This window comes from Anabrus simplex, chromosome 12, assembly GCF_040414725.1.
Source record: "Anabrus simplex isolate iqAnaSimp1 chromosome 12, ASM4041472v1, whole genome shotgun sequence".
Taxonomy (NCBI): Eukaryota; Metazoa; Arthropoda; class Insecta; order Orthoptera; family Tettigoniidae; genus Anabrus; species Anabrus simplex.
In genome coordinates this window covers 54,980,940-55,189,968 of record NC_090276.1, presented here as the reverse complement: position 1 = coordinate 55,189,968, position 209,029 = coordinate 54,980,940, and the positions used below count along the sequence as shown (strand labels likewise).

The following is a 209,029-nucleotide window of genomic DNA, read 5'->3' as shown; positions in this document are numbered from 1 at the left end:
AGAATTACAATAGTGCAACCTAGTGCGAAATCAAAGAACTATTTTGTTGAAGAAATTTTTATTTCAAATGTTTGTTCCTTGCTAAATTTCTTTCTGTTATTGTTTAAGTTGGCTGTATACCCCTCTTTTTCCCCTTAGTTTGGATCTAGCCAATCCCGAATTTCTTTAATTAATTTTCCACCAATAATGTGTTTCTTCTTCCTCTATGTAGGGGTTTCTTTTCCCTAGCCAATAAAATTTTTGTGGGAGGGTGTTTTCTTTCCCCTAACGCCTAGAATCTTCCGTGAGAGGATATAAACTGCTGATTTTGGGGTCTCCGGGCCACTTCTGTTCCATCTTTCAGTGTATTAAGTACATAGCAGGAGGCGGGGAGCGCCTCTTTCCTCGGCGGCGGTCAACAATAAGGTAATGGCCGATTAATAAATTCTTTCTTTTCTTGCTCAGCAGTTTAACTTTCGGGGCGGGTTCTAAGCGTTCAACCATGTAACCTTTTCCTAAAATGTAAAAACAACTGGTATCTATTCTATTTTAAAACGACATATCGGGATAGAGAGTGCTTAACCCTCTCGAGCTCCCACTCACATCGTCTTAAGGTGAACTTATTTTCTCAACCAATTCTTCCGTAATGTAATGTAAATTGCTATTAAGTCACCTCTGTAGTATGGGATTAGCCCTTGTAATAACGGCCTAGTGCCAAAGTAGGTTTTAAAAAATCAAAGTGTATCAGGAGTGCGGTTAGCCTCCTCTCAAATTGTTATTTTAGAGGTCATGTAATCAACCTCCTTTTCATGTAATAGACCTCAGTAGGTTGAGTATTTTACCCCTGTGAATACGTCCTTAGAGGACAGCTTGAAGGTAGAGTTTGGTGTGGCCTTTGAGAGGCTTAAATTTTAAGAGCGGATCGCTCTTTTGAAAATGGAGTGTCATATGCCTCGTGGAGGCTTTTCTGTGTAATTCGGAGCCAGGGGCTCCTAGGGATGAATGGGGTTTTCTGCCCCTCTGTTAAAACTTGTGTTTGTGGTAAAACTGAGCTGATCGCTGAAGTCAGGGCGTGAAGCCCCAAAACCTGTAAATATTGTAACTCCCCTTGTTTTGCTACATTGTACCTGCCATGTCTGTTATTGCTTTGTTTTTGAAAAGGAAATATAACCTTGTTAAATTTTAAATTAATTTTACATGCACTATAATTTCGTAGCTTGAAACCCATTCACACCCGCACCTTCTTTTACGCATAACTACCGCTAAAACACGGTAACAATCTCCAATTTGAACTTTTACCCCATCAACGCAGTAATTAAAACTGAGAGGACTTTTCCTATTTGTGAAACTCACAACCTGACTTTTAACACCGTTTATCATCATACCATTGCCTACTGTCCATCTCACAACATTATATTATTATTAAAACAAAAAGATGAATAGCCAGAGCAGGAAGAGGGTGGCTAATTCATGGACTATGAAGTAGCTTGTGGTGACATGAGCATTGCCAACTGCCAAATACAAGATAGGACCGACTGAGTTTGTAAGAAAACCATTATAAATAATTCCATTATCATGGCTGACGAGGCAATATTTGAGTCACTTTTTACAGAATTTTAAAATATTTCAAATTATAATTTATTTCATTTCAAAATTCTGGTATAAAGTGTTAATAATATCACTCTTCTTCATCAAGTTGAAATATACATGGTGATTCTCCTGCTGGAGGCCCAGGGGCATAGGTGGTGGTGATGATTATTGTTTTAAGAGGAAGTACAACTAGACAACCATCCTCTCCAGGGGCGTAGGCATGGGGGGAGGGTTACTTGCGGTTAGAACTTCTCCCGTCCATGGAATTTTTACAAAAATAAAATAAAGAGAAACTGACAATAAACAATAAAATAAATAATCATTCTTGGACATTATTGTAGAACCAACAGATCTGTAATTCACTCATATCATTTCCCTTGTAAACTTGTAACAACAAGTCATGCATGCACCTTCATTGTGTTCTGCCATTATTTTGTAACTATAAAAAAAAAAAGAGCATCGGCCTATCATGGCTATGCTCCTGTAGAGGCCCCAACTCCTTGCTTGAATGGACATGTAAACACCCAGATGGTCATTTCTGCGATAATTAAGGACAAATTATTGTGATTTGCAATATCAGCTGATATTGCTGACAGTTACAAAATTATACCAGTAATTTTTAAATATATCTTTTCATAGTTTCCGTCCCCATTGGAGCACTTTAATCAGTCATATAGTTTAACCCTTTGAGCCATTATTAAAAGTTGGCCAAGTTTTACCCTGCAGCAGTAATAAATTTTAGAAAAATATCACAATTCTACATGCTGTCACAAACATTGCTATAGCTTCTAGATGACTTCTTTGATTTTGTCTAAAATAAGAGGATACGTAGTTCATGTCATACGGATGTTGTATCTACATACAAAAATGTGGCACGCATCAACAGGTGTCCATGACCACTCGGGTGAGCATTCACTTATATTACTATCATCATGTACATCAGACGTAATTTTCTGCTGTGCATAATCATCATCACTAACACTTTCAGTACCACTTGGATTATTCTCATAAATACTTTCACCTAATATGTATTCGAGAGCTGCATTAAATAAATACAGACCATGCGAGGATGTCACCATGTCGTTTACAACAATCGACACTGATGAAACAAATTCTTTTTATGCCAACATAATGCCACATTACGATAGAAGATGCTCCCCTGCATAGAATGATACCCTGTGTTGCGAGCCATTCTAAAAGTTTACGTTCACAGTCAACAGATGGCTCACAGATGTACATCTAAAACATTGTTAGCCTAGTCCGTACACGTACACGTCGAACCGGCTTGAGCGGTTAAAGTCTAGTAGTATTAAACAGTCAGCTATTCAGCTTCTTCTTCCGCAACCAAAACTTCGTCATCCTGTCGGACCTGGCTGCCCTTTGGTTGTCAGTAATGGTGTACTTCCTTCGTTCAAATGTTATGAGTTTAAATCGTAGGTGTTTCTTCCTTAGAATCCTCTTCTCTTCTCTGCCTTCAATTTGGAGCATCGATGAATTTAATCCTTCTAAATCATTCGTGATCTCTGCGAACTAAATGTTCTTTGTTTTATTTTTACAGAAGTAACTAAATAACTGCCTCACTAGTCAGGTTTCTGGCAGTCTGAATATATGGCAAAAAAAAAGGCAATTCTCCTTTTCCACACTGTATCTATTATTGATTCGCTTTCATGATATACCACTTCATTAGGTAATAATCTCCATTGGCTATCAACTTGTTGTTTCTTATTGATGATCATCCTGATGATTCTTTTATCTACTTTCTACCGGTAATAATATATAAGAATTTAAAGCCTGCAATTTTACTGATAAACTCTACATATTACTGTTGCCTAGTCTGGCTCTAAGGTTAGATGGCTAGCATGCTGCAAAGACCTGCACCAGGCCTTTATGGAGGCCATACACCATTATTATACTGTTCCCTAGAAAAACTTCTAACAGTGAAGTTGGAGACAAAGGTTCAATCTTCCTTCTCGAGTTGATAAGCTATTAGTACATAAGAAAATAAAGCTTTAATTTTCTTGGAGTTGCACTGTTCCTTAGGAATGTTTGGGGCCTCTAGTCAGAGATTTATCATATATAGTGGAAATTAGACATCATCATTATTAAAATGCCAAGGTTACATAAATATTAATGTTTGAACATGAAATGTCAATGTGAATAATGTTTTGATGCTGCGCTGAGGACTTGAGAAACTTCTTGTAGAGGCTAGTAGAATCATCATTCTCTCTCCAGTCTCTTCTGAGAATCAATGAGGTATAACATGGGCACTCTGGATGAGCACTCGAACAAGTGAGATAGTCCAGGTAAATAAATGATAGTTATTCTCGGGTATCACTCTTCTCATCTGAAGAGAATATAGCCTCCGCTTCACTGCGATGTCTTTCTTCCTCAAGGCACTATCATCTGTTCACGACAGCACTGCTCTTGGGCATTCTTAGTTCAGTGACAGCAGAAGCTTCCAGTTCAAGATAGTCTTCATCACGCCATTTGACGAGCCTGTACCAGCAGATTGTAGTGGTATCGAAGGATCATTGCACGCTCAGTCGGCAAGAGTTATATCTACAGACCACTGCAGCATTCCCATCTCTGGTTGTGCTTTCTGCCTTGCCCGGCATTCAGAGTCATACATGAGGGCAGGTCTGATGGCCATATTGTAAATTTTATCATTAAGCTTTATGGGTTTATTGTGCAAGATCTGTTTAGTTAGTCTGTTATCATCCTTTCTATAGATATTTCCAAAAAAACAGCAATATCTCCTTTTTCTTATTGTTTCTGATATGAAGGTAATCCCAAAAATAAGGTCTCCTACTTTTTTTATAAATACATAGACCTGGTTATTTCTACAATGGTTTACATCATTTTACAGCTTGAACATTTAGCTATTTTTCTACATAATCACCATTTTCGTCGATGCATTTTTGTAGACACTGAGACAGTTTTTGTATGCCCATGTCATCATACCAGCTCGCCGCCATGCTGTTCAGAAAGTTGTGAGCAGCGCTTTGGTAAACCTCAGGAACCAAAGTGCAGAGATCATCCAGGGTGATCTGCCGATCTTCACGCATGATTTGCTCAACCTTCACGACTGTTTCAATGGAAATTGACGGTCTCCCGCTCCTTTGTTTGTTTGTTGTGAATTTCAGTCCGACCGGCTGCAAACTCTCTACACCACTTACAAACATTTTTGACATCCATGCACGACTCACCACACATATCAGTCAGTTGGCGATGGATTTCAATCGGTTCTGTACCTTTTGCATTAAAAAACCGAATAACTGCGTGCACTTCGCACTTGGTGGTAACATCCAATGGGAGTCCCATTCTCAATGGCTGCCAAGCCAAGGCTGAGTGCCTCAGCTCAGTGTGCGCATGTTTATATGCGAGTGCGGGAAACACTCTTCACAATATTGTGTCCAGCGGCCACACGAACAGAGTTCTGTATTTATAAAAAAATAGGAGACCTTATTTTTGGGATTACCCTCGTATATTTTCGGTGTTCCTTATCTATATATTAAAAGAGGTTACTAAAAACAGCTTTGGCAAATCTGTCCATCTGTTCTGTTTTGTTTTATTCTCTCCGGAATTACCTGACAGTGAATCATGAGACTTGATAGGTCTCTAAGTTCAGCCAACTTTGAGTAATCATAAAATCAAATCATTCTGTAAATAGCACGTTTCTAAGCGATTAACACTTTCATTAATATTCTCATATATGTGATTTTCATCGTTAGTAATGTTATTGCATGCAGCCATGTTTGATTTCTACCTGTCAAGCCAGAGAGTATACACTTCCTCTGTGCTATATACTCTTTGATTCTTTGACCTTCCTCAGCTTCTTAATGTACTCAACAGATGGCAGAAAGTTCCTAATAAATTACATGCTGCTAATAGGAAACATCGAACTACGCACAGATAGGAAGATATCAAGTTGACTTGCCTTCTGTACGACCATTATCAGTAATAAAACACAGGGACAACCTCAATCAATCAATCAGCCAATACTGATCTGCATTTAGGGCAGTCGCCCAGGTGGCAGATTCCCTATCTGTTGTTTTTCTAGCCTTTTCCTAAATGATTTCAAAGAAATTGGAAATTTATTGAACTTCTCCCTTGATAAGTTATTCCAATCCCTAACTCCCCTTCCTATAAATGAATATTTGCCGCAGTTTGTCCTCTTGAATTTCAACTTTATCTTTATACTGTGATCTTTCTTACTTTTATAAAAGCCACACAAAATATTCGTCTACTAATGTCATTCCACGCCATCTCTCCGCTGATAGCTCGGAACATACCACTTAGTCGAGCAGCTCTTCTTCTTTCTCTCAATTCTTCCCAACCCAAACTTTGCAACATTTTTGTAACGCTACTCTTTTGTTGGAAATCACCCAGAACAAATCGAGCTGCTTTCCTTTGGATGTTTTCCAGTTCTTGAATCAGGTAATCCTGGTGAGGGTCCCATACACTGGAACCATACTCTAGTTGGGGTCTTGCCAGAGACTTATATGCCCTCTCCTTTACATCCTTACTACAACCTCTAAACACCCTCATAACCATGTGCAGAGATCTGTACCCTTTATTTACAATCCCATTTATGTGATTACCCCAATGAAGATCTTTCCGTATATTAACCCCTAGATACTTACAATGATCCCCAAAAGGAACTTTCATCCCATCAACGCAGTAATTAAAACTGAGAGGACTTTTCCTATTTGTGAAACTCACAACCTGACTTTTAACCCAATTTATCAACATACCATTGCCTGCTGTCCATCTCACAACATTTTCGAGGTCACGCTGCAGTTGCTCACAATCTTGTAACTTATTTATCACTCTATAGAGAATAACATCATCCGCAAAAAGCCTTACCTCCGATTCCACTCCTTTACTCATATCATTTATATATATATATATAAGAAAACATAAAGGTCCGATAATACTGCCTTGAGGAATTCCCCTCTTAATTATTACAGGGTCAGATAAAGCTTCACCTACTCTAATTCTCTGAGATATATTTTCTAAAAATATAGTAACCCGTTCAGGCACTCTTTTGTCTAGTCCAATTGCACTCATTTTTTCCAGTAGTCTCCCATGATCCACCCTATCAAATGCTTTAGACAGGTCAATCGCGATACAGTCCATTTGACCTCCAGAATCCAAGATATCTGCTATATCTTGCTGGAATCCTACAAGTTGAGCTTCACTAGAATAACCTTTCCTAAAACCGAACTGCCTTCTATCGAACCAATTATTAATTTCACAAACATGTCTAATATAATCAGAAGAATGCCTTCCCAAAGCTTACATACAATGCATGTCAAACTTACTGGCCTGTAATTTTCAGCTTTATGTCTATCACCCTTCCCTTTATACACAAGGCTTACTATAGCAACTCTCCATTCATCTGGTTTAGCTCCTCCAACCAAACAATAATCAAACAAGTACTTCAGATATGGTACTATATCCCAACCCATTGTCTTTAGTATATCCCAGGAAATCTTATCAATTCCAGCTGCTTTTCTAGTTTTCAACTTTTGTATCTTATTGTAAATGTTATTGTTATCATATGTAAATTTTAATACTTCTTTGGCCTTAGTCTCCTCCTCTATCTGGACATTATCCTTGTAACCAACAATCTTTACATACTACTGACTGAATACTTCTGCCTTTTGAAGATCCTCACATACACACTCCCCTCGTTCATTAATTATTCCTGGAATGTCCTTCTTGGAACCTGTTTCTGCCTTAAAATACCTATACATACCCTTCCATTTTTCACTAAAATTTGTATGACTGCCAGTTATGCTTGCCATCATGTTATCCTTACTGCCTTCTTTGCTAGATTCAATTTTCTAGTAAGTTCCTTCAATTTCTCCTTACGTCCATAGCCATATCTAAGTCTATTTCTCTCCAGTCTGCACCTCCTTCTTAGTCTCTTTATTTCTCTATTATAATAAGGTGGGTCTTTACCATTCCTTACCACCCTTAAAGGTACAAACCTGTTTTTGCATTCCTCAACAATTTCTGACCTCTTGATAAAGTGGGTAACCTACTTACCTGAACCAGTATTCAGTCACGACCAGCTGTATGTTGCACTATCTCGGGCAAGATCGTTTGAAAATGTTAAGATGCAGATACACCCGAAAGGCCGAAGCACAGTGAATACTGTATGGAAAGAAGTGTTATAAACTACATAACGAATGAATGAGTTATTATGTACCGGTATTACATGATCATAAAACTATTGAAAAGGGCAGGCAAAACAATGTGACTACAACAGGCATATCAAAACAAGTTATCTGACCTGTTCATAACAAATAACATAACCTACGATATAAGAAATGCTGTGGAGCACCGCGGATCCACTCATTACTTTTTATTTTTCATTGTTCTTTTGTTTTCATTGGTCCTAAGATTTTTCTCATGATTCCTCTTTCTAGTACTACCAGTTCCATAGTTCGAAACTAGACATTCACTTAACGTAAAATATTCTGGTTTCATCACAGTACCGTAGTACCTTATTTTCAGATTTTTAGATAAGCAATTCTTGTTGTAAAAATTCTTAGTGATGCCTTACGCTCTTTACATCTTGTGTAACCTTTCTTCTACAGCATATTTTACTAAATCATTTTCTTGAATTATTTCTCCCAGCATTTGAATTTCTTAATTTCTCTCTTTGACCAATATATCTTGTCAAAAATTATGGAGCGGTTTTTTATGTTTGTAATAAATTTGGTTCTTTTATAGAGGTTCTCAAACCTGTTGGCTATTACTTGCAGGTGGTTGATTTGTGTATCATATAGACATTAAGTGGCTCTCATCAATAGGTGAGACTAAACATGATAGCTTGGAACTTGCAAACTGTTCTTTTCCCATTATTTTAATTTTAGATTTAACATTTCAAATAACTTATCATTTACTTTACAGAAAAAACAGTTGATTCTTAAAGTTCTCATCTCTAAGCTTAGACCTGTTTGGGGGAAAGTATATTTTCACATTCACTGAAAAGATGCATGTGAAGGAATATCTGTGTTTAATTTCAAGAACATCGTTGGGTGAAGTATGATGTCTTTGGAAGTATTGGAGAGATAAGGAAGTACCTCATTCAGAACTGATGAAGCTAATGGTTCTGTTGTAGTAGAACTGAAAAAGTTATTCATTCTTTCCCGCTACTGCTTCCGTGCGATGTATATTAATTACTAGAATGTAACGATTACAATTTTATTTCAAGAAGTAAATTACAAGTAAAATTTACTGAGACTGTAATCCAATTACTTGCCAACTGTCCAGCTCCATGGCTAAATGGTTAGCGTGCTGGCCTTTGGCCACAGGGTTCCCAGGTTTGATTCCCGGCAGGATCAGGAATTTTTACTGTCATTGGTTAATTCCGCTGGCCCCGGCGTTTCATCGTCATCTTCATTTCATCCTCATCATTGTCGCCTACGGGCGTTAACTCAAAAGACCTGCACCTGGCAAGCTGAAAATGTGCCCGACACTCACAGCACTAAACGACATATGCCATTTCGTTTCATTACTTCCCAACTCTGGTTACAATCAATATACATATGTGCTGTTTGACTGCTCTCCATGTGAATTCACCTTTTGACTCATACAAGAGAAGAAACAAGCTCAAACTAATCTGTACCTGCAACAAATGCTTGTAGTATTGATGTTGAGTTTCCTCCCCCTCTTTTGTTTTAATTGTAAAAATAGCAGTACTCATAATGAAGAAGAATGTAATTATGTAAATAAATAAATGTCACTGAGTTTGATGATGTTGTTGTTCATGAGTGAGTTTGATTTACAGTCTCACTTTTCTCTGCATATCTCTTGGGAAACATCCCTTCTCATCTAATCCTGAGTGTCCTTCATTTCTCCCATATCAGGTGTAAGGTTCAAGGAGGCCCACAAGGCCTAAATATATAGCATATTAGAATAACAGTAAAATACTATGGTCGTGTGACTAGAAGTCATGTGAATGTGAGGTAAGAGGTACAAGGGGTACTCATGGCTGTCATGCATGCGCCAATCTCAAGTCTCAAGGCCTGACAATAAACATCTGTTCCGTCCGTTGTGACTCTTGTGAACTGAAGTGCTGTCATGAAGTTTCAAAGTGGTCGTGCAATTGTGCCTTAGTTACACATTCACTGTATGTACTATATAATGAACAGTTTGAGAATGAATAGATTTGATTCAGAGAGCTCAATGTTTGTAAAAGATCGGACAATAAATGCTCTTCTTTCTTATACTATAGTAATACTCTGAAAAAATTTAGCTAATATTGTATATATGCTGAAATCTCATGGTAGAATGTTCAAAAAAGTTTTTGGTACATGAAGGTCAATACTCTAATTTTAATCAGCTGTGTAAATAGTCTAGACAGAAGATTTTACACAAAAAAAATTGGCTACTGTAACTCTATACACAATCGTAGCATTTAACATCACCAGGTGATAGAAATACACAGAGCTGTACATAGATCATTTTACCTTTTGTTCTGAACTTTATTATAATGGATATATGAGAGTTTTATACAGTCAAATGTTCTATGTTGTAACGCAATTATGAAGTGCTAGACTTTTAGAAGGTTTATTTGTGTATATTTATATATGTAATTTGCTCAATGTCCTTGTTTGCTTAACCTTAGGCTGATGATGGCATAAAAAATGCCAAAACCGGTACCTAAAAATTAATAATAAAATGTGACATTTTAATTTATATCACATTTGAATTGTTTTGAACAGGTGTAAAATCCTATACCTTTATCTCTGAATGTAAATCTTTTTTCAATACAGACCAGTTATGAAGTTTTTGACGTTAAATACCCTAACTACAAGCTGCTGCAACTTCTCATCAGAGACGGATAGTAAGAATGAAACATTTAAATTATTGTACGATATGTGTGCATGTGGAGTCTCCGTGGCTCAGACGGCAGCGCGTCAGCCTCTCACCGCTGGATACCGTGGTTCAAATCCCGGTCACTGCATGTGAGACTTGTGCTGGACAAAGCGGAGGCGGGACATGTTTTTCTCTGGGTACTCCGGTTTTCCCTGTCATCTTTCATTCCAGCAACACTCTCCACTCTCATTTCATAGCATCGATCAGTCATTAATAAATCACTTTGGGAGTGGCGACCCCATCGTACTAATAGCCTATTTGATTCATTCATTACATCCCTGACCCGGCCAATGACTGGAAAACAGGTTGTAGGTTTTCATTTTTTCATGTGTGCATGTAAACAGACTGCAGGTAACTTGCTGCATTTGGTATGACCTCATATGAGAAAAAAGAACACTACTACAATGTGCAGTGCCGGTTACTTTCATGAATCTAGAATCTATTGTTGGCAACATTTTCTTGGCATGTCAGCAACTAATCTAGTTAGCGTGCATCGGAATGCTAATGTTAAACGTTAGTCATTAGTTATGTAATGTTTGCTGATTACCTGTACCTTATTATACAGTAATAATGAGCTATCATCATACACCTACTATGGGATGAGAAGGTCCCACAAAGAACAAAAATGACCCTGTACAAGTCATATTTCATTCCCATCCTTACATATTCTCTGGAAACCTGCACACTAACATCAAAGGATTGTAGTAGGATTCAAGCCTATGAAATTACATTTCTTAGAACTGCCCTCCAAAAGACCCGACTTGATCATGTGAAAAATGATGAGATCCAATCTAACCTAGGTCTAAATGAATCGATGGAGGAAAGACTTAGGTCATCTAGACTTAAATGGTTTGGGCATGTTAAACGAATGAATAGCACTAGGTTACCATGTGCTTATTTGGAAAACAGAATAACAGGTAGAAGACCAGCTGGAAGACCAAGAAGAAGATGGATGGACCAACTGAGGGAAGATGTGGAGAGAAGAGGATGGAATTGGGAATCTGTCTTGGACAACAAAATGTTTTTGAATAGGCAACTTTAGAAGATGCTCGTTTTCAAACACCCTACCCGGCTCGCTGGAAGGGCAAACCAATGATGATGGTGATGATGATGATGAATGAGCTATCATCATAAATCTGGTATGCAGAAATGAAAGGAGGTGACAAGAGATGCATTATCTAGGAAAGGACAGAGAACATTTGATAGTTTTAGTTTTGTGTTGAAGAAGACAAGAATGAGGAGACAGGTAGTGGAAAGTGAATACTTGGATCAAAAAACTGAAGTTTGCTATGTAAACAAAGTAAATATTAGTGAATACTTGGAGCAAAAAAATGAAGTTTGCTATGTACACAAAGTAAGTATTAGTACAAATAATACAGAAGACCTAGATGTACTGTCTGCTGACTCTACTCCCATTGATGAAGTTAAAGTGCAGTTAGAATCAACTGAATGTTCTGAGTTAAGAATGAATGCAATATAATTGAATCCTCCATGCTCTACCTTCAGCTATAACATTATGTGCAGTACCTTTTAAAACTTCTGATTTTGATATAGAGACACTAGAAACATTGCAGCTTTCTACTGCACTGTTGAAGGAGATAGATCTTTGCAGGTCTATACCATTCGTAAGACAGTTCCAGTTTCCAGGTGACATGGACAGTAATTTATTTTTCTCGCTCTGTTTTGAGTTGCACCTTGAAAAATGGTGGTTGTGAGCCAAGGGATCAATTCAATCACCTCCGATCTGCATTTAGGGCTGCCGCCCTGGTGGCGGACTCCCTTATCAGTTGTTTACATGCATGGACATTTATCAAACATCTCCCTTGGTAAATTATTCCAATCCCTAATTCCTCTTCCTATAAACAAATATTGCCCCAATTTGTCCTCTTAAATTCCTACTTTATCTTCATATTATGATTTTTCCTACTTTTATAAACTCTCATTGATCTAAGAAGAAAACAAAATCCCAGTAGATTGTAGAAAAGGAATCTTCAACCCAGTATTTAAAAAGGGCAACGAATAGAAACTGTAAGGGCATAACATTGTTCTCACACACCCTGAAGCTGTTGGAAAAGATCATTGAAATGAGACTTAGGAAGATAGTGGAACCTTTGCTTGAGTAAGAACAACACAGATTCAAGGAAGATCAAAGTACTATGGATCTCATTTTTTTCCGTAAGAGTGCTAACAGAAAAGTGCCGGGAAAGTGGAAAAAATCTAGTGATTACATTTTTGGACTGCAGTGTCCCCCAGAACGAGAAGATCTGGATAAAGGAGAACAATAAAACTTTGATTTCCACCTATTCAATACATTAGAAGCAATTATAAAATTAGGATCTCATCCTTAATTTATTGCTTAATTGTTAAAACATAGGCCATGCTTCGTTCATATTTTGAACATCTTCTGCTATAAATATTCTTACAAGGTTAAACAGTAACATTATTCTAGAACTTACACTTATGGTTTGCCATTAACAAACTTATCCATAATAAACTTTAAAAAAACCTCTTAAATATAAAGCATTTATATATTGTGTCATCTTATTAAAACAATATGACTATTTGTTGAGTTTGAAACTTTAAAACCTTATTCTAATATTTAAAATACAATGCCATTAGTTAGTTTCTGTATAAATACATTTACAATCTGTTAAAATTGGTGAATGTCTTAAAATTATTTGTTGAAATACACATTAAAACATTTTGTTACAATTGGCGTGAACTTTTCTACACATTGTACTAAATTAAAATGAAATCTTAATACACTCTCAAAACAGCTATGTTTTAACAATCAAGGAATAAATTAAGGACGGTCTAGGAAGCCAAGAATAACGGCCGAGAGGGTTCGTCGTGCTGACCACACGACACCTCGTAATCTCCAGGCCTTCGGGCTGAGCAGCGGTCCATTGGTAGGCCAAGGCCCTTCAAGGACTGTAGTGCCACGGGGTTTGGTTTAATAAATTAAGGATGAGATCCTAATTTTGTAATTGCTTCTAATAGACTGAATATGTGGAAATCGTTTTATTGTTCTCCTTTAACAGACTTTCAGTACGGAAAAATGAGGATAGTCTCTTGCAAAGATCTGGATAAGGAGATGGAAAGAATCAGCTGTGGTCTATGATTAGAAACTGTTCTGGCATTTACTTGGAAGTGAAAATGGGAAACCACAGAAACCTATTCTCAGGACAGTCGATGATGAAATTAGAACCCACTCATCTCCTGAATGCTTGGCTGCATAGCCATAACGTGTAAACAAACTCAGCCACTCTGTAACACTACTCTTTTGTCAGAAATCACCCAGAAAAAATAGTGCTTTCTTTTGAATCTCTTATAGCTCTAGGGAATCAAGTAATCTTGATGAGGGTACTGGGATCATACTCTAATTGACATCTCACCAGTGACATATGCCCTATCCTTCACATCCTTACTACAACACCTAAATAACCTTATAACCATATGGAAAGATCTGTTGCCGGAGTAAGTTGAACATGCGGTTAGGGGCGTACATGTGAGTTTGCATTCATAAGATAGTGGGTTTCAACCCCACTGTTGGCAGCCCTGAAGATGGTTTTCCGTGGTTTCCCATTTTCACACTAGGCAAGTGCTGGGGCTGTACCTTAATTAAAGCCACTTCCTTTCCAATCATAGCCCTTTGCTATCACATCATTGCCTTTAGACCTATCCGTGTTGTGTGACATAAAGCAGATTGTTGAAAAAGAATAATCTGTCACCTTCATTTACAACCTCATTGATGTGGTTATCCCAAAGAAAAGTATTTACAGTGATTCCATGAGTAAGTAAGAGGACTTTTCACCTGGGTAAAACTTATGTACAACCGGACTTCTCTTCCCATCTACTATCATATCATTGTCCACTGTCCATCTCATAACATTGTCAAGGTCTTCTCATTACATATAATATAAGTCATATTTAGCCCGTATTGTCAACTTTAAACAGTTTTATGATATTATCATTAAAAAGTTCCACCTTTGCGATACTCACAAAGTTTAATCTTGAAACAAAGTTACAGGTACATGTTTCGACCCTCTTGGGGACATCTTCAGCCTTGCAAAGAACGAAAGTTAAATGAAATGAAATGGAGTATGGCTTTTAGTGCCGGGAGTGTCCAAGGACATGTTCAGCTCACCAGATGCTTGTCTTTTGATTTGACTCCCATAGACGACCTGCACTTCATGAGGATAGTTCATGGAAATTGTAAAAAGTCGTGAAAACACAGTGGTTTGACACTATAAAAGTGAAAAGTCAAAATTGTTGTAAAAGTTTTGGATAATGCATAAAATGCATAAATTATTGCACTTAGCTGTTGAAGGAAGAATTCAAGAAGAAGAAGAAGAAGAAGAAGAAGAATTTGGGCATTGAAGATTCTTGAGGTTTGTATATATCAGTCCTTATGAAGTTCTGATAGTTGCGCTGCGATGTGTTGGACGTATTGCAAGTAAGGTCTCATTGGAGACCAGAGTTTCAGATTATGTTTAAAAATACATACATCAATGCATATAGTTGTCATTGAAGGATAACGAAGATTCTTGAGAATTACTTATCACACGATACGGAATTCTAAAAGCTGCAAAATCATCAACGGTAGTAGTAGTCTTTTTACAATTTCTATGAACTATCAAATAAGTTGTGCAGCTCACGATTTGGCTGATGATGACCTTAAAAATAGGTTGAAACTAGTTTCAATAAATGTTTCTTCTGTAATGTAACCCACATTACTTGATTTTGTATTGAAAAGGTAGAAATATTTTACTCTTAATTTTTAATTTAATTGTAATCACTAGACCTGGGATTTTAGGCTCTAAAAAAATTAGTTTTAGGCGCCTAAAATAGGCTTTTAAAATAAGTAAATAGGCTTTTAAAAGAGAAAATAGGCACTTAAAATATGTTTTTAAAATGTGTGGATAGGCAGGAAATAGAGTTTAAAATATTACAATATACACTTAAACTGTAACGTGATACTTTTTTACTTTAACAAACGTCCGACTCGTTGGCTGAATGGTCAGCGTACTGGCCTTCGGTTCTGAGGGTCCCGGGTTCGATTCCCGGCCGGGTCGGGGATTTTAACCTTCATTGGCTAATTCCAATGGCCCGGGGGCTGGGTGTTTGTGCTGTCTCCAACATCCCTGCAACTCACACACCACACAAAACACTATCCTCCACCACAATAACACGCAGTTACCTGCACATGGCAGATGCCGCCCACCCTCATTGGAGGGTCTGCCTTACAAGGGCTGCACTCGGCTAGAAATAGCCACACGAAATTATTATTACTTTAACAAACGTGGTATTCCTATTCTTAACCGAAATAACTGCAAAATTAAGACAGAATAAAAATGTCATTTATAAAAAACAATATAAAAAAGTCATGTGTCAAAAAAGTTATGGATTATATGATCTATCGTTATCAGTACTGATCTAAAACCTTAATACTATGATAACTGTACACAATTACAGCACTGTAGGCATCCAATAACGGTGTAAACGTGAATGGAGTAGGTGTTTATTATTTGTGAGGAACATTCCTACAGTACTTTCATTCGTAATTTGCTTTACAGTACATAACAATAATCTTCTCCAAATTTTCCACAGTCAGGCTGTGTCTTTTGTCTGTTAAAATCATTTTGAAAGCAGAAAAAGAGCGTTCCACACTAACAGATGTTAGAGGGGCATAGGAATATTTACCTACATTTTTCAATTTCACTAGGTAAGTTTACCTTTTCCCCATCCATTACCTGATGTACCCTTTTCAGCACTGAATAATCTGAGTTCTTCTGCAGTACACTAGACCATTTGTCTCTTATTTTGTCCCCTACCTTGCCCCAAACACATTGTATGTTATTCTCAGCTTCCTCAATTACAGAAAATTGCTGTTTGAGACTGTTTCCTTTTTCCTCCATTTTTGTAATGGTGACTGGAAGAAATGAAAAATTTGCCTGAATATACGCAATGTCTCTCATACAGTGGAACAATCATTTAACAGCTCTTTGACAGACGACACACATGCAGAGTTGTCCGTTAAAGGCAAATTGTCTATCACAGTCATGATTTCCTCAAGATGTTCTGCATAATACAGGGCAGCTTCCCTCCAGGAACCCCAATGGGTGATGATTGGCTGTGGTGGAAGGGGAATAGAGGGGAGTTTTTCTCGAAAGATGGCTATTCTTGATGTAGCCTTACAGAACACTTTCTTCATTGTTGAAATGAGAGTATTTACTGCAGGAAACTCGGCCCTAACTGTTTCTGCGAGTCTATGCAAGGCATGGGCCATGCAAGTAACATGAATTAAAGAAGGATAGAAAGTTTTGAGGAGAGGTGCAGTGGCAATCATGTTGGAAGCAGCATCGGAGACAAGGAGAAGGACTTTAGAATCATCAACACTCCCAGGATACAACAATTGCAACCCCTTGTTGATGAAGTATGCAATGCTTTAACTATTGACTTTCTCAAGCTGTTTAGAGCAAAGAAGGTGAGCGGTAGATGCCTGATTGGGTTCCAGTTTTCCTACTATAAGGTTAGCAATGTACCTGCCCACAGAGTCGGTGGTTTCGTCCACACACAACCATATGTAAGACTCCCCAATATCCTCCCTGATTGACAAAATTACCCCATTGTAACAAATATCTAAGTCGTTTTTCTTTAATATAGATGCTGATGGGATGTGCTGCTTGGTGTATTTCTGTAAAAAATCTCTGAAAACTGGATTATGCACAGCATTCCAGTGGATATTTGCTGCAACTAGGGCTCTACGCATATCAGCATAGAAACCATTATGGGTTATAGGAGATATAGTTTGTGTTAGCAGAGTCTGTCTAATGTTACTTTTCATGGCTGCTTTCGTTTTGTGACTGGCAGTATCTGCATGCTGCTGAAGGTGGCATTTTTTCTCATGTGAAATCTAAAACACAATAAAGTGATGTCTATTAGAGACTAAGGTGAGGAATAGAAAAGGTGAGCTATTGAATAAAATTTGTAATTTTGAACTATTTAAATTAAGCCATTATTACTCTAAAGTTAATTAAGAACAAGAACACTACAGTCCCCGAAGGGCCTTGGCTTTCAATAACGGTTGCTGCCCAGCTCATGGCCTGCAGATATTGGGTGGCGTGTGGTCAGCACGATACATCCCTCAGCCGTATTGCCTTGCCTCCGCAACCCCTGCCCACTGTAGCTTCTCAATTGTCCTCACGATGCTGGGTCAACACCGTTCCAGACCTCGTAGATTTCTAAATTACTGCCAGTACTAGAAATCGAACCCAGGTCATCTGGACTAGGTCTCTACAATTAATTAGAGGAACCAATATCAAAACCTTAGTTTTAGATTAATATGAAATTTAAGATATATGCACATACCTGTTTATTGCAGTACTGGCAGAAAATAATCTTGCCATCAAAAGTCATCCCTGGAAATTGTACAAACCATTGTTGTATAAGCGCACTCTTAGATGATTTCGTTTTAGGCATAATGAACTATATTCACTTAAACAGATGTTCTTTCACTGGCAACTTGACACAGTATGTCCCTTCTTACTACCTGCTCCTTGTTCTTCCTAGATAATCCTCCCCCTCACCCCGTCACTCGACACACTACGTCCTTTACTACCTGCTCGTTGTTCTTCTGAGCTAATCCTCCACCTCCACCCTTCACTCAGCATTCCTTTGGTGACAGTTGTCTGGGAAGAGCACATTTCTGTGAAAAACCCACCCTCTGCTGTTCTTCTCGTTCGAGGGATGTCCATTGTGTGATTGTAAAAATTACAGAAGTTGAAATTTATTTTAAATGTAGAAAATAGGCATTTTAGGCACTAAAATAGTAAAATAGGCTCTAAAGGTCCAAATAGGCATTTTAGGGCACTATAAAACTCTATTAATGTAAAGGATTTATCATGAAACGTCAACATATTTTTAAAAAATCATGTTATTTCGTAAGGAACGAAGTAGGCATTTGCCTTAAAATCCCAGGTCTAGTAATCACAGATCAATACAGACTGTACCGGCTGATACACCTCTACGCCACACATTTGAATTTTCCACCTTAAAGTACTCCTCTACAGGAGAAACTCTGAACTTTAACAACTGTATCAACTCATAAGTTTTCTCAGAAGATATCACTACCGTAAATTTTGTGATTACGAAGTTGTCAGTACTGTGTGGAGTTCAACTTGTTTTGTTTTCTATTGATCAAGCAGTGTGGACATTCTCTGATAGATGTCTCTACAAAAAACTATGATCATGCACCCTGGTGTGAAGTTAAGGAATTTTTTGAAGAAATTTTGTATTCATAAGTTTTCTCTTTACTAAATTTGCTTTTTTCATTTGTGGATTGGCAATATTAATCTTTTCTTTCCGCCAGTTTTGAATCGAGCCAATCCAGAATTTCTGTAATTAATTTTTGACCAATCATGTATTTCTCCTTCGACTTTCAGTGTATTTTCAAGACGGACCAATAAAGAAAGAGGGTGTGGCTTGATTATTCATAAAAGGTCTCGAATCTTCCACGAGGGTATAAAAACTGCTGATTTTCTTGTCTCTCGGCCACATCATCAACATTTAACTTAGTGTATGGACATGTAGCAGGAGGTGGGAAGTGCCCCGTTCATCAGGCAGCAGCTCTTCAATAAGGTAATGGCCGTTTAACATCTTTATTTCTTGCTAGCTCAGCAGTTTAACCCGCGGGGAAGGTCCGAAACTTTTTACAATGTAACCTATCTTTTCAAAATGTAAAATCTGCCGGCTTATGTAAAACTTAAATCTGTAACTGTAATTCGGGGATAGAGAGTGCTTTACCCTCTCGAGCTCCCCTTCATTTTGTCTTGAGGTGACTACGTTTTGGTAACCTTTTCTTCCTTCATGTATTAAATTTTCTTATACGAGTCACCTCCATAGCTTGGGAATAGCCCCTGTTTCATCAGCCTAGTGCCTTTTAGGTTTTAAAATGTGTATTTAAGAGTGCAAGTTCTCGCCTCCATTCCTTTCGCGTTTTGGGGCCATTAACTTAACCTATTGCTTTTCTGCTAAGGTCCAGTAGGTTGGGTACAAGATACCCCTGTTTCAGTGTAAGTTGTGCCTTGATGGCAATCATGTGTAAAAGTCTGGTATTGCCTTTAATAGGCTTGAAGAATTGAGAGCGGGTCAGCTCATTCTAGTATTTGGATATGTGCCTCTAGGAGGCCTGACATTGCTAGGTGGGAGCAAGTGCTCCATGTTATTAGGGATTTTCTGCCCTTTGTTAAAATATGTGGTTGTGAGCTGAGAGCTTAGAAATTGTAAAAAATGGGGCTTGAAGCCCAAATCGTTAATTTGTCTCTAAATCTTGGCTTTCCTGGTCTTGTACCTGATTTGTTAACTTCTTGTTATTTGTTGAATGTTCAAATTCTATGTGAAAATTGTTAAGTTTTGCTACTTTTGAAAATATAACCTTTAATTCAATTTTAATCAATATCTCAGCTTTGTAGTTAGACCCATTCCAGCCTGCACCTTCTTTCACCTCTGCATTCCACGGGTATCCCCGTAACACAGACCATTCAAAATTAAATTCATTTCTCTTAATATTATCAAGGGTTGCAAGTGATAAATATCATGATTGATCCATATTGAAGATACTATATGTAGGATGCTAAATAGTTTATTATGTCACCTATTCAATGCATTGAAATTTGAAACATTTAGGAATTTATCTTTATTTCCATATGAGACATGTTTCTCCCTTCTTTGAAGGCATCATCAGTCACAGTACTACCTAAAGGCCTTGAGGCCTACAAAAGCCCAGAAAACACTGACATGACTTGTAACGCTGGCGGCTTCAGAGACAATGTTGAAACTCTCATGACCAGTGAAAGCTGTTTCACTTGCTAATATTATAGTTTTATAAAACCGCAGTGATGGATGATCTTGTCATGTTGAGCCAAAGTGTTTCTGCAGATTTTTTATGTCTTTTGTTTTAGAGACAGGAAGAGTAATACCTTTGATCACTGTGTGAGGTGTCATTTGAGCCAGCGGTTTTCCTCTTTTACATAGACTTCGGTATTTCCCAATATAATTATTGTAAAATACCTCACCTTTTACACAAACAGAATTTTGTGCGAGAAAATTTGATAATCTGTAGTAAAATAAAATGAAATATTATTCTTATCACTCTCGCTTTCGTTGTTGTGATTTCCACTGTGATGTATCTCTTGTTCTCCTTCTTGCACTTTATATGGGGGTTTCATCTATTGATGTTTCCATTATGTAGAACAAGGTATGAAAATAAATTTTTCAGTTCACCACTCGAAAAATATACACGTTGTACTACACAATAATGACAAAATATAAGCACACAAGAAATAGGATTGCTTTCGTGTAAATACCGGTAAGAAGCCTGAGAATACGTAAATCAGTGTTGCAAACGACGAAAATTTGCTTTCTAGAAATTGAGCTACCCATTCAATCACACTTTCGTTTAGTCCAATAGCTCTGATTTTCATCAGTAGTCTCCTGTGATCAACCCAATCAAAAGATCAATAACGATGCAATCGATTTGACCTCCTAAATCTAAACTATCTTGCTGGAAGTCTCACTTCCCCTCAATATCATAGTAAGTCTCATTTTAGAGTTCTGCCAACCAACCCGGCACTGTGGGCTGCATTGAATGAGCTCTCTCCACCCGCATACGCAAACGTCGCTGCTCAGCTGTCGACGTAGTGCAAAAAAACGAAACTATGGGCCAGAGACAATACCTGCTCTATATACATGCAAACTAACAGTTTTTGAACAGACCTTGTATATGGCGCGAGTAGAGCATAAACGATAATAGAGCCATACCTGAGTTACAAAAAATTAATCTATTTCTGGCATGGCTGAGAAGAGATATCTTACAGACAGCCAACTAAAGATTGAAGGGAAAAGTGTGATACTTTCAACCATCAATTTGTCCAGGAGAACAGAGTGTAGCCATCCAGAGAGAAGGGAATTTGGGTTATAACCTCCGGGGTGGTCACAGTTTTAGCCCTTTTGTCTCACACAGTAATACATATATTTTCCTTATTTTAAAATAAATGTAAAACAAAATGTATTTATTAAATGTGAACTGGCATAAACATCATCCTCATACCAAAATTCAATATAAATCCCCCCATTTTTTGTAAAAAATTAGGAGTACTTTCAAAGGTAAAATAATAATGGTGTGTGGCCTCTAAAGAGGCCTGGTGCAGGTCTTTTGAGTTGACGCCGTACAGGCAACCTGCGCTTCTGTGAGAATGGGACCTTAACGTATCCACAAAGATGCACACGAAATGCTGTCAGTTGGTAGTTGGTACAGTCACTTTTATTTACATATATTCACAAATTAACACACACATAACTTAAATCTCAGTATCACAACAAAACACTTCACTTCGAGAATATCAACAAAGCCGCCATTATTAAAAACAACTGAATAACACAGCACATAGAGGTTACAACCTTGAAACACAAATAAAACAGTTGACTGCTTAAAGCATGTTGCACATGTGGTCCCAAGCAGAACCTTGCTACACCAAAACTTGTCAACCAATAACTTCCAAACAATAACTAACTTCACTGTCAAGATCATCTCTTTATATATATCCTTGCCAGGTTTCCAGAAAGATACATTACCAAAAAAAAAAAAAAAAAAAAAAAAAAAAAAAAAAAAAAAAAAAAAAAAAAAAAAAAAAAACCTTCATGAAAATTCTAGAGTGTCCAATATATAGATTGCAATGGATAGAATATTCTCAATCGTTCTAGTACCTTTTTACCATTCTGGAAGTTACAGCGTGTTTCACAATTATAGATAACAATTTATATATACAGGTAAGAATAAATTATTAATTTACAGGTATTTACATTAACTGATATAAATGTCTATATACATACAGTGTCTCTTTCATGACATAACCTCAAAAACAGCGCGATCATGTTGTCCATACATATAACTTAACTACGTAAATAATCCTAAATGAATGTAACACTTCACAGCTATACATACAATAATAATAATAATAATAATAATAATCATCATCATCATAAAATAATAATAATAATAATAATAATAATAATAATAATAATAATAATAATAATAATAATATTCGAGCTCATTGCAGCTTTCATGACTGATACTTGTTTAGAGCTTGTGCTTCTAGAAATTTGCATTTCCATCTGCTACGACTTGGTTCGCTGCACCAAGAAGTTTTCCAGGCCGCCCCTAACATGGGGACATGGGGAACAGACGCCACGGGAATGGCAGAAGACACTGAAACAGCCAAGGTACAAACTGAAACACTTCAAGAGACTGCTGTAAAGACGGGACTTCAGATATCCTTCGAAAAGACGGAATTAATGATTCAGGACAAAAAGGATCCGACACAAAATATTGTCACCAAATATGGAACAATTAAAAGAGTACAGAAGTTTAAATATCTAGGGGAATGGATAACCCCAACAGGACTACCAGGAATAGCATTACAGGAAAGGGCAAGAAAGATGGAAGCAGCATACCAGTTATGTCAAAATGTCTACAATAAAAAATCAGATTCATTCACTGCAAAAATCAGACATTACAACACTGTCATCAGACCAGAAAGTCTATACGCGATCCAATGTATTCCACTGAACAGGAAGGGCTTACTAGAAAACATTGAAAAGACAGAAAGGAAGATCTTGAGGAAGATACTAGGGCCCAGGAAAGTGGGTCAAGAATTTAGACTGCGACCAAATGAGGAACTATACAAAAGGACCGAAAAAATCACAACATCCTTCAAGAAGAGAAGACTCTGCTTCTACGGACACATTAAAAGAATGCCACCAGAGAGAACAGCCAAGCGAATTCTGGAATACATGGAGAACAGGAAGACACAAACTAGCTGGCTTAAAGGGGTCAAGGAGGATATGGAGGAAAATAATATATCACAGCAGGTAGTATACAACAGACAGGAATACAGAAAAATCATCAACAAAATTAAGGGATTCCAAGATCAAAGTAGCAAAAAACGGACCGGCAACAATGGTCACGAGAACGTAAAGAAGCCCACTCCGAAAGGATGAAGAAGTACTGGGCCGATCGAAAGAGGAAGAACCGTAAATGAATGATGCTTAACGTGGTCCATAGTAGACCCATTCGAAAACAAGAAGAAGAATATTCGAGCTCGATATCTACATTAGTTACCCATGGGTGAGAGACTATTGTTTTCAAGTTATACCCCTTATCGCACTTGCGTCAACCCTACCTATGATGAATAATTCTAATGCTGAAGATGGCACACACACACCCAGCCCCCGAGTCATCGGAATTAACCAATGAAGGTTAAAATTCCAACCTGGCTGGGAATCGAACCCGGGACCCTTGAGACCAAAGGCCACCATGCTAACCATTAGCCATGGAATCGGGCACTTTCAAAGGTGTAGACAACAAGGTTTACACATTTTTTAATTTTTTTTGATCCAACAATGGGTCTGTAATTCAAGACTATGTCATTACCAAAGTTACATTTTACCACTACATCACCAAATTGTAATAATGTCTGTAATACATATCAACACACATTTATTTTTAAATAAAGAATGTAAGTAGTACTGAATTCATACAACTTATGTTTCTAAAAGTAATTAATATTTGAGAGTAACATGAAGTTTATCCTACTCTACGTCACGAGACCTGGAAAGCAACAAAGTAACTGACCTACAAACTATAACTGACGCCTGAGGAACATCCTGGGAATTTGATAGCCAAATGTCATCTCCAATGTTATGCTCTGGGGAAGGTCCAATCAGAAGTCTATAGAACTCAAAATAAGGATAAGGAAATGGCAATGAGTGGGTGGGACACACGTCTTACTGACTGGATTCCTGTATTCTAAAAAGGATGATGTGGTCGCGGACAGTAAAAACAGAAGACCTTCTGTGGAAAATGAGCTGGGGTAAAATCAAAGGCCTGGCTTTGTTGCAGCCCCATGAGGTAAAGGAAGTCAATTGAAGTAAGTAATGGAAAGAAACAAATAAGTGACAAGTCATGTATAGAAAGATAGGAATGATAGGTCAGGTCTTTGCGCAGAATATAACAGGTTATGAAGATGTGGAGATTTAATGTTTGTTCTTGTCTCCTTTTGCTATTGCTCCCTCTTCCCACACTGGGAGTAACATGAAGGCCATCCTACTTTATGGGTGCGAGACCTGGGAAGCAACGAAGTACTTGACCTTCAAGCTACTTATGACCAGTCATTATGTTTGTCATATAATATGTGCCTAATAGGGATGAGGATTCTTCTCCTTTGAGTCTCATATCCCTTCTTGAGTCAAAGCGAATAATGTTGTGCTCTCTGTACGCCGAATGTTGTGGTAAGATGGAGGGTCACTTTCAAATTGTTGCCAAAACCCTTGCTGACGTGTAGCTACCGGATTACACTTTGCAAACTGCAGAACACAGAAAGTTTAATGGATGGCAGGCACCTCTAAATGGGCCACTGTCACACACTGTGGGGTTGCGAGTGTGAACTGTGTGATACATGTGATTCTGGCCCTCTTACGACCGGATGCTCTTGTTGATGCCAACCATATCTGGAGGGATGTAATCACTATTTTTTGGTTCTATGGTGGTTGGCAGTGTGGAAAGTTGTCTGAATATGAAGGGGATTCTTGGGGACAAACAAAATAATATTCAGTCCCCAAGACAGAATAAATAATTAATTACATGTCATTAAAATCCCCAACCCAACCGGGAATCGAACTCGGAACCCTCTGAACCAAAGGCCTCAACACTGACCATTCAGCCAAGGAGTCAGACAAACAGAACTGTCACTGAAATCTATAATAAGAGAAACAGCATCAGAAATGCCAAAATGCGTCACTATACTACAGTTATCCCGCCAATAGTACTGTATAGTGCAGAGACACTAGTACTAGACCAGAAACCCTAGACTTTAGAAAACGCTGATTCACACAGAAGATATTAGGACCTAAGAACAATAGAGAAATATAGTAATATAGGTATATATATTTTAACTTGCTTTACGTCGCTCTGACACAGATAGTCTTATGGCAGCGATGGAACAGGAAAGGCCTAGGAGTGGGAAGGAAGCGGCTGTGGCCTTAATTAAGGTATAGCCCCAACATTTGCCTGGTGTAAAAATGGGAAACCACGGAAAGCCATCTTCAGGGTTGCCAACAGTGGGGTTTGAACCCACTATCTCCTGGATGCAATAGCAATATATTTCACCCCTCACAGATGTTATAAGAAAACAGTGCCTGAAGTTCTATGGATATGTAAAGCACATGGATTCAACCCGACTGACCAACAAGTTATTGATGTATTATGTTAAACTCCATCCAAACCATGGGTACACCAGATGGCCTACATTAACAGAATCAGAGACCTAAAACAATCTGGCAATACATAGGACACCATACACGATAGGACCATATATAGAAACTTCTTCACAATTGCATAATTCATGTTGTAAGAATCTTGCTGTTCTATTGTACTGGGTTTGCCTGGAATGGACCTTCAGTTTGCCTCGCCTGCTGTGAATCTGCAGTGTTTATCCATGGAACGACTGAGTGAGCTTCCTGCTTATCTAGTCACCTCGTACGCAAGGTCTCTCATCAGGTGACTTTGACATCGCAGCTATCGTTCTATATACTTACTTCTGGAACCATCAGTGTGTAGTGACTGGTGAACATAATTATATCGCCCTGCCCCATATCACTAAAATGATTCTCTCATCAAATGAGTGTACTGTACACTCGCTATAGGTTCCGAATCAAACGGCCCAGAGCCGCTGAATGTCTATGTGCTTAAATTGCAGTTATGAGAGGTTTTGAATCTACTAACTCAAGGTGTTGATTTGCTTGCGAGGTCACATATTCGCCTCACTTCTTGGTATTAGTGTGTTTTCTTGTCTTCCGAAGATTAGCTAATAATGTTGATGTAACTAATAAATAATAATAAATAATGCTATTTGCTTTACGTCCCACTAACTACCTTTCGGTTTCCAAAAAAGCTGAGGTGCTGGAATTTAGTCCTGCACGAGTTCTTTTACGTGCCAGTAAATCTACCGACACGAGGCTGACATATCTGAGCACCTTCAAATACCACCAGAATGAGCTAGGATCGAAGCTGCCATGCTGGGTCAGAAGGCCAGCTCCTCAACAGTCTGAGCCACTTGATGTAATTAATAATTCTACTCTGATACTTTGCGCCATTCCTTGGAAATTGCCTCCCTCCCCCTTTTATAGTGGTTTCTTATGGTACTGCACCACAGGTTTCTCATCATGCTAGTCATTTCTTTAGTTGTACATTGGGCCGATGACCTAAACAAGAGGCATTGTTATAGATTGTGATTACCATTACAAGAATTTTGAATTCTTGTTTGTTGATTAACTTCTTGGCTCTTCCAAATTGAATATATTTGTTATCAAATTGCTGTTTGTTGCTGTTCTAACCTGGCTGGTTTTTGGCCTCGCTCTCCTGCAGCACTCTGCCTTTTTTTCTCTTGCGCTTGTCTTTCTCTGTACTGCTTGGTTCGCTAAAGTACACTTTCACTAACTAGGCATTGCTGAGACAGTGTGCATTCTTTCTTGTCTATGCTTTTTTTTGCTGTTGGATCTGCTGGCTGTCTGTGTACATCCTGAGATAACGCTGCCCTACACTTGGAAACGGTAATATTAAAGTCAACATAAATCTGATAATACTCCTAGTTTCTGTGACGGCAACACCCACTCATTAGAATGCCCGAGTATTGTGATCTCATGTTTACTTTCCTATTTAACACATTTCAACAACAGTCGCAGTGTCTTATGGTCTTTTCCTTTCCCGACTGTCACTCGAAAAGGTGTGAAAGTTACGTCTTTGATCCGGTCTATCCATCTTCTGGGAGCTCTTCCATGTGTTATGATCCCATTTACTTTTCCTTGGAAAACTAGTTTTTCAAAGCTATTTTCTCTCTTCATAATACATCCAAAGAACTGCAGGGTTCTCTGTCTAACAAGAGTTGAAAGTCAATTCAGAATACCAAGCTCTTCGATTTTGCAGGAGTTAGATCATTTTTCTGTCCAAGGTATTCATAACATCCTCTGCCAACACCATATTTCAAATGCATTGATGCGCTTTTTGTCCTTGGCCTTCAGTGTCCATGATTCACAGCCAGAGAAGAAGACTGAAAATACTAAGACACAAATCAGACGTTTCTTTGGGTTCTTACCGATTGCTCGGTCGTGTCACATTGTTTGGAGCTTATCTGTAACAAATTTTCCAAGATAAATTCTTCTTCTTATCACTTTCTTGCTACTGCCAGTGTTGTTCAGTAATGAGCAAAGGTAACAAATTCATTCACATCTAGATGAAAGCTGCTTTCCTCTTTCCATGACTGTGGTTCTGCTGTGATTCACTTCCAATCCAAGCAAAAGACTTTTGTTTCTATCTGCTGCAACTATTTCATCTTCACTGCTTGCCAGTAAATAGCATCATCAGCAAAACACAGACTGTGCAACATCCCTTCTCCACCTGACAGCCGTGCAGAGCCCTTTGCAAGATGTGTTCCCCGTATATGTCGAACGGGACAGAATACAAAGTTGTCTCACTCCTTTCGACACTCTGATAATACACAGCCCAGCTTGACTTGGGAAGTGTTGTTTTCACAGAATCTTTTTATCAGAGCAGTAGGATGAGGAGGAGGCCCATGCAATACTTCCAAAAGCTTGCACAAATAAACATAGTTGAATACTTTTTTGTAATCTAGGAAGCAAATCAACATTGGTATGTTGAATTCATACATCTTTGCAATGAGTTGTTCTGGAGGAATTTCTGTCTGAAGAAATGGCCTTAGCCACTGGTGTATAATATGTAACTGAACCTTGTTGGCATGCGAGACCAAAGCGATAGCTCAATAGTTACTGCAGTCCAGTATAGATCCCTTTTTGTGTTAAGAGTATTAACATGGAAGTAACCCAGTCTCGAGGCCATAATCCCGTATTCCCCAGTTTACAGCAGACTGAGAATGGAGTAAGGCAATACTCTTTTCACCCATACTTTTAATCATCTCACTATATATATAACCACTGCCAACAGCTTTGTAATCCTTCAATGTTAAACTACCTATTCTACATCGCTTCCCAGGATTGGAGGCTCATGACCAATATTAGAGCTTATCTGGTTGATAGTATTATCTTGGCCATCAACAGAATACAGCTGTATGCAGTACTTCTCAGTTTTTCAGCAACTTGTTCTTTTTCACTCGGAACAACTTCACCACCACTTTTTAAAACTCAAGTCCTCGGTTTAAATTTGCGATAATTCATTTAAATTTGATAAAGAAGTCATGGGTTTAATTCTGGATCTGGCAAATTTCAATCTGATCACATATTTGATGGATGTGATCAATCTTGCCTGCATTTCTTTTGTACCTATTTCATGATTTAGTGAACTGCATTTGAAGAAGTAATTGTAGGTTTGAATGGTCAGCATTGAGGTATTTGGTTCAGAGGGTCCCAGGTTTGATTCCCGGCCAGGTCGGGGATTTTAATCGCGTGCGATTAATTCTTCTGGTTTGGGGACTGGGTGTTTGTGTTTGTCCCAACACTTTCACCTTCATATTCAGACAACGCACTACATTACCAACCACCACAGAAACATGCAATAGTGATTACATCCCTCCATATAGGGTTGGTCAGGAAGGGCATCCGGCCGCAAAACAGGGCCAAATCCACATGTGCGACACAGTTCGCACCCGCAACCCCACAGATGTTTGAAAAGCGGTAGAATGTAGGTTTTGGTTCCTTTCATTCATCAATTAACTTCAGAGATTCCTTTGTTAACAAAGATTTTCTGTTTGTAGCAGGTTTAGTGAAAACTTTGTTCATCGTGTTAATCATTGGGGGAAATGTTTTGCAATTTTTGCTGGATTTTTAAAACCAAAGATATTAATGGCATCTGTATAAATATGGTGCTCCCGTTTCTTCATTAGCCATAGTTCAGGGCGTAACAGAACAAAGAGGAGTACATGGTCAGATCACAATCAGCTCCAGGATAGGTCTTCCAGTTCAGTACTGAGGATTTCCATTGCCTTTCAACTAATATTATAGTTATCTGGATACAAATGCGATCACCATGTGTTATTCTCATGTACATTCGTCTAGGACGATGTTGGAACAGACTATTAGCTACAACCAAACCATTGCCAATTCAGAATTGTAATAAACTGTCATCTCATACAATTTCTTGTACGTAGCCCGTTGACGACCAATGTATTGTCCAAGATGATCATCGTTAGTAGTGTTACCAATTTTGGCATTGAAACCCCCTTGGACAATTACGATTTCCCTTCCCAGTATGTCTCTTATGACATCATCTAGTTGGCTATAAAATTCTTCAATTTTTTTCATCAGATGCTTCAGAGGTATGCATGCTGACTTGCACTATCATACCTGCCAACTTTTAGAAACCAAAAATAGGAAGATTTTGTAATTCTTGGATTTCATCACATATATTCCACCACGGTCAAGGTGAAGAAAGGTCAGAGTAAAAGGCATACATATCTAGAGTTACAATGCAAATTGACCATTAAATTTAAAATCTTAAACTACCAAAACATAAAAATGGTTACAAGAAAATGTACCTGATCATTCTCATTTATGACACTTCAGCGAATAATATTTATGTCACACCGACACACGCAACAAAATGCATAATACCGTATTTTCTAGCGTAATTAACACACTTTTTTGACTAAAAACACAGACGAAAACTTCAGATGTGTAAATTATTCAAGGAATTCAGATATTTACAATTCATTTACATTTAGAAGATACATCAAATATAATATAAACACAATTGGTTCAACTCGTTGGCGGTTATCGTCATTTGGCGTAAAATTCCGACGTGAGATCTTTTCTGAAAAGTCAAATAGGGTACATCAGGTAAGTTAAACACGTGGGATTGAAGTACCGACACTGCAAAATATTCTTCCCATTACGAGCTGACAATACGACCTGAACTGAAATAAACATGAACTAATAAAAGTACAATTCATGTAATGTCACAATGACATACCGGCAAAAAAGAAAAACTGTCCAACACGAGAAGGGCCGGGCATCGAAAGAGGGACCCTGCTACATTACACCATACCGTTCGTATCCAATCTTGTACGAGTGACGTGTCCATCCACCCTTCTTCTTGAATACGAACGTGGATCACTCGCAGAAATTTTGCTTTAGACATTGTTTTTCGTTTTAGAACAATGTAAGGTGCAAGCTTTCCGACATCAGCTGTTACAGCAAGCATTGCAGTACATCGTTGTTTTTTGCTTCCGGTAACGCATACGATAACACTGTATGTTCCTTACTTATCGATTGGCGTCTGACCTGTGGTTCCTATAAGGGAGATCAAATATTCATTCACTTTACGCTTCTCAATCACAAAGCGATGAAAATTGTTTAAATAATTTGTCATTTTTTGGCATGATGATCTTCGTCGAAGAGGAAATCCATTTCTCTTCATAAAATTAATCAAATCCGAGACACCGATTCCATGTCCAACGTTTATTTCACATTCTTTAAAATACTGCATTTCGTGAGAAATGGCTTATCCAACATTGCGTAACGAAATCATATATTTAAGTGCAGTGGGATTACCTGCCGGCTAATAACAACACGTTGCCCTGTATTTGGAATGCCCGCTTTCGCAATAGGAAGCCTGCTACTTGAGTAGTTGACATCTTTATTTCGAAACGCAACCGGAGCTGCGTGATGGATGTTCGAAGTTGTGGGTCCGTCAAATATGTGAACATTTGTTTCTCCACTTTGGACCCAAAAATATTGGGATGCGTAAATTATGCAAGGGCGTTAATTACGCGAGAGAATACGGTAGTTTCTTTATCAGACGGTAAAATGAACGTAAATTTATAGGTATCTCTGAACACTTGGAGATAACGTTTGTTATATTGTTTGGCCATAACGAGAAAAGAACTTGAAACTGTCACCGACACAACCACCTTAAAAACATTCAACTCATTAAAATTATGCACTTAAATAAGCGAAACTACCACATATAAAACAATTCAATACGTCCCATACATACGACTTTGGCAGCGGGGGAAAGCATAGAAATGCAATAAAATAAAAGTGGCCTACAACTCCGACGAAACTACGCATAGAAACGATGTTAACAGCGCGCGAACAACAATAACGAACTCACTTTCATCCCGATTAATTGAGTCGCAAGCGCGCGCCAGCCTGTCTTGCTTACAGGACGATTGACACCCCAAATCCCCAGCTGTATAAGCCGCACGTGCTGATATGGTGAGCGGAAAACACGAAACACTCACGAAATAAAGCATCAAATAAATACGCTTGAAAATGAGGTTTCGTAAATTACACAAGCAGATAATTTATCCTCGGGGAAGAGTATTGGCCGTACTAGATGTTATACTGGTCAAAAATAGGAAGTAAAAATAAATCGGAAGATGAGTTAAAAACCGGAAAGTTTCCGGGTAAATCGGAAGGGTTGGCAGGTATGCACTATATTTATTTAGCAAGGCATTGATTGAATTGAGTTTGACTGAATGAATCTGGTCACTAATCATGTTATATCCAATTATTATTACTTTTGGGACAATGACTGCAACTCCAATACAGCTCTTATTTCTGTTTCCAGAAAAGATTACATTACCTTCCTCAGAGACAAAAATGACCTGCCTTTTTCCAGTCGGTTTCACAGATACCACGAATTTCCATTCTACGAAGCATCATTCCTTGTTCAACAATTAGTGGTTTACCAGTTTCTGATAGACCTCTTGCATTCCACATTCCAAAACGTCTCACAGCATGAAGGGACACTGTATCGACCACCATAGCTTTTAATATAAACATGAGATTCTCTTGGGAAAATAATGACGTGGGTTCCTCCGTCCTTTCTCGACATACAGAAACAATATCCAGAAATGGGCGACTGCTAGAGTAAACACTCAAGAATGGAAGAGAAGGGAAATCTGGTCCTAAGCAGGCTGCGTACTTAACACAATACCGTAATATATAATGCATTTTAAAAGAGTGGGAAGAAAATAAACATCAGGAATGAAAAGGAAGAGAGAAAGTAAGAACTGAGAAGGAAATTATTTTGTTTATCAGTGGTTTAAAGGCGCACGTTCCAAGAAGCTGATGGTTGTCACTATGCAGTAATAATATAGGATTTTTTCACGTATTACAATGTAAAATACTTATAGCAGCTTACTTTTCCAACAGCTATTTTCTCAAAGAAGCAACTCGTGACCGCTTAGGCTGATTCTCCACGAGCAGGTAAAACGCCGCTGTTCGCCCGCTACAAACCCGCTTGTGGAACAGAACTATGGGGTATTAGTAGAGCTGTCTACACGGGCGGTTTGCACGCCGCGGGTGGACGCGTCCATGAGCGGGCAGGCGGGTCTAACGCCAGCAGAGGCGTCATTCCCGCTAGTGGTAGAACAGCGAATCATACTCCACGAGGCGGCAGTGAGCAGTTCACCCGCCTCTATCGCACGATAGGAACTGCCTGAAGTGTAGTATATTCTTTGCTAGCTGATGTACCCGTGCTTCGCTACAGAATTCAACATTGTATACAGAATTCTAGGTTAGGTAGTGTACACGTTGTGAGGAAGTTTGTATTAAATTCCATAAGCTCTTAACGTTACCCTACAAACGCGACGGGGAATTCACCAAACGTCTTTTCTCATATGAAGTCTGGATTAGGGAATATTCATTGTAACGGTAGGCCCGCTTGCCTACCATCAGTAACAATCAAGTTGGGGAGCGTTATAATGGCAGACGCTCAATTTCCACCTGCCTTTTTACATCCTCAGAAAGACTGCCTGAGTCATTTTCCCACCTGAAATGAACATACGTCACTGCAATGATGTCAATGTGAATGACACGATTAAAAGCAAAGTTTTCATATGAAATACTCGCTCAAATGAAAAACCACACATTTTCTCACTTTTAACAAACAGTACTGCGCTTCCGATCTAACAATCCAAATTTTCAGAGTTGGAATGACCAAGGCGCAGACAGCCATGATCTGTCAACACTCGTCTTTTTTTCGGCGGGGGAGGGGGAGGGTCGAATACTATGCCCTTTTACTATTCTGTTTCCTAGGAATACACGATGAATCGGAAAATCTCAATTCAATACACTGGCGGGGGAAGAAACTATCTGACTTAGAGGCAAATTCCTCCTCAAAGCCCGAGGAAAAAGCACCTCTTCACTGCTAATTTGGAATAAAATGAATGTAGATTTAATAAAAGTGAAGCGGAAGAAGCTTTTCTTAAGAAATGGCTCTTTTCAGGGTTGAATTTTGAATTATTTAGTGAATTGTGGTGCTATAATTTGGAGTAGGCCTAAATTGTAATTCTAGACCAGGTCATGCTACTACTACTACTACACTGCTCATCCAAAACAGCCCGTCAGAGTAGGGATCGAATAGCTGGAATACTATGATGAACCAGTGTGTTAAGTACCAGAAGTATCAGGAAATGTATGAACCAGAGGAATGGAATGCTAAAGAAGAAAGTTTTCTAACTCCCCAGCTATTTCCCGCCAATATTCAGTCAGGCTGTTATACTCGGCACGCAGCAGTAATCCCATCTATCGGAGTTGAGTGGCAGCATAAGAGACAAAGAACATCACAACAAGCAATGGTCAGTATGATGTTATTTTTGATTAATGTTATGGCTTTCGATATTGTAGGCCTTCACATTTAGTTTTCTTCCGACTCTGAAATACCACTCTTATCATAGTCGGTACGGTAAAACTGAATAAAACATAAAGGTAAGGGTGTATTTTCCCCGAAGGCAGGTCCGAACCTCTGCAGAGGTGTGCCTAAGTCGGAGTTTACGTGTGGTAAGGTGGCCAGTTCCTTTCCACTACTCCATTCCCTTACCCCTCACCAACAGCGCGTAGCAACCCATTCAAATCTTGACCACACCCAATGTTGCTTAACTTCCGAGATCTCACGGATTCCGGTGTTTCAACACGGCAACGGCCGTTAGTAATAAAACATAAATGATCGGAAATTGTATTCTCTCTAACTTTTGTTAAGCAGTACTTTTCGATACGACCAATAACTTATTGTAGGTATTTAAAAAATAAAATTTAAGTGCCTTCCTCTAAACTGCAATTTCATCCAGGGTGAATAAAATTGTTTATAATTTAGACTGTAGTTTCTTATTCCCCGACTCTATGTACCGATTTTCATTATATTCTGTTAACCCATTTTCTCCTGCTTCGGCGTTGATATGGACTTAGCAACAAAAATACAAAATACAAATGCATGAATGTCTCTGTTATCATAGCCGGTACGGTAAACATGCATGAGACATAAATGTTCGGAAATTTAATTCTATATAACTTTAGTTATGTAATATTTATCGATAAGACCACAAATAATATAAATATTTGAGAATTAAATTTCAGGCCTTCCCCTAAACTACCATTTCACTCGTTTAGTAATATGCACCTTAGTAAGTTCAAACAGCTCATCGAATGAAGCAACTGACATTCTATAATACTGGAAAAATATTTCCGGATAGCTCCTTTGTTCGCAAAACTTTACATGAAATTGCCCAGTGGTGAGACGATTTGATAACGCAGGGTAAGTCCACCAACGTCTTTTCTTACCAGGTTTCTTTTTCAATATTGCTAATAACTGTAGTTGAACAGCTCCGACAACAAGACCTATTTGTACGACAACCATCATTGTAGTTTGGCAGGTTTATCGCTGGTGGAGAATGGCTGCGCGTGTCACCGGCGTTTTTGGCGCTGTTTACAGGCGTCAATTCAACCGCTCGTGTAGAATAGACAAAAAGTTTGAGCGTTCAGGCGGGCGAAGAGCGGCGTTTCACCTGCTCGTGGAGAATCATCCTTAGGGCAAGTTTCACTGTAGTCCTAATTTTAATTTTAAATTTGTGTTAATGTGTGAGTAAATACAATTATTTTATTCAAAAAAGTGGGGAGTGAACACACACAGTCAAGTCAGTGAGGAAGATTACAAGGGAGGGAAATAATTGTAAAAAAATGTAGACAGTAAAGGAACAAATGTATTTATACTGTTATATTTATAATATGTATACAGCAGAAGTGCAGCACTACAGGGTTGTGGTACATGAATGAAATTCACAGAATTTTTTTATTATTTTTGTCTCTCTCATTAAAAGACAAATTGCCTATTTCACTAGCACAGCTTGAATAATTCGTAAAGAAGCTCAGATTAATTTACACACTTCTTGGCAAATTTGAAAATGGTACATGGTGAGAGAGATAGAAAGAGAGAGAGAATATGGAAGAAAGATGTAATGGTCTACCTAGTGATCAAAATCTGAAAACACAACATACAAGACGGGCATTATTAAGTCAAATCATTCATCAACAGCGATAAAAGAACATCGGGAGACACAAACAAATTCACAAATATATGTACATCTCCCAGATCAATGGCTATTTCTTAGTTGCCAAATTCACTGTCCAGATGCCACTGACCGGGAGATGGTTTCCTCTGTTTTGCAATTTGTTTGCTAAACACTTTTATGGCACTTGGAGCAGGTGATACTTAAAAAAAAAAAAAACTAAACAAATTCTTGTACTTCTAAGCACTTGGATACTGGATGGATTTTCAGTAAACTACCACAAAACCCGAGCAATAAATAATCGATAGAATTCTTTTAATTTACTCTTTTGTTAATTATTGTTTCTTCCACTTCGTTTTGTAGCGCTGCCACTGGTATAACAGAAAATATGTCTGTCATTCACTATTCACACTGTCCTGTCTATTGGTAAATTCATTAGGAAAAGAAATCAACTGTTCCATAGTCTTTCTTTAAGAACCTTCTCACTCAGTCTATAAAAAAATTCTCAAAACATATCCAAACCATTACCATACATAAAAACTCGTATCAATTTTATTTTACTTTTTTTTTACTTTACTCAGTTGAAAACTTAACGTTATATTGACGATGATAGTTATTTTTTATAATAATACCTTTCGTAAACACACCAAAAAAAAAATTACGACAACATGGCAAGAGGTATTACACGGAGATTTTTCAAAAAAGCACAGAACACATATGTCTATCATTTATAATATATACAAGGTCATAGGGTACATCAAATAAAGCAGGAAAGTCATGACTGGCAGATCTTAAATAAAAATACAAAAATTTGGGGGGTTAGTTCCACCTTTTACCTAGACAGACCTAACGTCTGAGTAAGGATATGCTGTAAATCTAAAAATCACATATTCTACAACTGGGTCAACACACTGAACACTCCCTTCCTTTATAACAATTCCATGCTGTACAATTTGCATTAGCAAAAATTCACAATAATTCATTATATGCATTACATTATATAATAATCTGAATACAGGAGTTACAAAAAGGAATAATGGAAAAAGTACAGCAAACAGTATAAGAATTTGAGTATATACTAAAGGAATATGAATAGCTGCAAGACGCTCCGCTCGAGTAGGGACGTGCCCTCCATTATAGATTCACATTTATACAAACAAGCTATGTGCCAGGTCTTTACCAGGACATACTTTCCCAGTAAGCACGGCTCTAGCTCATATTACGTTACGATTTTTTTCCTAGGTGTTATATAATAATTAACATACATATATATATATAATATTTACAATAATTCACAATACCGTTCATACATCACAACCAAGCTTCACTCTCACTCGTATGTAAACGAAAAGACAGTCATACATTTCATTTGTATACATATACATATATACTCATCCGTGGAGATTTTTTCCCGAAAACATTAAAAAATTGTTTTTTTACTTCCTACTTGTACGTACGGAAAACAAATTTTTTAAAAATTTTAAAAAATACACACAAAAGCCAACGAAGAAAAACGAAGAGATTCTTACATAAATATGATGCTTAATTGTGTCAGACCACTGGGTGGGTGTGACTATCATAGGCCTTGATTTCACGTTACACTCACACACGAATACTGTTCAATTCACCATGAGGGTATGCGACTCCATGGGAGCAGCCGAGTCGTAGAGTGTGTCCGTGTCTTGCGTTGGCTCTCCCTGTAATTGACACTGGTTAGTGAGGGTCCCAGCACCACAATCGCAGAAAAACCTGCAAGGAAAACACACATTACAGTCTACATATTGGACAGTCACTTCCATAATAGAGCAATAATGAGTAGAAACAAGTTTTATTCTTATTTATTCAGCAAGTTCAGGGAACGAATCACTTGGTTGCCTCAACATGTATGTACTGAACATATCGGAATCTTTATTCTGGGAACCGTGTATTATATAGGCACCAGAATCATACCGGGCTTTGCCAACGTACTCTTCCCGCAAAATCTACTGTACTGACATTAAACCTGAAAATTCTATTTTTTTCTTTTTGACATATTGGGTTCTGCCTTAGTACCCAGGTGCAGCAAATTAATGTAGTTGAGGCAATCACCAGACTGCTCTCATAAACAATTTACTGTATGCCGTATTTTCTCGCATAATTAACGCCCTTGCATAATTTACACATCTCAATATTTTTGGATCCAAAGTGGAGAAAAAGAAATGTTCACGTATTTGACACACCCATTTCTTCAAACATCCATCACGCAGCTCCAGATGTGTTTCGAAATAAAGATGTCAACTACTCAAGTAACAGCCTTCCTATTGTGAAAGCGGGCATTCCAAATACAGGCCAACGTGCTGCTATTAGCCGGTAGGAAATCCCACTGCACTAGTTCATTGAGAGAATCAGCCCAGAAGTGACTAGTGACACACTATTCCTGTCTGATACAAACATATTTTACGAGTGTTTCGGGTATGGGACATTCTGTGATCTCAAAATTGTTTGTTAGTCCACAGTGAGCAAGTATTCAAGTAATACTGCATCATACAAACTCGCTGTGATCAGTTACATTACATGTAATAAATCTCATTGTAGACCGTATTGGATATCAGATTATAAACATTAAAATAGGAACAATAATATACACCACCTTTCCAATACCTATCAGTCTTTATATTTAGGATACAAACATTACAACTGGTGTTGGGACATGTTTCGCTTAACTGTCGTAAGCATCTTAAGCTAAAATAAACAGCCTAAAGTTTGGTCAGGGCCCCGAACCTAGTGACCTTAAAGTATATGGTTCCATAAGATCCAACGTTTACATTAGAGACAATCAATAGCCTTAAAACTAGTGTGAAAACTTCTAACAATGTTTGACATAGCTAAGAGTAAAAACACTACAATCGTATTGACAGAGGTTAAAACATAGAACACAAAATAGAGCTGACAGTGAAGTAAATAAAATCATACAAGATATCATATTGCTATCAGTCAAGCAAAAATGTTTATACATAAAAATGATTATTTTATGTTCGTTGGAATGAAGAAGGTAATTAGAATAGTCACTATTTAAATTTCATTCCATTGCATAGACAAGAGAGTCAGGTGAAAAAAATCACATAGTAGTTATCTAATGGAGTATTAAAACATCACAGGATTGATCACACCCGAAACTGCATATATGTAGAGGCAAATATCCAGTTCCTTTACACATAGGTTAAAGCCGAAAACAGGTGTCCTCAAATTTCTACTGGGAGTTCAAAGACGTCATAGATGGAGAAAATAAGACGCAATGAGCGTGAATTGAGGTCTGAAAAAATGAAAGAGAAAAGTATTGGAAAGGCGGTGATCAGTTACGTCGAAACATACGGGAATAGGGCTGCGGGCCGCAAGTATTCACTGTCTGAATGAAAGGTGCGCTACCGCAGTAACAGAGAAGTGCACTTCAAGTGACCAACAAGTCTCGCAAAGCGTTTCGCAGACCAAAGCGGCAAGTTTAGGAGGATCTGCTTAACCCCTCAGCGCCGACCTCTATACGTGGTATAGACCCTCTTTTCTTCCGTAACCGCCGACCTCTATACGTGGTATAGACCTATACATGGTTTCACATTTACGGCTATAGCGCGAAGACTTTTGGAGTTATGGATACGCAAATTGTTGTGTTTCCAAGAAGAAATTTTGGAGTTTATCAGTGTTGTAAAATAAGAATTGAAGATCGTTAAAATGTAGTTGTTTTTGTAAGGATACATATTTGTCAAGTAAGTCTGAGCCCTAATCTCTGTTTTTCTTTTAAGTCTGTTTGCTTCATTCTTTCCCGCAGAATAAAATAAAGAAATGATGATCTGAGTAGTTTGTCTTTTCGTGTGATGTTCTTTGCTCTATTTGTACAGTGACAGTGCGGTTTATTTGTTATATTTACCTTTATTTCTCGGTTTGTAATATTTTCGTAACTCTCCACGAGCGCTCTGTGTAGGCATCAGTTAGTGCTGCTTTCTGTCATACGATATTAGAACCAACTGTGCATGGTGTAGATCACATTTGAAAGACGATGTCTCAACCTTTTATCTGAAATATGTATCGAGTTGGTTTATTTCGTCATAAATGTTATTCCCCTCATTCAGTTTCGTACTGCTGCCTTCGGTCTCGCTGCAGCTTCATCAGTCCATGTGACGCGCCGCGCTCAATGGCTAGCTCCAGCCGTGGTTTGACTGACAGTAACGTGCTTGATATATTGTATAATTCAGATGAAAGTTTAGTCGGAAGTAGTAGTGACAGTATTAGCAGCAGTGACAATGAAATAGATGATTTGGCTGTGGCGGATGCAGTGGTAAATGATGAGAGCGACGATGAGGAGGAACCAGTACTTGGAAATTTCGTGTGGGGGACTATGGATAATTACACAGGTCAGAGGGAAGTTTTCAACAGTGAATTCGGACCAAGAGGTGGTGCACAAAATATCAGGGGAATCGTTGAATGTTTTGAAACGTTCTCTGATATTAGCGTAGTAGAGTTAATTGTGAAAGAAACTAACAGGTATGCAGAGCAATATCAAAATGCTCGTGGAAATCTTTTTTCGTTCCGGTCACCCGTTCGAACCTGGACACCTGTCACAGTAAATGAAATTTATACTGTGTTAGCTTTATTTCTGCTGATGGGCATTGTACAAAAGCCAACATCTCGGTCTTATTTTTCGAAGAGCAGGGTCATATCAACACCTGGGTTTTCAGATGTCATAAGTAGGGACAGGTTTGAAATGATATGTAGGTTTTTGCATTTTATAGACAATAACAGATTGTCTACATACCAAGGGCCTCCCAAACTGTTCAAAATATATCCTATTCTGTGTCATTTGAATAACAAATTTCAGTCCCTGTACTTAAACACAGCAAAATATTGCTATTGATGAAAGTCTGACTCTGTGGAAAGGGCGCCTCTCGTTTCGGCAATACTTGCCGCTAAAGGCCTCAAAATTTGGCATAAAAACATTCGAACTGTGTGAGTCAAGTACTGGTTATTTGTGGTGTTTTCTTGTATACACAGGGAAAGGAACTCTCATTGAATCAACTCTTATCACACCCGAAACTCCGAAAACTGCAGCAATTGTCTTGAAATTGTTAGAACCTTTGTTAGGCCGCGGACACACCTTATGGATGGACAATTACTACAATAGTCCAGAATTAGCGAGGGCTCTAAAACATCATCATTCAACAGACTGTGTTGGGACACTGAAACTGAACAGAAAAAACGTTCCCAAGGAAGTAAAAGAAAAAAAACTTAAGAAGGGGGAAATAATAGCTAGGCATTCTGGACCCGTCACTGTGCTAAAATGGTGTGACAAAAAAATTGTTACGTTCGTGTCCACATACCACAATGAAGAAACAAGACGTGTTACTAAGAGGGGGAAAGAAACAGTAAAGCCTTTATGCGCGATAGATTACAACTATGGCATGGGGGGCGTTGATCTCAAGGACCAGTTACTACATATGTTTTTAGTCGAAAGAAAGAGAACAACTAAATGGTATATAAAGCTGTTCAAAAGACTATTGAATGCAACCGTCCTAAATTCTCTAATAATATTCAGACAAGCCACAGGGACAAGCATTGAGTAGTTATCTTATCGGATTCAGCTGGTAGAAGATTTGTTTACAAAATACGCTCGCACGGGCGGGGAGCAAAACATTCAAGGCCGGCGCGCATCAGATAATACAGTTCCAAGGTTGCAAGAAAGACATTTTATCAGGAAATTAGCACCAAAAAGTGAGAAATCCAAACCTCAGAGACGTTGTGTCGTGTGTTCAAAACACGGCAAAAAGGAAGACGTCGGTGTACTGTTGCCAGGAGTGTGACGTGGGTCTCTGTCTCGAAGAGTGCTTCGAACTCTATCACACGAAACTAAATTACTAAGGTAATGTGAAAAAATGATGTCATTATCTGCATGTACATAGTTCTATCATATGGAATTCCAAATTTCGTGAATATCGTGCTACTCTTATACTTGTAGTAACGCTTTAAGTGAATCAATGTATTTCAGACGCGCGTAGTTGAAATCTCATCCGGCCGCGGGGAAGGAAGCTCTTTAAATGGCTGCGACGCTAAGGGGTTAAATATATGATTTTGGTATGCAACATTTGATAAGCCGTTTCTCACGAAATGCTGTATTTTAAAGAATGAGAAATAGCCGCTGCACATGGAACCGGTGTCTCGGATTTGAAGGTTAGCCGAGACTTTATTAATTTTATGAAAAGAAATGGACTTTCTCTTCGACAAAGAACAACATGAAGTCAAATAAATATAAAAATTTATTTAGTCCACCTATTCAATACATAAAGAGAGATTTTAATTAAGAAATTAAATCTTGAATAAAATTATAGGGACATGTTTCGCCCTTTAATTAAGGGCATCTTCAGCTTTAATCTCGATCTGAAAGGTAATTAATCAGGTACCTGATTGTATTAAAATTACATATGAAAGTGAGGATGATGATGGAAATGTGCTTCAAATGGTGAGCAAATGGTTAACAATAGTTATGATATTCTTAAAATGAAGCCTTAATAAAGTCTTAAAAAACAAATAGTCGTAAATTTATACACTTTCTTGAATGTCCTTGTTTAAAAATTGGTAACAAATTGTGTACTGGTAATTTTATAAGAACGTAAATTGTTACGTTCAACCTTGTAAAGTGGCGTCCTGTGGAGGTTGAGGGCGTTAGAATAATGATAAAAGAAAAAAATGTAGTGGATAATTCCAAATGGAGTATTAAAACATATTAAAGCTAGTAAAGAGACGTTACCGCTGCTCACTTCAAGTGAAGTTTATAATAAAATTGTTACATTGGAACAAGTAAAGCGGGGCCTTGTGATGGTTGAGGGTGTTAGATAAAATTATCGGGTTTTGAACAGTTCAAGCATGTTTACTGTCACACTTTCCCTCGCTCCCGCACCGTAGTTCGAGAAGAAGGCTAATTTATCTCCTCACAAAGAATTAACTATAGGCTGGCTCTAACTTTTATTTGAAATCCACTTGATACTGATGATATTGTTTCTCTTTATATTGTTCCAAGAATTGAACTCTTGTCTCGCTACCCACCACGGCCAATAACTTACCAACTTGACACACTGCTTCAACCCTCTCCTCCATTAATCTCACATCATCTGTAACACCAGTAACTTAAATATCAGTCATTTCAACGCTATGAAAAATCAGTACAATCGGGCGCACCCTGGGCAACGTTGCAAATTAGCAGCGGCGGATTCTTCCACTACCGGTCAACACAGAAGTAGTAATCCTCCTAAAGGGTCTTTTTTAAGACCACTTGTTATAGTCTCGATAAACATTGAGGGTTTTTCGTGTGCCAAAGAGACCTTATTGGCTGACTTGTGTAAGGAATGTAAATGTGACATTCTTCTAGTGCAAGAGACTCACCGGGGCTACAACAGCCATCGACCCAAAATCGCAGGCATGGAGCTTGTTCTAGAAAGGCCCCATGATAAATACGGTAGTGCCATTTTCACAGACCAAACCTAAATATCACATCAACCTCACTAACTGAAAGGGATGACATCGAGATTCTTTCTGTATGTACGCCACACTTTAGTGTTACTTCTGTATACAAGCCTCCTAATGTTGACTTCACGTTTGAAGAAACTACTAACTTTAAGTACCAGGGCGTAAATTTCATCCTTGGTGATTACAACTGCCGAAGCACATCTTGGGGATACCCAGATTCAGATACCAATGGAGATAAACTGGAAACCTGGGCAGAGAATCATGATCTTCATCTAATTCATGATCCAAAGCTACCAGCATCCTTCAATAGCGGTCGGTGGAAGAGAGGCTACAACCCTGATAATATTTTCGTGTTATCAAAGGTTGCTGGGAGTTGTGTGAAGATGATGGGTAAGCCCATCCCATCTACCCAACATAGACCTGTAATCTGCAAAGTGCCAGAGGAGGTACCTTTCAAGCAAAGGTTTAATTTTCAGAAGGCCAATTGGGAGAGATTCACAAACGAGCTTGATATAGAAGTTGCCAAGATCCCACCGAAACCTGAGATGTACGAGGCATTTGTCAAATGCGTCCAGACAGCCTCTAGAAGGACCATTCCAAGAGGTTGTAGAACAAATTACATACCAGGAATGACTGATGACAGCAAACAGCTGATGAACCATTACAAAGATCTTTTTGAGGCTGGCCCATTTGCTGATGAAACTATCCAGGTTGGTGAGGAATTGCTGCAAACTATCTCAGCAAATCGCAAAGTTAAGTGGACATCACTGGTAGAGAATCTGGACATGAAGTTGAATAGTAGGCGAGCCTGGAATCTCCTGAAAAACCTCAGCGGTGACCCAACAAAACCTAGAAACTTCACCACAATTACAGCAGACCAGACTGCAACCCAGTTACTCATGAACGGGAAGATTAAAGGTCGGAGTACACGGGAGCAACTGGAACGAACCCCAGGAAGTGAGAACCATAATCTCCAAGAACCCTTCACCTTGAATGAACTAGAGTCTGTCATCTCCACCTTGAAATTAAATAAGGCTGCTGGCATTGATGATATCAGAGTAGAACAGATCAAGAAATTCGGCAGGACTACTCTGCAATGGCTGCTTACAATGATTAATGAGTGTGTATATAAGCTTTATATTCCCAAGCTCTGGAGGAAAGCTCGAGTGGTTGCACTACTTAAGCCTGGTAAGGAGGCAAACGATCCTAAAAACTTTCGCCCAGTATCATTGTTATGTCATTGTTTCAAGATCTTCGAGCGCCTTATCCTTAATCGAATTAGTGGCATCCTCGAAGGAAAGTTCATTCCTCAACAAGCTGGTTTTCGACCTGGAAAGTCATGCTGCAGTCAAATCCTGAACCTTACTCAACACATCGAGGATGGTTTTGAACAGTGTAAGGTAACTGGAGTTGCCTCTGTTGACTTAACAGCTGCCTATGACACCACCAACGACAGGAAGTTAATGAGGAAAATTTACCAGCTCACTAATGATTATCAACTAACATCTCTTATTGGCATTCTCCTGCAGAATAGAAGATTCCAAGTCTCTCTCCATGGTAAGAAGAGCAGATGGCGAATACAAAAGAACGGTTTACCTCAAGGCAGTGTGCTAGCCACTGTGCTCTTTAACATTTACACTAATGATCAGCCCATAATGGAACATACCAGGCTTTTCATCTATGCCGACGATACTGCAGTGGCTGCCCAAGGAAAGACATTTGAAGAGGTGGAGGAAAAGTTGACTTCTGCACTAGATACTCTTGGCTCTTACTATGAAGGCAATCATCTAAAGCCAAATCCCAACAAGACTCAGGTGTGCGCATTTCACTTAAGGAATAGAGAAGCTCGGTGGGAACTGGACATTATATGGCAAGGCAAACGACTAGAACATTGTCCAACACCTGTGTATCTAGGTGTTACTCTTGACCGAACACTGTCCTTCAAGAAACATTGCCACAACACCAGGCTGAAAGTTAGTTCACGGAACAATCTTTTGAGAAAGCTCACAGCCACCACATGGGGAGCAAGCCCTCACGTCCTGAGAACCTCTGCTCTTGCTTTGTGTGTGTCCGCTGCAGAGTACGCTTCACCTGTGTGGAGTGCATCCACTCACACCAAGGAGGTTGACATTGCAATCAACGAGACTGTACGTATCTTGTCGGGATGTCTGAAGCCAACCCCAGTTGACAAACTCTACCCGATTGTTGGAATAGCTCCCCCCACTATCAGAAGGGCTGTTGCTGCTGATGCAGAGAGGACAAAGCAGACTAATGATTCTCGCCACCCACTGCATGATCACCAGGCTGTAGTCTGTCGACTGAAGTCGAGAAAGAGCTTCATCACCAGGACTCAACCACTGGTAGGAACACCTGAGTCTAACCGCATCACCAGGTGGAAGAGCGTGCTGCCGCCTGATACTCCTGCAAAGGAAGAGCTAGCTCCAGGAAATGACCTGCCCTACCCTATTTGGAGATCACTTAATCGTCTTAGGGTGGGCGTACCTCTTTGCAAGACCAACATGCAAAAATGGGCCATACTTCCAGCTGATGGAGACGCATCCTGCGAGTGTGGTGTAACACAAGATCCGAACCACCTGCTCATCTGTCCCCTACTAGAACATCCCTGCACTACACAGGACCTGATCGAGGCGAACAACAAGGCCATCGGAGTCGCAACATTTTGGAAATGCTGACCGGACACGGAATGATGATGATTAAAAATAAATGAAATTACACACAACGTTTTCTCTCCAACTCATCTTTACGTTAATCAATTTCAACATTAATAAAGAGGTAAGCATTTTTACACACTTTGATTTCTCTTTGAACTCTCCTTTCATTCAAATTCATTCTTTAACACGTAATTCTCCTATTGTTACAGACTTCAAACCTAATTTCCCTTTCGACTATATACAAGAGACTACAACCGCTCCTTGCAGCTAATATTTAACACAGCTGCTTACCATCAAGCACTCTTCTTCACTTGTGCTTTTAGAAGACTACAGTTTTACCTCTTCGCATGAGAATAACTACAGTCTAAACCATTTTTATATTATTATAAATCCCACTTGTTCTAAGCAGCAGAAACGTCTCTTTAATAATTTTTAAAAATTGTGTTTAAACTCTACTCGGAGTTATTAACTACATTCTTCATCATTATCCTGACGCTTGAACTGTTCAAAACCCGATAATTTTATCTAACACCCTCAACCATCACAAGGCCCCGCTTTACTTGTTCCAACGTAACAATTTTATTATAAACTTCACTTGAAGTGAGCAACGGTAACGTCTCTTTACTAGCTTTAATATGTTTTAATACTCCATTTGGAATTATCAACCACATTTTTTTCTTTTATCATTATTCTAACGCCCTCAACCTCCACAGAGCACCACTTTACAAGGTTTAACGTAACAATTTACGTTCTCATAAAATTACCAGTATACAATTTGTTACCACTTTTTAAACAAGGGCATTCAAGAAAGTGTATAAATTTATGACTATTTGTTTTTTAAGACTTTATTAAGGCCTCATTTTAAGAATATCATAACTATTGTTAACCATTTGCTCACCATTTGAAGCACATTTCCAACATCATCCTCACCTTCATATGTAATTTTAATACAATCAGGTACCTGATTAATTACCTTTCAGATTGAGATTAAGGCTGAAGATGCCCTTAATTAAAGGGCGAAACATGTCCCAATAATTTTTTTCAAGATTTAATTTCTTAATTAAAATCTCTATTTATGTATTGAATAGGTGGAATAAATAAATTTTAATATTTGACTTCATTGTACATTTTAATATGGACCAAAACATGAGAATTATAACATGTAAAGAACAAAATTGTGCCAAAAAATGACGAATGATTTCAACCATTCTCATCGCTTTGTGATTGAGAAGTGTAAAGTGAAGGAATATTTGATCTCCCAATAGGAACCGCAGGTCAGACGTTAATCAGTTTCCATACGCCCCAAAGTTGAATAATCAATAAGAAAGGAACACCGAGTGTTATTGTACGTGCTAACGGAAGCAAAAAACATCGATGTACTGCAAGCTTGCTGTAACAGCTGATGGCAGGAAGCTTGCACCTTACGTTGTTCTACGACAAAAAATATGTCTAAAGCAAAATTTCCACGAATGATCCACGTTCGTATTCAAGTGAAAGGGTGGATGTACACGTCACTCGTACAAGATTGGATATGAATGGTTTGGGGAAATCTAGCAGGGCCCCTCCTTCGATGCCTGGCCCTTCTTGTGTCGGACAGTTTTCTTTCTTAGCCAGTTTCTCATTGTTATGATATTATATGAATTGTACTTTAATTAGTTCATGTGTAATTCACTTCAGGTCGTATTGTCAGCTCACAACGGGAAGAATATTTTCCAGTGCCGGTACTTCAAACCCAAGTGTCTAACTTACCTTGTTGACTTTTCAGAAAAAATCTCATGCCGGAATTTTACACCACATGATGATAGCAAATGAGTTGAATCAATTGTGGTATCTTTTAAATGTAAATAAATTGTAAATAGTTTTTAAATATCTAAATTCCTTGAATAATTTACGCATCTGAAGTTTTTGCCTGTATTTTTCGGTAAAAAAGTGCGTTAATAACGCGAGAAAATATGGTAACTAAAACCAGTAACTGACTTGTAACAGAACAGTGTAGCGCAACAAGAAAATTTTGAGGAGCGCCCAGGACATTATGGCCCAATCCACCAGCTGTTAGTTTTCTTGTGTGGTGTGTTGCAAGTCAGAATAGCATACAAGAAATAATCCGAATATAGTGCCTTATTTCTTTCTACTTTTGGACCAATCAAATTAAGCAAGCAGATCAATTCAGAATTCAAAAATATTTGAATAAGACTTTTTTGCCGATCACGAATTTCTTGGTCTTCATATACGACTGCATTAGCAGAAAAAGAGAATTCATGACATCTCAATGCAGACTGGCCAAGCAATAATAATTTCTGCTGATGCAACATTGTGCTGTTATGTTTCAAGTCAGTCCCCGCTCCAGATATTATCGGCCTGCTTCACCTTCCAAGTAGCCCCTTTTGACGCAGGACACTGACTTCAGTGAAGCTGCCAGTCAGTATCTCTGAGCGTGTTCAAATCATTTTGAATTTCCTCTGCTGTCAAAAATGTTCATCCGTTTCAGCTGCATTTTCACTTCTGGGAATAAGAAGACATTGAATAAAGAGGATGTGGTACCATTGTTCATGGTAAAAATAACCATTGAGTCATGGTTGTTTTGCTGCTGATCAGGTCACATCCTCCTGCTGATGTTTCAGAACTCTGATGAAGAAAGTAACAACAACTGTATGACCGTTTTCAAGTAAAGTTTTGACAAACTTTTGTGATCATTTTTGGCATCATCATCATCAATAATGTCCTACCCTCCTTAAAGCAGGAAAACCATTCGATAGCATGGGATAATCCCATAACCTCCTCCTCAAAAAGTCTTCAGCATTTTGTAACATTCTGAAGATGTTTCACCAAGCCTGAAGGAGAACTTGATGCAAACACACTGTTCACATAACTTCTCCATTTCACTATTAACAGAGAGCACGTAGTTACAAACGCAGGTGTAGTGTCACCCCCAAGGTACATAGCAAGCTGGTTTTCAGCATATTGATCCAGCATTGCATGGTGGTACTGCTTTTAGTGGGTAACAATAATAACAATGCTCCATACAAATGCAGGAAGTATAGTCCACGAATTAAATTATAAGGGGCAGTCAAATGAAAACCAAACACCTGCCATAACACACGTCCGCACAAAAGGTGGCAACACATTGATACTGCCATAGTTGTGATAGGAGAACTGCACAGTGACAACTCACAGGTACACATAGTTGTTGGGTTATGTCTTTGTTGGTGTGCAGACTGGTCTAGTATTTCATCCAGCTGTAGAAATGGAGGCATGCAATGAAGAGTAGAGAAGTGTGGTTTGTTTTCTGGTGGCTGAGGGTACCGGAGTATGTGAAACCCATCGTTGCATGTCTGCTGTGTATGGCGAACACTGCATGTCCATGACCAGTGTGCATAAGTGGCATAGGAGATTCCGAGAAGGGCACACATCTCTGCAAGATGATGTGCGTCCAAGACAGGCCCAAATGGAAATTCTAAGTTCCTATGAAGGGAATTAGATTCTTAATAGAGCAAACGCCGGATAAGCCATACATCTAATTTTTGACAAGACAGGCCCGTCGAGCTAATACTCCTGATGTTGAGCTACGGAATATTGAATTAGTATTCCTACCACCAAATTGTACCAGTGTGCAATAACAACTTGATCAGGGCATATTTAAACACCTTAAATACCTTTTTCGTAGCATATTGGTCAACTCATTGATGAGTAGGCCTGAGGTAAAACTAGTACTGAAATGGAATGTACTGGAAGCTATCTGAGGTATCGCAGTGTCGTGGGAAACCATATCTCCTGCAGCAATTTCTGCATGTATCAGACACGCTAGCTTCCGACGAAGTGCCAGATAGCTGGAATCATCTCTCTTCTCAGCTGGAAGTAAACTGTCAATTTGACGATTATGTAAAAGGTGATGAAGGTGTGCCCGTGTGCAAGGACCTGATTGAGAGTGAAATTCTTGAACTTGTTAAGCCTACTAACTCACATGATGAATCCGACGAGAGTGAGGACGGGGACATCACAGACGTACCAACATAGTCTGCAGTCATGAGTCTTTTAGATGTTTTAAAAACATCCTAACCCTTCCAGCCATAGGTCGCACTTTTGTGCGAGTTCAGTTTTATTTTTCTAACTGCTAAACTAAGTCACTTCTGTGCTTCGAACTGGACTACAACGATTGTGCGGGTTCCGCGCTACATCATTCAACTGTTTTTCGTTTGTCTACCTGTCTCTGGGAAGCAGCAGCGACTGGTAAACAATGGTGTTAAAAACTGACCATGTGCTCTCAAGGTAAGGGCTTTATATTTTAAAAAATACGACGTTGTTGGGCTATGTTTGGGAATGTGTCACTTGTAGACATTACAGTTATTGATTTTATGACCATTAGTTAGTTGTAAATACAATAATATTAATTTATACTTGCATCAAAGTTCAAGTAGCACAATTGTGGCAGTCAGGCTTTGCTTCAGGTCGGTGGGAATTCTAACCTCAAATTGAAATATTACTTTGTAAGCAGAATTTTCAAATTAATTCATATTTATAGAATAACTGTACAATATTTATGCCCAATTCCATATTATTTACGCTTACAGGTGTATCTGAAGACCGGATATTACATTGTTTGGACAACTCTGATATTAGTGATTTGTCAAGTGATGAAGATGACTGGGCACCCACGGGATCAACACTTGTTCATGAATATGTGCGTTCTGACAATACCATTGTAGTTGTGGAATGGAAAGACTCCCTAAGAGTTGTTGTTGCTTCTACTTGTGCCAGGATTGAACCCCTAGCCAAGGTAAGAAGGTGGTCCAAAAATGAAGACAAATATATTGAAGTCGACTGCCCTTTTTTGATTAAGTATTACAATGAGCACATGGGGAGAGAAGATATTTGCAATCAACGAGATAAATTCAAAATATTAAAATCAGAGAAGAGCTAAATATAGAACCGTTAGTACAGAACTTACAGAAAGCAGGACTGAGATAGTTCGAACATGTAAAACGAATGGGAAAGGAATGGGTAGCAAGTAGGAAATTGGAAAGAGAAGTTAAGGGAAAGAGACCAGTTGAAAGACCGAGAAGAACGTGAATGGATCAGATTTGGAAGGACATTAAAGAAGCTGGATTGGTTGTGGCAGAAGTAATGGAGCAGAAAAAGTGAAAGGACAGAAAGGAGTGGAGGAGGCTTGTTAACCACACCCGGGCGACTGGAGTGGGACACTGATGATGATGATGATGATGACGAATTAGAATGCTACCGAGCATGGTTCAGGACAAAGAAATGGACCTTGAAATGATTCTCCACTTTCTGGATACAAGCATTGTTAATACAGTAAAACCTCGATTATACGTTCCCGGAAGCTACGTTTTCCCGTATTATCCGTTCAAATTACGTGGTCCCGCGAGCATCCTAATTAAATCACTTTGTAAAAATCCTGCATTATCCGTTCCTCGAAGAAACGATTTCCCGTATTAACCGATCAGAAATTTCAGTCCCATCAACGCTAAATCCTCGATCACACGTTTTTCAAGAAACTGTATCTCACGAAAGGACGTCAACGCATACTTGCGGATCTTGGTGTTAACGTCCAGTCATTGCGGTAATTTGAGGAAGCGGAAAAGCGATCGGCGGTGAACTTGCATTAGGGACCATCTTAGCATCGCATTCGGGTGGTATTGTTTAGAGAATCGAAATCACAAAGCAGAGTGTGTCCACAACAATTGGAAGGAGACAGAGCGCATTTCGACAGCTCTAGGCCTACTTGAAGACGGAACGAGTTTCGTCAAATGTTCGTACTTGCAAAGCGTCTACATTATATCCAGGGTTAGATGTTTAATTTTTTTTTTTTTTTTTTCGAGTGTATCGCCGAATAGGTTTTCGGCATTTCCCTCACGGCACTGTATAGTCACTGAGCTTTCAGGCAGGAATCTAAACAGCTCCTTCTTAAGTAACGCAAATTTAGTATTTTAATATTATCGCATACGATTACGTTATCGAGACTAGAACAGATGTTCTTACATACATAAAGCCATGGGAGGTTTTGGGATTGCCTATTACTGTTTTGTTTCTAAATGTAAGACTAGGAATTTCACGTTATTGTGTTAAAATGTTAAAACCGCAGTCGTTTTATTTGCGCACGTTACATGTAAAAACCTTTGCATCATTTCGCAGTCGTACCGACTTGGACAGCGAGCGCATTTTCCAGCTGAGGTCAAGGTCACGAATAACCGTAAATTCAGAAGTTTTGATGATACTTTTTCTCTTTCCAATTTAATCGTGATTAGTGACGGACATAATTGAATATAATGCATTCGAAAACTTGAGAACAGATACTTACATTCGAAACAATATTCTCGAGTTCAACATAACCTTTAGAAGTCTATGTAGGCCGTGGGCCTAATTTGCGCGGTACAAGATTTCCACAAACTGACTACGAACAGTATACCGGTGACCAAATTACAGTGGAAGATTTAAAGAAAAAGGGATTTCGCCATCATGTTGGGCGCTTTTGTATCCAATGTGCTTTATTTTATTAGATTAGAGAATTAAAAAATACTTGTGGTCGATTGTTTGGCTTGATGTTTTGAGGTTTTTCGAACAGTTTCACTGATCAAAGTTGCTGAACTGAAAGAAGTTTTCAGAGGAAACCGGCGAAGTTTCCCCGGTAAAACTGAATTAAAGTATCAAGACTTTTAAGTCGCGTACCGGTAATTAATGTTTGAAGCCGGCCCCGCGGTCGAACTTGCCTGCCTCTCACCCGGAGGACCCAGGTTCGATTCCCGGCCAGGTCAGGCATTTTTATCTCGATATGAGGGCTGGTTCCAGGTTCACTCATTCTACGATTACCTTTAATTGAGGCGCTATTTAATGGTGAGATGGCGACCCCGGTCTAGAGAGCCAGGAATAACGGCCGAGAGGATTCGTCACACTGACCATGCGTCACCTCGTAATCTGCAGGCGTTCGGACCGAGCAGCGGTCGCTTGGTAGGCGGAAAGACCATTGGGGCTGTAGTTTGGTTTGGTTTAGGAGTGTCTGTAAGATTTTAAGTACTGTATACATATTTCCTTTTTGTGATGTTTAGCCAAATTGTTCATGGTTCATTCATTCCCGGATTTTCCGTTTTCCCGTGTTGTACGTTTTTTTTTCGGTGGTCCCTCCAAAAACGGAGAATCGAGGTTCCACTGTAGTTAGCTACAGTACCGGGAGGACTGCCGAGCAAACAAAGTTCCCAAAAGTAAGATTCTCGATCTTCTTATTTTTGAATGACAGTTGGTTGCAACTCCAGACAGAGAGAGAAGAAAAGAAGATGAGGATGATGAAGTTGAAGACAAACCTGCAAGAAGGAGACGATCTACACGCCATCTCCTAAGCCTGTCTACGAAAAGAGATGACGGGTACGACCACTGGCCCAATGTTGATAAAATAGCTTTACCACGCTCTTGTCAGTACGAAGCTTGTAAGCGTAGAACCAGAACTCGTTGCATTAAATGTGATTTATATTTGTGCATTTCAAATGATACACATAAGGTAAAAAGTTGAATGTTGAAAACCTTTTGTGGGTGAGTTTGTGTACAAGTGGGTGGGGGTGGGGGGTAATAGTCACCACTGCTGCAATGTAAGTTTTGATTTTTAATCATTTCTATACTTGTGAGTAATGTTATTGCTTGTATTTTGACTGTAATGTTTGTAAATATGATGTAACACCTAACTAGGTTAAGCAGGTTAAGTAGTATTAAATAAAGCCTAAACAGCACAAACGTGCTAGTCAGGTTTTGAAAAAAGTATCAGTTTTGAAATTTTTAAAATATTTTTCCGTGATTCTGCATGTCAAACAATGGGTGTAAACATGCATTGCACAGAAAAATTCAGAAAAAAAAATCTCTCAGGGCTGAAAGGGTTATGCAGTGAATGACACATCACTAGACTTTTTTTTTTGCTAGTGGCTTTATGTCGCACTGACAGATAGTCTTATGGCGACGATGAGATAGGAAAGGCCTAGGAGTTGGAAGGAAGTAGCCGTGGCCTTAGTTAAGATACAACCCCAGCATTTGCCTGGTGTGAAAATGGGAGACCATGGAAAAACATCTTCAGGGCTGCCGACAGTGGGATTCGAACCTACTATAACCTGGATGTAAGCTCTCAGGTGCGCGCCCCTAACTTCACGGCCAACTCGCCCGGTACTAGACGATTTGGTGACTATCCAGCGAGTCATAGGATATAAACTTCATGGTTTTGATCCGTATTGAATTGTGATCACAATAATAATTATTAAATTAATGTCGTATGGTCCACCTTTTTCAATACTATATTATGCAATATGCCTAATTTATTTTTCATATTTTACACTTAGATCATCCCAGATTTTAATGTTAATTGTGTGTTTGTACATTTGTTTAGTTATTAGATGTATTACAGTAAGGCTGAAGTTGGCCAGCCGAGGCCGAAACTAGTCCCTAGTTTAGTACTGTAATTCAGTAATACTGCATAATATAGTATTGAAAAAAGTGGACCAAACAACATTAATTTAGTAATTATTATTGGTATCCAGCGAGTGGAGAATTTTGTGATAAGGAACACCATTGCCGGCGCAAGACTGAAGCAAGAGATTCTAGACTCCTACCTGAAGCCTCTGTAAAATAACTAATGTATTCAAATTTAGTGTTGTGAATGAAAACTTTAAATGCAGATGTAATATAGCCTAGAATAGTTTTCATTTTGCACGGTGAAACATTTTTAATCGCTGAACTTTTTGCCAGTTTTGGTAACGGGTCCCTTGCTTGAATTATGTTGGAGTGTTATTTTGTATTATAAAAGTTGTGTGTTGAAACTCAATTCATGTCCTGTTCATCAAAGAAGTGACCACTGCAATTCGAGTATTAATGATGCACGCTGAGTCGCCAGGCATCCTGAGATTGCTAGGAGTGTAAACAAAAAGGGCTTCATGACCGTGGGATGTTGCGTGTGTATTAACCGAAGTGTGAAGCACACCTCTGCCTTTATTCGGGGGGGGGGGGCTCCATAGAGTACCACAATAAAATGAATAAAACGGAAGTGTACGAGAAGAGAGAGGAGGAATTTCTCAAGGAAGTGGAGAGCTTTTATATTATTACCGAACGATAACCTACAAGCAAACACCATTCGCAATGTTCGATTTATGGCAATCTTTGCATATTATTATTAGTAGTGAATTCTCCCAATATTGGAAGACCTTAAGCAAATAACACAATCAATATTATTATTGAATTCCTGATATGTTTTCATTCCATTGTATTGCTATAATTTTTTTTCAAATCATGTTCTTCTTGCTTCAGAATTTGGCCAACTGTGGACTGCGTGAAACTTAATGCTTTCTGGCCAGTCTTCTTCTTTTCTCTTCCCAGAACTTCTTCATTCGTTCATTCCTTATTTTTCTCTGCTCCTCAGATATTACAAATTTGGGCCTGTTCTTCCGCTGCTCTTCATGAAATTTGTGGTCATCTACTAGAGTTCTGAACTTCTTTCTGCTGAGGATCAATTCTGGTGTTATTTTAATTTCTTCTGCGTCCTTCTTAACCTCCTCCACCCATTTCGTTGTTCTCCTCAATCCAATTATATATTTAAATATCCTTTTAGTCAGGCGGTTGTCATTCATTCTGACGAGATGTCCATAAAATTTCAGTCTCCGTTTCCGCATTGTGTCCGTGTTTCCTCCCCCTGATGTCGATACTCCATGTACTTTGTCTTTTCGTAGACTTTGAGACCTGTTTTCTTCGCAATGTAATGAAGAAGCTCAAGCTCCAGCATCCTTTGGGCATCCTCTCTGTTTTGAGCTAAGAGAGCAAGATCATCAGCAAAAGCCAGACATTTAATTTCCAAGTTTTGTTCCTTGCACCCAAGATGAATTCCCTGTATGCCTTCTACTTTCAGAGAGTTTTCCCAGGTTCTTATGACTTTCTCCAATACAATGTTGAACAGGATGGAAGATAATCCATCTCCTTGTCTGACTCCTGTCTTTATTTGGAATGAATCAGAGATTTCTCCAGCAAATTTAATTTTTGAGATGGTGTCTGTCAGGGTTTGTTTTATTATTTCTCCCATTTTCCTGTCGATTCCAAACTCTTCTAGGACGTTAAATAATGTCTGTCTATCAATTGAGTCATATGCTTTTTGGAAATCGACGAAGATTACCACTGTGTTCTGGCCCCTCAATGCTCTAGTCCTTAGAATACCCTTGAGGTTGAATATCTGTTCTGTACATGACCTCCCTTTCCTGAAACCAGCTTGGTATTCTCCAATGAGGGAGTCCGTTTGTTCTTCGACCCTGTTCAGTAGCACTTTGGAGAATATTTTGTACGCGACTGAAAGTAAAGAGATACCTCTGTAGTTATTAATATCCATTCGGCTACCTTTCTTGTGGAGTGGGTGGATAACGCACATTTCCAATCGTTCGGAATCCTTTCAGTTTTCCAAATCTCTTTTATGAGGTGATGTATTCTTTCTGCAGCCACTTCTTCTCCGATCTTCTACATTTCTGCCACAATGCCATCTTCCCCTGGTGCTTTGTTGTTTTTAAGCTCTCTGATTATACATTTTATCTCATCTAGACTTGGTGGTTTGGAATTTGGATTCTTATTGGATAGTTCAGGACAGGAAATCGTTCATGCGGTTCTTCACAGTTGAGCAGCATTTGGAAGTAGTCAGCCAAGAGCTGGCAGTTGTCTTTTATCATTTGTTGCTATGCTACCATCTGTTCGTCTGAAGCACAGATCTGGTGGTGTGTATCCCTTTAGGTCTTCTTTAAAGGTTAACTCCCTGGTGTTGTTCCTTTTAAATTCCTCTTCTATCTTCTCTATCCTATTCCTGTCATATTTTCTCTTCTCTGTTCTTATGATGCTAGCTGTTCTCTTCCTTGCTTCATTGAAGTCTTCCAAGTTCTCGCTGTTGCTGTTCGAATGCCATCTCTTCCAGGCCTTAAGTCTAATTTGTAATGCATCGTCACATTCGTTCCTCCATCTTTGTTTCCGCTTCCTTGGAGGATTCCCCAAACCTTCAGCAGCTTTGTTCATGGAATCTCTGATTTCATCCCAGTTAGTCATCCTTAGTTTGGAGAGGTTCTGTTGGTATTCCAATTTATTCTGCTCCAGAGTCTCTATATTGATCCTGGGCTTCCTTTGCTGTCTCGGTTTAGATCTATTCGGCTGGAATCTTACTTTTATCTCAGAGAGATAGTGATCCGAATCAATGTTCAGGCTTTTCCTTACTTTGACATTTAGGATTTCTTTCAGGTTTCATGCTGTTATTGCAACAGGGTCAATCTGAAATTCACCCAACATTGTATTAGGAGAGACCCAGGTTTTCTTCTTTTTTGGGAGAGCTTTGAAATATGTGGACATGAGTTTCAGGTTGAATTGTCTACAGTAGTCAATCAGTCTTTCCCCATTTCTGTTCGTTCTTCTGTGTGCGCGACTTTTCTACATTTCTTTTCTTTACCTATCTGAGCGTTGAAGTCTCCGACCAAAACCTTTACATGATGTTGTGGAATTTTGGAAGTTGTATCTTCAAGAGTTTCCCAAAATTCATCCACCTTTTCTGGACGTTTCCTGTTATCTTCATTTATCATGTTCATAAATGCAACGTAACATAACCTGTGTAAATGATGTTAAGGCAGTAAATAAATTAGAAAAATTATGCTTAACTGTGCGTTTCTCTTCCTTTTCAGAATACATCACACTGCTAGTCCAAGAATCACAACTGCTGGTTGACTTTACTCCACATTAAAACAAAATTCTATCAAACCTTGCCAAATCTTTTCAAATCTTGTCAAACCTCCAGCAATGTTGAATAGTCTTTGACAAGATTTGAAATTTTTCTTGTGAAGTATTGAACTGAAAGAAAAAAGTGATGATGTGCAACAGGCATTTTTACTCCTTTGTTTCTGAAGGCTGGATTTAAATTGAATAGAATGATCATCCATATAGATTTCTCACTACGTCTACTACTCACACTAGCGAACTATCTCGCGCTGCCGATTATTACTCCCCGTTGACTGGTGAAAAGAAATATTCAAGTTTGAAAGAAGAGAGAACATGCCTTCATAATTCTTCTTTTTTTTTCATAACTGCGTAAATAACGTGACAGATAGCTTTCGTTAGCTCGGTCAAAATAAAGGCTGAAATAAACAACTGATTTTAGTGTAACTATGCGATTGGCCTTGCGTACCACTGACTACTTTTACCAGTTTTCGGAGACGCAGAGTTGCCGAAATTTAGTCCCGCAGGAGTTCTTTTAGTACCAGTAAATCTACAGACACGAAGCTGACATATTTCAAAACTTTCAAATGCCACCTGACTGAGCCAGGATCGAACCTACCAAGTTGGGGTCAGAAGGCCAGTGCTTCAACCGCCTGAGCACTCAGCCTGGCAGTTGATTTTTAGTACTAGGTACAGTAAATAAAAAATAAAAATGTGATTCATCTCAAGATACGACAGTATGCATCACTGATTTCAGAGGTTAGTTTATTACCCCGTCAGGTTAAATTTCAGAAAGGCTGTTCCCTCATAAATTGACAGTAAAAATATTATTTTGCTGGGATGTACAATATCTTTCCATGATAAATGTATGGTAAAGTATTTGGTTTTTTGCATACCTTTTCTGAAATTTAGGAAAATCGGGTATAACGAAAATCCGCCATAGCAAGTGGACTTTTCGCCATTGTAAATTCTCGCTATAACAGACTTCTACTCTATTGCGTGGAGATGGCAGCAGGAGCTACTCCACGGCGCCTTGAACGCATGTTTTGGGGCCGATCCTGTATATAACAGACAAGCAACCGCACAGAACGGAAAAGTTAGATGTCGATTATATATCAGCAACTGACTGAGGAAGCATGTTACGCTTGTCGATTATACCTCGACGTATGTGCGTAGAAGGTTAATCTTCCGTATATGTTTACAACTGCACTTTTGTTTACGATTCATATCATGACTCAGCCGATCAAGTTCAAACATAATTTCAAGAAAGAATCACAGATGTAAAAATTACAAGGCATAAAAAAATCCAAGCTCTTTAAAATACATTTCAGTGTATGGGAACTGTTGAGCATAAGAAACCAAACAGACAGCATGAGTTCTCACTGAAGAAAAATTATGACATTGGTCATGGTTTGGAAAATGTCTCCAAAATAGATAACTTTGGCATCATTAATGAGAAGTAGGAATTTCTTATGGCTCTGCAGGAAAGGCTAGAAAATTGTTGACGTTAACACTAAACAAAAATGGATGAACAATGACGGCAGGCAGTTTCAGCATCACCTTTGTAATGTTGGTATCTAACCAACTTCTTAAAATAGTTCAGGATACTATTATATGGTTGCACCACACGTGCCAAACTCTGCCAATGATCGCTCTCGTTGACAGAAAAATTACTGCACAGGTGATTCTTAGTTCAAAAGCCATCGCATATCAGCTGTAGCCCTAATTTCTGATTAATTATTTGTGTAGATTTTTGCACCTATTAAGAGCTGCACATCCAATTCATGGGCTTGTCACAAGCGCGTCTGCAGTAACAAACGAAATGGGCCACTGCCGCACACAGTCTGACTCAACTATTGTGGAGCTTGTTAGTAAATACTTGTCATGGGGAAAGTTAACAGTTACACAGCTTCATTCAAGCTAAAGGTGGTCAAATTTGTGGAAGAAAATAACAACAGAACAGCGGACCACAAGTTTTCTCTTCAAGAAAAACAAGCGTGGAATTGGAGAAAGCAGCCAAGTGGCATTTCATGGTTCAAATCAGGGTAAGTTCCTGGGTGTTGCGGAAGCGTTACTGGAATGGGTGAGAGAGATGCCGAACAGTGGTTGCAGTGTTTCTCACGAAATGTTACAATTAAAAGCATGGGAAATTACACGATCCCACGATATTCTGGGAAACTCACTCAAGGATGTCGGAGGTGGGTTACTCAGTTTATACAGTATAACAAACCTGTCATTGTGGCAGAAAATGTCTTTGTGCTAAAAATTGCCTACCAAGCTCGATAGCTGCAGTCGCTTAAGTGCGTCCAGTATCCAGTAATCGGGAGATAGTGGGTTCGAACCCCACTGTCGGCAGCCCTGAAGATGGTTTTCCATAGTTTCCCATTTTCACACCAGGCAAATGCCGGGGCTGTACCTTAATTAAGGCCACAGCCCCTTCCTTCCCATTCCTAGGCCTTTCCTATCCCGTCGTCGCCATAAAGACATACCTGTGTCGGTGCAACGTAAAGCAAATAGCAAAAACAAAAACAGCCTGAAGACTGCTCCTATAAAGTTACAGAGTTTCACAGCCATGTTATCAGGTTAAGGCAGCAGAACTTGTAACTCATTTTGCAGATCAGCAATACTGATCAAACCACTGCATATTTTGACATGCCAAGAAACACTAGTATTTCTGAGAAGGGAGCGGCAAGTGATCTAATTAAAACTACCGGCAACAGAAAGTTATGTTGTACAGTGATGTTGGCCATTACTGCCGAAAGCCATGAATTGGATTGGAATAAATTACCTGCAGCAGCCTTTGATAGATTCCCTTCCAGCATCAAATCGTTTAAGAAGAACATTAGTGCTAGTGTAAAGCGAAAAGTAAAAGCTGTAAACAACGGGCACTAAATTTGTGATTTTCTGCTGAATTTAGAATGTTAAACTAGTAGTATTTCTTGTAATAATTCCTTTCCATGGAAATGCTTGTTTGACTCTTGTTGTAGTTATTGTTATTGGGGAATTATGTTTTAACTTCATGTTATTATTACACTATAAGAGACCATTGCCACAGGAATATTTCCCAATTGCGATGTATTTGTTAATAATAATGAACTATCTCCGTACATTATATTTAAACACAAATATTACTGAAGAACATCACATTTCCGACTGGTATCCATGAGACAAAAGTGAAACTAGCCACTCTGCTTGCGATTCCGAGCAAATGTTCATAAGCAGTGTTTTTTTAATGACATGGTACTGTACAATGATAATGGATTTTCCCCCCAAGCTTTTTAAATGTAAACAATCTAGCACCCCTGCAAGTGAAAGGCCTACATTGTTGGTAAATTACGAACGGAATATAAATAGCCTCCTTGCAGAGATTTTTTTTAAAATTACAATTTTGCTTTACGTCACACTGACAGACAGGTCTTATGGCGACGATGGAACAGCACACGGCATCTTCAGGGCTGCTGACAGTGGGGTTCGAATCCACTATCGAATGCAAGCTGACAGCTACATGAACCAAACCGGGCGGCCAATTGCTCGGTGTACAGTTTCAATTTTTGTTTTCTTTTTAGTATGTTTGTAAACCAAGAGATGGCAAATGAAGAAGTATGTGATCATGACGCTCAGGCATTAACTTAAGGACTTAAGAGAGAAGACATATATATACATACCTGTCATGTCGAATAAATTCGACATCATGCCCGGCATGACAGGTTTTAATGCAATTGACACAGATGGCGTTACGGTCCGTTGTGTTGCATGTTTGGCATCGGTAGAAGTCATGCATCGGGAATGAGGTATAGCTGGATATCTTGTACAAACACTGTCCATTGGCCACGGCCTTCTCCACAGCATCCTGGTTGTTGAAGATCTTGTTGCCTGGAGAACAAACAGCAAAATTTGTTATATATTCGTTCCAGGATGATGATGATAATAATAATAATAATAATAATAATAATAATAATAATAATAATAATAATGAAGTACAACAACAACAACAACAACAACAACAACTGGAGTACAGAAAATGAGTGTCAATTTTAAATAGAATAATAATTTGATGAACAATACAGTTTAAATTTCATAAGTAGATATAGTACACTACCATAAAATTCTGAAGACACCATATACCATAAAACAAATCCCTAAATACCAGAAGAACCTGAACTGCAGTTTTCCTCTCAAAGTTTCCTAAATCAATATGTGACCCAAACAGTTATTGAACACTTTCAATGACATTTTAGAATTTCAGCCATGCTTACTGCATGGATATTTTCTAAAATTCAATATCTTTCACAGTAAAAACTTAGAAGTACTGTAAAATATTGTTCCCTTCAACATAACAGTATAGTTTTAAGATTTCCAGTCACTTTGCATGTCAGTGAGAAATATAGCATCATCATCATCATCATCAACTTTCTTCTTTCCTGCCCATACATGTACCCTCAAAACGGGCACTACCGAGCTCACTCGGGACTGGCTCGTTTGACTCAGAGTATGCCCGGCGTTCTTGCACCAGACCTAATGGCACATCACTTTTCCCTAAGGCAGCCCCAGCAGTTCGTTTTCATGTTGCCTTAGGACGCCCTCTTTCTCTTTTCGGCTCTTTGATGCCAAGAGCTTTCAGTACTATACGGAGTTCATATCATCTTCTGACGTGACCATACCAGTGGAGCTGTTTTTCCTTCATCCTGTCACTGATGGGCACAACGTTGAAAGATCCTTGCACATGCTCATCGCGTACTTACTCATGCAGATTGACTACTGTCGACCATCGCGACATCCACATCTCTGTGACATGCGTTCGCTGGTTGTGTTTTTTCTGCCTTGCCCAACTTATAGCATACATTTACAAAATTAAAAAACTGACCAATTAGTGGTGATGATTATTGAATGTCACCAGCACTGACATTCACTGCGTTATCAGAACACTCCCTAGGTTCATTCTATTCTCTTTAGTCCTCAGCAGAAGGTTGAGGTCATTCTAATCCTAATATTTTGATTGTGAAGAATCTAAGGAAACCTAGCTAGCTATAACATGTGATGCGTCAGCATTCAATAAGGATCTATACAAATCATGTTTCATAAGAAAAATTGAAAGCCAGATTAATGAATCTGAAGAGGAAACAGCCAAAAGTTGCTGACGCTAGTTCAGACATTCACGGTGTAATCCAAACTTCTCCCAGATCCCATCCAGGTACTTGTTAAGGAAGAGTTTAACATTTTTCCTACAATAATTTCATGCTGCAATACCACTACACATTCTGAGATGCACACTACTCCACCCCTCAGAATGCACTTAATTATAGAAATATACAGGGTCTCTCACATAAACCCAGACCAAACGCACGGTGTTTGTACTCTGGGCTATGGCAGCTGCAGTATGGGAGGTGCATGCATAGTTCTTGACCTTGCAAGCAGCCTGCACTTATTCGACCTGGCAGGCACGAGTTGCCAGTCGGAATCTCAGCTGTTAACTTAGCGAGACAGTTATCATTACAACACCATATTTTCGTAAATGGCCTGAATAATCATGAAAGTCTGTACATAATATGTACTGTGGGAGAAGCACACGGTTGGACAGCAAAAAACTATACTCACACATGAGAAACAGCCAATGGCTTTGCTATTAAGTTCATTTGAATGCCAATATTCCCAATAAAGAAGTTTCTATTCAGATAAACCATTTCAGGGCTGTACATAATGAATAAAAAAATGAAACAAATGATTTGTACCTCTGACGATGGGCTGAACACCACTGGCAAGACAAAGACCTCCAAACCTATTGTTGAAGATCTGATTGAACTCCAGAGTGGCAGTTGCATTATTAGTTATTTCCACACCAGCAGCAAGACCATCAAATATCCTATTCCGCCTCAGGATTGGATGGCTCTGAGTAGAGATAAGTACGCCCGCTTGTGCATTTCGGAAGATATCGTTCTCTTCCAAGATACCTGCAACACGATGGAACATTTCATTACGTTACAACACTAGGATAGCATTTCACACCCTCACTTCAACATTCTGTCCCCTCAGTTTTCAGAAGCCTCCTCCTTAAGATACTTCAGTTTTTAAAAGTGATTTTAAAAAATCCTTTGGGTCATAAAATAGAATTGTTCCGTCAAAATTAACACCTTCCTTTTCAATTAACAGGAGAGCATTAAAAAGTAGGTGTTTTGAAAACCACAGAAGTCTATGATACAATAAATATGTGACCCATCAAACAGAAAGGGACCCAAAGTCGCCAATGGATATTGTACAGCAGAGCTGAACAGAAGTGCCTGTGGTGTAAAATTTTCATTTCTATGTTTTGACTTCTTGTGCCAGCTATTGGTCTTCTTAACAAACCGAGTTAAGCAGTAGTTAGAGTCTTTGCCACTTGATGCCATGAAACTTTGTACAATAGGTAAGAAAATTAGTAAAAGCTGTAATTGAGTTTTTCTCAAAATACACTTTCCTTAATAGCAAGTCAATAATATCTTCTCAAGTATCGCATCTAGAAGCATGAACTCTTTTTTTAAAAATGCTCAGCGTCTTGCACTTTTTTTAAACCACAAAAATCTAAAAAAATAATTTTAAAAAAATCAGAATTTAGATATTTTTTTTCCGTAGAATGGGTCACATATTTAGCTTCCGTAATCAAAATAAGAAGAAGGAATAGAAATGTTTATCTTGTAATATCATTTTAAAATACTAAAAAATTATTTTTAAAACTAATGCAAAATACAAAATCCGTGATTCCAGCAATACAGTGTATGTAGCATACACAAATAGACAATTTAATGGCATTATAAGGGTCTTTTGCAAGACACTATGATATCAATACCTCACTTTATATCTAGAGAAGGAGAGAGAATTTAATTTACCATGTCATTTTGAAAAACAACCAAATGATCATAAATATGTTATTCAATAAAATGTGTGATAAGATGTTACCTAGCAACCGTGCAGGCTGTGCTGTGAAGTTTTGATGGATGGCCATAACATACAGAACCACAGCCCATACAGCTCTCAAGGTGCTGTTGCTAGGTAACATCGTGTCACACATTTTGTTATTACATTATTTTGTTTCAATTTTTTTTGGATGATTCCCAGCTCTAAGACATACAGTATTTATGTCAAAACAAGTTATCCACATCAAAAATGTGACACTTCAAACAAGTATGAACTACATACATTACCTAACCAGAAGTATCCAGACACTTACTTGAAAACTGTCCTGTTAAGTGTTCCTCAGATATACTATCCAAGACCTCTAATACAGCCTGAACTCTGCTGAGGAGAATGTCTATCATGCAGCAGGACAAACTGTTTTTATACCCTTCTGCCTTGAATGTGCTCAGTAGTATTACGAGGACCTAGTCCCTGCCATGAGAAAACTCCACACTGTCACCTCTCACTGCGGGCACTATACAGGCTGGCAAGTCTCCTTCACCTGGCATCTGCCACGCTCAAATTCTCCAACTGGACCACCACATGGTAAATCATCATGTAAATTACACCTCTCCACTTGTCCATGGACTGGCAGTGGCGCTCATTACACCACTGAACGCGGAGTTTAACATCCGCCGACAAAATATCCCATTTATGAGCCTTGAACTGCAGTCCTCAAATCTCCTGGTGCATAGCATCACACAATGTCATGCTTCCTCAAAGCTTGATGGGAGTCGTCCATCAACACCCATGACTTATTCAGTAGTAGTTTTGGTGTGGTTGTGCCTAACTAGAGTGCAACCTCGATTTTCCGTCATTTTAGGAGGGGAAAAAAAGAACCATGGGAAAACTGAAAATCCGGGAACGCATGAACTAGAGACAATTTCGCTTAACATCACAAAAATTAAATATGTATAATTATAATCTTACAAGCACACCTAAACCAAACCTAACCAGAGCCCCAATGGGCCTTCGTTCACCAAGCGGCCGCTGCTCAGCCCGAAGGCCTGCAGATTATGAGGTGACACATGGTCAGTGTGACGAATCATCTCGGGCAGTAATCTTGGCTCTCTAGACTGGGGTCGCCATCTCACCATTTGATACCTGCCCGATTAAAGGTAATTTCGTAGGTTGAATGGACCTGGAACCAACCCTCATATCCAGATAAAAATGCCTGACCTGGCCGGAAATCGAACCCGAGCCCTCCGGGTGAGACACAGCCAAATTACACCGCGGGGCCGGGTTCAAACATTTATTACCAGTACGAGAGTTAAAAATCTCAAAACTTTTCAGGGAAACATCGTCAGTTTCCTGTAAAAACTTCTTTCAGTTCAGCACTTTGGTCAGCCAAACTCTTCGAAAAATCTAATAACGCCAAGGAACAAATGACCACAAGTAGTTTTTAATTCTCTAACTTAATAAAATAAAGCACATTAGATACAAAAGGGCCCAACATGATGGCAAAATCCCCCTTTTATAAAAATCTTCCATTGTAATTTGGTCACTGGTATATTGTTAGTAGTCAGTTTCTGGAAATCTTGTACCGCGTAAATTAAGCCTACATCGACTTTTAAAGGTAATGTGAACTCGAGAATATGGTACTGAATGAAAGTATCGATTCTCAAAAGTTCTCAAATGCATTGTATTCAATTCTGCCTGTCATTAATCACAATCAAATTAGAAAGAGAAAAAATAGCATTAAAACTTCAAAAATGATGGTTATTCGCAACCTTGAGCTAAGCTGGAAAGCGCGCTTGCTGTACAAGTACTGCAAGTGGGTAATGATAGTAACTTTTTAAATGTAATGTGCACAAATAAAACGACTGCAGTTTTTATGACATTTTAACACAAAAACGTAAACTTCTCCATCTTATATTAGGATCAAAACAGTAATAGGCAATCCCAAAACCTCCCATGGCTTTCTGTACGTAAGGTACATCTGTTCTGGTTTCAATAACATAATTGTATACGATAATATTTAAATACTAAATTTGTTTTAAGAAGGAGCAGTTTCGATCCCGCCTGAAAGCCCAGTGACTGTACAGTGGCCTGAGGTAAGCGCAAAAAAAACCTGCTCGGCGATAAAATCGGGGTGGGGGTGAAGTAAAAAAAATAAACATCTAAACTTGGACAAAATGTAAACGTTTTACACGTATGAACATTTGATGAAACTCGTTCCGACTTCAAGTAGAGCTGTCGAAATGGGCTCTGTCACCTTCCAATTGTTGTAGCCACTCTCTGCTTAATGATTTCCGATGATTCTCTAAACAATACCACCTGATTGTGATTCTAAGATGGTCCCTTATGCAAGTTCACTGTTGATCGCTTTTCCAGTATAGTACTTGCGCTAATTATTGCAATGATGGGATGTCAACGCCCGGATCCGTAAGTATGCCGAGGCTGTCCTTTCGTGAGATACAGCTTCTTGAAAAAAGTTTGATTGAGGACTTAACACTGATGAGACTGAAATTCCTGGACAGTTGATCTGGGAAATAGTTTCTTCGAGGAATGGATAATACAGGATTTTTATGTGATTTAATTAGGATGCTCGCGGGACCACGTAATTTTAATGCATAATCCAGGAAAACGTAGTTTGCAGGAACGTATAATCAAGGTTCTATTGTATCTCCGTTTCACAATCACACCTCTGACAATCAACTGGGCAACTTCAGAAAGGCGGAAATAGCTCTAACTGATTGCTTACTGATTAGGCAACAAATAACCATTCCATGTTCAAAGTCACTATGCTCCCCTGCTCCACCCCTTCTGCAGGCATATCATAGTACTGAACAGCACTGAGCCCTCAGCTGTCTTTCATAGCAACAGCGGTAGTTGTAGCGATATCTAGGCTATAGTTTATGTGTACAGAGGGATGTCCGGACACTTTTGATGAGATAGTGTACACAACAGGGATTAACGATTCACAGCGGAAATTTTTTAAAACCTGCTCAATCTCATCCAAAGATTTACTTTTAATCACCAATCTTTATCTAGTATCAGAATGGTATCCTAACAAAACAGTACAAGGACTAAAAATGTTCATTGTCAAAGTGTATTTTAATATTATTAGTGAACTACACCCAACATCACTAGCCCACTTAAAAAATAAAAATAAAAATCACTGCGTGTTTATGACATACCTTTTCCACCATTAAAAATGCATATGCCACCATCGCGGCCATCAAATATCTTGTTGCGTTTCAAGGTCGGGTTGGAATCAGTCTTAATCCAGACTCCTGCCATAGCGTTATCAAAAATCTCATTCTGTTCCAACAAACCAAGCCCTCCATTATACACCAACACGCCTCCATTCTGGCCTCCCCAGATTTTGTTGCCCCGAATTATAGGATTGCTTCCAGTCCTGAAAAAATAAGAACATACTGTTTGAGCCAACAGAATAAACCAAACATTTAACCCACACAGACAACCACTATCCCATTCTATGGAATCAGGAGGAATTCTCAAATATCAAACATCCTCTCAAAAGGGAAATGTATATTTCAAAGTAATGTATTTTTTTGAATACTTCTTTCTTAAATTTACAAGTGATATTATTACAACAGATTTTTCCATTTATGTTTGACTGTAAGCATGCAAAAGAAAATTGACAATGACAAAAATGGCTGATTCAAGGATATCCTACAACCACCACTGAGCATGGCAGTGAATGTGTTATGACCTGGCCAAGAAGTATGATGTATAATTAAATTAATATATAAAAAGTACTGGCTGAGTTATATATTCACCTTTCTTGAAACTTAACTTAATTTTTAGAGCAATGTCGCTAAGTAGAGGTCCGTACCTGATTTGGACACCAGAATACAAGTGGTTGAAAATGTCATTATCCTCCAGCTTGCCGTGCCCATTATCGTAGAAGTAGACCCCCACTTGCTTGCCCGAGTGTATCCTGTTCCTCCGAAGCACGGGCGTGCTGCCAGTGGTGATCCAGACACCAGCCAGGGTGTTGGCATACACTTCATTCTCTTCTATAAGACCCTGCCCCTTCTCATGCACGTAGATTCCACCGTGCTGCCCGTGGTGGATCTTGTTGTGACGTACGATGGGATCACTATTTGTGCGAATCTGAATACCAGCTAACGCATTACCTACAACATGTCAACATCAAATATGATACACAACTGAAATGAAATGAACACCTAGAGCACACAGTTCAAAGTTTTTCCATTCCTTCAAGATTAAGTTACACACAAAAAAGCAATCCATTTCCTCAAGAAAGTATAAAATGTTACTATTTCATTTTCTAGAACACAAGAGAATACACAATTTTCTGATTGGCAGAACTTGACCTTTAATCATCATACTATGCCTGTTCATGATGTTTAGAAAACTCAAAAAGTAAGTTCCCTGTTATTCTGAAATAAACCTCATAATTACTGTATGTACACATGTATTGTTAATATTCCTTTGAAGAAATTTTGATCTTGAAATAATGGGTGCAGGCAATACAACGAATATCAAAATTAGGGTCGAAATAATTGACAGTGACATTAATACTCTGCCATACACTAATTGATAGGCATACTACCTGTTGCTAATGTGTTACTGAACTCTCACACCATTTCTCCATTATTATAGCTCATCTTCGGTGACCTTCGATGTTGAGCCCCTTTAAACAACAAGCATCATCATCATCAAAAATGTATCGGGTATAAAAGATTAGAAATTAATTTCCTACACCTTTTTTCTTGTGTGTACTTTTTAAAAAACTAATAGGGTTTGAAGATTTGGAGATTGTCCTTGCCCTTCTGTGTTTATGTTTGTCCTTGTCTCCTATTCTGTTGCTCCCCCCCTTCCCACACGGACCTGCCATTGTGTTTGTCCTATTATGTGTGTTCCTTTCTTATTCCTCTCTCTCCGACTCTATTTGACATTTTGTTTGTTCCTTTACTATACTTACAGGGTCACTCATATAAACCAAGACCGAGCACACTGTGTTTGTACTGCCTCAGCTAAACTTAAGTTGCGTGTGGCCACCCTGCTTTAAGCATGTATATAATCTTACCTTATAAAAGATGCTGGAAGTGTTGTCCTTCCTGGGTTATACAGGCATTGTATCAGGTAACCACATTCTGGCTGACGCGAGTGAGTTCTGCCACTGTAATGTTTCTGATTTCATTTGCAATGTTTTCTTTCAGTCCCTCCAATGTATGAGGATTTGTTTGATACACCATTTCTTTCAGTTTACCCCACAAGTAAAAGTCACACACTATTAGATCTGGCGAATGTGGGGGAAATAGACCAGCACTGATTACTCTGTCTGCAAACACTTCCGAGATTGTAAGAAGGGAATCTTCTGCTGTATGAGCAGGGGCTGGATCTTGTTGAAACCACCCATACAATTTATTTGTTCCGTTAACTGATGGAAGAACGGCGTCAAAATGTCATCTTGATACCTCTCTGCATTTACTGTTGTCTCGGAAAAAAAAAAAAAAAAAGCCCAATTCTTCGTCTTGCATTAATAGTGCCAAGCCCCATTAACTTATTTTGCCTCTTCAACTGTTTTTGTGAAAGACTCATTCTTTAATTTCTTATTTACCTATGCATTGTTTTTGCATTTTATTCGGCTGATGATGACCCAGATTGGGGTCGAGACCGGTACTGCTTCCGCTTATAATTAAATAGAAATGTAACACTACATTTCTTCACTACATTTCTTATTTATTTGTATTGAATAGGTTGAACTACATTATTTCTTATTTCAATTTAATTGTGTTAACAGAACACCCAAACACCAATATTTCTGTCATAACGAGGGACTTCATAGACACATTAGGATTTTCTGCACACGAATAGCGAGAGTTCACACGACCATTAAGATGAAACCAGGCCTCATCTGAAAAGAACACAATCTTTGGGTCAAATAAACGACCATTCAACGATGCAAGATACCATTCACAATATCTCACTCGTGTGGCTGGATCAGCAGGTATTAAAAAAACGGGCCTGTGTAAACTGTAAGGTTTGATGTGTAACAGCTTTGTACCTGTGTATGCAGAAGAAACCGAAACCCCTGCTTGTGGTACTAATTTTGTGAGTGATTTATTCGGTGACCATTTAAGAATCGCACCAATGTCATCTAGCTTTCCCTCTGTTAAAACTGTTCGTGTGTGTGCATGTTTTTTTATAGCCCGTAGTTTCAAATTTACATTTACGTGAATCTGTGCTCGTGAAGGTGGCACTTCACCAGGAAATTGCTAAACAAATGCATTGCGTACCAGTCTAGCTGACTCGTACTTAGAATACTTTTACATATGAAAATACGGTGTTGTAATGATAACTATCTCACAATGTTAACATCTGAGATTAGAGTGGTGACTGGTGCTTGCGAGGTTGAACACGTGCACGATGTTTGCAAGGTCAAAAACTACATGCACACTTCCAATACTGCAGCTTACTTATTGGAGAGTAAAAACGCCGCTTGGATGGTCATAGTTTATATGGGAGACCCCTGTATATAATACTGTATTCCCAGTGGTATTTGTATGCTTGTGAAAAAAAGTTATCATTATTTTTATTTTTACTATGAATATCTCTGTTATTACTCATCTTATGGTAAAAATGAATGGAACATACATCAGGAATTAAATTTTACACAATTTTGATTTAATAGTTTTATCGATACAGTCGACATTTCCTGTTCTGACCCCCTACACCCTAGGCTTACAACAGAACTGAGTGCATCAGAAGCACTTTACAGGTGCAAGAGATGGTGTGGGAAAAGTTTGACGCGAGTGGCTGACAGGCTTTTAAAAAGTAAAGAACAGGATGAAAGCTATGAAAAAGTGCCCTACACCCAGGATGCAAAGAAGAGAAAGGCCTAAGAACAGCTGGGTCAAACACGAGGCAACAATAATGATTTTTCAGCCCCGGTGATGTTGAAACACTAGCAGCTGCCAACACCAAAATACAAAAGCATTCCGCTAATCCTGGAGTACCTGCAGCAGCATCACAACCAGGATATCGATGGCAAAGTGAGGAACACCTCTGTACACTGATCAAATAGCCTAATGAACAACCTGGCTATCACTGGACTAGACAAACCACCCTAAAACACTTTTGATTTTCACAGTGATATCCAATTCACATTTAACCCTCTTAGCATCATGCAAATTCCTCAGGTACTACTCAAAAGTGGCACTCATATTTCGCCAGACTTGCAACACTCTAGAATAAAATGTTATAACTATCTCAATTTATGGCCATATTTAGTAAATTTTGTTTCCTGTTAAGTACGGGCCCTTGCTTAAATATCACTTCGTATTTTAAAATCTTTATAGTTAAAATAATGAATTACAAAACTGTCAATTAAACGACGGTGAAACCTATGGTAAGTAGTGTATTTCTCATCAAGACTTTTTTGCATAGCAAGTCGTAAATTAGAAGTCCCAATTCCCATCGAATTGAATCTATTAAAAAAAAAAAAAAAAAAAAAAAAAAAAAAACTCAATTTTTGTGTCACGGTTTTTCGCCATTGCTGCTTACAAGGGAACATAGACAATGGTTAAGTCTCCGATTGTGATGAAACTTGGAAAACACATTGAGGTACATGTAAAAAATATGTCAGCATCAATTTTGGGTGCCGGCATTCATTAGGGCGTTAATTTGTGACATGTCAAGTTCTGCGCGAACAGCAATGAATACCTGCTGGCCAATGCTAAGCCGGTGCACTGCCCAACTCCTGCCACACCTTTGCACCTCCTCCCCTCCCCCCTCCTACTGGTTCAGGCCACACTCTCTCCGCGCCTGCCCGTCTGCTTAGCTGTATAAAATTCAAATAAAATATGAATATATTAGTTTAGGTTATTTATTATCATAATGTGTGAAGAGGAACGTTATTTAAAGGAATTCAATAATTATAGTACGAAAAGAAGCAAAGTATAGCACCGGTCGCGTTCAACAGCTTAGTAGACGGGCAAGAGCGGGAAGAAGGAAAAAGTGTGGCGTGAACCAATAGGAGGGGGGAGGGGAGGAGGTGATGAGGTGTGGCAGGAGTCAGGCAGTGTAAAGGCTTAGCATTGGCCAGCAGGTATTCATCGCTGTTCGCGCGGAACCTGAAATGTAGCAAATTTTAGGCCCCTTAATTAATGCCCTAATAAATGTCGGCACCCAAAATTGATGCTGACATATTTTTTACATGTACCACAATGTGTTTCCCAAGTTTCATCATGATCGGAGACTTAACCATTGCCGATGTTCCCTTGTTAGTACCATCTCATTTTTTCCAGCACTGAAAACATTGGCAGCCCTTCTGCATGAAACATGATTTCGAACATGAGATAAAAGCAATCGGCCATCAGAGACAGGTCGGCGAACGATGCGCGACAACAGGAACAGGCCATGAATTCCTGAATGTCACATAGCATCTTTGGAGAGCAAGCTGTTAGCTTTAGGAAAGTCCAGTTTTGCTTCTAGTTACCACAGAATAACCAAGTGAGCCTGTTCAAGATGGCAGCTATGGTCATTCTGTTGCATATGGGCGAGTGTAACCTCCAACTAAGTCAAGATCGAAGAATATGACCAGAAAACAATGTTAAATAACCCACTGGTCTGAAACATACGGCTTCAACAAACAGTTCACCATTACATGCTTGTTCTAGAATGAACGTGACCTGGAATAATATTCAGTTACTTTTATTGGCCCCAAATACAAAAGATTTTGTGTTTATTCTCTCACATTTTTCAAACTTTTTAATATTTTCTTGTTACTTTTATAGACCCCAGTGGAAAAGATTTTCATTTTGTTCTTTCACATTTTTAATTCTCCCTTCATCTTAAGAAATGGTAGGTACAGCTTTCACCACACATACTCTATGCATAATGCACATCAAGAAAAACTGTCAAGTGGTTATCCCTGTTGGGCAATTAAATTAGATATTAAATAGTTTGCTTCCTCAATTAACACATTCTCTTCTCTTGTCCCTTGTACAACAGTCTTAATAATGATTTACTGTACTAAAAGTTCACATTTTAAGGTATATATGTAGTTCTAAAAATGTTCGACTCACCAACTGTTGACATTTCTTGAAGTGCACCATCTTGACAGTCTTTTTAGAAAATATAAGTTGTTGGGAATGAAAATATGTCAGAAAAATCAAAATATACGATTACAACAGACAAAATTTTCATTCAAATTAACTAACTACTCATTTAAACATTATATTTACACTTCACTATCAACATCTTTCAATCCAGGTCACTCGACGAATGGGTGTGATGGTTGTTACGGTAAATTACTAACACAGAGTTAACTTCACTAAATCCTGGCAATGTGATGGTGCTACGTATCGTACGTATATTAATTGCAAAATCACACTTCCCTAACTAACATCAACTGTGGCCGTTGGGGGTATTTTCATAATCACTCTAGCTGGCGAGAACCTCACCAGAAGAGGCTTGAACACAGTTATAATCTTCATTATTTGTTTATAATGTTTATCAAACAGCTGAGTGTGGATAACACAAGAGTAAACTATGGTAGTTCTAACACCATCACATTGGCTATGGATTTGAAAACAGCCTTCCTGTTCTAATGAGAAACATCCGCTGGATAGAGCTGTGAAATTCTACCATTAATTCCTTGAGAAAAAAGCATTTATAAGCTGTAACCTGTTTTCCTATTTTATTTGGCTTATCTGAGAAAATGAATTATTGTAATCGATATTAAAATGTTCAGGTAAATAACTAGACCTGTAATACTTTTCCACTGTGTTACCATAAAGAAAAGAAAACAGACAAAAACCATGACCTTGCAAAAAAAAAAAATTTATAACCCCCAATGCTTGGAGATTTGTTCGTATATATGAATTTAAATATAACAATTCACAACTATCAACAGTTTTTTCAAAACACTGAATGTACGTTGAAGTTTCAATTGAACAACTCAATTATTTTAATTTAAAATCAACAATTGAAATACTGTAAATCACAAATGGTGCACGTCTTCATATTGGTGCCTCCTGTCACCCATCCATGTGAATAACAGCAATGTGCTCTCTAGTAGATGAAAGTAAAAATCAAATTGTGTGCAGTAAATCATCTGACTTCCAAAGTTTCCAGCCATGTCATGTGTAAAGAATGAAACGAAGTCTGAAAAAAGCCTGGTTTTCTCGAGAAAAATTTGTATTTGTTCTCATGAACTGATAACACAGACTAGATGTTGATATATTTTAAAGATTACGACGCGATGAGTTGTTTCATAATTTTATCATTTATTGTACTGCAGTAGTTACAGTTTCCACTATTTAATAACGTGTTTGCAGGGACCTGATATTTTTAACCTTAAATAGGGGTTTATCCCAAATGGAGGTTTTAGTAAAAAGCACACCTTTTCCAGAGATCTTTGCCTGCATTAACATGAACTGCACTATCATACATTATTTACACAGTGACAGCAATAAAACAAGGAGATATCTACCCTACATACTATACTGTAATTATGGTTGTGCTCATTTTGACAGATTTTTGTCGGTGAATGCAAAACCGCTTCGGTTTAAGGTTGTTCTTATAACTTAATACACGATTTTCCATGAAAGTCGGGAAAGATACCAAACTCGCACAAAAATGCATTAAAATCGGTATGAAATAGCAATCAGTTTGTTTAAACAATTTCGTGGATGTTTTCCAAGCAGCAGCTCACTCGTTAGCACGTGTTGTCTAATCCAACAGTCTAAACACAGATATTCAGTTTCATTCTTAAAAATCGTAATAGCATCACTCCAGAGGCTTGTGGCGAACATTTCCATTTCCTTACTTCAAACAGAGTCACCTAACCTAGGTTTACCGTACACCTATTATGAAAAGGTTTACCGCACACCTATTATGAAAACCTATTTCAAGCTCCCTGTAGAAAAATAACATTTTCACTATAAATTTACATGGGAAGAGCCCTCCTGAAATTAAAAGGACGTGAAAGTACATAACCTTACCTCTGAAATTAGTTATGCACACCGCTGTACCTTGAGAAGAAGTATCACATTATTTTATTTCAGTACATAGTATTAAGCGATCATTTACTTCAGCCTTTATTTCTAAGGAGTTAACAACTGCTGTCACTGCACCTATTGGGAAAACATGTTATCCCAATGTCTGTTTACACCAGTCGGAATTGTGAGGAGACCTAAGGCTCGCTCAAAAATGACTCGCTCGCGTGTAGCAAGAAATCAATACAGAAGATGATCGATCGCATTCAATATAAACGCTGGAGTAGAGTGTATGAATACTGATAGCGGATAAAAACTAACATGCCCGAATTTGCCCGTAATAACGGATGAATCAGTAAAAGGGTTTTCATTGTAACCGAAGGATAATGCACAGATCAATATAGGAATTTTCGAAGGTTATAATCAAATTGTCATTAACCTCTCAGCGTGGGACGACTTCAGTACCTGATTACCCTGTGCTGCGGTAGGAGTATAGTATCAAGCATGCTATGAGTGTAGGCTCTTAGTTAATCGGGCGTAAATGACAAGCGGTTTAATGAATGTTACCAAAATGGCCAGTATTTTATTAGTGCATGAACACATAAACAGCATAATTTACTGGTATACTGGTATTATCTAAGGTCAATGAAGTCGAGGAATCTTCTGAGCTTTCAAATGGACCTGAAATATGGCTGAACCAAATATAAAAATAGCTAGTACCCCGGATGTTTTGAGAATTAAGATCTCAATACAGGTTTCTGCTCTATGCTCATTGTCATACACAATGCGAAAACTACATACATTTCCTCCACAGTAACCAGTACACATTCATTTACCCTCGATCGGAACTGAAATATTATACTGCGTGACCATACGGGATGTTGAGCATAAATATCTGCCTATACTACTATAATCTTTACCAACTCGACAGTAGAAACCAACTGAAAATATTTCACACAGGACATAAACAGTTCTTTGCAGCATTCAAGAGACCCATAATTTGCCGTAAACATTTCCCTTTGCACTCTAATTATCCATGTTTTCACACACAAACCCACCATCAATAACATTACGGCCGATATTTTCTTGTGTATCAAAAGCAACATCAATGTCACGATCATAACTTTCACTCTCAAATTCTATATCCTAGCCCTTGCTTAACGAAACTAAACTTTCTGTATCATAATTTGGTAAAACATCGTTAATTTTCGAACTCGCGATCACAAGAAAACATTTAGCTGCCATGATGTCAACTACAGAACTTGTTGGTTTTTCAGACGCGATATATCGTACGGAATCGATAAATACTCGATAAATATACACATCAAATGAAAGATCGATGCTTAGTCAATAGATATATCTTACTACATTTGTAACAGTTCAAGATATATTCGCTAGATAGAAGCACAAATCAGAAGCTGCTACGAGCGTGCAATGTACATCACTCCACGTTGAGTGGTTAAAATCAGGGGTCTCTTCTCCTACAACGGCCGCGGTCAGATGTGTATCTGGGTCCTACGTCTCACTTTTGCCCTAAGTACCCTCAATTCCTCTTCTGCCTTGAATCACCCTTAGCAAGCTTATAACGTCTTTTTCATAGGTTCTTAATGTCCCATAACCAAAATGAATAGAAATAAATATTTGAGAATTTTAACATTTCCTTAATGCTAAATGTGGGTTTTGCCCTATTGTGAATTATGTTAAACCGAATGGATGTCATTGCTCTTATGGATTAATTTTCGGGACTGGAAATTTCTTCTGTTAAATATCAGTTTACGCTAAATCAAGGTCACGCAAAATCGGGGTTATACTACTGTACTTAAAAAAGCCACATATAGAAAAATATTTTTACAAAATTTCCCTCCCTAAAATTAGGGTGTGGGGATAATTTGCATATATATGGTAGTCACCAATTACGAAGTAATTTGTATCAGTAACAAGAGTCACTGATGGTACAAACTCAAAACTACATGACCTTATCAAAATGAACTGCTTATTCACCTCAATAAATTTCATAAGATAAAAATACCCTTCACTGTATTTTGCAGGTATCGTTTAGGATTTGTCATTGTTTTAGTGAAAGTACAGGAATGGTTTAAACATTGCATGGGAAGAAAGGAGCGAGCTAAAAGGCAGGCAGGTAGAAGGGGCTTGGAAAAGTACTGCAAAGAGATAAGTACATAATAGCAGGAGATAAACAACTAATGTCATCTACAAACAAATCTTAAAAGGCCTACAACCATAAATTAAAAACTACTCCCATACAAAATTGAGGCGAGTCAGTAGCACAGTATATACTCACCATAAATATTATTGTGCTCTATAAGACCCCTGCCTTCTCCAAATATATATACACCCCCTTGATGTCCATTATAAATCTCATTGCGCCTGATTGTGGGATTGCTGTTGGAAGTTATCCACACTCCAGCAAAGTTGTTAGAATGGATCTTGTTGTCAATAAACTGACCAAGTCCATTTTCATGTACATAAATGCCTCCCGTCTGACCATGGTGGATTTCGCAGTGCACCACAGTAGGATTGGCTCCAGCCTTTACTTCGAAACCAGCGATACGATTGTTGTGGATGTCATTTGCTTCAAAATAGCCCTGAAAAACAGGCAAAAACAATCTTACGATTAAGAAATTTTAATAATACAAAGTAAGAAAACATTACATTATAGATGAATAAAACATTATCAAAATGTTCTACAGAAGAACAAAACATAACAAGGTTCAACTCTTTTAGGAGCAGCTCTGAACAGGGATCTTGAGCATGACTCAATGTGTGGAAGGGAAGCTAGCTGACTGAGGGCTTAATTCACTAACCCCATCAAGATCCATACCAAAGGAGGAAGAATGGGAGTATTAAAAAAAAAAAACACCTCCAAGTGCCACACAACTGCACAAGCTGAGCAATCCTGTGCAAGGCTACAACATACTAAATCCTTTGCAAAGATGAGAAACAAACTTCGTGCCTTCCACTCAACATTTTATTGCTCCAATCTTTGAGGTAGTCAATTCTGAGGACATTTTTGTACTAAGCCACACTGAATGATATTTTTCTGCTTTATAAAATAAACTCATAGAGGCTATCTCTAAAATCTACTTATTCATGATGAAAATGTGTGCAGGTTGCAGGCATTTAGATTTTAGTTTACAAATATAAATTTATGGTAACATTTTCCATTATGTGTGTGGCATCTTTTGAAGAATGCAATATTTTTGCATTTCAATTATGATGCATGAAATATAGCTTCCACTGATATCTCAGTCAATTTATAGCGAAGATAGTAGCAGGTATAGGCAGTTCAGCATCGCTGTCACCCATCAGATTCACATTCATGTTAAAAAGAATCAATCGTAATTAGAATTTCTGCACATTGTTGAGACACCTTGAATTTGAACAAGACTACTCTATCCTACAATTCTCATCATCACAAGAAATACAGTGTGTTTCAAAAATAATGAACGTATTACAAAGTATTATTTTGTCCAAACTATCAATCGCTGAGCCTCGGCTCGGCTATTGGAGAAACGAATACATAGTCTAGTTTATATTAATAACTGCTAGATGTCAGTTGTCTTCTGTTTTGCTTGGTAACCATCATATGTATAAAATGGCTACTCCGCAGCAGAAATCATTTTGTGTTCTCGAGTTTGCGAAGTGCAATTCGGTGATTAGAGGGCAAAGACGTTTCAGGTTGAGGTACCAAATTGATCTTCCTAATGGGCGGAACATTCGCAGATGGCATCGACAGTTTATCGATACAGGATGTGTACGTAAAGGAAAGAGTCCTGGCCGCCCTCGTGTTCCTGAAGAAAATGTTGCATGAATTGAAACTGCTTTCCAACGTAGTCCTTCAAAATCAACTCGTCGTGCTAGTCAGGAGTTACAACTGCCTACAACAACAATTTGGCGTTTTGAGACGTCGGTTGATTATGAAGCCATACACATTAAAGCTGTTACAAGCTCTGCATCCTGATGACAAACGCAAACATGTGGCATTTTGTATCGAGATTCTTGATGATATTGACAATGATTACACTTTCGCACAATGCATCGTGTTCAGTGATGATGCAACTTTCCATGTTAGTGGTCAGGTGAACAAACACAATGTTCAAATTTGGGGCCTACAGAACCCACCTGCAGTCATTGAACATGTACAAGATTCGCCCAAAGTCAATTTGTTTTGAGCGATATCCCGATCATCTGTTTACGGCCCATTCTTCTTTGATGGAAACACAGTAAACAGTCAGCAGTATCTCGCTATGTTACAAAACTGGTTGTTTCCAAGGCTGCGCGAAGACAACTTTCAACAAAATGGGGCACCCCCTCACTGTAGTTGCCAAGTGCGTGAATATCAGAATGAAACTCCACCGAACCGTTGGATTGGTCGTCAAGGAGCTGGCGACTTAGCATGTCTCAGCTGGGCTCCACGGTCACCGGATTTGACACCCTGTGACTTCTTCATGTGGGGTTTCGTTAAAGACAATGTTTATGTACCAACAGTCCCATAGAACCTGGAAGAGTTGAAGAACTGGATCCGTACTGCCATAACATCAGTGACGAAGGACATGCTTGTTCGAGTATGGGAGGAATTTGAGTATCGATGTGATATTGTTAGTGTCGCTGATTGAGAACAAACATCTGTAATCTGAACTTGAGAGGTTCGTAAATATGTGTGTAAAGTTTCATATTCGTATGTCTTAAAGTTTAATAAATATATGCATTTGAAATATGTACATTCTTTTTGAAACATCCTGTAAAAAACCCACATAATAAAAATTATATTAATTTCAGAAAGTGTGCTGTGCGGTCAGTACATGTAAATGTGCAGCTGTTGATTCAGTACATGTAAATGTGCAGCTGTTGATCTTTGATCTCCATTTTTATTGTAAATTCTTCCTCCACCCAGAGGCTCCCCAAAGACACAGAATACACAATACAGTGCAAATTGATTAAAAAGAAGAAATAGTTTGAAAAGAACTTGGAAAATTAAAAACAATTGTGAAGTTAGATCTACAAATTTAAGCAATACTAAAAAAACAATTAGTGAAGTTAAAAGCTACAGACTAGTTTATATACTGCAATCTATCCAATTGTAAATATTGCTAAGACAATTTTTCGTAAAAGTGAAATGTGTCCATTAATCTAGGAATTCTTTTTTGTTCCAAAATTTTAAGGAAATGATTAGGGTGCGTCTATTTTGCGGTGGCGTCTATTACACGAATAAATACACTAGTAGTGGGAATACAATTTTCAACTAAAATCACAAAATGGAAAGACGTCATCAATAATCTAAAAGAATGCACATTAACTGTGATTATGTTCTTGAACAGCTTATGCAAAATTTCCTGTTCTACATTTAGATTAAAACCACTCACAACAATAAAAAGGAGGTTTTGAGCAGGAAATAGGACTGGTAGCTCTGGATGGATCTTTCTCTACAGGAATTCATCTGGAATGAAAAAAGAGAGGAGGAAAGTATAACATTAAAGCCTTCAACAAAACTATTTTCCATCCCACCTTCTCCAGAAATGCACTTGTTGGTAAAGATAAAGTTAATTTTACCAAAAAGCATAACTTCATGCATGCACTATGTCACCATTGTAATAATAATAATAATTTCTTGGTCATCATTAACAAGAGAGTAAGGGAAAGACCATACAGTCTATATGACAAATTCCATTGAGACACTGTAATTAATAGCTCCAAGTACAAAGGAGTATGAAATTTATCTGATGATTATTATTTATTCAGTGTATGACATTAAAGAATTTCTAATTTTTGACAACTGTAAAGATGAAGAAAAAGGAGCTGCACATATGCATGAATATATCTCACTGAAATGCAAAATGCCTAGCATGTAAGATGAGAACTATTGTAGCATTCTTCACGAGCTTAAGTAGAGAAATGATGGAAAACACTTTATAGGTACTATGTAGTGTGATAGTATACTATCATGACAATGCACTAATATGTTAAGAATGTAACAAGAATAGCAATCAGTATGATAGATGAAAGGGAATTCCAAAAACAGCTAAACCAATGGGACAATTTCCCCAGAGGCTCACTACAAGTTCGGAAAGAGAACTTTTGTTTCAAAATACATACAAAGCACACTGCATGAATACCAAAAGGAAACTATCAGCAAGGAACAATATCAAATGTATATCAAACGTAAACTCTCCAATACTAGCTGAGGGGACCGGCCTTACCTGGTAAGAACACCTGCTTTAGACCTTTGTCACTCAACTGCAGAATAAGTGTACCCTGTCTGGGATAGCTTTAGCCATGCCTAGCACATGGATATGTTGGCACAAATGATATCTGTAGACTCAACACAGACTATCCGAGAGTGCCACTTAACTATAGACCAAAGGTGAAACATTCTTAAATTCAAACCTCCATTATTAGGGAAGTCTTGCTCGTGAACAGACGAGATTTTCTTCTGAAGGCGCAAAGCAAAGTTCTTTGTGAAACGTAAAGAATTTCACCTTGTTTTCCAACATGGCGAAAGCCCAAAAGCTTATTATCATGTCTATAAATGAAGGATTCTAACTGAGGAAAAAGAAATTTAAAAAATTGCTGAAATTAGCACAAACACTAAAATTCTTTTTACGAATTAATATTCAAGACGATGATGATGATGATGATGCTTGTTGTTTAAAGGGGCCTAACATCGAAGTCATCGGCCCCTAATGGTATGAAATGAAATAACAAAAAGTACAAATACATCCACTGATCAAAATAAAATAAAAAATGTCATGAAGAATGAATGGATGGACATGAACCCAACAAAAAACAAAAACAAACAAAAACAGTGGATCAGACTCAAAAAAAGATCGTAAATAATAGTATTACTGACCAAAGGACCACTTATAAAGCACAATAATGCTTGATGTCTAAAGGGGTGCAGAATCCATGTCTAAGGCCTCACAGAATGGTACATGTCACGAGTTAAGTAGAACCATGGTATTTGTCATGTTGGGGTACTAATCAATAGTAGCGAAGACTCACGATGTTCCACACAAGATGGTACTACTCACAAGTATTGTACTTCGTACAGGGAACGCAGACCTATGGTGTTTCTCACACAATGGCACCACTAACAGCCAACACAAACCGATGAGGCTCCTCACCTAGGTGTACTAATCACGGGCGCCGGTATTCCCGTGTGTTCCCCACATAGTGAGCACCAATCACAGGCAACGCAGACCGACGGTCTCTCTCATATAGCGGTACAACACACAGGCTACGCCCAGGCCCGCGGTGTTGCTCACATGGGTACGATGCACGGGTACTGGAAACCCCCCAGGCCAGCCTCTTTACTGCTACGAATCACAAACCTATCTCGAACCTAATTTAGTGGTACTACTTGCAAGTACAGGCAACCCATGGTGTTCCCCGCATGATGGTACGAATCAAAAGTAGTTTCATGGTTCCAATTCAATCATCCCTTGGTCGCCCCTTTTAGTCCCCTCTTACAACAGGCAGGGGATACCACGGGTGTGTTCTACATGTGCGTCCCCCACCCGCAAGGGGTAATATTCAAGAACTCACCGAAAAATCACTATCATGTTGCACAGCAAGTACATATTTCAAAAACCTCAGTCCATATGGCTACTAAACTTTCAGACTTGAATCTTTATACAGTGACTATCATCCCTGAATTACAAACCTTTGACGATGGTAAATGAGTCAATTTCTGTAACTGGATTTTATAAAGTATGGTCGATGGCATTGCTGATCTGCATTTAGTAATTTTTCTCTGATGAGGAATGGTTTCACTTAAGCAGTCATATTGTTTCACAAAACAATAGATACTGGAGCATGGAAAATCCCTGGTTAATTTCCTAAGTTCCATGGCATAATTTCTGAAGTCGGCGTATGGTGCGCTAAAACAGCTCAATGAATAATAGGACCTATAATTTTTAAAGATATGGTAAATTCAGAAAGGTAATGCAGAAGAAATAACTCACGCCTTTTTCTTTCTTTCAAATGTTCTCAGATGAGAAGGAAAATAGGTATCGCAGATCTAAAGCATATGAATGGACATTTCATGAAAAGATGTCAGCGATGTACGAATGCAGGACAACACTTTCAACATCACCTGCGACTCCTTATAGTGCAATGCTATTATTACTCAAAGGTAACAAATCCCTACACTAGTGTTGTGGCAGCCCATCCACCATGCTTGCATGCAATTGTCCAGCCAGGACCGAAAACAAACGCAGTGCACTATATTAATGCAACCAGTGACTGTGTCCTTTCCTTCATTCGTAAGTGACACAATAACAGTAACTGCCAGAAACAAACAAAATGCAATGCCCTTTGATACAGAATAAGAAAGTTTAGGTTAAGATTCTCACAAACGTACGTACGTGCGCGTGCGTGTAGAGAGAGAGAGAGAGAGAGTGAGAGAGAGAGAATAAGTGCTAGATGAGAAATTATCTCAGAACACTTAAAAATAAGAAGAGGCTATTAAAGAGGATAATAAAGTCATAACAAATGTCAAATGGGTAAGGAATAAAAGAGAGAAATGAAAACTTATTTAGGATAGGATGTGAGAAACCTAATAGGACGAACAAAATACCACAATAAATCATCATATAAGAATAAGTAATGGGAAGAAACAAAGAAGGGGCAAATCAAATCGTATACAGAACGAACATGAACACGTAACTGGATAAGGAGACAATGGCAAACGTGGAAACACAAAACGACAAGGACATCATATTTTCAAATAGAAAAGCTCTTCCCTCGTCAATCCCAGTTCTTCCAGCCCTGATGAACTTTTTTCTGCTTTCCAGCCTGGAGGGCACTACACTCACCGACAGATCTTCAGTCTTGATATGGGAAGTTTACGATGAGAAGAAAGCCAGAGGCCAAGAAGAACATAGAATGTACTTGAAGGCAGCAGTGTGTGAAGGTTGTCCTACTCCTCCTGTGTTTTCATGCTTGTACTGTCTCCTCCTCCTGTTGTTCCCTCTTCTCACATTTATCTGCCATTATGTTTATCCTATTATATTTTCCTGTCATTCTATATATTACTTGATCTCAAAGCAAGAGATTAGTCCAAGGTGAAGCAATGCTACAGACAGGAGGGTAGGGATCAAATTAATCCATTTGCGGCATATGACGAGCAGTGGTTGTGCGCGGTGTTTCGGCGCATGAATCAAATGATGAGCTCAGCTTGCAATGATGCAGTCCCTCGCTTATCTTCGTGTATTGGATTCCCTTTGCAATATAATTTCTATTAATACACACTGTAGGGAAGTAGAGGCAAGTACTGATGGTAAACAATGCTGTCTGTATTTCTGTGTGACACTGGAATTGTTGAATAGCAGTTTATGTATTCAGTATTCATTATGCAGTAGAACCGGTTTTGCAGTAATTTCGACAAGAGATTGAAAGCTCTTGTAGACACTGTTGGCGATTATGGCAATAACGACGTTTCGGAAAATGAATCCGAGTTTGAGGATAGTGATAGCAACAGTGAAAGTGAAGAGAATATTGAAGGAAGTGAGAGTGCCGCACAAGGTTTTTCCAAAACGTGCATGGCCGGTGACACGAAAGAACCGCAGTAATTGGAAATTGGAGGAAAAGGGTAATAATAATAATAATAATAATAATAATAATAACTGGGATTGATGAGGGAAGAGCTTTTCTATTTGAAAATATGATGTCCTTGTCGTTTTGTGTTTCCACGTTTGCCATTGTCTCCTTATCCAGTTACGTGTTCATGTTCGTTCTGTATACGATTTGATTTGCCCCTTCTTTGTTTCTTCCCATTACTTATTCTTATATGATGATTTATTGTGGTATTTTGTTCGTCCTATTAGGTTTCTCACATCCTATCCTAAATAAGTTTTCATTTCTCTCTTTTATTCCTTACCCATTTGACATTTGTTATTGAGATTTCATGGATACAGGCGGGGTTTTCAGAAATAATTACAAAAAATGTATAGTCTGCCCACAGTCCGAAATTGCAATGTTTTCAGAGTACACGGATCCGCTCTTTTTTGAAATAATTTCAAATGAATCGTTTGTACCAAAACCAGCATTCACTCAACGAATGAAGAATGGGTAAGTCATAACCTTCAATGGCATGAATGCAAAATTTGAGTGAATGATCTGCACTAGTTTTTGTTCCATGCATGTTTTTGTGACAGGTACACTCAAACTACAGGTAGGCAAATTAAATCTGATTCCACAGTCAACAATGTGGTCATTTATTGTGACTTGAATGGGTTAAGTACATCATTAAACACCAACTTATTTCCCTTCTGCCATGCTTGTCAGATGACTTCCAGGTCACCTCACACTAGTCTCTTCACCTTTTCCAGCTGATATGAGACGGTCTCCAAGAAAACATACCTTAAGTCAGAAGGCAAGATTTTACAGGATGAGCAAAATATGGCATGGGGAGAAATATCAATTTCAGTGCCATCTGTTAGCCTCATCCTTAAACTACGTGATTGTAGAATCAACAGTCAGTGCATGGGAAAGTCTCTAAAAAAGTCCCCAAAACAGGCCATGCTCACTGACAAAACCACACCTTACAGTGCAATGGGAATTTTACTCAAGGTTTGTTTTCTTTTATGAATGTTCTGCTAAAGCTTCCTTGTACCGGTACTACAAAATTAAATATCCCATTCAATTCATGTCAGAGTGGGCTAAAGATAAAGATGGCATAGAAATGGAGTGACACAAAGTTGTGTCAGATACTTGTAACTCTTCCCTTGGTGGCACCAATATTCTTAACAATATTTAGGTAGTTTATAAGAATTACTTTTCATTGCGTCTTGACTGATAGTGATGTGGGTGATAATGAATGTGATTCAAGAGACGTGAACGTAATACTATACACGCTTACATAAACTATTAACAAACAGCCCCTGGCGTCCGGCTCCATGGCTAAATGGTTAGCGTGCTGGCCTCTGGTCACAGGGGTCCCGGGTTCGATATCCGGCAGGGTCGGGAATTTTAACCATCATTGGTTAATTTCGCTGGCACGGGGGGTATGTGTTGTCTTCTTCATCATTTCATCCTCATCACGATGCTCAGCTCGCCTATGGCGTTAAATTGAAAGACCTGCACCTGGCGAGCCGAACATGTCCTCAGACACTCCCGGCACCATTTAGCATCCTACATACACTAAAAGCCATATGCCATTTCATTTTTACAGCCCCTGGTGCTATTGGCCCCAAAGGACCTTTGGCCTACCAAGCAATAACTACTCAGTCTAAAGGTCTGCAGATTATGAGATGACGTGTGGTAGGCATGACAAATCTTCTTGGACGTTATTCTTCGCCTTCTAAATCGAAGCCACCGCATCACCGTCAGATAACTCCTTTAACTGTAATCATGTAGGTTCAGTGAATACTAAAACAGCTACCAGGTCCAAGTTAAACTCCCTAAACTTGTTGGAATTGAACGCAAGGCCTCTGGATAAGAAGTAGGCATGCTACCCCTACACTACGTGACTGGCACATGAACTATATCTAACGATATTTCTATTGCTATAGTATATAAGATTTTGATTAATAATGAATTTAAATTTTAATTTGGTACCCAAATAAGAAGTAATTTGGTAACCAAATGTTAAATTTCCTAATAACTTATTAATTTCCATTACTGTGATTCTTCTTCTTCTTCTTCTTCGTCGTCGTCTTCGTCTTGTGTTCCGGCCTTCTAAGGACCACGTTACAATTTCAATTCTTCCTCCTTAGTTTTTTCCTTTTCTTCCAATATTCTTTCATTGTTTCACTGTGCTTCTTCTTCCTTTCTTCAGTCCACTTTGTGCCTATTTTCTTTATTTATTTATTTATTTACATTTTATGGCCTTCATTGGACCACTCTAGCCAATTAATACAAATAATTTTTCAGTTTCCTGTCAGCCCAGTACTGTCATTATTATTAGACTCAGATTTTCCTAAAACATTACAAAATATGATTTCCGTATATTAATACATGTTCCATTCGATCTATTTTTCTTTTTAACTTCAATTTTCCAAGAATATTGTTCCTATACCCAATGAAGAAATCAAACTACCTTAAATATTAACTACACTGCTGCATCAGAATATCAAGGTTTGAAATTGATTTTCTCAACATTCAGTAAATTTTGTCTAACAAAACTCAAGACAAATGTTCAATTCTCAAGCTAGAGACCTCTGGTTTTCAAGATAACGATCGTTATATTATGTACTATCAAAACTTAAGAGCAATGTTTTTTTTTAAATGACACTTTCTGACTTAAGGTATCACTTTCTGAAAATTGTCACATGTCTTTTACATTTCTATCTAAGTAAACTACTATTCCTCAAAATTTTAGGTTTGTCACACAATCCTTTAGAGTCCAAATGATGAGAGCCATGAGCAAATCCTAATAATAAAATTTCAGTGTCCAATGTCCAAGGGATATTACTCACCAAACCATTCTCAAACGTAAAGATTCCGACGTCACGACCGTGATGAATGTGATTCCTCCGCATTATGGGGTTGGCAAAATTCTTCACCCAGATTCCAGCGAGAGCATTACGACTGATCTCATTATCTTCGTAGGTACCTTGGGCATAGTCTGTTACATACAGGCCTACATTTTCACAGTCACTGATATCACAGTGCTTTATCACCGGGTTAGCTCCGACTCCACTAACACACACAGCTGCACCAACTGTGAGAAAAACAATTGTCAGATTATAATCAATGGATCAACTAACTACATAGTTATGTGCAACAATCAAGACAGTGAGTTGATGGAGAACCCATCAAGGATTTATAAACAGAACACTTTAGATAATTCCAGCGGGAGATTTCAGTAAGAGATTTTCAAACCAGTCCTTAAAACAAAGAATGTTCCTTGATTAGGCAATAACACAAGCTAGAAAATAAGATGTCCACCTCAACTAACTTGTGAATCGTTGAAGATTTTGTTTTCACTTTTAGTAATGTTACCAAGGGGCTCGTAATTGGGCTTGCAGTACTCTTCCAGGGTGTCAATATCTGCTGGGATGATGGCACTAACTTTGTTTTCTCAAATAGAACAAAACTATTTTATACACCTAGACTTAAACGTACAAATATTATGAATTCAGCATTGCGATTATTTTGAAAAATGGACAGGTACCTCTCAAGAAAATGTAACATATTCAAACGCCCTTCATTTGCCAGCAAGAGGCTATCCTATTTGAATCTTGCTACGTATGAAACACAAGCTAGCTGTTGACATAGAGAATTCCTTCACCTTCTCCTGATGGTGGTGTTTAAGCAAATAAGCAGCAATGAGTGCTTCTAGCCTGGTAACAAGACCATAGCCACATTACTGTATGGGTCATCAGTCCACAAACTGACTTGAAGCTGCTCTCCATGCCACCCTTTTCATTTCAACATCACTACTACTCTAATCTGTTTGTCATATTCATGCCTTGGTTTCTACCAGAGGTGCTTACGCTGGGCGTTTCGTCCAGCGGACGCAGCAGGCACGTGATGGGCGTATGCTATTCAGCCGCAGTGATGTGGTTACGTCACAGGCTGTGAAGGTTAGGTTAAGTTCTCCCAGTCCTCTCGATCACTGCGGTGATGCCCAAGTTTAAAATGGTGGCATAAAATAATGAAAGAAAGAGGGCAAAAATCCACATCATTTTCAATTTACGTTGTAAGAAATAAGTTATTTCTGTTCATTGCAGTTTATATATTTTGACCAGATACAATAAAGAGTTAGGCCTACAAACTTAAATATTTTTGTACTGTATGTAATGAATTACAATTTACACTATTGTATTTTAAGAGGTGCTTTACAAACATTTCTATATAATAGGGAGTTAAGACAGCTTGTGCTTGCTACCAATCATGCCTACCAGGAATAACATCTGTTAGGTCTTTATTGAAATTAAGCATTATCACATGCATTATATTTAGTTTAGGAACATGACTTACATTCAGTGATAATAAGTGAATACTCTACAAATGTACAAACTTTCATGTTGATATCTTCCATGTAATTTTAAAAGAAATGTGTGCATAGTGAGGTAAATGTGGCTGACAGTTTTGACACATCCATCAGCTGCGAGCTTGAAAGCGAAAGGGTTAGGTTCTAAATGCCTTAAGATGTGTCTGGTCCAATTGTATTGAATCGTTCTTATCTCAACAACATAATTCTCTATCTCTTCTTTTCCGATCCGATCTACCCACCTGACCTTCAGCATTCTTAAGTAACACCACATTTCAAAATGTCTCTTCTTCTTTTTCTTCCTGCGCCAGTTATTGTACATGTTTCATTTCCATACATTACCACGCTCATCAGGAAAGTTTTCAAAAACACATATCAATGTTTGAAATGAACAAGTTTATTTTCTTGAGAATGGGCTTCCTTGATTGGTTTAATTACATTTTATGTCCTCTTTACTTCTGCTATTGTTTGTTATTCTACTGACTAGTAACAATATTCACCTACATTTGGTAAAACTTCACTTCCTAATCTAGTGCTTCCTGCAACATAAATCTGTTCTACTACATTCCATCACTTTTGTTTTGGATTTATTTTCATCTTGTACTTTTTTCCATGACTTTATATGTACCATTCAGCAATTTCTCCTGATCTTCTACACAGTCTGATAAAATAACAGAGCTTAGCGTTTTGATAACCTCTCCTAGAAATATGGAACCTTTTTCAAATTCCTCTTAGATTCCATTTATCACTAGTTCCACATGAACACCAAAAAGAAGTGGGGATAAACCACAAACCATATCAAGTTATTTACAATGACTGAAAAAACCTAATAGCCAATTTTATTATCACAGTATTTCTCACCGTTATAAAGGAGAGAATAACACACTAGACATGTTACTTACCGACTGAAGTACTCCGAATTATGCAATGGTCTACTGTGGGACTACAGTTCTCTCCAACTTCTAGACAGTAGTGTTTGTGATGGGGAACTGTCGACGTAACGTCTGGGGAGAACTTGAGCGTGAGGTGACCAGCGTAAGCCTGCTTCGAGCCTTCGACAAACATCACTGTTGACTCCGATTCACGTTCCAAGATAACAGACTCTGCCACATTGCCTGGAGCCGCTCCCACGAGTGCCACGTCTGAGTCGATGACAAGGAACTCACCACGGTATGTACCAGCATGAAGGAACACCAACGCTCGACTTCCCTCCGTCTAGATGGTTACACACAAAATGTAAGATTAAGATAATAAAAACACATGAAAGAAATTAAGTGAACATTCGTAGCAATCAAAGATTTCAAACTAAATATCTTTGGAACTGAATATAACCCATATTTTCATCAATCTTATACACAATGGAAGAATACCCACCGATTTTCAAATCTCAATTCTTACAACTTGAGCGGACTCGGCATACTGAATAACAATGCCTGACTGGAGTACTCCAGATTATCAAATGCTTTAATGAGATGTTCGTTTATGAGAAGTTCTTAACCACTAGACAGAAAGATGTTCTGTCAAATAATCCCACCACACAGTCCCAACAAAATACTGCAGTTCTAAAGAAGTTATGACTTACAACAATTTCCTTAAATGTTGTAACATTTACTTTGCAAAAATGTACCTTAATAAGTAAAAGCTTCGTAAAAAGGATGTACTGAAGTGTCTCAGATTTTGTGATTTGGAGAATCAGAAATGTTAACCTGTGTCACCCTACACAAGCATGAAAGATACTCAGACAATTTTCTTCTTCCTGTTCTGTACAGTTTTTATTCCCTATGACCTACTATTCGGTGTGGTGTCACGGTAAATGAAGTGCAATATAGCAGTACTACTGTATGATTTGCTGGTGGCATAGATCTTATTGCAAAAGAGGAGCCAAGAAGGTGAGGCAAGTCTGTAATATAAACATTAATGAAGAAGAAAATAGAAGTTGCACTTGTAACAGTAACAAGAAGGCTGACATTTGGTTAGAAGGAGACCAAGTTCCAACAACCAAACTCATTTGCTTATCTATAAAATGGAAACTGCAACCAGGATAGGACAAAACAAGCATTTAACAAAGAGAAATGTCTACCGACATCTAAAACCATAATGGTTTATAATGAGATGTAGATGGTTTGTAATCTAAAACCATGGCGCTAACACATAAGAGATTTATAAAAACATACATATGGAGCATTGCTACATATGTCTTGGAAACAGGACGCCTCAGAAACACTGTGAAGGATAGATCAAGAGCATTTAAGATGTGGTGCTGATGTACAATACCTTGGGATAAAGAGGGAAGGGAATGAAGAAATGCTTTTTCTAACACCGGAAAGGTACAGCCTCATTGATGCCATTCAGAAAAGGAAAACTCAACTTATCAGCCACCTGATAAGACACCCTTAACTCGTGCACCACACTACAAGAAGAATGTGTTGAAGGTGACTGACATAGATACGTATTTCTTATTAGCATCAGACACGGACAACCTAATCAAGAAATCAAGCCAATACACTACTTCCATGTTACCCACCAACTTTTGGGTTGACGAGGAGATGATCATGATCCTTAATTACATCATAAACACTTGTAATACAGAGTTTGTTTCTACCTATTCTATCGCATTAATGGGCACTCGATACATGTGGAAGTGAGGGAGGAGGAAGCAGGAGGAGTGATAACCTAGAGGCGGTGTCAGCCAATGCGCCTGGGATTTTAGCAAAGAAAAATATCATTCCTGTGGTTTGGATTCTATGTAAAACTGGAGGCCCCATGGCTAGGATGAAAATATCAACAATCCCATAAAACTATAAGCTTGCTTTTTGACATGGGTGTGTTCACATCTAAATTTCACGCTAGGATAACCAGTTCAATAGGCACTCCCTTTCTCCTTCTAATAGGCAAATAATGTCATTCACAGTATTTTTGTCTTCCCAAGCTTCTGACAATTCAGAAATTTAGGAACAGCTAGGTCACTGGCCTGTGATGGCATGGTATGTGTTTAGAATTTACCCATTGACTACAGTGAACATGTAAATGTGTTTAAAATAATCTGCAGGATTGATCTACAATTCCTTATTCTTTGCAAAAGGACTTCACTGATATTATTCCAGGAGGACTTACTGAAATTCACAATTGCAATGTCTAGATATCTCAATAAATAAACCCTTAAACAGTATAATGGAAGAGGAATGGTGCAAATGAATGATGAACACCAACAGGAATTCATGCCAAAGGAAGCTTTAACATGGCCTACCATTAAACAAGTGCGTAATTGGGCAAAAAAATTGTGGTCTAAAGTGAGTTACTGTCAAATCTTTCAAGAAGTGGGACATAAACAACGTTCTTCATGGCAGTGAAGCCCATCATTTAAATGAAAGGGAGGAAGATGACAATGTGATTTTAAAGGTCAGTTCAGTTTTATAAAATAATAAGTTATTTTGTAGTCTGACGTCTGCCTATAAATGATTAATTCATTAGTTATTTTTCTGAAAAATTAAGGTGCATCTTATACTCCGTAAAATACGGTATAAATAAAAGTGATAAAACTAGGTAAGGCATTGATTTAAAAATACTTGTAAATATCACAAAAAAAGTTAAAAGATAAAATCAACATTAAAGAATAAACCAAGAACATAAAAAGACAGTTTTAGATAGCTGAAAGTACAACTTAGCTTAAATGAGTTATTAAATATAAATATTCATTTAATGTAATAGGAAGATAATTAAAAATACCTTGTAAAAACATTTTCTAGCCATCTGCTCAACAAGAGATGCCAATTACAAACACAGAACGTAATTGAGAAACAGTGCACTGGGCGAACAGGAAAAGACAGACAAAAATTACTTATTATTATTCGTACATGAAGAAACATGTTGAGTACTGTATTGCAGTTGTAAGTTTAAATGGAAGAGATAAAATTATTTTATGAAATTTAATAATGTCTTTTTTTTTGTTATAAGTACTTCTATTTAGCACTTTGATGTCAGATTTCAAAGTAAAAATTTAAAAAAGTAAAAATAAACCTGATTAAGTTTGGTTCCCTCCTCTGCGAACCATGTGACCTTGTCGCGGTGGGGAGGCTTGCGTGTCCCAATGATGCAGATAGCCGAGCCGCAGGTGCAACCATATCGGATGGGTATCTGTTGAGAGACCAGACTAACGAATGGTTCATCGAAAGGGGGGTAGCAGCCTTTCGGTAGTTGCAAGGGCGGCAGTCTAGATGATTGACTGATACGGCCTTGTAATAATACTCAACATGGCTTAGCTGTATTGATACTGCTACACGGCTGAAAGCAACGGGAAACTACAGCCGTAACCACCTCCCGAGGACATGCAGCTCTCTCTGTATGAATGATGTACTGATGATGGCTTCCTCCTGGGTAAAATATTCCGGAGGTAAACTAGTCCCCCATTCGGATCTCCGGGTGGGGACTACACGAGAGGGGGCGATCATCAGGAAGATGGATACTGACATTCTGCGAGTCGGAGCGTGGAATGTTAGAAGTTTGAATCGTTGTGGTAGGTTAGAGAATCTGAAAAGGGAGATGGATAGGCTAAAGTTAGATGTAGTTGGTATAAGTGAAGTACGTTGGCAGGAAGAACAGGATTTTTGGTCAGGCGACTACCGAATTATCAACACGAAATCAAACAGGGGTAATGCAGGAGTTGGTTTAATAATGAATAAGAAAATAGGGCAGCGGATAAGCTACTACGACCAGCATAGTGAAAGAATTATTGTCGCCAAGATAGACACCAAACCAATGCCCACCACAATAGTGCAGGTCTATATGCCTACTAGTTCAGCGGATGATGAAGAAATTGAAAGAATATATGAGGAGATAGAAGATTTAATACAATATGTCAAAGGTGACGAGAATCTAATTGTGATGGGAGACTGGAACGCAGTGGTAGGCCAAGGAAGAGAAGGTAGCACAGTAGGAGAATTTGGATTGGGACAAAGGAACGAAAGAGGAAGTCGGCTGGTTGAATTCTGCACTGATCATAATTTAGTCCTTGCCAATACTTGGTTCAAACACCACAAACGGCGGCTTTATACGTGGACGAGACCTGGAGACACTGGAAGGTATCAAATAGACTTCATTATGATTAGGCAGAGATTCAGAAACCAGGTGTTGGATTGCAAAACTTTCCCAGGAGCAGACGTGGACTCTGACCACAACTTGGTCATGAAATGCCATCTGAAGTTGAAGAAATTGAAGAAAGGAAAGAATGCAAAAAGATGGGATCTAGACAAGTTGAAAGAAAAGAGTGTGATGGATTGTTTCAAGGAACATGTTGCACAAGGACTAAATGAAAAGGCCGAAGGAAACACAGTAGAGGAAGAGTGGAGAGTCATGAAAAATGAAGTCAGTAGGGCTGCTGAAGAAATGTTAGGAAGGAAGAAAAGATCAACTAAGAATCAGTGGATAACTCAGGAGATACTAGACCTGATTGATGAACGACGAAAATACAAGAATGCTAGAAATGAAGAGGGCAGAAAAGAATACAGGCGATTAAAGAATCAAGTGGATAGAAAGTGCAAGGTAGCTAAGGAAGAATGGCTGAAGGAGAAGTGCAAGTATGTCGAAGGCTGTATGGTCCTGGGAAAGGTAGATGCTGCATACAGGAAAATCAAGGAAACCTTTGGAGAAAGGAAATCTAGGTGCATGAATATTAAGAGCTCAGATGGAAAGCCACTTCTAGGGAAAGAAGACAAAGCAGAAAGATGGCAGGAGCATATCCAACAGTTGTATCAAGGTAACGATGTAGATAATTTGGTTCTGGAACATGAAGAGGCTGTTGATGCTGATGAAATGGGAGACCCAGTTTTGAGGTCAGAGTTTGACAGAGCTGTGAGTGACCTAAATAGGAACAAGGCACCTGGAATTGATGATATTCCCTCTGAATTACTGACTGCCTTAGGAGAAACCAGCATGGTAAGGTTATTTCATTTAGTGTGCAAGATGTATGAGACAGGAGAAGTCCCATCCGATTTTCGGCAGAATGTTGTTATACCTATTCCCAAGAAAGCCGGTGCTGACAGGTGTGAAAACTACCGCACTATTAGTTTAGTATCTCATGCCTGCAAAATTTTAACACGTATTATTTACAGAAGAATGGAAAAACAAGTTGAAGCTGAGTTGGGGGAAGATCAATTTGGCTTCAGAAGAAATGTAGGAACACGTGAAGCAATCCTGACTTTACGTCTGATCTTAGAGGATCGAATCAAGAAGGACAAGCCCACGTACATGGCATTCGTAGATCTAGAAAAGGCATTCGATAATGTTGATTGGACCAGGCTATTTATGATTCTGAAGATGATAGGGATCAGATACCGAGAACGAAAAATTATCTATAACCTGTATAAAAATCAGTCTGCAGTGATAAAGAATCGAGGGCTTTGAAAAAGAAGCAGCAATCCAGAAAGGAGTGAGGCAAGGCTGCAGTTTGTCCCCTCTCCTTTTCAATGTTTACATAGAACAGGCAGTAAAGGAAATCAAAGAGAAATTTGGAAAGGGAATCACAGTCCAAGGAGAGGAAATCAAAACCTTGAGATTTGCCGATGATATTGTTATTTTATCTGAGACTGCAGAAGATCTCGAGAAGTTGCTGAATGGTATGGATGAAGTTTTAGGTAAGGAGTACAAGATGAAAATAAATAAGTCCAAAACAAAAGTAATGGAGTGCAGTCGAACGAAGGCAGGTGATGTAGGAAATATTAGATTAGGAAACGAAGTCTTAAAGGAAGTAGATGAATATTGTTACTTGGGTAGTAAAATAACCAACGATGGCAGAAGTAAGGAGGACATAAAATGCAGACTAGCACAAGCCAGGAAGAATTTTCTTAAGAAAAGAAATTTGCTCACTTCAAACATTGATATCGGAATTAGAAAGATGTTTTTGATGACTTTTGTGTGGAGCGTGGCATTGTATGGAAGTGAAACATGGACGATAACTAGCTCAGAAAGAAAGAGAATAGAAGCTTTTGAAATGTGGTGTTACAGAAGAATGCTGAAGGTGAGATGGATAGATCGAATCACGAATGAAGAGATACTGAATCAAATTGGTGAGAGGAGATCGATTTGGCTACATTTGACGAGAAGAAGAGATAGAATGATAGGACACATCTTAAGACACCCAGGACTTGTTCAGTTGGTTTTTGAAGGAAGTGTAGGTGGCAAGAACGGTAGGGGTAGACCAAGGTATGAATATGACAAACAGATTAGAGCAGATGTAGGATGCAATAGTTACGTAGAAATGGAAAGATTAGCACAGGATAGGGTGGCATGGACAGCTGCATCAAACCAGTCTATGGACTGATGACTCAACAACAACAAGTTTGGTTCTGTATCATTTTCCACCTCACTCAACTGATAGCATTAACCTTAGTTAAGACAACACAATTTATCAGATTCCTTCTATACTGTCACTATTAACAAGTTCAATTGTAGTACCTTACCAGTCTAATTTTTCTTTTTTTGGCATATGTTAAATAAATAATTAAATAAATAAATAAATAAATAAATAAATAAATAAATGAGCATTATTTCATTTCATTTCATATATAAGCCTGGTGAGAAATCTTCACCACATGCTTGCCCTCTCGCCCTGCATATCCATCCCTCTACCTACCTCCTCTCCAGCCTCCAAAGAGATGTCACAATTCTCTAGGATTGAAGGAACAGTGGCTGTGATATGCCATCCAGATTTATTAATTACAAGAAATACTCAAACAATTTGGATAAAATTCCTACACTTCAAAAAGCAGAGTACAATATAACATATATCAGGCATAATGTGCATTATGAGCTCTAAATATACAAAGACAAAAAGATGCAAAAATGAGAGTTATTACAGACCCCGTCTGAGTTAGAAGCCCGTTCCTCCGCATAGTCCAGAGCCTGTTGAACGTTGTTGAAGTAGACAATATTGCGTCCGCGGAATGTCATGTCCTGGTACCCCGGTCGCACATGAACACCACGGTATAGTTGATGGAAGCTCTCCTTCCAAGGATTTGCATGTTCACAGTCCTCTGGAGCGACAAATTCGAAGCGACATGGGGCGGGATTGAAGAGTGGGAGATCATACTCGTACACATGCTGGTATAGGCTTTTCCTGAAGGAAAGACAAGAACAAGCGAGACTGAGAAGCAGCACAATTTGTGTGTGTAACTCTGACCAGGAACATTCATCCAGTACAGCAGGCATATACTAACCAGTACTCAAATTTTAAACAATGAAATACAGATATTACACTACACTGGACCAGTCGAGCTTTCTTCCATCGAGTAGTCACCAAAAGTGACCACTGAACACAACTCTAACATTCAAGCTAGACATTTTTTTTCTTTCTTTGCAGTACTGGGCACAATTATTTTAGTTAGTGTTTTTTTCATATCGTCCCCACTATGGCAAACTAGTGAAAAGTGACAAACTAACCAATCTGTAGTTCTGAAGTTTTGGTCTACATCTCATTATTTATATTTGTCTACCCTCTGACAAGTAACATCTGCAGCTCTTTCTGTATGGCTAAGAGATAAAACCAATCATTAAATATCAAAATTGATTTGACATGAGTAATCACAACTTCTTTCACTCTCCTAATTTTTTGATAATTTGCAGATTCGTTAGTTTGCTAGAGAGAGAGAGAGAGAGAGAGAGAGAGAGAGGGGGGGGGGAGGGACACACACATGATATAGATTTGCACTATAAAAGATCTGTAGGACTGAGGAATATGACATTTATTAATACACATGTAGTTTTCCATATGAAGATCAAGATAGAAGAATCTTTGCAGACCAGTGTAGTGAATAATCCAAGCTTTACGCAGCGAACTGTACAATGGAATAGCTTCAAAACTCACCAAAGTTCCGTGTCATTGGCAATAGCCTGGAAGCGCTTGCAGACTTGGCTGACACGACATAAGTCCTGTTCTAGTAGGTAGCTGAAGATAGTGAGTAGAACTTCATCCGGGAGTTCATACTGCAGGTAGTGGGCTGCTGATGTGGCACAACAGGCTGCAAGAGAAGAAAAATGCCCACACTCTTTATTATGCATGTCTAAAGGGGTGTTAGTTCATCACTGGACACCAAGATTCCAACAAACAGTGCAAGCACTGCTACAAGACTGAGAGAAAAATATAACAGCCATGTGAAGTGTTAGAGCTGACCTCAAACAATTACTGACTTCTGTAACTTTTGTTTTTGTAACATTTCTGTGACATCTGGGGAGGAAAAAAGTTCACACATGGTCATATACAGTGCATTACAACATTTCACAAAACTTAAGGAAGTTTATTGCAAATATTCTGAAACAAGTGCATGTAAAATGAAAATTATAGTTGCTTGATAACATTATGTTTACAGAAGTGGAGATGCACATATTTTTAGTTAAAAAATTGCATTATTTAATATTTTTTCACAGAATACAGCTTCCTCTTTTGAGCTGGCAAAATTCTCCACTAGATCAAAAGTTGTTTGTAAATGTCTATGTATGTTACGCATCGGACGCCGTGATAGAAGCTAGATGGGTCCCAACCAGGAATTATGAAGCGCCATCACACGACTAGCTGTACACAGATTCTGCCATAATTTCTGTGAAAATCCATACTTCCATCAACCAAACAAAAAATGTGTGTGCAAATTATGGCAAAGAAAATGTGAAAGATATAATCTCGATAAGTGCAAAAATTGTACAAAGTCCTTGAATGAATACAGTAAAGAACGGAAGTGAACCTCAATAATTTTTAAACACCTCTTGTACTGGTATGGCTATTCAGCTGCAATAAGAGAGTATTCAGTATGTATGTTACTTCCTGCTCCCCATTCTGTCCATGTCTGTGGCTCATCCATAACTAGCATTTTTATACTTGATCATCGTAATTTATAAACTATTTCAAGATATTCGCATTACATTTTTCATGGTAGGTTACTTTATTTATATAAACTAAATTCTCTAGGTTATTTTCTTCAAAACAAGTTAAATTAGTTGTATAAAAATGAGGAAGACTGAAATCAAAGATAATGGTTAAGAAATAAAAAATTCTGAACAAATATCTTAAGAGATTCTAGAATCTAGAGTATGTAGATGAAAAAAGTCTTTAAATCAATTCAGTGAAAGAATCATGTAAATATTAATTGAATTTTAGCTCTTTATACGATAAACCCCATTTAGGTGCAAAAAATCCAAATATGATTTTAAAAATAACAGGTTTAATTGTATGTACAAAGTTGCACAAAAATAACCAGAGTTTTATTGCTTTTCAATGCTCTCTAGCTTGTGTTTGAAATAAAACAAGGCCTGACAATAAGTGACAGAACATGTTACCTGAACCGAGCATAGATCTTTAATTGCAACAGCACGCATTAGATTTTGCATTCTTCCTTCTACTCCAAGCCCCAAGAAGGTCATGGGTGAAGCAAACAGAGGAACGGTCATGCACCTCATCATTTATGATCAGCAAGGCATCATATACAATCACGTGGTGGTTGCTGCTGATTAATATTGATGCACTGAAGGGGGCATTCGCTAGGAAAATTACTGTCAAACAATCAACCCTTGCTCAAATGGAATGGTCCTTCCTCAAGACAATGAGCCAACTCATCACGCCATCAAGACTCGTCATCATACTGGGTATTGAGGTGATGTCACACCCACCTTATTCGCTGGACCTATCACTAAGTGATTTCCACCTATTTCCTACAGTGAGAAAGGAGCTTCAGGGTCATCATAATGATGAGGAGTTAAACAATACAGTCTTGGGTATACTCAACAGACTATCAAAGAATGGATTTTGGTAGTGTGTTGAACAGTGGAAAATACTGTATCCTGGGGGAGAATACATTGGAGGTCTGTAGGTGAATGTAAATAAAGGCAGTCAGTATTTACCAGTAATAAATTATTTTGTTAAGAAGGAAGCCTCACTTTCCAGTGCTGACTCAGTTAAATGTAACTTAAAAGCTTTTCACTCTGTCAAACACGTAAGTTAAATATAATTACACTAAAATGTAGCTGTAAAAAAATACACAATATTAAAATATTCTTTTAAACATATGTTATAGTGTTATATGTGTTATAATTAGCATTTTTGCCACACTGAAAAGTTTTAAAATTACAATAACTCAGTTGACACTGGAAAATATGGCTTCCTCAATATATATATATATATATATATATATATATATATAGTGCATAACAGTCTTGTTTGTACAAGAGGTTATTGCAACGAAATAACGGTTAAACTTTTGTATACAATTATTGTGATGTATTTTATTACCCATATCGTAAGAGATAAATTAATAAACAATTTAAATAATAAAGAAACAGATACGTAATCTTAAAATTTAACACAAATACAAGCAATGTACCATAACCGGGCGTTTCATCGTGCAACAATCTTGTTTGTACATTTGCAGAAGAAAATGAAAATTTCACTGAAACAACTTATTTCCTTGGATTTAATACCCCGATGAGTATCCTCTGGCTTTGAGAACTGCCTTGCACCTTCGCTGCATGGAATGCACCAGTTTTTCACATCTTTCTGGATCGGTTTTACCCCTTCTTCGTCAACTGTACTTCTTAACTGCTCAAATGATTGACGTTTCCTTGCATGAACCCTTATTTTTAGGTCAACCAACAAAATTTCTGTGAGTTTCAAGACAGGGGATTGGGCAGGAGTTCGCAGTTGCGTTGGTAAGTTCTATATCAGCCACTGTTTGCAAATATTAGCTGTGTGCTTGGGGTCATTGTCTAGCTGAAAGATGTAGCGAGACCCCAACCCCATTTTTACTGCACTCTGTTTGACATTGGTCTTTAAAATGTTTAAATAACCTCATCTGTCCATGATGCCATTGATGATTCCGATATTTTCCACTCCACAAGACGGCATGCACCCCCAAATCAAAATTGATCCAACTCCATGTTTTGCGGTGGCTAGGGTATTTGCAGGTTTATTGGCTGTATTTACTTGTCTTCATACATAAATGTTTCCATCCGAACCGTATAGAGATTTTTGGTCTCATCTGACCAAATAACGTTGTTCCAGAACGTACAATCCTTGTTTTCACACTCTCTGCAAAAATTCATTCTGGCTTTTCGATTGTCTTAGTAACAAACGACCTTTTCCGTGGCCGTCTACTGTGATAATCATATTTCCATAATACCCTACGAATTGTCTGACGACATTTTATTCTTCGTACTTCCTTCCAGCATTACTCGGATCTTAGGTGCACTTAATTGTGGATTCTGTTTTACTTGTTTCACAATATAATGTTCGTCTCTCTTATTCGGTATCTTTTCTTTTGCTTTTCTTGGGAAATTATTTGTGGTTCCTCTATATCTGAATTTGTCCAACACATAGTGTATTGTGAAATGCGGTTTATTTACTTTGCGTCCAATTTCAGGCAAAGAATACCCTTGCAATCCAAGAGATAAAATTACACTTTTTAGTTCGTCACGTAACTCTGTTATTTTACCTATTATGTAACTCACGGCCTGGTGTACAAACTGCGAAAGTATACACACTAGCACAGCACAGATACACACCAGCTAACTAGGAGTGTTCCCGAGCGAATACGAGGTAGTGAACGTGTACAAACAAGACTGTTGCAAGCAAGTAGGCCACTACACAACATATTTCACTCCTATTCTTTAAAAATGATGTACCGAGACTTTTGATCGTTAACATCAAGTTCTCAACACCTTGTGCAATAACTTATCCAAGTCTCGTGCATTGGTTATGTACTATTTAGAAATTATAAAGCCATTATATCTATTAAATGGGGTGTACAAACAAGACTGTTATTTCTCCAGGAGAAATTTGTAACAAATTTGATCTAGCTCCCACCAGAAGACATAGTGCACTGCAAACTTTATGTCTCGCCAGCAAGGCCATTACAGGTACTTAAGATGCTTTTTAAAAATCTAAACAGTGTTTCATGAATGGTAATGATAAACAAGCAAAATTTAGTTCTGACCCTCAGCTTAATTATCAAGCATTCCGGAAAAAAAAAGAATTTTATCGTCGTCCGTAGCTTGAAATCATTAGGCGGTAGTATTAGTAGTAGTAGTAGTAGTAGGGTGGAGTTTTCTTGCGTTCATCTGGTTTTTTGTTTGCTAATGGTTTACCGCTGCACACAGACGGGTTTTCAGCGACGATAGGAAAGGTCAAGGTCGAGTAAGGAAATGCCCGCGTCTTAATTAATGTGGGGTTCGAACCCACCTTCTCCCAAACGCAAGCTTACAGCTACGCGGTCCGTACCACGCAGTCGGGACTAGTAGTATGGTATCAGCTACGAGCATGCAGGCCACTTGAAAGTGGTGTTACTTGGCGGCCTGTGTGTCAATTTAGAAGTGTTGATTGCTCTGTCACTAACTATTGAATCGGAAATCTAAGAGACGGTTATTATAAAGTCGGTCGGTTCAAAGAAGTGTACGCTTACAACATTATAACTGGCCCATGTCAAGTACTAAAAATCTGTTTAAGCTAATACAATGCCCCCCCCCCCCGCCCATATAAAGAACTCGGTCCACTGGGTTCACCGTTATCTTAAAACGGCCATGCCACCGATCCTCTCTTTAAAATGAAATGATTCTAAGGCAATTACACTGTCTCAGACAAGAACTAAAGAAATAAACTCACGTTATCACGAAACCATCCGAAAGTATAGACCACTAAAATTTTAAAAATATATGTACATCAGGATAACTCAAACGATTCCGGATAATTATAGGAGAGTAGCAAGCTTTCTCTCTCGAAAGTGGAAGTGGGCGAACTAACTAGCTTGCAATTCTACTAAAGTAACTCAAAAAACCTCTTGTCATATGCCACGGTACCCAGAGATTTACTAATAATTCGAACCACATTTCTTTGTACCGACTAATAATCATCTAATGGTTTCGGCTGCCGTGTGCAGGCATTTTTATCTGATGCCATTTAGGCTGCTGCGTGTCAATTTTTTGCTACTGACTTTTAAGTTGCACCGACACAGATAGGTCTTATGGCGACGATTTGATAGGAAAGGTCTAGGAGTTGGAAGGAAGCGGCCGTGGCCTTAATTAAGGTACAGGTACAGCCCCAACATTTGCCTGGTGTGAAAATGGGAAATCACGGAAAACCATCTTCAGGGCTGCCGACAGTGGGATTCAAACCCACTATCTCCAGGATGCATGCTCACAGCCGCGTGCCCCTAACCGCACGGCCAACTCGCCCGGTGCGTGTCAAACTTAAACGTTCCGTCTTACGCTATCCGATGGTACAGAAACTGGAACTGCTGACCAATGGCTGAGTTTTAAAACAAGCTTACAATTTTACGCGAGTGTTGGTATTGTGCCACAACACCTCCGGTTCAACGTGGGCTCCGAACAACAGGGCCGATGACCACTCCCACCCTCTCATTTGTATGACTTGGAGGCTTCGAACCGCACGCGCCTTGGTGAGAAACCAGCTACCATGTCACTAAGCCATTACAACGCTCTGAACAAGAAATAGCCATGCATTTACACATAGACCTTTCACGGAACTCACGTAACAAATTTAAGAACGATGACCAACTTCAACAAAGCATCGATCGCTAATGTGTGTTTAGAAAAAAAAAAAAAATGAAATACTGACAGCCGACATGACCAAAATCGTATACTTTCGAGGCAGCGCCTACAAAGCGGGACAAATTTCGGTAACATTAATGAATGCTGAATAAGGGAAAACTTTATTTCAGAATATTCTTTACCCACAAAGTACGTCATCGAATCTATTCCTCATAATGCTGTTGAATATTAGCAAGTTTATTTGCCTCTATCCGAAAGAAATACAGAGGCTTTTCCCCCTAGTTTTATCATGTTTTTAAGTGAAATAGTTTAGAGAAATTGAAGTGTTATTACAGGAACAGGTTATACTGCAATAAATTATCACCGGAATCAGGACGTCTGGCTCTTAGTTCGTGAGAGAAACGGCGGGCGGCGCATGCGTGGAAGTCAAGAGTGAGTGGCAAGTATGAATCAGCTGTTCATTCTGAGAACAGAGCTACGCGCGATCGGAATAGATACGGTCTCATCGGGTGGAGGAGTGATACAACCATCTTACAACATTTTCGTCTTGGCTTAGAGTACCTCTTTGCATATTCATACCGGAACAGTTACCTATTGACCAATACAGAATAAAAAGGTCACGGAACTACACTAATACGAACATGAACTTATGAGTGATTTGGTTATTTCATTTTATGGCTTGGGACACTACAGTTATCAGCCATATCCAGCCATTACATGCGTACATTTCGACAAGCAATACTTGTCAACTTCAGTGTCTGCTTTAGTGAGCGAATTTGTATTGTTGTGACTGAACTGCGATTTGGGATGAAAGTGGTTGTAGCCTTTAGTTGGGTACATTCCCGGCATTTTTATGACCTTCAACAATAGTCGACGGTGAGATAAGACCCCAACTCACAGCAGAAGCCATACAAACTAAGGAGAAATACCAACAACCAGTTCCAATACGTCCCTATTACTCCAAAACCTCGTAACTTCAGCGACCACCGAAATAGAGACTTTGAGTGTACTGAATGAAAAATATCGATCCTCATATCTATGGAACCTGATGATGCATAAATATCCATTTTCAAGATAATAGCAAAAAATAAAACAACACACACCGTAAAGTGCGTCATGTCTGTTAGTACAAAACGTCGTAAATGTATGACTTGGATACAGATTTTGACGATTTAATGCGCTAACACAAAAACTTGTACTCATGACTTGAACATGGTTTCAGACATGAAGTCAATCATAAAACCTACCATTTCCAAATGGGCCGACAATAACTTTCTTTACAACTTGTTTTACGTCGCACCGACACAAGTAGGTCTTATAGCGACAATGGGATAGGAAAGGCCTAGGAGTGGGAAAGAATCAGCCGTGACTAAGGTACATTCCCAACATTTGCGTGGAGTAAAAATGGGAAACCATGGAAAACCATCTTCAGGGCTGCCAGCAGTGCGCCTCGGACCCGCTATCTCCCGGATGCAAGCTCACAGCTGCCCGACCAATTCGCCCGATGACAAATTAATGTCGATACCTTGTATAGGGCCTATCCATTTCGTACGTATTATCAAATTTGCAATTATTTACATCAGAATAGACTGATGCTGCGATGTGCATTATTAACTTAGCATTTATTTATTTATTCATTCATTAAACACCCAACAAGCAAAGCTCAATTTAAGGGACTGGATACATAGGACATATGGATAATATTTAAAAGGTCTTTTTCCAATCTTAGAAAAGTTACGTTCTATGAGTATACTTAACCTACCTAACAAGAAAAGTAATTTCTGGAGATACGAAGTTATAAAACAGCCTCTAGGATCGAAACAAGGCACCTCCATAATCCTCTGTTTGCAGCTAGCATTGAGGCTAAGTAGGTAGATTCTCTTTTTCTATTACCCTTCAACATTTCCATTGGATGATTCATATGCACCCCATTATTCAACAAATACATTTGTAACTAAAATTTTTAACTGATGAATAACCTATCAATGCCTCATCCTTTGCTCTGCACTCATACTTAATCTGTAAGGGTGCTATATTACTGGAATGTTTCTTCTAAAAATTTACAGCGGGATTTTTCATTTAAGGGAGACAGACCACGATTCGCCTGTAAATTTTGTACGACGGGAAGAGACAATTTATGTATTAGTATTATTTATTTACCACAATTCTGGCAGAAATATGGAAGGTATAGTGAAGAGGGGGGGAGGGGCTCCCTCTACCCCCTCAAACACACACACAGTGGCTAACGGAAAATTGTAGACTTAGTACAGACATTTCGTAGGAATTCAACTTCCCTCTAAATGCCTATTACTGGTAACTTAATTTGTTTCATTCATCAACCACCAGCATTGACGATTTATAGAGATCCACGTCATCGCTCTTTACGTATCCGCATACAACGTAAACAACAAAGCAACTGTAAAACGAACGTCACACTAAAAGTGGTATCCTACAACTGTGTACACCTCATTTGATTAATAGATGCCCTGTCACCTCAGTTGTTCTGTAAACAATGGTTCACATTTTTAGCCTCATAGATATCATGGAACGTGAACGAGGTCACAAGTTTATAGAGCTTAGGAAAATGGTAATTTCCACTACCAACAAGACAAATCTTCACGTGACATGGGCAACATAGTGAATAGCAATCACTCTACTGTCCAAAGTATTATTAATCGGTTTCGTCAGAACAGAATAGAAAAACGGGGGAAAATAAACTGCCAGAAAAATACTTATGTAGGAGTATGTGTGAGAATATGACAGAACTGCCTGTGTTAGTTTCCTGTTCGCAGTAGTGTGTATAACGAAGAGGCGACGCTCGGAAGGACGAGCAAGACTTTTACTACGTCAGCATTTCCCTGGAGGCCAAAGGTGGATGTGATGTCCCAAATTATTCCCGTAAATCATGTCCGTATTCTGCTTTAGAAAGAAAAAGAACTAATGGGCAATAACCATTCTCTATTCTTTTAGTTTCTAGTGACAGACATTCATGAAGGGGAAAAGAACACCTTTTCTCTTTTAAAAACTTTCCAAAAATTGCGATCGATGTAAGGCACTTCTTTTCCCAACCGCTATTTATCGAGATTATTTTACATTATTCCTTAAAACTTCTGTTTAAACGAATGGTGGTGATCATCGGGCACTCAGCTAAGGGAGCTGCGTGCGATATCTAGTGTACAAATTGTGTAACTATTCAGAGCATCCGATAAAAATGCTATTCCATTAAACTTTACGGGATATCTGCACATGAAATCACCTTATCAGCTGATAGCCCGCCGGCGACAGGGTACCAATGCTGCCAAGTAGTGTGTTTATATCAAGACGTTTGAATTGAAAGCGGAATAGATAGTTTGAAAATTTCATGTGAAAAAAAGAGGCAAGGTCATGAAGACTCTTGAAGAGTAGAAGTAATAGGGGTAATTTATTGAACATTGAACATTACAGGCTTTTATTGTTCACAATACCAATAAAACAGAAAGCCACTACAACCAACGACACTGAACAATTATAAACAGAATTAAAATAACGCAAACAAAATCTACTATTATAAGCGGCCTCTTACATGGGCGGAAAACCAGGCCACATGTTAGTGCCACCCCTACAACCCTATAATCGTACAATTTACTTAGTGGCCCCCCACACGGGCGGAACACTAGTCCACACGCAAGGCGCCACCCCTAAACAGAATTAATATCCATTACATTGAAGAGTATAAGGTAAAGGCTTCCACTATTCTTAACGTCGGCATTGAGTGCGACAGTGGTTAGCTCAATGCCCGGCCTCCTCTAACTCCAGGAACTTTTTTTTCTTCTTCTTGCTGTTTGCTTTACGTCGCACCCACACAGGTCTTATGGCCACGATGGGAGAGGAAAGGCCTAGGATTGGGAAGGAAGCGGCCGTGGCCTTAATTAAGGTTACAGCCCCAGCATTTGCCTGGTGTGAAAATGGAAAACCACGGAAAACGATCTTCAGGGCTGCCGACAATGGGATTCGAATACACTATCTTTCGGATGCAAGCTCTCAGCTACGCACCCCTAACAGCATGGCCAACTCGCCCGGTAACCTCCAGGAACTAACCTGGTACTGATTTTTGTTGTAGGGAACCTAACAGCCATTGTGTGTCTACCCAGAAGTGGGAATAACGTACTTTTAAAATTTTCCATTTCCTGATGGGTAATCGAACCCCTGTCCTTCCAAGGGAACCGCATCCACCTTTACTACTTCGCCTAGACATCCCCTACTTGATGTGGAATGTAATTGTTCAACAAAGAAAAAATGCCACAGTATTACAATTCATTAGGATGACAGTATTTAGCAGCGTCTGTTTGCCTTTCTTTGGGCCCGTAGATTTTTTTCATTCTTTCGCTGTGGGCTTTTGGTCCACGTTGTTTCGGTCTAATTGCCGAATTGTGAATCTAAAAAGTCTCAGTCCAAGATATCTTTTTGTGTGATTCATGCCAGTTTCAGGCGCCTTTTTTATTTCAATTCACTTCATACTGTCTGTTTTGGCTTTACTCCTGTTTCCAAACAATTCGACTATTTGTTTTGTTAATCTGTCACTGCTCATCTTCTTGACGTGCCCAAAAAATTATAACCTACATTTTCTAATGTCACTGAAAGAATATGTATTGTTTGATTTTCTATTTCTGGATTATTTGTATTGTTCGCCTCTTGAGTTTTTGGGCCTTGACATTTCTTTATATGTTTTACTATGTCTGGTTTCCTGTTTAAATTTTTTTTACAAGTTGCTTTAGGACGCACCGGCACAGAAAGATCTTATGGCGACGATGGGACAGGAAGGGGCTAGAAGTGGGAAGCGACTGTGACCTTAATTAAGGTACAGCCTCAGCATTTGCCTGGTGTGAAAATGGGAAACCACGGAAAACCATCTTCAGGGCTGTTTGAAATTAATATTTCTGATCCATATAGACATTCTGGTCTAATTAGTATTTTATTATGTATAGTAATGATACGCCGAAGTGTCGAAATCGTTCTCTGTAAAGGAATTATTTAACAAGCTAGTAAACCTACTGACATGAATGTGTTATATTAAAGCACCTAGTAAATGTCAAACGAATACGCTGAAATTCAAACCCGCAACAAACGAGCCATTAGCGATCTGAGCGCGACTGTATAAAATGGTGTTTTGTAGTGGTAGGCCTATATACGACATACTTCTAAAAATAAAATTGCTATGATCATGTTAATGAACATAAGAAGTCGCTAGATTAGGAGTTTTATTTATTTATTTATTTATTTATTTATTTACCTTTCTGATAGAAATATACAAGGTCTACTGATAAAGTGGCGAGCCCCACGTACATAAAATGCTTTTCAAGATCAAATGTGAGAACGGGACAATTTCAGATGACGCAGTTTATGTTTTTCTTATGGAGCAAACTCAAGCGCTTTCTCTTCTAATCTAAAAGAATAAAACACACACAGTTTCGTAGCTCATCAAAGAACCGTAACCTGAATGCTCATAGTTGTGGTCAATCTTTCACACAACATGTAAGTCAATTTACATGGCAATAACGGTGACTGGGAGGTCCAGTGTCCCCCATTTCAGGTTCACAAATCTTCCATACACATAACACTACCAGGTGATCAGGTCCTTTGCCTTCTAGTCGATCAACGACTACGCCCAATCCACATAATTTAAAGCGGGATAAGCTGCACATCCACTGTTTCATGGTCAAGCATATAAAAATATCTCAACCACCGTGAGAGAAAATTTGTGAGCAAGAACATGCTGGGGATGCCAATGCATATGCATCACTGACAAAAATGTTCTTTGATTTGGTACCTTGGCAACAAACAATTTCATGAGGCTATTGCTAGCCTGGCTTATAAGGCAGACCCTCCGACGAGGGTGGACGGTGTCTGCCTGAATAGGAATCTGCATGTAAATGTGGTGGAGGATAGGGTTGAGTATAACGGGCGAGTTGGCCGTGCGGCTGTGAGCTTGCATCCGGGATATAGTGGGTTCGAATCCCACTGTCGGCAGCCCTGAAGATTGTTTTCCGTGGCTTCCCATTTTCACACCAGGAAAATGCTGGGGCAGTACCTTAATTAAGGCCACGGTCGCTTCCTTCTGACCCTTAGGCCTTTCCTATCCCATCGACGCCATAAGACCTATCTGTGTCGGTGCGACGTAAAGCCACTACCAAAAAGGGGTTGTGTATAGTGTGCATGTTGCACGGAGGCTGGGGACACAGCACCAACACTCAGTACTCGAGTCCAGAGAAATTAACCCTGTAAGATTAAAATCCCTCATCCGGTCAGGAACCGAACCCGGGGATACTGAAGCTGACTATTCAGCCATGAATCCAAATAAGCAGCAAATATAGCTGTAGGAAGAGCCCCGCCGTAGGCGTAAAATCCTTCATTCCAGTGATTTTTATAATAATAGTAAGTTCTCAGCTACCGTGAGCTAGCATTTTGATTTCACGCCATCTGCCTGCTTGCTCGTCAATTTCGGCATTCCCTTTTACTCTAGGACTACTAGATGGCAGAGTAAATCGAATCTCTCTTGGGCGTCTGACTGAGTTTTAATGCATATTGTCGGATAAACACCAAATGTGTTACCAGAGATCTTTGACATGCCGCTACGGGAGTGCAGAATGGAATTTTTTCCGCCCTTCAAAAACCCAACTACTTCTGCCGGGTTTTAACCCGCTATCTTGGGATCCGGAGACCAACAAACCACCACTGGTCCAGAAAGGGAGCTATAATAATAGTAATAATAATAATAATAATAATAATAATAATAATAATAATAATAATAATAATAATAATAATTGTACCGGGTGGTACACCTCCACGCCGCTTATTCAAACTTTGCGCCACTTGAAACTCCTTTACTGGAGGAAGCCTGAACTTTAACTACAGTGTTAATTCTCTAGTTTCTCAGATGTCCCTACTTGTAAATTTTGAAGTGTTCTGAACGGTGTCGTTTTCGATGTATTTTTGTTTTGCCTGTAGTAAGAAGTGTGAACATTCTCTTCTAGATGGCACTACTGAAGGACTATAATTATGCACCCTAGTGCGAAGTGAAAGAACTGTGTTTTTTGGAGAAATTTTGTGTTCATAAGTTTGTTCCTTATTAAATTTCTTTCTACTTGTGTTTAAGTTGGCAACGTTAACCCTTTCTTTCTGCCAGTTTTGAAATTGGCCAATCATAAATTTCTGTAATAAATTTTCCACCAATCCTGGTTTTCTTCTTCACTTCTGACATGTAATCTTTTGGTCGTCCAATAAAAGGCTTGTGGGCGGGTGTTCTCATTCATGAAAGATCTCGAATGTTCCGCGAGGGTATATAAACTGCTGATTTTCGGGTCTCTGCGCCACTTCAGTAACACCTATCATTGTGTAAATTATGTAACAGGGGGCGGGAAGCGCCTCTTTCTTCGGGCAGCAGTTCATCCATAAGGTAATGAATGGCCTTTTAATAAGTTCTTTTCTTGCCAGCTCAGCAGTTTAACTCTCGGGGCAGGTTCGATACCTTTTATCATGTAACTTTCCTCTAAAATGTAATAGACTCTTGGTATAAATTCTATCTCCTTAAACTACAAATTGCGATAGAGAGTGCCTAACCCTCTCGAGCTCCCACTCATATTGCTTTGAGGTGAACTTATTTTCACTACCATTTCTTCCCTTCTAATGTAATGTAAATCGTTTTCTTATACAAGTCACCTCTTTAGTATGGGATTAGCCCTTGCATTAGCGGCCTAGTGCCAAGTAGGTTTTAATAAGGCGTATTTGGAGTGCGGTTTCGCCTCCTCTCAAGTTGGTATTTTGGAGGCCATGTAATTGTCCTGTTTCTTTACTTAATATGCCTCAGTAGGTTGGGTATTTTTACCCCTGTTTTCATGTGTTTGGAGGTCAGCTTGAAAGTTGAGTTTGGTGTGGCCTTTGATAGGCTGGAACTTTGAGAGCGGGTTGCTCTTTCAAAAAAAGGTTTCTGTGTGCCTCGAGGAGGCTTTACTGTGTAATTGGGAGTAAGTGCCCCAGGGCATGATAGGGGTTTTCTCCCCCTTTTGTTGAATCTTGTATATTCGAGTAAAGTTGGGCTAATTGCTCAAGAATTGTGTGTCTGGGTCTCAGAGCCCAAATCCTGTAACTACCGTAATTGTACATTCTTGATTGGTTGCTAGGCTACTGTGTACCTGTTATATTTGTTATTTATTGATCTTGAAAAGAAAATATAACCTTGTTAAATTTTAAATTAACTTTAATTTTGTAGATTGCGACTTATTCATCCCAGCACCTTCTTTCACCTCTAACTACCACGGATAACTCCGTAACAATAACAATAATAATAATAATAATAATAATAATAATAATAATAATATTGAACGCTGAAAGGCATAACGGTCTATAATGATAATGTATAAAATAATAATAATAGCCTGACTGAGTGGCTCAGACGGTTGAGGTGCAGGCCTTCTGACTTCAACATGGCAGTTTCGATCCTGGCTGTCCGATGGTATTTGAATGTGCTCAAATACGTCAGCCTCCTGTCAGCACATTTATTATCACGTAAAAGAACGCCTGCGGGACAACATTCCGGCATCTCGGCGTCTCCGAAAATAATAATAATGGAAATGGAGATAATGGATATAATAATGTTATTTGCTTTACGTCCCACTAACTACTTTTACGGTCTTCGGAAACGCCGAGGTGCCGGAATTTAGTCCAGCAGGAGTTCTTTTACGTGCCAGTAAATCTACCGACACAAGGCTGTCGTATTTGAGCACCTTCAAATACCACCGGACTGAGCCAGGATCGAACCTGCCCAGCTGGGGTTAGAAGGCCAGCGCCTTAACCGTCTGAGCCACTCAGCCCGGCGAGATAATGGAAAGAGCATATGGTATCAAAGAATTTTTGTAACAAAAAGTGTCTTATTTAATAATCTGAAAGCACTACACTACAGTGGTGAAACCGGAACGCCTATATGCGAGTGAATGCCTGGTACTAAACTACAGATCGGATAAACTTGAGGTACTAGAAAGGAGAATCATGAGGAAAATCTTAGGCCCTGTGAAAACAACAGAAGTATGGGAATTACGATCTAATGATGAAATATATAGGAAAAAAAGTATTTTCAAATACCTTTGGGACAAAAAGGCAACAACTAGCTGGATCATGAAGTAAAGAAATATTTAGAAAGAATACAAGAGAAGAAGAAACTATGGACAAAGAGATTTTCAGAAAAAGGGCAGTAAGTATGGAAGGATTCCACGGAAGATTGAACCAGAAACCTACTGCGAAGAGGTCCGAGGACAGAAAGAAACAGGATAGTGAAAGCATGAAAGAATATTGGAAGAAACGGAAGAGAAAACAACAAAGTATGAAGGACTGAAATTGACATGTGGTCCTTAGTAGGGCTCATCGGAAATTAATTTTAGAGGTTCTAAAGTGCTGCCGGCTTTTCTACCATTTCCACATTTCTACTGCACTGCGACCTAGCGACGAAAGCGAAATTTTACTGGACGTACCGAGCAAGTAGCCGCGTGGTTTAGGTCACGTAGCTATCAGCTTGCATTTGGGAGACAGTGGGTTCGAATCGGACACAATACCATTGAACCTCTGGCGCAGTGTAAGATGAAAGCGCGTAAAAGAATTACACTAACTTGTTATCATACAAATGTAAACACCGTTAGCATTTAGAACGGACATACAAAAAACATGATGCTACACCCTGATGGGCCATGAGGTACCAGGTGGTCAGCACTAAGGCATGCGGATTATTAGGTAACGTGTGGTCAGCGCGACGAATCCCTGGCTTCTTAGACGGAGCTGCTATCTCACCATCAGCTGCCTGTACCTCCTCAGTTGTTCTTACATACTGTAGGACCTAAAAACCAGCCCCCGTATTTAGGTAAAACTCCCTGATCTGACCAGGAATATAACCCGGGGCCTGCCGTTAAGAGGCTAGTGGACATACAGTGACCCACAATGAAAGTGATACACTTAGTACGAACCGACATTTGAATGAAAATTTAAATGAAAATTACCGGTAATCCTGCTTATTTATTCATTTAATTAATGAATTACACATCCAGCTCTTAGGGACTACAATGATACAAGCCATTTCTATACGTATGTAATGTAAAACACTTAAAGAACTGCAAACTGAACGCCACAGTGAAAGTGGTACACTGCCCAATACATGCCCCCCACTGGACTACCAGGCGTGCCCTGCCTGGCTCACACATTCTGAACCACGCGCACATTCGTTCCGTGCACTCAAGTAAGCCTCCGTAGATCAACATGGAATGTAAAAGAGGTCAGATGCCTGTGGCGCTGAGAAAGAGGAGCGTACTGGGAAAAACACAAATACCCAATGTATGAACCAGATGAATTAAATAGACGCAGTTAAAATCACCGACGCGGCCAGGAATCTCACCCGGGACTCTGAGTTGAAGGCCTTGACGCTGACAATTCAGCCAATAAGCAGGACTGAGGCCATATGTGACCGTATTATTATTATTATTATTATTATTATTATTATTATTATTAAGCAGTAGCTAGGAACATTCCATGAGGGACGACCTGAGAGCGAGGAAACTTCTATAAAAATTACCATTAATATCTCCGAACATTTTGATTATTGTTGTTTAAATGGGCCTAACATCTAGATCATCAGCCCCTGAGAATATTTTGATATTGCATACAGGGTCACTTTCTTAGTCCGCTTCCGTAGTGTAATCACAAGAACGATTATCCGCCGTCATCGGAGGCCTGGGTTCGATTCCCGGTACTGCCAGATATTTAAGAATGGCAGGAGAGCTGGTACGTGGTTAACATGGAACGTTCAGCTCACCTCCATTGCCTGAAAGAGGTGAAACACCTCAGGATGACACAATTTAAGAAAAAAAAATCTTAAACCTCGTCTTTCAGTGATGAACTGATGAATGTTTGCGACTTATCCTCTAACATGTTTGATTAGTTGCCTCCACTGAACCCGATCTTCTGCTTCATAGCTTAATAAATGACCCAGCATTCTTCCAGTTCTCCTTTTCACTTGCCCTATCCATCGCATTGGGCGTCTTCGTCGAGATGTTTGTCCAACTTTCCCATGAGCAGTGAAATTCACTAAGTTATCTTCATGCCGACGTGCTATATGACCAAAGAAATGCAATTTTCTCACACCGAGTTCACTGAGAATCGATTTTTTAGTTTTCTCCCTCCACAATAACCTTAACATCCTTGTATGAATCTTGAAAGCATTAGTTCTTTTCTAATATTTTGCTTTTAATTGTTCCAAGTTTCTGTATTATAAAAAACTGAGGAAACAAACGTGTTTCAATAACAGCCTTAGTTTGGCGAGTCTACTTATCACACGATCCTTTACAGATGACTGTCGGCTTTGATGCAATATTTCTTGTTATCGCCCTCTACATCGTATTTCGCTTGTCAAGCCATCATACTTTTCTACAACAGATCTCAAATGAATGTATCCACTCTCTCATATTCAAACAGTACGTGATTATCCTAGTCAGCATACAGGTTCGTAAAATAATCAAGTATGATACAACTGTTATTTCCATATACAAACCCATTTTATAGTTCAAACTGGTAATTATTATTAGCATTCTTAACAACTCGTTAAACACGTCCATGTTTTATGACCTACAAGCGAGTACTAACGTCAGTCAAAACAATAGTATATATTACGATGGAAAACTCCTGCACCAACACACAAGCAAATACAATGGGCTAATTAGTAATTAATTTTGATAAGATATCACGATGACAGCAAAAGGAACATTAAGCAAGTACAGTACAAGAATGAATTCAATGCTGCTCTAGGCGATAGTTTGGTGGTGGTGGTGGTGGTGGTGGTGGTGAATATTGTTTTAAAAGGAAGTACAACTGGGCAACCATCCTCTCCTCACGCCAATCAGAAGGGAAAAAGGATGAGGTCCCACTCTTCGAAAAATTAAGGCATCGGCAAAAGAATGGAACGGCCACAAATGGCGTGAACATGATAAAGACTCCCTAGGCCTCGTAAGCTTAATGTTGTCGGGATCGACCAATGATTTATTTATTTGCTATTTGCTTTACGTCGCACCGACACAGTTGGGTCTTATGGCGACGATGGGCTAGGAAACGCTTAGAAATGGGAAGGAAGCGGCAGTGGCCTTAAGGTACAGCCCCAGCATTTGCCTGGTGTGAAAATGGGAAACCACGGAAAACCATCTTCAGGGCTGCCGACAGTGGGGGTTCGAACCTACTATTTCCCGGATGCAAGCTAACAGCTGCGCGTCCCTAACCGCACGGCCGACTCGCCCGTCAATGATGGTTTGACCGGAAAAAGGAAAGCGGCGAGCCTGACACACGTGGAAGAAATACCAGGCTCAGGTAGAGGGACTGTGGCCCACCAACCCACACTCCCAAGTTGAAAGACCCTGGAGTCCCCTTTTAGTCGCCTCTTAGGCCTATGACAGACACAAGGTTGGGTGGGTATATTAATTTTTTTATTGCAATCTGCTTTACGTCGCACCGACACAGATAGGTCTTATGGCGACGTTGGTATAGGAAAGGCTTAGGAGTGGGAAGCAAGTGGCCGTGGCCTTAATTAAGGTACAGCCCCAGCATTTGCCTGGTATGAAAATGGGATAACACGGAAAACTATCTTCAGGGCTGCCGACAGCGGGGCTTGAACCCACTATCTCCCAGATGCAAGCTCACAGCTACGCACCCCTAACCCACGGCCAACTTGCCCAGTGGGTATATTCTACCATCGCCAGATGGTGGTTACCTAGTTGTACTTCAACTTAAAACAAAAATCACCATCACCACTACCCACAGAGGGATTGTTGATGATTTTATGTAAGTATGTCAGATGTCCACGAACCGGGACAGGCAGTAAATTATAATGCTGAGATTTGGGGAATGAGAATCTCTATGGACAATTTTGTCATGAGGACAGAGAACAGAAGCAGTAACAATACTGAGACTAAAATCTGGTACGGAGAACTTGCAAGTTTCGTATTTAGGGGGAAGTTAGCGCAAGTTGCAATCGCGATTGCAATTTAGTTACGGCTTAAATGGACTAGATTGGCATTCGTGCATGTTCTGTGATAATAATCTGCAGTATAAAACAAACTATGAATCGAAGTAATATCTCGAACTCAATTTTTTGAATCTTGGCGCTGTGAAGATAAGCTCCATACCTGAACCAGTTCAGCACAAAAAACGATGCGGGATTTCTAAGGAAAATAAAGAGGGCATAATCAGAAACCTCACTCTGCTAATGCCCGAGAACAGAAGATTATTCTGGGAAAACATTTCTGAATGTGAATAAAAATGAACTGACTAAAAATTGAACTTTTCTTGAACATTCTATTGAGTAATTAGTAGTGGCACTATATACTGTAGTTTGTACTGTGCAATTTCGTTACATTTTATATTTGCTGTTCATAGACAGCTCGAACTTCAAACTAGGTTGTTTCTTTATTATTATTGTTGTTGTTGCAATTTGCTTTACGTCGCACCGACACAGATAGGTCTTATGGCGACGATGGGATAGGAAAGGCCTAGGTCTGGGAAGGAAACGGCCGTGACTTCAACTAAGGTACAGCCCCAGCATTTTCCTGGTGTGAAAATAGGAAACCACAGAAAACCATCTTCAGAGCTGCCGACAATGGGGTTCGAACCCATTATCTGCCGGATGCAAGCTCACAGCTGCGCGCCCCTAACCACACGACCATCTCGCCCGGTTATGAAAATGTAATTCAAGTAACAATACAAACTCAAATAATCTGATTTTAAATGTATTGCGTTTTCTTAATTAGAGCACAAAGGAGAAAAAAAGCAGCATCTGGCAGAGTTCAATAATTCGAGAAAAAAATATTTCGACATCAGAAATAAATTTCCCTGCTTGTTTTGTAGTTAATGTGTTAATTGCAACGTCATCCATAACGTAGAAAGTAATAAGAAATTGAATAAACTTTGATCTCAATTTTCACAGTTCAAGTTCATTTAGTTACTGCCCCCCCCCCCCCCCTTTTTTTTTTCAATAACACGGCAAAGTAGGCCTAGGGTGAGCAAAGAGAATGCAAGCATGGCGAGCTCTGCGGCGGGATGATTACATGCCATTTTAATATTAGTCAACTGTTGAATACGGCGACAATTTCGATGGTTACTGAAGGTGACACTAAGATAGGATATATCCAACAACGACGGTATTAGGTTGCGAATCAAAGCGAGTCTCATTTTCACGCCCTTAGTGGCCCTTGCGTTTCTCTGGCTGATACCTCCATTTTCCGAAGTGTTGGACACCTATTTTCTCCCCTTTGATTAGTGTTAATAGAGAATGGTTGCCGAGTTGTTTTTTTCTTCTCGTGATATAATAATACTTTTAAGAGAGTGCAAATGAAGTACTGCCATTAGATGACTGTCATATCGGACCTATGAATTTTTTTGCAGATAAAAATCTGTTCGCATGCTGTGTTGAACCAAAGAGACTCATTTTGGCCCTAGCTGTTTCGTGTAGTCAAGGAAATCGATCATGTTGGATGTAGAAATTAAAATGTGCAATATCATTATACATTCTAAACTTCTATTTAAGCACGGCATCATGCTGAAGATCTATTCATTCTAAATCTGAAGGTGCAGTTACCTTTTGTTGATATAAGAAGCTGTCCGGAATCGAAACATTTAGCATGCCCCTTCGGGCAAAAATCAATTGTTCCTCCCATTGGGATTTTTGCGATGTACTTGAATCACTACGTCTCTTCTCTCCAACTTCGATATCCATGGTTTATCACGTTATTTTGTGCAACTGCAGCATTATCACGGAGGATATTCTACTTACGAGCCACAAGATTTCGCTGTTTACTAACAAAGACAGCTGGCCGATAGCCAGTACCGTGCACACTTGCCGGCCGGATGGAGTGCCTGAGTGCACACTGGTATGAAATGAAATGGCGTATGGCTTTTAGTGCCGGGAGTGTCCGAGGACATGTTGGGCTCGCCAGATGCAGGTCTTTTGATCTGACTCCCGTAGGCGACATGTGCGTCGCGATGAGGATGAAATGATGATGAAGACGACACAAACACCCAGCCCCCCTGCCAGCGAAATTAACCAATTAAGGTTAAAATTCCTGACCCTGCCTGGAATCGAACCCGGGACCCCTGTGGCCAAAGGCCAGCACGCTAACCAATTATCCATGGAGCCGGACTGCACACTGGTAGATAGGTACGCTGTGAACACGTCGTCTTCCACCCCACTCGCAAACAACTGTAACTGTATTTGCAAAGTTCGGTCATTTTTTAAACAGATCTCATAAGGGTAAAGAAAAACGTAACAGTACTAGAAATAAGTAAAGGGTCCATCCCCGCAGTCGCAAATATTAAGTCCCATATTAATCCTGACCAAATTCTAAAGGTGAAAAACCAGGGCACCTTTCTCGACGCGTTTTATATCAACACATTCGTCTGTAACCCTTCCCCTCTAAAGATGCATTAAAAATATTAGTTACATAACACAGCAATTAAAACACCTAAGTGTACTTTTCAGAACCATGGATTTGCTTCAGGATCTTTTTTCTTTTCATGAGATAGTTGCAAAATGAGTCCGACCTCCGACCGGGTCGGGATTTTTAATCGCGTACGATTAATTCTTCTGGCCCGGGGACTGGGTGTTTGTTTGTCCCAACACACTCCTCGTCACATTCAGACACGCCACACTAACAATCACCACAGAAACACACAATAGTGATTACATCCCTCCACAAAGGGTTGGCGTAAAACAGGACCAAATCCACATGTTCCCACCAGCGACTACAAGGGTGAGGGAAAAGCGGTAGAAGAAGAAGTAAAATTCGGAAAGACGTCTTTTCCCCCCGGACTAGTGCGTAATCACAGGATAGAAGATGCGTTCAACAAATGTCAAAATCTATTCAGTTATAGAACAACATAGACGTTCCTATGTGTTACCAACTTTGATCATGAAATTTAATAATATCGAAGGCTACGATTGAGTGACTGGTTAACACATGACTCTCCCATTGTACTGTGTCACCATCCGACAGCGAAAACTTGAAGCTTCGTAAGATTTACCTTTTTAGCTAAAGTGATCATTCTTAAAAACCGGGACATTTTGCGAAAACCAGGACTGTTCTGCTAAAAATCGAGACGTCTGGTCTCCCTGCTCATAATGTATCGTATTAAATACACGATGTGTTTACAGCCGTCACGTGGAAGTTCGCGGGGTGAATCTACACTAACGCTACGAGCAAATTTGATATGCACTCTGTAAAATTATGAAATACATGCTACCCAACGCCCAGGATTATTAGACTGGACCGGGCGAAGTTAAAAATAATCTTATTTGCTTTACGTCCCATTAACTACTTTTACGGTTTTCGGAGGCGGCGAGGTGCCGGAATTTAGTCCCCCAGGAGTTCTTTTACGTCCCAGTAAAATCCACCGACACGAGGCTGACGTATTTGAGCACTTTCAAATACCACCGGACTGAGCCAGAATCGAACCTGCAAGCTGAAGTTAAAACTAAGGAGACTATGTCTCCACTGACAATCTACATACCAGTTGGGGGCTCAAGTTCTCAGGATCTGGAAATATCTCACCCAAAGTCTGCGTAGCTCAGGCTTCTGCAGCGTGTCTTTCGCGTAGAAGGACGCGACTTTCGTACCTCATCTCCTCTTTTAATAGTTTTAGTACAACCACAGGCGATGTGGTTGCTGTCTTACCACCGTTCTTAATAATAATAATAATAATAATAATAATAATAATAATAATAATAATCGTATAGCCACAGCTACTCTGTGCAAGCATTTTATTATAGTTCTACTAGATGGCAGAGTGAATCGAATCTCCTTTGGGTGTTTATGCTGAGTCTTAATTTTGTCGGGTGAACACCAAATGTGTCACCAGATATCTTATACATGCAGACATCGTACGGCATAAAGTGTCGAATGGACTTTTTTCCGCCCTTAAAAATTCCGACTAACTCCGCCAGATTTGAACCTGCTATCCCGGGATCAGGAGGTGGATACTATACCACTGATCCACAGAACGAGACCGTTCTTATAACGTAAAAAGAAAAAAAGAAGTGGATAAATATTTGTACTCAACTCGTGGGCTAGTTTTAGAGCTTACAGAAACTAATAAGGAACAACATGAGTATTCGGAAGATAAACCTGTCTTCCTTCCACGGAATAAAGAAGAAACTAAGCATAACAAACGGGCTTGTGGAACTAATATTTTCCTAGTTCCTTGGATTCTCTTTCCAGACACTGAGAACTTGATCCCACAACTGGTATGCGGGCTATCTGTATAGACGTCGAGCCTCCATTGTTTTAATATAGCCCATACGTCCCCTATCACGTTCAGATCCAGTAACTTCGAAGGCCAATATAAAAAAACGTGATTTCGAGCCTCCTCCGAAACCACCATTTAGGCTTGGTGTGTCGAATGCTTATCCTGCTGAGAAACTGATCCATGGGGGTAACCTGCTGGAGCAAAAGGAAGCAACGCGTTTTCCACAATATCAACATATTTATGAGGGGTTTACCGGCCGTAGATGCGCTCCAACATGTTAGTGCCATCGAGACCAGCATGACACACTAAAGCGTCCCACCTTCGACGCCGATTCACACAGTGTGGGTCATACCTGTTTCCAGGCAACCCTCCTACCTGTCAAATGAGATGCATGCCTCGTCCGAGATGAAGCATGTCCACAGCATGCTCCTCTGCCATGGCCTCCTTCACAAGGATCCTCCAACAACCAAGATTATAACTACTCAAATAGCTGATCCCTCTGTGGATCAGAGGTAGAGTGTCGACCTCCAAATCCGAAGATCTTGGGTTAAAACTCAGTAGGGTAGTCGGATTTTTGAGGGCCAGAAAAGTAAGTCCATTCGACGCCCAATATCGACATGTAAAATATATATGGTGATACATTTGGCGACAGTCATGCATCGTCCGAGACAGAACTCTGCCAATCTGGTAGAGTAAAACGGAATATCGAATTGACGTGCAGAAAGCCAACTGGCGTCAACTCAAAATGTACCCGTTAGCTGAGGGCTTGCCATTATTATTATTATTATTATTATTATTATTATTATTATTATTATTATCACCATCGTAACTTGTATATAAATGTTCGTGAACAGAGGAACGGAAACATGGTTTTGTCAGTAATAGCAAAATCGATTAATTGTAAGTGAAACGTTACCTGACAAAATAATAATAATAATAATAATAATAATAATAATAATAATAATAATAATAATAATAATAATAATAATAATAATAATAATAATAACAACAAACAGTCGTAACCGTCCTCTAACCGCTAATTTCCGCGGTTCAAATCCCGGTCATTCCATGTGAGATTTGTGCTAGACAAAACGGACGGGGGACAATTTTTTCCACGGGTAAGTTCGGGATTTCCCTGCCATCTTTCTTTACAACAACACACTCCAATCATTTCGTCTCACATTAATCATTTCCCCACAGGAGTGCGACAATCGACATTTACGTGACCGGAACCGTGTAGCCAATTCGTTCAGTATATCTGTATACTTACAAGTAAACTTTACGAGTGTTTAAAAAGAGATCTGAATGCTATTCTCCTACATTATCGCTTGACCGGAAATATACCACTGGACCTTTAATGTCAACAAAGTGGTATATAATTAGCTAACCCTAATAGTTGTGAGTTGTAACCCATCAGCGACGGCCAGTACAGCTAGTTCTAAAAAATGTTTAAAACTGGACAACATGCCTCAATATTTAAAGTTCGACAGTGATATAATCAGTGATATAATTTATTTATATACATTCAGCAGTACTATTTGGATTTAGTTAAATAACTTGCGATTACATAATTCATTTCAACATTCTGACATTAATGTGTGCCTCGTTTCAGTCTCAATTCCCAAACCTATTGTGAGAGTCACGTCTGATAGAACAAGGCGCGAGGTCGCGGTCGCATGCCTGAGATTGAAGCGGAAGGGACCGTATGACTGGATTAGGAATTCATCACAATTCTGACTACCAACTTCTCAAAATGAAGCTTAAAAGTAGTTTTGTTTCATAATGGAAATCAATTTTCATCCGTTCCCTTACCTACATGTCGCTAAGCTTGAAAGAAATTATGATGCAATGAACTTCTTAATTATCTAAAAACACACTGTCTCGGCGTTGGAACGTACTAGTCAATTTGCAAAATGGCGCAGTCAAGCTTTAGCACTCTTGTTTCCTAATACGACGTGAAAATGGATCCGGACGGTATTTAACGATGTATGCGCCTTTACTAACATTAGAACATACAGAGAAATTAAGACAGGTACTCTGTCCACTGAAATGAAATGAAATGTATGGCTTTTAGTGCCGGGATATCCCATGACGGTTTCGGCTCGCCAGGTGCAGGTCTTTCTATTTGACTCCCGTAGGCGACATGCGCGTCGTGATGAGGATGAAATGATGAAGACAACACATACACCCAGCCCCCGTGCCATTGGAATTAACCAATTAAGGTTAAAATCCCCGACCCGCCGGGAATCGAACCCGGGACCCTCTGAACCGAAGGCCAGTACGCTGACCGTTCAGCCAACGAGTCGGATATACTGTGCACTACGCGATGGTCAGTCGCTTAACGGTATAGTTTCAAGACCATGAAAACCAGGTCATTACTGGTACATACTTTCTAGTGTTCAGTCTGCAAGCATCTGTCAATAAACTAAGCGTAACCAACAATCTATTATTTGCAACTAGCTCGGAAGCCACCGTAGCTCCACATCTCTTACCTCTAAATTGTTAAAAACTCCCATCGCTACCTTGGTCACCCCTAGCTTCTTCCACCCTCCAGAGTCGAGCCTATTCTTCTTCTAGGTAACCTCCTCTATTCATTTCACAAGATCCCACCTTCTATGCACAGCTACATCCATCGAATTAATTCCTAACTTAGCAGTTATTTCCTCGCTGCAAGTACCCACCTGCCATTGTTCCCACCTGTTTTTACCGATAATCTTTACGGGATGTTTGTTACTTTCAGCTTTCAACTCCGTTAAGTCGGTCCGATAACTGACTGATGTAAAGATAATTTCGTCCGACAACTTACGTTTTTCTTGAAGACTACTATTGATCGCAACTGCGAGCTCACTGCATCAGCTTTGCTACATCTAGAGACCATTTCACTCCCTAAACTAAGTATATGAAATGTTTCAGCTATTCTACTTTCGTATTCCCGACCTGGCAAACAACCTTCTTAGGTTTTTTTTTTTCTTTTTCTTCAACCGACATAAATTTAGTAATTGAAATGCCAATCTTCTAATCATACTCAGTGCATTTCTTTCCTAGTTTCAGTCTGCCATTAAGATCAAGCAGCCGGCAAAGGCTAACGTACTTACTACATTTTCCAACCAATAAATTCTTCGCAAATATTTAGTAATTTAAAGGTAATACAGTTACTTATACAAAATCATGGAGAAAGCACCAAGTATTTTTTTAAAACAAAATTTCTCGTGGATCAGGCGTGACCAAGGAAAAAGGTCTACAATGCAAGGGAACTGTGAGGCGAATGGAGGGGGATAGGTTACCGAGGAGAATAATGGACTCTCTTAATGAGGGTAAGGGAAGTAGAGGGAGACCAAGACGTTGGTTAGACTCAGTTTCACCGGGCGAGTTGGCCGTGCGCGTAGAGGCGCGCGGCTGTGAGCTTGCATCCGGGAGATAGTAGGTTCGAATCCCACTATCGGCAGCCCTGAAGATGGTTTTCCGTGGTTTCCCATTTTCACACCAGGCAAATGCTGGGGCTGTACCTGTACCTTAATTAAAGCCACGGCCGCTTCCTTCCAACTCCTAGGCCTTTCCCATCCCATCGTCGCCATAAGACCTATCTGTGTCGGTGCGACGTAAAGCCCCTAGCAAAAAAAAAAGACATTGTCTAAAGATTTAATGGGGTATAGAACTAAATGAGGCCACAAGACTAGTTGCAAATAGAAGATCGTGGCGACGTATAGTAAATTCACAGAGGCTTGCAGACTGAACGCTGAATGGCATAACGGTCTGTAATGAATAATGATGTATGTACGTAAAGAAACTATAAGAGGAAACGCGATTCATAAAGGGACGAGTGAAAACCAAGCAGCTCTAAAGTTTTATGTGACTTGATACCGTCATCGAAGTCATGGAACAAACGCAAACGAAGAAAACACTTTCACAGAACCCTACACTCTAATCAGAACCTGTGTATAATCAGTCCTTAAAATGAGCAGCAAACGGGAGGCAACTGGGGAGCAATCGAGCTCGGCCAGAGGGATGGGGGAAATGCGCAAGGAACTAATGCGCGACGGTAACATGGAGTTAAAAGCTCGTCCGAAGGCATCCTAGTTGTTCTTTACTCGAGCTGTGTTCCTGAAGTCAAAGCTATTACAATTAGCTGCTTTTGGTCAAATATGGTCCACATTGACCTCTCCCGTTTTGACTGACAAAACAAACTGTATCCTAAATTTTAATTTCTTACCCGGAGGCGCCGAGTTCGATTCCTGGCCAGGTCAGGAATGTTTACTAGGATCTGAAAACCGTTTCGTGGTCCACTCAGCCTACATGAGAACAAATGAGGAGCTACAGTACCTAACGGTCAGATAGCGGCCCCGGTCTAGAAAGCCAAGAAAAACGGCCGAAGGGATTCGTCGAACTGACCACGCGTCACTTCGTAATCTGCTGAGCGGTGGTCGCTTAGTAGACCAAGGCCCATTAAGGCTGTAGCGCTATGGGGTTTTAATAAGGAAATGTATACAAATCGGAACAATTGTTTTCCCATGCTGAGGTAACACCCAGCCAAAACATTTTGGTACTGGTCCCAGTCGCCACAGAATTATTTAAAAACGCTCAGAAAAGTTTCCGATCAAAATTAACAAAAGATTGTAATGTTCCAGTAAGAGATGAAGGTTTAAAAAATACACCACAGTTAAAAATGTTGAATTGCTCGAGGGAATGGAGGAAATACGAGTGACTGTTATAATTCAACATTTAAAAGAACGTTTTCCAATTTTGTGGAAATCTGAACAGTCGTAATTTTCTTGCTGTGATTTGCTCAGTGTATTTATTTGAAGCGTTAAATGTAAAATATACCGGGTCGCGCAGCAATGAGCTTGCATCCGGGAGATAGTGGGTTCGAACCCCGCTGTCAGCAGCCCTGAAGATGGTTTTCCGTGGTGGTTGTACCTTAATTAAGGCCACGGCTCCTCCCTTCCCACACCTAGGCATTTCCTATTCCATCGTCGCTACACGAACCTATCTCTGTCGGCGCGACGTAAAGCAAGTTAAAAAAAAAACTAAAATATTCCAGTAGGTTAGTGTCTTCGTGTTCCAAATCTTGCAGTAAAATACTATAAGCACCCCTTCTTGTACGTGTTCCTTTACCCACGCTTCTTTAAACTCCTTTTCTAACTGACGAAATAACTGAGCATCATCAATTCCCGTATTAACTGGTTCTCTTGTTTTAGGCGTCAGATATCCCGTTCGCCTACTTCGCTCGCCGGAGAAAAGCAAGCGGCTTGAGAGAGTTAAAACAATGAACAGCCAATAACGTGATGTGAGTATACTTACAACATGGCCAGTAATCATTTGGGACGTATCAGGTGCTTTCATTAGTGTCACTATGAAAAAAGTCCGGCTCCATGTCTGAATGGTCAGCGTAGTGCTTTTCACTTCAGAGGGCCCCGGGTTCGATTCCCGACCGGGTCGGAGATTTTAACCTTAAATGGGGACTGAACTGTCCCCAACATCCCTGCAAGTCACTAAACTAACGCGCAGTATCCTATACGCGGCTGATGCCACTCAACCTTTTCGGAGGTTCTGCCTTACAAGAGATGCTAGAAATAGCACACTACATTAAAATTGGGACAAAGGAGGGGATCAAATGAGTATTTCCCCAACAAAACGAGATGACACCCTTAAGTGTCGATATTTCGAATCTTCAGAACAGGTACAGATGTTTGCTCGAAACAGGGAAAAGCTAGCAAAAATCACCATTACTACCTCACGGCATGCCTGTATATCTCCCATCACAGAAATATATATATTTTAAAAAAATGTTTGCACTAGCAGACACTAAAAAGTTCGGGGAACGGGCACGTGCAGCAATTTTTAACGGTAGTGCAGTCACACAAGTGCGACCCTTTACCTGGACATGCCACTTCAGCTTCGCTTTTTCTCGAAAGTAACATTTTCTCTAGAATTCAAAATTTTCCAGGCAAAACCAGTTTAAACCAATAGTTTCAAATGTTGCACAAGCGTTGCAGGTATATGCTGTTCGTAAACTGAAGTATCCATTTTTAAAATCGTTGAACGCTCATAAATACCTTGAGTCAATTCTTGGAAAAATCAACTGTTGCCAGTTTTTTTTAAGTGTTACAAGCATAATCTTTTAATGAATAACAAACATAATATTACAAATTATTCCTTTGACTTTCCAAAGCTTAATAAACAAGTTGCAAACCAGTTAACAGAAAACTGGTGCATGTGGAGGATTTTGAAAATTAAAATTTTTCCAAGGAAAATCCAGTGTAACGAACGAATGCTAATAGTTGAACAGTACGAGGGGCTTCTGAAAAGCGACCACCTCTTCGGGGATCTTCGGTACGTAGGGGAATCTCAACTTAACTGTACGGGTATTTTACTGGACATTTCTGAATACCCAGACGTCAAAATCCTTTAAGTCCATTCTAATTAATATGTTGCTATATTCAGAGTGCACGCCTCTAACTGCTATCATCTACTGGTATACAAATAAGACTCTTGTAGATCAGATAAGGGAAGAGTTACAGATTATGAATAACATTTGTGGTGTTGTCTCGCTTTGCCATAAGTCTATTGCGGCACTGATGTGCATTTAGCATACTAATTGGTCACTTCGATCAGAGCCGACAGCTGAACTAATTTGTAGCCAGGGAATCTGGTTCGCGATCACAGTCTATTCTCCGTTGTTATACAGACGTGAATTACTCTGTATTTACACAAACGGAGCATCAAGTGAGCTAGATGCGAATCTTCGATCGTAGTAAGGCTGGCGGAAAGAAAGAAAGAAAGAAAGAAAAGAAAGAAAGATATGCAAGCTCCCAGTTTTACGTCATTATTGAGAACACGAACATAGCCACGGATTGCTAACCGCAGAGACATGAATAATAATAATAATAATAATAATAATGTCCTCTGTAGGTTTTCGTACATTCACACCCGTATCACAAGGTGGGAATCAAAAGTTCGGCTAAAAAGCACATAATACGGAGTTTCTACAAACATACAAAATATTTGAAGGATTCTTGAAAACTGACTTATCCAAACATTAAGAGGAATTTGCTACCATCTCGAAAATCTGTTGCAAAGTAGAGTTTTGTGTCAACATATGCATGACTTCTAGTTCAATCTAGCTTTAAAACAGTATGCAATACTGCCGCAGTCACCATCGGGTTTCGAACCTCTCGGCTTCTCAGACGAATCGTTCAGCGTGTGGCTTAACATGTTTGGATTTTTTTTTTAAGATTCATTGCTTACCTACATGTTATGTTTTCCATGCACACACGACAGAACTTGGTATAATTCATGTTGACTATGTGGTCTTAAGAAAGGCAACATTGTAGTACCTGCTTCCAGTTGAGGTTCAAACAATGGCGAACGTACATTTCAGAAATATTCAATTTCTCTGGAATTATATTTGAGGATTTAAAAAAAATTGGTCCATAATATTATCGAACATTTCTAATGGTTGGAAAAAAATAATTGCATGACGCGAATGGTTATTAATAAGCTTTTCCAAAAAGTTCCCTTAATATGAATCCGATAGCCGCTAGTACAAGGACAGAAGCTGAAGAATGTCCTCACATCTGTATGTCTTGGATTCGTGGTCATACAAGATTTGATGGAAATGAAAGAGCAGATTCTTTAGAAAAATTAGCCGCCACATCAAACATCGGAATTACATATGATGAACCTCCAGTGTGCTATGTTAAACGACAAATCAATGGAAAAATGGCTGGACTTCTAGCTTGAAAGGATCTATTACAAGAGAACTATTCTTCCCCGAAGTTAAAGAGATGGACTTCAGAGTAAAGTATTAGTGGCTAACTTTGTCCTAACGCAATTTCTATTGGCACATGGAAGATTTAAACCTTACCTTCAGCGATTTAAAATCCAAATTACAGACGGATATTTATGCTTTTGTGGTTTTGTTCAGACAGTTGATCATCTACTTTTATCCTGGCCTGTGTTGGAATGAAAAGACATATTTGAGTGCCACCTGAACAGTTGTGATCTTATATTTTCTAAACCACTGCATAATATTTTCAAGAAGCCTTGTTATTATAAGCAAATCTTGACATTTATTCAGTGCATCTTTAACAAATTGAACTCTTAATATTTCGTTTTAAAATATTTTAAGATTATAACTTAAAGCCCTATGTTCTCTTGTGAAATAGGGCTCTATGCTGTACTGGATATTCAATAATAATAATAATAATAATAATAATAATAATAATAATAATAATAACAACATTCCGGAGATAGTGGGTTCATTCGAGCCCCTCTGTCGGCAGCCCTGAACAAGGTTTTCCGTGGTTTCCCATTTTCACACTAGGCACATTTTCCTTCACTTTCCTATCCCATCGTCACCTAAGACCTATATGCGTCGGCGTGACGTAAAAACTGTAAAAATAAAGTGAATAATCTAATTAAGTAATGAAATACGGTGTTACATTAGCTCGACTCTATTTATTAATTGTACAAAAATAAATTCGTAGGAAGTACAAAGCAATGATGTGCTAAAATGACACGCCCACTATTCTAACAGGAACATAAAATACCAGCATACAGTGTATATATTTAAAATCCGCGAACATTTGCATAAAAATTGGTACAGAGACGATGGAAGATGTGATCTATCAAGTGCACTTTGAAAAAAAGCAGGAAGTGAAGATTACTTAGTGTATAAAGCATATAAAACGGATCATCATTTCAAGAATATCCGGTAAGGTGATTCGGACGCAACTGCCTCTCCAGTTCATATTGGCCTAAGTAATATCTATCACTGAGGGCTCAGCAGACCGTTTTCATTACCGTCTTGCCCTCGCCTTTTCTTCCTCCCTCGAATTGACTTAACTCTGGCAATAGCTAAAGATATATGAACCTTCCTCGGTCGCGGCTAACGCTCAGCTGTTCCGCAACATTCCCGATATATTTTGGTTCCTAGAGGCGCGTCGTTTAGGTGCTGAAGGCGTTGTGTGGACGTTGCGTCGAACTGTCGGTGGGGTCACCCTTCGACGAGTGTCCGACAACATGCCGGAATGGCACCCAACTGGAGACATGTTGCCAAGAAAGCGGCAAAATGTTATTGACCATTTTCTCGCGCTATCGCTATCATCATGTACGAATGACCTCAGAATAGCAAAACCTATGATTCTGCGAGTATACAATGTCCTTACCTTTAAAATAATAATAATAATAATAATAATAATAATAATAATAATAATAATAATAATAATAATAACATACATACATTATCATTATAGACTGTTATGCCTTTCAGCGTTCAGTCTGCAAGCCTCTGTGAATTTACTAAACGTCGCCACAATCCTCGATTTGCAACTAGTGTTGTGGCCTCATTTAGTTCTATACCTCTTATCTTTAAATCATTAGAAACCGAGTCTAACCATCGGCGTCTTGGTCTCCCTCTACTTCTCTTACCCTCCATACCAGAGTATGGAATAATAATAATAATAATCTCGTAACACCTAAGCTGCATTACGAATTAACTACTTAGATAAATGCAACATAACAGTTGTTGAATGTATCTCAAAAACACAATGAATTTCTAGCAAGCCAAAAATATCTGAGCGTGATATTAACTTACTAAAGTGCAATAAATTTGATGTAATTTTTACCATAAATGATAAGAACCTTAGTTTCGACTTCAATAAAAGTCATCCTCAGCCTATGAACACAAAATAAAAACATGCCAAATATTATTTTTTACGATTTGCTTTACGTCGCACCGACACAGATAAGGTTTATGGTGACGAGATGGGATAGGAAAGACCTAGGAGTGGGAAGGAAGCGACCGTGGCCTTAATCAAGGTTCAGCCCCAGGACTTGCCCGGTGTGACAGTGGGATTCGAACCCACTATCTCGTTAATGCAAGCTGATAGCTGCATGACCCAAATCGCGCGACCACTTGCTCAGTAAATAAACGCACTAAGTTTTTGTTACATACTGTACTACAAACTACGTATGTCTAGCATTACAAAATAAGATACATTACAATATTTTTTAAAAAATAATTAACGGCTGGACATACCTTCTGCAGAGTGAAGGTTTGGCATCAACATAACGTACTACCAAAAGAAAATCGGGCAGCAGAAATAGGCCAAGGGATGGAACCGTACAATGTATTAATCATAGAGTGGTCAAGAAAGGAAGTTCGCACATTTATACACATTCCTTGATTTTTAACACATTTTAGTACTTCTAAAGAATTGAATATGGAGTCATTGGTTTCAAACAAACCTCCATTACTGACCATTCTGTGATTAATAAATTGTACAGTCACGCCCATTAGCTTATTTCCACTACATTATTTTCCTTTATACGCACCTTGTGTTGATGTAAGGCAGAAGGTATGTCCAGTTCTTTCTTAACTATTTTTTAAACATTTTATTGTACGTTAGTTTGTAATATTAGATGCACTGTCGGCCAAAAAAGGAAATACTTTGATGTTTTCAAATAATATGAATTTAAACAACCCAACCTTAAGTTATAAAATACATCATCTTCCACCTTTTTCCCCACACCCAGATAGCGTCATGGACGCAAACTGCGTTGGCTTTGTTTTACGGTCGGATGCCCTTCCTTACATCAATCCTATGTGGAGGGATGCATTCAGTATCACCTGTTTCTGAGTTTTTTGTTATTTGCTTTACGTCGCACCGACACAGACAGGTCTTATGGCGACGATGGGATAAGAAAGGCCTAGGAATGGGAAGGAATCGGCCATGGCCTTAATTAAGGAACAGCCCCAGCATTTGCCTGGTGTGAAAATGGGAAACCACGAAAAACCATCTTTAGGGCTGCTGACAGTGGGGCTCGAACCGACACTCTCCCGGATGCAAGCTCACAGCTGCGCGCCCCTAAACGCACGGCCAACTTGCCCGGTTTTCTGTGGTTGTTGGTAGTGTGATATGGTATGTGTATAATAAGAGATGTGCACAGGAACAAAGAAATTCACGTAATCCTCAAGTCGGAGGAGGCAGCTCGGAGTGGTTAAAATGCCCCATCCGGCCAGGAATCGAAACCGGAATCCTCCGATTCGAAATGATGACCATTTCCGCCAAAGAGCTGGACAAATTAATAAAAACCGAATTAGCGGTATTATGAACGCAATTATAAAATACATTATTGCTAAGCGTTACACTTTCCGTTTTTTGGCCGGCAGTATATACAAAGTCTGTACTTTACGATATGTAACAAAACCTTAGAATGTTTTTCTGTTGCATTTGAAGGCTGAGGGCGAATTTGAGACTGAAGTTCCTGCAGTGGAGTAATTTGTGGTAAGAACTACGTCTCAAACTTATTATAATGAGTAAACACAACATCTATGCTACCACCATTAGAGATTTTTCTAAGCTTGCACTGTATTTCCAATTAATCATATGGATGTGCGTTCGAAAAAGAAGTTACACTTCGTACACTGGCGGAAACAACAATGCGACATTACGAAGAACACGTCCAGTCTGAGCTGTGTACAATGCAAATCTACGAGTATTACTATCAGTTGTGGCATGAATTCGGTTTCAAAACAGTACATCAACAATGCGGTAAAACGGAAGTAATTTTTTAAAGAACAATTAACTTCCAGCATCTAGTTTTTCATACACTGTTAAAAATTAACACTGGGACACCAGAAAGACGAGAACAACGCGAGCTTGCCGAGTATAATGTCCAACCTTTGTCCCGTTTCTCTACGTGGTCAGGTATGAAGCGAGATTAATCTTCGTAACGAGTTTTACGAACGGATGCCCTTCCTGACGCCCCCATCAGAAGAGTTATTGAGATTAATGATGTATGATAGTCAGAAGGTAGAGAGTGAAACCAAGTGCCGGTAGATAGCCTACTCCTGTCGAATAGCACCAAGGATCTGTTCAAGGGTTTATCTCCATCCAACGGACCAATCACCATCAATAGAGTCATAGGCCCACACTCCATATGAGCACTGCGGAGAGGTTTGGAATTTAATCCAGTACCACCTCTGTTCTGATGGTAACACTTTTTCCACCAACGGGACTTACAGGCTAACCACGCTGTCGGACCATATAGACTTCACGCCTTGACGATCATGGCCACCAGGCGGGCACGCCGTATTAAGTCCCAACTTCAGGCAACGATACGCTTGAGCTATAAAAATGAATGGATCCGTAGAGAAGAACGCTTATTCGAAGGTGAGCGGACGAAATGTATTTTCTCAACGGTCTGTTTGCAGACCGACTTTGCTGTACGGGAGTGGATGTAAGCGCGGACAACTGCTAGTAATGCTTCGTAAATGTTCACGAAATTAATTTTTACTTTCACAAATAACTGTTCGTTGCGCAGGGTTTAGTTGCTACTTACGGTCATCCATTAAGAGAACGTGTTTGACATGTGAGCGCTGCGATCCCTCCGTCAGTCGTTATTTACGCGCGCCTTTCCACGTGATTCATTCGTCCCATTTCTGGTAGTTATAGAAGTGTACATTGTGTTATCTGCGTCCCTCGTTTACTATAATATTTTATTGTTTATACGTATTTAAGTATTATAGTTATTATTTCGGTAGAATCCGGTGCTGTAAGTTTTACCTTAGTGTTTTAAATCAGTTCAGTTTAATATTTAGGTTATAAGGTTCTGTATTCGAGTGCTTTAGCTTTAGTGTCAGGTGTCTATATAATTTTATTTCAAGTAACGTGTTATGGCGTACGGCACCTATCTAGCAAAATTTCGAAAGCTCAGAAACGCGAAGGATTCATTGGCACTGCTGTGGACAATATCATTCGTCTTGGGTGTTCAAGTTCAAGCTCGTATGACAAGGGATGAGGAGAGCAACGATGCATATGTTGGAAGGGGATCGAACGTACCACGACTGATAAAGCAGTCCAAGCGGTTAGTAAAATTTTGTTTTTTCTTGTTGAAAAGCACCGTGCTTTCGCGGGTGTTATGTCCTGTATTTGTACGCTGCTTGGCGTATATGGCAATTGTTCAGATATATATGATAGGAGCTCCACGAACTTCACAGTCTGTTTTAGACCCGGTTTAGAAGTAGGCTAATATCTGTGATTATCCATTGCTGTAATTCCTTGCATAGACCTACATATTTATTTAAAAGAACGTCTGTCCGGCATTTCGAATGACCACAAGGGTCCAGAAGAAATTGGCACAAATACATTGCTTGCCATATCAATGCTCGAGATTGTTGTATGTATTGCAGGAATGTTATGACATCAGGCGGGATTTTTCAGCTAACACTTAAAAACGTGCTCTCCTATATTGAAAATGAATGGTACTCTCTGTACAGAACGGGTACTAATAGCTACGAATGCATGCTGTCGGTTGGTCGAATCTGTAAATTTCGTTGCTTAGGGAATATAAAAAGCTTCATTACGAAAACTGGCGAAAAAATACTACTTGGAGATTCAATAACAAACCAGCTGACGGATATCTCGCAACGCAGCGCGCCATACTTCTGGCAGCAGTTCTCATTACGGCGGCATCTGTCAAAACCCTTCTCTTACTGGACAACCTGTAGAGACTTGGACAAGAATTATTGACACACTGGGGTAAATAAAGATTAAATCAACTTACATATTATGCTGTTATATATGAATGTACAGAAGGTCAATTACTGTCAATGAATCTTCTGCAGTGCTTCAATTGTGTACTTTATTTCTTTCTAACTGATTCGACATTGCTGTATAATATATCTGGTGAGTAGAAAGAATATTTTCGTCTAAAGTTTACGGCAGTTAAGTAATAATAAGAAGAATAATAATGAAATGGCATATGGCTTTTACTGCCGGGAGTGTCCGAGGACATGTTCGGCTTGCCAGGTGCAGGTCTTTCGATTTGACACCCGTAGGCGACCTGCGCGTCGTGATGAGGATGAAGACAACACATACACCCAGCCCCCGTGCCAGCAAAATTAACCAATGATGGTTAAAATTCCCGACCCTGCCGGGAATCGAACCCGGGACCCCTGCGACCAAAGGCCAGCACGCTAACCATTTAGCCATGGAGCCGGACAATAATAATGCTGTGTGTCCTCAGCAGAGCCCTGGTGAATGTTGACGACGGCACGCACGCGCGCGCACACGCACATATACACACACAACCCCCGAACCATCGGAACTGACCAACGAAAGTCAACATATCCCCGGGCCGGTTCCCGGGGTAAAGGCCAGTACGCTAACCATTTAGCCATGTAGCCGGACAGTTTAGGATTGGGGCTTGACGATGAATGACTTTCAACAAGACACTTCTGCAGCTACAGAAAGTGTGTAACAAATGCCTATCCTATCTGCCTTGAGTCCTGGGCTTCCCACAAAACTATTCTGACTATGCCAGAGAGCAGCGTCACTTCCACAAAATTGAGCCGTAATTACAAAATTTTGGAACTACGGGTTCTGCCCCCCTTCCCACCACCTTAACGTGACAACGATTTGGAAGAAAAATTAAAAAAGTAGGAAGTGTATTGTTTTCTCGTCGAGCACACAACAACGAAGGTAGATTTTCGGCAACGGTAGGGGTGGGAAAAGTAGTGGACATGAGCTTAATTAATGAAGATTTATTAAGTACACTGTGCACGGAATAACCATACAAAATGCTGAATGGTCACGTTAAGTTGTAAACATTTGCATAAAAGTTTAGAGAATTCCTCACTGCATGGCAGGTTAGTGTATGGTGCTGACCAGAGAAAATAATCACCGAGTTTGGTGATAAACCGTTTGGTTCTAGACTGCATAACGGATGCCGTCGGCCGTAGACCTTGTGTTCACGTGCCTCAATACGAAGTTTGGCTCCGTCCTATTGCACAGGGACAAAAGAACGAACGTATAGGCAGGTGGCAGGAAGGGCCTTGGAGAAATGTTACATTGAACGACGTACTCTACACACCCACTAAATTGGAAAGTGCTCCCGTGTGAAGCCGGGGTTCTTGTCTCCATATAAAAGAGATTCGAAAGATGTTCTTAGTGAACGCATATCACCGGTGGGCCTATTTACTTCACGTGAAAATGGGAAACCACGGTAACCAATCATGAGCACCGCTGACAGCATGTCAGGAGAGCGAGCTTACCAGCGCAGTGTATACGGCGCTTAAACCTGTTTGGACATTTTTCCGTCCTTGAAGGTCCACGATGAATTCTAAACTTTTTTTCCCCCCTTTCCCCAGAGTTGGAGTCTGACAGATGAGTGGCAAAGCGCTAAACTACATAAAATAAACACCATCAAGCAATGTTGCCAATAATAGGTAATGCCACGCCCCTCTTACGGACCCTCACTGTTTTGAAAGTCATTCTCTACTGCTCAATTATATTTTCATAATAGTAGACCGAAGATGTTATACTTTTGAACTGAAAGCGTAAATAATTCGTTATAAGTTCAAATATTTCGCATTGCCCAAAACAAAATCAAGACGAGAATATTTGACATGGAGCAGATTAATTAAATGCCGGGAACCAAAAAGCATAATTAAAAAACAACCAGAACAACGAGTTCGCAATGCAATGATAATCACTACCAACTGAAACTGAACTAATCTAAAAAGTAACCTTCAACTAATAACTACGAACACACTAACAGTAAGCTAACATTGATGCTTTCACGGTCCGTACTTATAGACATATAGGCTTTTGGGCTTATGTCGTGTCAAGAAAATAAGGCGAAATTTTTTACGTTTCGCTGAGAACTTTGCTCTGCGTCTTCAGAAGAAAGTATCAACTGTTCAAGAGGAAGACTTCTCACCAGTCTGGTGACGAATGAACTGTTACGTGTCAGCCCCGTGGTAGCTTCTTTAGGTATTTCCAGGAATGGGCTGGTGACTCAGACAACCTGGTATCTCCCAGGCGGCCTTCCCGTGTATTGTTCTGGGCGGCCGGCTTACCCATAAGTTTCTATGAGATTCAATGGGAATGTTCTGCCTCCAGTAACATCATTAAATGTCTCGATCAAATTGCGCGAGCTATAAAAAGGGAGACGAACCCCGGAGAGTCAGTCATTGTTGGACTCGGAGTCAGAGTTGGACTCCATGTGGGAGTCAGTGTTAAGAGTGAGCGACAGTTGGACTCCGAGGTGGAGCCAGCGTGACAGTGAGTTGGGGTTCGGTGGCTGGGCTGAGGGCGACAGAGATGTTGGCTGTCGCTAGTGTCCCACCGAGATCTGAACCAGGAGCTGTTGTTGTGGCGTCGGAGTGTCTAGTGAGTAGCTGCATGGGAGACGGCGTACGGGACAGAAGACTGTGTACTGCCTTGGAGTACTGTGTATTTGTACTTCTGTGGATTGAGGACCGCCGTGACTCGGCGATTGAAGCAGTTATCGTGAGTGTGAGGATAATTAGACGTGGGTTAATATTCGCTGTCGTGAGTATCGTCCTGCTGTTGGACACTGCTGAGCTGTTGCTGACTGTTGTTCACTTTATGTGATTGTGTGAAGTCCTCGTGTGTTGTATAGCCAGGGGCACTGTGTTCAAATCCAGCTGTCTACGCACAGTGGCTGTACGAGGCGACTGGACTTGGGGGGAAAGTGAAAGTAAGGATTATAGACGTTCCCAGGTAGCGACCGGCCAGGACTCTCGGGTGTGTGTACAGAAGAGAGATTTGTAAATAGACTGGTAATTAGTGTGTGGCCATTCATAACTGGTTAGAATTGTTTGTGTTTAATTATGTGTGTGTGTGCATTTATTAGGCCATCCTGAAATAAATTACAGTAATCAAACAGATGGGAGTTTTATTCGTAACAGAACATACCACTTCCATTATTAACATCTAAATCCAAACTTCACTCCTGGAGAAGTCTTCCTCGTGAACAGTCAATATTTTTTTTTTTTCTAAAGATGCAGAGCAAAGTTCTCTGCGAAATGTAGAGAATTTTACCTTGCTTTCTTGACATGGGATAAGCCCAAAAACCTATATCATGTCTCTAACAGTAAGCTAATTATGAATTGTAAAAAAGAATAACTGCACACACGGAATGAAATAAAAACTCCTGACAATACAAATAGGCCTAATGTATGCACACACAAGGATAAAACAATATAACACAAAACAAGCACTAAACAGAATTTGCCAGAAAAGGGTACCAAGTGACAATGTGAAATAGACACTCCGTCTGGCGCCATAAGCATGTCAACGTCGCCTATGATACCATGACAACACCACGCCGTTTTTCGCAACACCAGCGCCAATCTCATATTCCAACTCTCGAGAAAATACCTTTATGCATTGTCCAGCTTTCGTAATTCTGCAAAATGAAAAGTAGTTTTGGTCTTTTATTGCACTAAGGCGACACCGGACGGCTTGCTGCGGTAAGGAGGCAGGTGGGTCCCACAGAAGGTGCAACAATATCACATGGGTATCCGACGAGAGACCAGCAGTCCTTCAGAAGGTGCAAATGTGGCAGCAAAAAATTACCGACTTAAAAGATTGTTGAAATACAGTACCTTTCCAAATTCATTACTTTTCAAAATTCACACATCTGCTCATCGGAAAATCCTCATTAAGTTCGAGAAACATCGTCACACCCTGTTAAAATTGTAGTTTGAATAGCCACATCAAGAGCACAAATAGGATCATTTTTTAAACACTTCCGCCGGTCCACACGCCTACTGTTCACCGAACATTGTACAGTTGAAGGAAAGGCAGATGTTGCATAAGGGACCTTCAATATTTTTGGAAAACTACTTTTATTTAGGGAAAGAAAACAAGACAAACAAAACACAATGAGCAAGTGTATCAGGACAAAGAAGTAGATTGATATACACAAGAAAAATAATAGAATGTTCATGGTGATAAAATGAGACACCCAGTGATGAGGTCAGAATTTGACATAACATTCAGGGACCTTAGTAAGCACATTACACCTGGGACTGGTGATATACATGCAGAATTACTGACTGTCTTGGTAAAATAGGCACAGTAAAACTATTAAAAGTTATACGATATGTAAAATGTATGAGCCAAGGGATGCATCTGTCAATTTTAAAAATAATGTTGAAAGCAGATGCCAATATGGGTGAAAACCACACTATCATTACTTACGTGATGCATGCAAAATGACAACAAGAATTATTTACAAGGAAACAAACTGAAGTTAAGCTGGGAGAACAGTTTGCATTCTGAACAAATGAACACCCAAAGCAACACTGACCCTACATCTCATGTTAGAAGACCAAATACAGAAGAGTACACTGAGATGTATGACATTTCGTAAGAATGACTGATCCAAGCTCTTAGATATCATGAATGTGATTATAATGAAGTACAGGAAACGGAGGGTTATCAACGATATGCACAAAAATCAATCTGCAGTAATAAGAATAAAAAGATTTGGTAGAAGCAGCTATCTGGAAAGGGATTAAGGCAGCACTGCAGTTTGTTCATCATATTTTAGTATGCATACTGGGTAATAAAAAGACCCCTGTGAAACTTAAGTCCATGGTATACTGTACTATTGTATGGACATTAGCTTTGCATGGAAGTGAATGGTGACCAGCTACTAACACCATAATTACAAAATCGAGATGAACATCCCAAGAGGGTCCTTATGAGTTACTCGAGTGGACAAAATACGGATAGAAATGATCAGAGAAATTATGAAAGTGGTCTCAATCGCTGAAAAGAAATAAGATTCCAATGGTATGGACAAGTGAGGAGAGCATAGCCCACTTCTGCAGCAGCAATAGTATTCAACTTGGAGGTACAGGAAGGCCAAAACAAAGATTGACACAATCAACAAATGATATGAAAGCTGCTAGAAAGCTAAGGCCGAATGATGTTTACAACAAGATTATATGGAGACACCAATCTAGTTGAGCAAACTCTGCAACCTGAAGCAGAAAAGTGCCAGGAACAAGAAGTAATTAATTTAGTCAATTTTTGAAATTAATAAAAATTTCTTCTTCTTCTTGACATGTTTCTCTTTTGCAGGTCATTCAAACAAAATATATAGTAGTAAAATATAATCAGATTAACAAAGTATGACTTTAAATGAATTAGAAGTGCAATATGCAACTTACTTTTTTATTTTATTTTTGCTATCTAATTTACAATGCACCAACATGGGCAGGTCGTACAGCGATGATGGGATATTGCAGAGCTAGGACTGGGAATGAAGCGACTCTGGCCTTAAGGCACAGCCCCAGTATCTGCCTGATGTGAAAATTGGAAATCATCCTAACGGCTGCCAACAGCAAGGTTCAAAAATCTTCCAAATGGGCATGCTCAGAGAAACGTGACCCAAACCATGTGGCCAACTTGCTCGGTAACTGTTACTTTCATGATGACATACAAGCCTCATACACCGATCGTAACTCAAAATTGTATACATAATAATAAATTTTTTTTTTTTTTTTTTTTTTACAGTTTTTGGAGATGCCAGAATTTTGTCCCGCAGGAGTTCTTTTACACGCCAGTAAATCTATCGGCACGAGGCAGACGTATTTGAGCACCTTCACAGGATCGAACCTGTCCAGTAGGGGCTAGAAGGCCAGCGCCTCAACCGTCTTGAGCCTCTCAACACGAAAAATGAGAAATTACTCCTACTGAAATTATGATACGAGAATAGAAGAGGAAGTTGTAGATGAATATATCTTGAGAAAATTTTCAGTTTACTATCTAAATTTTTTCACATGGAGTCAAAACAGTGTATGTGATATTTTACTAGAGACCACAAAAATGTATCTCAGGGAAAAGTACTTAAAATATTCTACTCTTCCCAAATCAATCCAACTTATACACGATACAGAAAGAAATAAAAATAGTGCAACTTATACATGAAAATAATTCTCACCTATTAATGACCATAACAGCAAAATTTAAAAAACTTAAAAAATGTTGCACCACAAATCAATATTCGCAACAATATTTTCTATATCAACGTCTACACAGAAAGGTGAAATTGTCTTTTTCCACTAAGCATGATATATCTGCTAATTGCTTTCAGCAATTAGACCATCTACAGAGCAAAGGGGTGTCAACAGCTGTTGCCATAGTTGGCAAATTAGAAAGGTTAGAAATGTTTATCAGAGTTAGTTTGACCTATGAATGGCAAGGCTCACAACAAAATTCAAATCATGGCTGTTTGTGGAATACAATGTTAAAAAGGCAGGCAATAGAGAGAGAAATAGATTACAGGCTGACAAAATTTCTGGGGAGTACACTGTAGTTTATATGAGAAAAGACCAACCCTCATTCAAAAAATATAGCATTTCAAATCATTAATCAATGGTCAGCATTCTGTCATGAGATACTGACAATCTTTCAAAGGAATAAAGAAACTACTTGCAAATATCTTTTCCTTGAGAAACTATTCATTTCAAATACAGTTATTCGGGATATTGTGTCTCAACTGCAATAACTGTCACGGACACAGTTCATATTTACCAGACATGAATAGTCCTGTTCAAATGTTTCAGGATATTTTGATGTTTTCTGAAATACTGGGCATAATGCCAACATGATAATTGTGGTCTTCGGGAAAACAAAGTGAAAACAAACAAATCTTACAACTCTAGCAGGACATGCCTTCTACATGCTTCGTATCCTCCGTTCATTCTAAACAACATGGTTTCTTTCAACCAAAGAATGGTTAAAGGTCCCATCCATTAGTGATAGGTACATAGATTTGTAATAACTAGATGGCAGATTTTGGCATATTTGCATGTTTTGCTTGTTTCAAGATATAATATGCCCATAAGAAATAAAGACGATTCATACCATTTGAAATCAAATGGCTAAGTTTTAAAGTGTATAATAAACGCATAGATACAGAATACACACGTTCTTGACATACGTACATATAAATGCATAATTACAGTTTTTATTACTGGTATTATTTTTGTATTAAACATATAATATTGTATATTGCTATTCAAATCAGTAAAACAATTCAAGGAAATGAATATGTAAACATTCCGTTTGCCACCGGAAGCAGTTACGATGTATTGTTGTTGACAGTCAACAGCATTAGCAAGACCTTGACAATATAGTCTTTTTTTTTTTTTTGTGGTTTCATTTTGATATTTGGTTCAGATGTTGGAATCAAAAAAATAATGTTTCATGAGATCTGAAGTAGCAGAGAGGAGAGATCCTTCCTCGATGCTTGACAGGGACCAACCTACCTGCCCCAAAAAATTATTCTTATTTATGTAGAAGAACTGAAACAGAAGCAGCCTTTAACTAAATAATGCCACCATTTCCATTGTTCCTATCGTCTTATCACTAGCACGACCTAACCAGTCCAGACCAATATTTTGTAGCTCTAAGCTACCTTTATCGTTCATCTTTCATATTATTTAGTATCTGTGGCTAATGTGCTGACATTGGCAGGCCTGTTTAGTGCAGTGCGAGTTTGCTGGAGCTTCACAATTAAGTATTTATTTATTTTCCACCTAGTCGATACAATCATTGTATCGACTAGGTGGAAAATAAATAAATACTTAATTGTGAATCTATTGAAGTGCGATACGGACCATGAAGCTGATTTGCTGGAGCTGACGTTATGTTGGACCTAAAACATATACTTTCATTTCTTAGTTGTATGAAGACCAGTTCCGGTCTAGAAAGCCAAGAATAACGGCCGAGAGGATTCGAGAGGACCACACGCCCCTCGTAATCTGCAGGCCTTTGGGCTGATCAGCAGTCGCTTTGTAGGCCAAGATCCTTCAGGGCTGTAGTGCCATGGGGTTAGGTTAGGTTTATGAAGACCAGTAACAACTAGCAATCATGCCAAAAGAAAAAGTATCTGGAAGTATTCTGTTTCAGCAGTTGATATTTGGAGAACCAACCTTATATATCAAGGAAAAACAAATATTTTGAAGAGTATGCAATAGTGCATATATTGCTGTTTTTAGCGCATAGATGCACACATGTTTTGCCTTCTTTTACTGCATATGAATCCACCCTCTAGTAATGACGATGTTTACAAGAGGTGGTTGGTACAGATGTATGACTAATAACTATTTATGCAGAAACTAGAGCCTGACAACTGTGTTGCACACTGTTAAATGGGTGTGTATTTAATACGTTAAACTATAAAGAAAGTTAATATACCAAAGTATTCCACACTTCTCTCAAACTGATCCAAATAAGCAAATTTCAAAGTAACCTGAATATTACTGTTAGGCCTAATTAAAACTTTGAAATCTAAAGCAATTTTATATTTTTACTAATATAAATATCAAAGGCACTCTAAAGATAACATGGAGAATTACATTCCTCCAGACATATTTGAACACCACAATAAGGGTGTTAACATTTATGAGGTAGACATAGGTAAGCAGAAAAAAAGAAAAGAAATACAGAAATGAGATGTAGACCAGGGATGATGAACCTACGACAAGCGTGCCACTAAGTGACACGCAAACACGAATTCTGTGGCACGTCGGACAACATATTACTCGCAAAAGTTTTAGTGATACTTCTTTGTACGGGGGTGAGGAGTAAGGAGGGAGCTAGCCCGGTTCTGGTAATACCGCCAACTGACTGGAAATGAAATCTGAATTGAATCTATAGTATGATCAATCGATAGGAATATCTAAATCTTTATTATCTTAAGCCAACAGCTGTGTCACACATTGTATAACATTTCTCGATGCAAATTTTGTTCCTAGCATGAATTCTATATTTTGGCTTTGTTGTGTAAACAACAACAGTAGTAGTACGTAAAGTGTACGCCAGATGTCCCATGGCGGTTCATAGTGTGTGTTCAAAGGTTACCAATAAGGATCTCGAAGATTGCTGAGGTCTCCCGATTCAGCACTACGGAGTCCAGGTACCAAAAGTTTCGCGAGTAATACTAACATGTTAATGTTTTTAACATTAAGCTTTAATAAAGTATGTGTTAATTAACTCTGTGGCCATATTTTTTGCAAATTTTATTAGATTAAAGCAAGGATATATCTCATTAAGCTGGGCTCAATGGCTCAGATGGTTGAGGCGCTGGCCTTCTAACCCCAAATGGCAGGTTCGATCCTGGTTCAGTCCGGGGGTACCTGAAGGTGCTCAAATACGGCAGCCTCGTGTCGGTAGATTTACTGGCATGTAAAAGAATAATATATAAGTAATAATAATAATAATAACAACGTAAATGTTTCCACCTTTTCAATACAATATATTCACAAAATTACAAAATTATACGGTACTAGTTTCGACCCATCTAGGGGTCATCATCAGCCGTATTGGAGCAAAGATCATTTGTGGCGAAATCCTAAGACAATATTATTTTAAAGAATAACAAATGATCTTTGCTCCAATACGGCTGATGATGACCCCTAGATGGGTCGAAACTAGTACCGTATAATTTTGTAATTTTGTGAATATATTGTATTGAAAAGGTGGAAACATTTACGTTATTATTATTATTACATATATATTATTCTCAGTTCAATACGGACCAAAAACATGAAATTCATAACCATCAATGTAAAAGAATGCCTGCAGGGCTAAATTCCAGCACCTTGATGTCTCCGAAAACCGTAAAAGTAGGTAGTGAGATGTAAAGCCAGTAACATTATTATTTTATTATTAAAATTTACCTGTTTTTAAAGTGCAATTTTTGGAGATGTTTGCAAAATAAAATCATGAAGCATTCCGCTGAATGGATTTATATGTAATGTTATCTAACTTAAATGCAGTCAAATGAGGGGTTTCATTTTGATTTTAGAGGAAATTAACCAATGACACACTAGACAGTAAAAGGCAATAAACAAGACCTTAAATGACATGCTAGTCGGTAAAAGTTTGCCATCAAGACTATGTAGTTAGATGTGTGAGGGAACAGCATCCTTTATATTTTGCTAGTAGTAATTACGAACATATCACTGCTACTATGACAGATCATATAACCTCTGGCAGTTGAATATGTCAACAGCTACCTCTATTCATATAATTTTTTCTGGAAAAGGCAGTCATTTTGTCCCCATTCTTAGGACTGAAAAAAAAATTATCATATTAAACTCAAACAGAACGCGCACAGAGAAATTCATTCCAACTTTCCGGCTTCCATCCCCAAGCAATTTTCCTGCATTTCACCTGTGTAGGAAGCATGCTCTTGTCACGAAGTATAAGAAGATAACAATCAATCTGAATCTATTTATTCAACATGATAATGAAGTCACTAAATCAACAAGTTTTGTTTTAGCCATCCTCCACTCAAAACAGCTACGAATCTATCAGACACTAACTTCCACATCGATCTGGCCTGGAAGGAAGAACAGATTAACAGCTCTCTCCACCACAGCTGCAAAGTTTTATTAATGTCAGATTTAAATCTCTTGCCTTGCAGAACGTGATTAACGCTGAACAGGATCAGAACAAATCATGGTATGTGTGCTGACCTGTAATACAAGGGGAGTGAAAATCCTGAATCCAACATGCAAATGCAAATTCCCCAGACAAACTATCAGCCACATTGTCAACATATTATGTCCTATCTTCCTACTATGGATTTCTTGGATGCTACTCCAAATTTACAAATAATTTTGATATTCATTTGTAATTCTTTCATGAAATTTTTAAATTGTAACTTACTTCTTTCCCTATGTTGTATTCTGTGATAATCTCTGCAAACACTACCACATTGTGAAGTGCAAAAACTACTGAAGTCTATAACAGAGTTCTGCACGAACACCAAGTGAACCTCTCGATATCACACAGGGATTCTTTCTAATCAATGCACAATTTGTTTGCTCTATTATTATATTAGTAATGTTTGTAATACCATATGCTAAACAAATAGTGCAATATTTTGCACGATGCTGAAAATCTCTGAAAGCAACAACGATGAAAACCTAGTTTCTTTAAGATGATGTTGCAGAAAAATACTTCTCTTCATGCTCCTTTCGATGTCCAATACTGCTGGACAGTCTTTTGTAGTCTGTAAGGAGATAAAGTATGGCTACCTATTCAGTTGCTCGCCACGAATGGAAAATCAATGCCGAAGACCATGAACACCCACTGCACACTCAAGATAGTGACAAGAGATGTAAAATTATGGTATCATGAACTGTGTGCTATTCTTGGAGTTACCAAGAGTTGTGACAAATGAGCATGACAGCTAGATAAGAAGTCACAACACTGGTGCCATACAAGTGCTAAAAGCAATATTAATAATTATATAGAGAACCATTGATATAATTTACTGGGGAGTAGGACATGAAGAGGTTTCAGAAAGGATTCACATATCCTGCAGAATAAGTTGAACGCCTCTCAGATAAATGTCTCAGGTGCCTAAGAACCACTATATATATGTGGATATAATTCAATATATTGGTGAGAATTAAAATGGTGGGCAAGCCCTCCGAGAATTGCTGTCAGCGACAGGCTAGGTTAAGATGCACCAAAAATCACAATTTGACAATAAGTCAGTACTTTTGTACCCAACTTGATGTAAACAATTCTTTACTCAAAAGCTCTTTGGAATATTATAACCTGTTTTTATATATGACTTGACTGGCCACTTATTTGTTCCTTTCCATTAATTGCAGGGATATTTAAGCGATGTGACATCCTACGTGTTACAGCAGAAATAATTGCCACAGTAACAAGAATGTAACTAGTGAGCATTTTATTTTGAGGCTTATGGATTGCTTTTATTCTGTAGCTAATTAATTCTTAGCTTTTGATGAAACTCACTAGTCAACAAAGCAAGACATAAAATTCTGGGCAAGCCCCTGGAAATAACTGTTGACAAAAGGTTAGATTCTGATGCATTGTTTGTAACAATCTGTCAGTATTTTCAAACTCGTCTCGATGTAAACACGAACTTTTTTGTCCTAAAAGCTCCTTGGAATATAGGACGATCAATAAAACAGGGGCCCAATTACACAAAATGTAGCCTCCTTCACATTATTTACGTATGAAACATCATGAAATACAATCAGAAGTAATTATTGCTGAGTTTTTGTAGTAAAATGCTTTAGAGTAATACAAGTATTTTAATTTCATAAATATGTATTATTGATTTAACACATGACATAACAAATTTGATACTTGGTTTGGATGTTGGAATCGCAGAGAAATAATGTTTTTTGGTACCTGAAGTAGCATAGTGACAGCCTGCTTCATTGCTAGCCAGGGACCCACAATCCGCCCCTAGACATAATCTTTCTTTTACAGAAGTATTAAAACAGAGACTGTGTGAAAGGTATTTGCGACCATTTTTGATGTTGCTATTGGCAGGCTTGGGTCAGCTGTCATGAAGACAATGTGTGTATAAAACGAAAGGAATAGAACTTGTACCATGTGTTCCACAAGGGTGCCACCTTAGTTGGAAATAAGAAGACCGTGCAGTTTCAAACTGTGACGCCGTACGCCCATACCATACTTGTCACATTTTAGCAGGACTCCAGGACTAAACGCACGTTGGCTGTTTCACGGCCTTAAGCTGGGGGCATATGCCCCCAGACCTCCTTTGCTTGCCCATAACCTACTGGTCTTGTCACTAGCAAGACCTAACCTATCCAACCAAATTTAATTGAATGTATCACTGTAATGACCTATCCAGACGAGTATTTTGTATCTTTAACCTACCTCTCATCATCTTTTGTGTTATTCAGTCGCTGTGTATAACGTTGACGTAGGCAAGCCTGTGAGCTAGTAGGAGCCGCTGTCATGTTGAATTTATAACCTATACATCACAAAAGTGCTGACTTATTGTCACAAATTGTAATTTTTGGTGCATCCTAACCTAACCTGTCACTTACAGCAACTCTAAGGGGCGCACCATTTTAATTCTCACTAATATCTTGAATTATACCACAGACAGGCAATGTCAGTGAGCGGTGTTAACATTCTTCATGTCGAGCGATAAGTGCACAATTCTCCATCTTCCTGACAATTCAAGTCAATGAACTAGGGATAAGTCTGTGATAATATTTACACAGTGCAGCAGAAACTCTTTATGGTCAACACAAATTTTGTGAATTTTTCCCAACTGGATGGCCATCCTGAGTTAGGCACGTACGATGCTGTACAGCTGAACAAGTAACTTATGAACCATGCTTTCAAAAGCGTTACGATAACCCAGGGGGGAAAATAGGCGGACGGCCACACACTCCAGGTGTCTAAATTATTTCTGTGGGCCCGTAAGATTCCAATAGGACAGACTATCATCAAAATCGCCAAAAAATTTACATGATAATTAATGTTTTAAGCTTTACAGTATCTTGTGATGTCCATTACATAGTTATAACTCTACAAGTCAGACCTGAATTTTCGGATACGCATGTGTGGTCAGATACATCATTTTTCCCTGCCAGGAATCTTGGTTCACCAGTGAGCTCATACTGGACCAAGTTGTGTCAGTAATTATACAAAAACACAGTATTTTCGCACCTCTACTTGTTCCTTGCTCTAATAGCATTTCAGAGCGCCTACAAGTGAACTGGCGATGCTCGGCTTTTTTCCTTGTACATAAAAAGTAAATGACCATATGTCCTTCATGTTAAGTGTTTACGATAAGCAGAGTACGCAAATCGTAAATGAACAGATGGAAAGCATCCAGGTAATTCCAGTTGAAAATACTCCACCAGTAATGCAGGTAGGCCTAACAAAGGGTGAAATAAATTTTAGGCCTAGACACATGCAAGAGACTTGGTTCAAGAAAATTGATTGACTTGATATAAAATAACACATTCAAAATGGGTTTCTTAAGAAATCACGCTGGCTTGCTATGTAAATCAGGTTAAAAAAAGTGGGCCTGTAGATTTTGTGATGGGCCTCTAAATATTGTGCTTATTTGCACCCGTGGGATAACCAAGATTCTTTCTCAATATATTTTTCAGCAGATTAGAACTTAACCTCCTAATGACAAGGAAACAAAAATTGTGTTGAACTATTTTTAAAAAACTTTGGTGTAGCCTATGTGCACAATTCCAAGGGCTATCAGTATACTCTGGTACAATAATTTTCTGGTTAACACACCGTCAACCAAAAATTTAGGAAGCTCTTATTCCATAAATGCAACTAGGTAAAAAAAAAACCCACAAGAATAGCTATCTACTTACTCCCATGTATTTTAAAACAAATTTCAACATAAAAGTTTCAAATGATCACCTTTCTACCACGCAACCAAATCACATTCATTCAGTATTATGTACCTATTAATAATATGATTCTACTGTTACCGGTATGGTGTTTTTGTGCAAGTTTGTTTTCTTTCACGTGCACAATCATATTACCCATCTGGCAAGAATTAATCATTGGAATTTGACAATTCGAAATGACTTCTTAAGTTTGTTCCTGAAAATGTAATAATTCAATTGCTACATTTTAAATTTGTAACATATACAGATAAATTCATAGCTTTCATTCTATTTTTGGATTACAAGTCAGACGGGATACAGAACACCCATCTCACTTCACGTTATCATAATCTGATAAGACTACAAGGAACAGTACATTATGTAATACATGTTGAGCTACATAATACTTGAACCATAGGAAATAATAGTGTTGCATACAACAGAAATTGAATAGGCCTAGGGTGCAAACTTGATGTATTATGGGACCGAGTTATTTTCTGCTCTAACCAAAAGGACTTCCTATATATAAATGATTTCACATTAATGTGATGGCTACTTGTGATACGAGGTTCGTAAAAGTAAATAAAGCTGTTACGCCTCAAAACATCCTCTGAAGAGATCTGGATGGTCATCCTTTGCAACACTGCTGCTGATTTTAACTTAATAGATTATGAACGGTTCAGATTTTCGAACATCTAAATCAGGCTAAACTCACTTTTCCAGTTACTGAACTTTTAACTGCTACCATTTTTCAAACAGACGTTACATAAAATGATGCTGCAAAATTGACAAAAATATATAGCCTAACACATAGAAATTAATCTGAGAAATACTGCAAAACACACCTGACGACAGTACACACTCAGCTGTTATCAGTAATATGCCCTTGGAACAAGACAAATATAAAATAAATACACTTACTTTCATTAGTTACAGAGCAGGTTCGTCGAGGTCGCTTACGGGCAGGTAGCATTGATGCTGAATAATTTGTGGAAGCTGATGAAACTGTAGAGGAAGAGGCTGAACTAGTACTAGCAGCACCATCGTGATGAGGAGGAGACTTTCTTCGCAAGTCATAGGGCGAATGGTGGCTATTATTACTATTTCCAACACCAGGTGTACTTGTGCTGCCTGTTGCGGTAGGAACTGCTGAACTGCCTGCAGAACTAGACGATGAGGCTCCAGCAGTTGCTGATGCACTTGAAGTACTACCAGCCCCAGGTATACTTTGATTTGGTACTTGACATTGGAGTTCACATGGTTCAGCTGTAAAAAGACAAGAAGAAGTTAAAAGAATAATTTTTATGTAACTGTAATATTTCACACTTATCATATGGTATCAATCAACCAAACCCATAGATAAGGAGCAGGTTAACTCAAATGAGAATAATTCATCATAAATATTACAGAATTTAACTATCCTAACAATGTAATTACTCCTAGTTTTTATATGCAATAAGGGAATCTTTCCTACAATGGTCCTTCTGTTATGTTTCTATACAGTATTTTTGACAGTAGTTTCGTATCCTTTCATGATCCTAAAACATTGGAATATGGTGCAATACCGTCATTTATTCAATATTAGGATAATTTCGTTCAGTAAAATTCTCCAAAAGTAGCAAGAAGACCATTAACATAGATTCTCGAGCAAGAAGCTGTCAATAGGATGGGGGACATGGGCCTAGGACGAGTCCAAGCATTAGGGTTCTCGTAAGGTATTCTCAACATTTTACTCACCTGAACTTGTTCGAGACGGCAGCGGAATTCTGTTAGCCCCTTTTCTTCGAGACCTTCTTACATATGAGCGTGATGATGTAAACGAAGCACTCGGCATTTTAGAAATTTCTACGATTTTCACACCAGAAAATACTAAACAAAGAAGACACTTCTACCAGCCCCGGCAGCCATTTTCTCATTCAGGAGACAGAAGAGTGAGTAGCCAATAGAAAATTTTCATGTAGTCATGTGACCAGCAAATGTCAGTATGGAGGGCGACAGGCTCAAAGTATTCCCTTGTTTATCATCAATAGCAGCATGCTTAATTTTATCAATAGTGTATGTAGCAAGTTTGTATGTGTGGAGTGGCCCTCATAACAGGTAATGTCTTTAGGAAGGCAGAGACATGACAACATTAATATTAAGCCATAATTTTACCCAATTTCTCGCGTATGATTTGCACGTGACAATGTTGCCAAATGTGGCATAGTAATTTTTTTAAAGTATTTGCCTTTAAGTTTATTATTTTCTTGAACCATCTTGTTTCCCATTAAAGTACAAATATCTAAATTTACCATTCCTTTTATATACACGTGATTTGTATAATGTATTTAATGATGAAGGGAATTATTTGCTGTGACCAGTTCGAGTGTAAAATTAGTTACCTGTATTCTTCACTTTCTAATTTGCTAATATTGATGCTCACTTCAAAATTGTATTTTTAGGGACCACCCATCAACGATAAAGAAGAGATTTTTTAGTGTCTTCGTTATGATGTTTATATCTCCACTATTTTTGTACTACTTCTCCAGTGAGGATGTTCTAAAAAAGGTATGCCTTTGATGACTAATGCATGCAATTTAATTCTTTTTCTTTTTCCCTCCCACCTTTGGAGTGATTTCTTGGATAATGGAAAACCAGGCTTTAAAATGTTCATTCAAGATATCAAACTTTCTCTGGAAGAACACATGTCATGGGAAGGTAAGTCATCCTCCTCAAAGGATAAATTAGCCCAATAATTCCAAGTGATATCATCGTCGATTCATGGCTCCGGCAAGCTGGTGTGGTTATTCATGAGCCTCTTCCAGTTTGTTCCATCCATCCACAATTGTTGTTGCATTACATCATGATAATCACAGATCGCTTTTAAATGTCTTTGAAGATTCTCTGTGGATTAGTGGTGGAGAGTTAGCTTCTGGATCCCGGAATTGCGGGTTCAGGCCTGGTGGAGGTAGTCTGGTTTTTGAAAGACGCAAAGTGGTGATTATTATTTTAAAAGGAACTAGGGCCCTATTGTAACAACCCACGCTTCCAAATTGAGAGCCTTGGGACACTCATTTAGTCGCCTCTTAATACAGGCAGGGCGTATGTGGATCTGCAGTACTGCCCTCGCCCACAGGAGTAAAAGGGTGAAAAAGAATCTGTTGAACACTCCATGTCATATGATATTGGGATGTGAAAGATTTGGTGTTAACCTAACATAATTATACGTAATTAAAAATCGGCTGTAGTTGCTCGAACAGAGGTCCAGTGAGTAAAACTGAACATTGAAATTGACTCATGAAGGCAGCACACACACTTCTGTCCCATGCGCCGTCTTCAGTCCAGCTACTTGCTCGAGACTCCGATGTAATAACAACCACTCGCTCGCAATGGCCTTGTATTTATACCTTGCTGATGGGCTACTAGAATATTCAGGGTTTGTTTGGTGATGGAACATGACCATACAACTGCATTCTTTTCACTTCTAGTGTTTCAGTCAGACATATTTCCATGTCTTATATCTTCATTTCTCATTTTATCTTTTCTTGTCGTTTGTAGACAAGAATGGAGGAGCTTAATTTTGGTTAACTGGAGGCAGCTGTTGGCGGGTTTGGTTGTTATGGCTGCTTCCAGTCTGTAAATCAAGATTGGTACAAGATACGTTTTGTACGGGGTGGTCTTGGAAGACAGTGGACTGTTTTATCCCAAAGCATTTAACAAACACAGCAGTAGAATTTGTATTGTGTTGGTGTTGCTTGTATACTGTTACTGATTTCCTTTGTTCTGTGGTATTGTCTGAGCAAACAAGACTACGGAAATGTTTAAAGTTCTTGGCAGTATCTATTTCTTCACTTCCAACTCTGCCCTACTCGTCACCAAGTCAATGGTTTTGGTTCTGCTGATAGTCAGGCTTAGATAGGGAAAATAATGATGGAAATAGACGTCCTATTTATTAAATGATAATAATATTAAGAGTGAATGCATACAAATGTGCAGTGAGATTAAGGAATAGTTCTAAAATGGAAAGATATTATTAATGGGAGAAGAGCGCACAATGTGCATAAAATAATACATAAAATCACACAGAGCAGAGCTCTCGTAATGACACTAGTCTTTCTGTACAAAGAAGAGCATGATATCTATCACAATGTCTTTTGCATAGGACACATATGCAATCCACACGTGGGTGATGGTACACTTTCGTTGCACAGATCTTGTGACGAAAACTGTGGATCGCAAAGCGTGTTACGGTGTGACGAAGCTCGTAGCCTGGACCTTTCCATTCTGTGGATGTCATTGCTGCCTTGGAGTAGAAATCGAAAGGGATTTCTTTCTTATTTTGCTGGAGTTCTAGGAGCAGTTTGGAATAATGTTCGATTGACGGCAGTTGTAAACTTGATCTCAGATCTTCTGTGAAGAAAGATTCCCGAACTAGCTCATAAGTGAGTCGTGATGGAATGTATTTTGACAAGCATAGCACTTTCTTTAAGTAGATGGCTTTAACTTTCTCCAGATCTTTTAAATTACTCTTACTGAGATTATCCCAAATAAGACTGAGAACCTACGTTATGATAGGGACAACCTTTGCTTTGATAAGTTTCAATGTCATCTCTACTGACAAATCGCGTAATTTGCTGTTATCTTGCATGGCCCTGGTAGCACTGGCTACCTTATCTTTGATGTGAAGGGTGAAAGTTTTCCGTTGCGTCTGTAATGTTATGCCTAGATATTTGAAGAAGCTAACATTTGAAGTGGTTCATCATTCAGGTACAGTACATGTTCCTTGGCTATTTTTCCTCCTCTTCTGAAGGTCATCGTGACTGTTTTCAAGCTATTTATTTGTAGGTCATTTCTATTGCCCCAATCAGTCATTTGATTCAAGCTGTTTTGTAATTCCTCTCTAGAACTTGAGAACATAGCTGCATCGTCTGCATAAATCAGCATATTCACTCTCCCAGACTCCACCACTTGAGTAATGCCTGCTATCGCTATGATGAAGATTAGGGGGCTTAATGGGTCAACCTGTAAGACTCCATTCAATTGCTCTATAGGCTTTGATGTTGTTACGCTGTTGTCTATTTCCACGTACAGAATCTTCCAACAAAAGAGGTGTTAGGAACTTATGCAAGGAAAAATAGAGAATACAAAATTGTCCTCAAGCAGGCAAAAGTGGATTTCCAGGAAAGGAAGGAGTTAACACTCATAGCGGAGGCAGAAAAAGATCCCTTTCAAGCGCTGAGGCATCGACAGCCAAGGTTTCCCAGGGATATTCCCATGGGGACGTAGACTAACATCCAAGTCGTGTATTGCAGGAAAAAAGATACCAGACCCAAGCATGTCCTCTCTGTGGGAGGCTTCAAACTTATCTCAACAGAAGAAGTCTCCGTGGCAATTCGCAATAGTAAAGTCAAGAAAGCATGCGGACCTGATTCAATACTTAATGAACATTTCAAATCAGCAGCCCCTATTCTTTTGGAAACATGGACAGCCCTGATGAACAAATGCATTCTGCAAGGCAGAATACCCAATTCATGGAGGAAATCTACTATCAAAATGCTGTATAAGGTAAAAGATGACCCTAGTGATCCTAATTCGTGCAGAGGGATTTCCTTAGAAAACATACTTTTCAAGATTTTTACCAAAATACTGATGGAAAGATTGAACAAAGATAATGAGCGTAGGTTTTCGTGGCTCATAGTATTAACGTAAATAAATAAATTATTACTGGATTAAAGCCACTATGTTTATTTAATGAAGCCGAGCTTTCAGCCAAATTGCATTGGCCTTCATCAGGGCAAGTTAAATTCTGCTTCCGACAGTGAGCAAAGAAATTCGAAGAAACGTAGAAGTCATGGCCGTACTATCCACGGCCTACCCCCCTAATAGGTCTCAAGGACTTCGTGCTGCAATTCACCGCCCTCTGTCGATGGTTTCGTGAGCGCGTTCTGCTGTTCCATGGTGGTGTTATGCATGTATTTCTGCAGTATAGGTCTCCATGTATTTGATAACTTGAAGCCGTCTTCCCTGTTGATGTTATTTGGGCGCAGAGAAGCCATAGAGATAGAGCTGCGCCCAAATAACATCAACAGGGAAGAAGCCATAGATATAGATTTTTTGAATAAATACGTTTTTGATCGTCATTTTCGTCATTGTCTAATTGTAACCGCTGGTCGGTCAACATAATTTTATAGCAATCTTACCACTTGTTTATAACAGACTGTGCTTTGTTCATTTTAATTATAATAGTAATCTTCTAATGTCAATATTGCAAATACTTGCACCAATTGTAAACTCCTCACTCATTGCAATATCTTTAAAACCAACATTGTACAAGTCTTTTACCATATGTTAATTTTAGTTAAAGTCTCTCCAAGGCTTTTTAAAAATTAATTTTATTTTATTTATATGTAAATCAGGTGCCTGATTTTATTTCAAGGTTAAGGCAATGGCTGATGATGCCTATATACAAGGCGAAACATGTACCATTTTAGTTAACATGTCAATGTAAATCAACAAAGACAAGACTTATTGTATTGATTAGGTGGTCAAATTAATAAATTAACTTACTGTTATTATTCCAATCAAATATCATCAATACAGATCAAAAATGTTATTTATCACATGTAACGCCCAATTGATCGGATGTTCAAGGTTGAGTCTAAAAACGCCAACGTCCAGTTGATCGGATGTTCCGGCGAAAAAATGTTCCAAGTTATTTATTCGTTTTAATAATTTATGATACATGTTTTGGACTAGTATTGGATTAAATAAGACTATATACAACAAGTTTCATTGAGGAACTTGCCGCCGAGTGGCTTGGTGACCAAGCGGCAATTCAGTTCCTGCGGGTGGGCAACGAACCCCTTACTCTTTTACTGGGGGAAAAAAAAGGAACGCAACTGTTCCACATGCAGCAAGATTAGTACTAGTCAAGGTGGTAAAAGGAAAAGGATCAGATACACTTGTAAACAGTGTAAGAAGGGTGTACACCCTTTGTGCCTCCCTAAGCACATTTGCTAGAGCACGTCATAAACATGTTTAAAGTAAATACAAAATTTTTAAATATTCCACCTTCTCACCTTTTTAGTATTGAGAAGGTGGAATATTAAAAATTTTGTATTTACTTTAAGCATAGTCTCAACTCAATACGGAACCTAACAATGAAGTTTATTACTTTGAATCATAAACATGTGTAAATAGTAGTATATAGTTTCTTGTATCATATTTTTAAGGCAAAAAGTGAATTTTTGAGTTTTAGTTTGTGTGAAATAGACATTAGTAATCGTTTTTCACTTAAAACAAACCCGGAACTGCAGCCATTTGCATATAATGTAAGATTAGGAAATTTCACTGAATGTAATAATTATAAAATAATAATATTGTAACTGTAATTTGTACATAAAGCTCTAATTTATATGTTGCATAGGAAACAACACCTCTCTAAAATAGTGCAGTTTTTGATAGTAAAAATATTTTTTTCTTAATGCTTTTTGGTCATTAATTTACATCAATAAAATCAATCAATCAATCAGTCAATACTGATCTGCATTTAGGGCAGTCGCCCAGGTGGCAGATTCCCTATCTGTTGTTTTCCTAGCCTTTTCCTAAATGATTTCAAAGAAATTGGAAATTTATTGAACGTCTCCCTTGGTAAGTTATTCCAATCCCTAACTCCCCTTCCTATAAATGAATATTTGCCCCAGTTTGTCCTCTTGAATTCCAACTTTATCTTCATATTGTGATCTTTCCTACTTTTATAAACGCCACTCAAACTTATTCGTCTACTAATGTCATTCCACGCCATCTCTCCACTGACAGCTCGGAACATACCACTTAGTCGAGCAGCTCGTCTTCTTTCTCTCAATTCTTCCCAGCCCAAACTTTGCAACATTTTTGTAACGCTACTCTTTTGTAGCCCAAAGCATCACCTTCAAAACAAAAATCTGCCCATCCAATTTACGTAAATTGAACAGAAGTTATTACAGATAATTTACCGCAAGGTAAAAAGTGCACATTAGGCCTTGGCGGTATAGGACATGGACACCACGTTTGAGGCTGGCAGTCAAAGGGTTAAGTTACAGACATGATAGTAATAGGAATGTTTGCTGGTGTAAAGAGGTAGAAACACTGACAGGAAGGTACTCATAATCTTTATATACTGTTATGAATAAAACGCCGTATGTTTTATTACTCATAATTTATTTCACAATGACCAATAAATGCACACACACAATTCAATGCAATCAAGAATGGCCACACTCACTAATTGTTGTCTATTTACAAGTCTGTGCTCTTCTCGCACAGTGTGTGGTCTGGTTTATTACTACTGGAGAGAGCTTTAAACCTGAATACATATTCCTTGTATTTGGTGTGAAGAGGTACTTGGGACCAATGATGTAATATTCTGTCTAAATATGACAATGATAAATTCTATGATCTCAGCAGCCAAGTGCAGGCATTTTTTTCATTTGACACCCTGTAAGCTCAACGATAAGATTCTTCTGTTATGACACATGGTGTAAATGGTCAGTTACAGATTATGTCTTTGCTTATATATTTGTGATTTTATGACTGATGATGACATTATATATGTCGAAACCGGTCCCCAAGTTGAATAAAAGGTATTTGTAACATAAACACGTACCTAATTAGTATTGAAAAGGTTGAACGTAATAGATATCTTATTGTTGATCTCAGTTCAATATGGAAACATTAATGAAGTTCATATCTTTAAATACCCTATAAGCTGTCGGCATGTCAGTTTTGACCTCCCCTTTTTCTCTACCAGATGGTAGAGACTGGAGTTCTGCTTTAAGAAATGCCGTCAGGCCAACATTTAATGTGTCACCATATTTTTAATACCATCTTACGATATGGAGTGCTGAATGGACATTTTTTCATCCTTCAAAAATCATTGACCTCTGCGAGGTAGAACCTGTGATCTTGAGATTCAGAGGTCGACACACTACCACCAATCCTCAGAGGAAACTACAGTAGCTGTAGTCAACTATAGTGGCCAAAACCTATTAGCAAGAATGAATGATGGGATTTGATGCTCAGACAATGTCAGTTCATAAAGTCTTCCCTTTTAGTAGCCAGCATCAAAACATAATAATGTTCGTTTTATATCTACATGAAGCTGCCATATTTGAGCACCCTCAAAAACCTCTGGACTGAGACGGGATCCAACCCATCAGCTTGAGTACAGAAGGCCTGTGTTTTACCATCTGAGCTACTCAGCATGATTTTGAACTGAATAAGTGGTATGTACACTGGCTGAGCATGAAGGAGAAGCCTTCAGCTAAATAGCATTGCAACCACAGTTGAGGAATTTTTGGTTACTTCATGTGTAAAACTCTAGTTATACTCTCAGACTTCTCTTATTCCAACAAACAGTATCAGATTCACAGATAATCATTAGTGAACCCAAGTGCTGATTGGATTCTTGGACAGGCCAACATCTGTCAATTGGTTGAACTGATATGTTAATGAGGAATACCCAGTCATGCCAAGTTCTGTCCCTCATTCAAGGTGGGGACATTGTATGAGCACGCATTTGTTATTTATTCATTACTGGCTACTCACAGTAAATTATCTTGCAATTACCCACAGTAACCATACACAAATTACTCAAAATACCCACCCTTTACCGCGACACTTTTGCAAGCGATCCAGTCATGCATGCACCATTTCTAATGGTATTGTTGCTGCTGCCTTTACCAAGTCAGCTTGTAAGGACTCAAAAACTTAGATGGGGTTTAGAGCAGGCATTCTCCTCTAAAGTATTTCAGAAGCGAAAGTCCAGTGGATTAACACGCGAGAGGTCGCACCCGTTTTAGAACGCGAGAAGTCGCACAAAGGTAAATTGCTCACGCTTCATATTTTAATGAGCTGCTATTTTCCTTTGGCGGTGAATGCTCTGATAAAAATATGAATATGTACCCTGTGTATCTGCCTTTCAACTAGTACTAACATAATTACCCAGTAACAATATTTTCTCAATGAAAAAAAATTAATGAGTTTTGTCACAAAATCTGCTAAAGTTACGAGAGTTTATAAAGAGCGCGGGAGGTCGCGCGTGAGCAAATTGCCGCAGCGTTTCCATTTGTACATTTCAATGAATGATTTGGTCACAATTCAAGATAAAACTACAGCACCACACTTCACTGAAAGTCACCATAAACCTCATGAACTTTACTTAAGAAACTTTCTTGGAAATGCAGTCATGTAAGAATACACTACGCGAGGGGTCACATGAAGGCAGTATGCCGCGGCAGATGCGTGAGTGAAAGAAAACTTAAACTACTCCAGAACGCAGCAGGCAATACACTGACGATAATCATCGTCAGACGAGAGAGAGGGAGGGGAGGGATGAAACGAGAGCCCTAAGCCCTACAGCGGCTAGCAACAAAATTATTAACAAATATTTAAAAGTTCGGCAAATTGCCGCGGGTGCGACCTCTCGCGTGTTAATGTCGGAGCTTTGACAAGCGGTATGGTACTGAAACACTTTGTGGGCAGGCAGTGCACATCATTGATTGTGGCAGGTTTTCTGTTCTTTCCCATGCAGTGATCCTGTGCTTGCAGGGCAGATCTTTTTCTTGGTACCGAGCAAGTGGCTGTGCGATTAGCATCGTGCAGCTGTGAGCTTGCATCTGAGAGATAGTGGTTTCGAACCGCACTGTTAGCAGACCTGAAGATGGTTTTCCGTGGTTTCCCATTTTCACACCAGGCAAATGCTGGAGCTGTACCTTAATTAAAACCACAGCCACTTCCTTCCCAATCCTAGCCCTTTCCTATCCCATTGTCGGCATAAGACCTATCTGTGTCGGTGTGATGCAAAGTAAATTGTTAAAAAAAATTCTTGATGACGACTTTGATGATTGCTGATGAACTTGTTTCGTGTGGCCACTTCCATCACCATTGTCAACAGAGGAAGTTACAACTTACTCTGTATTGACTTTACATAAATTAGTTTCTATTCCATGACAGAAATATGATATTTGGTTCCAGCTATTCAATACTTATTTATACTATTCTAATTAAATAGTCAACATTTCAGACATTTTTCGGCCCAGTTAGGTCATCCTCAACTAAAAATCACAAATTAAAACAGTATAAGTACAAGATTTGCCATTGATTATGGCATGTTATAAAATGATGAGAGATGATACATGTCATCCTCAACCACACAGCAAAACCAATGAAGATCGTTTTAAAGGTTTTATGAGGGACTTGCATTGTGTTTTAATGTGTCATACATTTTATAACATGCCATAATCAATGGTGAATCTTGTATTTTTTAAATAGTGTTTTCATTTGTAATTTTTAGCTGAGGATGGCCTAATTGGGCTGCAACATGTCCTAAATGTCGACTATTTAATTAGAATAGTATAAATAAGTATCGAATAGGTGGAACCAAATATCCTATTTCTGTCAAGGAATACAAATTGATTTAACAGAGGAAGTCTTATTATATCGTTGAAAGGTTCCATAAGCAAATTTGCTTGTTATTTGCAGCAGTTCGTAACAAGTCACAAATCCCCTGTGGAATCATGTGATCACAGCCGTACAGTTTTCTTTCACTTCCCATTTCATGTTGATCGTGTGGTGACTGACCTTCAGCTCCTTCCTTTCTGTGAGCTCAGATGACAGTGTTGCTTTATTGCAAATACCACTGCAGCAGTGCCAACCTAACATATTGGAGCTACCTCTGTAACTAGGTACAGAGTTTGTGGCTCAACTAGGTACTTCCCAAAACCTTCGATCCTAAAAGTAGCAAGTCTACTTTATTAGTAACACATGTATAAAAATGTTTTTTAGTTACTAACATAATGTACTGTATTGTTAATACATTTGTAAACATTTAAAGTTACTAATGTAATACAAGACTGAAAGATTATGTGTTATTTCTTATGTTCCAGGCCACTGTGTGGGAGTTGATGGGATTTCGACTGCCAGGATTGCTTCCTGCTCTAGTCATACCCTTGTTGTTGACCATGATACTGTTTCTCGGGCCACTCTGTATGAAGGGTTACAGTGGGATCTGGAAATTATATATTGGTGAGTATAAGCTCTGTGGAGGATGAATTAAAGATCTCTCATCGAATGTTTTATATGAGTTAAGAAACTCATGAGGACATATGGCTGAAAGGTGTAAAGAGCATCAAAGCAAGAGGTGGGAACTGGATGAGAGTGAGAGAAGCGAAATGGTGGTTGGGAGAAAATGATGGAGAGGCTTATGTTCCAAGCAGACCCAACCTATGGTTGGAAACTGCTCTAGATGATGATGATGATGATGATGATGATGATGATGATGACTTTGTCTTGCAGGTAAATATCTTAAAAATTTTTACCCTTAATGTACCATCTGGACTGGTTTTCAAAGTATATCAGCTGCAAATACAACTTTCTGCAGTAATCATCATCATCATCTTCCTTGCATTTTCCCACATTTTTGGGGCCTGCATTCTTGTAACTTTTTCTCCATTTTAGACAATCCATAGCATAGCATCCCAAGGGCTGAGTTTTGAGAGGAACATATTGTCTGTCAGACTGTCCTGTTGACGTGTTTACAGTCATCCTTGAGTCCGGCCACCCTTTATGTTCATTTGAAAGGCGGTTTCCTCACCTTTGGTGTCAGGGCTGCGAAGCACTTGCCCAGTCCATCGAAGGCACCCTTCCCCCATTTTCTGTGTGTTTGAGGCAATCTTCAGTTTCTTCTGCACATCCTCTTTCCTTGTGTGATGTAGTCAAGCCAAGAAAATGGAACATCGCAGCATCTTCATGCTGTTCATCTTTTAATGTTGTATTCAGTTCCACAAAGAGCCACCGGGCGAGTTGGCCATGCGGTCAGGGGCACACGGCTGTGAGCTTGCATCCGGGAGATAGTGGGGTCGAATCCCACTGTCGGCAGCCCTGAAGATGGTTTTCTGTGGTTTCCCATTTTCACACCAGGCAGATGCTGGGGCTGTACCGTAATTAAGGCCACGGCCGCTTCCTTCCATCTCCTAGGCCTTTCCTATCCCATCGTCGCCATAAGACCTGTCTGTGTTGGTGCGACGTAAAGCAAACAAAAAACAAAAACAAACACACAAAGATCCACCAGTGCAGTCACTGCGCAGAAGACTTAAAATTTTAGATTCAGTAGAATTTTGTTACTGCACAACATGTCAGTAATGTGGTGCCCTTTAATCCATTTTGCTTTGGCTAATGTCTTCAGAGCAACAAGGGTAGTGTTGTTAGAGGGAATGCATGAGCCCAGATATTGGAACTTGGAACTAGGTTACTTTATGAAGTGTAACTCTCATTAAATCAATTGTGCCATCCATTTGTGTTCAACATTCCAGGTATTCCATCTTATTCAAATTCAATTTCGACCTGAATTCTTAGAGGTTTCTGCAGTAATACAGTACTGCCACTAGTAAGTGACTCTTGAACCTGTGTGTCTCTGTTGTGAGCAGTTTATTTATGAAGTAGATGTGTGTGTTGTTAAATGGCACTGGATATCAACCGTTATTGTGAAGTGTATCCTATGACCCTTTTCAGTGCCTGTTATTGTACGCAGGCATAGTGAAACAATATTGCGGTGACTACTGCCTGCGAAGGCTATTATGGCCCATTACACACAGAAGGAGTCCTTGGTGGAATATTTGTCCACGAAAAGTATCAAGAATAGGAATCCAAAGAAGGCGTCTCCTGTAGTGCTTCAAGGGATTCAGCAATTGGCATGCCAAGAAAATTCACTGATGCAGCGTGGTCAGTTGATGATATATAAAGTGGGGGGGGCCCTGAAAATTAATGCAAGATACTTCCAGAAATACATTGTGACACGTATCTATCAGACATCCCATAGTTGTATGGAGGGGACTCAAACCAAGCGCAAACCTATATGAACAAGGCCTAAAATCATACCGTCTGAACATACTGTTTATGTATTCTTGTCAGGAAATGGATTGGGAATTAGAAATTTGTGTTATTTTGGTTTCAAGACATTCTTGTGAAGAGCCCTAATGTTATAGATGTTGGTTCCCATAGGGAACCTGAAATATTTGTCCTGAATGAGTAAATTTATATTCCCTATGGGAATCGTCTATATCATCCGATGGCCTGACAGGCATCAATTTTTGAAAATGAGACAAAGTCTGCCATAGTGCATTGGCACTGCTGGTGGCTCCAAGTAGCCTACGCAGTGGCCTCCACGGCACTAGCCATGCGTCTTGGTAGGTGTGCTAATTACCAATGGATGAGCCCAAATTAGCACATTGGGGTGAAACGCTGGCAACCAGGAATTATTTAGCTGGAAAATTTATAATGCCTTATAACGGACCAATTATATTGGTATTAAGAGCCCTGATGCTACTCCAGTGGGTTTCTGTGCATTTTGTTCTCATCCATGCACCGTGAATGGTCTCTGAACAGCTGGCGGGGAGGAATGGGACCGAATTTCCACACTTGTGCTCTGCCTGAGATTGCTTCAATGAAAAATTTGATGTCCCGCAAAGGATCCAGTGTTAGGGGTTCAATAGAACACAGCCGGTCGTGGCTGCAAGGTATCTTATAAGGTGGGTACACTAGAAGAATTGGGATTGATACCTAATTGAAGATGTGTAGATTATCCTTGTACTTTTATGTTTTCATATGTATGCTTGTCTCTTCTTTCTGTCGCTCCCTCTTCCCGCTCTGACCTTGCGTTGTGTTACTTCCTATGATCCTATGTTTCTATATATGACTTATGTTCAGCACATTATTGTTTAACGTATTTGTTTCAGAACCCATGTATTGGGTGGGAAACGCTAAAAGCTTGATCTGGCTGCGCAATCACATCGTGGCCCCGTTGTCTGAGGAGTTCACGTTCAGAGCGTGCATGTTGCCCCTCCTCCTCCAGTGCTTCCGGCCGATGACTGCGGTCGTTGTCTGTCCGCTCTTCTTTGGAGTAGGTAAGCCCAGTACTGTTCACATGATGGGTCACGGGCTACAGGCTTCTTTGTTCTTATACTGAATGATTCATGAACTTTCATTTCCAGCTCATTTTCATCACATGGTCGAGAGAATGAGAACTGGTCTGGATCTTCAGAGGGCACTGATGATATCTTGTAAGTACTATGTATAATTTAACAGGTCCCTTCTAGCTTATTTTTATATATATATCTTTCTATTTTGTACCTGTTTTTGACAGGTAAATTGTCCGACTTCATGGCTAAATGGTTAGTGTGCTGGCCTTTGGTCACAGGGATCCCAGGTTCGATTCCTGGCAGGGTCGGGAATTTTTACCATCATTGGTTAATTTCGCTGGCACAGGAGTTGGGTGTGTGTGTGTCGTCTTCATCAGCATTTCATCCTCATTACGACACGCAGGTCGCCTACGGGAGTCAAATCAAAAGACTTGCATCTGGCGAGCCGAACATGTCCTTGGACACTCCCGGCGCTAAAAGCCATACGCCATTTCATTTTACAGGTAAATTTTGTAATTACAGCAGTAAAGCCATCTAGCGCAGTGGTTCTCAACCTTTGAGAGACCACAGCCTAGAGTCAGACACATCTGTGGGGATGAGGTCCTATCTACACTGCTGTTTGTTGAAAGTGAAACACCAAGACCGAGAGCTGTGATCACAATGCAATTTATTCCACATATTAGGGACATGACAAGACACAAATAATTACAATTACAGAACTGTACATGCATGGTGACCGTGGAAATTCAGTACGGCGTATCGCCACCATGCGCTGCAATCGGAGCCGCTAGATGTCGTGGCATGGAATCAAAGAGCGCCTGAATATGCTGCTGGGGAATACTCTGCCACGCGATTGTAGGCACGACCATAAATCATCAACAGTGGCTGCAGGAGGACCTGAACGAACAAGGTGCCGACCGACCATATCCCAGACATGTTCAATGGGTGGTGACATACCCGGCGAACAGGCAGGCCAGGGAAGCAGTGGTATCCGCCGTTCTTCGAAGATGGCTTGCGCATTCCTCGCCACATGTGGCAAGGCATTGTCCTGCTGGAATATGACGTCTGGAACGGCCTGCAGGAGGGGCAGTGCCTCGAGTTGTAAAACCTCCCTGATATAGCGGTAGCTGTTCAGATTGTCCTAAGATGTAGGAGGCAAGATCGCATGTTATAGGCAATTGCACCCCAAACCATCACACTTGGCGTTTGTCCACTATGCTGCTCAACAATACAGTCTGCCCGATGACGTTCACCACGTTGGAGTCTAACGCATATGCGGCCATCACTGTAGGACAAGTTGAAGCGGGACTCGTCTGAAAACACTACATTTTGCCACTCAGCACACCAGTGTCGGTTTCACGTGCCCATTGCAGTCTACGGCATTGGTGGTTGCTGGTCAATGGAAGACGGCGCAATGGCATGCGTGCCACCAGTCCGGCCCTCAGAAGACAGCATCGAACCGTCGATGCAGACATCCCCACACCCGTTGCAGTGCTCCAACGTCGAGCCAACACCGTGGACGAAGCTGTTCTGTCCGTTACGGCCAAGCAGACAAGATGGCGCTCATCTCGCGCTGTGGTCACATTGTGTCGTCCAGTACCCTGTCGGCGCTGTGTACGGCCCTCTTCTCTTCACTGGTTCCACATACGCCTCACTCTTGAAGCAGCGTACCCTATACGGGTCGCATTGTCACGGAACGACAGACCCATCTCCCGGAGCCCTATCATTCTGCCCCGTTCAAACGCACTCACGTGCTGATATACCCTCCTGTGATGTCGGCGAGGCATAGTGGCACTGAGGTACACGTTTCACTTCGTATGACGGCTCCGCACTGACTGAGCGTTGCGTAACACTCCTCTGGCTAGTCACACACAGACGGGCACTGCTGGATCTACGTGCACGCCATCTCTCTGCAATTTAAATCACTTATTATGGTTCCACTGTTTTACTCATCCTCTGATTTTGGCGTGTTTCAGACCATTGCTTCTGAATGTTTCACTTTCGTTTCACTTTCTACAAACAACAGTGAAATCTTATCCTGAAGACAGCACACACACACCGAGCCACCGAGACATCATTTAGCCATGACGTAATCTTTTGGGTGCTGTTAGTTTTAGACCCGTTCTATGCATCATATTGGATGTTTTCGTCCATCGTATTATGTCACCAAAGAATTGCAGAATTGTCTGGTAATGAATGGCGTTCTCTGAGAATCGATCCCTTAGTTCTTTTCTCCCCCCACAATATTCTTAGCATATACAACTGCATGTTGAAAGCATCCATTCTTTTCTTATCTTCTACTTGAATTGTACAAGTTTCTGCTCTCTAAAGGAAAATTGGAAAAACTGGGTCTTCACCAGTCTTTGTTTGGTGCATCTGCTTTATGTACAATTCTTCTGAATGACTATCAGCTTCAATACATCATCTCTTGCTAATGCAGTTCTCCTCCATATTTCATCTGTTAAGCTAACATCCTTTTCTATAACAGGGCCCAAATAAATAAATAAATAAATAAATAAATAAATGTATCCCCTCTCTTGTATTGAGGGATTAAGTTTTTTTCTGTGGAAGTGATCCAGCTTTGATAAATAACTAAGTCTCTGCATCTTATTTTGATTGACTACCAAACAACATTTTTCACCACCATCATATTTCTGCTGTTCTTTTATCAGTTTCTTTGGAATGCAGAATAAGCCGTGAACATCCACTCAGTTATCTGTGATCACTATAGTTCTCACATCATGGTAGCCGAGGCCATACGATTATTATTATTATTATTAATGGGGACAAGGTCGGAACTTATCAGTGTAGGGTTTTAGATTATGAATTTCTCATCATGGTGTTGATAATGTTGGTTTTTTTTTTTTTTTTTTAATTTTTCTTTCAGGTTTCCAGTTCGCGTACACAACTTTGTTTGGTGCTTACTCGGCATTTCTCTTCGCAAAAACAGGTACGTTTAACGTTCTTTATATCACACTAAACAATCACTTTTTATCTCTTTTTTCCCTTTTCCTGTGTTTGTTAGTTTTCTCAATAACATCCATCAAAGATGAATATCTTGTCAAGATGGCCAACCTCTTAATAAAGCCGAAATGATCTTGTCGCTGGCTGTGAGATACGAGTGGCCCATAACATGGAGGGACCAGACCAGCTGGGAATCCCAAGCTCCGTGGGAACTGCGAATGCTGCTGAAACCACATGTATACTGTAGAGTGCTAAGAAAGCCTGAGTACAGCCAAAACTGATTAGGACGTTTTCGTGGGGACCGGAAGAAAAAAAAGTCATAAAGAGGGAACGTGTTAAAAATGACAAACAATTACGCTGTTAAATTTAAGGTTAGGTTTGAACATAAAAATAATTACGAAGAAAACAAAGAAACAAGTGTTTACAATCATAATCAATGAACTAAATAGGGAAATAATACATTTTAAGAACAACAACTTAGTAAAACATCAAGGAAAACCGTTCTGAGAGATGTGAACTACACACGTTGCTTACAAATATGTTTTAAGTTATCGTAGCAGTGTCCAACATCTGGGTCATTTGCACACGTTTCTTGTGTGGGTTAGCATCCACTCTCTCAATAGACTTTAATTTTTTATCATTTTGAAACTGTCTAGCTTTATTCTTCTCCCTTACTGAATGTCCTGCAAACCACTGTGTGTAAATACAATAGGCCTACTTTTTGTATGGTACATTGTTAAACAGTTCACTTATGATGTAACATTAAGCACCAACACATCACACGATCTACTGTTGCGCAATCCAACCACACCCACACACCCACATCAAAGACTGGCTTGAGACTGATGCTCACTGCAGCTGTAGGCCGACATGCTAGGACCATGAAATTAAGTTCTCTACCAATCCTTACCCAGGCCAGTTGTTGCTGGCGTATTGTGCGTGCAACGTGGCCAGGAGCGCTAATTAAAAATTTTTATAGCGCGAATTATGAACGTACTAAAGAGTGACGTAAATGTGCTACTCAGGTTTCTATACCATGTATCTAATTTTTGCTATTTGCTTTTCGTCGCACCGACACAGATAGGTCTTATGGCGACGATGGGACAGGAAAGGCCTAGGAATGGGAAGGAAGCGGCCGTGGTCTTAATTAAGGTACAGCTCAGCATTTGCCTGGTGTATTTAATAGGACTTGGACTGGGTCTTTGGAATAATGACGTAATAACCAGGGAAACGTGCTAGAGAGGAACGTCTTAACGAGTTTCGACTGTGTTCTATTCCATGAGTGTTTATTGATTAACCAAAATTATGTGGTTATGTATAGCTCACTTCCTAGGAATCAAAACATGCGTGTGATCCTCCGTATTCATAGCATAGCTCTTATGCCTCAGTCTTCAATTGTTCATTTGCAATGGCATATCGGGTGTGACGGTTATAAACACTGCACAAACTGCTTCTTTCAACTACTCATTGTTGGCGTATCAGCATGCCCGCACCCCTGGTGTCACAAGACGTTGAAGTACAGTATGTGGCAGAACAGTATTAAAATTGGGAGCATGCTCTGAACATCAAAAGCCGGGCTGAATAGGTCAGACGGGAGATTGTTGGCCTTCTGAGTCCAACTTGGCATGTTCGATCCTGGCCAAGTCTGGTGGTATTTGAAAGTGCTGAAATACGTCAGCAACCTTGTGTTGATAGATTTACAACTCCTGCGGGACAAAATTCCGGCACCTCTGCATCTCCGAAAACTGAAAAAAGTAGTTAGTGGGACATAAAACCAATATCATTACTATTATTTATTATTATTAAATATCAAGATACGTCGTAACATGCAAGGTGATGACTGTAACGTGTATGTGACTGAGTTGGTAGAGCACCTGTTCGAAGTATGCACCATCAGTCTCACACATTGTTCATGAAGCTCCTGTAGATTGTTGAACATCTTGATGAAGACAGGGACACCATAAAATAACTGTATCTTGTCTTGTAATTTGAGAACATTCCTACCTGCGTCATCTGACCGGAAAATGGATTCTTTTGTTATGCCCTGAATTATGAGAGAAACTACATCATATTTTGTATCCTCTCCAGAACCTGTATTCATCAACATTGTTCACTATCTACGGGACTGTTATGAACAACACGCGAGACATGAGGATGCACAGTCTGAACACACGCTGTACCGATACAATTAGATATGCGTTGCATGTTATAATGACGTATCCTGATGTTTGAGCATATTTGTAATTTCAGTACTGTGTGTTTTGCCATACACTGTATAAGGGTTGTTCTGTTAAGAGTGGTGTCTAGAATCTTATAGTGTATATTGTCCAATACATACTGATGATCATTATCGTCTTCGTAACATTTGTCCCGCAGTGGAGCAGGGTCCACTGTTTTGCAAGCCATTCTCCACTTGCTTTTATTAAGCACATCTTTTTGAACAAGATGAACACAGCGCATATCTTCTTGAAGGCGATTAAGCCAGCGTTTCTTGGGCCGATCACGTAGCCTCTTTTCAGATGACGTGATCCGAAGTGCAGTCTGTACAATGGACGAACCTTCTCCACTCATTACGTGGCCATACCACCGAAATCGATCTTATGCACCATGTCTACGATCGGGGCAATTCCCATGATTTTCCGGATTTCTAGGTTGGTGAGATGATCTAGCCAGGTCAGTCCAAGTGACCAGCGAAGCATGCGCATCGCCATGACATGAAGTGCTCGTTCATGTTGTTGGCCAGCATTCAGAGCCATACAGAGCGACTGGGCGAACAACAGTCTTGTAAACCTTGGACTTCTGGTGAATTGGTATCCGACGATCGCAGAGAACACCAGTAGTTGTCTGCCACTTCATCCAGGCCATGTTTACTCGTGCACATGCGTCTGAAATAGTGTCACACTGAGCATTGACCAAAGAACCAAGGGTCGTAACTTTTAAGAGCATAACACTGCGTGTTCCCCACTCCCGTCATCTATGTTGCTATGGCCTGTTCTGAGCCAGCAAGGCACTCCCAGGCTTTGAGGCACTATAGTAGAGTGCATGCAGTCCATATATGAAGTTGCCTGACTTGCTTGCTTGCAGCCTAATCTGAAGAACTATAGGGATACAGTAATACCTCCGATATTCGGATTACCGAGCTCGATAGCTGCAGTCACTTAAGTGCGGCCAGTATCCAGTATTCGGGAGATAGTAGGTTCGAACCCCACTGTCGGCAGCCCTGAAAATGGTTTTCCGTGGTTTCCCATTTTCACACCAGGCAAATGCTGGGGCTGTACCTTAATTAAGGCCACGGCCGCTTCCTTGCCACTCCTAGCCCTTTCCTGTCCCATCGTCGCCGTAAGACCTATCTGTGTCGGTGCGACGTAAAACAACTAGATATTCGGATTGTTGTGGCACCAGGTGGTCCAGATAACAGAAAATCTGGTTATCAGAGAGTATCATTAAAATATAGCCGAATTCATGCAAAGACTCCACAAAGCTTTATTTTGTAAATAATTGGACATATAGTAACTTCACCGTGTGAATTGGCTGCATGGTCTGGGTCACGTAAGAGTCAGCTTGCATTGGGGGGACAGTGGGTTCGAACCCTACTGTCTGCAGTCTTGAAGGTGCTTTTCCGCGGTTTTCCATTTTCACACCAGGCGTATGCTGTGGCATTTTTTTTTACAATCTGCTTTACATCGCACCGACACAGATAGGTCTTATGCAACGATGGGATAGGAAATGGCTAGGATTAGGAAGGAAGCAGCTGTGGCCTTAACATGCTGGAGATGGCCATATTTAAATGTACTGTCCTCCGGAAGTTGCAGTATTTTTAATTGTTTCTGACATTTTTTCAGTGCTAGGGGTAGCAATGATAGTAATAACTTTTGGACTATTTAGAAAGATCGCACTTTCTTCTACAAAAGAAATGAGTTTTAATTATCATAATAGTGAAGCAATTTTTAAATATAAATTTATGAAGATGATTAGTTTTACAAACGAAAAAAGTCTGACGCAGCTATGGTTAAGTATTCTTTCTTGAATAAAATTGCTGTGTCCACCTATTCAATACAATTATATTTTGTAGTGATTAAATTCTACATGAAATATAAACACTAGTTAGGGACGTGTTTCACCCTAGTTTTGGGCATCTTCAGCCTAATACTAATCTTAAGATCAAGTCGTAAATCTATTAACATTGGAACTTAATACTAAAATTAATATCCAATACTAAATACAATGGTCTTATGCTTATTACATATTTACATAGTTTACAATATGTACATTAACTAAATGCCAAAATTTGTGAAAAAGGAAGCAATAAGACCATTGTATTTAGTAGTTGATATTAATTAAATTTAGTATTAAGTTCCAATGTTAATAGATTTAAGACTTGACCTTAAGATTAGTATTAGGCTGAAGATGCCCAAAACTAGGGCGAAACATGACCCTTACTAATGGTTATATTTCATGTAGAATTTAATCACTGCAAAATATAATTGTATTGAATAGGTGGACACACCAATTTTATTCAAGAAAGAGTACTTATTGTATCTTCAATAGGGAACAAAATGAGATTAGTTACTTGTAGCAGCTATGGTTGCCAGTTGGGTTAATATTTGGAAATTTGTCTAATATGTGGACACATCTACTGAAACACACTAATACAGATTCTAACCTACTTGGTCAATTGGCACCGGTGTCCTTATTCACAACCAGTAATTTGCTTTCCCATTATTCGTTGTTTGACGACGGGATTGCATCGAGTTGCTGCAGGTTGTCATCTGTACACGGGGAACATCCACAATTTTAGGAAGCGGTATAAAACTGTATTACAGAACCCACTTCAGAAAGCGGTATAAAACTATGTTACACTTCACACCAACTTCAAATTAGCACATTATTTACATTTTCTTGCCTGAAGCGCCTGAATCATCATGTTTACCTAGTATGTAATTGTTATCCTCATTTTCAGAACTCGTGCCTTCCATAAAAATATCCATTATGGATTCGTTCTCGAAATTTCGTACAGCTGAATTAGACAAGCTAAATATTCACAAGAATTACACAAACAAGCCTGCCTCCCGAACACTCACTCTTTCTGTCCGCATGTACCGTACGTACTTTCCTGCTCATTTCACAGCTGAGAGTCAACGATGACGCAGCCTCATATTATGTAGGAACGTTGTTGTGTTATCAAAGAAAGAAGAGCTCCCAATATAAGCTCATAACTAGTGTATTGTATGCTTATAGAAACATTCAACAGTTTGCTGTTTTAGTGATACCTCACAGCAATGCTTCAACTGAATGATTATTCAGTATTGTTCACAAGAATCACACTGACTTTTGATCAAATTTGAGTACGGTTGACCCTTAGTGCTCTCCTGGTGGAAAAAATTAAAATTTTATCATGCTCTGAAATCTGCTATGTAAAGCAGTTTTCTGAGAAGGATAATCTCTGTGGGGAAAAAGAAGCAACTGTGAAGATGATGCAAGAGAAGTAACTAAGTTATGTTAGTGTGTGTAAATTGTATTTATATATAACACATAAGAATGGAAAAACTTGTTAATATTGTTTGAAATTGCATATTATAATTTGCCCGAGATGGCTTTCCTCACCAAGTACAGATGACCCCCTTTGAAGGTTGGCATCTCTGCTGTGAGCTTGCATTCAGAGATGTTAGTTTCGAACTCCACTTTCTGCAGTCCTGAAGATGGTTTTCTGTGATTTCCCATATTCTTGCCAGGCAATTGCTGGGTCTGTACCTTTATTGAAACCACTTTACAAAGGAAATTTAATATGTCCTCCTATTCAATACATACACATCTTCATCATTAGATGGAGTAATAATAGTCAAAGAGAGTGGCAACATTTAAATACCTAGGATGTCACATCAATGACGACTGGGACCTTACTCACGAGATCCGATGCAGAATTGAGCAGGCCAGAACTTCTTTTCAGAGACTTAGGAAACTTTTGACAAGCCGTGACCTTTCCATTTCACTACGGACACGACTACTCCGGTGCTACGTTTTCAGCATTCTGTTGTACGGCGTTGAGGCATGGACACTAACTGAGACCATGTGCAAGAGATTGCAAGCATTTGAAATGTGGACGTACCGAAGGATGCTTAAGATACCTTGGACAGCTGAAATGACCATTATAGACGTTTTGCACCGTATGAACAAAGAACCAGAAATTCTTACTACCATCAAGAGAAGGAAACTAGAATACTTTGGTCATATGATTGCGGAACTCTAAATACCACCTTCTGCAAGTAATACTCCAAGGGAAAATTAATGGAAAACGTGTCCGGGGAGAAGTAGGACATCATGGCTCGGCAACTTGAGCCAGTGGTTTGGGGTGACAAAGCTTACTCTGTTCAGAACAGCTATGAACAAACAACAGATCATGCTACTGATCGCCAACGTTCTGCGAGGACATGGCACATGAAGAAGAAGAATAATAGTCAAACATGTTTCAACTTGTTTGAGCCACCTTCAATGAAAATAGGTTAAAATTGTTTGCATAATTGATGCTAAAAAATGTGTAAAAACATAATTCAGGAAAGAATGAAAAACAAAAGAGACATGACGGAATTAAAACAATTCAATATATACACAATTCCATCATTAGATGGAGTAATAATCAACTCGTTTGAGACATCTTCACTGAAAAAAGTTGAAGTTATTTACATAATTGATGCTGAAAAATGTGTTTAAACCTAATGAAACCATGTTCGCTTCCTTCCCAGTCCTATCTCATTGTGGCCATAAGGCCTTTTTGAGTCAGTGCGATGTAAAACCAGTAGAAAAGACACTTAGAAAAAAGACTTGGAAGCTATGAGAGCTGCTATAAATTGCACACCCGTAAGAAAGCATGGATTTTCTCATTATCGTTTGCACTTGGAAGGTGTTTCAAGAATTAACTGACATGCATGCATCAACTCATTAACCATGGCTGCATGAAAACATCTCATTTCATGTCTCTCCATCTTTCAATGCCCAACTCTGCAGAATGTTTGCATGTTGACTTTCTCTGTGTTTGTTGAATTGATATGTCCTTTCCATTGCAAAGATCATCTTCTGCCATCCCAACATTGATGCTGGATGTAGAAACGACCTCGTTGGAGGCTGCGAAAAACTAGAATTGTTGATGAGAGAGCTTGTTTGTTTGAAATATGCAGAGTATGAAGGTTTGGAGATTTTCTTTGCCTCTGGTATTTTCATGTTTGTTCTCCTCTCCACTACCTGTTGTTCCCTTTTGCCACAATGACCTCTCATTGTGTTCATCCTGGTATTTTTTCCTATCTTTTCTGTATGTGTTATCCTGCTTGATCTGTGAAAATGGTTTGGTTTGGCCCTAGTAATAACTGTTCCACATCCATTCTCTCAGTATAACTTGGTCATTTCTTCCATTTCAGGCCATTTTGTAGCACCATTTGCAGCACATGCATTTTGTAACCACATGGGCTTCCCCGACTTTTCTGAGCTGATGTTGTACAAGGATAGACGCAGATATGTCCTCATGCTCTTGTTCGTGGTTGGACTGTGCGCGTGGTGCGCCTTGCTAACGCCGCTCACCAACCCCAGCTGGTACAGCAACCACTTGTTCTGGAGGTATCATTGACGAACTATCCCAGATGTTAGTCCCTTTGGTTTCGTTGCTCAAATCATGGAGACCATCCCAGTTTTGGAACACTTGACTTGTTTTAAAATATCGTGATCCTCAGGGGTTTGGTCACAATGCTGGGTTGATTTTTTACTCCAGTAACTATAGTACCTGAAAAATCTTGCCATATACTCTTTAGTACTGGTTATGCATGCACATAGAGGTCATATGGTTTATGTTCTTCCTGGATGGTAGTTTTGGGTGGTGGCAATCATGTAGTTACCAATTCTTGCCTTTGGTCAATGATTTTTCAGCATCTAGTCTTAATATTCATGGCAGAATATATTTCAATGATATTACAAAGTCAGTACGTTTATCAAAATGTTGTAAAAATCAAAAGGAAAAAGATTCTTAGTTTGGAACAGAACCTCAGGTTAGAAAATCGAATCCAACTTAAATTCTTTTAAGTATGCCTGAAATTTGTTATTCATGCGTGGTGTGGGGGAGTCTCTTCTGAATTTGCTGCCGTTGTTAAATTTAGCCTGATTTACACCAAAATTTGTAAGACATTTAATACAGCATAAAACAAGAAAACGTCAAAGTTTAGTTTAAATTGAGCTATTAGTTTCATGATTACTTATAGACCTTTTTTGAAAAAAAGGTTTTTTTTTCTTTTCAAAATGCTCCAGGTAGACCAGTTATTTGTTTCCTGGTGTGAAACTTGGTTGTTAAGCTTAGGAAGGTCAAAGGAATAATTTGTAATATTATGAACATTGCCTGTATTTCCTGGCCTTGTAGTCCTAGTCTTTGGTGAAACATCGGGACCATCTTATACTCCTAGACCATGGCTGCAAGCCCAGAAAATACAGGCATTGTTCAAAATGCCAGCCATGCAAACCTCAACTGTTGTAATAATGTTTATTATTAGTTGACTACTTGGCTAAATGGTGCCCCAAGTTCGATTCCCGGCCAGGTTGGAGGATTTTAACTTTGCCTGGTTAATTTCTCTAGTCTGAGAGCTGGGCACTTGTGTTCGTCTTAATACACATTTCAATACAGCTGCCTCTGAGACATCAGTGCTAGTGTTGGCCTTCTGATCCCAAGATAGCAGGTTCAAACCGGGCAGAATTAGTGGAATCTTTGAAGGGCTGGGAAAAAAAAAAAAAAAAAAAAAAAAAAAAAAAGAGTCCATTCATCACTCCATGTCATATGATGTCGGCATGTATAAGATATCTGCTGGCACATTTGGTGTTTACCTGACAAAATTAATTAAATTCTCTGCTATAGACGCCCAAGAGAGATTTGTTTTGCTCTGCCATCTAGTAGCCCCAGAGCAAACCGGAACTTTAAAATTAACAAGCATATCTACACACATTAGCTGAGGCCATATTGTTGTTATTATTATTATTATTATTATTATTATTATTATTATTATTATTATTATTATTATTTTGTTTTTCGCTTTTAGCACAGTAGTCTCTAGTAACATTGTTTGAAGCCAAGAATAAAGGTCATCATTTGGTTTAAAAATATCTTCTCTTGGTTCTAGATCGTCTTCGCGATTTTCACTTACAGTTCCAACTATAAGTGGGCGTACTCTCATCAAAGTTTTCTATGCCGATACCATCATTTTTATTTTCGACATTACCTGAGAGGAAGTTGTTTGAGTCATAGTTTGGATCCTGTGGAAAAACTAGTCTAATTTTGGTGTTTGAGAGAACATTTTACTTTCCGTCATCTTCTCTTCTGCTAATCTGTGACAATTTGTGCCACCGACTGTAATCATTTTTTACCCATATTGTGTACGCAGCATGAAAAACATTTAATAAAACTCTCACAGAATGAATAAAATTGGCTTTAACTTTCACAGACTTTGCCAGAACTCATGGTATTATGGTAACTTAGCAGCCTTCTCGATTCACTCAACACGACACAGTTGTCACCGGGTGGCGTTGATTTACTGCTCGCTTGACTAAATTGCTGCCCGAAGTCATCGGATACCCATACGCAGAACCGAGAGGGCCGTGTTTCAATATTGTGGTGGTATTTATAATATTATGTCGGGAGCTTTCGCTTTTGAATACTACAAACATGCGTGCGTTCAAAAAACTGTTTTCAAACTATTAGATAGTTTCATTCTTGTTGCCTCATAAATTTGCCACCCTGGTCCTGAATCCATAAGGCCCATGGCTAATTACGGCTCTGATTAAGACTATTTCAAATCTATCTGCACACAATTTTTATGAACATGTTTTAATCCCATTACCATATTACCATTAATTTTTCCATGTGTTGACTCCAGGCATTTCTGAAAGCTTTCAACCATTTTAAAAATAGATACTACAAATTATGAACAGCATAGATACATATGTATGTGAAGTTCGAAGCTAATCAGGTTAAGACGGTTTGTTTGGGGCATTTTGAATTCTTGAAAAGTTACCTTACAAGTGGAGGGCACGAACCAGGGAATTACGGATCTTAAGTAAATATTACACACACGTTAAATGAACCAAGAATAACACAAGAGTCAAAAAATTTATTTCAGAAATTAACTCGTGCGACCTACAGAAAGTATTAACATTCACATGTTTGAATTGGCGCGCTTGACTACGCAGGACTGCAGCGCGTCCTGGGTTCACTCATTGAGGCACCGCGCCACTGATCTTTTCAATTCCATTAGTAATTGCATATGCCTTTGCTGGCAAGACCTAGTGTTTACAGTGCACTATGTTTTCTGGTATGGGCTAGAGCAATTTTGTTACTTTCATTGATCTGTCTCTGTCTTATCCTCGGCTTTGACAATATGAATGTGACCGAGGTATGAGCTATGCTAGTAATGCCATTCCTTGTGCAGCCAGGCCCTGCTATGAATGGTGTGAAAATGTTGCTCATAGGGTTGGTTGGTGCATGCATTTCATTGGGCTTGGCAGACTGGTATATAATAGCAACTTCTGGCTCGGTGAGAAAAGCAACGGGAAACTACCTCACTCCACATTTCCCTAGTATGCCTCATCAGTGATGCCTAGGCCATCTATGACAGCTGATGACAGAGCTGTTGAGGATCCAACCAGCCTTAGGGCTGAAGACTGAACATACATACATACAATTGCATAGCACATCGTAAAAATGATGTAGCAGCATGAAGAGAATTTAATTTCTGCATTGATTGTGGGTCAATAAAGACAATACACGAAGACTGTTATAGTGAAAATAAAGGTTAATCAGTATAACAAGGGACGCTACACACGAAAGCAAGTTGCTCCTTATAGCTTCTGGTACAATGATGCTTGTGGTAGAAATGTTGAAAGCTGAGTAATTCTACACGAACCACACCTAACGAAGTGAGGATAAGGGCTTAATATCACATGCTCCATATTTTTCTTCCAATGCAGAAATAACTTTCCTATGTTGATTACAGTGTACAAACAGCCACTAGTCCTATACGACGACTATAAGCGTATGTCAGCATGGCCTTGAATCAGCTGTTGGACAGTGTGAGTTGCGGGTAGGGTATGGAGAAGCGGCTTGCGTAGCCGAGCCGCTAATTCAAACATAAACATTTTAATGCTTTATATAGGTCACACAAGTTAATTTCCGAAAGAAGTATTTTGGCCATTGTGTTATTCTTGGCTCATTTCATGTGTGTGCAAATTTATGTAAGATATGTGATTCACCGGTACGCGCCTTTCCCTTGTTGGAAGAAAAGCAAAATTGGAGTTGGTTTGCCCAGTAAAAGCAATCAGGATCCTGATTTTTCACCATACAGGTTTGAATTTGAGGCTGATGATGCCCTTAATATGGGCGAAACATGTCCCTTAACATTTTATATTAATATTTAATTTCTAAAAAGATCTCTTTGTATTGAATAGGTGGATATATAAATAAACACTTGTAACATACTTTGTATTTAATTTCAGCAAATCGGTAAAATTCCCTTGTTCACCTCTAGGCGCCAGGATCAATATGTTGTCAGCAATAAGACTTTGTGCACAATAATAATGTATGACATTCCACCAAAAGGCATACGTATCATGTTTGAAGGATCTTGCCATAAAATCAGTCTCCATTGTTAAATGGTAAAAGACTAGCCTCGCCATCCTACCTCGGGAAGACTTTAAGTGAAGAAGGAAGGAAGGGGAGTGGAAAATGAACCCAGATGCATAAACATTTTCGTCAGTACAAATGTTGTGCATAACTTGTGATCACTTGTCCAAAATGGGATTGGTTGATACGTCATCCATCTCATTGCCATACGTATTTTTCAGATGAATTTTTAGAGTCCTCATTAGGACACTTGTACAATTAATATTTTTAATAATAAGATCATGTTTGAGAGTGAGAGCTATCATCTATCTTCTTCATAAGAATTAGAACTGAAAAATGATGATGAGGCAGTAATGTAATTATACTATCATCCACAAAAGATTGTGTAGAATTATACAGTGCCCAGCTGGACCTTGTAGAAGTGGAGGTAGCACAGTATTTCATATCACGTAAATATGTTATTTTCTCAGAAAGTGAAACGGAAATGAATAATGTAATACAAAATTGAACTCGAACCCCTGTGATCTGTACGAGTCAGACCTTTTTAAAGCCCGATTATTCATTCATTTTCTTGTCAATACAACCACTCGTTTCTGTCTTCTGCTGCTCATTTCATCTTCGTGTGAGTTTTGTATCCCATTTTCATTCTGATGTCCTAGGTTGATCTCTCCCTTTTAAACGATTTGTGGTGAAGATGATGGTATGTCTTATGAGATGTCCATACATACATACATATCCCACGTCGTTCCATCTTAAGCGATGGGTCGACTAACGAGGCTTCTGCACCAGTTGCAGTCTGTGAACTTCTCTCCTTCGATGCTTTCCTTGCTGTTAAATGTCAATCTTCACCATGTCCTTGTACCTGAGTCTTGGTTGCCCTCTTGGTCTTTTGTCTTCAAGTTTTAGATCATACATTTGTTTTGGTAATCTGTTATCTCCCATGCGTCACATATGTCCATACCATCTCAGTCACTGCACTGTTATTCTGTCCTGCAGTCTTACAACTTGAGCCTGCTTGCGGATTTCCTCATTACGGACTCTGTCCCTCCGTGTTTTACCGATCATGCTACGGACAAATCTCATTTCTGCTACCTGGATTCAATTCTCATGGTCCATGTTTCGCAACCATAGGTCAGGATTGGTACGTAATAGGTTTCATATATGACTCTCTTACATTTTGTTGGTATTTTCTTGTTCCGTATTATGTCTTTAACTATTTTGTGGAAGTTGCTACCTGCCTGCTACATTGCTGTTTTAAGGTAGTTCTCCTCCAGTTCTGAACGGCGGGAAGCAGTCGAGATGACAGCTGAAGTTACCGCAGTTCGCTCCTTACTGGTCAGGTCCCAGGACAACAACCTTTGTCTGTGTTGCCACAGAGAGCATGAAACACTTGGGTGCTTGTCCGTTTGGAAATGTTTAAAGGAATAGTTGACACCGCAAGATGTGACACGTAATGGCTGATGCCCTCAAAAAACTAGGCTATACAGTCTACAAGGAAATGTATGGATTGGCGGTAAATGGAAGCACCAGGGGAAGAGGTATCATACCCTTTAAACCTCAAAGCAAGAATGGAGTGATCATTGATCCAACTGTGCAGTTTGAATCCCATTCTGGTCAGCCGTAAGAAACTGGACTTGGAGAATATTTATGAACCTACAGTGTCCTGTATTATAAAGAAGCATATGGACTGCAAAATATGTCTGTCACAGGGTGAATTGAGGGAGGCCAGGAAACAGTTCCGAAATTCTTATCCCAGTTTTGGACTTCATCAATGATGTCATCCGTTCAGTCGAATCCGACCATAGGCAATTCTATGAATTGTCCTGTTCCACATTGCCTCCTTTACTTGTTCCAGGGTGAGGATCGTGTCTGTTTTAATGTTGTCTAACCAGCGAGTCCTCTGGTGACCTGGTCTTCTTGTACCCCTGATCTTTCCTAGCATTATAGCTTTTTCCAATGCCTCTGATCGCAAAACGTGGCCAAAGTATGCTTGTTTCAGCTTCATAATCATATCAACCAATGACATACGGGGCTTGATACACTCTAAAACTGTCTTATTGGTGATTTATTGCAGTCCATGGTATTTGTAAGAGTCTTCGTCAACACCAGAGCTCAAAAGCGTCTATCTTCCTCTTGTGTGCCTGTTTTGTCCATCTCTCGCATCCATACATGAACAGTGGGAATGTAATCGCTCTGACCAATCCGTACTTGGTAGCCAAACTGATATATCTGCTCTTCCAAATCGGGGACATATTCATCAATGGACTTCATTAGGCACAGCAAAATATGTGCTGTGCCTTCCCTAGTTCAGTAATACATTTTATAAATCTTTTATACAGCCAGTTTTATTGTGTGTTGCATCTTATTTAACTTGATTCTTAGTTTTTTATCTATTTTATGTCAAAGATTTTTCATTTTCCCATTCTAATATTAGATAGTAACTTTGATAACCTATTACGCAGCGATTATTATTGGAAAATTAAGTGTACTTTGTCCTGGTAGCAACCCTATAATTAGGAGGTTGTAAAATAAATATTATTTGCCTTTTATTTCCATACAAAGATTTCCTAATCTCTGCGTTTGTGTGCTTACTGGTCAAAACCTTTTTCTTTGCCAGCTATTCTTTCTTCACTTCTGTCATCCATCTGTTGTCTTTTGTTATCATACTTCCTAGATAACAACTGTTGACATGCAATTTGCATATGGTAGCTGTGCTTTGTCGGTTGTGGGACTTTCTGTCATCTGAGACTCATGAAATCATCTTACCTGGATTCCCATGTACACTCGAAAGATGTTTAAGGACTTCATATTACTGTAGAACCTCAGATTATTTAGGGGATTGACCTAATTAGTGAGAGTCCAGATTAATTGAAATAAACTGAAAGAATATTAGGAAGTGCAATGAAACATGTTTAATATGTTTAAACGGCATAGGACTGAAGAAATTTTATCAACTGTTTTATGGTCTCTTTGAAATCTGAAAAGCCACCCTGAACTTGCTGAAAATTTTATTCCTAACTCCTTTGTCAGTCTTTCTGCAGCAGCTTGAATTTTAGTTCCTCTGTCTACCAATCCACTGAAACGTAGGGTGTGAATCACTTGTACACATCTTGGATTTGTTCTGCAGACTTTCTCATTGACTTCTCTTCACATTTTTCTGTTTCCACATTATATTGTGGCACGAATGTCAACAGTTCACTTTTTCCTTACTGATGTTGGACACAGTTTGTTTTTTGACTCTGCCATGGATGCATCCTTTCCAAGTTTTCTATTACAGATAATGTTTTGTGAATTGAAGGACCATTGTGTTTGTGTTTATGTCCAGAGAAGAGCTTATGCAGTGACAAAACAATAACTTGTTAAAATTCTGCGAAATGCAGTACTGGAAAGTACAAAGAACCAGATGCGTTAATCGAAACTACTGCAGTGTATATCCACAACGGTGAGCAAACAATCTTAGGCGGCTCTCACACTGCGGGCGGAGCAGAGCGTGTCCAAGCCAAACCGATTCACCACAGAAACAAACACCTGTAGCAGCGCAGGCCTATTCAAAGTGAAAGCCCGAGCGAGTTGAAACAAACTTGTTTGATTTGAGGGTGTTATCGGGGGCTGATTCCCTTTCTTTGTGCTAGCGTCGATTCCACAATTTTGAGCTGTAGATCTTCATGCGTGTTCTTGTAGTAATGCATATCTTGTGTGCATTTCATTGCTATATTTCAGAGGGTCGCGTTCTGCTTGGCTATGGTAGCATGGATAGCCTGAAGTAGTATGTAGTCAAACGCCTTAGTACTCATTCAGAGGCCAATGACGTAGAAGTTAGACCCCTTTAAACAACAAGCAAGTAAACAAACTCAATTTGGAAGAATCTCCAGAAAAGTTTGTAATTCTGAGTATCTTCCTGCCAAGGAGCAATAAAAGTGGTAGAGACAGCCGATGCCCCAGTTCTTGGACACAACTTTTTTTGCCAGCCGTTTGGCATGGCTTGTGTGAAGACACAGTTGCTAGGTTCGGTCTTGCCCATTTCGAACACGCTCCACTCCACCTGCTGTGTGAAAGCCACCTTAAACTTCACAGAACTTCTTAAACCTTTAATTCTGCATTAAGATAAGTTTGGCTTATAGCAGTCTGGTTCAGGAGACATTACTGTATTTTGTTTCTGAGAAGTACTTTTCGAGATCTTAAATTTGATCTGATTTTAAACAAAGGGCATAAAGTATTTTCAAGAATATGTGTAAGTTTCTGTTCTAACAGCCTTAAGGAGACAGACTTATGGGTTCAGTCTGCTGAAAACTTCAGTGAATCATGTGGTTAATTGTTCCAGTAATTTCTTTCCTTCAAACCTTCTGTTTATTGGAGATTTACCAAAATTCTTACCTCCACAATGCAATGCACAAAAAACACAAACAATCTCATGTGGATGCTGGTATGCATGTTTTTGAAATGAAATGTTTGAATGTTATTAGTGTTTCTGGCAGAGTAGAAATAATCTATAATGTTATTGTATTGATTGGTGGTTTGATAGATTCAACAGAGTACTAAAACTTACAGATAATTTTTTTACTTTGAACTCAATTTTAAATGTCTGTTTAGTAATGGTATTATTCATTGTTAAGTATAATCTGTATTAATATTATAAAGGGAAAGTTTGCGAGTTTGTTTGTGGATGGAAATCTCGGGAACCACTTAACTGATTTTGGTAATTCTTTCAGTATTAGAATGCTCATTACTTCCTTATTGTTGTTGTCTCAAGAGATATTGGGAACGAAGAAGAGCATCGAGGAAGAACTAGTCACTAGCGCTCCTTAGTGGGCTTAAATCAATAATAATGTGTTTCATTATCTGGGAAGTAGACAGTTTTAAAAAAGTTGGCCAGGTCCAAAATATTGTGCCTGCAAGACCCTTAAAAGTGAATACGCTGGCTGAACTGTTAAGTCATTAAAATATGGGATCCACCAAGTCTACTGAAAATTTAATCCTCAAAAAAATTCATAGGTTGTACATTTTCATTCCAACTAGCAGTTCAGTGAATCACCACTGATCTGCATTTAGGGCAGTTGCCCAGGTGGCAGATTCCCTATCTGTTGTTTACCTAATCTTTTCTTAAATAATATAAACAAATATTTGCACCAATTTGTCCTCTTAAATTTCAACTTTATCTTCATATTGTGGTCTTTCCCACTCTCAAAAACACCCCTCAAACTTATTCATCTACTAATGTTTTTCCACATAATCTCTCCGCTGACAGCTCGGAACATATCACATATAATAAAGGTAAGAAATTTATTTCACTTCCACCTGTTCAATTTCTTACATTTATTATTAGATACTTTCAATATGGATTTGCAGTGATTTTCATTACTTGTAACATACCCCATAGCCGAGTATCTCGACTCCTTTCTCCCAAGTCTTCCCAGCCCAAACTTTGCAACATTTCTGTAACGCTACTCTTTTGCCGAAAATCACCCAGAACAAATCAAGATGCTTTTTTTTTTTTCAAATCAAGTAGTCCTGGTGAGGGCCCCATATAATGGAGCCCTGCTCTAGTTGGGGACTTACCAGAGACTTATATGCCCTCTCCTTTACATCCTTACTACAACCCCTAAATATCCTCATAACCATGTGTAGAGATCTGTACCCTTTATTTACAATACTGTCTATGTGATTACCCCAAAGATCTTTCCTTATATTGACACATAAGTACTTACAGTGTTGGCCTCCAAATCCCAAGATAGCAGGTCAAACCCAGCAGAATTAGTCGGATTTTTGACGGGCGAAAAAAAGTCCATTCGACACTCCATGTCGTACAATGTTGGCATGTAAAAGATCTCTGGTGACGCATTTGAGTTTACCCGACAAAATTCATTAAATCTTAGTCATACTCGTAGATGCCCAAGAGAGTTTCGGTTTACTCGGTCTGCCATCTAGTAGGCTTAGAGTAAAACGAAATGTTGAAATTGACGAGAAGACAGCCAGATGGCATCAAATTGCAATGTCTGCACATGGTAGGTGGTGGTGGTGGTGGTTATTTTTGTTTTAAGAGGAAGTACAACTAGGCAACCATCCTCTGTATAACACTAATGAGAAAGAAAAAATGGAAGGGATCCGACACTTCGGAAAATGAAGGTATTGACCAAAGGAAGACAAGAGACAGGAAGGGCATGAAAATGAAAGACTCCCTAGGCCTTGAATGCTCTGATACCGTCGGGATCGGAAAAGAACAAGAGTTGACCAAGAAAGGTCGGATGGGATAGATGAAAGTGAGGAGCCTGGCACAAGTAAGCGGAAGCAATGCTAGGACTCAGCTTAGGGCCGCGTAGTCGCGAACCCACGCTCCAAAGTTCAGAGCACCTGTGGCCCCTTTTAGTCATCTCTTACGACATGCAGAAGATACCAAGGGTGTTATTCTACTGCCCCCACCCAGAGGGGGAAACACGGTAGCTGAAGCCATACGATGATGATTATTATTATTATTATTATTATTATTATTATTATTATTATTATTATTATTATTAGAAATCAAAATAACAAGTAAATTGTTAGTCCTATTTTTTAAAAAGGTGTACATATACTGCTTAAATGACCATATGCTTTTTCTCCATATTGCCAGATAATTTAATTTTTACCTGTTAAAGGAGTTCTTTGAGAACTCGTGCATTGAGCATGGTGTGTCTGCACGGAAGTCAGAATTAGAAGCTGGATATGAACACTGTAACAGTGGTGAACAGTACATGGTAATTTAATGGATGCTGAGTGCACCACCAGAGAGGTCTTGAATATGCCAACATTTATGAACCGTAGCACCAAGGCTTTTTTTCTCACCCTTGAAAATCGACTACCTTTGTCAGGATCAGACCTGGGACTTTGGGATCATAAGTTGGAAACTCCACCTCTGATCAGCAGTAAACCTATTAATGGTATAAACAAATCACTTCAGGTAGTGGGGGTGGTGGTGATTATTGTTTTAGGAAGAAATACAGCTGGGCAACCATCCTCTATTAACATCAGGATGAAAGTGTTGGCAAAAGAAAGGAATGACCTTGGAAGGATGGGGAAATGAAAGACTCCATAGGCCTCTCAAACCTAATACTGTTGGGGTAGGAAAAGAATCAGAGTTGAGCAAGGAAGGTCATGCATGGCTTGGCAGACTCTGCTAGGTGAACTGTGGTTGCCATTCCACGCTCCCAAGTTCTGAGCCCCTTCAGTCGCCCTCTTGCAGATGGCGAGGGATACCACCTGCCACAAACAGGCATGTCCTCACATTGTATTTGTCTAATGTAATGCCTTTTTGACATAAATATGCCTTATGGCTGTGGGTCATCTGGAAATTTGTGTGATGGAAGTGTAACCCTAGCAACCATGCAGGCCATTACAATATATTATCTGTATTGACAGCTAATTATTGTATAAGATTTATTAATTCTAATAGATTAGGTATAAATTGGATATATTAGAATTAATGATTAAATCTTATATAATACAGATGTCTCACGAAAACTATTTGTTAGATGCAAATAAATTAATCATTATCCATTTCTGTTTATTGAAAGATGAACATTTTGAATATTGAATTTTCACGACCGCATTATAATTGATTTTCAACCTGTTAGGTTGTGTTACTTACTTGACGTAGTATGTGTTGAAGAGATGTTAAGTACAGAACAAAAATGGCCAACTGGACACCAGTGGGATCCAAACTCATAAACTCTATTAACAAAAGTGGTCTTGAAAATTCAATATTCATTGACTTGGCCCACGATGGGCGACTTGCACGCATCTACAATGTGGTGGCAGGGGTACCAGACTTGTAGCTTAGATCCTTTCCAACAGAACAAATATGACTGAGGCCACCGTAGCTCAATTGGTAGAGCAACGGATGCAAGATCGGGAGGTTGTGGGTTCCCATTTCTTCAACATGTACTACATGTACATAACACGTCCTAATAGGTTGAAAGTCGATTTCAGTTACATATATTTTGATCATTTGATTTTCCCCAAGGGGAGTTTGACACCATTTAAAAAAATGTATAATGAGAATAATGAGTAAGCACAGTTTAGTTGGCCGGTATAGGGGTACTGTGCTTACCGTATATACCCAGAGGTTCTTGGCTCCATTCTCGGCTAGTCTAGGGATTTTAATTCTGGAACAGGGATAAGCTGTCTGGTACGAGAGACAGCGTACCTTGTCTGGAAAGTTGAGCGATCCAATTTCTACAAGTCCTGGGTAGCCAGCAGTCATCTTGGCAGGTCAAGGCCCACTTTTTTAAAGTGTCATTTAACATTCTTCTTCTCTGTCTTTTCCCAGTTTGTTGGTGTCATCGCTTGATGTGGGTCCGGCCCAGTTTTATGGCCGGATGTCCTTTCTGACAGGGAGGGAGGTATTCACTATTGCTTGTTTATGCAGGTGAAGAGAAGTGTTTTTAAGATGAGCACAACCACCTAGTCCCTGAGCCAGTGCTTCTGCCATTTGGTCAAACATTTAACCTGTGTAAGGATTTTTTTTTTTTTTGCTATTTGTTTTACGTCGCACCGACACAGATAGGTCTTTGGCGACGATGGGATAGGAAAGGCCTAGGAAGTGGAAGGAAGCGGCCGTGGCCTTAATTAAGGTACAGCCCCGGCATTTGCCTGGTGTGAAAATGGGATACCACGGAAAACCATCTTCAGGGCTGCCGACAGTGGGGCTCGAACCCACTATCTCCCGATTACTGGATACTGCCCGCACTTAAGCGACTGCAGCTATCGAGCTCGGTGTGTAAGGATTTACTTTTAAAACTAGATGAAGCATTGTGCATTAATATCATGTCATAAGCTCTGACGTATGAAACGTCAGCCGAGTGAGTTGGCCATGTGGTTAGGGTTGCATAGTTTGTGAGCTTTTATTCAGGAGATGCCAGGCTGATTGGCTCGGACGGTTGAGGCGCTAGCCTTCTGACCCCAACTTGGCAGGTTCGAACCTGGCCCAGTCCAGTGGTATTTGAAGGTGCTCAAATACGTCAGCCTCGTGTCAGTAGATTTACTGGCATGTAAAAGAACTCCTGCGGGACAAAATTCCGGCACCTCGGCGTCTCTGAAAACCGTAAAAGTAGTTACTGGGACGTAAAGCAAATAACATTATTATTATTATTATTATTATTATTATTATTATTATTATTATTATTATTATTATTAATGCTAAATTTAGGCATTATAACTCTGTTATTAAACCAGAAGCAACTTATGCTTGTGAAACATTATTTAAACTCAATACTAGATCAACAACAGAACACTTACAACAAGTTGATCGAAGGATACTCAGGACGATCATAAACAAGAAACATCAGGTGGATGGACAGTGGAGATTGTTGCCGAATGAGGTTATCTATCGGGAAAGTGAGTTCATCACAGACCCGATGAGAAAAAGAAGAATTGCCTTTTTTTGTCATATATTTCGACTAAGTGATAACAGAGTTTTAAAACAATTATTTAATTACTTTTGGAATAGTAAATCAAAAAACAATTGGTTTAAAAAAGTCCAAAGTGATTTGGAGGAGTTGAATATTACCATGCAAACCATAGAAAACAGAGGCGAGAAAAGTATTTTGAAGAATAAATGCATCAGGAAATAACGGTCAACCAGATTCAAGACTTTTTGGGAGAAGAAAAGGAAGACAAATTTGTTGTAGTCTGATTTAAGTGCTCCAATGTGGGCGTAAACTCTGTAAATAAATAAATAAATAAATAAATTATTATTATTATTATTATTATTATTATTATTATTATTATTATTATTATTATTATTATTATTCAGGAGATGGTGGGTTTGAAGGTGATTTTCTGTGGTTTCCCATTTACACACCAGGCAGCTAAGGCTGTACGTAATTGAGGCCAGCCACTACCTTTCCCATCCTTGCATCTTCGATGTGTTTGTGCGACATTAAACCACTAGCAAAGCAATATAAAAAGTGAGGAAGGAAAGCCTAAGCAGAGTTGACCAAAGAAGTTTGAAGAGGTTAGTGGAAGCAGTGCCAGGCTCAGCTGGGGTCGTACGCTTTTTCCATACTGTACAAAATCTCACAAGTTGTAAGCGCTTTTGTTCTATGCCATAAGCAAGAGGCAACTGAAAGCCAAAATCAACAACAATTTTACTCATTGGCAGCAAGTGTTTGGGTGGCCTGTTCCTTCACCCAGCCTCAATTACAAGTACTAAATCTAGTATAAATACTATGGAGAAAAAACAAACAGTGTATAGCAGACCTGGTCAAACACCGCTCCTGCCTTGCGTGCCAAGTACAGTATGTGGTGGTGGTGGTGATGAAGTAGGAAGAGGGTGAAACGTGGTGTCATCATGTGGCCTATTCCTGTCAAATAACACCAAGGATTAACGTAGCCATCCAATGGGTGAATCACCATCAGCATTGCCATATGGTCACTCTCCACATGACCATTGTGGAGAAGTTTGGAATTGAATTCAGATTTTTGGCATGCAGTCTAGTGATTAGAAATTGTATACCACCACCTCTCCTACCCTGCTGGCCAATATTCCAATGGTGAAAATTGTTTCCACCAACAGCACTCCAACTGGCTAACCACAGCATCAGACTTTAAAAACTTGACAACTCATCCATAGGACTGGTTTTAATGGAAATATCTGAAAATTAATTTTTTACACCTTCCACTCAACTACCATTTTCCCGAACATGAATAAAATCATTTATAGTCAAGATTGTTGTGCTTTCTCCCTTGATCTTAATACCTCCCTCTTCCGTAACTTTTCCCCATCAAATGGGGTCCGCTGTTCAGCTACTTTTTTGCCATTTATCCTTGTCTAGGACGTCTTGAGAATTGAGGCCCACAGTACGCTTGTCTTCCAGGATGTCCTTCCACTGCTGTGTTGGGCTCCCTCCTGATCGGGACCCTTCTGGTCAATCTGGAAGGCCCGTTTTTTAATCACAGAATTATCATTGTTTTGCACGACGTGGCCAAACCACTGAAGTCAAATCTCTCTCACTTTCTGTACAATTGGGACCAAACCAAGTCTGTGTCGCACATCTTCATCTCTGACATGGTCTAAAAGAGTCAATTGCAGTGACCATCGCATCATCTTCATCTCCGTAGCAGGGAGTTTGTGTCCCCGTTTCCATGACAAAGGGAGACATTCTACTCTCTAGAGAGGAACTGGTCGTATCAACGTCTGGTAAATTTTTTCATCACTTATTTGGGCATCCTTTTATCGCAGAGTACACCAGTTACCTGTCTCTCCTTGGACCCTGCTGCACTGACCCTCTTCTGGGTGTAGCATCATGATCTGATGTGACCACAAGTCCAAGATATTTAAAATGGGTGACTTCTTGTAAGACCTGACCATTGATGGTAATGCTGCCATTGGTTTTGGAGCAACATTCTAGATATTCTGTCTTTTGAATGTTGAGTCGCAACCCATTCTCATCCAGCCTCTTCTTCCAAGCGATGCTGAAGTGTAAGATTGCTCTCTTATGAAACTATCACATCATCTGCCTATAGCAATGTCGAGTGATGCAGAGAATGAATGTCAGCTGTTGCGGTAGGCATACAATGGTTGAAGAGTAGGGGCAAGAAAAAATGAACTCTGATGAACTCGGATGCTGATGTTAAAAGGTGGTGAGAGTCCAGCCGTACATCAAATCACACTTGTGACATCATGGTACAGAAGTTGGATCCATCCTACTTATTCCAGAACTCCGTTTCTGCAGAGATGACATTGCATGGGACCTAATTAAAAGCATTTTTCAAGGTCTAAAAATGTTAATTCTGCAGTCTTCTCCTTTTCTCTGTGCCTCTCCATCAACAAACATGTGTCATGGATTGCATCTCTGGTACTACATCGTCTGAAAAATCCACACTAATTTGGTGTTATAATAATACTTCTGAGTTGATTATTTAGTACTATTTCAGATATCATCAGGGTATGTCATAGAAGTTGAATTGGCTGGTAATTGCTGTATACTGCGACAACTCCCTTCCCTTTCCAAATTGGCACGATTTTGCTGGTGGTCAACACCCTTGGTAGCTTCTTCTCGACTACGATTTGATTCACTAGCGTGACTAGGAATTCCATGTTGAGACCAGTTGCTTTTCCTTCTTCATTTTCTTAGGGCCAACATCATTTTGTTTGTTTGTGAATAGTGGTGCAGGTCCAGACCTGGGTTGAGGGCTCAGTATTGGAGGGTATGAAAACTCTTTCTTGCAGGCAGCAGCAAAATACTACTAGTCGGTCCATCATTGGATGATGGCTGATGGATCTTTCAGGATGTTATTGTCTAACCCTTTGATTCACATAACTTGGCCAATATCTTGCATGAACGATAACAGGATTTAGCAAAGTGATATATATTGGAATATTGTTTTGGTGTGTGTAACTGGTCATACAAATTCTTGTAGTGAAACTCCATCGCGGCAGCCACCATTCTCTTCTCTGCAAGTTTCAGTGCATGGTATTGTTCACGGTCTGTTTTGAGACTTGTATTCTACCAGGTCCTAAAGGCTAACTTCTTTTCCTTAATGGCCCATTGAACTTGTTCTTACCAAGCAAGTTGGCTGTGCGGTTAGGGTCTCGCAGCTGTGAACTTCTATTCAGGTGGGTTCGAACCCACTGTCGGCAGCCTTGAACATGGTTTTCTGTGGTTTCCCACTTTCACACCAGGCGAATGCTGGTGCTGTACCTTAATTAAGGCCATGGCTGCTTCTTTCCCACTCCTAGCCCTTTCCTATCCTATCGTCACCAAAAGATCTGTGTGTGTTGTTGCGACGTGAAGCTTATCACAAGATTTTAAATAAATTTTCATGAAATTCTATTCAGCCACTCCACTTTTTGACAATGCACGTACTTACTGTTAGACAGGCAGACATGGTAGAAATTTAAAAATTGCATCTCTTCTTGTAGCCTCCGTGGCTCAGGCAGCAGCGCATCGGCCTCTCACCGCTGGGTTCCGTGGTTCAAATCCCGGTCACTCTATGTGCGATTTGTGCTAGACAAAGCGGAGGCGGGACAGGTTTTTCTCCGGGTGCTCTGGTTTTCCCTGCCATCTTTCATTCCAGCAATACTCTCCAATATCATTTTGTTTCATCTGTCAGTCATTAATCATTGCCCCAGAGGAGTGTGACAGGCTTCGGCAGCCGGCACAATTCCTATTCTCGCTGCAAGATGGGGGTTTCATTCATTCCATCCCTGACCCAGTCACTGACTGGAAAACAGGTTGTAGTTTTTCATTTTCGTCTCTTTCTAATTTTAGACATGACCGACAAATATTCTGACCTAAGTATAGACATGTAGATATTTATTTAAACACATCACATTACACAACCTTTCACTATGTCATGTGGTTAACAGGAGAGCTACCTATCCAAGAGGCCACAATAGAACAATCTGGCTTATGCCATCCCATGACACATTTTATCATGCCTGTTCTAGGATTTCACAGTGCAGAATTTTAAGTGAATGCTAGGTTTGGTGGTTCGCAACAAAGTGGGCTCTACCAGTCAGTATAATAATTAACTTCCTTGTTTATTTTTATTCTGCCCTAGGTTTGGATATAAACTTTCTCTCTGTATTGCAAATTGTTGTACGAGAAGCTAGTATACAGTAATTTGATCTCCCCCCCTTCCATTAATGTTTTGTCATTATCCTAAATATTTCCCCCAGGTGCTTGTTATAATTGTATCAGTTTTCAACTTAATTTTGGTCTCTTGACATTTTCAGCACAAATGATTAAGATTGAGTAGTGGGTTTCTTAAATACCTTCTGGTATTACAAATATTTATGAAAATGTTTACATTAAGATAAATTGTTTTTAAAAATCAATATTGCTGGAGGGGCCTATTGTTAAATGTAAAGGCTTTCTCCTCTGACTTTTTTCTTCTCAACCCCTTCAATTTCTGTGTCTTGTCATCATTGTCTTCCTTTATAATTAATATTTCCACAAACTATATTGTAAGAAACTCAGCACAAATGTATAAATGCAGAATACTCATTTAGATGTCTGTTTCTGATTTTTTGTTACTTGTCTAGACTAGTCTTGAGTAGAAGCTGTAGAAAAGTAATGTTTTCTCAGGGTTACATGCGTCTAATCCAGGTAGGCTCAGGGCCGTTCCCTTCTCTCTACAGCTAACACAATTGCCCTTCACACAACAGTCACTGCTCCTCCTCCTCCCTCTATATCCTTGCAGTGCTCATAAATAAGTGGGCATATTTGACTTGCTTCTTTATTATAGCATAATATGAGAGAACAGGATTATACTGAGCTGCTAAGAATGTCAAATGCATATACCTTACCCTGTTTTCAGCACGATAATGTACTCGTTACTATCACAGTGTAAGTATGTAATAAGCGATTGGAACTCATGAGAAACATTCAAGCACGCCCTCTTGGATGATCTCAAGACTCTGAGGTTTATTTTCTCAACCCTACGGTTCACAGTTTACAGCAAGCTGTATCCCTTTGTTTTGAAGTAATAAAAAGTGACTTACAACAAAATTAAATCATCAACTTTTGGTAATGGACGACTCCATTCAAGAAGAACCTTGAATAGTGGTAAATGGTTCAAAAATGTGGCTATCTGGAACAGTACCTTGAAACAAATCTTCAGACATCTAAATGACATTTGAAGAAGAATTTCTCTGTTTACTGTTGTCGATGCTGGAAGTGAGTTATAAAAATGTGTTGCAATATTGTTATCTGTTTGTAATGTTACCACCGTGTGTCTTAACTCTGTTACTTGTACATATTCATAGAAACTACTCATTTACTCCAAGTTGAAAAGATTTGCCCCTGGTAAGACAGTTTTTGTTCATTTTATTTAGAATTCCCTCCTAGCTGACAATATTCGTCTCCGTGCCCGCCTTTCACTGACACAGGAGATTGAAATTCTTTTTTGTTTGTTTTTTATCAACAAATCTATGAGTATGTAGAAGTTAAGAAACAGGCCTTTATAGTAACATTGTTGTTCTTAGAATGAAAGAAGAATGTACGCCAGTACTTAGTCGCACTCTAGTTCATCTGTAGTATTATACGATAACATGGACTTCTTGGTCAGCATAGATTACTGGATCTTGCTTGTAACATACACATGGAACTAGTCACAACACAAAATATGTTTCTAACATGTTTTTAGAAATGCATTCCTGACAACTTAGAAGTCTGACTGCCCTCACACACTATATTGTAAGAAACTCAGCACAAATTTATAAAGTTACTGCTGCAGTAATAAGATTTCAAAGTTCAGTAGCTTGCAACGTTTTTCAAGAATTATTTGACCACAGAATTAACATCACATTATTAAAAATCTTGATTGATTTAGATTGGGTTACAGTTGAGAACAAAGATAATGTTCTCTCTTTTTCTACTTGTTTAATGTTGCACTAACACATCTAAGGTTTACAGCGGCGAAAGGATGGGAAACGGTTAGGGTTGGGAAAGTAGCGACCGTGGCCTTAGGTTCGATTCCTGATGAGCCCAGAGATTTTAACTGTTGCCCGGGTAGCAGATTCCCTGTCATTTCTTTACGTAGTATTTTCTTAAGTGACACACCTGGCACTAAAAGCCGTCCTCTAAATGAATAAAAGCTCACATTAAGTTCTGTTCAAAGGTGTAACTTGTAGAGGTATGACCTCCCTGCAAGCTAACTGTGTGTTCCTCACCTCAGGTGTTTGCTCGCTAAAACAGCTCGCTGAGCTTTGCAGCCGTAAGTCAGTTGGAAACCTTGAAAATGCCAAACGTAGTCTTCGGTAAAACATAGGGCGATCATATGCTGCTGGACCACGGCCTACAAGCCCAAGAAATACAGACATGCTGGCCATGAAAGCCTCAACAGCTATATATCCCCGAAACATTTGTTCAGAACATATAATTTTTAGAGAATGTGATCTTTTCTCTTGTTTTTGTATTCAGATTAAAATAAAATAATTGATGCATGGAAACTAGCGATCGTGTATATTTCTTGGTAATATATTTTGGAACTACATTCTTTTGTTACAAGTTACATAAGTACATAAGACGCTGGCATCCATCGGACATAACCACACTAAAAGTACATATAAAGGCACACAGTTCAAACGATGATGTATCATTGCTTGCATTTTTTGCACAAGTAAAAATAACATATCATTGCTAGACACTCTGTGAACTAAGAAACGTGCTATCAGGAAATGGAAGACTTTGAAATCTGGCCATCCTGTACACAACCAGCATGTCTATGAGCTGATTCCCAAAAGTTATTAGATTGCATATTCAATATTTTGAATCATATTTAATAACCTTCTTTGTTTCTATTTGTGCCATATTTATATTTTTATGCTGAATCTGACACAATTGCTGTACTGCATGGCCATCCAGTAATGAAAATTTTGTATAGTAGATGCTGTGGTGGTGTTTATTGTTTTAATAGGAAGTACAACTAGGCAACCATCCTCTGTATAACACTAATCAGAGAGAGGAAAAAGTGGAAGGGATCCAACACTTCAAAAAATGAAGGTATCGTTCAAAGGAAGACAAGGTCCACGAAGGGCGTAAAAATGAAAGACTCCCTTGGCCTCGATACCTAATACCGTCGGGGTCGGAAAAGAACAAGTAAGTGAAAGCAATGCCAGGACTCGGGTAAAGGCCCCATGGTTGCCAACCCACGCTCCAAAGTTCAGAGCCCGTGGGGCACACTAGATGTCTGTTGAGCATGTGCATTAATATAAACATCAAGTTATCCACTGGAACAAAGATTCTTTTCTTGAAATTCAGATTGATTATTTTCCTCTAGACATTTCTTATTGGACCAAACGCAGTTCAACGTCCTGTATGGACTTATTAGGGGTCTCTTCCGTAGGGGAAAAAAAAAAAAAAAAAAAACACGTTGCAGATGTTAAACAAGTGGCCTCATGACTCCTATGTTGTTAGGAAGCACAAACACTGTTTAAAAACAGGATAAATGCTTTCCAGGAAAGTTCTCTTTGAACATGTTTTCTTTTTTTTAGGGCAGATTGCCATAATTTTTCTTTTATATTGACTGCCATTATATTTAGTAATTTTTATACAAGTTAGTTTTTTAAGCATTACTAATATCTCAATGTCCAGTTGCATAAAGTTTCAACAATATCAATGAAAAGGGTATATTACTTGTACATACACATAACAGGACACAATGTGTCTTCATCTGTCAGAGATGAAAAGGAGTCCAGCAAGAAATGAACAGTTGTTTTATCAACAAGAATTGAAAATATTCAAGCTCTTTACGCCTTTCCAATCATGAAATTATCAACATTTTGCTGCAGTGTGCTCATCATTTTGAATACTCGTAATTCTTGTTAATACATTATTTGCAATGTTGTTGAAATAAATCGTGGTTCCCTTATGGAAAATCATACGTTTATTCAACTGTGTGCATTGGAAATGGTTAGCACCTGTGCATTAAGTAAGGTAAGTTTACACCTGCAAATTATGAAAAAAACAAAAGTAGAATACGATTCTAAATTATCATTACAAGAATTGAAAATAAAATATTCCTTCTAAGGAAGGGGAGTAAGTGAATGTACCAGCACACTGCTGGAGATATTCTGTAGCACTTTCCAAATTTCAGAGACGGGATATCGACAGCAAATGTGAAAAATGTAATGGATCGATATTTATTCCACTTTGAAAAGAACGGCTGCTTCTACTGCTGACCAGGCTACTTTTATTTATGCATAGATATAAAGTTTAACCCATTAACTGTCATGATCCCCATTTGCAATTATTTTACTGCCTAACTTTTTAGGCAGTTCTTAATTGGCACTCCCTTCCATTGTTACCCAGAACTTGTTCAAGTCTGAGCATGAAGTGATTGTTGAATTGTCTCAAAACATTACTTGTGGAAAGTTATTTGTAAGAAAAGCACAAGTTGTTCAAAGTTTCTTCTTCTCTGTCTTCGTAAAAAGCCATAAATCATATTATTACAATCTACAATTCCAGGATGGAATTTTCATTCATCATTTGGTTATTTTTCATCTTTCAATGCACACAAATGAAGCTTGTATAGTTGTCAACTGAAATACTGTATATTGTATTAACCCGTAAGCGGACTGGTACGCCGGAATGCAGGGTCGCATATTGGAGACATTTGTGACATCTATTGGCTTTTTCCAGAAACATTTCTAATTGAACTCTGTTCTTGGTGTCTCAAAGTGTCGCCAGAGTGCTCTGGTATGCTTCTTTGGCAAAGAGAATTTATTAAAATATCGATCGAGAAATCTGTTTTCTGTTGTTGACAAGATGGCTGAGAAGGAAGTTGCTTGCTCACGCGAAATGCTCAGTAATAGCAAAATTCAAAGCATATTTGATGTTTTATGCTCTGATTTCAGCAGTGTTAGTGGGGAAGAAGTTATTACTACTGATCCTGTGCATGAATGAACACGAAATATATCACCAGAAATCTTTCGCATAGTAGTATCTTACGACATGGAATGCCGAATGAACTTTCTCCCGCCCCTCAAGATCCGATTGCGACTTCCGGATTTGAACCTATGATCTTGGTACCTGGATGTGAACACTTTACCCCGGTCCTCAGACTGAATCTTAATAATAATAATAATAATAATAATAATAATAATATATACACCGAATGAGACATACGGCTGTAAGTTCGTATTTGGGATATAGGTTCAAAGCTCATCATTCGCTTACTCGTGATTCGTTTCCCATTAGTTCCTTATTTCCAAATCAGGCAAATATTAGGCTTGTGTCGTATTGGTTTCCCATTATTTCCTTATTTCAAAATCAGGCAAATGTTAGGCTCGTGTCGTATAATTAAGGCCATAACACACACTAAAGAACTTCCGAGGTGAGATAAGTTAATGACAAATTTAAGATTTCAAAGGGATTTTTTTATGTGTTATATTTCTGTATTCTGTTTTTCTGTCATGAGCAATAGTGTGGAATTTCTCAATAATATAAAACAGGTCCCGTGATAATACGCGCAATCGATCACCCACTAAACTGTTTTAACCAAAAGCTTGCAACACCCAGGTTGCATACTAAAAAGTTGGCGGATTCCTAGTAATGTCAGAGCAAAGGGTGGGTGGGTGGGTGCATATGGGTTAACCCATTGCCATGCAATTATTTTCCTTAAAAAATGTACCTTGGAATGTGTTTTTTTAAAAATTTTTATTTATGGATGCTAAAATGGTTACAAAAGCATACTGCATCAAACTGACATTTTGGGTTACAGTTTAACTTCCTGCAATTAATTGAAGTCTTGTAGGATATGGGGGTATGGTATACCTTAAAACATCCATCCACGTGGAGGGCAACTTTGCATTTGTTGCACTCGAAGCAAGATTCCTTCAGGATTCCACGTTCAAAACAGACTTTACATCGCCTTGATGGGGCTGATTTACTTGCTTTAGGAGTAATCTTCTCAGGAAAATAACCCCAGTGCCTTCCCTGTAGTCTCATTGGTGTACTACCTTAAGATGAACATCCTCTAGTGGCATAATTAGGAAGGGTAACATCTTCCAGAATTTGCTCTGCAACGTTGACAAGCTCATTCCCTTCTTCCTCGGGCTCTGTATGACATGTATGTAGCTAGAATTCTACAATGTTTCACATCAGGCAAGTAGAAGTACAATTTCTTGTACCCTTTTACATTACTGCATTGCCTTTCAGAACATTGCCGGGCAAATTCCAGTTCCAGTTGTTCGATGTGGTGAAGTTATGTACAGAGTTATCTTCATCCTCACTATAGTTTTCATGAGCCGAGTCATAATTCTGAGACACACTATCACTGCCAAAACAACTATCAGTTAATTCTGAGATATCTTCATCATCACTACCAAGAAGAAATTGCAGAATTCTTTCCTCTTCTTCCTCACGATGTTTACACGTCCTGCTCAGTATGTTTATTTCATGAACAAGATTATCAACTTTAGAAGAAAAAAATACATCGACGAAATGACCTTCGGATAATATTGTCATGTAAACATGCTAGCAGCATCTAGGAACGTAATTCTAAAGTACATCATCACAATCAAAAGAAATCAATGGTTAAACCACGGCCTCTCAGGGTGCATGCACTGTGCAAAGGAAGACTTTGCTTGGTTGACCAGCGTGCAGACCCCCACTCCTCGATTCGGAGCAACAGCGCTGTCTCTCTCTTTCCCCACGCCTGTTTTCCTCTTCCTCGCTTGCTCCGTAGCACTCCAAATACGAGTTGAGGTTGAGTTTAGCCCAGAGACGAAGCGTTGGTCTGAGCCGAGTGGAACCGATGCACTGTGCACAGGAACTCTGCGCCTAAGTTTGCACGCATGAGATTTTGGGCTTTTGAGAGGCCCTGGGTTACAGACGTATTTTCGACTTGAGTACACGGTGACGGTTCTACCTGTCATTGCATGTTCATGAATGTGGAACTCTTGATGGATGTACCTGTCACTGTAGCGGAATGGGTTAACAAATAATTTGTTTGAATTCTCAATCTTACCTTGGTTATTACTGTGTAAAATTACATGCCGGATCAGATCAGAGCGATTAGCAACATCACATACTACGCCGTTTTTAAGTGGTCTTTGTTACCTAGCCAACCCAAGATGCCCATCACCTCCATGCATGAAAATTGTGAAGCGTGGTATGGAGGCTGACTGAAGCAGCATATTAAGACATCATACACTTGATGTTCTTATTTGTGTTTAAACCTGATTTATTGCATCTTTTGACTGTTCTGCATTTTTAATTTATGCAACTGGACATTTAAAAACAATTGCTACCACTTAACCATTTTAAGCAAAATGTTTCCATAGAAGAAAAAGGTGTTTCATATCATGAATATGTGATACTTAATTTTCTTTGTAGCAAGTGAATTATTTCCCAGAATCATTTTATAAACTTCAAAACTACTGCTTGAAAACTGAAATGTTATGGTGCTTTTATTTTTATGGTTTAGGATATTGCCATTGTTACCCTTAATTATTATATTTGAAAAAAACCCTGTATCATGTTTTATTGATGTGATATGTTTGATTTGATGAAATAAATTTTAAACACCACGTTGTATGTTTGCAGTAGTTTGTAGTTTGTTCCTCTCCTAATCCCTGATGTGTGTCGAGTTCTCAACAGCTCCACAGTTACCTGTTGTAGATAACCTCAGCGACTTTGAGAAGGAGCAAATTAATTTCCTACCTTTTTCCCCACTGAGGTTGGAAGTGCTGTTATATATCAGGCTTATCAGCTCCAATAAAATGCAGAAACCAACCAGGCTTAAGAGCGATATTTTTACAACATTCATCAAAGACTGCTGCAGACCAGATGGTATTACTGGTGTCACATAGATCTCTACTATTTTCATAGTGAACAAGTTTTAAGAGAGTTTGAGTAAACTCCACCTTTACAATACTCTCTGGACAGAGGAGTTTTCCCTTAGAACGTTGGATGAGACCTTTGTGTGGGAAATAACACACAAATTCATCAGCTGTGCCTTGCAGTGAGGCAGAGGACTGCCAAAGGCTAAGGGAGACCACTCTGAGAGAAAATCCTCTAGTACGTTAGGCCTATCAAGTCAGTACAGGAGTACATTGCAGTTGCTTTCAAAACAAAAATGAGCCTCGGAAAAACATAAACTGAATGTCGACAATACTTCAGGTCTCTTGGAACTAATGACGACGTCATGTCCGATGTTCATTCAAGATGCATGAGAAGAACTGAACATAGAAACCAGCTTCGGATTGGAACCTTAAACGTTATGACTCTAACAGGAAAATGCAATGAAATCAGGTACTGGTATTTAATGAACCGTAGACATATTCACATCCTAGGGCTAAGTGAAACCAAATGGAAAGGTTGCAACACAAGAATGTTAGAGGATGATATAAATTATACTGCAGTGGTAATATTGCAGAGGCGAGGAATGGAGTTAGTTTCATAGTGTAACAGACATCTCATTCATCAATGAGAGATTAATCAAAGCTAATATATGCCTAAATGGAGAAACCCAAACTGTGATCCACCTTTATGCTTCCCAGTAGGGTTGTAGCGATGAACAAAAAGCAAGCTTCCTAGAAAAACTAGAGGACGTCATTGATGAAGAGAACATAATGATAATTGGTTATGAAGGAATTATTGGTCCATATGGATTTGGTAATTAAAATGTGGAGGGTGAACTTCTGCTTGGTCTATGTACACGAAACCAACTTCTGGTGAAGAACTCACGGTTTCAGAAACTGGATAGCCACAAGATAATGAAATACAGCTGGGATGATCAGTATAGATCAGTGATAGACCTTTTTGTCACAGATAGGCCAAGTGGAGAAAAAGTGCATGATATAAAAGTGATACCTAGTGAGAGCCTTGATAGTGACCATAGACTCCTCATTGCAGACCTGAGTGTCACCAGGCCTATTATTAAAGTAAACAAGAAGAAAAAAAACACGAATAAAAGACGGGAAATTGAAAGATCTGGAAGTCATACAGCAGTTTCAAGAGGAAATCAGAGTTAAAATACTAATAACACACACAAAGAAAGGAATGATTTTAAGGCAAGTCTGGTTGGTAGCACAGATAAAATATGTGGAAGAACAAGCAGAAGATTTAGAAAGAAAAGAACATCTTGGTGGAATGATAAAGTGGAAGAAGCCATAATGAAAAGGAATAAAGCCAAAAAAAGCTCTTGATGTGGCTAAGTCTAACAGAAGAATCAACAGCGCCTGAATAGACAACAATAAATTGGAAAAGATGGCGTAAGAATATAGATACAGGAAGTTGGAAGTCAAGAGAATTGTACGGGAAGAAAAAGAGAAAAGTTGGGAAGAATTTACAACTAAACTGGAAGAAGACAGTAAAGGGAATATGAAAATGATATATGGAATAGTAAAAAGTAAAATAACTGATAAAAAAGCAATTACAGCTCTGGAGACAGCAGATGGAATATAGTTTACAATATGAAAGATATTAGGGATACAATGGGACAGTATTTTGACAAGCTCCTAAATGGCCCTAATGAGATCTCTGATGAGGATGTAGGATAAAATGCAATAGAGGAAGATATCCTAATTACATGGACAGGAGTAGAGCAAGCTCTCCAGATGATAAGTGGTAAGTCAGCAGGAGCTGATGAAGTTACAACTGACATGATTAAAACTGCTGGTCCACCAGGAATACAGTGGCTTTATAGAGTTCTCAGAACAATATGGGAGGATAACGATATACTTGAAGATTGGACAAAAGGGATGATAGTAGGGAGTAGAAGGAAAGGTGAAAATTACAGAGGCATTACACTCCTATCACATGGCCTTAAAATTATGGAGAAGATCATTGAAGCCAGAGTAAGGGATATACTAGAGCCTATCTTAGAAGAGGAACAACATGGCTTTAGGGTTGGAAGAAACACAACAGATCTCATATTTGCTTTTAGGATGTTGGCAGAGAAACTCTAGGAAAGAGGAAAAGACCTAATTATTGAGTTTATGGATCTTGAAAAGGCATATGATAATGTTCCTAGATCAACTACAGAATTTGGAAAAGTCTTAAAAAAGTTGGTGTACCAGAGTACCTATATAATAATTGCAAAAGCTGTGTCGGAGATTTTCACTCTGAATGGTTCAATGGTTCAATACAACCAAAGGAGTAACAACAGGTAAGTGCCTTATCACCTCTTCTATTCATAGCAGTTATGGATACCATTTAAAAGGAACTAAGAGGAAAAGGTAATACTGTATACATACTGTACAATATACTGCACTGTACTCTCATAAGAAAGTTGTAGTGGGATGTTGCAGCTGCAAGAGACAAAAACACTTCTATGGAAACATCTATTGAGCACACTGTACACTATTACTGTTCACCATGTTAAAATTAAGAACATCCGAGTTTTGGAAACTTTAAATCAATATGTAGATGTAGCAATCTCTAGCACAGTACAGTAAAACATTAGCACTTGAAAAAATCCGTAATGTTTGCTTGTTTTGTCCATTTCAGTTTAGCAATTATATTTTCACTATGTGCAATTAAATCCTGGGTCAAATTAACACCTTTTTCATTGTTTTGTTTATAATAGAATTCTTTCAGTTGCTTAACAAAGCTGAGAGCCTCACTGTATGAGGTTATTGGCAGCACATTAATTTCCATATTTTCTTCAAAGTCGTCATTAGCATCACCTTCACTCCCGCTTTCATCAGAATCTTCATTTTTGTCCTTCTTCCCTTGGATTGACTGAAGAATCATTTTTGTGTCTCCACTCTCACACTCTGGAATATCTGAATCAATTTCGATATAGGTGTTCACTTGTACACTGTAACCTGCTGCATTAACCAACTGTTGTGTTGTTTCCATGCTATCAGGAAGGGTATCCAGTTCTATTTCGGGATGTCCACCACTAGCGGAAAACCCAGCTTTCATAAAGCAGTTACAAATTGTTGAGGCTGTAACGTTTTCCCATGCATTGGTTATCCACGAAATTGCTTGGAGAACATTCAGTCCCTTTGTCAGTGTTTGAAAGGTTACTTCCTTCCCGTTTTCTGATACTATGTGCTTCATCACTAACTGTCCGCCTTCGTAGCGTAACGGTTAGTGTTGTTAGCTGCCGTCCTCGGAGGCCTGGGTTCGATTCCCGGTACTGCCAGAAATTTAAGACTGGCAGGAGGGCTGGTATGTGGTCTAAATGGTACATGCAGCTCACCTCCAATGGGGGTGTGCCTGAAAAGAGCTGCACCACCTCGGGATGAGGACACGAGTTTACTTTATCACTAACTGTCTCTACATAACCTTGAAGGTCTGGATCACTCCTTGGTCAAGCGGCTGAGAAACTGATGTTACATTTGGTGGGAGAAAGACGATCTTCACATTTTGCAACTTAATTGTATCCAGATGCGATGCTGCATTATCGAGGAATAATAACACTTTTCCCTCCTGGCGTATCATTTTTCTGTCCAATTGTCTTAGCCACTCTCGTCATTATTTCTATGGTCATCCATGCTTTCTTATTCGTTTTCCATTCAACGCCAAACTTCATAACGTCCATATTCTTAAAACACCTTTGTTTTGCAGCTTTTCCTATCACAAGGGGCTTCTTCCGTTCTCCATTCATACTTGCACATAACAAAATGAAATGGCAAATGGCTTTTAGTGCCGGGAGTGTCCGAGGACATGTTCGGCTCGCCAGGTGCAGGTCTTTTGATTTGACTCCCGTAGGCGACCTGCCCGTCGTGATGATGATGAAGACGACACATACACCCAGCCCCCATGCCACTGAAATTAACCAATGATGATTAAAATTCCTGATCCTGCCGGGTATCGAACCCGGGACCCCTGTGACCAAAGGCCAGCACGCTAACCATTTATCCATGGAGCCATACACTTGCACATAACAAAATGTTCTTTTGCAACTTTTCCACCAGTACAACGATTTCCTTTAAAATACAAAGTTTTTTCGGGTAAAACATGGAAAAATAATCTTCATCAGTATTCAAAATATTTTCTGGAGCATACCCGTCTATGATTGAAGGTATTTTTTCTTGCCGGTTTTCAACAACCTCCATATTAACACTGGGTGATTCTCCACAAATCACTCTGAAGTTACCATTTCGCTTTCTGAATCTTTCTAGCCAGCCATTCGAGGCTCTGAAATCTCCAATACTTAATTCTGCCGCGAATTCTAATGCTTTTGCTTGTCTCATGGTCCTGACACATGCACATTCTGACTTTGTATTTTAGTGAACCACTCTAGGGTTGCCTTGTCAACGAGAGCTCCACTACCATTTTGAAACAGTTTATTGCCATTTAAATGCCATTCATTCACTAGTTCCTCCTGCTTTTTCACAATTTCAGCTGCCTGTGTCTTTCCAATCTTGAACACTTCGGACAGTTTACGCACACCACATTTCTCACGTTTATGATAGTCTATTATGCCTACCTTTTCTTTTAGAGTTAAAAACTTCTTCGGAGCCATGTTTACACCAACTTACTAACGTAAAACTGAACACATCAAAAGCCCACGAGTCAATAAAATGTAACCTGACAGTGAAGGTACGAATTCCAGTACTGTCGAGCATGTCAGATCACACAACTTCCGGAAGTGATAGCGTAGCTTACTGTTGCCTTCCAAGAATGTGTACAGTCTGGACCAAAAGTTATGGCATCAACGATTCTTGGAAGTACCGCCTGTGCAAAAAGTAAGCGAATACATACTGTACAGGACACAAATACAGTATTTTTTATAAGGAAAGTGTCCGTTAGGAGAGGTTTAATTGGAGTTTCTCGTGACTATGGTGTGTCCACATCCACAATAAAGGGTGTTCGTATAAGAGGGATAAATTACTCGTACACAACATGATATTTAATTACGAACCTAGAAAATCGTCCGCCAATGAGAGGTGTCCGTTAAGGCAGGTTTTACTGTACATGATTTTTTTATACACGCTGTGAGTGTCCAATACGAAATGTTATGTATCCTGTATAACAGAAGTTAAAATATTATTTAGAATGCAATATTGGCCATATGTACATAAACGTTTAAGCTGTTAATATAACCCTTTGTTAGCACACAAATCAGAATCAGTCATTTAGTCATGCAGTATACAGCCTATAATGACGGCAGGTGTGTAGTGAGGTTCTGATGTTTTAATGGTCATCCTATCAAGTTTCATTGCAATTGGTCTGGTTCAACACAAACATTTCCCTTGTAAGTGGGAAAAGAAACAATCTCATTATCATCCAGGGTAGATTGGGCTATACTTGCAAGTACATTTGACTGTTGCAACAGAAAATCCTGCAAGCTTTATCAGCGATACTGTCTTGCCAATATATAAAGACTAGCACTACCCATCATGGCTTCGCCTGTGATTGTTTTAATTGATGCATTCATTGTAATTGCTTGTCTAACTCCTGCTTAACACCTTGAACACACTTCATTTTCATCTTCATCGACAAAACAAATTTGTAAAAACTGAGCTTACTCTTCTGAATCTAGCAGCACGTAAATGATGAACTTGACCTTACACTTTGAGAGTTGGTATAAAACTGTATTCTGTAATCTGATCATTACCATATCATCTGGAAACAGCCACTTAATCATATCATGTTGCTCCTAGCGCCCTCTTACAATTATTCCGACTAAGCCACCATTAAAGAAGTAGTCGTACTCACAGTATAGATAACAATTTCTTAGCTATAATGGCGTTATGAAGTATTTGCTACATATCTGATTTTGTGATAGATATTTTTGTTCTAACCTTCGGCACCCCTTGGAAGTCAAATTTCAAAAAAATTAGGAAATTGTAATTTACACACTTCTATGAAGAACATCTTAGTGTAAAAACAAAATTGTATTTTATTTCATGGCCGAGAAAATCTAAACATGGTGAATTTCCAATATACCGCAATTTTAACCCTGTAAAATCAAAATTTTAAAACCCTTTCTTAGCACACATTTTTATGCACTTCAATGAATATATCTTTAAAATTTCATATCTCTAACTTTGATACACTTGGCTAGGTGTTGATGAGTGATTGAACACCTTGCAAGTCGAATTTCGTAAAATGAATTTCACTTCGATGAAGACCAGGCATGTACCTAAGTACATCATACACATGTGACAGATTTGCAGAGTGTGTTTGACAGGCGAACTCATGACAGGACAGGGAGGGTTGATGTTTTTAAAAGGAATAAAATAATTACTTTGACTTCAGTGGAACATAACGAAAGCTATAATTGTCACTAGTTTGAATGTACAGTACATACTAATCTATGAAGTGAAAAATAAACATAACACAGGACACCTGAAGAGCTACTTCTAGAAAAGCAAATGAATAATGTCCGAGATAGACTTCATCGGAAATGATTCCGTGGCTAGAAAAGCAAATGAATAATGTCCGAGATAGACTTCATCGGAAATGATTCCGTGGCTGGGATCACATCCAGGAAACTGCTTGCCCGATTGCACGCTGTCTGATGCAGTTTGCAAAACCGCGCATTGTGTTCTTATTGATATCTCAAAAAGTAACTGTTCAATTTTGAAAATACTTACATATTTGAACTTGTACACAACTGAACTTTTAGTCCAGCTATACAAATTTTTGCCGTTCCATTTAAAAATATGGAGTTAGTATCAATATCTCGGATATTAATCACCCATTGGAATACGTAGCACATTATTTTACAAGCCCCTGGGTATCATTTACGAATATGAAAACAGAATATCGATATCTTTAATGATTTAGAAATTATTTCCGTGTAACACTCCGGGAAAGTCCCTTTGACGACTATCTATAGAAAGATAGGAAAAGTCAATCCATTCTGGTATTTTGGCGAATGGGTCCACCCCTATGGTAGAGACAGAACTTCCATCTTAGACAGATGTGCCAAACTCAACACAACATACCAACTGTCACAAATCCGTTACAACAAGAAGTGCATTTCAAAGAACACCAAAATATGCCATTACAAAACTGTTGTCAGACCCCAGTTCTTATATGCTGTGGAGATCTTGTTGCTGAACAGAAAAGGCATCATGGACGACCTGAAAAACATCAAAAGACGAATCCTCCGTAAAATTCATGGTTTAAGAGTGCTCCCGGATGGAACCTACCAACGGAAAACGAACTCTGAACTCTACCAACGGTTGGAAACGGCTAACACTAGCATGCGACGTAGGCGGCTGAAGTTTTATGGGCACCTTCTGAGAATGGACGTCGGGCTTACAAAGAAGATCTCGCTCATCAAAAGCTACAAGACCTGAAGTATGTGGCTTGATGAAGTAAGAAAGGACTTAGCTTCCACTGGGATTTCTGATACTGATGTCTCAGACTGCCCGAAATTTTATAAATTCGTGGTCTCCTCTACCAAAAGTTGTTAAATCTTACAAACCTCTTTTCCAGGAAAGAAAGGAAAAACTAATAGCAGGAATGAAGAGGTAGGGGAAGTTGCCCCAGTGCCGGACACTTAAGCCTTTTGTCTATTTTATGGAAACCTTCTCCACGAATTAATATGGAACCCAGTTCCAAGGATAAAGGATAACATGTAATAAGGTAATACGAGAAAAGTGGATATATCTGATATTTTTATAGTGTAATTTTGAAATTAAAAAAGGGGTACTAATGACGTCATTCAAAAAAACTGTTCCCAGTACCGGACGTATTATCTTAAGTACAAAAAAATACCAATAGTCAACAAACACATACAATTTCAAATGACAGTATGATACAGAAGTTCGTTATTTACTTCAGGTGAATCACTTAAGTCATAGCTTGCAACGTTCACACACAAAGTGATCAATGTTATCACTATCAGCACACACAATGTGAGCCCAACCACTACAGGTGCAACACTGTACCCAATCCTCCTCAAAACACTCCCCACAAATGAGACACTCAGTCTTCTTGGAATCATTTTCATCTGCTTTCCTATCCCAATCTTCTTTTCCGAACTCAATCCTCCTTTTCGCAACAGTGATATCTGACCTTGACTCCTTTTTTGTCCTCTCCCCAATGTTTTCTTTTTTCTGCCTTCATTGTTCTTGTTTTTCTTTCTTTAGCAACTTCACTTCTCTCTCTTCCATCAACTTTTTGTAAGGCGTGGATGTCAAAACCTCGCTTTTTTCTCCTCTCCTTTTTCTGACAGTGATTTTCCTCTTCGAAACATCAGTCACAGGGGAGATCTGATCGATGGCTTTTTGAAAGGCTTTAGAAGTGGAAGAAACAGCCATATTAACTACGGGAGTGTTCTGTTGTGGGACGATCACAGGAAAGGTGTTCAAGTTCCCTAAGGTCACTGCTTGTGGCTGATCAGCAGCACTACCCACTCTGGCATCTTCTTCTGGCACTGATCTGGTGTTTGATGCTGGGAGGAAGTCCAGTTCTGTAAACATTTCCTTATTGAATGGGTAGATCCCTGTGCACTCAAATGCTGATTTTGCTAGATCCATTCTGCAAATTTTTGAAAAGGCAGTTCCAACCAATCCGCAGATGACCCTTTCAGTGATTTTCAGTTCATGTCTTCCATACTTGCTCATCCACATCTCACATGCTGAATTGAATGCAGTTTTAAAAGGCCTCATAATTCCTCGATCCAAAGGTTGGAGCTTGTGTGTGGTGTGGGGGGGGCAAACTCAACATATGAACATGGTGCTTCTTTGCGTAGAGAACGACTTCGAGGTCTTTGTGAGTACTATG

At 39.1% G+C, this 209,029-nt stretch overlaps 2 protein-coding genes across 2 annotated transcripts; one reads left to right on the top strand and one right to left on the bottom strand.

Annotated features, from left to right (window-relative positions):
* Nucleotides 1-35,533: 35,533 nt before the first annotated feature.
* FBXO11 (F-box protein 11) lies at nucleotides 35,534-151,274 on the bottom strand. The gene is made up of 12 exons (XM_067156704.2): nucleotides 151,104-151,274; nucleotides 150,288-150,632; nucleotides 98,391-98,544; nucleotides 97,388-97,643; nucleotides 90,436-90,748; nucleotides 88,014-88,258; nucleotides 77,879-78,182; nucleotides 68,439-68,742; nucleotides 67,777-67,997; nucleotides 63,439-63,657; nucleotides 61,375-61,582; nucleotides 35,534-37,589 (listed from the first exon to the last, which is right to left on the bottom strand). Exons 1-12 carry the CDS (start codon nucleotides 151,198-151,200, stop codon nucleotides 37,460-37,462), a joined length of 2,796 nt encoding a protein of 931 aa, XP_067012805.1. The 5' UTR covers nucleotides 151,201-151,274; the 3' UTR covers nucleotides 35,534-37,459.
* A 76-nt stretch (nucleotides 151,275-151,350) lies between these two features.
* Nucleotides 151,351-176,239, top strand: LOC136884496 (CAAX prenyl protease 2). The gene is made up of 7 exons (XM_067156705.2): nucleotides 151,351-151,463; nucleotides 151,808-151,913; nucleotides 161,270-161,408; nucleotides 164,117-164,284; nucleotides 164,372-164,440; nucleotides 167,187-167,249; nucleotides 174,673-176,239. The coding sequence occupies exons 1-7, from the start codon at nucleotides 151,351-151,353 to the stop codon at nucleotides 174,876-174,878; spliced, it is 864 nt and encodes a 287-aa protein (XP_067012806.2). The 3' UTR covers nucleotides 174,879-176,239.
* Nucleotides 176,240-209,029: the final 32,790 nt, after the last annotated feature.

Bases quoted from the DNA above. Each gene is read 5' to 3' on its own strand.
- FBXO11 (XM_067156704.2), bottom strand. From the start codon at position 151,200: ATGCCGAGTGCTTCGTTTACATCATCACGCTCATATGTAAGAAGGTCT. The intron at 78,183-88,013 runs GTGAGTAATATC...CCTGTTTTTCAG, and splicing joins TTACGTTTGAGAATGGTTTG to GGCTATTTTGAAGCAAATGA. The intron at 37,590-61,374 runs GTATGTATATAT...TTTTCCTTGCAG, and splicing joins GAATTTATTCGACATGACAG to GTTTTTCTGCGATTGTGGTG.
- LOC136884496 (XM_067156705.2), top strand. From the start codon at position 151,351: ATGGAGGGCGACAGGCTCAAAGTATTCCCTTGTTTATCATCAATAGCA. The intron at 151,914-161,269 runs GTATGCCTTTGA...CTTATGTTCCAG, and splicing joins GTGAGGATGTTCTAAAAAAG to GCCACTGTGTGGGAGTTGAT. The intron at 164,285-164,371 runs GTAAGCCCAGTA...TTTCATTTCCAG, and splicing joins TCCGCTCTTCTTTGGAGTAG to CTCATTTTCATCACATGGTC.